At 35.6% G+C, this 232856-nt stretch overlaps 7 protein-coding genes, 1 long non-coding RNA gene and 1 other non-coding gene across 14 annotated transcripts; 6 read left to right on the top strand and 3 right to left on the bottom strand.

The window, feature by feature from the left end:
- Positions 1-924: 924 nt before the first annotated feature.
- fer (fer (fps/fes related) tyrosine kinase) lies at positions 925-46223 on the top strand. Of its 2 annotated transcripts, none has more exons than XM_051109203.1 (19): positions 925-1098; positions 7443-7721; positions 7918-8091; positions 11562-11661; positions 13648-13831; positions 16421-16558; positions 16697-16816; positions 17064-17186; positions 19802-19991; positions 23709-23804; positions 23910-24113; positions 24265-24387; positions 29248-29304; positions 29479-29594; positions 29762-29856; positions 29998-30121; positions 37620-37774; positions 40713-40835; positions 41319-46223. In XM_051109203.1, exons 2-19 carry the CDS (start codon positions 7512-7514, stop codon positions 41453-41455), a joined length of 2469 nt encoding a protein of 822 aa, XP_050965160.1. In that variant the 5' UTR covers positions 925-1098; positions 7443-7511; the 3' UTR covers positions 41456-46223. The 2 variants fall into 2 exon arrangements, with proteins under 2 accessions (XP_050965160.1, XP_050965161.1); XM_051109204.1 differs by having other exon boundaries at positions 7440-7721.
- Positions 46224-52595: 6372 nt separating this feature from the next.
- Positions 52596-68091, bottom strand: pja2 (praja ring finger ubiquitin ligase 2). 2 transcript variants are annotated; one of them, XM_051109206.1, is made up of 9 exons: positions 67969-68091; positions 66124-66315; positions 63663-64659; positions 60858-61037; positions 59925-60110; positions 59440-59554; positions 57094-57208; positions 56340-56455; positions 52596-53057 (listed from the first exon to the last, which is right to left on the bottom strand). In XM_051109206.1, the coding sequence occupies exons 2-9, from the start codon at positions 66311-66313 to the stop codon at positions 52938-52940; spliced, it is 2019 nt and encodes a 672-aa protein (XP_050965163.1). In that variant the 5' UTR covers positions 66314-66315; positions 67969-68091; the 3' UTR covers positions 52596-52937. The 2 variants fall into 2 exon arrangements, with proteins under 2 accessions (XP_050965163.1, XP_050965164.1); XM_051109207.1 differs by having other exon boundaries at positions 60858-61034.
- A 2028-nt stretch (positions 68092-70119) lies between these two features.
- On the top strand, positions 70120-141078 carry man2a1 (mannosidase, alpha, class 2A, member 1). The gene is made up of 22 exons (XM_051109199.1): positions 70120-70572; positions 72633-72890; positions 76041-76185; positions 86281-86452; positions 93372-93499; positions 95974-96147; positions 103102-103288; positions 103496-103673; positions 103766-103977; positions 109992-110177; positions 111814-111928; positions 112027-112094; positions 112327-112492; positions 112658-112888; positions 113267-113389; positions 115605-115719; positions 123261-123394; positions 125791-125932; positions 127270-127403; positions 130015-130212; positions 134143-134256; positions 138227-141078. The coding sequence occupies exons 1-22, from the start codon at positions 70447-70449 to the stop codon at positions 138377-138379; spliced, it is 3459 nt and encodes a 1152-aa protein (XP_050965156.1). The 5' UTR covers positions 70120-70446; the 3' UTR covers positions 138380-141078.
- On the bottom strand, positions 89345-91767 carry LOC127165001 (uncharacterized). Its single transcript, XR_007827726.1, has 3 exons — positions 91718-91767; positions 89812-89965; positions 89345-89707 (listed from the first exon to the last, which is right to left on the bottom strand). It is a non-coding gene; the product is annotated as an uncharacterized LOC127165001 (long non-coding RNA).
- A 33-nt stretch (positions 141079-141111) lies between the features above and the next one.
- On the bottom strand, positions 141112-160599 carry tmem232 (transmembrane protein 232). Its single transcript, XM_051109232.1, has 13 exons — positions 160420-160599; positions 159107-159218; positions 158844-158949; positions 155642-155799; positions 155265-155361; positions 153574-153695; positions 153347-153495; positions 153113-153224; positions 150628-150805; positions 149149-149318; positions 147941-148212; positions 143875-143953; positions 141112-141272 (listed from the first exon to the last, which is right to left on the bottom strand). Exons 1-13 carry the CDS (start codon positions 160551-160553, stop codon positions 141123-141125), a joined length of 1839 nt encoding a protein of 612 aa, XP_050965189.1. The 5' UTR covers positions 160554-160599; the 3' UTR covers positions 141112-141122.
- A 350-nt stretch (positions 160600-160949) lies between these two features.
- On the top strand, positions 160950-161020 carry trnag-ccc (transfer RNA glycine (anticodon CCC)). Its single transcript has one exon. It is a non-coding gene; the product is annotated as a tRNA-Gly (tRNA).
- A 195-nt stretch (positions 161021-161215) lies between these two features.
- Positions 161216-171042, top strand: tia1 (TIA1 cytotoxic granule-associated RNA binding protein). Of its 2 annotated transcripts, none has more exons than XM_051110600.1 (12): positions 161216-161459; positions 162412-162508; positions 162805-162903; positions 164268-164322; positions 164454-164541; positions 165289-165364; positions 165497-165605; positions 166197-166292; positions 166475-166559; positions 166642-166780; positions 166947-167092; positions 169522-171042. In XM_051110600.1, exons 1-12 carry the CDS (start codon positions 161431-161433, stop codon positions 169658-169660), a joined length of 1158 nt encoding a protein of 385 aa, XP_050966557.1. In that variant the 5' UTR covers positions 161216-161430; the 3' UTR covers positions 169661-171042. The 2 variants fall into 2 exon arrangements, with proteins under 2 accessions (XP_050966557.1, XP_050966556.1); XM_051110599.1 differs by having other exon boundaries at positions 166944-167092.
- Positions 171043-172355: 1313 nt separating this feature from the next.
- On the top strand, positions 172356-186002 carry c5h2orf42 (chromosome 5 C2orf42 homolog). 3 transcript variants are annotated; one of them, XM_051108985.1, is made up of 9 exons: positions 172356-172460; positions 175300-176336; positions 178679-178792; positions 179680-179796; positions 180059-180163; positions 181648-181755; positions 181860-181960; positions 182055-182223; positions 185488-186002. In XM_051108985.1, the coding sequence occupies exons 2-9, from the start codon at positions 175316-175318 to the stop codon at positions 185682-185684; spliced, it is 1932 nt and encodes a 643-aa protein (XP_050964942.1). In that variant the 5' UTR covers positions 172356-172460; positions 175300-175315; the 3' UTR covers positions 185685-186002. The 3 variants fall into 3 exon arrangements, with proteins under 3 accessions (XP_050964942.1, XP_050964944.1, XP_050964945.1); XM_051108987.1 differs by lacking the exon at positions 179680-179796; XM_051108988.1 differs by lacking the exons at positions 179680-179796; positions 181860-181960 and having other exon boundaries at positions 178647-178792; positions 181992-182223.
- A 2483-nt stretch (positions 186003-188485) lies between these two features.
- ppm1db (protein phosphatase, Mg2+/Mn2+ dependent, 1Db) lies at positions 188486-199140 on the top strand. The gene is given in 7 exon segments (XM_051111242.1): positions 188486-189367; positions 191144-191372; positions 191497-191621; positions 192186-192343; positions 192345-192368; positions 193304-193528; positions 197545-199140. Coding segments are annotated over 7 exon segments (1614 nt in total). The 5' UTR covers positions 188486-188889; the 3' UTR covers positions 197920-199140.
- The last annotated feature ends 33716 nt before the right edge of the window (positions 199141-232856 follow it).

The raw sequence follows: 232856 nt of genomic DNA, 5'->3' as shown, positions 1-232856 counted from the left end.
AAAACGATATTGTCTATCCCCTAACCCAACCCCAACCCTAAACCAACCTCTTACAGAAAACATGTTTGCGTCATTACATTTTCAGATAAACATAATTTACTATTTTTAATCATTTTTTTTACATTGTGTCAAAAATTTCAGGTTTTACTATCCTTGTGGGGACATTTGGTCCCCACAATGTAGCAAGAACAAGTACACACACACTAAACTGAAACTAACTCAAATTAAACTGAAAACAGAAACTATTAAAACTAAAACTTATAATGTAATTTAAATAATGTATATATATATATATATATATATATATACACACACACTACTAACACTAACTAAAATTAAAATGAAAACAGAAACTATTAAAAATAATGTTAACAAAAACTATTGTATGTGAATCAAATTGAAGAGTAAACCATCTTTTTTCTAACCTAGAGATTTGTATTTATGGCTTCAGCATAAATCAGCTTTAGGTTTGGTTAATTTTGCATACTTAAGATTTAAAAATACTCAAAGGTAAATCAACAGGATCATAAAAAGTCCAGAGTCCAGAGTGTGTTCATGGAGCTAACAGAGGAAATAGCTCCATCTTATGGACGTTTACATGATCACTCTGAAAACAGACCACGGATATTTGGTATCCAAGACAGACAGACATCTGCTGACCATCCATTTAATCTCAGCACACTGTGTATAAGGGAGTGACTGGTTCTCTTTTAAAGTAAAGCATTTCATACGTGTATAAAACTAAGCTATTCAGTCTCTTCAGCAGCTGAGAGCAATTCTAAAGCCTGCTACTCCACACCCCGCATATCAGTGACCATAAAACGAGCACCTCTCTGCCTCCTACTCTGAAATAATGACATTTCACGGAGGTATATACAGTAGTGTTGATTCCTGACCACACACACACTCATAACACACGCACACGCCGTGTTGCAGAGCTCGGAGGGTCGTGTTGTAAACGTCATAAGCCTGTGGCAGCACTGGAGCTGAGCGGAAACCCCTCCCGAATCCCAACTCAACTCCTCCAACCCCAGTCAAAGAAAAGAGGAATACCGAGGAATCAGGAAACACGGACAAATACCACAATATACCATTACAGTAAGTCCGTTTACTATTCTATCACATAAGCAATTTTGTTCGCACGCAAGTGGTGTGTGGCGCGCCGCGAGTCTCCGTTAAGCGCGTTTGTATTCAATTGTTTTGCTGTTTTTCCAAAGGAAAAGGCCAGGCAGCATTAGCAGGGCAGCGCTAGCAGCGGCTAACGTCCCACCAGCACAGGAAAGCCAATGAACATGTTCAGTAAGAATATAAAACATGTTCTGCAGATTGTCAACTCTCCGTAAATGTTATTTATAGCGGTTATGGACGTGTGAGGTTGTGTTATATCAGAAAACAAAGAAGAGTCGCCCGTCACTCTTCTTAAACTTTTGACAACAGCGGTCTGTGCAGATAACCAGCTAAACTGCGGTTTACTCACCTTGACCAGCTCAACTAATCGCGTAATATTTCTATGTAATGTTATTGTGACAGATTGTGTCATTCTGTGCATTGAGGAGGAATGCTGAGAAGGGCTTTTGTGCACAAGGAAATTGGTCATTCCCATTGAATTGTGATGGGGAAAAATCTTCAAAGAGTTTATGATCATTATATAAAAGGAATTTGACCTGTTTTCTATAATGATCATAAACTCTTTGAATTACCCATGTCAAGCATTACTGTGGTTCAGTTATGGCCTCAGGTGATGTTTTGTATAGTACTGAATGATGGACATCAACATTGACAACCAGAGGTTGAATACTATTTGTATATAATTTAAGATTTGACAAACTTCTTTTTGTTCGATGCTTTGATGAAGTAGTGTGCTTGTATTTTGTTATAATGCCATAACTTCCATACAATCAATATGTGCAAATACATTTTATGGACACTATATGTCAAGAATAATTATGCATGTTTTAAAAGTGTAAATCACAGTCATTTAAATGATTCCCAGTCTGTTGTGGTCCATTTGTACAATTGACAACTGGGAGTCTATGCTAGTGTTTTGGATTTGAACAGTGTTTTGGATTTCGAGTAACGTGCTGTTCATTTCCTGTGGGAAAGCTGTCACAACCACTGGGCTGAGACTCAGCGAGTATTTTTCTTAGTCATGAAACAGGTGGTAAGAATCATGCAGAATGTATTTTACCTGGATTACAGTGGAAGAACACACACTGTATGTCTTTGATCCGCCATTATGTGAACATAAAGCGATGGCGGTCATGAGCAGCTGACTTTGTTTACATGTTATGTTAGGTGCCCCGTTCTTCAGACGCTTATATGGAGGACTCGCATTCCTCCGCTGGTGTGCTCAGAAGTGCTATTCAAGCAGCTGTGCCCCCACAGAGCTGTTCTGTAGCACACAGCAAATCCTTGTTGAGCTAAACTCCCACTGATGTGCGTTAACCAGCCTAATTGTGTTATGGGTGAGAGAGGATTATACAGCACAGTGGTTATTTTACATCTCTGTGATGTGTTTTCATAGATAGGTCAGGGTTTTACTTTTGAGCTGTCCTTGAAATGATTGATTTCATTACATGAAGTTGTTTTCACACTTGGTTCGATTGCTTGTTCGAAATACAAATTCAGTTTAACCCCTCACTCTGTCTCTGCAGGGCTCGTTTTATGTTGTAAAACATTTCACATTGTGAATAGGAGCAAGTAAAGATGCACAAGGATTTTTTGATGGTCTATTCCGATATATTAGGCATATAAAGATGTTATGTGTGAAATCACAGTATTTTATTTAAAGATAATAAATGGCACAATGCAGTTTACATGCTATTTACATAATTACAAATAACTAATTTATCACGTAATCAACATGAAAAAAAGTAACTTTGGAAAAAATACACCTTTTAAATTAAACCGTATACAGATTCTGTTGATCTCGTTGTACTATAGTTTTTTAGCGTTAATAGAAAGGAAGTGAAGACCAACCAACAGTGTAGTCTGTTGCACTGGAAGTCATATTTTCTCAAATAAAGATCACATAATGCAAATTTTAGATACAGTACACCTTGTGAATAAGACAGCCGCCAACTGGATATAATGTAGCAGTTTTGAAATCAGAAATTTCAGATTTGTTGCTCATGCGTGTCCAGTGACAGCAGAAATTTTCTGTCTGAATCCATGGATGAATATGAGAACGTATTATAATGGTCGCCTTTCTATTACTAATAATGTAAAACTTTCATATACCATTTGCTTCTTTTATTTAATGTTTCTGTCCAATAATGTTTTGTTAAACAAAGACAGCAAACTGATAGTAAAATCTAATTAAAAATCCAATCAGTAGTCAGCAATCAGAGTGTTTTCATGTTGTGTCATAAATCGGCTACTGAACCGAATGAAACTCAACTATTTTGCTAATTATTGCTGCTGAAAATGGCCAATACTTGTCTTGTTTTGGGCTGTGCTAATCGGTCTGACCGGGAAAAACATTTGGAGTACTATAGACTGCCAAAAGTTATAACAAATCAAGAAGTAGAGTGCAAAAAACTATCTAAGGAACAAAAGCTGTTTGTGGTTGGCCAAACTGAGCCAGGATGTACAGGGCAAGAATCTTGACAACATTCATGTTTGTTCTTATTATTTCCGGTCAGGTAGGTGAAATATTAGGCTAATACTGCTCATACGTATCTTTACCACCTATAAACTGTAGTTTGTCAAATTATCACGCCCTTTCCTACTTACTAAGTCCTTCTCTATAAGATTTAGCAGCTTCCACACATTTTTTCTCTGGTTTATACAGCATAAATTAGCAGAACAACGTATTCAGTAGTACATTAATGCAGTCCATGCTGTTGTTTATATCCAAGTATTGCCAGTATGGACGCGTATCCGGGTAATTAACCAAATTGCGACTCAAGTGCAAACCCTCTACTGCTGGTGTACAAATACAAGTCTTTTTCTGAACAAAAAAGGTAACACTTTACAGTAAGGTTTTATTTGTTAAAATTATTTAAGTTAACATGGACTAAAAATGAAATGGAGTAATTTATTAATCATAGTTCATTTTAACTAATTAATGCATTAATGCACTCACCCTCATGTCGTTCCAAACCCGTGTGACCTTTTTTTTAATCTACGAAACACAAAAAGTATTCTCGTAGTTTCATAAAATTAAGGTTCAACCACATGGACTATTTTAACGTTGTCCTTACTACCTTTCCGGGTCTTGAATGTGTTAGTTGTGTTGCTGCTTATGCAGGGCCAGAAAGCTCTCTGATTTTAATAAAAATATCTTAGTTTGTGTTTTGAAGATAATAGGTTTTACGAGTTTGAAACAACACGAGGGAGTAATTAATGACAGAATTTTCATTTGTGGGTGGACTGTACCTTTCAAATCAAGTCATTCTCAGATGCGTGTGGCGTAACATCGACAGAAGCTGCTCCCACGATAGTTGATTGACATTAGTGTCGTACCTCCATTGTTTCGATGCCGGAGCAGGGATGTAAGTTAGACGAGAATATCTCAGATTGAGCGATTGAGGTGTTGTGTTGCTGGATGTAATAATGAACATGGTGGTCGTCATTTACTCCCGACATCTGAGCCGCTGAAGATGCAGTGGATTACATTTGTTTGTGAAGGGAATGCTGCTCTTGATCTACATAAATGTGTCTATGTTTGCACAAATCATTCGTGGTCCAGCTTCACTTACAGCAGAAGTGAATATAAGGTTTTTTTTAATGAATCTCTGCAATCACCTTTCCTAATAACGTGCTAGTTAGCAAGTTTCGCGGCTAAACGTGCTAAATGTGGCTAAAGTAAACAATCTCTCAGAGCAGCAGAGATAGAGAGGGGCGGGCTGAGCAGAGCTCGTTTGCATTTAAAGGAACAATCCCTCAGAATGGGATGATTTTGCAGAGCTCGTTTTGACAAGGTAAAAGGGGTGTTGTTTTACACTACCATTAAGAATTTTTAACCAAAGTATATTAAGACCCTGAAGAATCATATCAACTTGTAGAAAATGGGCATCCGATGACCCCTTTAAATATATTAATACAGTGTTATAAAAGTATTACTCATTGTCACTGTTAACTAATTTTACTGGATCTTGTAAAGTGTTACCTTTTTCTGTCAGAAATGAGTTTTCTGGTCACATATCAATAAGATAATGAACTTCCTTGTAATATTAATTCATTGACAAAAAATGATTTTGAGTCAACGTTCTTAGCATATTTATATTTAAACAATCTTTCCAAATAATGTATCTGTTTGGAGCTGTCATAATTGACAGTGTTAGTCTGAACAGTAACTTTCACAGGAAACCAACAATAGCTGTTACTGTCAAATTGACATCAGCTTATTTAGTAACATTTGTTTGTCTGGCCGCTTTGGTTTCTTCTTGTGGCTTATTGACACAGCATACCCGCCGCTTGTAGTCTGCCGGCTTACTAACTTTAAACAAACTGAATGATTGCTGTGAAATGGTATTGTAACAGAATAAAAATATACCAATGATGCCAGTAATGTCTTCATAAAATTGTAGTGTAAGAAAACTAACCTTCACAAAGATATCTTTTGATAAAGTTTGTCTGTATTAATAAAAAAACAGTTATTTGAATTTCACAGGTTTTTCAACACAACACAATAGTCCTTATCACTTTTAGTGGCAAACATCTTCAAAAGGGCCGTCTTTCTGTAATCTTCTTAATGAATTGTTGGTCTATAAGCTAAATGGGAGCGGTGTGGGTGAAGGGGAGCAGAAGGCATGTGCTCTCAGATAAGGAGGTTATTAGGGGCTTTGTGAAGTATTAAACTACATTACTAATCTCAGTAATTAAACAACCTTCTGCTAGTTAAATCTGTAAAGCAGTCTGACACAATCATTGTTTTACGCATTTACGCATTTTGATTAAACTGTAGTAGTTGTATATTAGTATTGTTATGTCTAAGTGTTATTTTAGTCATGGCTTGTTGTCACATATTAGCCTCAAGGCACAAATACCTGAAGATGTTCTCATACTTTTTTTAGTTGCTTAGAAAGGAACTGGAGGTGTAAAAATGTAGTGTTGTATTACAGGCCTTGCTTTCAGTTACAGGCCTTGCTTTCAGTTCAGCAGTCAAGTCTTTTTTAGATTTCTTTTAGATCTGGCTGTTTTCTCACCAGGCTCGTGTGTATAACTCATGTGGGTTTTAGCCGGTCGTCACGTAGGAAGTCTGTTTTCGCTTGATTTGCACTTGATAAACTGCATTGTCTTTCAGTTAACCTGTATTTGGAAGCCCTTCATGAATTGTTACCGGTTTAAAGCATATTCCTCTGTTTTACTTGCAAGCACTGGTAGGGTGAGGTTATTTAGTGGAATGTAGACGCGATGATAACAAGGTAAGAATGCTTTACGATGCTTGAGTTACATAGTTATTCAAAACTGATCAGGGTGTTGAGGTGTACACAGATCTTTTTTTGTATGTGATGCTTGGATGCACATGTCCTGAGTGTGGCATTTATTTAAAAAAAAGTTTGCCATTGGTGTTTATTCATTTATGATATTTATTTTTTAGAAATATATTATTTCGAATTTTCAGAAGTTGTGTGTATGTGTATATATGTATATATATATATATATATATATATATATATGTATATATATATATATATATATATATATATATATATATATATATGTGTGTGTGTGTGTGTATGTATGTATATATGTATGTGTGTGTGTTTGTATATATATGTATGTATGCATATATGTATATATATGTATTTATTATATTAAACATTTATTTAGAAGAAACTATAAAATAACAAAAAATGCAGCAATAACACAATAAAATCATGAAAACATAATAAAAAACATGATTTTTGGAAATTAAAAAAGGAGTTATCCATTTTTGCAGGTAAACTTCATATAAGTAAAATCATTTATTTATTATAATGATATTAATTTTTACAAATATATTATTTCGAATTTTCAGAAGTTTTATGTGTTTAGTTAATTAAACATCTTTATTTAGAAAAAAATATCTGTCATATTAAAGTCATATGGTGTGACCCACATGCAAAATAAAAACAGGAGATGTCGTCAAACAGATGATCCCTGCAGAATGTCAATTAGTCTCTTATAATATATTTTTATGACAACATATGGTTGGTTTTGGTTGTATAGTGTGTGGCTCACCAAAACCGTAATGATGAATTAATCACTTATGAAGTTTGTACAGAAGTAAAATAATAGTACATTTAAATTTAAACATGTACACTGACATGTTGTCATGTAAGAAAAATATACTACTATTGTTCTTGTTTTTTTGTTACGTGTCATGAGTCATTACATTTAAATTTTTATTGAAAATGATACAGATGTTTTTCAAAACCATATGAAACCAACCAAAGAATAACTTGGCACAACTAATCAGTCATTATCTCTACCCATATCTTCTCTCTCAGCAGCAGTAACAATGCAGACCTGAGCAGCACACCTCATTGAGCGAGAGAGAGACCGCGTGCCTTGCGAGCAAGATGGGGTTCGGCCGGGACCTGCGCGACTCCCACGACGGTCTGATGAAGCTGCAGGACTGGGAGCTGAAGCTGCTGGAGACAGTGAAGCGATTCATGACCCTACGGGTGAAGAGCGATAAGGAATATGCATCACTACTGCTAAACATCAGTCAGCAGGTGGACAAGCATGACAACTCCTCTCAGATCCACTACGTCAGTACTGTCTCCAAGGTAATGGTCCACAGCTGCATTATGGGTAGACAGGTGGAGTTGATGCTTTTGATTTTTATATGCTCAGAACTACTCATTCTGCAACCCGCTGTCTCGCCTTCTTAATCTGTTTATCTCTTTGTTTGTTTCTCACACTCACTCACCTACATTTCTTATTCTATCTCTCTGAATCTTGGTATGTGGTTTTTGTTATCAGTCGTGGACTCATATGGTGCAGCAGACGGAGCAATTGAGCAAGATCATGAAGTGCCACGCTGAGGAGCTCAACTCAGGGCCTCTCCACCGGCTCACGATGATGATCAAAGACAAGCAGCAGGTGAAGAAGAGTTACCAAAGCCTCCACCAGCAGATCGAGTCTGAGATGCACAAGGTGAGCTTTTGTGTGGATTCAGAGAACATCACTGGCCCTGTTTACACCTAGATTAAGTAGGGCAGGGGATATAAATCAATGCATTGCAAATAGAGTAATGATTCTGCATCAGTTCTGAAATTTTCAGAATGCATCGCAATTCTCTCTCAAGTCAATGCTGAGCTTTGTTTTTTAACAGCAGATGGCACTGCATGCTTTAGAAACAGCTGTAGTCTACTTGCTTCCTGTTTCTTACACACACTTGAACCTGAAATGATCATCCATAAAGTTTAAAAAGCTAGGGATGTGCACTACTACTAATTTTAAAGTCGATCAAACTGAAATTTTGTAACTGACTAGTCTAAAAGTAAGAAACGTTCAGTTGTTTCATCAAACTGTGAAAATTTACAACACTGACGGCAACAAAACCAGCAGACTTCTTCTTTCTCCATCTCAGGTAATCTACTTTATATATTTTCAAGATATAGAGGTGCACAGCACATATACATAACAATCTTACACCAACACTTCACATAATTACGTGTAAATTTAACTTCATTTTTTTTTGTGCATTTGTTTTGGTTAAAAAAACAATGTGCTGATGAAAATGCAAATATCTCTGACATTAGGTGGCGCTTTTGGGCAAGCAGAAACACAATGGTTTTCTTGGTTACCCTGTAAACACAACAGCACTGCATTGATAAATGCTTTTATGCGCATAGATATTTATAGCTAGATGGCCTTTTAGCGGCTGTTTCTGTTGGCTTCTATACACTAACAGTCAAAGGTTTTTGAACAGTAAGATTTTTAATGTTTTTTTAAAGAAGCCTCTCGTGCTGACCAAGCCTGCATTTATTTGATCCAAAGTACAGCAAAAACAGTTCATTTTTAAAAATATTTTTACTGTTTAAAGAAATGTAAGATGTTATTAATTCCCGTGATTTCAAAGCTAATTTTTTCTAATTTTTTTAGCATTCTGGCATCACGCCAGTCACATGATCCTTCAGAAATCATTCTAATATTCTGATTTGCTGCTCAAAAAAACATGTACTCAATAGATAATATCAGTAATAATGTTTCTTGAACAAATCAGCAATAGCAAATCAGCATATTAGAATGATTTCTCAAGGATCATGTGACACATATTGATGCTGAAAATGTAGCTTTGGTCACAGGAATAAATTACATTTTAAATTGTATTAAAATAGAAAGCAGTTATTTTAAATGGTAAAAATAGTTCACAATATTACTATATTTTGGATCAAACAAATGCAAGCTTGGTGAGCAGAAGAGACTTCTCTTACTGTTCAAAAACTTTTGACTGGTAGTGTATGTAAGCTGTCCGCCAAACAGAAATGTCAAAGCTGGTCCATGAACGCTCAAGAGCAATTTGCTGGTGCATCTGCACTGCAACTGTAGTTATATGCATATATGAATATCTATATCTTCAGTAGACTTCAGAAGATGCTTTTGCTAAACTAACACAATACATCAAGATGAAGCCGTTAGCTAACAAGGTATTTAGAAAGAGGTACTTCAGTTTAAAAACCTGTAATATTGAGTTAATAATACATAGTAAAACACACACTAATACATTCTTACCTATGAAAGTTTATGTAGTTTCTCCTGAAATTTCAATTTAGAAGGTTTTTATGAATAGTGTTGTTGCTTCTTGAAACTCATTGATTTTTATTGTGATGGTGAATGTGTCTGGAGTAGTCAAAAGTGGCATCTACCTATACATATCTATGAATAAATGAAAATAACATGGAAAAAAAGTTAACAAAATCTTTCTGAAGAAAGTTCATAATGTTTTTTCCCTTTAAAGGAGAAGTCCACTTCCAGAACAAAAATTTACAGATAATGTACTCACCCCCTTGTCATCCAAGATGTTCATGTCTTTCTTTCTTCGGTTGTAAAGAAATTGTTTTTTGAGGAAAACATTTCAGGATTTTTCTCCATATAATGGACTGATATGGTGCCCCGAGTTTGAACTTCCAAAATGCAGTTTAAATGCAGCTTCAAACGATCCCAAATGCGGTTGTAAACCAACCAAGGAAGAAGGGTCTTATCTAGCAAAACGATTAGTTATTTTCATTAAAATTTAAATACTTTTTAATCTCAAACGCTTGTCTTGTCTTGCTCTCCCTGAACTCTGTGTATTCTGGCTCTGACAGTTAGGGTATGTCGAAAAACTCCAATCATACTTTTTTCCCTCAACTTCAAAAATCATTTCAAAATCATCCTACATCGCTGCAAAAGTACTGACCCAGTCTTTGCAAAGTGAACATGCAAAGAAGATCAAACACCCTAAACAAAAAAAAAGAAAAACTGTGATATAGGACAATTTTGAAGCTGAGGGAGAACATGAGATGGGAGTTTTTCGACATACCCTAACTGTCATGAACCGCAAAAAAATACAGTTCAGGCAGCGCAAGACAAGACGAGTGTTTGACATTATAAAAATAGTATTATTTTTCTTTTTTTAAATTGTATTAAATTGTATTATTTTTCTAAAAATAACCGATCATTTCACTACATAAGACCCTTCTTCCTTGGCTGGGATCATTTACAACCACATTTGGGATCGTTTGAAGCTGCATTTTGGAAGTTCAAACTTGGGGCACCATAGAAGTCCACTATATGGAAGAAAATCCTGAAATATTTTCTTCATAAACCATAATTTCTTCATGACTGAGGAAGGAAAGACATGAACATATTGAATGACAAGGGGATGAGTACATTATCTGTACATTTTTGGACTTCTCCTTTAACCCGGTAAATACGCTTTCACATACCTTGCTTGTCTTCCAAGTGAACATTTATGAACAGACACTGAGTGGCATGGGGAAAAAAAAAACATGCATGCAAGGTTTGAGGTGAAACAAAATTAATTTGGTATTTCTCTCCAGATATCCATGTTTTAAAATAATGTATTATTTTTAAAAAGTAACATTTCGACTAGTCTAATAGTATTTCTAACGTTGACTAGAAGCAGCAGTTCCGTGCATTCAACTAGTCGGCTATTCTTGCACCTCCCTGCATTGAATAAAGGTATACTTGTGGTCTAAAATTTTTTGAGGTTGTTCACTTTCGACCACTTCCAGAGTTAGTCGAAAACGCATTTGAGTGGATTGCTTGTGAGAGTAGATGCTCACATAGTCCAATGTATTGTAAAAATTGTAAATTTTTGAAATCGCCATTACCATTTGTATCCTTTCCATTCGTTCCTTTCTCTCTCACTCTGAGTCTGAGTAATTTGTTCATTTATTCAGTCATATTCATGCGTCACACTCTCGTAAAAGTGATGTGGAGTGTGAGGAAATCTAAAACACGTGGTCACATTTAAAAATCATGTTAAGACCAGGTGTAAACGGTAGTTTGTCTCAGCTTATCACTTGTGATTGGATGACTGAAAATGCATCGTAATACCAGGTGTAAGCAGGACGAGTGTGATGGCTCTGTTCTGACTTGGCTTCTGTCCCTCACAGGTAACCAAAAGCGATCTTGAGAAGTTGAAATGCACCTACAGGCAGTTAACTAAGGATGCTGTTTTAGCAAGAGACAAATACAAGGAGGCTGTTGTAAAAGGTGAGCTGTTTATTCATTCTCTGTTTTATCAAACAATTTGTTCTCTCATTTTATCAAATAATAAATAACCGATTTGTTATGATATCCGATTCTCCACAAAATTACTCTTATGAGCCAGTTATTTTTAGTGAGTCAAATTAAAATGTTTTGGGTTTTGTTTAGGGCTGAAATGATTTCTTAAGTAACTCGAGTAACTCGAATACAAAAAATTTGTTTAGTCCATTTACTGTAACTACACACGGAACACTGTGTTTTCCCATGGACCGTTATTACTGACGCACAAACCGATAATCGCTGGACATATTTAAGACCGTAAATTAATGGTGGTTAGTTACAATGTCCCTAAATTAGCTATGTTTTGTGAAAGACTAAGTGCCATTCATGTTGATTGTCTCATTCTCTCTCTGTGACAAACAGAAAGTTAGTCAATATCAAACGAAGAGTGCCTCAGCATGATTACAAATGTGATACTGATTTGATGCAACAATTCATCAATAAACAAGAAGTTAATATTAAGATACTTAGATTTTAGATACCATATTGCCTGTTTTTGCTCTATTTTGCCAACAAATAACCATTCCAAACACAGCCACAACACTGTTTTGCATCTTTGAGCAACGTGAGTATATATATGTGCATATATATGTGTGTGTATATATATCTATATCTATCTATCTATCTATCTATCTATCTATATATATCTATATATCTATATATATATATATATATATATATATATATATATTTTTTATTTATTTATTTATTTACTTGACAGGAAGTAAGTGTGACTGAGTGTGACTTTGACTGAGGTGCCAAAGCTCTTTGGAAAAAATGCACAATTAATCCACACATCTCCAGTACAGCATTGGAGCAGTATTTTAAACTAAGCGCATCTCATCATTCATCACATTCTGGAAATCACATGGCCCAAAATCATGAAACGTCAATTAGACAGGAAAATAGGAAAATACATCATTTAAGCAGGCAAGTGCTCAAGGGTAAAAACCACAAGTGCTGGTATTGGGAATGTATTTTTAAGAATGTCTCTGTGCCTTTTTTTGTAAAAATAAAACGCAGTAGGGGTTCAGTGTTGTTGTGGACCCCATTAACTTTCACTGTATGGACAAAAGAGTTGGAAACATTCTTAAAAAAATATCATCTTTTGTTTCAACCTTTTTGAGCACAGGCAGTATATTAAAATAATTCAATAAAATAATTATAAATCATTTAAATAGTTAAATTCAGTAACTCCAGAAGATTAAATAACTGAATATTATTTAGGTTTTAAACTTCTACACCAATGCATGTTTTTTAACTGAATAGTAATTACTACCAATAAAATATTTTAGAGCTTGGCATAACATTTTAGGATTTTATTTGTGACCCTGGACCACAAAACGAGTCATAAGGTTCAACTGAAATTGATGTATGGTTTGTTAGGATAAGACAGTATTTGGCCGAGATGCAACTATTTGAAAATCTGGAATCTGACAGTTTAAAAAAAATAATAAATATTGAGAAAAACACCTTCAAAGTTGTCCAAATGAAGTTTTTAGCAATATATATTAATAATCAAAAAGGAAGATTTGATATATTTACAGTGGGTAATTTACTAAATATCTTCATGGAACATGATCTTTACTTAATATCCTACTGATTTTTGGCATAAAATAAAAATCGATAATTTTAACACAAACAATGTATTTTTGGCTGTTGCTACAAATATAGCCATGCTACATATTCATTTTTGTTTTAGCTTTATCTTATGCTTGTTTTGTCTTATTTTAAGTCATCTTGGAAGTTTGCAAAGGCCTCCTAGGGCCCCCTCATTGAGCATTAAAAACCAGTATCGGTTGACCACTATTTACAACTACTTGTATAACAAAGCTGAATTTCTCAAAGGCTTGGACAACACAAGCAGGTGTTCAGGGGGCTCCTCCTTTGCCTTTCATCTCACCGGAACTAACACTTCTCTCTCCCCTGCAGGCAAAGAGACTGAGAAAGCCCGTGAGCGTTACGACAAAGCCACCATGAAGTTGCATAACCTGCACAACCAGTATGTGCTAGCGGTGAAAAGCGCACAGCTACATCAGGAGCACTATCATGAGACTGCACTGCCTCTGCTGTTGGACTCCCTGCAGAAGATGCAGGAGGAGATGGTCAATGCACTGTGAGTCCACCAGAGTTTTTTTCCACTACTAGGTATTCCTGTAGCTCAGACGGTAGCGCAAGGCGCATGTGTTTGATTCCCAGGGAATGAATGAACAAATAAAATGTATACGTTGAATGCATTGTAAATTGCTTTGGGTTAAAAAGTGTCTGCCGCTTGTCATTTACCGCAGATAATCATTTTTAGCTTGCCCATCAGTTTTCAAAATCAAAGGCAACATAATGCATTTTAAAACTCCATCCTACAGGTACCAGAAGGTTCAAAAGTAAAACTATGAAGAACCCATGTTGTATCTGAACTGTGAAATTATCTAAATGGTCATTTTTAAGTTAAAACTATTTTTCTAGGTGTAGGAAAGAACCTAAATGCTGAACTGAAGAAAATGTTGTCTAGTTAGGATTTGTGAAACTTAAATTAGTATAAATACTGATCCGTTTTCTAGTTTAGTTTGCAACTTTTTGAAATTCTATTTAGACAAAAAACACATACACACACATGTATTATTTTGAAAATAGTCTGTAATTTTCCTTTCAGGCTCCTGACGATTTTAAGCATTAATAAAATTATATAATTTACCCTACTGTTCAGAAGTTTAGAGCTGGTTAGACTTGTTTTTAGAAAAAGTCTCTTGTGCTCATCAAGTATTTATTTAACAATAATACAGCAAATACAGTAATACTGTGAAATATTATTACAGATTGAAACAACTATTTTCTATTATAATATATTTTCAAATGTAGTCAATTTATGTGATTATAATTCATTACTCCAGTCTTCAGTGTCACATGGTCCTTCAGAAATCATTTTGATATGCTGATTTGATGCTCAAGAAATATTGCTTATTATTATCAATGTTGAAAACAGATGTGCTGTTTGATATTTTGACGTTTTAGGACTCTTTAATGAATAGATGGATAAAAAATGTGCATCCATTTTGAAAAAAAAATCACTTTGGATTTTTTAAAGTGTCGTTTCTGAATAAAAGTTACTTAAAAAAAAAAATTTACTGACCCCAAGTTTTGGACAGTATGTTCATATTTGTAAGCACTGTACAATTTAATAACAGTATACAATTTAAGCATATAATAGTTATATCTGTAGTTAAAATTAAAAGAGTTAAAAGTTAAAAAAAAAAGTTAAAAAAGAGTTAAAAAAGTAAATTTTTTTTTTTTTTTTTTTTTAAAGAAGTCTCTTCTGCTCACCAAGCCTGCATTTATTTGATCCAAAGTACAGCAAAAACAGTAAAAATGTTAAATTTTTTGACTGTTTAAAATAACTGTTTTCTATTTGAATATATTTTAAAATGTAATTTATTCTTGTGATCAAAGCTAAATTTTCAACATAATTACTCCAGTCCTCTATAAATCATTCTGATTTGCTGAAACATTTTATTATTATTATTATTATTATTATCAATATATTTAAAACAATTGAGTACATTTTTTTCAGGATTCTTTGATGAATAGAAAGATCCAAAGATCAGCATTTATCTGATGGTATAAAATAATTTTATTTAGCAAGGATGCTTTAAATTGATCAAAAGTGATGATAAAGACATTTATAGATAAATGGTGTTCTTCTGAACTTCCTATTCATCAAAAAAACCTGAAAAAATTCTGCTCGACTGTTTTCAACATAATATTAATAATAATAATAATAAATGTTTTTTGAGCCGCAAATCAGAATATTAGAATGATTTCTAAAGGATCATGTGACTGGAGTAATGATGCTAAAAAGTCAGCTTTAAAATCACAAGAATAAATTACATTTTAAAATATATTCAAATAGAAAACAGTCACTTTAAATAGTAAACGTATTTCAAAATTGTACTGTTTTTGCTGTACTTTGTATCAAATAAATGCAGGCTTGGTAAGAAAAAGATACTTCAAAAAAACATTAAAAATCTTACTGTTCAGAAGCTTTTGACTGGTAATGTATATTTGAATAAACTTTTGAGCACTGACATGAGAATTCAGCTTCCTCTTGAACTGTGGAGGGCAGTGTAGTCCTGCCATTGTACTGTGTCTGGGTGTTGTGAACTCTTTGGACCGCCACGTGTATTTAAATCTTTTCTTGTAGACATTGCGCAACCAGTGCAGCTACACTAAAAACCTTGCTGCATGATGTAGCCCCAAACCAATATCTCATAGCTTTCAGAGGATTAGCAGAGAACAGAAGTCTCTTTAGGTCTTTTCTTTCTACTTAAGCTGTTTTTTTAATCACAGAGTTTGCACTAATCTGAAGTAGAGGTTAATCCTCATGAAGGAAACAATTGCAAGAGCCTTCTGGGATTGATTTAAAGCGCACCACTGATTTATATATGACCGTTCAGCGTGGGTCAAACAACCATGCAAAAGTTTCTTCAGTGTTGGAAATAAAGTCAGGGCAAAGTTAGGTATTCAGAACCACTGATTAGCTGAACTGTGAAAGTGATCAATAGTAGATTTTTAGTTTTTAATAACAAAAAAGCAATAGATTTGTTCAAAACTCTACCCTTTAGTATGAGCGAATAGATTAACTCAAACAATGGACACATTGTATGGACACAAACAATAATTTTCATGTTTTTTTTTCTTTTTTTAATTCTAGTAAGGGGATTCTGGAGGAGTACAGTGAAATCACCAGCCTCTTAACAGACGAAATAGTGAAGGTCCACAAAGAAATACACACTTCCATCGACCAAATCGATCCGCTGTCGGAGTATGACAACTTCATCGAAGTTTATAAGTAAGGCACTTGTGAATAAAACGTGCAGATTGATTATAATGTGTTGTAGGTGTCATTTATTTCTATTGAAATAATTTTAAAAAATAGAGTATGTATTGTTAAATATCTTTGAGATCTTTTCCATTTCTATTTCAACAGATCACCAGAAACCAAAGAACCAAATGTAGAATTTGATGCAACGCTATTAGAAGAAACAGAGAATCTTCAAGCAAATGAGATTCTGTGGAATAATTTGACAGCAGAAAATTTACAAGCAATGTGAGTGGATCATTTCTTCAGTCAGCGTCACTTAATAGCTGGGTGTTAGATGGAAGATTTGCATGAATGCTTCAGTCAATATGTTTGGTAATAATGCTTGGTAATTTTAGTTGAACATTAGTGAGTATTAGTATTTTCTACAGTCACCATATTCAGTAAGCACAGCTCATTTTTACACTACCAGTTGTTACTAGGAGACTTGATATGGCAGATAAAGTGTTAAAGATGTGTGTTTGACTAATCTCAGGCTGAAGTCCACCACAGAGGATCTGCTCCTAACACAGCAGAGTCTGCGCAGCAAAGAGGAGCTCATGCTGGACTTGGAGAACAAAATAGAGGAATCTACCAAATCATATGAGAAGAAATCAGAGTAAGACAATGGAACTCCTTTAACTACTACACAGATCATACAGTTGAGGTCAAAAGTTTATATACACCTTGCAAAATAAGAGGGATCGTACAAAATACATGTTATTTTTTATTTAGTACTGACCTGAATAAGATATTTCACATAAAAGATGTTTACATATAGACCACAAGAGAAAATAATAGTTGAATTTATAAAAATGACACCCGTTCAAAAGTTTACATACACCTGATTCTTAATACTGTGTTGTTCAAATGCTCACTGATGCTTCAGAAGAAAAAAACAATGCATTAAGCCAGGAAGTGAAAACTTTTTGAATTTAAAGATCAGAGTAAATTTAACTTATTTTGTCTTATGGGAGTTATGTAAGTATCTTCAGTAGCTTCTGAAGGGCAGTGCTAAATGAAAAAATGTGATATTTAGTCAAAATAAGAAAAATGTACACATCTTCATTCTGTTCAAAAGTTCTGGCTCCTAATGCATTATTTTTCCTTTTGGAGCATCAGTGAGCAGTTGAACTTTCTGTAATAGTTGCATATGAGTCCCTCAGTTGTCCACAGTGTGAGAAGATGGATCTCAGAATCATATAGTCATTGTTGGAAAGGGTTCAAATACACAAAAATGCTGAAAAACCAAAGAATTTGTGGGACCTGAAGGATTTTTCTGAAGAACAGCAGCCAGTTTAAATGATCAGGACAAACTATCCTGAATTCAACTATTATTTTCTCTTGTGGACTATATGTAAACGTCTTTCATGTGAAATATCTTAGGTCAGTACTAAATAAAAAATAACATTCATTTTATGTGATCCCTATCATTTTGCAGATTCTGCATGGTGTATGAAAACCTTTGACCTTAACTGTACTGATGTTAATTTACACTAATTGTAACTAGTTGTGTTTTTAATTCAGGAGTTATATAATGTCAAGCAGCAGGGGCTTTTTTCACTGAAACCATTATTTGACTGAATTTCCATTCATGGTCATTCCTGCTTGAGTGTTCTCTCTGTGTTAGCTGCAACAATGGATGCAGTAGTGACGTGTGGAGAACTCAAGTGTTTCCATAGAGATTCATTAGGCTGAGCAGACCAGTCTGTGTTGACCTCAGCACCTCTGTGAAGATGAAAGGACTCGGGCTGATGGAGCTCAGTGAACTGTGCTGTTGTGCTGGATAGATGAGGATTTGTCCAGCTTCAGCACATTCTTTAAGGTCTGCTGGGTAATCCAGTACAAGAGATGCTGATATAATCACCTCTGCAAATGGGTGGCAGTGCTGCTTAGCTCTACACCTGAACTTCCCCTTGCCAATGTAGCCAACTAAACTTAATACTTATGTATGTTATGTATGTGCTCTGATGCCATTCTCTTTTGTACAAATGCGTCTTGGTTGTAGATAATTTTTAATATTTGTTAAAGAGGACATATCATGAAAGTCTGAGTCATGAGGGGTCTGCATCTACCTACCCAGAAAACGCTTGATTTTGCTCCCACTGTGACGCCGTCATTATGTTTTTGCAAGCGACAACGGTGTACCAATTCTAACGCCATGGCGAAAGTTCGAGCAAAGCATGCTAACTGTTCTGTCGCTGGCTGCACAGACGAGCACAGAACACTATTTAGAGTCCCAGCCTTGGAGGAGACAAGTGGATTTATTGATTTATTTACTGTATATTATGCTCCTGCCACACAAATCTAATATAAACATGCTATTTCTTTTTCAGCTGTTCACATTCACGGACATAACTGAGTTGTGCATTTTTAACATAAACTTGTGTGTATTTGACAGTTTAAGCACAGTAAGACATGAAAGAAAGTTTAGTGCTTAGTTTAGTACTCACATGCCATGTGACAGCCGCTTTCTGTGCGCGTGCTTCAGATGTGTGAGCTCAGAAAACCATATACCATAAGTTTAAACTAATATGGTTTTAAACCGCATGATTTCAGTGTGATAAACATGATAATAAAAAAAACAGATGTTTTTTGTCAGAGTATCCGAGGTATGGACTGTAAAGGCACAGCCCTATTATGGAAAAGGGGGCGGGGAGCAGCAGCTCATTTGCATTTAAAGAGAAATGCATTAAAACGAGAGTGTTTCTGCTTCCACTAAAAAACAGGCATTTTCAAAATGATATAATAATTGATCTGTGGGGTATTTGAGCTAACACTTCACAGACACTTGAGACTTATATTACATCTTGTAAAAGGGGCATAAAAGGTCACCTTTAAGGTTGTAGGATATTTTTCTCTCCTTTTAGAAATCAGAATAAAGCAGTTTGCCCTGTTTTACACCGTGGGCATATTATATCACTGTCCCAATTTTTGCTATGCAAAGCAAATTGAACTCAAGTTGAAAATTTACATTTCAATTCATGACATTCTGTTGTAATTCTGTGTGCAGTGTGAAACAGGCCTCATCAAATTTAATGTGTTAATGGTTAAAATGGTCAAAAAAATGCACAAATTAGTTGCATGCATTTTTTAAAATTGCATTTTGTAGTTAAACAAATAACCTTGACAGTGCTTCTTCCTCTGACATAACATTCAGAAAAAATCCTTAAAAAGAGATTAAAAGGAAGCGTTCATTGTGAATTGAACTGCGTGATCTTTCTCTCTTTTCAGTGTGGTGTTGTTAATCAGTCAGAAGCAGTCTCTGGAGGAGTTGAGACAGACGGTCCAGCTGCTGTGCTGTTCGGAGGCCAAACTAATGGCACAGAGAGAACTACTAGAACAGAAGATGCAAGAGAATGAGGGCAAAGAACCACCGCCTGTCGTCAATTACGAAGAGGACGCCCGTTCTGTCAACTCAATGGTAAGGCTACATCCCAATTTCGCACACTATCCTTTTTTTAAAGGTTACGGCCATTTGAATTTGTGAGTCCCAAGTCATAGCATGTTAAAATAGTATGCCAAAGGTGACCAGATGGTGTACTATTTCCGGTGGGTTTTGAATTGTGTCCGTGCTTGCTCATTTGAGCTTATATTAGCTACATCCCAGGAGTTTGTGACAGTTCTCAATGAACTTTTACTTGGTGCAAAATCCAAGGTCAAAACTACTATAGCAGTCTTTAAATGTATAAACCTAAGAGTTAAAGGGGTCATTTCATCAGTTAATGACTTTAGTCATTAGGCTTAGTCAGTAGGCTTTTTGCTTCAGGCTTTCATGAAGTGCCGATGACAAAAAATGCCATGGCAAGATATTTGTGTACTTGTACTCATTAAAATGCCCCGGTACTGAATACAGGTACCATACAGCATGTGTACAGTGTTTATGTAAAGTCAAAGAACCACCGACAACAGAACAAACAGAGAGCACAGTGTTTCCCACAGACTTACACTCTTCCCCCGGGGATATATAGACCAATTATCCTGTTTTTAACATTTGGGATGCACGTGCAACATGGTTGCAGAAAACCTGGGAGAGATAGCCTTTACGGCTAGAGAATTACACGGATACAGTACAAAATATTTAGATTTAAAAAAAAATATAGATTATATTGATTAGCGGTTATTTTCAAAATGTTATTCACATATTACAAGAGCTTGTCACCAAGCAATAAGCACTGTTGTTCAATAAAATTGACGTTGGATAGTAGGACAGTCTTACAGATCTGAAACAGGGATGACGTTTTTTTGTGGGCAGTTCAAGTGGCAGTTTATGGAGCCATGGAATAAAAGAATAAAAAAGGTAAATTTGATTTTATGTTTCAAAATTCTGACTTTATTTTCGCAATTCCGAGATTATATCCCACAACTCTAGAGGAAAAACAACTCGTCATTCTCTCTTTTCCCCTCGGCTCAGAGTTTATATCCCACACTTCTGGCTTTTTCCCCCCTCAGAATTAACAAACTCACTAGTTTATTAGTATTGGTATTCTATAAAAAATATTTGCATTCCAATTTTGACATCAAAAGGCACAAAAATATTTTTTTTCTCTTATTCCATGGATTTTACCCATTTACCTCCATGTGTTACCAGTGTTTTTTTGTTTTGTTTTGTTTTTTTTTTTGCATCCACTATGCACGCGCAGCTGCAAGTTATGTCACTGTGACGTCTGCTCAAAATTGGTCTATACTGGTTCACATATACAACTCTGCGTGTTTGCTCCGCTAAACCATCAGTTGATTTTTTGCGTTGGTCTGAATGAAAACGCAGATTCGTTCTTTGCCACTAGCTGCCGCTTTTGGAACAGCAAAACACTAGAGCCACATTTTTTTTGAAATGTGCAGTGCTCATGTTTATTCATCAAAGTCAAAGCCTTTTGAAAAATCTGTTTGTGGAGGTCAGTTTTAATACTGTGGCGGGCTGCCACAAATAAATCAATGTATGGGAAACAATGTAGCAAATTGGAAGTTTCAGAGATGTCTGTGAGATGCATATATGTAATTAACAGAATATTAAACATAAATTCAGTATTCTGTTGCATGCGCTTGATTGTTAATTGCTCACACAGCACAGACATGCCATTTGGATTCATTATCAAAGCAAAACATCACGTGATTACTGTGCCGCTGCACTAGAGCAGCTCTAAATGTGTGCTGTACTATATATATATTTTTTATTATGCTTGTACAAGGCATAATTGTGTGTGAAAATATTTAAAAGAAACATCTATTTGCTAAATGAATGATGTCAAGTAATATGATTCGTATTCTAATATTCTTCATATTCTACCCAATATTTTTAAAAACGCAGTCAGTATCAGCAAGTGCTAAAAAATGAAAGTAGCTGTGCATCCATTGATGAATTGTTGGGGAAATGACAGCTGTATTTAAGTATATTAATAGAGATAGGGTAAATGGTGTTTATTTTGGTTATTTCCCCTAACAGACAAGTAACGCTCGTTAGCTGATTATGTAAGGAATAATCAACAGTTTGGTGTGCATTAAAGGATTTTAAATTAACAACGTGGAGGCTAATAATGTTTGCCTCCACGAAGTTCATTTAAATTCTTCTAATGCACGGCAAGCCGTTGATTATCCCGCTTATTCCATGGTCATTTGCCAAGTTATAGACAAGTTAAAAGTAGTATTTGACTGAATGGGAAAAAAAGAGTTATTTTCATCGGTTATGACACGCAGCTCCAGCATTCAGCATAGTGCAATACGATCTCTCTCTCTCTCTCTCTCTCTCTCTCTCTCTCTCTCTCTCTCTCTTTCTCTCTTTCTCTCTTTCTCTGTGCGTGCATCAATTAAGCAGCGCATTAATATAGAACGGTGATTAAACTGACTTGGAACTACCTGTGCATTAATCGGTTTTACTGCATACCTGCCAGCCAATCAAAATCCAGACATTCCATGGAATAATAGCCATTAACCAACAAGATTATCTTAAATTAAATCAAAATCTGTGTGACTCCTTTTGTAGTCCTAAACTGTTAATGGACTTCCACGCTCAACATCACCAGGACATCACTTCAGTGTATTTTTTTCCCTCTTTTTCTATTTTTCTTTCTTTCTTTCTTTTTTCTTTCTTTCTTTTTTTTTTTTTTTTGCTCTAATATATACTAAAACTGTATATGAAGAGTTCCAATGCAAAAGCCTTTAAAAGCCATCTTGGAAAAAAATGAAATAACGATACTGAGTGAATGCTCTCCACACATAGTATATGATCATCAAGTACTGTAAATGCGCTGAATCCCAGCCTCAACCCATTCAGAAGTACCAGTACTTAGAAACCTATACATAGTAGCCAGAAAGAAATGCTAATTTTAAAGAAAAACGTCACACGTACTTAGAGGCTTTTGCATCTGAACTCTTCATATATTATAGTCAATATATTATGGACCTTATTTTAATTTGCACTTTGCAAATAGCATGTGTGTGGTCCGTAGTCTGTGCAAATAAACAAGAAATAAAATCTTATATTTCAAACTGTTAATAATTGCTGTTTCGTACAAGTGAATAATATGCTCTGAAATGTACGTTAAATCGCAATTACTGCCATACTGGGTTATAATTTAACATGGATTAGTCTTTACTAACAGTAATTTTGACTTATTAAACTGCATCCCAGCACAATGTTAATATTTGTTAAGTGTAATATGAAAGTACACTTTGTTTTGACATGCTGCTGGTGTCGAAGTTGGCTGAAGAGGGCAGTGTGTTCTCAATTTTTGCTGCCTTTTTTGCTAGTGCGTTGATGCACAGTATGATTGATTAAGATTGTTTTAAATGAATAGATTCACTGCAGGCATTTGTAAATTAGATTTATTTTCGTCCTCTAAAAATGTGTCTGATAAATTCTTTGAATTTTCTTTTCAAAAGTATGCATGCAAATATACTCGAACACAGTGTATGATTTCATACACAAAGTGTATGATTTCTCTCTTATAAAACCATATTGCAGTGATACAAAAACTGTAGCGTTACAATGATACAGTGTCCAAAAATGTTTTGCTATGCACTATGTCTAAAAGATACTGCATACTTGATTTTTTTTATTTCACTGAAATTGTTTTTTAAAGCTCTTTGTGCTTAATGAATGTGCTGTGAAACTTTTGTCATTGAAACATGCATTATATTGCAGGATAAAAGCAAAGACAAGGTATCGAAGTTTGACACCCTCAGACACTCCATCGCGGGAATCATCCGCTCGCCCAAGTCTGTACTGGGCTCGTCATCAGTAAGTTTCAGAACCGAGTCTTTGCTTTTTCCATCAACACCTGCTCATTTCTGCCTGACCTGTCATATTCTCTGCCCTGACCTCCTTGTGTTTGTTCCTCTTCAGTTTTTTGATGTGATACCCACTAGTGAAAAACCGCTGGGTGAGCAAGAGTGGTATCACGGTGCCATTCCCAGGACAGAGGCGCAGGAGCTGCTGAAGCAGCAGGGAGACTTCCTGGTGCGCGAGAGCCACGGCAAACCTGGAGAATATGTGCTGTCTGTATTCTCAGATGGACAACGGAGACATTTCATCATTCAATTTGCTGATGTGAGTATATGACAGAAAGGTGTGCACAATGTCATTATTCACCCAAAGAATATTTTTGACAATGAGTGAAAAAGGAAGTATTTTATTTTATTTTATTTTATTTTATGAGCTCACTGTACTGTCTGAATTCTTTTCCCTTTTTTGTCTGCAGAATCAGTACAGATTTGAAGGCACTGGCTTTCCCACCATCCCACAGCTCATAGAGCATCATTACACAACTAAACAAGTCATCACCAAGAAATCTGGGGTTGTGCTCCTGAACCCTGTCATAAAGGTGAAACATTGTCTCTCTTTTCATTTTAACAAGCTGTTCTCTCAGTACAGTCATTTGATATCTCTTCACTTCTGAAGCTATCACTGTATTTCCAATATGCAGCCATAAAATTCCTTATTACAGATATTCGGATGGTACATTGCTCATTTTCTCTAATGTGTGCAGCTACATTGAACATTAAATTGATGTTGTGCAGTGCAGTTCCCAAATCAACCTGTCTTGCTGTTGTAAAGTCCTGTGAATTGGTGTGTGTGTGTGTGTGTGTGTGTGTGTGTGTGTGTATGTGTTGATTTCTGCTTGGCTACGGAAAAAGATTGTAATGGTTTAGAAAATATCAGTTTGAACTCCTTTCCTGATGGTGGTCCACACTGGCTGGATTCCCCCCAGGAAGTGTGTGTGTCTATATGTGCATCCGTCAGGTCGGATGATTACCTGCCATGCTGTTCCTCTGATGGGTTTTTGATGACAGGGGTAAAGCACCTCATCCGAGCATGTTGACTGAAATCACAATTGTGGTGATGCTTCTGCTGTGGCATGCAAGAAACACTATCAGACCCCTGTAAATGCTGGGATATGTTCATACTGTGTAGAGCTGCACATTTAATTGACATAAAATCTAAATCGTGCAAAACTGTTAAAAAATTTTGGGTTAGTAAGATTTTACTAAAAGAAATCAATACTTTTATTGAGCAAAGACGCATTAAGCAAATCAAAAGTGACAGTAAAGACATTTAGAAGAGGTTTCCATTTCAAATAAATTCTGTTCTGTTTAATTTTCTTATTATCAAAGAATCTGGGGGGAAAAAATCAAGGATTACACAAAATTATTAAAGTATTTTCAATGTTGTTCATAATAAGAAATGTGCAGAAAATCAGCATATGTGACCCTGGACCACAAAATCAGTCATGTTAGGAGATGACAATATTTGGCTGAGATACAACTATTTGAAAATCTGAAATCTGAGGGTGGAAAAAAAAAATCACAATATTGAGAAAATCATCTTTAAAGTTGTCCTAATGAAGTTCTTAGCAATGCATATTACAACCAAAATGATATGTTTTGATCTATTTACGGTAAGAAAATTTACAAAATATCTTCATGGAACATGATCTTTACCTAACATCCTAATGATTTTTGGCATAAAAGAAAAATCAATAATTTTGACCCATACAATGTGTTTTTGGCTATTGCTACAAATACCCGTGCTAATTAAGACTGGTTTTGTGGTTCAAGGTCACATATTAGAATGATTTATGAAGAATCATGTCATACTGAAGACTGGAGCAATAAATATAATAAATAAAATAAAATAATATATAAAATGTTTGAATATTTTCAAATAGAAACTGTTATTTTAAATTGTAATAATATTTCACAGTGCTACTACTACTAATATGTCCACCTTGTCAGGTTCTCAGAGTTTGGCTTGTTTTAAAGTGGTATGCTGTTGCATTGTGAATGTAATTATCTGTTTTCATATTTGCATATTTCCAGACATTTCTAACCATTGGCACTGGATAATTTTAGCAGATTTGGAGTGAGAAACATTCTGAAAATTAAGAAAAACATTATATAATAGCATAATAATCAGAATTTTGTTAAGGTAAATATAGCTGCAAGCAGTGATTACCAGGGTTCAAACGCTTAAGGCATTTAAGCACAGAAGAAACATACACTACATATTATTTAGAAAAGGAAAGGATGTGACGTGTGGCCAAGTATGGTGACCCATACTCAGAATTTGTGCTCTGCATTTAACCCATCCAAGTGCACACACACAGTAGTGAGTAGTGAACAAACACGCACACACACACACCATGAACACACACCCAGAGCAGTGGGCAGCCATATTGCTATCGCTGCGGCACCCACGGAGCAGTTGGGGGTTCGGTGCCTTGCTCCAGGGACTCACCCCCACCTTCAATCCCTGTTGGACCTGGGATTTGAACCTGCGACCTTTCGGTTACAAGCCTGACTCCCTAACCATTAGGGAAAATTTAATTTTCAGAAAATCTATGTGATGGTAAATTATAGAATATGTTTTTTAAAGTTTATGACTGATATAGCACCAGCTGTGCTCCAGTCTCCCTAAAACTTTGCATGCTTGTTTAAAATCAGTGTCGCATGTGCTTTCCAGATTTCGTTAAGTTTTTAGTTTTCGCTTGGGTTTTATAGGCTTCTGGGTGTATAAACGACCCCATTATAGCTTCCAAAAATTGTAAATTTGAACTTTTTTTTTTTTTTTAATAATTATTGACCTAGAGAGTCCAGAGAATTGTATCGCAGTGTTTTTATTTCCAGATTGAGCTAAAATCTAGGACTAGTTTACAAAAGTACAATTTCTTTTTACAATTTCTCAATCATTTTACAAACGGTTTGATTGACCGCAGTGGTTCTAAAGGCAAAGTTGTCCAGAACGAGAAGTTCTATCATATGATACGAATATCGTGCTTATGTGTTGAAAACCACACAATGTGCAGTGGTTTTACGCCCTTGAAAAATGTGATATTGCCCCCCCCAGTCGCTAATTTCTTTCAAATTTCTCACAGACCTTTAGGGTCGTGAGTCAAACAGGCCCATTGAGTTTCGTTTCGATTGAGCTAAGTTAACCTTGTCTAACAGGCGCTTAAAGTTTATTGGCCTATGGTGGCCATGGTTTTTGAGATGCGCAAATGTCCTTATTGCCTTGTGGCACTTTGGGCCAAGATCGTGTGTACCAGTTGTCATGTTGATAGGACAATCGGTTGCGTGGTTATGGCTGTTTTTATGTTTTTTGCCTCTTTTAGCACCACCAAGTGGCCAATCTCCACGACTTTTTTTTTTTCATGTGACCTCAAATTCAACTCTTACAAACACATTGTGATTTTGGTGAAAATATCATTCCATTCAAAAGTTATAGCCGTTTTAATAAAAGCGGCCATGCCTCTTTTGGATGTTTTTTTTTAATTTTTTTTTATCTTGGCAGCGGCAGCAGCAGCATGTTAATTGTTTGTTTTATCACAGTTAATATGTTCCATTCGGGCAATTTTGGCAGCCCTAGTAGACAGACAAAGTGTGAAATGAGAGCATTGGAACTAATGTACGCTGTCTAAAATACTGTTTTGAGGCAGATACTGCTGCTTGTTTTATTGTTTCGGTTGTGGATTAACATGAGTGAAGTGAATTATTGTCCAGTTTAATGTTCACACTGCAGGTCACTCATCTTCTTGATGTTTAGAATAATGGTTCTTTAATTGATGCCATTATCAGTGTTGTAGTAAATGTCTATTCTCATTAGCACTGCTGTAAATGCATTTTAGAATGGGATTTTTCTTTTTTTAATTGTCTGAACCTCTTTAAATCCTCAAACGTAGCCTACAGTGCTACATTCGTTATTTGTGTCAGTAAAAGCAGCTTGGGTCAATGTTCATTTAATCACAATGAAAGAAAATCACAGACAACTGCATGCATTTAAAAGCCTTTGGAAATGACATTTTGCAGATTGTGCAGTCACATAATGGCCTGTGTGTATATTGCTCTTTGTGTATTGCTGTTATCATTATAGTGTTTTATTTTCTAAATATACAGGGCTCGAAAATAAGGAGTGCCCGATGGCCCGGGGCCAGCGTAAAGACGCTCGGGACAGTTGACGAATCTGTCACTGCTGCCGCGTCCTCATGAAAGTTTATCATTTGCATGTTTTTTAACCTTGTTAATTTAAAATTTTAAGCGATCACAGAAAGACGTGTCTCTGACGGACAACTAGCCTACAAAAGTATGTCAAAATACTCGTCTTGACGATTAGCTTTGTAGCTTAGCAATGATTAATCCATACTTAATTTATACAGTGCAGTATAGATCTACCGATCATATTTCATCCGATCTCTGTTCCGGGCTTGCACACAAACTGCATGCAATCTTTTTTCAAAATGCCATGTGTGTGTAAATATTACGAACTCTTTAGACATCCGTTAACAAATGACAGAGATGCTGAAGATGAACGCAAAGAGGGAAAAATACTGTAACAGGTGGAGCTAAATCATGGTTCACAATGCGCGAAATATTGGAAATATTATTGAAAAATAATAATATAATATTATAATATTATTAAATATTGAAACTGTGGTTTATGTGAATGCATCTCTGAAGGGAGCTGACTGTTTTAAGAAAAGTTTACATGGCGTTTTCTTTTCATTTGCCTCAGTATGACGTATTTAAAGTAGCGTTCATAAGCCCAGCGGTACATAGAAACGTAATATCACTCTATTCCAAAAGCGCCATCTGCTGATAAAGACTGAGTTTGCGTTCTTTCAGTCTTAATAATTACACATTTTTTGAACAAATAATGTTTGATCTTTAGTTAGGCTAGTAGGTTTAGGTGTGGTATCGAAATTGGAATCGAGAATTGTACAATTTTATTTTGTATGTAAAATTTGCTGTCATATAAGCTTATTTATTAAAATAAAAGATAACATGAGTCAAAAACATTGATAACAGCAACTATTCATTTTTTTTGTTTTTGTTTTTTTGTGGTAGGGCCATTGAAAATTTGAACCAAAGGCCTGACCGGGCCAGTAGAAAAATCCTGAGTGTGGAGCCCTGAAATAAAATAAATAATGTAAATAAAATTCAAAGTAGAATTCTCACAAAAAAAAGGTTTTTAGAGATCTTCAAAAGATATCCCAGAATGTCTCTGTCTATGCGAATGCTTTTGGAGAATGAGGTGATAATTGCATCATTATCATTCATCAGAGCAGTAGCACAGTGACTGACCCACAGGACGCTCAGCATCTCGCTTCAGTTTGTCTCTGCACGAGTCATTAGTTCATTAATGAACAAGTGTCAGAAAGATAATTTACTATTTTTGTTTGTTTGCTCAGGATAAGAAATGGATTCTCAATCATGAAGATGTCATTCCTGGAGAACTCCTTGGGAAAGTAAGTCCACATCTATGCTTATAATACTCCCTTGTTTTTTTTGTTTTTTTTTAATGTTTCTATTTCAAATAAATGTTGTTCTTTTGAACATGATATTCAAAGAATCCTGAAAAAAAAAAAAGTTAATTTTTGTTTTGTACACTGAGAAATGCTTTTGGACAAATGTTTTTTTAGGGAAATTTTGGTGAGGTTTTTAGAGGAACACTGCGAGATAAAACCCCGGTGGCTGTGAAAACTTGTAAGGAAGATCTACCACAAGACCTCAAGATAAAGTTTCTCTCAGAAGCCAGGTGAACCCACATTCACTTTTGTATGCTTTACGTCACACTTGTTCTTTATCTCATTTCTCAAACAACAGGAAATAAAGTTCGCCTCATTCATATTCTCCTAATAATAAAGATGAGTGATGAAATAATGTGGTCATGTCCGTATTCATTTATGCTTTTTCCACCCCTAGGATCCTGAAGCAGTATGATCACCCCAACATTGTGAAGTTAATAGGCGTCTGTACCCAACGGCAGCCCATTTACATAGTAATGGAGCTCGTACCAGGTCAGTAAACTGGATCTTTGCTTCAGCCATTAGCCACTGAAACCATCCTCGTTAAAAGTGTCATAAACTTGTTTGGGATGTTGGTGTCTCTTTTAATTTATGGCGTATCTGTAGCTCATTTATTTTGCCATTTTTCAACAGGCGGGGACTTTTTATCATTCTTAAGAAAGAAAAAAGAGGACCTCAAGACAAAGCAACTGGTAAAGTTTGCATTAGACGCTGCTGCTGGAATGGCATACCTGGAGCTAAAGAACTGTATACACAGGTAAGAAAAACTGAAATGTTTCAGATGTAGTAGTGATACAACTGATTATAGCAAAAATGTGTCCGATTAAAATCAAAAGAATATAAATAATATTATATACAATATTTTGTATCAACAAAACAGCCTGTTGTAAGAAATTTTTTTCATTTAGACACAGCCAATGATCATGGCTGATTATTTCCTGTCAATCAAAAGGTTGCGGAAAAGCATATCAGACAGCAACTTGCGTGAAGAAAATATTGCTTGTGTTGAATTTAGGACTGTCCAGGACAGGTTAAAGCAATAATAACCAATAATAACTTTTCTGTGAATTAAGGCCTTGAAAAGGTCTTAAATCAGAGTAGCAAGTCTTAAATTCATATGATCATGGCATTAATTTTCGTGAGGTGCTCCTAAAATTTTGACTGTGCTCCTAAATTTCTTTAAGCGTAGAGCCCTGATGGATTTATTGCATTTTGGGGAAAAAATAATCAGTTTTTATAATAAATCTTTGAAAATCAAAATCTGGATTTGGATTTTAATGTTACTATAACCTAAAGATGCTGTGTCTAAGTTTGAATCAGAAAATAGTGGTTTTCATCTTGCCACTTTCTTGGTAAAGAAAACACTTTTTTACTCAAATTAATCAAAATGGATTTATAGCGTTTTGGAACCAAACTGTTCATATGTAATGCACCTACAATCCAGTTATCACACTAAGTTTTGTTTTGTGCTTTGTTGCTTCTGATGAGAAAGAAGTGTCTGATTTCAAATTCTGTACATTTTATCACAAAATTAAAAAAAATGAATGCTGTTTTGATGCTCTTAAATGTGGTGTGACAGACATCTGTAGCACTTCAGTTCCAGCAGCAGCATGGAGCATGAATCTCTTCCACTTTAATATAAATTATAGTGCGAAATAAATGTGAGTGAACATTACAAGATATGTTGAAAGATACAGTACAACTTATCGAAGTATATCATGTCTCATAATCACTCAGTCAGTGTTTCAGCAGAGAGAAAGACATCAAATGAAACAGCTTGCAAACAGTATGTCACTTTACTTTGCATTTACCTCAGAAAGGTTATCCAGTGTTCACAGTTCATTAGTTAGCTTATAAAAACACTAGAGGGAGCCTATTTATTGTTAAAGGAGAAGTCCACTTCCAGAACAAAAATTTACAGGTAATGTACTCACCCCCTTGTCATCCAAGATGTTCATGTCTTTCTTTCTTCAGCCTTAAAGAAATTATGTTTTTTGTGGAAAACATTTCAGCATTTTTCTCCATATAATGGACTGATATGGTGCCCTGATTTTGAACTTCCAAAATGCAGTTTAAATGCGGCTTCAAACGATCCCAAATGCGGTTGTAAACGATCCCAGCCGAGGAAGAAGGGTCTTATCTAGCGAAACAATTGGTTATTTTCATTAAAATTTAAATACTTTTTAATCTCACACGCTCGTCTTGTCTTGCTCTCCCTGAACTCTGTGTATTCTGGCTCAAGACAGTTAGGGTATGTCGAAAAACTCCAATTGTATTCTCTCCCTCAACTTCAAAAATCATTTCAAAATCATCCTACATCCCAGTCTTACACAGACCCAGTCTTTGCAAAGTGAACATGCAAAGAAGATCAAACACCCTTAACAAAAAAGGTAAAACAGCGATATAGGATGATTTTGAAGTTGAGGGAAAACATGAGATGAGAGTTTTTCGGCATACCCTAACTGTCATGAACCAGAAAAAAAAATGGTTCAGGCAGAGTAAGACAAGACGAGCATTTGACATTAAAAAGTATATAAATTGTATTATTTTTATGAAAATAACCGATCGTTTTGCTAGATAAGACCCTCAACTGGGATCCACATTTAATCTGTATTTTGGAAGTTCAAACTCGGGGGATCATAGAAGTCCACTATATGGAAAAAAATCCTGAAATGTTTTCCTTAAAAAACATAATTTCTTTGCAACTGAAGAAAGAAAGACATGAACATCTTGGATGATAAGGGGTTATCTAGCGAAATGATCGGTTATTTTCATAACAATAATACAATTTATGTACTTTTTAATGGCAAAAGCTCTTCTTGTCTTGCTCTGCCTGAACCGTTTTTTTCCGGTTCATGACAGTTAGGGTATGTCGAAAAACTCCCATCTTATGTTCTCCCTCCTATATCACAGTTTTATTGAAAATAACCGATCGTTCCGCTAGATAAGACACTTCTTCCTTGGCTGGTATCGTTTACAACCGCTTATGGGATCGTTTTAAGCCACATTTAAACTACTTTTTGGAAGTTCAAAATCGGGGCACCATATCAGTCCATTATATGGAGAAAAATGCTCAAATGTTTTCCTCAAAAAACATAATTTCTTTACAACTAAAGAAAGACATGAACATCTTGGATGACAAGGGGGTGAGTACATTATATGTGAATCTTTGTTTTGGAAGCGAACTTCTCCTTTAATGGCAAGTGTAAACAGCCCAGAGTGATGAAATCAGATCAAGCTTTTTTTTTTTTTAACAACAAGAAAACTAAAAAAAAAACAAAAAAAAAACTCAACAACAAAAAACAAAGATAATGTCTTAAAATATATATCCAAATGCAACAACCTCTTTATAATCAGGAATATTTACAGCCATTTAGTGGTTAATTAATTGTATTACATTTAATATTATTTATTCCTTTCCACCCAGTAGGATAATTATCAACATGTTAGAAAAGATAACATGTGAATAGAAAATATAAAAAGTGAATAATCAAACCATTTTGGGCTGTGGGTGCTTTTGAGCTGGTGTGAGGTTATATGACATTGTGCTGTCTGTATGATTAATTATATTGCTGTTGAGGCCCAGAACATCAGAAATTAATGAAACTGTGTCATTCCAGCTGGAATCATCAAATTTTGGAAAAGTTCCCCACCTGACCTCCTCAGATTTGTCTGAAAAAAATCTATGTGATGGGTAATATGCCCAATAGATCATATACAAAATTTCAGATCTCTACTGTGCATACTTTTTTCACAAAAAATCTGTAAAAATTGATGTTTCTGTGTGATGTTTTGGCATCACAGTCTGAGTGACCATGTTCAGACTGAAATATCTCCAGAACTAGTTGTGCCAGGTCCATGAAATTTTCTGGGCTAAGAGTCCTAGTCCAGAACTGCATGAATTACAACTCACAGCATTGTTACTGAATTTACACCTGAATGCTGGCCCTCTACTTTTCTTTGAAACTATTACTTTAAGGGTTTTCAGATGTCCATAGAAACCTCAATCAACCTTCAATGTATAAGCATCAAACTTGGTAAATGGTCTGATATGTACCATGTCTTTCACATCCTTTGATATCAGACAATAGAGTCTGATTGATGTTGAGATATTAAGGCCCAAAAATGGAAAAAAACTGATTTACACCAATGTTCAGAGCAATATTTCCCATGAATGACACTAGGTGTGAACATAAAACTTGTTTTTTTGAAAGAGCATATTGTTATTGATAAAATATAAAAACATTGGGATGGGGTTTTGCCTCATTTTTCTGTAATGATTTTTTTAAAACTCAGAGTTTCGTCACTGATCCTATTGTTCAGTTTTGCTATTCAACTTGGTATGGGCATTTCAACAGAATTTATTAATGTTCCACTTATACAAAAAATACAAAATACACTTTAATAATGTATACCACCAACACAAATAAATGTGACATAACAGTTACTGAAGGTTGTTGAAAGTGTCTGAATCCACAGTTTCATTTTCTTTTATGACATAGCATCGTCCAGTGGAAGTAACTGGCACATCAATTTTCATTATGATGTGCTGGAGAGGCACCCAACAGACATCTTCCCTTTTTGGCCAAAAGTAGCCTCTAGCTGGGCCATGGGGATGCAAAAAAAGCACTTGAATGTCTTGCTCTGTGTCAGAGACGTCTCTGATGATACCAACCCACCACTGTCGGTCATACACACAAGTAACATATTGTCCTGGGCCATATCTGTGATGTGAAGGCCTTGTTCAACTGGGTCAACCTCAAAGTTGACATGGAATCCTGGTGTTCCTGATACTCGACTGACCTCAAAATTGATCATTGTTGACTGATTGACTGATTGATTGATGCTAGATCTCATACCACCTGAATATTATTATTTCTAATCAATATTGCCCTCCTTTCTCAATGAAAATGGATGTATTATTCACTGGATTGGGTGGAACATCAAGATTAGGTACTTATGTTGCATTCCATTGAATGTCGGTAGTCGGTGAATCCGAGTTAGTTCTCCCGATGTCCGTCGTAAATGCGTTCCATTGTAACAGTTGGCAAAAATATGGATGCCTATGGATAATTCCAACCGACTCGGTCTGCACTGAACTGGCCCGAGTGTGTGTTTCGGAACCCCAACTTAAGTGGCCGTTCCATTGCACTTTCCCGAGGTGGAGGTCGGATTTCCCCGAGTCCCGAGCACAATGGAATGCTGCATCATAGCATTAATTTAGGCATATGAGTTCAAAATAGCTGGTACTACAGTAGTTGTGAATGTCACACAACAATGATTTTTTAAAAAATTATTACAGAAAAATGAGGCAAAACCCCATCCCAATTTTTTTTATATTTTATCAATAAGAACATGCTCTTTCAAAAAAAAAAGTTTCATGTTCACACCTGGTGTCATTCATGGGAAATATTGCTCTGAACATTGGTGTAAATAGTTTTTTTCCATTTTTAGACCTTAATATCTCAACATCCATCAGACTCTATTGTCTGATATCAAAGGATGTGAAAGACATGGTACATATCAGACCATTTACCAAGTTTGATGCTTATACATTGAAGATTGAGATTTCTATGGACATCTGAAATCCCTTAAAGTAATAGTTTCAAAGAAAAGTAGAGGGCCAGCATTCAGGTGTAAATTCAGTAACAATGCTGTGAGTTGTAATTCATGCAGTTCTGGACTAAGACTCTTAGCCCAGAAAATTTCATGGACCTGGCACAAATAGTTCTGGAGATATTTTAGTCTGAACATGGTCACTCAGACAGTGATGCCAAAACGGGGTAAAAAACAAACTTTTTTACAGATTTTTTGTGAAAAAAGTACGCACAGTAGAGATCTGAAATTTTGTATATGATCTATTGGGCATATTACCTATCACATAGATTTTTTTTTCAGACAAATCTGAGGGGGTCAGGTGGGGACCATTTGATGATTCCAGCTGGAATTACCCAACTAAGCATGTTTCCTCAGAACAACTTCAGCGTTCTCCATATGTAAAAAGTTGTGAGGAGTTTGAACAATGCACTTTAATTTCTGTTAATTTAATAAATCACCATGGCAACACATCCAAAAAAAGCATTTGCAATTTATGTTCCTCAGTGTTTTGGCGTCACTAGTTTGGTGTAAATCTTTTGACAACAATTGGAGGAGTATATAGGAAAAGAACATTAAAAATTGAAGTGTTGCTTTGGCCACAGCCCATTTATATTTTACTACTATCCTCTTGAACCGTCCAGAACTGTGTATTATCAGCTGTGCAGCTCAAGAGTACCTTCCTGTTTCTTTATCTAAACAACTCAGCCACCCAGTACAACATAAGGACCTTGCGGCCCCTTCCTGCCCCATTTTTCTTGCTTCTTTCTAGTGGTTTCTTTTTAAACTGTGAAATGGGCTTTGGTGCATTGTGCTGTTTGAGGCTGGAGCCGGTCGGCTGAATACGCCGCTCACAATTGAGCCTCAGCTCAGAAATGAGCTCTGGGCGCTTTCACTGCCACGGCTCTTATCAGCACCCCGCTAAAATCCATTTACTATCAGACATGATCATGTTAGGGGGTGGCGGTGGTTTGAGCACCTTTCTGTCAGATCACCCCTCTCTTCTCCGTGCCCCCATACTGTCTTTTCCCATCTCATGTCAGCAAAGCAATTTTTGGGATGTGACAACCTAATATGGTTGTGTAGCTGAGGATGTCTGCTCAGCATAAATGTCAGCGAGACACACAGCGGTGGCTGTAGACTAGAATCTTAAATCACTGGTTGGGAATGGAAGAGTTTAGATAGAATCATTTTTCATATATGAGAGAGACGTTAAGAATATGATGATCGACTTTTGTAGACTTCAAGAAGTAAATAAGTAGATAGGGGCCGGTTCTTCTTAGATTTGAATTTTGAATGTTGTGATATGGAAATGTGTTGTTGATAGTGCTATATAGTTGAGGTCAAAAGTTTGCATCACTCTCTCAGAATCATTAAAAATGTTAATTACCAAAATAAGAGGGATCATACAAAAAGCATTGTTATTGTTTTAGTACTGACCTGAATAAGATGTTTCACATAAAAAATGTTTACATATAGTTCACAAGAGAAAATAGTTGAATTTATAAAAATGACCCTGATCAAAATTTCAGATGATCAGAATTTATTTTTTTGTTTAATGATAGTTGTTCATGAGTCCCTTGTTTGTCCTAAACAGTTAAACTGCCTGCTGTTCTTCAGAAAAATCCTTCCTTCAGAAGGTCCCACAAATTCTGTTTTTTTTTAGCATTTTTGTGTATTTGAACCCTTTCCAGCAATGACTGTATGATTTTGAGATCCGTTTTTCACACTGAAGAAAAATAAGTTAAATTTACCCTGATCTTCAAATTCAAAAAGTTTTCACCCCCCGGCTCTTAATGCATCGTGTTTCCTTCTGGGAGCATCAGTGAGAGTTTGAACCTTCTGTAATAGTTGCATATGAGTCTCTCAGTTGTCCTCAGTGTGAAAAGATGGGTGTCAAAATGATACAGTCATTGTTGGAAAGGGTTCAAATACACAAAAATGCTGGAAAACCAAAGAATTTGTGGGACCTGAAGGATTTTCCTTAAGAACAGCGGCCAGTTTAACTGTTCAGGACAAACAAGAGACTCATGAACAACTATCACTAAACAAAAAAACACAGCTGTGGATCATTCAGGTAACAACACAGTATTAAGAATCAAGGGGATGTTAACTTTTGATTTTTATAAATTCAGCTATTATTTTCTCTTGTGGACTATATAAAAAATGACATGCATTTTGTATGATCCCTCTTATTTTGGTAAAATAATTAACATTTTTAATGGTTCTGAAAGAGGGATGCAAACTTTTGACCTTAATTGTACAGTAACTGGTTCCAAGCTAATCCATTCCCAGACAGTACAGGGCTGCAAGACACTCTTGTACTCTGAAGTTTTGTAAAACAGTTAAACATGTCAAGACTTGGATATTCTTGACAGCAGAAGGTTGATGATCCTGTCTTGGCTGCTGCAGCTCTCACTGGGCACTTTTTGCAGACTGGGGGTGTTCATAAGTGTAATCACAGGATAATTGTGGGTCTAGACTGCTTGCTCCAGCTCCTGGCAATCATTTTGTTGGCAGAAGTTGACTTTTCTCGCCTTCTGATTTGAATCCAGTTTAGACCAATTATCCCATAGATGTCCAATCACAGTCATGATTGTGTCTTGCACGTGTTTCATTGTTTATGAGGTGACATTACAGTGTTTCTCGAAACCTTGCAGAGATCTGGCTGCTCGCAACTGCCTTGTGGGAGAGAACAATGTGCTGAAGATCAGTGATTTTGGGATGTCCCGCCAGGAGGACAATGGCATCTACTCCTCATCAGGACTGAAACAGATCCCAATCAAGTGGACTGCACCAGAAGCACTGAACTATGGTAAGCACTCACGCTGTCTGTGCTGCTGTTAGATAAAGTGACTTCTACCAATTAAAGGGATAGTTCACCCAAAACTGAACATTCATTCATTCATCTTCGGAACACAAATTACGGTATTTTTGATGAAATCCAAGAGCTTTATGACCCTGCATAGACAGAAACGCAACTACCACATTCAAGGCCCAGAAAGATAATAAGGACATCGTTAAAATAGTCCATGTGACATTAGTGGTTCAACCGTAATGTTATGAAGCTACGAGAATACTTTGTGTGCAACTTTATTCAACAATTCCTCTCTTCCATGTCAGTTTTCGATGTGCATTCACAAGAGTACCACAACGCATATGTGTGGTTATGCTGACGCAAGAGCTGATTTTCTGACATAGAATGTCTCTCTTAGTTTATCGTCTGCATATTCTGGTTCTTATAGTAAGTAATTGCAAGCCATCCTCTCTGTCAAAATCTTCAGATATGTTTACGAAAACTGTTTTATGTACAGAATATGTCTTCCTCTGCTTGTAAACAAGACCCTTTTGGTTCTACATCGGTGCGTCATGGTACTGTAGTGAACACGAATCGAAGACTGACATGAAAGAGAAGAATTGTTGAATAAAGTTATTTTTGTTTTCTTTGCACACAGAAAGTAGCTTTATAACATTACGTTGAATCACTGATGTCACATGGACTATTTTAATGATGTCCTTACTACCTTTCTGGGCCTTGAACATGTCTATGCAGTGTCAGAAAGCTTTCAAATTTCATTAAAAATACCTTTTGTGTTCCGAAGATGAATAAAGGTCTTACGGAATTGGAACGACATAAGGTTGAGTAATTAATGACAGAATTAGCATTTCTGGGTGAACTAACCCTTTAATGAAGTGATCCTGTTTACATGTATAATAGGAGTGAATTGATTGATATTGATATTAGAATTTAGTTTTTCATATCGTTACAGTTCTTAAGCAGATAGTTCATCCAAAAATGAAAATTCTGTCATCAATTATTAGCTCTCGAGTTGTTCCAAATCTGTAAAAGTGTCTTTGTTCTATTGAACACAACAGACGATATTTTAAAGAGTGTGGGTAACCAAATAGCTGCTGGTCTCCATTGACTTCTACAGTAAAAAAACAAAAACAAAAAGTACAGTGGAAGTCAATGTGGACCAGAAACCCACTTTGGTTACCCACATTCTTCAAAACATCATCTTTTATGTTCAACAGAAGAAAGAAACTTTGGAACAACGCTAGGGTTAATAATTGATAATAGAATTTTTATTTTTGTAAACTGTAACCTACAAATGTAGCTGTTCTAGGGTCAAAAATTGACTGATTCTGTGATCCGGTCAGAGCGAGTCTTCATGTCTGACTCAAAATGTGCTAAGAACCAGGAGATCCTGTGAGCTTGAGAGTGTATGCAGCTTTTGGCATTAAAAGTAGGCTACTAATGCTGATTTATAATATTATACCTTGAGGTTATCTATAAGCTAGTGCGCTCCAAAACAATAACAAAATTCGCATTTAGAAGTTATAAGCTTTCAAAACATACAGTCTCTAACTTCAGCCAATATGGATCAACGATTTTGATGACATCACCCTGCACTTCAGCTTCTCATCAAACTTTCTGTCCAATCAAATGCTCTTCTATTCCGAAGCATCCCACACTATAAATAGATGCTGAGGCTGCGGAAATCGGTCACTTGTTACCGGAGTTAGTATTTTCTGTATGGCGAATGACACGTACTGCACTATATAGGAGGTAGGGATTGATTCAGACGGTGTAAATATGCTTTCCATTGGGGCAAAAGAAGTCTGGTTTCCAGCTATTGTCATGCGCACGAGTCAGCACAGACCACAGAATGTATCAGACTCGTATGAATTCTACACAGAATGCTATATTTAATAACTTAGGAAGAAGAAATGGTTAGACAAAGAGCACTGACGAGTAAAAGGGGTAATCTATTAAACTGTGGCTGTCAAAAGCTGTCAAATGCGGCTTTACCGAGCTCAACGACTCTGGCCCAAGCTGTGTTATAAGCGAAATGCTATTGGCTATTTAAAAATGGGACGGGACTGCTTGATATGTCCCGCTCTGTCTTTTTGTTTCATCGTCAACACAAAGAATAACGCTGCACATTTCAGAGCACTTCAGTGGACCTTTAAATCACTACTGTCAGTTATTTAAGAACTAAGTCTACTGTAAAAGGGAAAGCTGGTTTTACTAAATGCTTGAATGTGGACATTTGCGTATCACAGACTGCACATGATACTGCTTCAGGTAAAACATGAATAATAACGTTAAAATAGTACAAATTAATGGCCATGTATCTTCCCTGCTGCTATAGCAGTCTGTTTTTATATTGTATGTTTATACTACATTTACACACAGTTGTCTTAAAGGAGAAGTCCACTTCCAGAACAACAGTTCAGATAATGTACTCACCCCCTTGTCATCTTTCTTTCTTTCTTCAGTCGTAAAGAAATTGTGTTTTTTGAGGAAAACATTTCAGCATTTTTCTCTATATAATGGACTGATATGGTGCCCCGATTTTGAACTTCCAAAATGCAGTTTAAATGCGGCTTCAAACGATCCCAAATGCGGATGTAAACGATCCCAGCCGAGGAAGAAGGGTCTTATTTAGCAAAACGATCGGTTATTTTCATTTAAAAAATACAATTTAAATACTTTTTAACCTCAAACGCTTGTCTTGTCTTACTGTGCCTGAACTCTGTGTATTCTGGTTCAAGACAGTTAGGGTATGTCAAAAAACTCCAATCATATTTTATCCCTCAACTTCAAAAATCAGATGAAGTACTTTTGTACTTGTACCTTAAGTAATTTTTTTTACGGTATCTGTGCTTTTAATCAAGTACTTGATTTGTGTTCTTCGTCCTGTTATGTTGGATCCAGACTGATGTTTGACATGTTGTTTAAATCCCAGGGAGATACAGCTCAGAGAGTGACGTGTGGAGTTATGGGATCCTTCTGTGGGAAACATTCAGTCTAGGAGTATGTCCTTATCCAGGCATGACCAACCAGCAAGCTCGAGAACAGGTTGAAAAAGGTACAAAACAAACTCCATTTGTAGTGAATAAACCAGAGACAGTTTATGTGATTACTTAAATTAATTAATTCAATGATTGAATTTAAGTTTTTTAAATTTATTTTATTTTATTACTTTTGCATTCTATATGATCATATGTAGTTTTTTTAATCTATTAATATTATTGTTGTTATAATTAAATTTTTATTAATTAATTGTATAATGCATTTATTATTATTAATAAAATAAAATTAAATTAAATATAAAAATAAATATAAAAGTGCAACAGCTGTTGAGTTTAAAAGGTTTATCATGCTTGAGTTATTGCACATATGTTTTGCTTTAAAAACACAGTATGTACTACACAATGTGCAGCACCCTAGTGCTATGTTTTGACATAACCTGCAATCTCTGTTGGCCTTGTAATAATCTTGACAACATTTCCACGGTCAGTTATTGATTTGTAATCATCCCTGACAGAAAGTTTGTTTGTGTACAATGTAGGTTACAGAATGTCCTGCCCGCAGAAGTGTCCAGACGAGGTGTACAGGATCATGCAGAGATGTTGGGAGTACAAGCCTGAGAATCGACCCAAATTTGTCGACATTCAGAAAGAACTGGCGGCTGTTAAGAAAAAATAGCCTTTAATGAGGAAATGGCTGGAAGGCCGTACTCATACTTCACATCCAGGTGATCCCTAATCTGCAGAGAGAAACACAACGAATGTTTCGCCCTCGAAATTACATGCTATTATTGTACTAAAGAGTACTCCGTCACATAATCACTGTGTGAACTGCCTATGCACCAGCTGTTTTGAGCCATTAGCATGGAGAGAGGTCTCAGCTTTGCTCTGATGTCAAAATTATGCAGATTTTCCCTTTTTTTTTTTTTTTTTTTCATTGTAACTGAGCAACAGTTAAGCTACGACAGACAGAACGTAAGATGTATTAGGTGTATTCAGTATGCCATTGAGTATTCCTATGTACACACCAGTGAAACAAGGGGGTGGTTCACCCAAAAATTTAATTTGGTCATCATTTGCTCACCCTTACGTCATTCCAAACCAGCATGACCTTTTTTTCTTCTGTGAAACACAAAAACAGTGTTTTTGTCCAATTAGTGTCTTAATTTACTTTTGTTATATGGACAAAACAGTTGAAACTTTCTTCAAAATATCTTCTTTTGTGTTCCACAGAGGAAAGAAAAAGCTAGGAATTACATGAGGGTGAGCAAATGATGACAGAATTTCATTTTCGGGGAGGTACCCCTTTACAATATGGAGATGAATGTGTGAAATGGACTGTTTGTCCACCCAATAACACAATATCGCTTTTTTTTTTTTTTTTAAATCCTAAAACTGAACGGTTCTGGGAGTTTTATAGTCAAGCCATTTTATGTCATTTTTATGTTACTGGAGTCACAAGACCTTTTGTGGAAAAAAACATACAGATGTTTGTCAGTCACACAAAATAACATAATATGTCACATCCTTAAGACTTTCATCGAGTGACATTCCAGGGTTTCAGCACTCATCAAGCAATGAGACCAAATGCATAGATTTACCTAAGTGCAATTTATGATCACAAAAATAGTATACTACAGTCAGGTGGCCTTAATGTAAAACTGAGCAATTCTGCCAGGCTGCTTGAGACCATTTGAATGACATGGACACTGCATCAATCTACAGTTTACAGCCTTCAGATTTCTTCCAGATCTCCAAATACTTCAACCTCTCACCTCTTCATGTTTAAAGCGATAGTTCAGACTTTAAGGAAAAAAAAGGTCAGCTGTCATTATTTACTCACCTTCATGCCTTTGCAATGCTTTATGATTTTCATTTCTTCCGTAGCAAACGAAAGAAGAAATTTACTATGTTCATACTGCTCTTTTCCATACTTTAAAAGAAAATGGTGAGCCCTTAAGCTTCAAAAAGCACCAGAAATGTATCGTAGTAGTGCTGTATATAATTCTTTCAGTATATTTGAAATCTTCTGAGGACACAAGTTGCTGTTCACTGAAAATCTTTCGCTTCATTGTAGCTCTCACTTCTTGTTTATGGTTTGTACATATTTAGTTATGTGCGACAAAATATTTAATCCAAGTGATGCCAAAATGCTGTTTTCACGTTACAAGCAAATATGATGCAACAAGTTTAAAGGGATAGTTCACCCAAATATTAAAATTGTCACTTACTCACGTCATTCCAAACCTGTAAGACCTTTGTTAGCTTCAGAACACAAATTAAGATATTTTTGATGAAATCTGAGAGCTTTCTGACCCTGCATAGACAGTAACATAACTGACACATTCAAGGCCTAGAAAGGTAGTAAGGATATCTTAAAAGGAGTAGTTCACTTCCAGAACAAAAATTTACAGATAATGTACTCACCCCGTTGTCATCTAAGATGTTCATGTCTTTCTTTCTTCAGTCGTGAAGAAATTGTTTTTTGAGGAAAACATTTCAGGATTTTTCTCCATATATTGGACCATATTTGAACTTCCAAAATGCATTTTAAATGCAGCTTCAAAGGGCTCTAAAATGGTCGCAGCCGAGGAATAAGAGTCTTGTCTAGCGAAATGATCGGCCATTTTCTAAAAAAAACATGAAATTTATATACTTTTTAACCTCAAATGCTCATCTTGTCTAGCTCTGTGATGCGCATGCGTACTCTGTGTCAATACGGTTAGGGTAGGTCAAAAAACTCCCATCTCATTTTCTTCTCCAACTTTTAAAATCGCCCTACATCACTGCAGAAGTACCGACCTAGTTTTTACAAAGTGAACATGGAAAGGTCAAACGCCAAAAAAAGTTAAAACAGCGATGTAGGACGATTTTGAAGGTGGAGGAGAAAATGAGATGGGAATGTTTCAACATACCCTAACTGTCTTGAAAGGGACTGCACAGGGTAGAGCTAGAAAAGACGATTACAGAAGAGCATTTGAGGTTTAAAAATATATGCATTTTTTTTCTTTAGAAAATGACCGTTTTCTAGATGAGACCCTTATTCCTCAGCTGGGATCGTTTAGAGTCCTTTGAAGCTGCATTTAAAATGCATTTTGGAAAGTTCAAACTCGCAGACACCGTAGAAGTCCACTATATGGAGATAATTCCTGAAATGTTATCCTCAAAAAAACAATTTCTTAACTGTTAAAGAAAAAGAAAGACATGAACATCTTGGATGACAACAGGGTACATTATCTGGACATTTTTGTCTGGAAGTAAATTACGCTTTTAAAATAGTCCATGTGACATCAGTTGTGTTGGATTTCATCAAAAATATCTTAATTTGTGTTCTGAAGATGAACAAAAGTCTTACGGGTTTGGAACTAATGACAGAATTTTCATTTTTGGGTGAAGTAACTCTTTAAATATGTGTAAGCACCAATGAGGGAATGATTTTCAGTGAATAACAACCTAAATTTTAGTTCATTCTGTCACGCAAAGCTACACAGAAAGTTGGGTTCAGACTACTTTTCGGATACTTTCATGGTACTTTTTTTGCAGCTTGACAGTCCCGGTTCTCGAGAACTTTCATTGTATGGAAAAGAGCAGCTTGTCTTCAAAACACCTTCTTGGAACAAAGAAAATCATATTTTGAACAGATGACTAGATAATGACAGAGTTTTTCAGTGAACTATTTCTTTGCATTTACAATGTTGCCATGTAGCATATTAGACGACACCAAAAGCTCTTTCCAAAACTGACTGTGTTTTGTCCTGTTGGGGGATTTTATTTTTTTGTTTTTGGTAGCCAACAACCAAAGCCAGTCACAAGCATGTTTATTTGTATCTATGCCATTGTCTTGAATTGTGATGTTCTTATTCTTGTGCTGTTTGTGCTATTTTACCATCAGGTTTTCTCATGCAAACAACCCTTGAGTCCTAATAGATGCATTTACAGTACCTACATGAGTATTACAGGTTTGGTTAGACAATGATGTTTTGTATTAAGACTATCCCAGGATGTTTCCTACCATTTTTGTCATGTGCCATTTTTTTTTTTCCTTCATACTTATGTACTCAAGCTCCACAGGAGAATCTGTGCGGGCCGTACTAGCAGCAACTTGTTCCCGAGTCACATAAATTTGTCGTTCCATTTCCACAAAAATGGAATAGTGGTTTCTTCAAGGTTTACTCTATAAAAGCATTCCTTTTGTATTTTGTAAATACTTTTTTTTGTAGATTCAGTAATGTAATTTTGTAGGTGTTTGTTGTTTTTTCACTGCAAAACTAATGATATTAGAATGTGGATGTCTGTCAGGAATATGTGTCAACTTTCAGCTGTAATAGTAGTGATGAAGACCCAGAATCAGTACTGCTCTAATATTTGCACATTTGGAATATGTAAAGAGGGTCCCATAGCATTGACTGGGCTTCTTTCTAGATCTTTTGCAAGATCTTTTTTTTTTTTTTTTTTTCCTCGTCACATTGTTGCCATCACTAACATAGCCAAAAGTCAATGGAGTTTGACATGCAATAAAATGCATGTGCCAATCATGCACAACTGGTGACAATTTACACATAGAGCTACTGTATAATACAGTTTGGATTCGTATCCTTGCATGATTCACCAGTGGGTTCAGATAAATTTATTATAAGTTAAGAAGCTGAACTTAGATTGATTAAACTACTGGTGAGAGCCTTTTTTTTTTTTTTTTTTTTTTGCCTTTTTTAACGTCAAAGCAATTATCCCTATAGTGTGTTGTTTGAAATACTGTAATATTATTCTAGCATTTTAATCTTGCTTTTTTTTGTACCGTTCACTATAATTCCTACTGTCAGTGTATTAAAGCAAACGCCAGTATTGTGTCTCACATTATAAATTTGTGTTATTCAGAGATGTAAGATTCCCTTTCCCATGTCTGACTTGCACATAGTGTTCATGTAAACTTCCATCAGAAAAATGGCTTGTGTTTAAGCAGGGATACTCTAATAAATCATTCATAACTTGAGCGCATTTTTAAAGTACTTAACAATAGAAGTAGTTTCTGTTGTCATTCAGATTGGCAATTCTTCCTTCCCTGTGCTGGACTATTTATTCTGTGATGGAAACATTTTATGTATTGATTGCACTTTTGGCCTTTTTATGCTTTAAAATGATCCCCTAATATAAAATGAAATGATCAAAACCGTCTTGAATTGATCTATGAACAAACATAGCAAAAGCAACACTGGACGTTTAGTTTTCAAACTAATGCTTTTAGAGTTTTTTTTCACCCCTGCCAGCTGAAAGAGGAAATATGAAAAGATAAATGGTTGACATTTAGACGGTTGATTCCTTGTTTTCCATGTAGTTTTCTTTCATCTGTCTCTGTTTGCTCGTAACACCTCTCTGATGGACATTCAACTATAACAATGTCTGCTCATTGTTTATATTGTACACTTGCAATAAAAATTTGGAGTCTTTGAGTCTGCTGCTTGAAATTATTAAAAGTGAGCATTGAATGGCTCAACTGAATGAAATACAGTATCCCCCTTATTTTTCAATGGCAAAATAAGCCGTTTTCTGGTAATGTGTTAGACTTCCGGTTCATAAGCCACCGTAGGGAAATAACGAGAAGAAAAACGAAATGCAGTAAACAGTAAAACTGTTTGCACTACAAACGATTGTGTTTAGAATTAAGATAATACATTAAAATAATATGGTAAGACACACCAATTTGCAATATTAAGTAGCAAAACAACCTATTTTATACAGCTAAAAACAGCTGGAAACGGATGACACCGGAAACCAGACACATTACAAATATTACAAATGGCCAAACTAAGATAGATACTTTGAAAAGCTATGTGCTCGACTATGCGCTTACAAAAACGAAGTATATTTTGGGCTTTAAATCGAAGTACTTAATCTTCTGAAGGTCAAACTTCATATTATTATTTAGCTATCTATTTTTCTATGGCATTTTAGTGACACGTTAAAAAAAAAAAAATCTAAGATTACAAGATTAAAGTTGTAGTATTTTGAGAATAAAGTCAAAATGTTTTGAGAATAAAGCTGAAACTTTGAGTCGAAGTTACGAGAATTAAATTGTTCTAATATTTTGAGAGTACAGCTTGCGCATGCAAATGGCCCGGATTGGGAGCACCATGATAAATTGCCAGGCCACTGGAACTTATTTGAATATATTAGCAGAAATCATACCATGTTACACACTCAGGGACAGTATGCTTGGAATTAACATTTCACGTCTTCAGTTGCATTCATTATGCCTGTAAATTGTGCACCAGCCACCCAATAATAGCAATAAGATTTGTGCTTTTGGTACTTTTAATATAAAAAAAGTCTCAGCTTTCAAAATCAGTCAGTTCTATAGCAAAATACAAACAATGTGTCTTGCAATAATGTGTTTTCAAGATCTTTAATGTGGCGGGACAGATCGCTGTATTCATGTAATTACATTGTCTTTTCGAATACAATGAGACATTCGTTTTATTAAATTGTACTGTTTTCTTTGTGAAAATCTCACCACCTACTCCAAAAACATGTTCATTCAAATCTTTCATTTCTCAAATGTATTTAATTAAAAACAACAATAAAACGTTCTAAAGGTTAATTAGTTATATTGTTAAAAGTTTAAAAAAAGTTTTTTTAAAAAAAAGTTGCTCAGGGTTATAAGTTATTGTTGTCTTTTCTGAGGTACACAGTAGTCAACATTTGAAGTGGATCAAAAAAGTTAATTAAAGATTGTAAAAGACAAAAATGGGTATTGTTTTGGTTATTTTGGACAACTTTGATGAATGGTTTTGATCCACTTCAAATGCTGACTACTGTATAAGTGACTATTTACAAACTTTTTATTCATGGTATAACACAGTAAACAAATGGAAATAATACTTAACATCCTCCATTCATTATTTGTAGCGTGCCAGCATAATAAAAATAATAACTGCAATAATTGTGCTTCGTTGCTTTTAACATAACACTATTTCTTTCATAACATTCTATTTTTTCTCTTTATTTCAAGTTTATAGCACAAAATAAATCTGAAGGAAATTTGGACTTTTTTCTCATAATTTCACTTTATTCTTGAAGTATTACAACTTTTTTACTTTTTAACTTGCCACTAAACCCTGTTACTGAGATTTGAGAAACATTTTGAGCACATTTGAAAACATTTATTTTCTAGCTGTCTTAAGAAATGTCATTTTCTAGCAATAATACGGTAACAGTTTACAATATGGTTCATTAGTTAACTACATCAGTTAACATGAAAGAAGAATAAACAATACTTCTACAGCATTTATTAATCTTAATGTTAATTTCAGCATTTACTAATAAATTATTAAAATCACCTGTGTTTGTTAACATTAGTTAATGAACCGTGAACTAACAAACAATGAACGACACTAACAAAGATTAATAAATAGTGTAATAAATGTATTGTTAGATAATAGTTAGTTAATATTAATATTAACAAATAACACCTCATTGTAAAGTGTTACCAATAATACAATAATAATGAACAAAAATATTAAAAGAAACACAGTGGAATGGTTAACCAACTCAAAGCTAATTTGGTTGTAAGCTGGAAGCTTGGTTTATAGATGAATTAAAATTAATTAACAAAAGATAATACTTTTTATAACTAAATCTCATAAATTAAAAAAGGTAACATTTTACGATAAGGTTTCGTTAATTAATGTTAGTCAATGTATTAACTAACATAAACAAACAATTAATACATTACAGTGTTTATTAATCTTTGTAAACGTTAGTTAACAAAAATACAGTTGTTCATAGTTAATCTAGTTCACAGTCCATTAACTAATGACAAACACAACTTTTGATTTTAATGAATTAGTAAATACTGAAATTAATATTAACTAAGATTAATAAATGCTGTAGAAGTATTGTTTATTCTTAGTCCATGTTAACTAAAGTCGTTAACTAATGTTAACTAATATAAGTGCTACCACTAAAAATATTTGTAAAATCCTTTTTTTTCTTGTGATAACTGATGACAGAGTTGAATGGTTGAGCTTGGTGAGTAACACTAATTTATAAAAACAAATTAAGGAAATTAAATTAGATTACTGATGTCACTTTAAATGCGTCTCAACTGTATCAAATGTTGTATTACTTTAGTGGAAATCATGCAATTGTACAAAAAAAAAAAAGTCCTACATTTTTGTCTAAAATTAAGTGAATAGTCATGGTGGTAGATACACATAACTACACAAATAATATAGGTATAGTTTATCCAACAGCTTCCTGTCTTTTACATTGGGTCTCATTCACTAACTCTGAGTATGCACAATTGTGTGCATAAAATTTGCACATGAATGCTGCCACAAATTCATCAATAACTTTTACAAACAGATATATTCTAAACGTCCAACAAATCAGATGAAATTACATGCACACACAAACACACAAAAACGTGTTAAACGTTGACAAATACAAGCCTGTAAATGTAATGTTGTGTAGGAACATTAGAACAAGGTTAAGAGCAAATTCATGTCCGTACATGAACTAGGCGGAAATCTTTCGTGAGAAGTTCTCCTGTGCACATAAATATGAATAATCCGCATAATTCTTAGTGAATAAGACCCACTGTGTTTTATTATTAAACTGGGACACCAATTGACACCCTATTTGTGGAAAGTGCCTACAGCTGTTCAGCACTTCCATCTCACTGATCATTCAGCCAGTGAAATCTGCTGGAAGGTTTATATCAGAGGTTGCGCTAGACTTTAACATTGTCCGTCATTTAGACGGGCAGGGTCGTAAAAATTCTGTCATAATCTATTATATTTTAATTAGATTAAAACATTTAATTGCTTTTATTTTTGTTCACATTTTCATTTCTAATCATAAACCTACAGGACGACAGCGCAGTGTTTAAAAACAACAAAATATGCTAAATATGCTGGGTAAAGAAAAAAATAATAATTTTCTCGATTTTAATAGATTCTGATTTTAAGGAACCTAAATGGATTGTTAAATCACAATCCATATTTTGGTCTGTGCTGTTTTCAGTTGATGAATGAACAGTAGTGCGTCTTCCTTCCGATAAATAGCAATAGGCTAGGCTTTGAGTTACTTTTGATATAAAACAAAGTCTCAGATTTCCAATTCTGTCTATTTCATAAGGAAAATTCAAGTAATAAATACCGTTTTGGCACTCTTTAATGTGGCGTGATAGATCGTTGATCGTTTTGTGTACTCGTCTGTGCCTAATCAAACGCATAGGAAAACATTTGTGACAGTTTCGTTTTTGTTCTGGAGCGCACTCGCCACCAACGGGACAGGGGTGGGAATTGACCATATGCACGGAGCGTTCTTTAGAACTTCCGCAAAATGATAAGCCAGCTGGCAAACTTCCGGTGAATCTCATTTCATGTGCTATATATAAGTGGAGACTCTTGAGACTCCTCTCCTGCCTCGTTCTTATCAGAAACTGAGGAAAGTAATAACTGCAACATGGTAAATAATGATAGCAGAATAATGATAGCAGAATGAAATCCCAGAAGAGTACCAGGGTTGCCAACTCTCACGCATTTGGCGTGAGACACACGCTTTCAGGCTCTGTCTCACGATCTTACTCTACCCATGTAAATCTCACGCCAAACTGGCAACCTTGCTTGCGATTTTAAACAAAGTCAGCTTTCAAAAGTTGTACGTTTTAATACTAAATTCAAACGATAAATACCGTTTTGGCGCACTTAATGTGATGTAAATCGTAAAATGTAACGCTTTTAACGCCAGAGCCATTGTAAAACAGAGCTGCGACAAGCTTTGATCTCGCCGGCGTCGCCGCCACGTGGTCACGTGATTCACGGAGCTCCGCAAACAAACCAGCGTTAACAGTATATTTGAATGTGTTTAAGTAGGATAGAAAAGACGGCTTCAATATACAGGTATGTGCAGCAATTTTTGGTAAACATTACTGCGTATTATGCATTGATTTTTACGTCGATGACAGTATAATTACAGTATAATTTTATCCTGGAGAGTGATGGAGAAGCAACCGTTTGTTGCCTCTCCAAATTAAACATGGTTTTATTACAAATAAAACAAACAAACAAACAAGCCATGGTTACTATAGTTAAACCATGGTAACCACAAATTACCCATGGTCTTGCTACATTAACCATAGTTTAACCATGGTATTTGTAGTAAACTATGGTTATACAAATGGTAATCAATGCACCAAAAAAACATGGTTACTAAACTTTTACTATTATAAAACCATGGCTAAATTTTCATAAGGGTTACCCTCAGGTATTGCTTACTTATAATGTGACCATGCATGTTCTATATTTTAGTTTTTGATAATATTCATTTAATATTTTTATATATAATGTGTGTGTGTGTGTGTGTATATGTGTGTGTGAATTTAAAAGCCTTTTCTCTATTTATATATATATATATATATATATATATATATATATATATATATATATATATATATATATATATATATATATATATATATATATGTATAACAATTAGAGTAGTATTTAAGGTTAAATAAAGAAAAGGCTTTTAAATTCCAATGCAAAGAAGCAAATTAGATTCATTTTGTGGTCAGAAACTATATATATATATATATAACCCACTAGGTACCTGTATGGCTCTTTACTAAATATACATGCATCTAAAATATTGCAGGTTATACCTGCTTACTTATTTTTAAGTTTTCCATTTGAATAAATATTTAGAAATGATTAAACAATATACATTTTAATGTTAAATTTAAAAAGTGAATAACTTACATCATTTTTTAATGATAACACACAATGAATGCAAGCAAATACTGAATTTAAACCAAGTTTAAAATGGTGCTAAAAAGGCATTCAGCTGCATTTTTATGCCCTTATATGTACAGTATATACACATAAATAGATATAGAATCGAGATTGCCACCCCTCCGCCCAACCCAACCCCACCCCCTGTAAAAGCTATTAAATAGCCTATATTCAACCAACACAAACACTGCTGTAGTTTTGTTCCTCTGAATTTAGTCTGAATCATTTAATGCACAGCTCTGTTTTTGGACAATCCGTTTGTCAGAGGTTTCATTCGGTTATTATTGTCAATCATAGCAATGACTCGCGCATATTTAGCGGATTTACTGCAGAATTTTTTACACTTGTGTTTGTCATTCTTGAAACGGTTTACATGGACGTTTGGTCCTCTTAGACAAACAAAACATCTTCGAATTGTGAATTAATTATTGATATATGTATATGTATATGTGTGTGTGTGTTTGTGTGTGTAGAGAGAGAGAGTTAGTCATGTTAACAGTGTCTTTCAAATGAACATATATATCATCTCTGGTTTGCAAGATTTCAGTAAATAGAGTCAATAATATGTGATTTGGATGGACTACAGTGACCCAGCAGCCGCACACCTGCGCCTTTCTGAGTATTATTCTGCAGTGATGCTTTTCTCCACAGATACGAACCGCCGCCTCTAAATAACACGACACTGAATACATGCCAATTGCCTTAGCAATAAACGCCACAAAGCCATTTCAAATTTATAGTCCCCCACCATCATATTTTCCAGTTCTCAGACTGTCAGCCTCTAGCACAGAGTCTTTTGGAAATGATATTGCTCCCGAAGGTGCTTTTGTGAAAACTACCTATTCAGCGGCCATCATCTGAATGATTTATACAAATATGTTTATGAACCACAGTGAAATATATTGCACTGCTATTATCATTTACATCCAGCTATATGCGCTTAAATCTGGAACTTACAATGCGGCTCAGTAACTGAATGAATATCTGGAGAGAGCTCAGGCTGGAAACCACCAAAGGAATGATTACTTTGAACCAAATGTGAGCTTTTATTGAGGGATTGCATTGGAGTTTTACTTGACATGACGTGAAAAGTTAAAGACATGTAATTATGTTTAGCCTGGATGTACAAAAACATTTTTAATTGAAACATGAATAAATATGCTTCCTATGAATATATACGTCTTCATATTTTCTTAGAAAATAAGTTTTAGTTTGCCACGTTTGGACCATGAATTGCAGCACAAGTCACTAGGTTAAATGGAATCTGAATGCTAGTTCAGGTCGCTGCTTGCCATTTATTTGCGAGACTGATTATTTATTATTTCAACATTTCTTTGCGGGATGTTTTGATGGGCGTGTGACTGCGGTTTAACACGTTCCCCCGGACGCGCTGTGACTGTCTGGTGGCGTTTCTTGTTCGGTATTTAAAGACGCAGGTTCGGTCACTACGGGGGTCAGAACGTGGCGACACACTGGACACGTGCCAGACTGAAAATCATAAAAAGACAGTATTCAGTACATATAATTATGTCATTATAAACTTCTGCTCTTAAAGGAATAGTTCACAAAAAATTTCTGTCATCATTTTCTCACACTCACGTTCCAAAGACAAAAACGCAAATTAAGATACTTCTAATGAAACCATTGAAGTGAAAACAGTCCAAATTACGTAATCTGATTCCCATAAGTATTTGTAATTAGATCACATTACATTTTAAAACACTCATAATCAGACTAGTTACTTTTTTATTGAATGCAGGATTACATATTATTCACACAATAGCAATTAATTATTTATAATTTATCTACCTTTTTTAAATCTTTTTTTGATCTTCTAAATGTTCCTTTCTAAAATAGCCTACCACTTACACATTCAATAAATAAATAAATAAAATAAATAAATAAAACAACATTAAAAATCCTACTGATCCCAAATTTTGGAATAGCAGTGTATAAATCTAAATTAAATCTCTTCATTGTATAAAACAATACTGACTATTCAAAAAAAAAAATGCATTTGCATATTTTTACAATGCAGTTTTTGGACTTTTTAACGTGTGTAAGTTATGGCTGCATGGACTTTCAATGGATGCACAAAAAAGGATGAAAGGATATTGAGTTTCTATTAGGGTTATTGTAATTAATTGTTGCATCGATGCGGGTGATCCTCCATTAAAAAAAAAAAAAAAAAAAAAAAAAAAAAAAAAAACGTGCAGGGGGAAACAAAAAACCATGTTCAGAATTTATTCTGAGCTTGGCTTTTTTTCTGCATAACGCTTAATGTGGCTTAATGCATTAAAACTGTTTTTAAATGACCAAACTCAAAGAACATTATTAATAAATCATATTATGCACAAACAAACTTGACTTTGGTCTTTTAAAAACCGTTTTAATGCATTAAGCCACATTAAGGTTTTTTTCTTATAACTTCTTCTATGGGAGGAAAACGCTTAGCATGTAATTAAATGGGTTGCGTTCGTATTATGGCTCATATCTGCTAATCTGTAAATACTATGATCTATTAACAATGTTTATTGAGTTTGGTCATTTAAAAAAAAACAAAAAAAAAAAAACAAACCCACTGTTTTAATGCATTAAGCCGTTAAGCGCTTTCCTTGTGGGAGGAAAACGCTTAACGCACAATTAAATGTGTTATGGTCTTATTCTGTGCTTATCTGCTTGTCTGTACATGGTACGATTTATTAATAATGTGTTTATTGAGTTTGTCTTTTAAGAACACTGTTTTAATGCATTAAGTCACATTAAGCCTTTTAGAATTTCCCCTTGCATGAATTGCTTGACAGTGTGTGCTTGCACCTGCCGTTATTTCAGTTTTACTCTAGATATGCTTTCATTTATGCCGTTTGGAACACAGTACGTATTAGATGCATTAACTCACGTACTGACAGACCTTCATGTGCACTTTGTGTTTATTTGTCCTGAAGCTTGCGGTTGCAGTTAAATGCAGTAGCATCTTAGAAAACTTTTATGATATGAAATTGATGTGTAAACAGTCAGTTATGTTTTCAGAACAGGACAAAACATCTGACATATCGAAACAAAGATTCACATACAATTTACTCACCCCCTTGTCATCCAAGATGTTCATGTCTTTTTTCAGTCGTAAATAAATTATTTTTCTCCATATAATGGACTGATATGGTGCCCTGATTTTGAACTTATATTGCTGTTTTACCTTTTTTGTTAAAGGGGTCATTGGATGCCTATTTTCCACAAGTTGATATGATTCTTTAAAATTCTCCCTTTTTACCTTGTCAAAATGAGCTCTGCAAAAATCATCCAGTTCTGGTCAAGGTTGCTTTAAATGTTAATGAGCTCTGCTCGCCCCACCCCTCTCTTCTTTCTGTGGAGTGACGAGCCTGTTTACTTTAGCCACATTTAGCCGCGTTAGCAAGTTTAACGGCTAAACTAGCATGTTATTAGGAAAGGCAATCGCAAAGATTCATTAAAAAAAAAAAAAAATAATAAAAAATAATAATAATGACGACCACTACGTTCATTATTACATCCAGCAACACAACATCTCAATCAGAGATATTCTTGTCTAACTTACATCCCTGCTGAGGCATCAAAACAACAGAGGTAGGACTGTTACAGCTGATCTGAGGTAAAACGCTCATGTCAATCAACTATCGTGGGAGCAGCCTTGTCAATGTGACGTCACACCGACAGGTATCTGAGAATGGCTTGATTTGAAAAAGGGGATATTATTAACAGATTAATTAAAAACCACTACATAGATTTGTATCATTATAGGGTAGATTTGTACATAGACTGCCAACACACATTAATGTTCAACAACATGTAAAATTGAACTCTGCATCCGATGACCCCGTTAAGGGTGTTTGATCTTCTTTGCATGTTCACTTTGCAAAGACTGGGTCGGTACTTCTGCAGCGATGTAGGATGATTTTGAAATGATTTTTGAACTTGAAGCAGAAAATACTATAGTTTTTCGACATACCCTAACTGTCTTGTACTAGAATACACAGAGTTTAGGGAGAGCAGGGCAAGACGAGCGTGTGAGATTAAAAAGTATTTAAATTGCATTTTTTTAAATTAAAATAACCTATCGTTTCGCTAGATAAGACCCTTCTTCCTTCGGCTGGGATCCTTTACAACTGCATTTGGGATTGTTTGAAGCCGCATTTAAACTGCATTTTGGAAATTTAAAATCAGGGCACCATATCAGTCCATTATATGGAGAAAAATGCTGAAATGTATTCCTCAGAAAACTATTTCTTTGGGACTGAAAAAGAAAGACATGAACATCTTGGATGACAAGGGGGTGACTACATTATATGTGAATCTTTGTTTTGGAAGTGGACTTCTCCTTTAAAGCACTCCAAGATACTGAAAGTACTTTTTGTTATCACTTGTTACTGTTGTTTTCTCCCCATTTTACTTTATATTTGCTTGTATGTTTTGAAGCTGTATTTACTTTGTTAAATTCTTAACAATTGTTTTGATTTACTATAAATTTGTAATTATTTTAAGTAGTAGCCTGCTTATATAATTTAATAAAAAAGCACAAAATACATTTTATATAATCGTGATATCGAATTGAATCGTTGACATGATAATCATAATCGAATCATGAAACCAGTGCCGATTCACACCCCTAGTTTCCATATTCATGTTCTGAAGATAGATGTGCAAGTCTAAATAAAAATGGGAGTAAATGATGACAGGGCTAAATTAACCATTTAATTTAGTCTCTTTCACAAGCACTAAGAAAAACAGAATTACCTTTCTGAGCCAGAGAGTGACACAGAGTTTATGGAACATGTGACGGCACGGCAGCAGGGTTGCAATCTCATCTTTGACGTATTCACAACAGCAGATGGCACAGCACTGCTCCTGCTCTGCAGAACCAAAGAGAGTGTGCATGTGAATGCATGTCAAAGGTTTAACTCGTGAACCTACAGCACCAATCCAAATATTTAAACACGTCTCGATCCAGTCACGCACACGTCACATTATTCATTTCAGTCATTAGGGCTGAAACTGAAGTCATTTCATGCTTTCCAAAGCAGATTTATTGCCCCAAATTCGCTCAGGCCATAAAGTTGAAGTGGGACATTAGAGCATGATTTTCCCGGCACTCATACCGTGTGTTGAGTTTTGTGAAAAACAGTTCTCATCTGGTGTTCGAATTGCACTAAAAAAAAAAAAAAAAAAAAAAAAAGAATACGCAGGAGTACACACAAGCTAATAACTTAGAGGTGATGAGTTCGGGTCTCGGCGTCTGTCAGTGTCTCTCATACACACTACAATTTCCCATCTGTGAAATACTTCACATGGGCAGCAGTGAGAAACAGGAAGGCAAATTATAAATACAGTACAATCATGTAAACACACATCTGCTTCTTAACACTGCTCCTATAGAGTGAACTTCTAAACACGGAGTATGGAGCAGATTGATTAAAAACTGTATACTGTACTATAACTATAAGATACTATTTTGTGCACTTTACGTAACTACAAGTACAGGCAGTAGTACCAGTGTTTTCGGCATTGATGGTGATCTGGGGTAGGCAGTCAATGATCTGTTCAGTGGCGGGGGGATGAGCCTGCTCCACATCTATAGCTAAGGACTCCAGATGAGCCAGTGCTGCCTGCAACACAACAAAACACATTACCATATTTAATTTCCCCTGGATAAAGATAGAAGCAAGTTAATTATACATTAAGCCTTACATTGCCAGTGCGCACTCTCATTGGCTGAATTCAATGAAGTTTGCTGGGGTTTAACAACATCAGTTGGCAACCGAGTCAAATTTCTTAATATTGTATTCTTGGTTGATTAGGATGGATCATATATTTGTATAACTTAGTTGCTCATGCACAATATTCATATGTTAATGAAGCAGCATAGATTTTTGAAGAGTACTGTGCTTTCATCTCATTAATACATGAACGATAATCAACCTATATGACTACGCATCTTGAGACTCCATTTATTAATTAAAATTGGTCCAGATGATGTATTATCTATTTAAAAAAATGCTCATCTGACTCTCAAAGACTCTTGGAGATATCAAAATCTAATATAGTTAAACTACACAGTGATTTAAATGGCAATATCACAACACTAGGGAAGCAATATAGACTGCATAATTAATCTAAATAAAACCGTAATCACAATATGGCTTGGAGCAATTATCAAATGGCAAAGGCTACAATTAAATTAAATAAATATATATGCGGTACGTGTTTTAGAGCGACACGTGGCACCGTGTTCCCCATTGAACCCCATCTCTGCATCTGCTTTGAGTTTAGGTCATGCATTTAGGAAGTCAACATGCACCGTTCATCTTCCCTTTAGTTAAAGTGAGAAGCAGTTTTCAAAAAAAAGAGAAGCTTTAAAGGGGTCATGAACTGACAAGACAAAATTCCCTTGATATTTTTGACACATGTAATTGTACTATAATAACATCCTGTAAGTTTCAGAACTCAAAACATTCTTGTAAGTCTAAAAACAGGTTATATTGAAGCCAGTCTGCCAAAACGACAGGTTGTGGACTGTGCCACTCTACGATGTAACAGAGTGGCTAAACACCACCTCTGCAGAAGATCAACATCTGCTTCTACATCCCATTCTGCTTAGCCCCATCCACTGATTCACGTATGTAATGTAAATAACGAGAGGCGAATGCAGATAAAGATGGGTCCAAATACAAGACAACACTGTAGGTAAGAGTGGATGAACTTTATTTTTAATGAATGTTCCGACCACATCAACTTTGTTCACTTCATTTTAGTGTAAATTTGTTTACAAACAAAGCACAATTAGACATGGGATTTCCAGAAAGAAACTAAAGGACAGCGCTGTGCCACCTATATTGAATTCGACAGTAATGTCTCAACACACAAGTGTGAGCAACTGTTTTTATTACTTGATCACTACTGGTTCGTCTGTTATTACAGATCGTTTGATACGTACAGAGTGTTTATGCATTTTTTGATCACAGTAGTGTCTATCTATGAGGAATGTAGGCTGTAAAACATACACAAGCATTAGCCAATTATAGCACAGGCCGTTCACTTTAACAATCGGAGTTAACAATCCGTTAGATCCATTGAAAGTTTGGCAGTTGTACATTTGAAAATTAAGTAATTAATACAGCCATAAACATTAGTACTATAAATTTTAAATAAATACATAAATAAATAAATATTTTTTTAAATACTTATTTTTTAATGGTACAGTGAAATACTACAATTGTAATATTCCTTGTTTTTATGATTTTTTTTATATTTTACTCCATAATAATAATTAAAACAGCATTCATAATAAAAGTAATAACCATTTAATTATTAAAAAATGATTATTATGGCCACACTAACAGTCAAGTTCTTAAACTGTAAGATTTTTAAATGTTTTTAAATGTAAGAATTCTCTCACCAAGCCTGCATTTATCTGATCCAAAATACAGCAAAAGCAGCAATACTGTGAAATATTTTTACTATTTAAAATAACTACTTTCTATTTGAATACATTTTAAAATGCAATTTATTCCTGTAATCAAAGATACATTTCACAACATTACTGCTTTTGCTGTATTTTGGATCAAATAAACGCAGGCTTGGTGAGCAGAAGAGAATTCTTTAAAACAACAACAACAACAACAACAACAACAACATTATTAAACGCTCAAAAACTTTTGACTGGTAGTGTATAAAAAATTATTTAAACTGCAATCCAAAAAAAAAAACAAAAAAAAAAAAAAAAAAAAAAAAAAAAAAAAAAAAAAACACCACAACAAAACAAACAAGCAAACAAACAAAAAAACACATGCAATCTGGGTGCATCCCAAGTTCATGCAACAGGGCAGAGTTCCCTCACCTCCATAGCCTGAGCAAGACGCTCCTCTAATGCCATGTAAGTAAGGAGCTGGGAATGATCCACGTAAGAGATTGCTTGAGCCATCCCAAAACCATCACCAAATTCATCCAGGAACCTGAAAAACAAAGGACTTTAAAATACAGATTTTCTCTCTTAGTTGGCCTTTCGCAATCATCAACGCAATCAAAATAGTTCTTAACGTAATATATGATATGATAGTAAATATACTTTACATTTTTATAAACATTTTAAATATTTAAGGTATGCATCTGGGGCATGTCACATTTCACCCCAAATCAGGATTTTTTTTTTTTTTTATATAATTCTAAAAATTAACTTCAACTATTCTCAACTATTTTCCTTTTCAAATAAAATCTCTCTTTTTTTTTTGAGGTTTTATAGGGACATGTTTCATGAGAGTTAAAGGATAACATGACATTACATTATTGTTTTTTTAAATTATTTGATCTATAACTTTTATCGACCTCCATTCTGTGTCCAGGTCTTCACTCATGCTGGAATCATCCTCCAGGTTATTGTTGCCATCCAGGATAAAGAGTCCAGGGTGCACAAACTGACTGACACCATCAGGGTCTTCATCACTGCTGCTGCCCGAGTCCTCATTATACATGAGCCAGGGGATCTCACCCTCCTCCAGCGGGGTCTGCTCCCTGAAGAACACCACACACAGACACAAAACAGCAGGAAAAAGGGATGCTTTAACATTATTAACTGTTTAATACATTTAAATTAATCTGACACTGCAGTCCATTCTGTCCCTGGTGACCAAAGATGTTGGAATAACAGCATTACCACATGTGTCTGTGTTCAATATGCCAGTAAATGATGGGAAAAAATCCTAATGGCCAATTTATTAAATCAAGTCCAGATAAGTGGGTTACCCAGACAACATTTTATTTGTGCCATATGGGAGCGTGTGAACCTAGTTAACTCGACACATGATACCCAAAAATGTGATCAAGTAGGGCAGCTCACTGAGCTTTCAGAACTACTGGTGTAAAATTAACATATTGAGTATGATTAGGTGGATTTTTCCAGATGAATAAAGGGAAAAAAGCCATGAAAAAGAAGTAATAGGCAGTGGGAATGCACATAGTCTGCAATATTTGAACAACGTCAAAACTTTGCCATGTTTTGGCAATGATGGTTTTCTCACTGATGTTTGTTTCTGGCAAGTGATTATTTTTGGAACGCTTTTTAAAAAAAATGTGTTAATAATCTGGCATGAAGAAATGCGTTAAAATACATTTTTAATGCCATTAAAAAAAATAAATAAAAACACTTAAAATTAAATGTCATGCATTTCCATATTAATTTTTTTATAGGAAAAAAAACAAAACAAATACCAAAACATCTATATGGACACATGCATCAGTATGTTTTTTTGGTGTGCTTACTCTAAAGCAAGGTTGAGAGAAGGCACTTCCTCCAGACTGCTGCTGCTACTGCTTCCAGGTGGCTCATCCATGCCAGGCAGAGTCTCCCAGCTTTCCTCACTTGTACACCTCTCCTTCTCCAGCCCAGAGTCGGATGTCCAGGAGGCCGACCACTCTCCCTCGCTGAATTCTGAGCTGCTGCTAAGAGAAAAAAAAAAAAGAGCAGGATACACGCACAAACACACGTGAGCCCACCTCGTAAAAGTCAATCTAATCCTCTTAGCTGAAGAGCCTTAGCATGCAGAATGAGCACCCACTAAGCGCACCTTTGGCACCTCACTCATTCCCTGCTGAGAGTATAACTTATCAAGCATTCACAGTAAACGCCCAAGCTCATCCTTGACTTCAATTATGAGGATTTTTTTTTTTTTTTTTTACAAACAGCCTATCAAATACAGCTTGAAACGTTCTTTTTTTTAAACAAAGGATTGATGAAAAGAGAGGCTTAACCTTCAGAAAATGAGGTTTGTCCACTTGACTTTGCAATTCCTGTGATTTTTAACTAATTTAAAAGCCTGAGATTTCAGCTTCATAACATTACGGTTGAACCACTGATGTCACATGGACTATTTTATCAATGTCCTTACTATCTTTCTGGGCCTTGAACATGTCAGATGCGTTGCTGTCTATGCAGGGTCAGTAAGCTCTCGGATTTCATCAAAAAATATCTTAATTTGTGATGCGATCTAGGAAAACCCAACACATGGCCAAATTTTATCATTTTTAGATTTTGATACCATATGAAAGCTGGGTTCAAGCCCTTTCCAAAACTGTTTTTATTCTGTCCATAGCTTGAACGTAACAAAGGTTTACGTTGGCTGCCTTAAGCTTGCTGATAGCTATTATTTTCAGGAATGGAATTTTGAGAAAAACGGGTTTAAAGTGAGACGGCTTTCACTTTCAATTCACGGATTTAACGAGAGCTGTCTGACAAGTCAGGAGTGCTATACTGCATCATTACACAAACAGACTAATGTCTGTTTTCCGTTGTTTATCATGGGCATAGTTTTAGAACGTTTGATCACCCCTTGTATGTTTAGATGTACGAATAATGCAGCCTACCTTGTGGTTTACATTTTGAAAAAACGAGCGCAGCGCAACTGTTCGCCCACTGTGCATAAAATAGACGGTCATCGGACTCCTCCTCTTTAGTAACTTCATTATCCGACCCTTCATCTCTGGATGTGAAATAGTCCATTATAACGTCGTTTAGGGCACTGACATCAAGATTGCGCAGATTGAGGTTAAGTGAGCAGCTACAGTACTTCAGACTGCGTTGTTGCGCTCCGCCATCTCACAATATTAAAAATTCAATAATTAAAAAAAACTTTGCGTGCAATAGTTTACACAGGATTGGCGGAGAATGTGCATTGATACACCTTTATTAAATATGTTATGTGGTTTATTTTGATAGGTTAACTGTTTTCGCGGTGTTAAGGGAAAGCACCTCCGCAGTGTGTTCTTAACATAAGAGAAAGACAAAGTCATTTCTGCTTGCTGCAATAAAATTGCTATTTTTCTGCACTAAACAAGTGAATTTCGCCAAGATATTTTCAGAGATGATGGACAAGATGTTATTAATTTAATGAAAATTAATGAAAAAAAAAAAAAAAAAAAAAAAAAAAAAACACACAACAACAACAACTGACATGTAACCTATTTTCCGAATTTCCTGAAAACATCCCAGCATGACATCCAACGGGTTTTCCCAGACTGCATCACATTTGTGTTCCGAAGATGAACGTGAGGATGAGTTCTCATGGGTTTGTAACGACATGGGGGTTTCTTTTAAATTTAAAAACAAAATTATGCTTTTTTTAACAACTGAACTGCACTGAACAAGTATTAAGTTTGAGCTCATTACGAATTTATTTTAAATAAATGCATACCTTTATTCAGCAAGGACTCATTAAAATGATCAAATGTGACAGTAAAGACTTAAAAATTGTCTATAATATTGCTGAATATTTCTATTTTCAAATACTACTAAACTATTAAGAGTTTTTACTATCATTAATAGTGTGATAGTTTATGACATCTAAAGCAGGGGTGCCCAAACTTGGTCCTGGAGGGCCGATGTCCTGTAGAGCTTAGCTGAACTTGCCTCACCTGCTGCAAAGTTTCTAGCAAAGCCACTAGAAGGCAAGACTGCAACCTTTAGCCAAAAAGCATAACAACTAATGCTAACGCTGCAGTGCATGGAAGAAGACCAGAGGCTGTTTATTTCTGAATGGAGGAGAGGTTTCACTCTGCTGAATAAACAGCTTATTAGAGGAAACAGCTTAATATATAAGGAATTAACAGCCTATTGGCTAATCTTCAACATGTTTTACACTAAACAATATTTATGGATTGAACTATATTTTGGAGTTTACACTGAGAAAGATGCCATTTTTTAAGTGAAGTCACTGACTTTTTGCGACAGGTGGAATTGAGCTTGCGGCACTTTTCATTCATTCTTTTGGTATCCGTAAACGACGAATGAGTGTCTCAGTCTCTGTTTCTAGTATGCCTAGTAAGAGCTTGATTAGCTGGTTTAGGTGTGTCTAATTGGGGTTGGAGCTAAACTCAGCAGGACACCGGCCCTCCAGGACCAAGTTTGGGCCGATCTAAAGACTGACTTCCATTATTACGTAAATAAAATGAAGGTAAAAAAAAGATATTGTGACATCAATTTGTACCCCAATTGTGAAAAGTGCATTAGTATAACCAAAGAGTCTTTTTAGTGCAATAAATTAAATTGAGGTACATGCAATACCTACTTACCTTTCATCACCCTTTGTAGATGGGTCACATTTCTCTCCAAAATCCTCCAGATCTTCCCAGATCTCATCACAATCATCATCCTCTTCTACTTTGGCATTATTATCATCCTCATTTTTCCTGTTTTCAGAGCTGAGATCACTCAAGGCCATGGGTGGAAAGTCAAAGAGGAACTCATTTTTAGGGCTTGTTTGTGCGAGGAATCCCGGAGGTGCCGAGCCACACTTGCTTCTGACTGCTAAGCCTGACAAAGGGCCTACTTCCTCTTTTTCTGAACGTTTCCTTCTTTCAAGGTGAGTCTCGCTCGTCTGTTTGCGGATCTTTGGCCTCACGACCATTTCGGACTGAAATGTTCCTTCAGGGTTGGTTTTTCCTGTGCTTTCATAGGAAGCGGGTGCAGGGCTGGCCGTAACCCCATGACATTTTGGAGCTTGGTCTTCAGCAACCAATAATGGACTAACTTTGTTATTTGCTTTTACAGTTCTTTCAAAATCTGGTGCCTCACAGCAAAGGTCTGTTGAGCTTTTAGAAGGTGCTATTTGCACTGAACGTTTCTTTATTTTTGAAAACACATTAGGATGCGAATCATCAAGCGAATTTCCACCCAATTCACAAATACCATCAAGTCTCTTCTGAGCAGCCTGAGATGGGTTCAAACTCAAATCCTCCTCCTCAGCACCGCTACTGTCAGGCTCATAGGCGTCAATATTGATGTAACTCAGAGCTTCCGGGTTGGGCTTAGGGTCTTCACTGATAGGCCAGACTCTAGCCTGTTCACCTTTTTCTATACCAGAACAATATTTTCTGTCATATGGCACAACCTGGTCACTCTTTGGTCTCTTGAAATGGTTTGAGGGTGCTTTTGTGACTCTACATAATGATGACTGCCTCTTGCTGTGGCCCTCCTGATTTGATGCTGCGTTTGACTCAGGGCACACTGCATTTGTGCATGCCGTCGGGAGGATAGTCTGAAGCACTGAAGAAATGTTGCCCTTTGAAGCTGAAGGCAAAAATATTTATGTTATTACTCATTCTACCTTACTGGAAAAAAAAAAATTAATTGTTTTGTATATAGGAAGTGATGGGATATGCAGTATAGAATAAATGTGACAAACATGTTTTGGTTGCATTTCCCCCAATATAATAAGAAATTATTATTTGCGTTTTTAGAAACATTACTATTCTTTCTATTGTTTCTTATTCATCACAATTACATTAACCCCAAAATTAACATACATACACATGTAATTTAAAAAAAAAAAAAAAAAAAAAAAAAATATTTCACTATTGTAATAAAATAATGAAATTCACCTTGTCCAGAAAAAATTTATTATAATTATTTTAAAAATGACAAACTAAAGGCAGTGCAATAAATACTACTGTGCCATACACTTTCTCATACTTCACAATGTAAACCATTTATTTTGTATGAAGAAAAAAAACAAAAAAAACAACAACATTAACATGAACTAAGAATGAACAATACTTCTACAGCATGTATTAAACTTAGTTAATGTTAATTTTAGCATTTATTGATGCATTATTAAAATCAAATTAGTTAATGCACTGTGAACATGAACAAACAATGAATGGCTGTATTTTTATTACCTAACATTAACAAAGATGAATAAATAGTGTAATAAATGTATTTTTCATTGTTTGTCCATGTTATTTTTAACACATTAACCAATGTTAACAAATGACACCTTATTGTAAAGAATTACCAAAAAGTCTTACTGGTTCTAACAACAGGCTTCATTTTCTTTATGAAAAATATATGTTTTGTTGTTTTCATTTAGTTTTGGGGTGAAATATGACCTGGGCATTTCTTGACAGTCACTCTATTAAAACGTAAGGAACCAAAAACCATTTCAAACTACTTTCTACCCACCCTCACCATTCTCATATATTTGCATAATAAAGTCAGATGGTCTCCTACAGGGTTTCCGTCTACACTTTTTAAAGTTGATGAATGCCTCACTCTAAAGCAGAACAACCCACACATGCATATTTCAGCTTTTCAAAATCCCTGTTACATTCCCAATATTACAAAGCTGTTTATTCACCATGAGAACCTCAATCTCAAAATCTCAAAATCCATTCCTCTAATTCTGTTGCTCACAGATTTGCAGGACTCGTTTGCTGAAGTTTGCAGTTTTAATACATTATAATACAATATTTTAATACAATATTAGGTAACAACTGTAAGCAAGCCATATTTAAGTTGATTTCCAAAATGATCTTTAAAAAAAAAAAAAAAAAAAAAAAAAAAAAAAAAGTGGCACTTTCAATACACTGCCTTGTTTGTTTGGCTTGAGTTTGGGGTGGGACTATCAGTTTTTCAACCAATAAGACTCATTAATTTTGCTAATCCGTTTTTGACATTTGTGGTGAGAAAATTACACACTTGGGCTTTAATGTTGAGGAACTCATTAGTTTAATCATCCACTAAGCTGGTACATACCCACTGCTGTGTCCTTTTGACTACTCGTCCTCTCCATGTTTTGACAGTCCACAGTGGATGCGACTCTGTGTTTATCTGTAACTGGCCGGAAACTGATATACGCGTGTCTACGGCCGTACCTCCTGCCTGAGATGGTCTGGTATCCTCCTGCTGGTTTGGGCCACGCAGACTTGCCTGCTTCTTGACCCATTCCTATGAGAAACAGAAGTACAAGTTCACACCAAGAACAATAGCTATAAAGATACTCCAGCTTTTTGAAGCCAGACAGATTCTGATTCCCTGTTAATGTTTTTATTGGTCATTATTTGAGAAAAAAAAACAAAAGGTTCTTCTCACTATATCATTCCTCTGTTGCCTATTCTCAAAGAATTAAAATTATTAAAACTTCATAGTTAGCATTATGTTTATCATCCTTGGTGTTAATGGGCCTTAAAAGGGTAATTCAATGCTGACAAAGATGGACTTTTCACAAATCTCAGCAGTCTATGCAGTAGAAGGATTGTTTTCTGAAATTTGTGCTCCATAACTAGAGAAATGAGATAAAAATAGCTGTTGTGATTTCTTTGGACAAAAAACACCCATAATTCACTTTTGACTTTACCCCTGCTCCTCTGTTAATCTCTATGGGCGAGAATACAGAAATGCATTAAAATGTAATGTTATGCATCATCCAGTGGACTTCTGATGACAAATAAATGGTATATGGGTGCAGGTAACACAGAGAAAGAGTACACATCGTTCACTTACATATACTGACATAGTAACAATAAAAGGTTGCTAAAAATCTGCAATCTTTTCCTTTAAGTTTCCACATACTTTGTAAGATCATTGTTCACTATAATCACAAAATTATTCTTTTAAATTAAACAAAGGCATTTCCAATGGTTTTACCATTATAAATCATCTTTTTGCATTTTGACTTTTGCACTTAGTCTTGTGCCTCGGCCTTGTGGTATTGTGAATATTGTTGACTCAAGGACAATGAATTGCTTGTGGTGTTCCTCATTTATCGGTTTTGATAAAAGCATCGACTTAATGATTAAAAGTAAAAATGTAAATAAAAACACACTGAGGTGTGACACCCGATACATCAATTCACACACTTCACCCACACAAATAAATGTTGCACAGTCACAGTTTTATGCTACACAGGCCGAACATAAAGAAGATTCTAACCAGTTTTAACAAAGATCCTCCATATTTGATGCATAAAATGCAGCAGTCTTTTAAGTGCTGGTTCAATCCTTTATTAAACACACCCAGTTCAGGTCTTGGAACCTCTACTCTACTAATGAATCATGGTTGTTAAATATAGAAAATATCCCAAATGTGCAATGCAGTGCTACTCCAGGACCAGGATTAGGAAGAATTAAAGCTTTCTAACCTATGACAGATCACATTATTGCTGATCAGAGTAACACCACGACAGTTCTTCAGCACTGTCTCATCATAACCCAACACTGTCATGTATTGTTGTCAATGTAGTTTGCAGCAAACACATCACATCCGTCAACAATACGCATTAAAGGTGCTTAACATATGCTATCGCTTGTCACGCTACAAGGAGATATATCCTTACAATAAATGCAATGTACAACCCTCAAAACAGATTTTTAATCTAAAGAAACACCCAAATCTCGTGATCAACTGCATCAACTCAGTGGAATACGGGCCCTGGTGCAAGTTTAGCGCAGCTAGCAAGCTAACTAATGTTTGTCGAAAGGCGCTGCTGTTTCTAGGGCGTGGATAATAATGTCTGCCGACGCCTTTATTCCGCCAATTTCACACAGAAAACTCACACAATCTTTTAGTTTAGGAAATGTGCCGTCTAATAACCAACCGTACCTGTGTTCCTGGATGCCTCCCGTGTCACAACTAACTCTGCGAACGTCACCACGAAACTTAAGAGGCACGTGACATATGTCCGCCAATCAGCTGTGAGTATCAGTGCCAGTATTATAATCGGGCGCAGCTAGGCAGCTGTAAGCCAACTGCAACACCACGTGTGCAATTTAAAGCCCACCTGGAAAACAGAAAGCAGGCGGGGATAGGATGGATTGGGGTGGAATGTTACAGGATGGGACAGGGCAGGGTAGGACAGGACGAGATAAAATAGGGTGATACACTGGGATAAACAGTTGCTAGGGCAGACACTGGAAATACAAGTTCCGCTTGGATTAATTGTGTCAAACTGAAAAAGGAATTGATTTCCAATTATACATAGATGCTTCATAAAATATTAAGTGAATCTTTGTAAACCAGGAAATAATAGGCCTATTTATTTATTTATCTTTCACTGGATGTTAAGTCAGCACTGCCAAACACCCTGAAAACCACACAGTAGAAACCTAATAATTGGAGGACACATACCACACAAAAATAAATAAATAAATAAATAAATATTTTTACCTGATTAATCAATTCATTAAATAGCTTTATTAAAGCAAGACACTACAGGTAAAAAAAAATAATAATAATAAAAATTAAAGATCACATTAAGACAATTCTTTTGTATTACAAGTTTTCTGAAATGTTGTTTAAATATGGAAATGGGGCACAACTAATTAAATATGCACTAAATATTGCATAAATATAAAGACAGAAATCAAAACATTGGATAAAGCAAGCATTTTGCTGACATTTTAAGGAGAGGGGATCTCTTTTTATCACTCCATAAATCATAAAAACCGTCAACAGACAGAAAAATCACTTATAGACCATTTCGCTAGATGTAAACATACTGGTCCCCAAACACTTCCTGTTTCTTTTCTTTTTTTTTTTTTTACTTTACACAAACATCACAAAAAATACAACCAACGTAACATTTGACTGGATGAAAATTTTACATTAGCACCTTTAAGATGTATTTGTATATGTGAAATAAAAAAACAAAAAAAAAAAAAAAAAAAAAAAAAAAAAAAAAAAAACAGGAAGCGCTTCTGGACCATTGTCGTTTACATCTAGCGAAATGGTCTATAATATTTTATATAAGATGTTACCCAAATCAGGCAGATGCTATATGAAAAAACCCTTCTGTATAACCTTTCAGAATATAAAAAATAAAAAGGAATAGAAAGTTTGGTACTACTGAAATGGAGATTTCTAATTCAGTGCATGAAAAAAAACTCATTTTGAAAAACAAATGGCCTTTAAAGATATGTATTGTAATTGATATTTACACAAGCAAATAGATAAAGTGTAAGAATATAAACTCTTAAATGTGTATTTTGGCTGTTTTCTTCCCACTAGTCTGAAAAATGACAAGTTTTGGAAGCAAAATACCTCAAAATCTCAAAACTGATCAGTGCCTGAAAAGAAAGGTTTTTGCCTGTAGTGTCTTGTATTAATTCATCATAATATCTCAATATAGTTTTTACATAAAATATAACATTTATATGAAATATAACACAATAGCACTGAATAAACGTTTAGGTACTAAATTCCATATTTTTACATTTCTATCCACCTCATTCTTCGACGTGGAAGTAAGCCTATGGGCGAGACTTCTGCTTTATTAGCCGCAAAAATAACAATGTGCAGTAAGCGGTAAAACAGTTTGCACTGCAAACCAGTGTTCATAATTAACATAATACATTAATTTGGTAAGACACACCAATTTGCAATATCAAGCAGCAAAATGAACTGTTTTGTACAGCTAGAAACAGCTGGACGCAATAAGACCGGAAGCTACACCCAAAAAATTTTACAAATAGAAAAAAGAAGGTGGATAGGCTAGATATATTACAGTGCAGATTAATCATCATTATGTCAGAGGTTTTTGTTTGTTTGTTTTATTGGGGCGAAAGAAAATAAAATATTTTTACACAAACAATTTTAGATCTTTGGGACCCCACAGAAAAAGAAATGCTCAACAAATTGACTAAAATGTATGGGCTCACCTGAGTGCGTGTGTGTGTGTGTGTGTGTGTGTGCGCGTGTGAGTGAGTGATGTATTCACTCGTTAGGCGGCGCAACTCCACGCTCACTTTTCCTCTATCTGTAGCTCAGTAAGCGCAGGAAGGGGGCAGGGTTGGCGCTTTTCCTTTGCCTGTTTGACCATCACAATTTGCTGAATCACACAAACTCTTCCGCATCGTCAAAACTTTGAAGACAGATCGCAGTGGATTTGAGTCCGTGGATACACAAGGCGACATTTCCCCGCCGACGGACAGAGAAGGTGTCCCCTTCCGCGTAACTCTTCATGGCGAAAAGACCTTTCTTTTTCACTTCTGCCTTTTTCTGTCACCTACGGGACCATCGCTCGTAAGCCACAAGCCTTTAAAAGTTTGCCTTTCATGTGAATGCACAGGACTCATCTGAGAAATGAAGCTCAGCAGACAGTTCACAGTTTTTGGCAGTGCCATATTCTGTGTTGTGGTATTTTCCTTGTACCTGATGTTGGATCACATTGATCATAGCAAAAACCCAAATGGAGAGAGAATTCAAAACGTAAGTGTCACTCCTGTCTTATGCTTATCAGATGTGTGACAGTAGTTTGAATTGATAGTTTGCGTCTTTCCAATTGACATAATACTATTAAAATAACACACAGACACAAAGATGGCTGTGAAAATAGAGTCATTTCCTGCATTTCCTGTTTCTTAAATACTTTATCGCGTGTTTATTATTGAATAACGTTGTGATACTGTTCTAAGCGAATAAAAAAAACTGTTTAGCTTTGCACAGTGAACTGATCTCAAAGGTCATTTCCTCTCAGCGTTCATAGGTTGTGCTTCAAAATCCCGGCGAGCTGCCTACATTGACAGCACAGTGTGTTTCCTACTGAATTCTGTGTTTTTGCATTTAAATAAGCAGAGACTCCCATAAATGGTCTTACCTGTATTTCGTGTCAACTCAACCAGAGGAGCCGGGGAAGTTTTAGAAATTTGGTTGATTTGACACGGAATGGGTAACATATTGTATTTTTAAGGTTGAAATTAAGATATCATTACAGAAGGTGCAGTTATGTCTCCTCAGCAACACCTTATGGAATGAACAACCATTTGACTTATTTACCTTAGTAAACAAAACAGTTGTTAAATTCGAGTCTGACATGACTGAAAGAAAAACAAGTTGTGGAACATTCATTATGTCAGGCTGATTTTATACAAATGTATTTTTAATGAGTCATTAATTGAATTGACTCCTAAGAGTCATTTTCTCATGAATCGGACTACATTGTTCGCGCTGTGTTTGTTTTTGCGTGCAGCTTGCGATGTCAGGACACCCAAAATTGTATTTTTAGCATTATTTTCAGGTTTCAATTTCAGATTAATTAGTAATGCACAAGACATGATGCTTGCTAATCCTGTTGTCCCTTACGTTTTCACTTAATGCTCAAATGTGTGATTAAAAACAGATTTAAATATAATGTCATTACAAATGTGCTGCAAGTTATTTGTTTTTCTGTACAGCTTCCTGATAACGTGGCCAGTTCAGATTAACTCATAAATCGAAAGGGAGTCAGTTCTTAAATTCTGTATTTAAGAACTAATTTACGACCAGATTTTTTTCCCCAAATATATGTTTTGTATTTTTCAGAAACAAAATAGTTGTATTGGAAAACTTGGTAACAGAGGTTTAAGAGCTGAGAACCAGTTGCGTCTGCTAACCGTAAACAAGTCCTACTTTACATATGCTGTGTTTATTTAAAATATCTTATCTTAACACACTTTGGCAGCAGCAAATGTGACCCTGGACCACAGTGCCAGTCATAAGAGTCAATTTTTTGAAATTGTGATTTATACATCTACTGAAAGCTGAATAAATAAGCTTTCCAAGACAAACCTATTTGAAAATCTGGAATCTGAGGGTGCAAAAAAAAAATATATGTATATATATATTGAGAAAATCACCTTTAAAGTTGTTCAAATGAAGGTCTTAGAAATGTATATTACTAATCAAAAATTAAGTTTTTATATATTTACGGTAAGAAATTTACAAAATATCTCTATGGAACATGATTTTTAGTTAATATCCTAATGATTTTTGGCATAAAAGAAAAATCAATAATTTCTACCCATACAATGTATTTTTAGCTATTGCTACATTATACCCATGCTACATAAGACTGGTTTTGTGGTCGAGGGTCACAAATACCACCTGAGAGTTTCACAAGATTGAGCACTGATGTTCTTTGACATTGATGTACTGTAATCTGGCATAGCAAATAGTCAAACACTCTTTTGAATGACATGAGAGCCACAGAAAGTGGGACAGTTCGAATTGAATGTACATTTTAGTCTCTCCTTTTAGACATGGTGCTTGTGCCAGATCTGGAAAAGTTGCAGGCCAGGTGGTGCATTAAATTAATTTGGATGGTAAAAAATATTTTCTGAACATGTAAGGCTTGTAAACAAAGTCTGAGATGCACTTTGTTCAGTTGTGCTTTAGTTTACGTGGCAATGCATTCAATTACATCACTGTCTGAATTTTGCACTGAAGGGCTGGGAGATCTTGTCCAAGGCAGTGTTAAAAGTGTTACTCACCGTTTTTCCTCTATTCTACAGGGCCAGCTTGGTGTTCTGCAGGACAAAATAGACCACTTAGAAAGACTACTTGCAGAGAACAATGAGATCATTGCCAACATCAGGGACTCAGTAATTAACCTAAAGGAAACTGTGAAAGATGGGAGAATGTTTCCTGAGGGGAACATGAGTCAGGGGAACCTGGACTTGCTGCCCCCTGCTCCTGCACTGCTCCCCATACACTCAGAGGACTGCCAGTTTGCAGCACGGACGTATTCCAAGGCAGCGGATGGAGTACAGGTAAAAAAAAAAATAAATAAAAATAAAGGAAGTGTTAAGATTAGTTGAACAAATTGGTTATTGTTAGGGCTCAGTGGTAATATTTCTTTTGCTTGGCTAGTCAGCCTAGTGATCCAGATTTCTATAGTACCCGCCCTGTTAGCATGTTATATATGTATGTATCTATCTATATCTATATATATATACACAAACATAGTTGCAATCAAAATTATTCAACACCTTGTCCTGTAAGACACTGTGCTACAGAGAACAAAAGTTGTGAAAACAATTCAACAAAGGCATCAGTACACTATTAAAAAGTTTATTAATGCACATTTGAGTAATTCTGAGAACGTAAGTTAATGAATAATGAAAAAAAGGGCTCTAAATGTTCATGTTCAAAATTATTCAACCCCCAAAAGTCAAATTTGGTGCAGAATCTTTTATTCTTTGTAACCTCCAATAAACACTGCCTGTATGTGCTTAGAAGCTTCTGTCACCTCTCTACTGCAATCTTGGCCCATTCCTTGCCTGGTTTCTTCAAATTCAACCAAATATTTTCAGTGAGAATTAAATCTGGAGACTGAACAGGCCACGCAAGAACATTCTATGACTGATCTCTGAAGCAAGCATAAGTAGATTTGGATGTATACTTTGGGATAATTGTCCTGCAGGAACATCCATTGGTTCATCAGCTTCAGTCTTTGTACCAAAAGCATCACAATTCTTGCCAAAATGGCCTGATACTTCAAAGAATTCATGAAGTCCTTCATACAGTCATGATTTCTACTTCCTGCAACAGTAAAACACCCCCATAACAGGACTGGCCCACCTACATGTTTGATCATGGAGATGGTGTTCTTCTGCTTATAAGTTTTGCCTTTTTTGCACCAGACATACTGCTGATCCAAAGGTCCAAATAGTTCCAGTTTGGTCACATCACTCCATCAAACATTCTTCCAGAACTCCACAGGTCTATTTAAATGAATTTTAGCATATTCAAGTCAGCGTTTTATGTTCTTCTTGGTCAAAAGTGTTATTCGGCTAGATGCCTCAACATGAAGACCATGCTTGTCTTGTGTTCATCTTAAAGCCTGCATTGAAATCCTCCTTTCATTGGGTCATCTTGCAAGCCTTTGGCTGTACATTGCAGGCTTTTTCAAACTAGAGAATAAGACTGCTAGCTGTGTCTCTAGGAACGTCTTGGAAATCTTCATGTAGCCTTAGACTTACTGATATAATAAAACTGTTTCTTCTGTATAGCTTTTGTGAGAGCTGTGTTGACTTTGTTATACTAGCTACTCAAACTTCAGCACATGCATGGGCTAACTGTATGTATGTGTAACAGACCATGCCAGTTCTGTTTTCTAATAGAGTTTCTGAAGGTTTAATTGTGTTTTAATACAATTTTGTTCCCCACCATACAAATAAGTGACGCAAAAACAGCAATGTTGAGTAGGGGTTGAATAATTGTGACATAGCTGTGTTATTAAAAAATACTAGAACTCAAAAATATTATATTATATATTGTCATTATCACTTTTAATATGCCAGTAATCCTTTATAGATGCAATTTTTATAAAGTCCTGGATCTTCAGAAAAGCGTGTACTTGTGAAGTACTGCAGTCTCTGGGGGGTTGAATAATTGCAACTGTATATGTGTGCTAGAAATTGTATAAATAATTTAAAAAACAATAATATATAATAATATAATTAATAATAGCTATATATACAGTGTATATTGTTAGACTGTAATTCACTTGAATAAATTCTAAAGTACATTAAAATAAGTTATTTTAAATTGCAATAGTATTTCACAATATAACTGTTTTACTATATTTTAAATGAAATAAATTCAGCTTTGATGAGGATAAGGTGTTATTTCAGAAACAAACAATAATCATACAGACCCCAAACTTTTGAATGGGAGTGTAAATAGTTTATATTTCTACTTTTATAAAAGTTTTTTTTTGCAACAATAGCTGGAAATAAGCCCATTTTAAATAACAATCTGTAAATAACATTTGCATGGGTTGTCTGTGATGGAACTGATGCGTTCTGATATTAATATCCATTTTTCCTCCAAACTAAAACCTCAGTATCATCAAATTTTATGTAAGACGTACATAATTAAACCGCACTAACATACTGTATAATTAAAGTAGACTTTAACTGAAGGGTTAAAATATATTATCAGGATATTCACAGCTGTCACATGTTCCATATGTTGTGATACTGTAATGAGTCAGAAAGAGATTCATCATTCCATAAGCAATTGGTTGGCGTGACAGAGAAGAAATATTTCAGTCACCTTGAAACTGTTTTTATTTTATTATGCACAATATACTTTTGAAAAGCGTTTTTTTTTTCCTGAACAGTGTTACAAAAACATGGACAGATCAATGCCAGAGAGACTTGTTTTTCAGAGACCCACTGGCTGTTCTGTGGAGGTTGAGAAATATCTCAATGTCTGAGCTGTGTCACTCTAGCAGACTAATTTTGCATATATTTACATATGTGTTTGTCTATGGCTTGCCTTTCTCCTTAGCCCTTCTCTGCCTTTAATTGTTTTACATGGCAACGTGATGTAAAATCAGCATTTACAAGTGCAAATTATGATTTATTGCTATCCAAACTGGAAATATTAGTCTTTTTTTCACCTGTCACTTTAGGAAAAAATTTCTGCTGTTTTTAAAAAACACCAGGGTTGTGTTGTGTTTGTCAGTAATGCAATTTAATTCCCATCCAGATCATCATCTTTGAGTTTACATGCAGGAATTGTTTAAGAGAATATCTTTTTTTTGTTTGTTTGTTTCAGTAAAATTGACAACTGAAATGAACAAAGGCCACACATTTTAAGAGTGTCATCTGGATTTAAATAGAATTTAGCCAATGCTAAAAAATATATGTCGATATTCTGATTTAATTGATGTTTAAATTAGTTTTATGACAGAGTTTTAAACTAATTGTCAGTGAATTTTTATCAAGATTTTCTTCTGCCCAAACGTTAAGTAACTGTGCAAAAAGATACACTTTCATAACCAATAAATATTGATGTACACATCTAGTATTATAAACTTTTGAACTTGGTCAGCAAAAATATATGGATTGAAATAAAGTATGCCTGTGACAGTCCAGTAAAATGATGTTCTCTCCTGCTTTTTTTTCCAGATGCTGGATGTTTATGATTTACTCAGCTTTGATAACCCTGATGGTGGAGTATGGAAACAAGGCTTTGATATCTCTTATCAGGAAAATGAATGGGACAATGAGCCACTCCAAGTCTTTGTTGTGCCCCATTCACATAATGACCCCGGTGAGTGCTAATCTTTGTTGGCCATTGTCTTGTGTTTGTAGTCAGTAAGAATCACCATCAAGTATGCCTTTGTCTGATGTTTGTACATGATGAACATTACAAACATTTGTGATTGATGGTTGAAATTCATTCAGCTGCAGGCCTGGGTTAAATCCAGGGATGTGTATGTGTAATTGACTCATCAAGTACTCGTGCACAAACTAGTCAACTAGTGAAAACACAATTTGAGCTTTTTATCTTCCTGTAGGCAACAATTAAATATACTTTTGGGTGGTACTTACAGTTGGGTGATATATCTATAATGGTATCAATAGAAAAAAAATAAATCCACAACATCGATGATAAACTTTTGAGCAGTTAGTAGGGCCCTGTGACTTCCGCAGTGCTATTGACTAGTGTCTGTGAATATTAAGTCGCAAAAATACAATTTAAATACCAGCCTGCATGTTCTGCTTGTCTCTTTGTGAATGAATGGGGCAAACATGTGGTTTTGTTTACTATGGCACATACTGAAGCCTGCGTAATTCTCCAGGTGTTTTCAGCCTCTGTTGTCTCACTGAGTACATGAACACATAAACATAATTATAATACGTGATAGAACTGCTCTGAGAGTAACTTTATGAGCATTTTACCGTTTAGTTTAAGAAATACTATCGTCATATCATATACAAACAGAAACTTAAAGGTCTTCACAGCAACCCGTCAAAATAAAAGTTCGGTTTAACTTGAAGAAACTATGACAGAAATATATTACTTTATGTAATGATAGTAGTATACTACTAATAAAATTATTATTAAAACATTACTTTTAAAGGAATATTTTTTTTTTTTTACCAGAATTTATTTACAACCATTAAACTGGAATCCAGGAAGTTAATGGAAAACACAGAATTTGGTCAAAATAAAAATTAATTTGAGAAAAAAATAAAACTCATTTTATAGGGTCATAAAAAATGTAATTTTTGTTAAACTTTTAATACATTACTGTAAAAATTGTGAAAGTTTCATGATTTCAAAAAATCAGACATGCTTTTTGATTAATATTTTTTAATTGAACCATTAACATTAAAACAGTCTAGAAAAATTAAAACGGAAAAAACGGAATTTGGAAGACAATAAAACGGAATTTGGTAAAAAATAAAATGGATTTCATAGGGCTCTAAGTTGTCTCTGTTTATCCCACGTCTATACGTGTATTGCTAGAGCATTTTATTAAACTGTTAAATACAACACGAACTCAAAGTTCATAACTACAAAAACAGTAAAATAAAAGTTTGGTTTAACTTGAAGAAATTGTCTAACAAATGTGGAATGCATGCATTTCCTTCCCCATTATTGGTATAAAATCAATATCATGATAAATATATATATTGAATGATACAGAAATAAAATGTGGTAATATTTTTGGCCATTTTGCCCAGCTCTAGTGGTACTGAGGATGTGAGATTGGTATTTGCTTTCAGACACAGATGTGTGTCGATTATTATTAGTGTATTCACTTCCTGTTAGAGACATGCAAATAAAGCGGGACACCATTTCGGGTTCAGGTAAAAGCAGAAATGGCAAGCTTGAATTTTTGTTAAAGCGCTTACATGAATTATTCATTACCACCTTTTTATAGTTTGAGCTATAGTTTAAATAGTCTAAAAATTGTCTGACTAAATAAATCTTTTTGAGGTTGGAAAAGTTTTCCAGGTGGATGAACATCTGTTACTGTCAAAATTCCTACGAGAGGAAATTGTTGTGTGTAAAACTGATTTACATCCATAATAAAGTTCTCAGTCAGTCTTTAGAACTTAAAAATTGGTTTAACATCTTTATCATCATCATTAGAGTAAATCCTAATCATATTTATACTGTGATACACATTTGGAATTAAGATCCATCTTAGGTGAGCTGATCACAACTAGCCAGACAAGACAGTTTGCTGTTGACACCTGGTTGTCTCTCAAATCTCTTTTGACAACTCTGATCAGATTTCCAGAGGGTCTCTGGTTTCACAGCTATACATCACACATACATCACACACCGAATAAAAATCATCTGGTCAAGTGTGCTTATGACTATCTCCTTAGATGGTTTCGGTGTTTGGAAACATTTTAGACCCTGTTTGACCACTTGTGATCGGATCACCTGAGACAGATATTAATACAGCTATAAACGGGGTCATAGTTACGTCAGGTCCCTTTCTGGTATCCTTGTGCTTATTGTGCGAGAGTCGCCATGACAACAAAGTTGAAAGAGACAATAGAGTTTTACATACAAAAGGTCTAATATTTACATGGTTATACTTTAAAAACAGTCTGTATTTTGTCCAATTGCTAAAATTGTGAGTTTTTTTAACCTAAAAATAGCTAAGTGGTGTGGTGATGGACAAGTGCTGTTGACAGCTGAACTTGTTTTGAGCTCTGAATATTTCTTTAAACCAGCTAACTGAATAGACTTGCCATTCTGTGTCTTTTTTCAAGGTATTTTAATAGCTGTGATAAATAAAAATTGATGAACACTTCCTCTTAACAGCCGTCTCACTCAGCGCAAAAGAGCTAAAAATGAAATCACATTCTACAAAAACAGGAAGTTTATTACTTCACCCTTCCGTGTAAATTACCAAGTGCAAGTGTGCATTACAAACATTACATTACATTTGAAAAAGGACAGAAAGGAACTTATTGTCGGATTCACAGCAGTCAGTATTTAACTCACCAAAAATGAGTCATTTTTCTCTTACTTCGATTGTAGGATTTTGTGTTTTGTGTTTTTAATTACAAGTAAATCTGAAATCATGTCGACGCTGTATGCGTTTACAAGGTCAGTCCTATCTTTTGAGATCTCAGATCAATGACAAAAACATTTATACACCTCTTCTGTTAAAAACATGTTTTCTGTTTTGGAATTGCAGTTCGTTCTGATGTATATGTAGGGTAAAAAAACTAAAAAATATCTGGTTGGTTTATCCATCCTCAAAGTGAAAATACTTGGTGACTATTTCTTAAATTAGCAGTGCGGATCAGTTTTGTGACAATAACATTGATATTAACATTGAAAGCAATCCATGCATGAAACTATTTTGTTTTTGTTACAAAAACAACAGGAAATTATATCACAGAAAAACCCCCTGTAGTAGATTTTTCTGTGTTCAGCTTGATGTAGCACAAAAAGAAAAAAAATGCAGGGACTCACAAAACTCTTTTAGCGTAAAACGCTGCTGTAAAAAGGCAATGTTCATGGCACAAGATGCTAAAAACCTATGCTAATCTAAATACTTAAAATCTTAGTTAAAATAATAAAACATTTAAATAAAGATAATACTATTCTAAATACACATGCAAGCGTGACTGGACTGTTGATGGATAGCTGGTGTTACATCATGAACCCATTTCAGTTATTTTAAGCAAACATTACCAGGTGAATTAACATGCGCTGTTCTCACACACAAGTAAATAACTCGATAGCACGAGACGTTTGTTGTCTGACTGGTGGTAACTGGATCTGTTCTGTTTTTGTTCTGTGTCAGCATTTCTTTCACTCGTCACTTTTGTTTTATTATTGTCAAAAATTGTTGCCCTAGAAAGGGAAACAAAAAGTGTGCGTGAACAGACCTTTATTTCATTGATAATCAACCTTTAATTCACATTTATCATATAACAGAATTCACTGTGTTTGTTTAGTTGGCGAGCAGCGAGTACTTACTGTAAGTTGGAAAACTGGTTCTTTGGAAGGCATGTTTTTCTTTTTTTTTTTTTTCCTGTTAAATGTCATGATGTTTTATGGTAAAGGATGCATAGCAGCTGTCAGTTATGGTCTGTTGCTTATGCTTTCACCTTTTTTTATGATGTTAGATTACTCCTGTCCATAGTTCAATGTGTTTAGACAGCTGTCAGTACATCTTTATGGTTATTAGGATTAGTTTCTCAATGTTTGAGTTGAAATTATTAATATATGGTGACTGACATTTAATTTTTAATGGACATTTTGTGTGGGATTCAAATATCTGTAATTATGTTGACAGTGGGAGTGCCTGTTTGCAGCGTGTGCTTTATGTTTATGTGTATAAATAGTTAAAGACTGTGGGAGTGTTTGCGAAACCTCATTTTGTTTGCAGTTTCTTTGGTGCAGAAATAACATACTTCAGTTTTGAATATTTGCCAGGTTCATTTGAACTTTAAACTTGTTTTGCTAGTCAACCTGAGCTTTTAAAATTGAGAAACAAGGAGGTGACACCAGCTAGTACTAATGTAAAAAGGTATCATATATCATGTCTGTATGTTATTGTACATTTACACTTGCGTCAGTATACAATATCAATCATCACAGGTGAATAATTGGTATGTTAGATGAACGTAAACTCCTTAGTTTCATATATGTGACCTTGGACCACAAAATCAGTCATAAGGGTCAATTTATTTAAATTGACATTTATACATCATCTGGAAGTTGAATAAATACGCTTCCTATTGATGGTAGGTTTGTTAGAATAGGACAATATTTGGCCAAGACTCTGAGGGTTCAAAGAAATCAAACTATTGAGAAAACCGCCTTTAAAATTGTCCAGATTAAGTTCTTAGCAATGCATATTACTAATCAGAAATTAAGTTTTGATATATTTATGGTAGGAAATTTACAAAATATCTTAATGCAACATGATCTTTACTTAATATCCTAATGATTTTTGGCATAAAAGAAAAAACTATAATTTTGACCCATACAATGTATTGATGGCTATTGCTACAAATATACCCGTGCTACTTAAAGGAGAAGTTCACTTCCAGATCAACAATTCACAAATAATTAACTCCCCCCCTTGTCATCCAAGATGTTCATGTCTTTCTGTCTTAAGGCATAAAGAAATTATGGTTTTTGATGAAAGTATTTCAGGATTTTTCTTCATATAATGGACTTGATTGGTGCACCGATTTTGAACTTCCAAAATGTAGTTTAAATGCAGCTTCAAAGGGCTCTAAACGATCCCAGCTGAGAAAGAAGGGTCTTATCTAGCGATCATCATTTTTTTCGGAAAATAAAAAATTGTGTACTTTTTAAGCACAAAAGCTTGTGTAGCACAGATTCTGGGATGCACGTTCACGTACTATTAAATCATGTTGAAAGGTCACGCCGAATGTGGGCGGAACTACAGACCCAGTGGATGTGAATGTGCAAAGACTAAGTTGTAGGAGAAAATAAGATGGCGTTTTTCACCATACTCTACCTTTTTTTAGCCGGAGTACACAGACGATGAAGTTAGACATGATTCATAGTAGTGATGGGAAGTTCAGATCATTTTACCGACTCGGACATTTGAGTCTCGTTCAGCAAAATTAATGAATCTTTTTTCGAGTAATTTTGTTCATTTTAGCAAAATATAATTAAAATGTTACGTGTTACTTTCCTAGCACATCTACTGCTTACACAAACGTTGATCACACTACAAACAACACAAAACTATAATGCTTCAAGAAACAGAAAAGATTAATTCATTGTTTACCTGGGTCTTTAGTCTATGATTAGCTCACCTCTTATCTGACAAGTTTTCGGGTTTGAGTCGTTCGTTCATCACGTGACAGCCCCATAAGATGAACGAACGACTCGAAAAACCCGAAGACTCGAAACAGGTGAACTAATTCCAGTACAGAACCTAATAGGATGTTGTGCATGCGTGACTGAACGAATCACTCCCCGAGATGACTCGTTCTTCCCGAGTCACATTAAAGATTCGTTCAAAATGAATGAATCGTTCAAGAATGACCCATTACTAATTCGTGGCATTGTGAACACACATCCCAGAGCCTGTGCTACACGAGCTTTTGTGCTTAAAAAGTATACAAATTTTTATTTTAAAAAAAAATGACCGATCGTTTCGCTAGATAAGACCCTTCTTTCTCGGCTGGGATCATTTAGAGCCCTTTGAAGCTGCATTTAAACTACATTTTGGAAGTTCAAAATCGGGGGCACAATTGAAGTCCATTATATGGAGAAAAATGCTGAAATGCTTTCCTCAAAAACCATAATTTCTTTACGACTGAAGACAGATTATTTGTAAATTGTTGTTCTGGAAGTGGACTTCTCCTTTATAACTGGTTTTGTGGTCTAGGGTCAGATACACAGACCGCTAAAGCATAACACAGTCCTCCTTGTTTCTTGTAAAACTAGACAGGCCACATTTTCTTTCCCACAAAAGGCCGGTACTGGTACATGGGGTAATACTAGTTTACTTTGACTTACACTTTCCCCCCCTTTTTTGGTAACAGAAGAAAAAACAAAAACGTCTAACAAAAATAACAATATAAGTTGCCATGCATTTTGTATATTCGATCAGTCATTTCAACAGTACATGAAATCATTTTACACTCATGTAAGCTTTCAGATCTATTCAGCAGAGGAGAAAGCTTTCTCTATTTCTTCTCAAAGATTTAAGTATATATGTGACTTTCCATTTCTTTGACATCTGTTATTATTTGAAACCAACTCTCGAAGATGTATCTATCCTCTTTGAACCATTTCTAGGTTACAGCCTTTTTACTTGTTATCCGTAATATCTTAAACAAGTATCTGTCATTCTTTTCAAACTCATCTGGCATATCCTCCACATATCAAAAACAGAATGACTTAGGAATACAGACAGCAAAAATATTATTATTAGTAGATAATATGACCTCCCAGAAACTGTTCATCTGTGGACATTGCCAAAATACTGTGTATGTGCATGAAGTGCCTCCTCTGCCCCACTGTTCCTCCAGCATGGGTGTGGAGCCCCCATCTGTAATGCCTTAAGCCTTGGTGCGATAAGACAAAAATCCTGTTAAGTTCTTCCAACAGAACTCACGGCACATTTTTGAGCTTGCTGAAGTATGTGGGTAGTACATATTTTATTCCACTGGTCCAGAGTCAAGGTGATGTCTACTTCTTTTTCCCATTTTCATCTTATATATTCTGTTGAATGTCTCTTAGAATTATTTATACTTTATATAATCTGGATACTCTGCTATTTGTAAAAGGAAGTTAATTTAAAGCAATATTATTAAATGTGTTCTGAGTTTGTCACATCACAGAAAATGTGTTAATAACCACCCAGCCAAATTTGAAATGATAAAAAATGACAAGTAAGTAAAATACGGTATCAGAATCTTGAAAAAATAAGCAGTATTCTCTGCTCTCAAACGCTGGGGGCGTGTCCGTTATTGTCGTTGAAACCACGCCTACTCACGGGAAAGCTGCCGCCTGTTTCAACTGTCAAATACAAATAAATTTAAATAAGCGAACAAGCTGTTTTATAGATTATCGCAACCAGGTAATATGTATTTACGTGACGAAGGCATAGCTAGCTAACAAACTGTAGGCTGTAGTAAACAATGGTAATGACAATAACTTGCAATTGAGTGGGCGAACCGCTGATGCTAATGCACTTTAGCTATTATTGTGTTAGGGGAGGGCCCATGTTCAGTGGCTCCAGTGCATCATCAAGCCTGCCCAAAAAATCCTGAACACAAATGTGACCCTGGACCACAAAACCAGTCTTAAGTAGCACAGGTATATTTGTAGCAATTGCATTGTATGGGTCAAAATGATCAATTTCTCTTTTATGCCAAAAATCATTAGGATATTAAGTAAAGATCATGTTCCATGAACATATTTTGTAAATTTCTTACCGTAAATATATCAAAACTTAATTTTTGATTAGTAATGTGCATTGCTAAGAACTTCATTTGGATAACTTTAAAGGCGATTTTCTCTGTATTTTGATTTTTTTGCACCCTGTGATTCCAGATGTTCAAATAGTTGTGTCTCGGCCAAATATTGTCCTGTCCCAACTGTACATCAGTGGAAAGCTTATTTATTTAGATGTATAAATCTCTCATTTAAAAAAAATTTACCCTTATGACTGGTTTTGTGGTCCAGGGTCACAAATGATGAAAAACTGTTTGGTGGTCTAACACATTTCAGTACTAACACATTCATAGTTCACAGTCTTTGTAACATGTTTTCAGCAATACATTTCTAACATTTATAATGTGTTTAGAAACAATTCTTTGAATTGCCTTTACATAGACTTTAAAATGATAAGGGACATCATGCTTTGGGAAGTTAGAATTTTTTTTTTCTTAAAGCCTAAACTAGCATCCTCTTTCATCCTCTTTCGTTTCCAACTGAATCTAGAAATTAGTATATCCCATTCATGAAACTGCTTAATCGATGGAGAATGTTTGGAAAAGGTATAACAATCTCTTTTAATTTCTGAGCTAAAATCCAGTCCGGAAGGACCAGTGTTTTTTTTTGTGAATTTTTTTTTTTGTGACTGATTATTTTAGTTTGTTAGATGTTGTTTTAGCCATACTCCCTGATATTTAAGTGAATTTTGTTTCCAGTTAATAGTCAACTTATGCATAATCTCTTTTTTGGGTTGAAATGACAAAATTTGAGGTCTCTGTATGTTTGATTTATATTCACACTGTAAAAAAAAAAAAAAAAAAAAAAAAAAAAAAAACGTAAAAAGCTGTGGTTGCCAGAATTTTACTGTAAAAATTACAGTTACATTTAAATACTATCATTTCATTAACTGATGTAATGTTAATATACCAACCTATGGAAGTACTGAAGTCTGTTTTGTACTTTGTAATACACTGATAACTACCAAAAGCAAGTTGTGATGAGAAGTCACAACTCACTTGATGAACCAATGCTCATCACAAGCACCTTTTTTTAAATGCTAACATAACACTAAACACCATCATGGTAACATGCATTTATTTGAATCCTAGCCTCTGGATTAAAACATTGCAAGCTTCTGAGTTTTCTGAGATGACTTAACCTGAGTCTGCCATCCACTAACAAATTTAGTTCGATCTAACTTTATTAAATCGGTAGAAATGACTCAAGTCTTTTTGCTAAAATACAGACGAACAATTTGTAGTCTACATTCAGCTATGATACGGGTCTAAATTAACTACGTAGGGCTTTATCCTTTTCCTCTTTAGGTATAACTGAAATGATTGCTTCTCTCCAAGAGGAGAAATAACTGCCTCTTTCAGAGTTCAATTAAATAATGAGATAAGACGGGGTGAAATCTATTTTCTAAATGTTCTGATCCACTCTGCTAAACTTTCAGTACCAGGCATTTTGTTATTTTAAAGATTAATTTAAAGCTTTTCCTGTGTAATTTCTTTTGTTAAGAGATTATTATGCCTCTGTCCAATAGTCACGAGAATCTAAAAAAAAGTTTTCATGCACATTTTACCTGTATTCTTTTGAGAATACAGAGATTTATTATAATACATAATAATAATTCTTTAATCTTCTCCTCCTTCTTGTATATCTCATCCATCTTATTTTCAATATCTTTAATTTGCTTCAAAATCTGAGCATCCATGACTAATTGTATGTTGTTTCCTTAGATGCTGTAATTTGTCTTCAAGATTTTGTTCTTTTGCCTTCTTAAGGGCTGTAGTAATGCAAATGATCTTATCCCATAATACCGCCTTGGCCGCATCCCATACAATCGGACGTGCTCCTCCATTTTCATTACTCTCCATACATTATTTCATTTCTTATTTAATTTCAGCACATTCACTTTACCTAGAATACCTGTATAAAACCTCCATATTTTAAATATTAATCTGTCAAATTCAGAGTGCGATACAGTGTTGCGTCATCTGATATATCTGCATTATATATTGACAGTATCACTTACAATATGCCACTAAACTGTTATAGATGCTGTAAAAAAATCTGGATCTTCAGAAAAGCTTACATTTGAAAATTGTTTTATAATTTTGATTTCATTTGTATAAGATATCCATAAACATGTTGATGCCATAACTCTTTTTTTTTGTTTCACGCCCCTTTAAAAATGTAATATACTACTGCTTTTTTGCATTGAACACAAAATGAGATATTTGGCAGAATATCCAAGCTGCTCTTTTCCATTCATTAATTATGAGAATATGTATTATGTAGAATGGGTTGGAATAGCATGAGAATGAATAAACAATGACAGAATTTTCATCTTTGAGTTGAAACCGTTTTAAATATCATTTCAAAGTTTGTAGTAGGTTCATGACGTCATCTCAGCAACCTCTGTGATTTGTGTGTTGTTCTGTTCAGGCTGGCTGAAGACGTTTGATGACTACTATAAAGACCAGACGCAACACATTCTCAACAACATGGTGGTAAAATTGCACGAAGACAGTCGACGGAAAATGATCTGGTCTGAGATCTCGTATTTTTCTAAATGGTGGGACAGCATCGACGAGCAGAAACGAGATGCTGTTAGAAGGTGAGGCTTTTTTCTTCTGTTAATATCCATTCGTCCTCATGCGTCGGTGTAATTTATGGAGTCATTAATTGCAGCGTTCACACGCAGGTCTGGTGTAAGCAAGGCTGGGAGATGTTGAGGAGTGGAGGAGGACTCCATTGTGCTTTTGGTCCCATTTTAATTAAGCTCAAAGTTTGTTCTTCATTGCCTAGCTCTCAGGTGACAATTTATGTGCAAAAATAAAACAACAACAAAATTGAGTCTAGGTACTATGCAAACATGCTGATTTCATAGTGATAACAGTCATGGCCAAAAATATCAGCACCCTTGCAATTCTGTCAGAAAATGCCACCCTTCTCTCAGAAAATTGTTGCAGCTGCAAATGTTTTGGTACTCACATGTTTATTTTTTTTTGTTTGCTTTGGAACAACACAAACAATCAGAGAAGAAAAGTCAAATCTGATGCAATTTCACACAGAACCCAAAAAATGCACTGGACAAAATTGGAACAATTGTCAGATTTTCTGACAGAATTGCAAGGGTGCTAATATTTTTAGCCATGACTGTAGTTTCTAGCTTGTATTTATTTTCATAACAATTCTCTTCAGTGTAAACTGTTCCAAAAATGTGTTAACGTATTCCATTTTAAACCATAGTGAATCAATGTTATTCGTTTAAAGATGTCTTCAATACATATTTACATATGATTACAAAGTCAACCCTGTCACGAGAGTGGATGGGCTACAAAAGCATGTCAAATATACAGAATTGGTGGTGTTCACTGTTAAACTAGCCTTGGGAAAAGACACAAATGCCATGTGGAAATGCAATAAACATTTCTGCTGTGGGTTTGAATTCCAATTAGAGCATCTTTCAAAACGGCCTGAGGTGAAGGCTGAAGCCAAATGAAAAATCCAACGCCAATATTTATTCACTATTGATTTGATGCACAGAAAGAGTTTGAAGCAAACAAGCTCTATTCTTTTTGAACATTTACCCCCCTCCCCACCCCCCCGTTTATTTCCAAGATGGCCTTGGCTGACTCCAAATCAAGATTTTTGGCAGGCATGAGCAGGTTTTATTTCATTCTATACCAGCCGAATCAAGGTCTAGCATAATGATTCAATTTCTTTTACTGCCACATACATGGAGGTGTATCTTCAGAATAAATCAAGTTGTCTGAGCTCGGGAGCCTGCCTAGTGCGTTGCGGAAAATGGGAACTGCAGATAAGTCCATAAATTCCAATCTGTGCTGGCATATATATATATTTAATTTTCAGTATTGGGAATGAGACTTTTCAAATATTTCATATGTTAATCAAAGAGCATGTCAACATATTTTCAGATTGGTCTAACCTCATCTGAACCTCAATTTTCATGCCTTCCCAACATTTAACTTGATATAGGAAGCATTTAGTCTCAGATTTCTCTTTCTAAATTTATATTCCACCAGCTTTGGTGTGAATGAACCAAATATGTCTTAAATGATGGCAAAAAGTTCATAGTGCGGTCAAAGTCAACATAAGATGATTTGCGTAATCAATTTTACTCGGCAGGTCAAGTCAAGTCAAGTCAAGTCACCTTTATTTATATACCGCCTTTAACAATACAGAATTGTGACAAGGCGGCTGTACAGTATTAAATAGGAAACAGTACATCAACAATGCCAAAGGCAACATTAAACACTCACATTATAGGTAAAGGTAGTTAATCAAAAACAATAAAATAAAATGCAATATTGTGTTAAGAGAAAGTGTCCCCAACTAAGCAAGCCAGAGGCGACAGCGGCAAGGAACCAAAACTCCATCGGTGACAAATGGAGAAAAAAACCTTGGGAGAAACCAGGCTCAGTCGGGGGGCCAGTTCTCCTCTGGCCAAAGTTCCCGTGGTCTTGTGGCGACAGCCGTCTAGGTGATGTGGTCTTTAATGTGGATCCGTCTATGGGGCTCATCTAGTTGATGTGGACTCCGCTGACATTCAGGGCTGTAGAGGTCGTCTCTAGGTGCTGATCCACCGTCTGGGCTGGGTTCGGACTGGATCCGGGGGACTGCAGTGACCATCTGATCTGGATACGGACTGGATCTGGTGGTTAATGTGACCTCGGAATAAGAGAGAAACAGACTAATATTAGCGTAGATGCCATTCTTCTGACGATGCACCGAGTACATCGGGTGTTATGGGAAGTGTTCCCGGTTCCGGTTGACCTAATTAGTGCAGCCTAACAATCCTTTAACGGATTTGAATTATAAGAATGTGGATTTGTTATGTGTAAGCAAGGTTAAAGAGATGGGTCTTTAATCTAGATTTAAACTGACAGAGTGTGTCTGCGTCCCGAACATTGTAGGGTAGATTGTTCCAGAGTTTGGGTGCTAAATAAGAAAAAGATCTGCCGCCCGCGGTATTATCAAATTGCCAGAGTTTTGAGAACGCAGCGGACGTGAGGGACTATAATGCGATAAGAGCTCACTCAGGTACTGGGGAGCTAAACCATTCAGGGCTTTATAAGTAATTAGCAAGATTTTAAAATCTATACGATGTTTAATAGGGAGCCAGTGCAGTGTAGACAGAACCGGGCTAATATGATCATACTTTTTGGTTCTAGTAAGAACTCTAGCTGCTGCATTTTGGACCAGCTGGAGTTTGTTTATTAAGCGAGCAGAACAACCACCCAATAAAGCATTACAATAATCTAACCGTGAGGTCATAAACGCATGAATTAATGTCTGAGTAAAGTTATTGCACTTTTTATTTTTTCAAATAACATGCATTGATAAATTGTGCATAATAAGACTAGGAACATGTGTGAAGAAAGTGAAGAGTGTGGTTTTTGATTTCACGTTAACTTTAATGAAAGGTCTAATCATTGCTGCCCAGTGGGTCAAGTAATTCTGAAAGTTTCTGTCTGTTACGTGCTGAGCTAGTGCTCTCGGTTTTGCTAGCGCCGCTCTTATTACTGGCCTCCAGAGGGCCACGCTATACGATTCGCAGCTGAAATATTCAGCATTACTGAGAAAAGCTGCTGACTGGCAATCAGGCCTGGAGAACGCTACTTCTAATAAGGGATGCCATTACCCAAGGTGTCTGCTTTCTGTTCAAGAAAATAATTAGTTTGCAGCTGCAAAACTCAATAAATCTGAAGATTAAAAAAATGTTAGTTGCTGTGTGTAAAGCTGCGTATGTGGAGAAAGTGCTTTGTAGTGAAAACCCTGAAGAGAAGCTGTCGATGAGGTTGCAGTGGTGAAACCACTCCGCTGTCCTCTTCAAAGCGTTGCTTATCTACGTTTAAAGAAAGCATAATTTACTTTATATGCTTTATATACTTTATACATTTCTGGTTTTACTGTGCACAACATACCAAAGTAAAAAAGAAAAATCATAACCTTTCATCAAACAATATTAATGGGATGGGATGTCAAACAGACGTTTTCCAAACAGACAAACCAGTCTGACTCATCCACTCTTGAATCAGTGGTTCTCATCTTTGCTTCGGCATGCAGATTTTACATCGAACATTAAGTAGTGACCAAAAATTGCCTTAAAATCAAACATTAAAATGTATTAATATTAAAAACTTGGATGGATGAATGCATTTCATGCAAACTAGATTTTACCATATGACAGATAAATTTGCATCATCAATTTAATTGGATGTGCATTTGACATCAGTAACCAAAGATATGTTGTGTTTACTCTTACTGTTTAAAAGTTGGTAAGCCTGTTTATTTTGCTTATCATAACCATGCACGTTTATATGGCTAATTGCATTATCTTTTGGATTATCAATTGCAATGTCTTTTTGGAATGTTTTTAATTGTAATGTTTGCTAATATTTTTATTCAAAACAGTGGTTCCTTAGCTTTATTTAATTCAGTTTTACACTTTAACAGTTTAACACTTTATTTTTGGTTGTTTACATTTTTTTTTAAACCACTGTTTTGGTTTTGATGATGTTTTAGTGCCATGTTAAAAAAAATACAAAAATTACGAGATTTCGAGAATAAAGTCAAAATATTTTGAGAATAAAGTCAAAATATTTTGAGAATAAAGTCAAAATAGTTGGAGAATAAAGTCTAAATATTTTGAGAATAAAGTCAAAATATTTTGAGAATAAAGTCGAAATAGTTGGAGAATAAAGTCTAAATATTTGGAGAATAAAGTCGAAATAGTTGGAGAATAAAGTCGAAATATTTTGAAAATAAAGTCTAAATATTTTGAGAATAAAGTCGAAATAGTTGGAGAATAAAGTCGAAATATTTTGAGAATAAAGTTGAAATAGTTTGAGAATAAAATTGAAATAGTTTGAGAATAAAGTCGAAATATTTTGAGAAAAAAATTGAAATAGTTGGAAAATAAAGTCGAAATAGTTGGAGAATAAAGTTGAAATAAAGTCAAAATTATGAGAATTAAGTCTAAATATTTTGAGAATTAAGTCAAAACTATGAGAATTAATTTGTAGCAATTACGAAATTAAAGTTCCTGGAGATCGACTTTCCTGCAGAGTTTAGTTCCAACCCTGACCAAACACACCTGTCTGTAATTATCAAGTGCTCCTTGAGATCCTAATTAGTTGGTTCAGGTGTATTTGGTCAGGGTTGAAGCTGCACTCTGCAGGAAAGTCGATCTCCAGGACCAGGGTTGAGCACCCCTGTTCTAGGCTAATGGCCCAGATTGGGAGTCCAGGAGATATTCCAAAGTCTCAGCTTTCAAAATCCATCAGTTTTATAGTGAAATACAAACAATATGTCTATTACAATAGTGTTTAGTGTAAAATTGTGTAAAATTCTGTTTCTTTGCACTTAGTGTGAACTAGGGAACAAATTACTACAACATGACCATGATATAACTAAAACAATGGAGTGAATCGCTTGAATTAAAACTAAAGAACAAATTAGTATAAAAACAAAATAGTACATGGCCACGATTGAACTAAAACTAGGGAGCAAATTAGTACTAAGTGGCCTTGATTGAACCAAACTGAATGAACTAAAACTAGAGAACAAATTAGTGCACCACCTTGATTTAACTAAAACCAAGGAGTGAATTAGTTCAAATGAAATAGTACAACCTGGCCACAATTTAATTGCACTTAACTGTATCCTGCAAAAAAAAAAAAAAAAAAAAAAAACTTTCTCTGTTTACTCTAAAGCAGTTATGGGGGTCCAAAAAAAGTCAAGGCCGTTTGAACTCAGACTGACTGAAAGTGAAACACCAATAGCAGACTATTATTAACAGTAAATATTTTGTAAAAGCCAAAAATAATTAAGTAAATAAGAAAAATACCGGCACCTTTCAGCTGGCCTCCATCATGCAAACAAGACATATCAGACATACAGTAGTAGTTCTTTACAGGTTTTTGTATTGCCGTTGCTGCTTTTCATAGTTTTTTCAATGTACACAAACTTGACGGACGTGTTTGACCGGTGCTTTTTTTTGTTTTAAGTCCACTTCCAGAACAATTTACAAATAATTTACTCACCCCCTTGTCATCCGAGACGTTCATGTCTTTCTTTCTTCAGTCGTAAAGAAATTGTGTTTTTGAGTAAAACATTTAAGCATTTTTCTCCATATAATGGACTGATATGGTGCCCCAATTTTGAACTTCCAAAATGCAGTTTAAATGTGGCTTCAACGATCCCAAATGAGGTTGTAAATGATCCCAACCAAGAAAGAAGGGTCTTATCTAGCGTAACGATTGGTTATTTTCATAAAAATAATACAATTTTAATGTAATAATACAACTTTTTAATGTCAAACGCTCGTCTTGTCTTACAATTCAATTCAGTTCAATTCAAATGAGCTTTATTGGCATGACTGTGTAACATATCACAATGTTGCCAAAGCAATAAGTATATTATACAAACATATAGATTGACAGAAAAAAAATAAAAAATAAAATACAGAGAGTTATTGTAAATGGTTATTGTAAAGAGGGTATCAGTCTTTTTCCCTCATTTGATGGCAGGAGTACACGTACTGCGTTGCCAGGTGGATGCATTTTTCCTTCTCTCCCAATATATACGAGAGTTTCTTGTCTTACTCTGCCCAGACTGTTTTTGTTCCAGTTCATGACAGTCATGGTATGTCGAAAAACTCCCATCTCATGTTCTCCCTCAACTTCGAAATCATCCTATATCGCTGTTTTACCTTTTTTGTTAAGGGTGTTTGATCTTCTTTGCATGTTCACTTTGCAAACACTGTGTCGGTTCTGCAGTGATGTAGGATGATTTTGAAATGATTTTTGAAGTTGAGGGAGAAAATACGATTGGAGTTTTTCGACATACCCTAACTGTCTTGAACCAGAATACACAGAGTTCAGGGAGAGAAAGGCAAGATGAGCATTTGAGACTAAAAAGTATTTAAATTGCATTTAAACTGCATTTTGGTAGTTCAGAATCGGGGCACCATATCAGTTTATTATATGGGGAAAAATGCAGAAATGTTTTCCTCAAAAAACATAATTTCTTTACAACTAAATAAAGAAAGACATGAACATCTTGGATGACAAGGGGGTGAGTACATTATATGTGAATCTTCGTTTTGGAAGTGGACTTCTCCTTTAATTTTGCCTATATTTTTATTTAAAGCCATTAAAAATAAATGAATGAATAAAAGCATGGCAAAACATTACATTCTAGAGATTTGATAAAATATGGAAAGTCACCTAGCCATACCAAAAACTACTAAGTCATGAATGTGAATTCTTATTGCCTCTGTAGATATCAGTTGTTTTTGACACAGTTTTAGTTTCAGTAAAGAAAATAACCCTGCTTTTCTTGATTTCTAATCAAGTCCCATTTTTCTTTTTTTCTTGTGAAATATGTATCTTTTCTCCTAAAACACATTACAATGAGTTGTGAATGCAGTTTCATGTTGACTTGGTAGAGTAAAGCAGAATCTCCTTTTTTCTCTTTCATTCACCGTCTCTCTTTCTCTAACGCAGGCTGATAAAGAGCGGTCAGCTCGAGGTGGCCACTGGAGGCTGGGTGATGCCTGACGAAGCCAACGCTCACTACTTTGCATTGATAGATCAGTTAGTGGAAGGTCACCAGTGGTTGGAGAGAAATTTGGGTATGTAAATGTATTGCATCTTTCCCCTTTACTTCCCCATTTTCATTCGCTTGGTTACTCTGAAGTTTAAAACAAAGTGGTTGATATCTCCACATCAGATCTAAGTATGCTTCATAACTGCGTAATACGTGTAAAAAAAAAATAATAATAATAATGCTGTGGAAAAATGGATGAATGCAACTTTGTTTCCAGGCGGACTGATACAGGAGTTACGTAAAGCCAGTCAATTAGATTAGAACTTGCGAAATCAAGAATGAAGTTTCCATTTCGAAGGGACTGTGGGCGGTCCTAGGTTGAACTGCGTGATAATATCTTGTTTGAGACCCATTTAAATTCTGAGTCAGCCTCAGCTCAAGATGTGGGTTGTGAAACCCAGAATGTTAAACCTCTTAACTGCAATACTATAAGGAATTTTAGCTCTTCTACATATTTATGCTTCCTATATTGGCTCAAAGACCTCTGGGAGATTTTCCGAAGTTCATTATTACTGTATTAAAAAATGGAGCAAAGCCCTGGCTCTCATTACGACACATCCACTCTACCATCTGCTCTTCTGATATCTCAGCTGTCTGTGGACCGCTTCTCAAATATTGATTGATTGGAGAGACTGATACCACAGTGAGTCTTTGGCTTTCCGAAACAACACTTGTTTTGCTGATATTGCCATGCACCTGGTATTACATCGAGGAGAACTATGTGCTGCTCTATGTTAAGGTTTGCTCATGAATATAGACGCGGGTCTCTTCAGAGTATGCGTGCCCTTCACGATTACCTGCGTCTCTTGTGTTTCACTCTGCTGAGTTCCTTCTGAGAATCACCTCCTTTTACATTTGAAACTGTTGTAAATGCTCTGCTGAATCCATTTCCAGTTTTTCTTTATCCACAGTAAATATGTGACCTTGCTGTTTCTAAAACTGTGACTAGGGACGGGTGCTATAGCTAATGAATTCTATATACTGTTTTCATAGGTTTGTGGTTAGTGAGATTTTTTAATGTGTTAATGTGAATAAAGTCTCGTAGATTCAACAAGGGTGCTTTTATCTGATTAAAAATACAAAAAGCTCTAATACTGTGAAATATTATTCATTATAGTCAAAAGATTGGAATTATGATTTTTAAGTGTTTTTGAAAGAAGTCTAAAAAAATATTGTGAAACATTATTGCAATGTAAAAGAATTACAGTTTAAATTTGATAATTTTTTGTTCAGGATTTTTTTTTAAATAAATGGAAAGTACAAAAGAACACGATTTGTTTAAACAGAAAACTTTTGTAACATTATAAATGTCTTAATTATTAATGCATTTTTGCTGATATAAAAGTATTAATTTATTTCCAAAAAGAAAAAAAAAAAAACTTAGTGACCCTAAACCATTGAATGTTAGTGTATCCTAATATTTACATGTTCTGATAGCTTTCAGTCACTGCAGTAAAATAAGTTTATTAATTAAAATTAAAAGGAATGGTTCACCCAAAGATGAAAATTCTGTCATTAATTACTCTCATGTCATTCCAAACCTGTAAGACCTTTATTCATCTTCAGAACACCAATTAGGAGATTTGTGATGAAATCCAAAATTATGGTTGAACCACTGATGTCACATGGACTATTTTAACAATGTCCTTACTACCTTTCTGAGCCTTGAATGTGTCAGTTGCATTGCTGTCTATGCAGAAAGCTCTTAGATTTCATCAGAAATATCTTGATTGTGTTTCGAAGATGAATGAAGATCTTATGGGTTTGTGACAACATGAGGGTGAGTAATTAAAGACAGAATTTTCTAGGGATGCACCGATACGAATATTTTGGCCGATACCGATAACCGATAATTCTCTATATTTAAAAGCCAATAACCGATATGTTGGCCGATAATTTTAAATACTTTTTTTTTTATCAAATGTTTGAAAGCCTGCTTACAAGAAAGGTCTCATCATTAAAAGCCACGTCCAAAACACTTCAACATAAGCAGCGTAGTTTGAACAGTGTATGTTTTAAAAATAATTTTACTCTCCTATTACCAAATTTCCTCAAAAAAGTCTTTCACATAAATAAAATAAAGCATAAATAATGTGAACAAGTCACTGGACATCATTACTTGCCTGTAAAGAATCAAAATAAATGTGCTATGGTATGGATCAATAAAACGGAATAGCCTCTGCACGGACAATAATGAAATTATTTTACCGATATGGTGGCCGATATATCGTGCATCCCTACAATTTTCATTTTTGAGTGAATTGTCCCTTTAAATAAACATGGTATGTTTTACATTGTGTTTTCAGGAAAAGAAAACTAAGGAAGAATATTATTGAGTCATTTTGATTTGTATGCATGAGTAATGCATTACATTAAGTAGACATATTTAACATTATAACTACATATAGCTGTAAAAAGCACTTATAATATTGCACCCTTTTAGTGTGTTTACTGTTTAGTACGTAATACTGTGTGCTTTATTCCCCCCTTTTTTGTTAGGAGTGAAACCCAAGACTGGCTGGGCTGTGGATCCGTTCGGTCACTCTCCTACTCAGGCTTACCTCCTCAGACAGGCTGGTCTATCTAACATGCTGATCCAGAGAGTACACTACTCAGTGAAGAAACAGTTTTCCTCTCAGAAGACCCTGGAGTTCTTCTGGAGACAGAACTGGGGTGAGAAACTGATCTTGATGTCGAAAAGATGGAAGAATACTTTGTTCCTTTATGCAGTACTTTAATATTTATGATGATTTTCGGTATTTCTTTAAAGGATTATCTAGATCACTTCCAGAACAAAGATTTCCCTGATAATTTACTTACCCCAATGTCTTCCAAGATGTTCATGTCTTTCTTTCTTCAGTCAAAAAGAAATTACGTTTTTTGAGGAAAACATTCCAGGATTTTTCTCCATATAGTGGACTTTGATGGAACCCAACGGGTTGATTGTCCAAATTGCAGCTTCAAAGGGCTCTGTATGATCCCAGCCGAGGAATAAGCATCTTATCAGTTAAATAGCATAACTTAGCAGTTATTTTCTGAATAAAAAAAATTGCATACTTTTTAACCACAAATGCTCAGCTTGCACTAGCGATGTGCATCTTCGTGGCTTACATAATCACATTGAAAAGGTCAAGCGTGGTTAGTTCTTTGTCTGTGTACTTCAGTTCAAAAAGGTAGGGTAGGGCAAAAAACTCCAATCTCATTTTCTCCTCCAACTTCCAAATCGTCCTACATCGTTGTTTTTCCTTTTTTTGTAAAGGGTGTTTGACTTTGTTTGCGCATTCGCTTTGTAAACACTGGGTCGGTACTTCTGCATCACACATGACCTTTCCAGTGTGACTACATGATGCGCAAAGTTGAGCTAGTGCAAGATGAGCATTTGTGGTTAAAAAGGATATCAAGACCCTTATTCCTCAGCTGGGATTGTGTAGAGCCCTTTGAAACTGTACTGAATTTGCATTTTGGACCTTCAACCTGTTGGGTCCCATTGAAGTCCAATATATGGAGAAAAAGCCTGGAATGTTTTCTTCAAAAACCTTTTCTTCTTCTGACTGAAGAAAGAAAGATATGAACATCTTGGATGATGGGGGTGAGCAGTAAATATGATGCATTTTATTATAGATCACTTACTGTAAAATATCTTGACATTTCAAGTGGCAAAATCAGTGTTTTGCAGAATCATTTTGCAGTTCATTTTTGGATGAGCTGTCACTTTAAGTCTCAGAACTGACAGTGTGTCAGAGTGGCCTCACACATTTGATTGGAAATCTCTGTAGGAGCCTGTTCTAATCACATGAGCTGCTCGGTGGTGCCATTCACGCTTCCTATTGATTGAATCCATCTTTTATTTAGCGATTACTTTGATTAAAACCTAGGTAGGTGGGGGTGCTCGCCACATTTAGCCGGATGATTTAGAAATAGAGGTCAAAGTGAGATAAATCCAGGTTTCAGCGAAGCATCTGCAGCTGCTGGCCCTGGAGCATTTGGTAACAGACCTAACAAAGTCTGTGCCTAGGAAAAGCTCCTCTCCTGTTCCAGATGCATCTCCATTACTGGAGGTCATTCAGACCCTCACCCTGAAAGATAACCACACAAACTGAGATTTTGACAGGAGCTGTAATGATCATCCCCCCCAAAAAGCGCTTGAAGCTATCTTTAGCATTGTACGATGGATGTTGTGGGTCTGCGATGGGTTGATATTGCTTGTCCAGCGTGTTTTTCATGCATGAAAACTTTCTGCTAAGGATTAAACCTAGTTTTTAGGTTGATTGAGTTCCTCAACCTCCTCAGGAGGCCAGAAACCACACAGGACGCTTGGTTAAATTAATGATAATAATGGTGCAGTGACCGTGCATCACACACCCTAGACGCTTTCCTCAGCATTTCATCATTTATGTCTGGATAATTATTGTTTGGTAGCATCCTGCATGTAGCCACAAGTCAGTAGTGTTCAGTTGAACACCTCATGCCAAATGTTGTATTATGAAAAAGAAAAAGCTCTTATTTATTGAGCTTTTACAAGGAGTAAACCATGCTAAGTGTCAAATTTAGATACGTTTGTGCCACGTTTAAAAATGCATGAATGACATTAGAAAACAAAGTACAAACTAGCAAACCCAAGTAAAATAAATGCATAGAAAGATTATTAATAGATCTTAAATTATAAAACAATACATGTTCTGTTCAGATTGATGCATTTGGACACTTTTTGGTTATGAAGAGTTATCAATGCATTCTAAATAGACTAAATTAATAATAAATGTGAATGAATAGAAATTAAAATGCAAAAAGAAAATAATGAATTAATAAACAGAAGGGAGAACAACAGCGGCTATGTTGTAGAGTTGTTTCAAACTAGAACTGATTATAAGAAGTACTTCAAGGGCTCCTTTAAAAAGTTTCTTTGCACTGCAGCAAAACCTTGATAATAAATGGCAGTATTTTGTGTGTGGTTTCATAAAAATAATAAAAATTATTATAAACTTTTTAAAACCTAAAAATAACTAGTTACAGATACAAAGGACTTAAAGGTTGAAACTTTAAAGCCTTTGTTTTTGTAACTGGTTATTTTTGGTCTTATTATAATGTAAATTTGTTTGCTTTGTTATTCTAATGAAGCAGATGAAAGAAAGAAACAAATGTGTATTACAGAAGCTTACCTAATGACACTTCATTTATTTATTAAAGGAATGGTTCACCCAAAACTGAAAATTACCTCATGGTTTACTTACCCTCAAACCATCTTAGGTGTATATGACTTTCATCTTTCAGACGAATACAGTTGGAGCTATATTCAAAAATGTCCTGGTTCTTCCAAGCTTTATAATGGCAGTGAATGGGGTTTTTGATTGTGAAGTCCTATAAAGTGCAGCCATCTATCATAAAAAAGTGCTCCAAACAGCTTTGTGGGGATTATTAAAGGCCTTCTGTATTTTTGTAAAAAAAAAATATCCATGCTAAAAACTTCATAAACCATAATCTCTAGCTTCCAATGTCATTCCAACGGCAAACGCAGTGGATGAACACGGAGTTACAGTGGAGAGCACAAAACAAAACACTGGGCACAGATTAAAACTACAAAATGAGGATTTGTAAAGAAAAATGTCAAAGGATTTCAATATAAGCTAAGAGGAGACTGGTTTTCCGTTGCTGTAAACAAAATTTGGTTCTCATGAAACTAGCATATTCTCACCGGAGCTTACGCCCTTCATCATACACAAACGCCACTCTACTGTAAATGCGTGTACAACAGTTAGTAGAAGCTAAAAATTACAGTTTCTAAAATTTTAAATATGGAAATAGTAGGGATGCAACAATACAGTTAGTCCACGGTTCAATACATACCTCGGTTTTTAACCTCAGTTTTTGGTTTGGTTCTGATATCTTACCACTTCAGTGTGGTTTTTTTTTTTTTTTGCAACAAATTAACAAAATACTCCCGTGAACATCTGTACACTGGAAAAAGTGTGGTTTAGTATATGTCTTCTCAATTTTTCTTTTGAGAGAGGTATTATTTTTTCGATTTTTACGTAAAATAGAATGGGTTTCATTCATACTGGATGTCAGAGGGCGCCCTCGTGCAGAAAATCCACATGTGCGTCAAAGAAGTATCACTGATGACGTTCCATTCCAGCTTCTCTAATATGGATAAAGGCATTGGTATTGCTGTAACTGATTAAGAACAAGATATAACGTTAAACTTTTTGATTGATGAAATGTAAGGACAATAAACACTCGTCTGCAATAATATATGGTTTATCTGTGTTCTTCAAGCCATCTTGTGTATTTTCATAAGCCACTGCTAATCAGCATACATAGAATATGAGTGTAGAATTTATTATCTGACTCATTCTGTGATAAGAATCCACATCAGATCAGATAAGGAAGTTATTTCAAACACTCGACTGATGTTGTGAATTAAAAAAACCACAATTCACAAGCACGTATTGAACTGTGGATGTCGTACCGAACGGTTCGATATTATGTTGAGTATTGTGACATCCCTAGGATATAGTGCATTATACATTATATGTTATATAGTGCATTTCTCTTAAAGGGGTCATCGGATGCCCATTTTCCACAAGTTGATATGATTCTTTAGGGTCTTAATGACAAGTCTATAATATACTTTGGTTAAAAATTCTCAGTGGTTGTGTTCCTTTAAATGCTAATGAACTCTGCTCGCCCCGCCCCTCTCTTCTCTCTGTGGAGTGACGAGCTGCTCTGAGAAATTGTTTACTTTGAAACTTGCTAACTAGCACGTTATTAGGAAAGGTGATTGCAGAGATTAATAAAAAAAACCCTTATACTCACTTCTGCTGTAAGTGAAGCTGGATCACAAATGATTTGCGTGAACACAGACGCATTTATGTAGATCAGGAGGCGTATTCCCTTCACAAACAAACATAATCCACTGCATCTTCAGCGGCTCAGATGTCAGGAGTAAATGATGATCACTATGTTAATTATTACATCCAGCAACACAACACCTCAATCTCTCAATCTGAGATATTCTTGTCTAACTTACATGCCTGCTCCGGCATCAAAACAATGGAGGTCGGACTGTTTCAGCTGATCTGAGGTAAGACGCTCATGTCAATCAACTATCGTGGGAGCGGCCTCTGTCGGTGTGACACCACATTACTCACCTTAATGTTGTTCCAAACCCCTAAGACCTTCAGTTTTTTTATGGAATTCGAGAGCTTTCTGACCCTGCATAGACAGCAATGCAGCTACCACATTCAGGACCCAGAAAGGTAGTGAGGACATGATTAAAATCAGACATCAGTAAAATGTCAATACAAAAATCAGTGGTTCAACTGTAATGTTATGAAGCTACAAGACTTTTTTGTGCACAAAGAAAACAAAAAGAGTCTTTGACACACGTTCAGGAAAGTACCATGATGCATACGTGTGGGTCTGCTGACACAGAACTTGAGGAAAGCAGACTTGGTAAATGAATTGTAAAAATGGCTCAACAAGTCAATTTAGTAACATTTGTTTGTAGTTGCATGCCACAAGATTTGAGAACCTATGGAATGACATTCATACATTTCATGTATGTTTAAAGTGTGTTCTCATGTTTTTGCTGCTGTATGTTGCTCAATTGGCACTTGTTCTCTAATGATTTGAATGAAAAATAAGAGCTGAGGACAATGTGTAAACTATTACCAGGGCTGAATTGGAGCCAGCTTTTCTCAGAACTGCAAACAAAAGAGAAGTCAGAGGAAATGTCCTCCCACATCCCATCTATTGTTTTCCGTTGTCTGCCTGTTCAGCGTCGTGCATCTGTTTGGGATATTCTGTTTTCCCCAGACCTAGTGTTAAAAAACCCTGGAAAAACGGACTCCTAACTTAGATCTCTGACTGTAGCCGGTGCTGAACAAATATGATTACAGTTCATTTGGCTGCGACAGCGTGCACTCTGTGCCAGGCTGAATTAGCTCTCTACTCAATGTAATTCCATATATCACCATTTAACAGACAGCTAGACTACTCTGTGCTTCCCATTCGGTCCCTTGTTTAAAGAAAAATCTTGCATTATTTATTTGCACAGCTTTTATGAAGGTCACTCTGGTGCACATGCTGTGCCTAATGGGTAATTGAATATTTTTATTGCAAATAAAATATGATTCCGTGTTGACATTAGTGGATAATTTAATGATTTGAAACCCTGAAGCTGGATGGGTTCTTAGATGTTTGTCAAAATCTCACACTGAGTTGTGTGTAAACTAAACGTTTTCAGGGAGTACCAGAGAAAAATAGGAGCTGATTCATTTTTATGCAATTGGTTGTAATGTACTTACTTTCAACAAAAGTGCAAAAATGAGATGGCAAGGTGACATCAGCAGAAATGGGAAGTAGTTTCAGAAATCAACTGAGTTGTACAATGTACAATGTACAATGTAATGAAAGATTACAATTTTTTTCCCTTAAAGGAGAACTCCACTTCCAGAACAATTTACAAATAATTTACTCACCCCCTTGTCATCCAAGATGTTCATGTCTTTCTTTCTTCAATCGTAAAGAAATTATGTTTTTTGAGGAAAACATTTCAGCATTTTTCTCCATATAATGGACTGATATGGTGCCCCGATTTTGAACTTCCAAAATGCAGTTTAAATGCAGCTTCAAACGATCCCAAATGCAGTTGTGAACAATCCCGGCCAGTCCCAAACGCTCATATTGTCTTAATCTGCCTGGACTGTTTTTGTTCCAGTTCATGACTGTTAGGGTATGTCAAAAAACTCCCATCTCATGTTCTCAATTAACTTCGAAATTGTCCTATATCACCATTTTTCCTTTTTTGTTAAGAGTGTTTGATCTTCTTTGCATGTTCACTTTGCAAAGACTGGGTCGGTACTTCTGCAGTGATGTAGGATGATTTTGAAATGATTGTTAAAGTTGAGGGAGAAAATACGATTGGAGTTTTTCGACATACCCTAACTGTCTTGAGCCAGAATACACTGGGAGAGTAAGATAAGACGAGCATTTGACATTAAAAAGTATTTAAATTGTATTTTTTTAATAAAAATAACAGATCGTTTCACTAGATAAAACCCTTCTTCCTCGGCTGGGATCGTTTACAACCGCATTTGGGATCGTTTGAAGACGCATTTAAACTGCATTTTGGAAGTTCACAATCTGGGCACCATATCAGTCCATTATATGGAGAAAAATGCTGCAATGTTTTCCTCAAAAAACATAATTTCTTTACGACTGCAGAAAGAAAGACATGAACATGGATGACAAGGGGGTGAGCACATTTTATGTGAATCTTTGTTTTGGAAGCGAACTGTTCCTTTAAGAAAACAATTACAATACTAACTGTTAAATTGAAATATTATAGACTTTAGGTCTTGTTACATTTACTGTTGTCTTGTGATTTTATTAAAAAGAAATTCTGGGCGAAGTCCAGTCATTTCAATAGGAATGCACAAGTTTCATGTATGGATGAAATATTTCACACTGGGTTCAAATTAGTCTTGTAAATTTGCAGGATTGACAGACTGACAGCTGCTTGATTTGAAGTGATTTTGGTCTGATCTGTCACTGTTGGACTTTTTTTTGATGTAAAATATAAGTGAAATTTTGGCGTAACATTACCTTCATTTTTGATTCTAACAGATCAGGACTCGAGTTCAGACATTTTGTGTCACATGATGCCATTCTACAGCTACGATGTTCCCCATACATGTGGTCCTGACCCAAAAATCTGCTGCCAGTTTGACTTTAAAAGGCTGCCAGGAGGAAGAATCAGCTGTCCATGGAGAATTCCTCCTCAGGCTATCACAGATAATAACATACAGGAGAGGTACAACTATACACACTAGTCAAAGTCACAGAGTAGAACGACCTAGAAATAACAGTGATTGTTTCCAACTATGTCTTTAAAAAGTCTGTTATAATAAACAACTGTTATAATAATCCCTTTTCCATATTGTTGTTTGTGCATTCGTGTTCCCTCAGTTCTCATTAGATTTAGATTTCCCTCCACTTAGTTTGTTCTCTCCATGCGTAGAGCTCAGACACTGCTGGACCAGTACAGAAAGAAATCCAAACTGTTTCGGACTAATGTGCTGCTGGCTCCACTTGGAGATGATTTTCGTTACACCGAAGCTCTCGAATGGGACCAGCAGTTTGAAAACTACCAGAAACTCTTTGACTACATGAATTCTCACCCTGAGCTTCATGTCCAGGTAGCAAGTCACTTTAATTGGCCACACTTTGAACCGTTAGTATATTTTCAGCCATAATTGTATACATTTTCCTCTTTTGTTTCTCTTTTTAGGCCCAATTTGGAACTATTTCAGATTATTTCGAGGCCTTGCGTAAAAGCACTGGCATGGATCCGGTTGACATGAATCCCGGCCAGTTGGCTTTGCCTGTGCTAAGCGGAGACTTTTTCACTTACGCGGATCGAGACGATCACTACTGGAGCGGATACTTCACTTCACGGCCGTTCTATAAACGCCTGGACAGAGTGCTGGAATCACACCTCCGGTAAGACTTCACCAAATCCAAATGCTTGAATCTTTATAGTAACAAATGCTACACTTGCCAAATAAGTTGTTAAATCTTAATGTGTACAACTGAGTGAAAGTCTGACACTAAATTAGTCTACGAAAGAAAAGATTAACAACAACCTTTACCACAAAATGATCAGCAAAAGTTTATAGGAAAAAAGGATTTCTTTTATTGCTTTAACTCTCTGTAGCATCAAAAATGTCGTTCATTGCACCAATGAGAAAACATGAAGAACAAAATCGAAATGCACTGCATTAATCTGCATAAATGCACTGCATAAATATTTGTGTCGCAATGTCCAAAAATTGAAACAATAAAAAATTACAATTTCCATATGGCTGGACTTGATTTGCCTTTGAGACCATGAGTTCAAAATTAACATAAAGTTAATTATGAACCAGAATGCTATGCTAATATGTGCAGTAAAATTTGCAATTCATATTGCATAAACTAATGACATTTTCTGGAAATTCAGCTTTTTCAAAGTCTGATCACTTTTGTTTCTCTAAATATTCAGAGTTTAGACACAAATATTTTGAATCTGTCTGGTGATCAGAAATAGACTTGAAATGTGTTATCTGCTAAAAGTGTGTTTTATAAACTTTTACAAGTACACTAGCATACAGATAACCAAACACACATGCACTAAAAGCCATACAGATATTTTTTCACATTTGCATGTGACAAAGTTGCACTGTTGGGAAGACTGCGTCTCAAATAATCAAGTGGTAATCAGCCTTACTTTACCAATTTAAATTAGACCAATCTAGTGATCTTAAATCTACTGATTTTAAAAAAGTTATGACCAGTCTTGCAGAAGAAATTAGATGGCAAACGTTTAAGACTATAGTCTAAGCAGTTTATGCAACTGGCCCCTGGTAGAGTCTGTCAATAGGAAATGGAGCTCTGTGATAACAGATGTTACCATCTTTTTCATGCAGTGCTGTATGCTGCTAACTAACACAAAACTGAAGGTCACATGTCTGTGTTGTCACGATAAGACTGAAGCCCTGTGACAAGGTTACAGCAAATTAAAGCAGCCGAGTTTGAGCCAGAAACTCAATGACTTCAGTATTTATTTGACCATGGCCATTGACATTGACCATTCACCTTCTCATCTGTGGGTGCTTTTCAAAGTTTATTCCTTTACTCCTCTCTAACATGATATTGGCTCTAGAACGATAAAGATTGATCTTATTTAGAAAATGCCCTTTATAAAGTAATTATCGCTAATATGTGGAATGTCAAAGAAATAACTCCTTGTTGTTTAATATTTATGTTTTATTTTATTTTTTACAGCAGGAAACTGTTTAAATGTCTTCGCAGCTCTCATTAATTGGCTTGGTTCTAGATAATGAGAAGTTACAGTGGTACATATTGATTTTCCCACATTGATTTTTCTACATGCTCCTCTCAAGACATTTTTTTTTACATTTATCAGGAGTGCAGTGGTGTTATTGCTAACTAAAACTAAAACTGTAAAAACAAAATAAAATAAAATAAAGGAAATAAATACTACATAATAAAATGTGACCCTGGACCACAAAACCAGTCTTAAGTAGCATGGTGTATTTGTATCAATAGACAAATATATAGGTCATATATGGGTCAAAATTATTTTTCTTTAATGCCAAAAATCATTAGGATATTAAATAAATATCATGTTCGATGAAGATATTTTGTAAATTTCCTACTTTAAATATATCAAAACTTAATTTTTGATTGGTAGTATGCATTGCTAAGAACTTCATTTGGACAACAAAGGCGATTTTTCTCAATATTTTTTTTTTGCACCCCCAGATTCCAGATTTTTAAATAGTTGTATCTTGGCCAAATGTTGTCCTATCCTAACAAATAGGCTTATTCATTAAGCTTTCAGATGATGTATAAATCACAATTTCCAAAAATTGACTCTCATGACTGGTTTTGTGGCCCAGGGTCACAAATGACTAAAACTAAAAACAATAACAGCACATAACAAAATTGCTACAACAAACTGAAATTAAAATCCAAACTGAAAATATAAAAAAGCTCATTTAAAGTATTAATAAATAGTATATTAATATTTAAATAATACTTAAATAATACTGTAACAGAACTATAAACCCTCTATGGAACCCCATTATAGTATGTTCATTCACCATGGTAGTATGTTGGTTTTAGGTCATATTTTGTTGTTTTACCATGATTTATGGACATGTACCATGGTATAGAATAGGTAGTACCATAGTAATTCGATAGTATATTTGAAGTATCATTTAAATACCATGTTATGATGCGTATTGAATTTTTTGATATTGTGTATTCTATACATCCTGTATATGTATGTGTGTGTGTTTGTGTATGTCAGTGGCCACCCTGCATTTCATTGTTTAGTGCGATACGTGATAAGGATGTGAATTTCCCTCATTTAGTGCCTGTATTGTACATCTATACCCTGTCCTCTCAAAGACGGCCGTACTTGATCACACAAGTGAATAGATTGGGTACACCTTCAGCTCGGGGATGCGGAGAACTCTATTTAACACAGTATTTGCATTTTGATGGGTGTCTAAATGTAGGCAGGAGACAGTTTTCATCAGTATGCAGTTGTTAAACTATTCCCCGTTCTACACAATGGCTTCTTTCACACAGCAAATAGGACTTTGTTCAGCTCCGCTCAGTTTTTCTCTCTCTCTCACACACACACACACACACACACACAGAGTAGATTGATTAGAGATATTCAGTCCAAGGTCATTTCATGTTTAATTAATTATTAAAGTCAGTGTTTGGCTGTTCTTGCAGGAGCAGAAAGTAGATGTATGTTTGATGTGAAGTATGTAGGTCGCATGTATTGCGTTTTTGTTTTATAACTGTTGTCTGTGAACCATATATAGAAATGTTGAAATGTTTGATCTGCAGAAACTACTTAGTCTTGCTTTGTCAACTCACTTCAAACATCTATTTGGGAAAAAAATACATTTAAAAGGGTCATCGGATGCAAACTTCACTTTTATATGTTGTTTGAACATTAATGTGTGTTGGCAGTGTATGTACAAATCTATCCTATAATGATAAAAATCCATGCCGTGGTTTTTAATTAATCTGTAAAAATAATATCCCCTTTTTCAAATCGAGTCATTCTCTGATGCCTGTCGGTGTGGCGTCACACCAACAGAGGCCGCTCCCACGATAGTTGACTGACATGAGCGTCTTACCTCAGATCAGCTGTCACAGTCAGACCTCCGTTGTTTCGATGCCGGAGCAGGGATGTAAGTTAGACAAGAATATCTCAGATTGAGCGATTGAGGTGTTGTGTTGCTGGATGTAATAATGAACATAGTGGATGCAGTGGGTTAGGTTTGTTTGTGAAGGGAATGCGCCTCCCGATCTACAGAAATGCGTCTATGTTTGCGCAAATCATTTGTGATCCAGCTTCACTTACAGCAGAAGTGAGTATAAGGGTTTTTTTATGAATCTCTGCAATCACCTTTCCTAACAACGTGCTAGTTAGCAAGTTTAGCGGCTAAACGCGCTAAATGCAGCTAAAGTAAACAGGCTCGTCATTCCACAGAGAGAAGAGAGGGGCGGGGTGAGCAGAGCTCATTTGCATTTAAAGGAACAATCCCTCAGAATGGGATGATTTTTGCAGAGCTCATTTTGACAAGGTAAAAAGGGTGTTGTTTTATACAACCATTGAGAATTTTTAACCAAAGTATATTATAGACTTTTTATTAAGACCCTAAAAAATCACATCAACATAAACTATGGGTAATTTTTCACTCCAGTTTACTGATGTAGGTTAGAGGATGTAGTTTTATGTGGTTGTCAATAAAATACCACTGAAACAGTGATTTGTACACATATAGTTGGGTGGATCTCTAGAAAAATGTAAATGTCACATTTCACCCTAAAAAATTATATTTATCATAAGAAAGTGAAATGTATTACCTTTTGTATGACATTTTTTTTTTTTTTTTTTTTTTGAAAATTAATTATTTTCATCCTTATTAGATTGTCTTTACTGTAGTAGAATTCATTTTATTTAAATCAGCATAAAGTAAAGCTAGTAAAACAAATGCTACCATCATGTATCAGTTAATTAGTTATTTAAATTAATTAGGGGTTCAGGCATGTAGTGCTAAAACGCGTGTTGTGACTATTGTAGTTGTTCGAATGGCTTAGGATCAGCAATCTCCATGTAAAAATGATCATGCAGACCAAACCATAAGTCATAGAGACTTGAAACTTGGAGGGATGGTAGTACTCGCACCATCTACAACATCACCAAGGCTCACCCCAATGGGCCTGACGGGGGCGCTACAGTGATCAAAAGAAAAAATCCCTCATAACTTCTAAATTGTTCTTGCAGGCTCAAGTGTCTTATGTTGTTAGAATCCTCGGCTAATGCCGGACAAAACGGACACCTTGAATTCATCCGTTGCCTGGCGAAATTTTCAGGATTTAAAATTTTTTGAAAAATGTACTTTTGTGAACTAATCCTAGGTTTTTCACCAGATCAGAACCAAACCAGTGCAGAAAGATTCTCTGGAGAGTGAATATCAATAGTTATCAATAAAAAGTTAAACCTTTGACCCTTGGTCGCAAAGGGATGCCAAAACGTTTGAAAGGGGCAGGACTGCCTTTACTAAAATGACTATAACTTTTGAAAGAAATGAGATATCTTCACCAAACTCACAACTTACATGTATGAGTTAAATCTGAACTCACATGAAAAATGTCACAGAGCTTGACCACTTGGTGGCGCTATAAGAGGGGAAAGATGTGAAAATGGCCATAAATACGCAACCGTTTGTCCTATCGAGATGAAATCAGTACACATGGTCTTCGTCCAAAGTGTCACAAGTGGCTATGGGGTCACTTGCGTATCTCAAAAAACATGAGCGCCATAGGCCGATGAACGTTGAGCCCCTATTAGACAAGGTTAGCAGAGGTCAATTGGAACAAAACTCATGGGCCTGTTCCACTCACAGTCCTAAAGGTCTGTAAGAAATTTGAAAGAAATCGGCCACTGAAGTTCCCAGTTTTAGGGAGATTGGATCACAGCTGGCGCTTTAACATTCAAAAACATCATATTTCTATGGTAAATTACCTGGAAATGCTTTTTTAAATTATTGATTTAGGTTGTTAGAGGCTTGATAATTAATACGTGATGTCTTTTTTCATATGTGCTTAAATGCCTTAAAGCGCTTGAACCCTGGTAATCACTGCTTGCAGCTATATTATTTATTTTTAAATTATTTACATATTTTCCACATTTTCACATGCACAAATTGGCTTAATTTCCTTAAAACAGTGGTTCTTGATCTTTTTGATTCGGAGACCTCTTCTGTTTAACATAATAATCGAAGCCCCACTCCAATGTAGGCTAAACATTATTGATTTTAGGTATTAGTTACTGATTTAGTAGGTATTGGTAGATAATGTATATTTAGCATTTTAATTTAGATTAGACTTTAATATAATAACACTATATTTTACAATATATTTTAATATTATTAACACTGTTTTTTGAAATCCTTCTGTGAAGTCCTTCTGTGCACCGGTTGGAAATTTGCTGGGGCTCCAGGCCCATGGTTGAAAACCACTGCCTTGAAGAAAAAAATATAATTTCTTTCTTTTTTTTTTTTTTTCAAGATGTGAAATATCATGTTCAACAGGTTTTGTGAGGTTTGCCCAGCTATAGATTTTCATTTCCTGTAGAAAATTTGAGAAGGTCATTATTCGGAGAGATGACACCTGTATTGTTACTGTATGTAGAGAGAATCTGGTATTATTGTTGTTCTCACTCGGACACTCCCAGCACAACAGGGACCGTACAAGACTTGTATTTCTTTTCCCGGGATGTGAATATTAGCCGGATTCAGGAGGTATTTTGATGCCAGGCAGATTCTTGTAACACTGTGGATTTATTCAGTGTGGATTTGTGGGAACTTTTGATCTTGCGAGGTAGGGAGTTTCATATGTCACTTTATGTTTGTCCGCAGGGCAGCTGAAGTCCTCTACTCTCTGACCTTGGCCAACATGCAGAAATACGGCCAGCCCAAAGATTACCCTGAAGTGGATAATTACAAGTTACTGACAGAAGCCAGGCGCAATCTGGGACTCTTCCAGCATCATGATGCCATCGCAGGCACGGGCAAAGACTGGGTGGTTGTGGACTATGGAACCAGGTAGCACATCTTTCTTGAAAAATCTGTGGAAGTGAAATGTGCAGAAGATTTACGCCACCTATAAACTACCTCCAGTGTTTGCATACATTTGTTGAATCTCGCCCCAAAATGTCAGTTGCATAGAACTTTCAAACTGCTGATAAATCATCTGCTTAAGGCTGGAATACACTACACGATTTTAAAAAACTGAACAGATCTTAAAATACCAGGCATCATACACTTACCGACTTATAGTCGCAGTAGTCACAATACCACGCTGTCATACACTAAATGACTGAGGATCATATGCTACCAGGCATTTCGTCATTTCGATCACACCAAACTCACGCAGGACCGTGCACTTTGTTTTTTAGCGCGACAAATGAAAACAATATGTGTTTTAAAATCAGCTCAAAATATCGAACATGTTTGATAACTTATGACTGGATGAAATCATAGTCTGAAGCTAAAAAATATTAGAGTCTATGACCATCAGACACTATGCGATTTTTATATGAAATCTCTCAACTAAAATCTTCAGAACAGATCTGGCTTTTGGTAACTAGTGTCAATTTCTCCAGACAGTAAATCTGTGGAAAATGGGGGCAAACATCGTGTGTAGTGTATTCTTTTAGCCTTTAATAACTATGGAAAATGACTAAATAATCAATGTACGAATATATTCACAAAACAAAATAAATAGAAAAATATAACAATTTTTCTAGGATAATCAACCTAAATGAATATTAATAAATTATTAAAACATCTATCATGCAAAAAACCACCCATTTTACAGAAATAGTGTTTATAAAGAATATCAATAAAAAGCAACATTTACTGTATTTGATCAAAGTTGCTAAAACACGGTAAGAACAGCAATATTGCAATTTAAATTAAAATGAATTATTTTTATTTTAATATGACTGAAAATGTATTTCATGTGAAAATGTAATAATAATTACAATATTTATTTTTCAGTGTCATATGAACCTTCAGAAATTATTCTAATTTTCCGATTTGGTCAGAAACATTTCTTATTATTATCAATTTTGAAAGCAGCTGTGCTGCTAAATATTTGTACGTTTTTCAGGATTCTTTGATGAATCCAAGTTTAAAAGAACAGAATTTAATTTAAATAGAAATATTAGAAGAAAAAAAACCAAGTGTGTTTACTGTCACTTTTGAATGATGTGATGTATCCCTACTGAACTAAAGTATTAATTTCATTCTAAAAAAAAAAACACCCAGGTAAACACTTTGTTTGTTTGTTTGTTTTTGTTTTTTTCAAATATTGCTTTTTAAAATACATTCTGTTCTTTTGAACTTGGATTCATTAAAGAATCAACTGTAGAATCAACATAATACTAATAATAATAATAATAAGAAACCACTATAAATTAGTTTACATAAACTTGCCTTGCTTGAAAAAATATCTAACCCTTTCATTTTCTAGTAAAGAAAAAAAAAATAACTTTGCACAAAAATCTGATTCTTATGATCTGATATTATTAGGTAAAGGAGACCAAATATGAACCATTATGGTTAATTATATAATATGCATCCCTACTGAATTTCATTATTGAAACAGTCCAGTTTACCCATGAATGTTTTTGCACATTTGTAGTTTATAAACATCATGATTTTTGTTATTTCAAAGGTTGTTTCACTCTATTCTGAATGTGAGGCGAGTAATTGTGAGCTCTGCTCACTGGTTGGTGCTCAAGGACAAACAAACATACTACCATAATCCTTCAAGTCCCTTTCTTCACATGGTGAGTATTTGTATTGTACATCAATAACGTGATGGCATCACCCCTGAATTTGGTAATTGCCATGTGCAAGTTACATTTTTGCTGGTTCTGTATTACAGGATGATGTTCAGCCATCCCAAGACGCCTTACCTCGCAAAATAATTCTTGACGTTCGTGAAAAACCTAAGTAAATCACCAATTCCTTTAATTTATAAATTAAATATCTTTAAAAATGCATTTGTCTGTAGAAGAAACAAAGAACATTTTAACTTTCGGAAGGCTGCTGTTGTGCTTTAAAAAATTGCCTCATGGTACATTTGTTGAAGTAGATGAGCTGAATGACTTGGATGTGAAAAGACAGCAGAATCTGTATGGCATAAAATGTTTTATAAAATGCTTACTTCTTTTGCTGTTCCCAGGTTGTTGGTGGTTTACAACCCCATAGAGCAAGCCAGGACGTCCATGGTTACAGTATATGTGAGTACTCCTAAAGTGCACGTGCTCAATGCTCATGGTCAGGTGGTCCGTGCTCAAGTCAGTGCAGTGTGGAACGATGCCAGTCATGCTGCTAACGATGTCTTCCAGGTGAGATCTACTACATCGATGCATCATATTAAAGCATTAAGGGTTGGTTGTTTATGGAAAAGATCAATGCGAAGAATGGGGATTTTTCAGACTAGTCCTTGTCTAGTTTGAGGTCATCTAAACCATTTCATGGTGTCTTTAAACATGTTTGTTTATTCCCGACAGTTGTCGTTTGTGGCTCAAGCTGCTCCACTGGGTCTGAGCATGTACCAGCTGATAGAAGGAATGGAGCCAAGGACAGAAGCTGCTAAGTACATGTTTCTTCAGGATGGCAAGCAGATTCCAGGCAGTAAACTGGAGCATTTCCGACAGTTCTACCAACAAGATGCGGATCCTGTGCACATTGAAAATCCTCACCTGAAACTCTCCATCTCTACAGCTACTGGTCTTTTAGAGGTTAGTCCATAGTAGGGTTGTCAAAATCATTTCCACCTAGTATTTTGAGCTCTATTGAGTGGATTAAACACCTCTGATTGGCCATTGTGTTCATGCGCTCAACATGTGATTGGCCACAATGATTATTGTTTCAAAAACATATTGTACACCAATTTGCTTACACTGATAAACATGGGAGTGTTTGAAAGCCATGACTATCAGCAGATTCCTAATATATCTGCTCCTAGATAACATTTGTAACATTTCAGTACCAACTTGGTACCGATGTTGGTACATTTGACAGCCCTAGTCCATAGACCGCTGCTCTCTGGGTTTGTTGTAAGATCATGCATTTAGGAATGATTCTGAAATGTTCAAAAAACATCTCTTTTTTTACAGAAAATGAGGCTGAAGGAGGATGACTCGGAGCACCTGGTCAGGGTGCAGTTTTTTTGGTACGGCACCACCAGCAATAAAGACAAGAGCGGCGCCTACCTGTTCCTGCCCGACAAAGAAGCAACAGTAAAACTATTTTTGATAATCTGTTTTTTTTCCTTCTTTAATTAATCAGATATTCCACATCTTGACCAATACTATTTTTAAGGGGTCATCGGATGCAAAGTTCACTAATGTTGTTTGAACATTAATGTGTGTTGGCAGTGTATGTACAAATCTACCCTATAATGATAAAAATCCATGAAGTGGTTTTAATTAATCTGTAAAAATAATATCCCCTTTTTCAAATCGAGCCATTCTCAGATGCCTGTCGGTGTGGCGTAGCAGAGCTCATTTGCATTTAAAGGAACAGTCCATCAGAATGGGCTGATTTTTGCAGAGCTCATTTTGACAAGGCATTGAGAATTTTTAACCAAAGTATATTATACACTTTTCATTAAGACCCTAAAGAATCATATCGACTTGTGTAAAATGGGCACCCTTTTAATTGATTTTTTCATTCATTTTATTTGGAGATAAAAAACAGGAAATGAAAGTGGATGTGGTTGAAAGCATGTTTAGGTTAGGAAATACTGATTTATATTATATAGTCATTAACTTTGTAAAATAAATAATGACAGGATTTTCATTTTGAGTTACTATTCCAATAATAATAATAATGATAATAATAATAATAATAATAATAATAATGAAAAATAATAATAATTATTATTATTATTTAAATAAAAAATATTATTAATATTAATTATTATTATTGCATTGCACCTTCGCACTCTAATTTCTGTAGTGCTACTGCTGAACAGAGGTGCAGAAAATACTGGTTTACCTTGTCATTTGTATTGTCAAATTGTAAAGTATATAATTACAAGATTTTCATGTAATACAAATAATAAGAACAACTAACATTTTTTGTTATTCAAGGAATATTAACATTAGTAATAATTACTATTATTAAAATAGTAATTATAATACCTAAACTTTATTTGCATTGCACCTTTCTTAAATAAACAAATATAAATAATGCTGCAAGCAGCTATTACTGGGGTTCAAGCACTTTAAGGCATTTAAGCACATATGAAAAAAGACGTTATTTAGAAAGCCTGTAACCACCAAATCAATGATTTAAAAAAGCATTTTTACCATAGAAATGTTATGTTTTTTAATGTTTATGCCTGTTACAGTGCCAGCTGTGGTCCGATCTCCTTAAAAATTTGCATGCTTGTTTAGAATCACCTGTCGCAGTTTTGAGTCTTCGTTTAGGTTTTCTAGGATTTTGAGCTTCTCAAAGGGTAAATTTCAACATTTTTATTGACCTAGAGAGTCCAGAGAATTGTACCGCAGTGTTTTTTCCAGATTGAGGGAAAAACCTAGAACCAGTTCATAAAAGTATGTTTTTTACATCTTATGGATCTTTCAACAAACAAATTGATTGACAGCGGTGGTTGTGTGCGGAAAAACCACGAAATGTACAATTATTTACGATTTATTTTTAACATTTTTTTTTGATAATTATTGATATAATTATTGATATTCTCCAGAGACCTGGTTTGGTTCTGATCGGGCGAACAACCTAGGATTAGTTCGCAAAAGTAGGTTTTCCAACAAATACAAAATACCCGAAAATTTCTGACGACATCAGACAGTCGAGCCTGTCACGAACCGTTTAGAAGTAATGAGCGGTTTCGTACATTTGATCGCTGTAGCGCCCCCATCAGGCCGATTGGAGTGAGCCTTGGTGACGTTGCCGTGTGAGTACTACAATCCCTATATGACCATAGCAAGTTTCAAGTCTGTACGACTTACGGTTTGGTCTGCACAATCAGTTTTACTTGGAGACTGCTGATCCTACGTCATTCTAACAATAACAATAGGGTTTCAGCACTACGTGCTTGAAACTCTAATTTATTTAGCCATTATTGGTGCCACTGCTGAATATCGGTGCAGAAAAAACTGGGTTATATATCGCCCACTCCCTTTAAAAGTGTTTATTTGTGGTTGATTTGTGGAAAACAAATGTATTATTTGTAAAGTTTCATTCAAACTTATAAGATCAAAGTGTGTCATCCAGCTGATTGGAGATATAAATGTAACAGCAGTTTGGTCACTGCTCACAGCTTTATCTGCTATCCCTCCCAACACTGGGAAAGCTCATAAGAGCTAAACTCTCTCTTTCATCAGGACATTAGACAGTTTTGTCATGCAGTGTCTTTGGTAGCTCTGCTCTGAGGGGATTTTATGAGTGTGATTTGATTCCCATTGATTTTCTTTCTCTCTCACACAGATTTACTCTTCCTATCAACCGCCGGTGGTTCGAGTCACTAAAGGGCCGCTGTTTTCTGAAGTCACCACTACCTTCCAGCACATCACACACACTCTCCGACTCTACAACATCCAGGGTAAGAGAGGACAGCAAACACTCAACACCTGCACTTCTCAGTTACGCTTGCAGTCACCGCTGTTTACTGTATGTAAATCAAATATTTACACATGGAATTTGCAAAACGACTTTTTCAAGTTCAAGTAGTTCGTTCAGTATTGTAGGAAGTATTGTATAATTAGTGATGTGACCTCAGAAAACCTCCAGTTGATTGACCCCTGGAATAAAACCCCCAAGAGTTTTCACATCCTTGAAGTGCTGCTAGATGACATCCTTTTCTTTTCCAAAGTGCTCTTTGTTAAGAGCCTTTTATTCACATTACTATAGAAACTTGTTTAGTACAAGGGGATTTTTTTATTGGATTCTGTTCAAAGCTTTTTCCTAGCTCAGATATTGCAATATAAATCTTTGTATTTTAAAGACAAGCTTTTGAATGTTCCTCAAGCTATAATGGATCTTTTGAACCGTGTACTCGTCAGTTCTAAAAAAGGCAGTGCATTACACTACTCAGTTACAAGGAAGTTTGATACTAGACAAAAGACCGTCCAACAAAAGTTTAATGGTGTGCTAAAAGTGGGATGATTTTGTGAAAGAATGAAATGCGTTCAGAAAGATTTCATGGCTTTCTTATCAAGAGCACCAGGGGGTTCAACGGTCTGTTTGTGACCTCTTCTGGGTTGGTGAGATAATGTACATGAGTGATTTTGAAAGAGCAGAGCAGTCACATGAGCCGTCGCCTCATGGCCTTAGGGACCTTTACCCCAGTGATGTTTGTTTTTGTCCAAAAAAGAAAAGTATGTGGTGAAACCTCTCTTGGGAGTTCAAACTGGAGTTTAGTATGCAAAACTTAGAGGGACCTTTATCTTGCACACAAAATAGTCGCCTCTGTCATTATGCACTCACCTCGTCTCATTCTAAAAAAACGTAACAAAAGGAGAAATTTTAAAGCATGTACTGGTCCCAAATGGCAACTGAAGCTTTCAAGCATCAAAAATGACACAGAAAAGATCAGAAAATTATCAGAAAGGCTGTGCATTCGACTTGTTCACTATATTTGAAGCGTTCACACAATACATGTATTTAATCTGTTATTCACTGATAATCTCCCCCTCCTGTGGACTGTTAACTGTTGCAACCAGATTATTAAATTTAAATTGAGGACTTCAGTTTGATATATGAATAAATCATTCAGACTGTTTTCGTTAACAGTTGGCTGATTTATATAATAGATCTAAACAAGAGTTGTATAGGGCCCTATGAAATCCATTGTATGTTTTCCCAAATTTCATTTAATTTCTTTCCAAATTCCATATTTTTTCCGCTTTAATTTTTCTGGATTGATGGTTCAATTAATATGTACAATACAATACGTACAATTTTACATAAATTTGTCAAAAGTTAAACAAAAATGACATGTTTAGGGCTCTATGAAATGTTTTATTTTTTCCCCACCATATGTTTTATTGTTATCAAATTCTGTGTTTTAGCATGTCTAATTATTTGAATGCATAAAACCAATTTCATTTATTTTTTTATTCTTACAATAGACTTTTACTTTTACAATGTTTCCCCCCCTCAGATATTCTGTTTTGTGTATTTTCATTTTTCTGGTTATCAAATGAAGGCATAAAACATTCATTTTTAAAGGGGGTTTACTATTGAAACATGGAAGAGATATTGTGTGATTATTCCTTAAAAATAATAAAAAAGTTTTAATAAGTTTAGTATTAGTAGTACTGTATGTACTGTACGTTCTATTGAACAACAGCCGAGGAAGAAGGGTCTTTTCTAGCGAAAGGATCAGTCTTTTTTTCGTAAAAATAAACTTTTTTATACTTTTTAAGCACAAAAGCTCATGTAGCGCAGGCTCTGGGATGCACGTTCACAACACTACGTATGAATTGAATGAATTGAATCACGCCGAAAGGTCATGCGGCACGTAGGCGGAACTACAGACCCAGTGTTTACAAAGCGAAGTGCAAGTAATACAAACACTGTTTACAAACAGAAAGGTACAACGATGTCGGTTGATTATGAAGTTGTAGGAGAAAATAAGATGGCGTTTTTTGACATACTCTACCTTTTTGAGCCAGAGTACACTGACGATGAACTTAGACGTGATTCCTAGTAGTTTTGGGAAGTTCGGATCATTTTACTGACTCTGACCTTTGAGTCTCGTTCACCAAAATGAACGAAACTTTTTTTCGAGTCATTTCATTCATTTTAGCAAAATCAGCATCATGTGACATCCCCATAAGATGAACGAACGACTCGAAAAACCTGAAGACTCGAAACAGGTGAACTAATTCCAGTACAGAACCTAATAGGATGTTGCGCATGACGAATCACTCCCCGAGATGACTTATTCTCAAAATGAACGAATCGTTCAAGAACGACCCATCACTAATTCATAGCATCGTGGACACGCTTCCCAGAGCCTGTGCTACACAAGCTTTTGTGCTTAAAAAGTATAAAAAAAAATATTTTTCGAAAAAAATGACAGATCGTTTTTTTTAGATATAACCCTTCTTCCTTGGCTGGGAAAATCGGGGGACCAATGAAGTCCATTATATGGAGAAAAATCCTGAAATGCTTTCCTCAAAAACCATAATTTCTTTATGACTGAAGACAGAAAGACATGAACATCTTGGATGACAAGGGGGTGAGTAAATTATTTGTAAATTGTTGTTCTGGAAGTGGACTTATCCTTTAATTCATCCAAAGTTTGACCAATTCCATGACATTCCGTGTTATACAGTAAATTTGAATTCTGCGATTCCTTCCACATTTTTTGCATTGCTGAGTTTTATAGGTTCGAAAATTATGATTGTGTAATGCAGTTTTTTGTCGTTTTATGTTAAACTTGACAGACTCAGTCTTTATTCACTTTGTTAGGTTTGGGGTTGGTAAGATTGGTACGTTTCTGAAAGTTCTAAAAGTCTTTTATAATCACCAAGACTGTATTTATTTGAAAAATAAATAAATAAATAAAGTAAAATCAGTGATCCTCTTCAAAATAATGGTTCTAAAAGGGGGCTTTCACAGCAGTGCCATAGAAGAACCATTTTGGGTTCCATAGAAGTGAACAGTAGGGCTGCCCTCGACAGTCGACTAGTAGTTGTTCATTTTAAGCATTAGTCGACTAATCGTGCGTTTATTAATTAATACGCCTGTATGCATGTTTCATATGGATTACACAGTCTAAGACTGTTTGCTTTCCATTTCAAAGTAGACATTGTGCACAAAGTAAACACAGAGTTTAAGTTAATTTTTTTGTTTTGACACGCTTAAGTTCAGAAACCAACGGCAGAAAACGTGTCCTGTTTGCTTTCTTTATTTTACAAAAGCATGAGATTTGTTGTTGTGAGTGCACACAAATCTGTCACACAAATCTGCCTCCATTTGTCATGCAGTAAGCGTGCTACTATTCAGCCTCCACACTCCACACAGACACTTGAATAGCACACATTTTTTTAGATTATCATTAAATTGGACTGCCATGTAAAGCTGCTAATACTTACATATTTTACATTACAAGCCATATTTGAGGTTGATGAATGATAGGCGAGCATTTGGATGTCCTGCCCGATGTACTACATAGACCAGCCGTTAACGATTTGTCCATCACGGACTGCGTGACTTTGCCACTTCCTGTGGATTTCTTTTTCCCGTGACTAATAAAATTTTGGTCGACCAAACATCTTCTTGTCGAGTAACGATTAGTTGACTATTAGGGGGCAGCCCTAGTGAACAGTTCTTAAAAGAACCTTATTTCTTGTTATTTTGAAAAACATTTTAATAATTAGAAGAACCTTATCCACTATAAAGATCCCTTCGTGCATTGGTAAGGTTTTGTGGATGTTAAAGATCCTTCATAGAAATGCAGATGCCAGTACAGAACCTTTATTTTTAAAGATCTACTGAAGTGTTGACGTCATTTCAAGTGAAACAGGAAGACAAGGCGAGACATATCAAGCTTTTTTTTAAACGGCTAATAGCATTTCGTTTATATCACAGCTTGGGCCAGAGCCGCTGAGCTTGATAAAGCCACATTTGACATCTTATGACGGCCACAGTCTAATAGATTACCCCTTTAGATTCAATATGAAACTGTCACTAAAGCGAAACAGTGATTATAACGATGCTGAGGATGTGTAGTTTGAAAATTGTGTCATTTATGTTAGTACATGGCACTTAGGGCTGGTTATCATTCAAAATTTTTCGATGTCGATACCGATACCTTGACTTCGATACTGGTTCCTGAACGATGCCAATTTTATGAAATCAATTTTAACAAAATTACATTATCTCAAAATAATTTTTTCAGCTTATTGACGTTTATACCGATTCAAAGACTCCTGAGCCACTGCACAAAGGAACAAAATATATCCAACACAATAAATCAGTGAAAATAATTTTAATAAAGCTCAACAAAAACTTCAGTTTACGCATCTGTTAGGCTACATTTACACTAGTGCATGTTCGTTTTAAAATGCATACCTCAGACCAGGGGTGTCGCTAGGGCTAATCATTCGGGGCTCGAGCCCCGAAAGATTTTTCTCTAGCCCCGAATGTTTTTACCAGTTGGTATCACCCTATGATTTCTGAGGAATTTCACAGAATTTGTCAAAGTTTGAATGAATTAATCAAAAAGCGGTCATTACACTTCAATCGAATCGCGATGAGGAGTAGTATCTGTAAATATTCACCCTCCAGAACTGCTTTGAGAGTACTTCGTGAGCATTTCACTGTTTCATTTGAGTAAAACCAGGGTCATATACTCACAGAAATTTAAAGGTATTCATAGCAACCCATCAAAATAAAAGTTCAGTTTAGCTTGTAGACATTGTGCCAGAAATATGTTACTATCTTGCAGTAGAATGGACGTACCTACAGTACTACTACTACTACTACTGTTGAAAAATGAATAAAACTTTGTTACACAATATTTCTTCTGTCTTTTAAATTTTAATAGTACATCCCCTTTATTTGCCAAAAATTTAATGTAATTTTCATTAATTAAAAGATAAATTAATATTTTATGCCTTTATTTGATAACCAGAAAAATGTAAATACACAACACAGAATTTCATAAGACTGTTGTAGAAATAAATCAAAGTTGTTTTATGCATTCAAATAAATAGACATGCCAAAACTAATTTGGTAACAATTTCAAAGGGCCCTAAACATAACTTTTGAAAAATTGACGTTAAATCGTATAAGTTCCTAGAAACGCCCCCTGCCTCAGACACAATCATAATTTCTGTTCATTTTCCACTAATTTACTGACAAGCACTAGCACCTTCCAGCACTGTCTGCCGGTATGAATAACGTGTATATAACGTGTATAACGTGTATAATGCCTACTCTCTTCTGCAGTCGCTGTTCTGACTCAGAGGACATAACATATTTCAACAACATTACATGGCCAAAAGACACATTCGACAGCAAACGGAAGTTATTACAAACACTCGCTTGTGGTTTAAAATGAGTTTTGAGTAAAAGCGGAATATAAATCTTATTTATGTCTTATGTAGCCTCATGCTACAGTGTTTGTGAATGATCACGTAACACACACTTTCAGTTGTGTAGTATGGACAGATATCTTTTCTGAAATGCCAGTATGGATGAGGATTGTTTTATTTTTTTTTTAAACAAAAACGCACCAGTGTAAACATAGCTTTACATCTAAGGGGGTTGTAATGCTTTCACGCTACAGCCTCACGTGTGAGCCACGTCTCTCAGTGCAACCGGTGTAAACTAGCAGGTGTGTTTGACTTTGTCACGGCTCTGTGCAGGACCAAGAGAGCTATAGAGAGCAGACGGCTTCGTATGCTTTCGGATCACTCTCGCGGAGATTGGCGCGCAAGCCGCGCTCAAAGTTCAAATGAGTTGAACTTTTGCCGCTGTGCTCTGAAGGGCTGTGTATTCCACGTTTAGTGTGAAAGCCGCCGATCTGCGCGGCGCCGCTTCTAGTCCAACACACCTAATGCTGCAGGCTTATTGGCACACTGACGTTGACGAGATTAACCCCTTAGGTGTTGAAGTTTGGTACCGAACGACAAGAGGTTTTTCGATACTCTATGGTATCAATGCATTTCGGTCGATGCCCAGAAAGTATCGACCTCAATACCCAGCCCTAATGGCACTGGTGTTATCTCTTCTACTCATTAGTGCTGTTTGTATAACTGTTTCTCCTCCTAATCGCATTCATAGTGCTTTAAAATATAGAATTCTGTGTAGAATTCAAATGGGTCCGATGCGTTTTGTGGTCTAGCGCTCCATGCTGTCGTGTCTCTGGACCGGAACAGACTGTGCGTGATGTGGCAGTTTGCGTGACACAACGCGAAACCAGATTCTCCAGAGTCCAGAGTCATTCCCTGTCAAAAAACAGCATTTAATCGACTGTCACTGAACTTTGATCAATGTGTCTACTTTAAATGAAAGTATTTGTAATTTCTTAAAAAAAAAAAAAAAAAAATCTGCCCTCAAAGTTTTGAACAGTAGCATAAATAATGACAGAATTTCATTTTTGAGAGAACTGTTCCTTCAGGAGGTTGCATTGTTATTTTAATTTCTGTGTGGTTGCTAGCGTGTTCTGGGTGATTATGTTGTCACTCAAGTCAAAAGAGCCCTAGTGTCCATGATATTCTAGTCTCTAGAGATGTTTCAGGTCCTTCTTTAGTGTAAATCTAGATTTTTTTACTCCAAGTAATATCAAGCCACACAGTTTGAGGTATCATTTATGACTGTAGGACAAACAAAATTCAATATGTATGCTTAGGTGTTTGTTCAAATCAGCAGTAAGTATGAGCAATAGGATCAGTGATGGTTGCTCACTAAAAGTGTCAGGTAACCGTCTCACTATAAGCTAATGAGGACACACTCATGTTGAAAATTTTCCATGCCATCATACTCGATAAAAACAACCTTGTTTTTGTGGTTGTGCTGCTATATCGAGCACCTTTAAGGGGTTTTATTTTAATTAAAGGAAACAGAACATATTTGTTTCTAGCGCTGTTTTACTCCCAAAGGCTCAATTAGTCCAATGCAAAATGTACATTTAGCATGAAGGAATGTTCACTTATTTTCACGGTACTCGGAAAATCTAATTGCTCAAATTCAGCTTAAGCCAGGAACAGGCAAACAAGTTATTAAAGTTAAAAAAAGAAAGCAGTCATATGCTGCTGGCAAATGTTCAATTTGCGATATTTTGGCCGTTTGTGTGTGATTATGTGCCAAACAGTAAATGAGATGATGTTTTGTGCATTATCAGCCTTACGATACTTATCGGTTTATAAGGGAATGGTCTTTAGTAAATCAGTATACAAACAGTCACTTCACAGAATTCCTTTAAAATAAGTTTTCCACAGAAACAATATATGGGTTTAAAACAACATATTGAATATTCCTTTCAGTGCTCAGATATGGTTGATGCTGTGAGTGTTGACACAGAAATTGTAGTATGGAAGTGAAGGAAACAGATGTCCAGTCCTCCTTCTGTTGCCTGTGCTCATTTGGCAATTTTGACCCCTCTCTTTCTTTCTCTCTTTCTCATAGGTGTGGAGGGTCAGTCTGTTGAGATCTGTAACACTGTAGATATAAGAGGTGAAATCAACCGTGAAATTGCAATGAGGATAAGCTCAGATCTGAACAGCAAGGATCGATTCTTTACTGACCTCAATGGCTACCAGGTAGGACATCAGTATATTCTTTCTATTCTCTCCCTGACACTCAAATACGCAATTAAGTTTACACTGTTTATATGCAAGTGTGCATTATAAAGGCAAGGCAGTATATGGTGCTGGAGTTGGCGGTCAGTTGGGGCTTGGCAGGGGGATCTGTGGATCGCTCACTGAACCAGCCCATATGTGAACTGACTTTACATTAAGACAGAATATGTTACTAAATCTGTTCACAGATTTCAGCCTCTTCATTCCATCAAAACATGGTTTTAATGTTATGGTCAGAAGGTTTAAAGAAAATTTGAGCAGTCAGTCTAATAAAATAATGATAATTAATAATTTAAGTATTTAATAATTTAGTATTTGGCGAGTATGAAATACTGAATAATTTATTTTAGTTTGATAATATGTCATTTAAATATTTAATTTTAAATTTGAATAAAGTTTTTTAGTTCCTTTTTAAGAAAAGAAAGCAAACTAATATGTGACCCTGGACCACAAAACCAGTCTTAAGTCGCTGGGGTATGTTTGTAGCAATAGCCAAAAATACATTGTATGGGTCAAAATTGTAGATTTTTTTTTTTTTTTCTGCCAGAAATCATTAGGATATTAAAGATCATATTCCATGAAGATGTTTTGTAAAATTCCTACTGTAAATATATCAAAACTTAATTTTTGATTAGTAATATGCATTATTAAGAACTTCATTTGGGCAACTTTAAAGGCGATTTTCTCAATATTTTTATTTTTTTGCACACTCAGATTCCATATATTGAATTAGTTGTATCTCGGCCAAATATTGTTCTGTCCCAACAAACCATACATCAATGGAAAGCTTTATATATTCAGCTTTCTGATGATGTATAAATCTCAATTTCGAAAAATTGACCCTTATGACTGGTTTTGTGATCCAGGGTCACGTATGTGTCATTTTATTACACATGTAGTGAAATATACACAACTGCTCAAAAGTTTGGGAACAGTGAGATTATATAAAATAAGGAAATTAATAATTTTACTGAGCAAGGACTCATTAAACTGGTCAAAAAATGACAATAAAGACATTTTAATGTTTGAAAGAGTACTGTTTCATATATATTTATTTATTTTGTTTGGTGCTCACACATAGTGTGACCCATTAAATATAACTATAAAAACCAAAATAATTAATAATAGTAATAATAGTATTTTTGCGTTTTACAGTCGTTATTACAGTGCATTACCTAATGTTATTAAATACAGCATGTGATTTTAATAATGCTTTAGTAAATGCTGAAATTAACATTAACTAAGATTAATAAATGCTGTAGAAATATTGTTCGTTCTTAGTTCATGTTAACTAATGTAGTTAACTAATGTTAATGAACGAACCTTATTGTAAAGTGTTACCAGTTAATTAAATAAAATAATGAACAATAGAAATAAAGTGTAATAATACTATATTTTAAAATAAAAAGTGAGCATACGTACAACATACATACAACATACATATATATATGTATGTATGTATGTATGTATGTATATGTATATATATATATATATATATATGTGTGTGGGTGGGTGGGTGGGTGTTTTTTTTATATATATATCATAAAATAATGATTATGTTTTATCCCTCAAAACACATGACAATGAACAGAAGCTGCTATTATGGCCTGGTCACACACATCAAGTGTGTTGGAACCAAATTTTCATCCGTCTCTGAATAAAGATTAAAAAACACATTTAATGATGAGAAGCATGTTGTTGCTAGAGTTCAAATTAAATACATGATCACAAGGTGCAGATATAGACGGCTAGCTGAACTAATTCTGTTTACTGACAATTAACACTATCAACAAACGAGTCGTCTGAAAATCGTTAATTTATTTGAAGTGATTGTTTTGACAGTCTTGTTTGATTTCGGCTGATAGAGCCAAAATGCCTAGCTGTTTTTGAATGGCGTAATGAACATGTCACTTTGTTTTTCATTTCTTTTGACAAATAATTAATCAAAAAAGAGTTACTGTGTGCTGTAGGGCTGACCAAAACAAACAAGTGTCAGTTTAAATCACTCTGTCATGTTTTTTTTGACATGTTGGAGTATTAGCGTGGCATTTAATTAGCTGATGATGTCTCTCTGGCCTTGGCCAGGATTAAGTGCTTTTCTTCGGTCCAAACTAATTAACTGAGTTCACAAAACAAATGCCTCATGAATAAAAACTGTAGAATATCCAATCCATTTTTCCTCCAAGTCACATTAACATACACATGCACACACACATCGAAGCTCATCAGTTTAGTGTTTTTTCCTTCGGATAAGTGTCTCCACATGCCCACACTTGGTGTTTGCAAGGCTCTGAAAAGGAGGAATTTGGAGTTTTTCCTCTCTGCAGTGCTAAACATGCCTTGGGCTGTTTTTACAGGTGCAGCCGAGAAAAACCATGGCTAAGCTCCCCCTGCAGGCAAACTTCTACCCCATGACCAGCATGGTCTACCTGCAGGACGCCAGCGCCAGACTCTCTCTGCTCACCGCGCAGTCACTCGGAGCAGCCAGCCTTAAGAGCGGTCAGTTTTAACTCCCTTCTGAGTGCTTTAAGTTTTGGATCTGGGATTGATTAAAACCTGGAAATAAGAAAGGTTTTTAAAAATTTAAAGTTATCTAAAATTAACAAGGAGCATTCCAGATTCTGCATTCAGTTGAATTAATAATGCATCATCTCAACTATTTAACTATTTATCTCCCTGTTAACAGATTTACACTACCGTACAAAAGTTTGGGATCTAAATATATATATATATATATATACATTTTAAAGAAATCAATACTTTTATTGAGCAAGGATGCATTAAATTGATCAAAAATGACAGTAAAGGCATTTTTAATGTTACAAAAGATTTCTATTTCAAATAAATGCTGTTCTTTTGAACTTTTTGAATCCTTAAAAAAATGGTTTTGTACAAAAATATTAAGCTGTTTTTAACATTGATAATAATAAGAAATGTTTCTTGAGCAGCAAATCAGCATGTCAGAATGATTTATGAATCATCATGTGACATTGAAGACTGGAGTAACGATGCTAAAAATTCAGCTTTGCATCACCGGAATAAATTACATTTTACAATATACTGAAATAGAAAACAGTTACGCTAAATTGTAAAAATATTTCACAATATTACTGTTTTTACTGTTGTTTTTTTTTTGATCAAATGCCAGCCTTGTTGCGCATAAGATACTTCTTTCAAAAATAAATATTTTACCGACCCCAAACTTTTGAACGTTAGTTTACATTATAATTTTTTATCATGTTTCAACAATGACTTTGATTTGACATTGAAAATAAAACCTGATTTTAGTTTTTAGTGTGTTCATTTTTATTTCTTTAGACTACATTTTTAATATTATCCGAGATGCTCTTTGGATCATCCTCAAATCATGCTGGAGAACATGATCAGCAGATTTTACAGAAAAAATGCTTTTAGTAATGAGAACGTCCCTCTTACTGTATGCCAACCTAATGCTGCAACAGTTACAAAACCATAAGCAAATAATTTGACAGCCTACTGTTTTAGATACACCAATGAACTGCTATTCTCTGATTTTTGTTTGAATAGCAATGGCCTTAGTCCGCTTTAAGAGGTCTACAGGCGTAGGTGAATTGGTGGTGAAAAACACTTCACAGTTGAATGTAAAGTGCTTTTGTCTATAATACAATCTGTCAAGTGTGGTTTTGTCATGTTGTTTTATAAAGAAAGATTCATTTGTTAGGTGCTCGAACAGCAGGCTGTATGGTCTCGTGGTCCGTGGAACACATGATTTATGCATGTCCATTGGAGGAATCAGTGTGTGTTGTGGGGAAGTATGTGACACGTCCTAATGAAGTTCATTGGTGTGGATTCCACAGGTCAGCTGGAGGTGATTTTGGACCGCAGGCTCAATCAGGATGATAATCGAGGTTTAGGTCAGGGAGTGCTGGACAATAAGATCACTGCCAACTCCTTCCGCCTACTGCTGGAGAAGAGAAGCTCTGCGGAGGAGGTAATCAGGATGAAAAAAAAAAATTTTAATGAAAAAAACTCACATCCATTAATGACCGCAATCTGACTCTCAGTGTCTGGATTGTTGGAATCTTGGAAGTTTCCTGCTGAAACTCAATTAAGATCTTATTAGCTGATATTAGATGTAATTTACATGTACGTTTATGCATTTGGCAGACAGTTTTATCCAAAGTGACTTACACTGCATTCAAGGTATACATCTTTTATCAGGTCTCGCTTCCCCTGGCTTGTTATTATTTAAATTATCATCAACTGATTATATTGCATATGTGATTGCACATGTTCCTTTTCCTATTTTTATATTTAGATTACTTTTGCCATCACTTAAAGGGATAGTTCACCCAAAAATTTAAATTCTGTCATTAATTGTCGTTCCAAACCCGTAAGTCCTTTGTTCATCTTTAGAACATAAATTGAGATATTTTTGATGAAATCCAAGAGTCTTTTGACCCTGCATAGACAGCAACTCAGCTGACACGTTCAAGGCCCAGAAAGGTAGTAAAGACAGCGTTAAAATAGTCCATGTGACATTGGTGGTTTAACCATAATTTTATGAAGCTATGAGAATCTTTTTTGTGGGGAAAGAAAACAAAATAATGACTCTATTCAACAATTTCTTCTCTTCTGTGTCAGTTCTCAATGCACGTTCATGAAAGTACCACAACACATGCGTGTGGTGCTGCTGTCACAGGAACCAGCATTCTGACATTCTGGTCTTGAACGTGTCAGTTGCGTTGCTGTCTATGCAGAGTCAGAAAGCTCTCAGATTGCATCAAAAATATCTTTATTTGTGTTCTAAAGATGAATGAAAAGATGAACGAAGGTCTTACGGGTTTGGCACCGCATGAAGGTGAGTAATTAATGACAAAATTTTCATTTTTGCGTGAACTAAGCCTTTACAGTTAATCTTTAAAAATGTTATATGTCATTTTTAGCAATTTAAGAAAGAATATAAAATTTTCATACTGTACATCACAATGTTGTGATGCTTAAATTCATATGTGGAATTTAAAAGTACTGCTTTCAGTTTTTAATGATTAAAAAAAGACTACTGTTCAAAAGTTTGTGGTCGGTACAATTTTTAAAAATGTTTTTTTAAAGGAGTCACTTATTCTCAATAAGGCTTCATGTATTAATCAAAAGGTTTACAGTAAAAACAATCACACTGTGAAATATTATTACAATTTTAAAAATTTTAAAGTTATAAAAAAAATCATTGTATTATGCTGATTCGCTGCTCAAGAAGCATTTTTTTTGTCAATGTTTACTGTTTTTTTTTTTTTTTTTTGCCAAAGCAGTAAAACGTTTGTTTTTAATGAATTGGAAGTTCAAAAGAACAATATTTACTTTGAACAGAATTTTCTTTTGCAAAACATTTTGAATGTCTTTACTGTCACTTTTCATCAAATGCATCCCTGCTGAACAAGTGTATTCATTTCTTTAACAAAAGAATCTTACTGACCCCAAACCTTTGAACAGTACTGTATATATATAGGTGAATAGTATAGCCATTTATAACTTTAAGCATAGTTATCAGCCTCCTGAAAATAAGCTTATGGTGGTACATGTTTTTGCATTACATGAAGTGGGTTCAAGCTTACCCTAGTAAAAAAGTAATAGATTTCAAATGCATTTATTTTATACTAAGTATAGTTCAAGTCTGTTAACATATTTACTGACATATCGCTGATATAAAAATTGTAATTCAACTTTATTCTGAGTACTGCTTGTGCACAATTCACATTTCTTAATATTACGCCTTAAATGTGTTTTAATGTCACTATTGATGAGGATTGTATGATCTTTAAATAATATTGGTCTTTAAATGCAAGATATTTGAAGTGTAAGTATTCTTGCAGTAGTTCCACTATCAAATATACTAAATAATATCTTATGTGTATTTCAGCACTACTTCTACACAATTTAAGTGCATTAAGTACAAAATTAGTTGTTCCAATTTAGCAGACTTTAAATATACCAGTTTAATATACTAAAAGTACAATTGCAGGGTATTTTTATTAAGGTCATAACATGTATTTGAAGTGTACTTAGCATGAAATAAATGTATTTTAAATACATTTTAGTATATTTATTTTTCACTAGGGTAGTTTAAGGGTTAATCGAATGACTTAATAAATAGCTTATGGTCCTGGTTTCAAAGCGGTATCATTGTGGACCAACAACAAACCAGCTCTCAGTTTCTACTGTTGTAATAACCGGCCTGACCACCTTAACCTGTTTTTTCCCCAGCAGGGTTGACAAAATAACCATTTGGTTAATGTCTACTTAGGCGAGAAACATATTCTATGCACATTTGCATAGAATATGATAGTCAGTGCAGTATAAGTGTGCGGTCCCATTGTACATCTTTGCTTGTAGCTGTAACGAACTCCAGTACTTAATAAGGGAGATGAGTATTATAATTCACGCAACTAGCTGTAAACAGTTGACAGTTGAAATAACTTTAACTTAGATTTTCTGTGAAATGCTGCTACACCATTGTTTGCATTCACATATTTGTGTAGTTTCCAGATTTAGAATGAAACATATGTATTCTTGTTCTCTGCTAATGTATCACTTTTCTGTCTTAGGCCCACAGTGAGAACACTGCACCATACAGCTATCCGTCTATGTTGAGTCACATGACGTACATGTACCTCAACCATCCCTTCATCTCAATGGGAGTCAGTCAGCACTCGGATGCTGCATCCTTGATTCCCTACAGCCCTCTGAGCGCCTCCTTCCCTTGCGACATTCATCTGATCAACCTGCGTGCTATCCAGTCAAAGGTATGTCTTGTGTTTGTGTCTTCCTAAAAGGAAGCTAAAAGCAGTTTTGGCCATAATTGGACAGCACAGGACTGCTGGCTCAGTTCCCAAGAGGGCCATAAAGTATATTGACCTTCAAATTGATATTTCAGGGTCCTGTTTCCCAGGGCTGAACGGTAATATTTTAACGCATGACAAGAAAAAGTTAAAAGTGCTCAGAACAGGGCTTATGGGACAGTTTGAGAGATTTCAGCAGAGGATGAAAGGATGCGATTCAATCTGGCTTAAATGCTTAAAGGGGTCTTAACATAAGGAATCACATTTTTCTTGATCTTTGAGATAAAAGACTTCATTGTATTATTAAAACATGCTGTTACTTTAAGAACTCGAAACCTCCCAAGTGGCTATTTATTGAAATAACATATAAACACTTTTCTGCCTACATTAATATGTCAGCAATGCCTGTTTGTTATTCATAAATAGATGTGGATAGTTATTCTTAACTCCAGAACAAATACTGCTACTCTGCAGTATCTTTCTGAAGAAACCCACTGTTAGAAAGACCAGCTGAAATGTATTTTTAACAGTATCAGTGTCAGTCTGGATTTTAATGGTTTATGCAGCACATTTCAGCTTGGATTGATGCTATCACATAATATAGGTCTAGCATGGATGCTGTTGAAGGATAGGAAAGTTAAAAAGTCAGGGCAAACTAAATAATGACTATATTATGAGTTTTGGTACATAAAAATTGTTGGTACACCCAACAGGAAAAAATAAATAATAAAAAAAAAAAAATATATATATATATATATATATATATATATATATATATATATATATATATATATATATATATATATATATATTTTTTTTTTTTTTTTTTTTTTTTTTTTACATTGCTGTAGTGAGTTGCCTTGATGTCTACATAGAAAGATACCTTCTAAGGCAACATATTAACTGAAAGGTGCACTTTTGGTGTGCATATTCTTAAAAGTATGTGTAAAAGAACTGTACTTGCAATATAACATTAATAAAATAAAAGGCCACTTAAAGGAGTAGTTCACCCAAAACCCAAACGACCTTCACGTCGTTCCAAACATGTAAGTGTTCATCTTCAGAACACAAATTAAGATATTTTTGATGAAATTCGAGAGCTTTTTGACCCTGCATAGACAGCAATGCAACTACCACATTCAAGACCCAGAAAGGTAGTAAGAAGACTGACACATAAGAGCAGAAATGATTGTGTATGTGACTTTTGCTTGAATTATGGTTGACAGAGCATCAAAAAGCCAAAAAACTCCTTTTAACTGCTGAATTGGGAAGCTGAATTCACTCCCAATATATGTAATTATTAATTAAAATGATTGACAAGACAGCTGGCTGAAGTGCAGAAAAGCTTTTGGGGCACTTAGTAGCTGAAATAGAATGAAGTCATTTAACAATACCTGACATTTCCTTTGTTGTGAGTCGTTAAAATATCCACTCAAGGACACCCTTTATGCAAATGGAAAAGTGTTTTTCAAGCATGGGGGACATTGATTACATTTCATTATTTTTTTGCACGACCAAAAATTTATCTCGGTTGTGAGTGCTTTATGGACTGTGCGGAGTGATTTATTATTTGTGTTGTTAATCTAGTGCTCTGGGTTTACAATGATGAGGGATTGTGCTGGTCAGAAGTGTGTGTATAAATATTTTCCTGTTTCACTGTTCATGAAGGGGCAAGCACAGTTTCAAGTGCAATTTTTATTATGAATAATGACAGAAAAGATGTTCCGGATTCAGTAGAAGTGTTACCATGGAAAATAAATTCCTCTCACAACAGTTTGGGGGGGAAAATATATCTGCAGTGAATGGACCTGTATGAGGAAAGATACTGGATTTAAAGTTGCACCCTATGATTTTGGCTAATTAAGACGTTTTATGCATAAGGATACAAATAATAATTTACAGAAATTTGAACAGGAAAAAAATACACACACACGTGATATGAAATATCAGTCTTCTAGGAAAAGCTGTATCCACCTTATTCTTCAACGAATAACAATGTGCTGTAAATGGTAGAACTGTTTGCACTACAAATCAGTGTGTTCATAAGTAAGATGATGCATTAAAATAATGTGGTAAAACTAGGGCTGGGCAATAATAATTTTTGTCCTTTTTTTTTTTTTAGACTGATTCTGGATTTTTTTTTTTATTAATTTATTTTTTTTTATGATTTTCAACTAGTCAGCTTAAAAATGTAATTACAACATGATTCAAGTAACTTTTTCTTTATTAACCCTCTCGTTAAAAAAATTCTATTAGTATCAAGCAGCAAAACGAGTTGTCTTGTACAGCTAAAAATAGCTGGATGCAGATGAGACCGGAAACCAGACCAATAAAATTTACAAAATAATAGGGTGGATTAATTCTAAATGAAGTGGGTGGCCCCCTCATGGACACTGCCATTTTGAAATTACATGACCTGCTGTGTCATCCATTTCACTCAATTACCAATAATATAACAACAACAGCAATAATAATAAAAAGTGGCCGCAATTAGTAAACAAACATAATCCATCCAGACCAATAGGTTTCAGTATAATGTGCAAAACAACTGGGTAAAGAAGAGCCAGTGTAGTGCACATTTAAACATTTTGATACAGTCTCAGTTTTCAAATTTATTCAGATTCAAAGTCAGTTTTATAACGAAATTCAAAAAATAGCTCGTTTTGATGCTATGATGCAAGATGTTAGTTGAACAGCTTGTAAACAATGTCACGTAACATTACATTTACCTCAGGAAAGCCTTTCAATGTCCTCATTATTCAACTAGAAAAAAAATACTAGAGAGAAGAATTTAGGTAATTATATGCACTCTATCAAGTATTCATTATATTTGTACTCAGCCTGTTTATTTTAATGTAATTGGTCATGAAAACAAACTTTTATTAGAGCCACTGATTAGCTGTTTTAATTTGACCCTGGGCCACAAAACCAGTCATAAAGGTCAATTTTTTGAAATTGAGATTTATATAAATAAGCTTGGTAGGACAATATTTGGCTGAGATAAAACTATTTGAAAATCTATAATCTGAGGTTGCAAAAAAATCAAAATATTGAGAAAATCGCCTTTAAAGTTGTCCAAATAAAGTTCTTAGCAATGCGTATTACTACTCAAACATTAAGTTTTGATATATTTATGGTAGGAAATGTACTAATTCATGAAACAGGAGTTTTACTTAATATCCTAATGATTTTTGGCAATAATTTTGACCCATGCAATGTATTGTTGGCTATTGCTACAAATACACCTGTGCTACATAAGACAGGTTTTGTGGTCCAGGGTCACATATTTCAACAGCAAATTAATTGATTATTAAATAAAGTTTATTTACATGATCTGCTATATGAAAAATGTAATTTCGATTTGGTGTTTCGATGGAAAATTCATTTTGGTGCAGTATTTCAACTCACATCATTGTAATACTCCAAACTTGCCGAAGTCTAGCTCAAATAATACACATTTCTGTATGAAAGATCTATATGATATGTGTGCTTCATAAAAAAAATAAGTGAACTCCCATATGACTCATACCATCAATCCACTGAAAGTGCATTACAATGGATTCTGCAATGGATTAAATGCAATCTTTGTTTGATTTTACAAACTGTAGAACATGACGAAAGTATTTTCAGCGTAAAATCGGCAGCTGGTCACAGGCTATCAATAAAGCTCAAGTTATTTTAAATCCAGCAAGATTGCTTTAAGTTCCTTTGTTTTCTGAAATCTTGAGGAGAGGCTCTTTCCATGGTGTTGTGATGGGAGAGACTCTCACTGTGGTGCTGAGCTGCAGCTGATGAGTGAAAGGCAGCGCTCCATAATTGGCCCAGTGTGTACGTGTGGAGAAGAAACAGTGTTGTGTTTCTGCGGCCTGAGGCTCTGTCTCGCTTCTCTCACAGGAGGAAGGGGGAGGTCCATCCGAGCAAGCTGCTTTGATACTGCACAGAAAAGGCTTTGACTGTGGCTTCTCCAATCGGAACACTGGCCTACTGTGTACCACCACACGTGGCAAGGTAAGGCAGATCACGAGGCTTCCCACACACAGACACACATCACTAATTTCAACACGGTCTCATCACTGCTACTTAATTTTTGGCCTGAGTTTTGGAAGACCTTGAGGCTTATATTTAATAAAAAGATTGTACATTTACTCCCAAATGTAATGTTCATGCAAAAATGAAAACTCTTTGTAACACAAAACCCACATTCCAAAGAACACAGAGGGAGAATTTACTGGTCATTGTTTTTTTTCTATCCAATTACAATGATATGGCACTGGAGCGTTCAAGCTTTAAAAAAGGACGCAAAAGTACTATAAAAGTGATACAAATGCAGTAGTCTTCTGAAGTCATGCAGTAGTTTTGGATAAAAAAACTGAACATTTTCCCCTCCAATGAGCTGTTAAAGGGATAGTTCACCTAAAAACTAAAAATTAATGTTAATTTACTCATCCTCTACATCTAAGATGTAGGTGACTTTAAAGAACATTAAACAATTTGTCAAAGGTCAATCCGTGGCGACGGTTTTGCAGTTCATCCCCTCAGTTTATAAACCGTACTTACGAATTCTTAAACTGTTCCCTCGCTATAACAAATCGTGCCCATGGATTAATAAACCGCACCCACAAATTTTCAATCCATGCGCTCAGATTTTGTAAACCATACCTTCGTTTTTTTGAATCTGTACCCACAAATTTATAAGTTTGTAAACTGTACTCATGGATTTGTGGGCCCGTCCCCAGTCTGTACCGGCAGATTCAACCAGGCCACCTGTTTAGGTGAGGGATGCATTGCATTGTGTTTATTAAACTTTATTTTTCATAGTATATGAGACCAGTGTTGGGGAGGGTTACTTTTAAAAGTAATGCATTACAATTTTGCGTTACTCCCTTAAAAAGTAACTAATTATGTTACATAGTTACTTTTTACGGAAAGTAATGAGTTACGTAAATCTGGGCATGCTAGTTTGTTTTAATATAAAAAGTTATATTTTTGGCAAATGTAAAAAAAAAAAAAAAACTGTTCTTGAAGATGAGCGTTCATTTTTCTCACATAAAGCTATCATATGGGTTCAGAAACACCAGTGGACTGCTTTTTTGGTGTGTTTGTGTCCTTTTTTTTAAAGCTTGTTTGAATGTTTAATATTTATTTTAGTTTCATTTTTTTTAATTTTTAAATCAGTGTTTATATTGGTTATTTTACAATGCCTTGGAACATAGTTCATCCAATCAGATTTCAGAATCTGAATTATGAGTTTAATAATATAATGATTTTAAGGGGGAACTGTGTAAGCTCTAAACAAAATGTTAAAAATAACTAGCAAATTAAGAAAAAGATATATTGTGCCAAGGATTCAGAGGGAGGGAAAATTATTTGCTTTTAGCCCTTAAAATTCTAAAATTCTAAATATAAACATTAGTGAAATTTCAGATGGTTGGTGGTGTTAGAGGAATTGAGTTAGAGACTCAAAATATGCTGTGGTTAATGTTCAGACTGTCCTGTGTGCCAAATTTCATTACTTACAAGTATTACATTACTTACAATTACTTATTATTACAAGTGTTTCTATGAGGTGCCATAGACTTGAGTGGAAAAATAAGAAAATGAACAATAACAAGGTGCCTACACATTCAAATTTAAAGGAATAGTTCACCCAACAAAATGAAAATTCTGTAATTAATTACTTACCCTCATATTGTTCCAAACCTGTAAGACTTTTGTTCATCTTCAAGACACAAATTAAGATACACTGGCCAAAATTATAAACGCAACACTTTAGTTTTTGCCCCCGTTTTTCATGAGCTGAACTCAAAGATCTAAGACTTTTTCTATGTACACAAAAGGCTTATTTCTCTCAAATATTGTTCACAAATCTGTCTAAATCTGTGTTAGTGAGCACTTCTCCTTTGCTGAGATAATTCATTCACCTCACAGGTGTGGCATATCAAGATGCTGATTAGACCATATGCTGTGCCTTAGGCTGGCCACAATAAAAGGCCACTCTAAAATGTGCAGTTTTACTGTATTGGAGGTGTTCGAAAACCAGTCAGTATCTGGTGTGACCACCATTTGCCTCACGCAGTGCAACACATCTCCTTCACGTAGAGTTGATCAGGTTGTTGATTGTGGTCTGTGGAATGTTGGTCCACTCCTCTTCAATGGCTGTGCAAAGTTGCTGGATATTGGCAGGAACTGGAACATGCTGTCATATGCGCCGATCCAAAGCATCCCAAACATGCTCAATGGGTGACATGTCTGGTGAGTATGCTGGCCATGCAAGAACTGGGATTTTTTTCAGCTTCCAGGAATTGTGTACAGATCCTTGCAACATTGGGCCATGCATTATCATGCTGCAACATGAGGTGATGGTCGTAGAGTGGCACAACAATGGGCCTCAGGATCTCGTCACGGTGTCTCTGTGCATTCAAAAAGCCATCAATAAAATGCATCCGTGTTCGTTGTCCATACCCATACCATAACCCCACTGCCACCATGGGCCACTTGATCCACAACGTTGACATCAGCAAACTGCTCACCCACACAACGCCATACACGCTGTCTGCCATCTGCCCTGTACAGTGAAAACCGGGACTCATCCGTGAAGAGAACACCTTTCCAAAGTGCCAGACGCCTCAAGTCAGTTATGACAACGAACTGCAGTCAGGTCGAGACCCTGATGAGGATGACAAGCATGCAGATGAGCTTCCCTGAGATGGTTTCTGACAGTTTGTGCAGAAATTCTTTGGTTATGCAAATGGATTGTTGCAGCAGCTGTCCGGGTGGCTGGTGTCAGACGATCTTGGAGGTGAAGATGCTGGATGTGGAGGTCCTGGGCTGGTGTGGTCTGTGGTTGTGAGGCCGGTTGGATGCACTGCCAAATTCTCTGAAACGCCTTTGGCGACAGCTTATGGTAGAGAAATGAACATTCAATTCACGGGCAACAGCTCTGGTGGACATTACTGCGGTCAGCATGCCAATTGCACACTCCCTCAAAACTTGCGACATCTGTGGCATTGTGCTGTGTGATAAAACTGCACATTTTAGAGTGGCCTTTTATTGTGGCCAGCCTAAGGCACACCTGTACAATAATCATGCTGTCTAATCAGCATCTTGATATGCCACACCTGTGAGGTGGATGGATTATCTCGGCAAAGGAGAAGTGCTCACTAACACAGATTTAGACAGATTTGTGAACAATATTTGAAAGAAATAGGCCTTTTGTGTACATAGAAAAAGTCTTAGATCTTTGAGTTCAGCTCATGAAAAATGGGGACAAAAACAAAAGTGTTGTTTATAATTTTGGTCAGTGTATTTTTGAATAAATCTGAGAGCTTTCTGACCCTGCATAGACAGCGATGTAACTGAAACGTTCCCAGACATCAGTGGTTCAAACGTAACTTTACGAAGCTACGAGAATACTTTTTGTGCACAAAGAAAACAAAAATGTTTCTGCGTATGGGAACATTTCAGTTGCATTGCTGTCTATGCAGGGTCAGAAAGCTTTCGGATTATTTTTGTGTTCAAAAGACGAACGAATGTTTTATGGGTTGAGAGTGAGTAATTAATGACTAATATGAAAGCTAATTCAAAATATGAAATACTATAATAATACAAAAAAAATACTAAAATAACAGTTTTAGGAAAAAGTTGTGACCAGCTAGTTAATGCAATGTATTACTTAGTTACTCTGCATATTAAAAAGGGGACAGAAGGAACATAAAAAATATATACGTCGCCTTTAAGATGTTTATGTAAATGAGGTACAGAAAGACTCTCCTAAGTAAATTAAAGTTGTTTACTTTCCACATAGTTCACAGGCTTAGCTTGAACCAGTAAACCTGTCAAACTGTCAGATATGCTAACCATCTCACTTCCTACAAGTGAAAATCAAAGCTAAGGCCATGACTCAATGCATGCTTGAACATGTTGCTGCTTTGGAAATGCTCTAATCATCATACTGTGTTTGCTGTGTGTGTGTGTGTAGATACATTTAGAGAAGCTCCTGACAGATCTGAAGGTGAAAAGCATCACTCCCGTATCGCTGTCTCTGATGCACACACACAATAGTGAAGCCGACCCGCAGGAGATCAGTCTTAAACCCATGGAAATCAGGACTTACCGCCTGCAGCTGAGCTGAGCTGCGTCCTCTGTGTTTTTACACTCGAGAGCCGTGAGGTTGTTGCCTTCAGCCAAGGACTCGGTTAATGATTGTCAACAGGAACCTTAAGCGTCACAGCAAAGCGCAATATGAAATCACCAAGATTTCCAACCAGCTCTCTCAGGTTACTTAACATAACGTGACGCTTCTGATGTGTGATTCACTGTGCTGAGAGTTGACGTTTTGCACTGGGAGCATACAAGTTGCTGTATGCTTTTTAAGTGTTGCTACCGTGGGGATAGTGCAAGAAATGCTTTTCATACTTCTGTTCCTTCATAAAGAGAAAAGCTCCTGTTTGAACAGCGCCTGTGCCCTGTTCATTTTATCCTCACAATTCCCAGAAGAAAGTTAATATATAGATTGTAAAATTGATTGGAGTCTTGCCTCAAGTTTTATTTTATTATTTTATCACAATCCCAAAGTTTTTATTCAAAACTGTGCCTTAGTCTCACAGGGTGGTGTTTGTCTTAATGAATGTGATAAAATGAGCAATTTTAGACCATTTTTAATTCATAGCTACATATCTTCACAATCATGTTTGGTATTTTCGAATGCAGATCAACTAAATTAGCATTGTGTTTTCTTTAAATGTCTGTTGCAAACGACTGCAGTTTATGTGTTTATTACACAATCATTGAAATTGGTCTTTTAATGCTTGAAATTTAGATGATGAAGCCTCAGATTCTGTGACGTGTCTTTATAGTTTGTCTATTTTATGCAGTCTGAAAGATTGTAAATAGCTTCAGTAGCAAAATATATTCACCAAAGGTGGGTGGGTGTCTTGCAACAATGTACTTAGGAATGTGTATTGAAATCTGTATTCCATTGTTCCCAGAGATAATAATTGTTAAAGAAGAAATTAAATGTTTTATTTAATATATTAGGCTACACGACCAGTCAAACGTTTTTTAATGTTTTTTTTTTTTAAAGAAGTCTCTTCTGTTCACCAAGCCTCCATTTATTTGATCCAAAGTACAGCAAAAACAGTAACATTTTGAATTTTTTTTACTATTTAAAAGAACTATATTCCATTTTAATATATTTTCAAATGTAATTTATTTCTGTGATTTCAAAGCTGAATTTTTAGCATCATTACTCCAGTCACATGATCCTTCAGAAATCATTCTAATATTCTGATTTGCTACTCAGAAACATGTATTATAATTATTATTATTAGATTTTTTTCAGGTTTCTTTAGTGAATAGAAAGTTCAGAAGAACAGCATTTATCTGAAATAGAAATCTTTTGTAACATTATAAATGTCTTTATCATCACTTTTAATCAATTTACAGCATCCTTGCTAAATAAGTATTAATTTCTATACTTTCTTTCTCAAAAAAAAAAAAAAATATATATATATATATATATATATATATATATATATATATATATATACATACTGACTCCAAGCTTTTAAATGGTATAGTGTATAATTACATTATTATTTCTGATAAATGCTGATCTTTGGATCTTTCTATTCATCAAAGGATCCTGAAAAAAAACTGTACTCAACTGTTTTAAATATTGAAATACTTAAATCAGCATATTAAAGTGATTTCTGAAGGATCTGAAGGATCATGTGACACTGAAGACTGGAGTAATGATGCTGAAAATTTAGCTTTAATCACAGGAATAAATTAAATTTTAAAATATATTTAAATAGAAAACAGATATTTTAAATAGTAAAAATATTTCAGAATTTTACTGTTTTTGCTGTACTTTGGATCAAACAAATGCAGGCTCGGTGAGCGGAAGACACTAAAAAAGTCTCACTGTTCAAAAACGTTTGACTGGTAGTGTATATGAATAAAAACATGCATATATTTTTGGAATCATAAAATGGTGTCGGATATTATTATGGATTATAAACTTCATGTGATTGTGTTGAGGTTTATGAATGGAAATGATTTTAGAAGCTAGACACAATCAAACTATGCAAATGTACATTTTTGTCTTATGCAACGATGATCTATTTTTTTAAAACGACAGGTAACACGGGACCTATCAAACAATTTCTGGCAGTCATTCTCCCAATTTTACCTGGAAAAGTTCTTGAGACTTTTTCTGATAAGTAGAAGATGTGCAACACATGATTACATATGTGATATGAATGTTCTCCTCATTTACCTTCATTCTGTGATGTTTATTCTTGAAGGGATGCCATTTCTTGTCTTATATTCTGGGTGTCTTTTTTTTTTTTAGGTGTTTTCGTCCTTTAAATCAGCTTTCAGGCTGTCGATTAGAGTTGGTCGCTTGTCTTGAGCGTGATGAAGGATGATCATTTATTGACTTGCTACTGTGATATTTTCGAATGTTAATTGAGCTGATTCAGCATGTTTTTCTTTTCCCTTTTATGAAAATATCTACTGACATGTCGTTCTGGAGGTCAGTCAGAAGTGCTGTGATCACTGTATTCCAACTAGCTGCTTAATTCACACTTTTATGACCAAATTGGTCTGTGACTGTAGTGAATCAGGATTATGAAAGCAAGCCTATGCTTTCCGACCCTGTGAGAACATTCCTCTTTTTTTTTTTTTTTAAATCTTAAAAAATGTGGTGACTATCTAAAGAGTGCATCTTTTTACCAGTGTTGCCAATTACAATTTTAGCCAACACAAATGTCTGTCTGTGCCCTTTGAAAGGAATGTTACAAAAAATAAAAATGTTTGGACTTTTAAGGGCTATTTCTCATTTCTTTATAAGCTCATTGTATGTTATCATTTCATGGCAACTCGTAAGGTTTTGTGTTCTTTTTGACCTTTTCCATGCGTTTCTTCATGATCTTCTCTTCTTCCTCTTGCTTTCTTTTTTCCAGCTCTGTCTTTTCCATCTCTTCCTCTCTTTCCGTCATTATTTTCAATTCCATTTGCCACTAAAAGATTTATAAAGAAGAATAATAGATTTTTAGCAATTCTCTGCACATATTTCTCTAGTCTCAAACTCTTTGGATGCCATTAACAAACAACTACAGGGTTTCCGCGGGTCTTAAAAAAGTCTTAAAAAGTCTTAAATCGCTTTTCCGTGAATTAAGGCCTTGAAAAGGTCTTAAATCAGAGCACCAAGTCTTAAATTCATATGATCATGGCATTAATTTTCGTAAGGGGTTGTTTCCTGATGTATTTCATTTTAAAGTGAAGCAAAAGCGTAATTTCTGTGCTACATGGCTTAAGTCGCTCCAAATCCATGAAACAATATGCAGTAGATGGCGGTATGTGCTGCTTCGTCTGTCAGTCACCCGAAGAAAAACTTGTCATTTTGATTTTTTTTTTTTTTTATTGTAATAAAAATAATTTAGTTCAGTTAAAGAACAGACAATACAATTAAAACTGAACGCGGCTTCTCAATGCAGCGTGCCGAAGGACAGTCACATCACAGATCAGATTTCATTTATCACGTGAAGAGTTTGTCCAGCTGACTGACAAGAAGAGAGAGGTGAGAAAGACAAAACCTTGGCGGAAGAGTTTCAAAACGAAATGTTTTTAAAAAGCGCCTGTTTTAAAAAATATTTTCGATTTTGAAATGCCTGTTGACTTCTACCATTCGTTGTTTTTTTTTTTTTTTGTTTTTTTTTTTTTTTTTTTTAACTGTATATATTACATCAAGCTTTCTTATTTGTATTGCTAATAACCGTTCTTATTTATTTGGTTACAGTGTTTACTGATTTTCAGTTTTGTACCTGTTTAAACTTTATGTAAATTATTATTTTATATTGGGCATATAACATGGTGTATTTTTATTGTTTTGTTGATAAAAGTTTATTACGTTACGTTAATGCCGCTAATTTAGAAGTGAAAGTAAAATATGTCTCAAATAAGCCCTAGCCCGACCCTTGTCCAACAGCTTATCAGAATTCTCGGCCCGAGCCCGTCTTTTTTTCCCCGTTCCCAAAACAGCTTATACTACTGTTTCAGCTATTAAAGGAGTTCGGTTTTGTATGTAATGGCAAAGTGATTATATTTCGTTTCGTGTTTTTATTAGGTTAATTTAGAAAAAGGTTTAAAGATTTTTTTGTTCGTTAAATATAAGTTTTTGTTTATTAAAGTAGCCTAAAGACCAATAAGCGGCCAGCGGAAGACTGATAGTCTGTTTGATCAATTTTGCCTTCTCAAATCATCACGAGTTGCCTAAAATAAAATATAAAGATGTAAAACAGTTCAAGTATAAACAATGTTAGTTTAAATGTTAAACCTAGATGAATGTGTGCTATTGGGCGCATATTCAATCGATTGTGCGGAGGAAGCTGAAGCGCGCTTTGCAGGACATGCGGCGCCAGCGCGATCACTTGCATTTTTTTCAGTCATTTTTGCTTATACAAGTAATACATCATTTGGAACTGTAAAGAGTACTTTTATTTGTGTGCACTCACTATATCACCAAAACGTTGCAAACGGTGCTTTTATATATAAAAAAACGTGATGCGCTTTCTGTCGACTCAACGGGAGCGCTTCACAAAAATGAACCGAAACTCAGTGAATACATACCTCACAGACATGATAAATATATCTATTGAAAGCTTTAAATTATTACTTTAACGAAATAAAACAAATCGAAAACAAAAAAAACTCTTTCATTATGTAATCTGTAAAGATGCATTTCTCTCTAAAGGCGCGTCCAAAAAGGAAATGGCGAGTCAGGATCGGCAACTGCGACACGGACTCAGAAAACACTAGTTTATTAATAAATAGTTAAAAAATCTCCTTACAGTTTACCCCCGACACATTCGTGGTAATAATTTTTGCCGGTGCTTTGCTGCAAGGTTCAGCCTATTGCGTGCGCTTGAACGCAGAACTGGTCCAGCTGCGCTAAAGGCGCGCTCGCTGCTGCTGCTGACAGAGACACTAAACGCCTTCCGAGCTGGTCTCGAAAATGAAGTCTTGTGCTGTTTCCACCGGCGCTATATCATCACTATAATTGGTGGATGTATAAAATAGAAAAATAAGGAGAAGCCTAAAACAGACCTGGCCCTAGGCGCATAAAAAAAGTCAGGGCAGTCTAAAAATGTGCATGACGCTTTTACAAGCTACTTAAAACCGGAAAGTGAAGAAAAGAGGGAAAACTTAAACTAAAAACTAAAAACAAACAACTGCTTGAGGTGGACTTGCTGCTAATTTGAAAGTGAAAGTAAAATATGCACAGGCTTTTACCGAAGGAAAGCGAGCAAAAGAGAGAAAACTGAAACAAACTAAAAACAAACAATTGCTAGACGCTGAATTGCTGCTAATTTGAAAGTAAAACTCAAATTATACTAGGAGAACATATTGCTGTATTGTTTTCTCTTCGATTTTTTTTTCCCTTAAATTTTCTTTAATTGGTCTTAAAAAGGTCTTAAAAAAGTCTTAAATTTACTCTCATAAAACCTGCAGAAACCCTGAACTACTGTATCTAAATACTAATCTAAACTTCGCTTAGTGAATGAGCTGTCTGTGACTGGCTGATGGATTACTGCGCTGAATCAAAGGGAATGCAATACTCACTTGATCTTCCACAATTTTAATCAGATCAATATCAGTCCTGGTTCTCCAGTTCAGATGAGAAGCTCCGTGTTTGCTTTGTCTGATCAAATATGGCACAAATTTGAAATGAAAGAGATCAAATATAGTGCTGTGGAGGTGATACAGTGATGCTATTAGATGGTAATGCTGTGGTATTTTGATATGTACCATGGTACTGAATGATTAAATGGTCAAATGAGCTTTTCAATGGCTAGTGTAATATTAATATCTAAAGGGCTAAGAGTGTTCGGTGGTAATAGGAATGTAACGATATTATCGATATTATTGTGGTGATGACGATATTAAACGATATAATGTTAGGTCTTCTGGGCAAAAAGTGTACATCTTTAAAATATTCTAACATAAAAGGTCTTTAAAGTTGTGTTTTGGGCCATTATGCTTTGGCACAGTATCTGTCAAACGAACTAAAACCAAATGCAGAATATGGCTATACTTCGTTCAGGCAATCAGCTCGTGATCCGATGTTCTCCTTTAAAATAAAAGCTCTACTGCCGTTTCCGTCAAAATAAAAGCTTAAAAGTGCAGTATGAATTGCTGACAGCTAGTGGTATAAATGGGTAACGTTACTGCAGTCCAAATTCAAAGTATCTTTTTCAAGTGTATAAATTAGGAAAGAAGTTATTGTAATTTCCCTATTGTATTGTGAAGCAGTATACCTCAAATAAAAAGAAGGTTGAGTCCTCTTTAAAGTTCAAGTCAATTCACTGACTTTTTTTCTCACTGAAGTTTTCTTAGTTAAGAACATGGGTTGGCTCTTAATTTTGAACTCTCAACATGCATTATTTTCATCTTTTCCAAGTCTTTATGTCTTTTTTTTTTTAATATCGCAATAAATATCGAATTGTGGACTTCATCTCATGATATTATCGTATCATAAGATTTTGATATTGTTACATCTCTACAGAACAATTAATGATCTGTAATAAAATGTAACGAAATTTGAGGTTGGCGAGATTTTTTTTTAAAAAAATAAAGAGTCTCTTTTTAATAAAGACTCTTTGCTTAAAATCAGTAAAAAAAAAACAAAACAGTAAAATACAGTAAAAACAGTAATATTGTGAAATGTTATTGCAATTTAAAATAACTAATTTTAAAATTATAATAATTTAAAATAATTTCTGTTTTATATTTTATTTTTAAATGTAATTTATTTCTGTGATGGCAAAACTTAATTTAGAAATCCTTCTAATATGCTGATTTACTCAAGAAACATTTCTTATAAATATTGAAAACCGTTGTACTGCTTAATATTTTTGTGGAAATTATGATCCATTTTTTCAGGCTTCCTCAATGAATAAAAAGTCTATAACAACTTTGGTACAACTTGTCTATACTGTCACTTCATCAATTTATTGCTTATTAGCTAAATAAGAATATTCATTTCTTTTAAAAAAAAAAACAACAATTTTGAACAATTGTGTAAATATTTTACACAACATCTACCAGTATTCTTAAATAACAAAAAAGTTCTCAATATAGCGGTTATCACTGTTTCCACAAAAGATAATAACTATGCGCTAAATTAGCATATTAAAATGATTTTGGTAGCATCATGTGACCATGAAGACTGGATTATTAGCTGCTGAACATGAACTAAAGACAATACTTCTACTGACAGGGTAATGCTGCTGCGTGGAGTGAGGAATGAGGAGTTGTGTGCTAAACTCGAACGAAAGTCTTTAATAATAATAATACTCCAAGGGGTAACACAGGGCAGGCAGGAACACTCACGAAGCACAACGTTGACATTTAGGAAGATGTTTAACACCAGACAGCAAACAAGGTGCAGAACACACTTTAAATACTAAACCAACAAGGTAAATGACGAGACACACCTGAATCAAATGAAGACGATCAAACACGAGGGAAAACTAGGTCACAGAGTACATCGGGAGAAAAACAAAACACAAAGACAGACCATGGGCGTGACATATCGCCCCCTCCCGGAAGGCATGTCCTTGCGCCACATACAGTGGAGGGGTGGGAGGGTGGGCACCTTAGAGGCCCCTCAGGACCCTCCAGGGCAGTACCAGATCCGCCACCATGGTTCGGGGGGGCCATGGCAGAGCAGGCAGTCCAGAGAGCCATGGCGGCGCAGGCAGTTCAGGGAGCCATGGCGGAGCAGGCAGTCCGGAGAGCCATGGTGGAATAGGCAGTTTGGGGGACCATGCCGGAGCAGGCAGTCCAGGGAGCCATGGCGGAGCAGGCAGTCCAAGAGGCCATGCCGGAGCAGGCAGTCCAGGGGGCCATGGCGGAGAAGGCAGTCCAGGGAGCCACTAAAAATGAACAATACTTCTAACAGGGTAATGCTGCTGTGTGGAGTGAGGAACGAGGAGTTGTGGGCTAAACTCGAACAAAAGTCGGGGGGCCATGGCGGAGCAGGCAGTCCGGGGAGCCATGGCGAGCAGGCAGTCCAGGGGGCCATGGCGGAGCAGGCAGTCCAGAGAGCCCCCCAAAAAAAATGATTGGGGGGAAATTTCAGGTTCCTTGCCTGAAACAGGCTCTGGGCTGGATTCACAGGTCCTCGCTAGGCTGCACTTGGGAACAGAAGGCCTCTCCAGGCTGCACTCTGCATCTAAAAGCCCTCCCTGGGCCAGACGTGGGAACAAGAGCCCTACCTGGGCTTGACTCAGGATCTGAGGCCTTCCCTAGGCCAGATGTAGGAACAATGTGGAACAAAGGAGGAACAATGTAGGAACAAAGATGTGGGATCTGTGGCCCTCTGTGGGCCTGATGTGGAAACAGAAGCCCTTTCTGGGCTTGACATGGGAACAGGAGCCCTCTCTGGGCCGGACGTGGGAACAGTAGCCCTCTCTGTGTCGGACGTACGAACAGGAGCCCTCTCTGGGTTGGACGTGGGAACAGGAGCCATCTCTGGGCCGGACGTGGGAACATGAGCCCTCTCTGGGCTAAACGTGGGAAAAGGAGCCCTCAGTGGGCTGGACTGGCAGCAGCCGGCGGGCTTGACAGCGGAATGGGCGGCAGGTTTGACTGCGGATTCTGGGCTGAGGACTGAGGAGAAGCTTGGAACTGGAGACAAGAAAGGGGGTGCAGATTTAAGCACTGACCGGACCGACCGCCACCTTGGACCCCAGGCTAGCACTGTTTGAAGTCCATTTATTACACATAGGGAGATCACACTGGATTGTATCCTCATCCAGACCCATCTGAAAACAGGCACCAAGAGCAGCGTTGTGCCAGCTCACCCGATAAGACAACTCAAGGAATTTTTCCACATATCTCTCCAATGACACCACAGCTGGTCCTCAGCCTGAATCATCTTTGTATGGTCCGGTGTTCTGTCAGGATTATACTGCTGCGTGAAGCGTGGATTGAGGAGTCGTGGGATAAACTCGAACAATAGTCTTTAATAATAATAATCCAAGTGGTAACAGAGGGCAGGCAGGAACACACACGAAGCACAACGCTGACATTTAGGAAGACGTTTAACACCAGACAGCAAACAAGGGACAGAACACACTTTAAGGTAAATGATGAGACACACCTGAATCAAATGAAGACAATCAAACATGAGGGAAAGCTAGGTCACAGAGCACACGGGGAGAAAAATAAACACAAAGACAGTCCATGGGCGTGACATCTACAGCATTTATAAAATTTTAACGTTAATTTCTGCATTTATTAATGCGTTATTAAAATCACAAGTTGTGTTTTGTTAACATTAGTTAATGTACTGTGAACTAACATGAACAAACAATGAATTACTGTATTTTTAAAACTAGCATTAACAAAGATTAATAAACAGTGCAATAAATGTATTGTTCTTTGTTTGTGCGTGTTAGTTAATACATGAACTAATGTTAACAAATGACACCTTATTGTAAAGTGTTCTTCTAAATTATGATACTACTTCACAATATGACTGTTTTACTGCATTTTTGAATGTAAAAAAAAATGCAGCCTTAGTGAGCATAAGAAACGTTCTTCAAAAATACGGTATTCCCATGGTGCCACTTCAAAAAACTACAGTACTTTTCTGTTAATTTTTAGAAGAGAAGCCAATAACCTTGGTGTCTTGTGGCGGTCTTTAGTAATGGAGTGGGGTGTGATCAGTTCCTGGCGTTCTCTTCCAGGTCTGGCTGTGGAAGCTCCCTCTTTCCTGGGTTTGGTAGACCTGTGGTCTGCAGAATGAGTAGTGAGCTGAACTGGAGGGCAGATCTGGGAAAGAGTATGCGCTAGCCGACCGTTGATCTGCTCACTCTGTGCGCATACACACACATCAACTGTGTGTGAACTTCTCATCCTCTCTCTGTGCTTCTCCAGAAGCCTTTTATCACCCTGGAAAGGAGATAATAAGAGGGTGAAACTGCAGGTCCTATTGATCATGTAGAGGCTTGAATTAAGATTCTGTTCTTGACTCGTCTGATTTCATAGTGTCAGAGTTTAATGCAGTCGCACCAGATGAATGTTTAAAGCCATAATAATATGCTTTGGCATTTTATTTAAATTCAGATGTACTTTCCTTTTCTGATGCCTCATGAACTGTCTATTATCATGTCACCTCAGTGTTGGGCACAATATAACTTCTTACAATTTGGACTAAATCTACATAATTCTCATGCATTATTCAGAGTGAAATAACACAAAACATCCACATTCTTATTTTTCTTTAGTTTGTTTGTACAATATTAAGCAGTTTTCAACACTGATATAACTAATAAATGTTTCTTGAGCAGCAAATCAACATATTAGAATGATTTCTGAACGATCAAAATTCAGCTTTGCATCACAGGAATAAATTACAATTCAAAATATATTACACAATACATTAAAATAGAAAAAAGTTAAAAGCAATTGTAATAATATTTTAGAATATTACTGTTTTCATTTTATTTTTATTCAAATAAATGGAGCCTTGGTGAGTCTTCTTAAAAATGCAGTGTACTCGAACCTTGCAGTTACAGATGATCTTAAAACTACCAGAAAAGGACATCTTGACTTCAAGTCAATGCCTCTTAACTAGTATTAGCAGACTTCAAGAACATAAATCCCTCTTAGCAAAAGGAAATTATTCTAAACAAGCTTTTAAATTCAGAAGACTTCCCCTGATAAATTACCTGACATTCCCTGAAAAACCTAGTGAAAAGTTCAAATGAGTAACTAACAGGCCAGGTTAAGCAAATGAGGGCATTTACTTTTTCTTCAGTTTGTTGAGTAGTGTTGTAATATTTGGGCTACACACATATACTCTGTAGCAGCAACAAGCTGAGGTACCTCAGTGATCCTCACAGCGTTGATGACGCGGGGGTCTGTCTCCTGCTTCAGGTGTTTCTGTAGTGTTAACCAGGCAGTGTTCCTCAGACTGTCCTGAAGTGTGATCCTGCGGCTGATCTGTGCCAAACCATGAACCACACTGTATCGCAGCCTCCATTTGTCTTCATGTGCTACACACACAAATATGTGCTTTACTTTCAATACATAATAGTAAACTAGTATTTGGACACGCTATTTTTTGCAAATAATTTTAGATATACAGTGCCCTCCAGTAATATTGGCACCCTTGGTAAATATGGGCAAAGGCAGCTGTAAAAATAAATCAGCATTGTTTATCTTTTTGATCTTCAAAAAAAATCATGAAATTCTAACCTGTCATTGAAGTAAAACAATGGAAAGTGGGGGGAAACTCACATTATGAACCAATGCATGTTGGCCACAATTATTGGTACCCCTAGAAATTCTTACAAGTTAAATATCTCTGATGTATATTCCCATTCATATTTACATTTTTTTAGGACACGTAGGGGACTAGGAGCATGAAGTTGTCTAACCATGACTACCTGTTCCACAGGATTATATATATGAGGAACACAAAGACCAAATTCCCTTAATCATCCCTTACAAGGAGTAAAAGCAAAGAATATAGTTCTGAAAGATCAAAAGGAAACGATACAGATTTATTTTCACCAAGGGTGCCAATATTAGTGGAGGGCACTGTATGTAGTCAGTTCTCCTCAACTTCACACAGGTATCCTCAATCACAGTAACCACAGATGTAGTTCATCACATTAACTATGAACATGATCCTGTGTAGAGGGTTTGCACTTAACGTCACAATCAGGTCAGTTACCTGGATGTGCAGCCATATTGGTGATACTCGGATGTAAACAACAGCATGGATTACACGGTTAATGTACTACTGAATATGTTGTTCTGCTAATTTATGTTGTCTAAACCACAGAAAAAAAAATGCAGAAGCTGCTAAATCATATAGAGAAGGACTTAGTAAGCAGGAAAGGGCACAATATTTTGACAAACCAAAGTTAATAGGTGGTATACATCTGAACAAGCAGTATTACTTAAGATATTATCCTAATATTTCACCTACCTGACTGGAAATGAGAAGAACAAACACAAATGTTGTCAAGATTTTTGCTCTGGAAAACCTGGTTCAGTTTGGCCAACCACAAACACCTTTTGCTCCTCAGACAGTTTTTTGCACTCTTCTCCATGATTTGCTCTAACTTTTGGCAGTCTTTCAAATGTTTTTCCCTGTCTGACCGATCAGTACAGGCCAAAACATGACAATAATTGACCATTTTCAGCTGCAATATATGCAAAATATGTCTCATTCGGTTCAGTAGCCTCGTTTACGTTCTGTGCCGCCAATATGGCCGACTTTTATTATAAAATCAAGATATGATTCCAGTCTCATGTAGACTTTGTGCACATCTTTCTTTTTATATTTTTACTTACATTGTTTCAGCAAGGTCATAAGTCCTCCAGAACATCTGCACTGAGTTGAGTTTGACTGTCCAGTGAGGGCTGTTTTCTTAATTTCAGCACAGTGGCTGTTTTGGCAAATGTCCATTAATATGGAGCAGTAAATGTGCTCCAACTGCCACGGCCAGGACACTTTCTGTGATGTCATTTCCTGCAGTAACAAAATTCCCCAAAAATAATACTTTCACACAAAGAGTGTAATACTTTCACACAATATTAATTAATCAAATGATTACAGTTTTATTGAGAACCTTTGTGGTATGAATTTTGAGTAGGAATAATTCACCAAAAACTAGTTTCTTTCTGTTCTGTTATTCTCATTCACAAAATTCTGTCATTTATCTTTTTTGTCATCAACATCAATTATGTTTTGTTCTACCTAACAATTTATAAAACGTTAACATGCAATTCTTTAATACATCTACACTGCCATTAAAAAGTTTGGGATCAGTAAGATTTTTAATGTTTTTTAATGGAGTCTTTTATGCTCATCAAGGCTGTATTTGAAAAAAATGTAATATTGTAAAATATTATTGCAATTTCTAATATTGATTTCCCATTTTAATATACTTTAAAATATAATTTATTTCTGTGACGCATCAGCCATTACTCTAGTCCTCAGTGTCACAGTGTCTAATATGCTGATTTATATGTTAAAACTGTTGTGCTGCTTAATATTTTTTGGAACCTGCGATACTTATTTCTTTGATTCTTTGATGAATAAAAAGTTAAAAAGAACAGCATTTATTCCAAACAGAAATCTTTTCTAACAATTTAAGTCTTTACTATAGCACATCCTTGCTGAATAAAAGTATTAATTTCTAAAAGAATCCTGAAAAAAGTATCAAAGGTCCCAAAAAATATTAAGCAGCACAACTGGTTTTAACACTGATAATAAATCAGCATATTAGAATGATTTCTGAAGGATCATGTGACACTAAAGACTGGAGTAATGATGCTGAAAATTCAGCTTCATGGAAATAAATTATATTTTAAATATTTTAAAATATAAATGTTTTATTTTAAATTGCAATGTTTCATAATATTCAATTACTGCTTTTGTCTGTGTTTTTGATTAAACAGACATAGCCTTGATGAGCATAAGAATGGCAGTGTACATGAAAAAACAGAAATAATTAAAAAACTCATTACTTACCCTTATCTTATTAAATAGTTTGGCATAATTTTTATTATTATTTCTCAGGACAATATTTTAAAGGAGAACTCCACTGCCAGAACAACAATTTACAAGCAATGTACTCGCCCCCTTGTCATCCAAGATGTTCATGTCGTTCTGTCTTCAGTCGTAAAGAAATTATGTTTTTTGAGGAAAGCATTTTAGGATTTTTCTCCATATAATGGACTTCACTGGTGCCCCAATTTTGAACTTCCAAAATGTAGTTTAAATGCAGCTTCAAAGGGCTCTAAACGATCCCAGCCGAGGAAGAAGGGTCTTATCTACCAAAACGATTGGTCATTTTTTTTGAAAAATAAAAATTTGTATGCTTTTTAAGCACAAAAGCTTGTGTAGCACTAGCTCTGGGATGTGCGTCCACGCCGCTATGAATCACGTCTAAGTTCATCGTCTGTGTACTCTGGCTCAAAAAGGTAGAGTATGGCAAAAAACTCCATCTTATTTTCTCCTACAACTTCAGAATCGTCCGACATCATTGTACCTTTTTGTTTGTAAACAGCGTTTGACTTACTTGCACTTTCTTAGTCTTTGCACATTCACTATGTAAACACTGGGACTGTTGTTCCGCGTGACCTTTCGATGTGATTCAATAATATGTAGTGTCGTGGACGTGCATCCCAGAACTAGTGCCACACAAGCTTTTCCGCTTAAAAAGTATAAAAAAAATTATTTTTACAAAAAGGTACAACTATGTCGGACGATTCTGAAATTGTAGGAGAATATAAGATTTTTCACCATACTCTACCTTTTTGAGCCAGAATACACAGACGATGAACTTAGACGTGATTCGTAGCGTCGTGGACGAGCATCCCAGAGCTAGTGCTACATGAGCTTTTGTGCTTAAAAAGTATACAGATTTTTATTTTTCGAAAAAAATGACCAATCGTTTCTGTAGATAAGACCCTTCTTCCTCGGCTGGGATTGTTTAGAGCCCTTCGAAGCTGCATTTAAACTACATTTTGGAAGTTCAAAATCAGGGCACCATTATATGGAGAAAAATCCTGAAATGCTTTCCTCAAAAACCATAATTTCTTCATGACTGAAGACAGAAAGACATGAACATCTTGGATGACAAGCGGGTGAGTAAATTTATAAATTGTTGTTCTGGAAGTGGACTTCTCCTTTAACAAAACTTCTTCACTGCATGTCAAAAAACAAGAAATTGTCATTATCTTTTCTGACTTTCTGACATTCATTCATTCGTTTCAATCAACGTTTGAATGTGCTTCACTGTTTCTTTCATCCCTCAACTTTCTTATGCACCTGAGAACTGTCTTGTCTTTGGGTCATGTGAAGGTTCATAAGGGTCTGAAGGCACAGCATGCTAGATTTGGCAGCCTCTCCCAGAACCATCAGTCCTAACCCACAGTCAGCCCTGAGAACAGAAAAGGTGAAAAACGCTAATGTTACTTTCGGATTTTAACCTACAGTTCCACCTATAAGCTGCTTACATAACGTAAAAACCCGTGGAAAGCATCTCCCAAACACTTCACGCACCAGTTGTCATGCTGAAGTTTATCTCTCAGCAACATAAGCTGTTTGATCACTTGAGAGAGCTGAGTGCCATTGTTTTGCACACAGTGATAGCTCAGAAGGCACTGCCATAGTATCTGGTTAACACCATGCTCCTGTGCCTCCACAGAAACCTGTCAATCAAACAAAGTTTTCACTTCAGTAAATCATTCAGCGCTCACTTTCTGAAATAGTTGACCTAGCCTTCAAACCTGTGCTGAATTGTCATTGGTAAGTTTGAGACCACACAGAACCTCCCCAATGCACAGCATGAAGTGAACAGCAAATAACATGTTGGGGAACTCTTGGTAGCGCGTCTCACACTTTAACAGCCCTGTCAACAGATGAAGACAGCTGTAAACTCCATATGCATTCCACTGATTCTTGAGACATGTCCCACAATTTTACTCACTATTTTTGACAGAAGCAACATTTACATTTTAAATCACCTGTCCGCAGGCCATAACTCAATACTTCTTTTTGACAAAGTATAAAATATTATGTCATTTAACATATTTAAGGAAGCCCGCTTCTGCTGTCTAAGGGAAAAAAACAAACAAACAACAAACATGCTTTGGTGAAACATAATTATGAATAAAATTATGATGAGACAAAAAGTCTAAAAGTTTTTATGTCATAAATCAACATTGTATGTCATTATTATCACTTAGTATATCATAATTTCAACTTTGTATTTCATAATTTACTTTTTGTCATAATTATGACTTTTATGGGTCAATGACATGACGCCTAAATTTTCTGATTGCATTTTTTCAGGTAAAAAGTCTGTATGTACACACTTAAACATTAAAAAAAAAAAAAAAAAAAAAACATTAGTTATTTGTAATTTTTCTGTTATTCAATGTGTCAAAATATCATGTGGTGTGACCGTATAGCTATAACTTCTGTTTTGGAAATTTCCTCTTTGAAATCTTTTAAAAAGATTACTGCTACAGTATGCATAAGTTAATGATATTTATAAAACATTTTTTTATCAGTTTTATGCAATTTACAGGAAAAATAAATCTGCTAACTACAGTTAAGAAGGCAACTCTGAAATTGTAGAACAAAAATATGAGATCATTATTTACAAAAACTGTTTTTAAACACTTTAATTACTAAGAACACCTAAAAAAAATGTTAAGCATGTCAAGGAAATGATTTAATTTTAATATAAATCATGGTCGCACCACATGACATTTTTTAAGGCTATGGCCAATTTATTTAGAATTTTACACTAAAATCACTTAATTTAAATTTTGAATGAATTTATGTGTACACAACATTCTTAATATTTGAACAATTACAACAAATGTTATTTTTTTGTTTTTTAAACTGCCTGTAGAAAAATCCTTATACATCAATGAGCCATATGTCAAAATTTAGGGGTTTTATCTCATAGTTATGACTTCATATCTTAATATCTTTTATGTTATAATTACAACTTGGTACGTCATATTTATGATTTACTAAAGCATGTTTTTTTTTTTTTTTTGCATGACGTTTTTTAAAATAATATTTAGTACTTATGTAAACATTTGTATTTTTTCTCTCATAATTATGACCTAGTATCTTATAATTTTGACTTTTATATCATCATTCTACTTTTAATGTAATAAGTATTATTTACTAAAGCGTAGTATGTATGTGGTGAAAATATGCTTCCATACATGTTAACAGTTATTATAATATCTACATTAAACTTAACATTTTAATTTATTTTAACAATAAAAGAATAATCAAACATAATTCCTTGGTACATAAACTTTCAGTTTTGTAGTTTTGATACAGCTCCCGAAAATCAGCACACTAAAACATCTTTGGATAGGAAAATAGAAACCCAGTGATAAATACAGACATTTCATTGCTTTGCAGTAATGTTTGACCTAAGACTGTCTTAAACCTTTTAAGCTGTCAAGATAGATACTGCTTGGCTGATGTCCTTTCAGATTACCAGTCAGATAAAAGATGAACAGCCTTAGAGAGACTAAATAACCAAGCTGTAAAAAAAATCAGAGTGAAACTGTCAGCAAGAATATATATGAAAATAAACATACATAAATAAGGACTGGTATATGCGTAGTTCTGCAACTACATGGAGTAAAAAAGTAAAAAAAATATCTGAATAAATGTACTTGGGAAAGTAATGGAGTGTGATTTCTATAGCATATGGTTAAAAAAAGACTAGTTTTTACATTTAAATCAATTATAAATATCAAAAATAATTTTGCTAATGTCTGCACTTACAGAATGACCCATGTTTATATGTGTTGCTTATACCTGCAGCATTTTAATCTCGTAAGAACATGGCTGGTCCAACAGAGTTGTGTCAGAGCACAGGAAGCACTGGATTGACTCTGCCATGTGGAACAGAACAGGGATCTGATCTGCATGAATGGGTGCATGATCCAATGACACGACCAGGACATCCAGTGAATCTGAGAAAAATCATGGCCATCATCTTCCTTTTTGTTCAATAAAATCAATTAAAAAACGTTCCATGATAATATGTTTTCAGAAATGTACAGTGGTGGCCAAAATTACTAGAAAACTAGAATTTTCGCCAGCTAAAAAAGTCAATTAATTTCTATCTTCTGCTGTAGTGTGTCAGTAGGAAATATCAGTTTACATTTCCAAACATTCATTTTGCCATGAATTGTAATAATCCAGTGAGATTTTTGTTTGCACAAGGAGTCTAACAACGGCCAGTGTTCTACACAGAGATCTGATCTCATCACGATCCAGTCTGTCTGGAATGACATGAAGAAACAGAACAAACTAAGACAGACTAAATCCAGAAGAACTGTGGCAACATCTCCGAGATGCTTCAAGAGACCTGCAAAGCTACCTGAAAAGCTATGCAAAAACTGCTTTAAATGCAAAGGATCAATTCACCAGAGGTCCTCGGCTCAAATTTTTCATTTTGCTAATATTTATTTTGAAGAAAGATAGACATGTATAGTGATGAATGCCAAACTATTCAATGCCATGGATGAATATATACTGAGTAATCCACTATTTTGTAGAGTGAGGTCAAAACGGCAATTTTCACCTTAGATTCAAGTTACAGGAGGGTAAATATGACTTCAGAAAGATGGCAGCATCATAATCTTATTTTTACTCAGAGAATAATAGTTCTATTAGTAAAATCTGTTGTCTTTAGCAATCTTTGTTGCATTATGTGCCAATGGTGACCATTCGAAAATGGGAAAACAGAATTTTTTAAGTTTTTCTCCAAAGTTTTCATGCCTGTAACTCAAGAAATATTAAAGATATCTTAATGCCCTTTTAGGTATTGGGTCTTAACAGACTTTCCTTTTAGCATCTTTATTTGTAATGCCCTATGAGACTCTGTTGCAGAGATATTGGAATTTCAATCTGGCTCCAGGAGTAAATCATTAAAATGTACACATTTCTTAGTGGTCAAAAATCAAATGTGGGTCAGTTTGAAAAAATATGATACTTCTTTTCTTTTAAAGAGGAATGTCTGAAGAACAAATCATGTTAAAACTAGAGATGTATCTCTTTTCTTTCTGTCGAGACAATTGCATTGAACATACCCGTGTGCCTATAACTAAAGAAGTATTAAAGATATTGCAATATGATTTTAGATTCTAGTTGTTAAAAAACTTTTCTTTTGAAATCTTAATTTCCAACATCATTCAGTCCCTGAGATATGGGTATCGCATTGAGGCTCCATGTCCAGAAACCAAATGTTGGTCGCTCTGTATACAGCTGATACTAATTTTATTTAAAGAACAATGTCTATAGAAGAAATAATGTTGAAATTAGAACTGTATCTTGTTTCCCTCTATCAAAACAATCGCATAGAACATAGCTCTCTGAATGCTAAAAGTTCACTGTACTTGTCACACTGTACATTCCTAATCTCTGGGTTACTTTTTTTTTTTTTTTTTTTTGCATATTTGCATTGTAAGTAGTAATGACCAGTGTTGGGGAAAGTTACTTTTAAAAGTAATGCATTACAATTTTACGTTACTCCCTGAAAAAGTAACTAATTACGTTACTTAGTTACTTTTTATGGAAAGTAATTGCATTTATGTTACTTTTGCGTTAGTTTTTAAATCTGGGCAGGGCTTGCTTCTTTGTTTTTAATATAAAACAATTCTAATGTAAAAGCCCTTTTACAACAAAAGTGAAATGAATTCACCTCAGGCTGAAAGAAAAGTACATGTTCACATTTAGTCTAGAATACAGTAACATCATGTGTATTCCCAATTTCCTGACAGGAGACTTGTCAATCAAGAAATGAGGAAAAAGTAACTAGCGTTACTTATTTGAAAAAGTAACTGAGATATTTTCTTAAAAATTCAAAAGTAATGCATTACTTTACTATTTACTTGAAAAAAGTAATATTATTTACTTGTTACTTGTAATGCGTTACCCCCCAACACTGGTAAGGACTAAATAAACAAAACTACATTTGGTTTTTGACCACTGATCATGGGTAGGATACTAAATTTGGAACTGCACTGAGATCTTGATATCTCTGGGATTACACCATACAGGGCCTTAAAAATGAAGATTCCAAAAGAAAGGTTTCTTATATAAAATCATATTAAGATAACTTTAATACTACTTGAGTTACAGGCACATACATTTTGGAAAAATAATATTTATGAGACTCAAACAAGTATGTTCTATGCAATTGTTTTGATAGAGGGAAACAAGATGCAGTTATAATAAAAACATTATTTCTTCATCACCATTGGCACATAATGCAACAAAGATGGCTAAAGTCAACAATTTTTACTAATAAATCTAACAATCTCTGTGTAAAAATAAGATAATGATGCTGCCATCTTTCTGAAGTCATTTTTACCCACCTGTAACTTGACTCTGAATCTAAGGTGAAAATTGCCATTTTGACCTCCCTCTACAAAATATTGGATTGCTTAATAAATATTCATCCATGACATTAGCAAAATCAAAAATTTGAGCCGGGGAAGTTTCTGAAATTTGGTTGATTTGACACGGCATGACCCAGGTAGGTTTCTTGGAGACATGCCACAATTCTTCTGAATTTAGTCTGTCTCAGTTTGTTCTGTTTCTTCATGTCATTCCAGACAGACTGGATGATGATAACATCAGATCTCTGTGTGGAGCACTGGCTGTTGTTAGACTCCTAAAAATCTCACTTGATTATTACAATTAATGGCAAAATTGATGTTTAGAAAAGTAAACTGATATTTCCTACTGACACACCAGTTTTTATCTGGTGAAAATGCTAGTGTTCCAATAATTTTGGCCCCCACTGAAGTAGGCCTACATTGGAGTGTAACCATAGTCTGTGAATATTGTATTAATTCAGTCTTATGACATATAAAATACCACAGTATTAACATCTAATATGATCTGAGTACTGGAGTCAACATGTGAACTATGAATTCTGTAACTGATTGTATTAGATGATTCATTTGTAAAAATAGAAACTGTCAGTCACTGCAAGTCATTGACACACCATTTCTAACTTTTCCATTGCTCAAGCTCAGCAGGAGAAGCTGCGTCCAGGCCCTGGGGAGATCAACATGTTTGCCTTCACCTCCAGATGCGAATCCTGCACGACGCTGAGGACAAAGAGAGAATCACTGCAGTTATCCCTACTTGGTTGTGTCGAGTGTTTTCATCAGTTGTGATTTGTCTCCACCTTGTGAGTGGAAAGAGTAACGCGTACATTTATTTACAAGTCAATTAAACATGAACAATGAAGGAAACTTTTACTACCTTGCATCGACTAAGAAACTGCCTTGCAAGATCTTCATACTGTTCCTGCTCTTTGCAGCCTTGTGCTTGATTGTATTTTTTAACAAAGACTTCTGTTGTTTCAAATGCGTTTCTATAAAATACGACAAATTTCATAGTTAGTGTCAAAATAATCATAATAATAATGCAAATAAAACGCACTACCGGTCAAAAGTTTTTGAACAGTAAGATTTTCATTGTTTTTAAAGAAGTCTCTTCTGCTCACCAAGCCTGCATTTATTTGATCTTGAAAAAAATTTGATTTTGAAATATTTTTACTATTTAAAATATCTCTCTTTTTTTTTTAAATGTAATTTATTCCTGTGGTTTCAAAGCTTCGGTGTCACATGATCCTTCAGAAATCATTCTAATATGGTGATTTGCTTCTTTAAAAAACATGTATTATTATTATTATTATTATTATTATTATTATTATTATGTTGAAAACAGCTGAGTATAAGTTAAAAAAAGTTCAAAAGAACAGCGTTTTTCTGAAATAGAAATCTTTTGGAGCATTATAAATGTCTTTATCATCATGTCTTTATCATTATCAAAGCTTCAGTGTCACATGATCTTTCAGAAATCATTCTAACATGGTGATTTGCTTCTTTAAAAAACATGTATTATTATTATTATTATTATTATGTTGAAAACAGCTGAGTATGAGTTCAACAAAAGTTCAAAAGAACAGCATTTTTCTGAAATAGAAATCTTTTGTAACATCATAAATGTCTTTATCATTACTTTTGATCAATTTAAAGCACCCTTGGTAAATAAAAGTTTTAATTTCTATAAACATATACTGACTCCAAGCTTTTGAATGGTATAGTGTATAATGTTACAAAAGCTTTTTATTTCAGATAAATGCTGATCTTTGGATCTTTCTACAAAGAATCCTAAAAAATGTACTCAACTGTTTTAAATAATAATAATAATAATCTTGAACAGCAAAGCAGCATATTAGAATGATTTCTGAAGGATCATGTGACACTGAAGACTGGAGTAATGATGCTGAAAGCTTAACTTTCGATCACAGGAATAAACTACATTTGAAAATATATTCGAATACAAAGCAGTTATTTTAAATTGTAAAAATATTTTACAATTTTGCTGTATTTTTGGATCAAATAGCCTGAATGCAGGCTTGGTGAGCAGAAGAGAATCCTTTAAAAACAATGAAAAATCTTACTTTTGACTAGTAGTGTACATTTTAACTGTTGGATAGATCACTTTTTCCTTCTTTCGTTAAGGCATAAGCAGCAAAAGAATAATTTGTAATTTATTTCTTCAGATACCTTCTGACACCGGTGGCATTTCTAGCAGTATGAGTTTCTTCGGCCCTTTTTCTGAAACGTTTTTTGAAATCCTCTTGCTGAGACTGAGAGACAATTCCTAAATAATGTTTAATAGGAATTTTTAATATAGGCATATTGACAGGTTCAGCACAGTCTCTCACAATGTAAAAAGTCCACACCGTCAGGTTAGTCCCTCTGAAATGTTGCTATGGTTACATTGTCAACAATATATTAAAATGGCTTCAATAATACATTATTAATACACGCATACTTCTGAATATAAACAAAATTCACTGGGTGCACAACTTATTATTCGCCATGAGATAAAACATCATTATGACAAGAAGTTTTGTCATAATTGACTTTATATCTTTTAGTTTGGACTTTTTATGTCAACTGCGGCTCTATCATGTTATCATTTCGATTTTTTATTAGATAATGTCGACTTAATATCACAATTTCACTTACCTTCATGTTAGAACCCTGATTACAAAAGCATGATAAGCCACATGTACGATGATTTCAGCACAGCGCCGCTGGTGTAGTGGTATCATGCAAGATTCCCATTCTTGCGACCCGGGTTCGATTCCCGGGCGGCGCACTTCCTTTTGTCTTTGAATCTAAACATTTTAGTGCATGTCTCTACTGTGTAACAGTTATTCTCTTCTAAACACTGCAAATATTGTACGTAAATAACAGTTTTATGTACTGTACAGCGCTCAGGCGCATTTTCAAAGCTTGCTTTCTGAGCGCTTTGTAGTTCGGCCGCGCATGCGCGCTTGTATTTCCGGTCCGGTTCCTCCGCCATCTTATGTCGCCTTTCCATTGTTCATAACTGGAGTCAGCCGAGGCGGCATTTCACATTTACTCTCATTATAACAGGTCTGGCGGAGAACAGAGAGGGTAACAACACTGGAAAGATCGAGACACGGGCGGAACTCGAGATCATCTCAAAATCTACACAAGAGGATTTTCTCTCAGGGTTCGGTGTCTTAATTCGATCGGAAAAATATGATGGACGACGAGCAACCCAAGACCCTGTACGTATACTGGCATTGTAACGTTAAGCCAACACTTCACACTGGCAACTTCACATCATATAAAGTCATTCATGCTGTGCCTCTTTAAAAACACTTTCCGATTTTAATTTCGCTTAAGCCGCTATAGTTGCTAACAGTCTTTAATGTGATGCTAAGGGAACTACAACCACAAAGCAGACGTGTACATTTTGTCCCTCAAACAAAAGCTCTGATTGCTGGAATTGGAGGTTTACGCTATATTTGGCGCCCAAGACCGTTACACAAAGGACAGTCGCGTGGTTTCAAAGCATTTCGTACCCCATGTGCTAGTTATTGAGTTAATTTGGATAATTGCAGCAGGCCTGTAGAGGCCAGAGCAGGGCCGCTTACACTCACACTGCTGTCTGTGTTTGAGTGCGTGAAGTTGCCTTGTACTTACTGAAAGCTCATTGTCGTTACAGCATTGCTAGACAAAGAACCAGTCTAGTGTATTCACTGGCGTATTAATAACGCTTTACTTTTATAGATGCTGCATGCTTGTACAATTGACTCGCAGCCAGTGTCTACATACAGATTATACATGTCAAAGTAGTGAATATTTTGGTCATATCTGACTGCTCGCTACTTGTATCCGACAGCGGCGAGCTTTTGTTGCTGGTCCCTCACGTTGGCTGTGCGCTCCTGCGTGCTGTGTTTTGTCATCTCTTTGTTTCAAATCTGTATACACGATAATGAACAGCTCATTGCCGGATGACTAATGAGGTTTTTTTAAGGTTAACTAACGGCTCGTGGGTCCTCATGCCTACCTAATTCCTTTATAATGTAAATTAGTTGGATCACTGTAGCTCAGGTACTTGAAGATTGCACGCATGGACGCCTATAATTAGTGTATCAAATTATAGATTCAAGGAAGTGTTTCTTGTATTCAGCAAGTCACTCATTGTCATTTGCTCATTCTTTTTTTTTTGTACAGGTATGTAGGAAACCTGTCACGGGATGTGACCGAGGCCCTTATAATGCAGCTCTTTGGTCAAATTGGCCCCTGCAAGAGCTGTAAAATGATTGTGGATGTGAGTATATCATTTCCGTATACAGAAGGTTGTCTGCTAATGGCATTTTTCAGCTTTTTAATTTATATTTTATATATGCATACCTTTAGCAAGTGTTGTTTTCCCTCAAGTGCATTTAAATTTAAAAGCTTTCTTGCATCAGTAACTGTTTTTCATGAGCATCTCTCACTCTGTCTCATTGACATTGTTTATATCTGCAGCTTTACCTTTAAAACTAAATTTGCATTAAAAATTGTGACACGCTCACGTGATATAAGTTGCTTTTCTTCTAATCGATTTTTTTATTTTGCCTTCAGACGGCAGGTAACGATCCATACTGTTTTGTGGAGTTCTTCGAGCATAGGCACGCAGCGGCCTCACTCGCAGCTATGAATGGGCGTAAAATAATGGGTAAGGTAAGCTATCGTATCTACAGGGTGAGTTGGGCTGGGACGGGAGGGTGGGACAGTTTGCAGAACAGCTAAAGTTTTTTTTTTTTTTTTTTTTTTTTTTAAAGTAGACTTGACCACTTGAGTCTGAGATTAACATTAGCCTGTACGCTGGATGTGCAATGTGATCTGAGAGGGAGATTCTGACAATTTTCATGTCTAGGCCATGCAAATTTTGTTTACTCAATTTGTAAAATAATGATTAGTGAGAATAGTGCAGCATTCACCTCTGCAGCATGACCTTGACCCATGCTTTTGTATTTCCATTGTTTGATGAAACCCTTCCTTGAAATGTGAATTTTCTGCTCAAGCACAGACAGGAAATCTGATGTCAAATTGATTTGTCACACCAACCATTACCACTTTTTTTATTGTACTTAAAATAACCTTATAAAAACAACTTAAAACATCACCCACTTTCACTCGTAGCCATGTCACCTCTATAACTTATTTTTTTGCTTCAAGTTTTGTCATATACTCTACCATTTAAAAGTTTGAGGTCTGTAAGATTTAAAAAAAAAAATGTTTTAGTAAGAAATCTCTTTTGTTTGGCAAAACAGCGTTTATTAGTTAAAAACGGTTAAATGATGCTGAAATGTCATTAAAACTTTAAAAAGTTCATTTTAATATATTATAAAATGTAATTTATTTCTGTAACTGCAAAGCTACATTTTCAGCTTCATTACTCCAGTCTTCAATGTCACATGATCTGTCAGAAATCATCATAATATGCTGATTTGCCACTCAAGTAATATTTATCATTGCTAAAAACCGATGTGTTGTTTTTTTTTTTTTTTTTTTTTTTTTCAACCCTAATAAATTGTTAAAAATGATTTAAAACAACTTTCTATTCAAAGTTTCCTGAAAAAGAGACTGTTAAAAAAATCTTACTGACACCTAACTTCAGAACAGTGGTGTATATTGTATATTATTACCCTTCAAATATCTGTAATTTAAATCTAGAACAAGATTCATTAGAGGCAAATTATTAAGCCTTATGCCTATTCAGTGCGAAATATTTTATCCTTAACAGGTAATGAAGGACCGTTTGAGGAGTAATACAAGTTGGTAATTTCACTTGTTTTGTAAGTCCCTTGTTATTTGGACCTTTTTACTACCAAGACTTTTTTTTTTTTTGCCTATTCAAATAAGTTTACACTTGGACAGTGAAGTGTGAATTTAGTTTTGTCAGGTCTCCCTCCTCTCTTCTGTACATTCAGACCTCTATTGTATTAATAAGAGTGGTTTATTAATAGATAAGTAGTGAGCAGGTACATGAGAATGTCTGTATAATTTCTAATCTTTCTCTCAATTTTACCCCTCTCTCCTAGGAGGTAAAGGTCAACTGGGCTACATCACCTAGCAGCCAGAAAAAAGACACAAGCAGTGAGTTCCACCCTCAATTAATGCAAATAAGCTTAAAAAGGCCAAATATTGTCTGATTAATAGACCTGGTACATAAATTGATCTGTCACTAATTTATACTCCCTAAAAATATCTTGTGTGGTGTGCTTTAGATCACTTCCATGTCTTTGTTGGAGACCTTAGTCCAGAAATCACCACTGATGACATCAGAGCTGCCTTTGCACCCTTTGGGAGGATATCGTAAGTAAATGGCATAATGCAATCCTTTTTTTTTTTTTTTTCCCCCCAATTAGTAGCATTCAACTACTTTGAGTCATTCAATCTGTTTAAAGACTAATAAAGCCGGTAACGTGTAAGGTCATGTATAAGCCTTTTCCCCTTTTTAATCGAGAAGAGGTCATACATGGATAATGCAAAAACACATTAACACACCTAGGTTTTTGCCTGTAGCACCACTTTGAGTATGCATGTGTAGCTCAGATGTCATTTTATTAAATGTGACTCTGGACCACAAAACCAGTCATAAGGGTCAATTTTTTTGAAATTGAGATTTTACATTATCTAAAAGCTGAATAAATAAGCTTTACATTGTGTGGATATGATAGAATTTGTTAGGATATGACGGTATTTGGGTGAAGTACAACTATTTGAAAATCTGAGGGTGCAAAAAAATCAAAACCCTGAGAAAATCACCTTTAAAATTGTCCAAATGAAGTTCTTAGCAATGCCTATTACTAAACAAAAACTAAGTTTTTATATATTTATGGTAGGAAATTTACAAATGATCTTGGAACATGATTTTTACTTTTTTTGGGCATCAAATAAAAATGGATAATATTGACCAGTACAATCTATTGTTACAAATATACCTGTACTATACATGTCTGAATATTGCTTCGCTGGGTAGTCTAGGATTATTTGAAATCTCTCCAACTGTTTTCTGGCAATGTCCTTTCAACACTCCTAACTTTTTCCTGTCTTTCTCAGAGATGCGCGCGTTGTGAAAGACATGGCAACGGGGAAGTCAAAAGGCTATGGTTTTGTTTCATTCTTCAACAAATGGGTGAGTCAGATCCCAACATCAGGAAATGCAGGTTTTTAACTAAGGGCGGGGAACATCTGCATTTGAATGCATATCCCAGAAGCTTCTGTTGTGCCCATGTGTTGATGTTCCTGTTGTGCTGGTTGTTGGCAGGATGCAGAGAATGCCATCCAGCAAATGGGAGGTCAGTGGTTGGGTGGCAGGCAGATCAGGACTAACTGGGCTACAAGAAAACCCCCAGCACCTAAAGCAACCTATGAAAGTGAGTATTTGTACACATTAAAGACTTCTCCGCTACAGTCAATCAGAAGGAAAAATTGTTGTGTTTTTAGCTGCCATCATGTAACTGCAATCTAACCCATGCTAAAAACAGTAAGATACTGTAATTTACTCTCACCTTTATTGCAAACCTTTATGAACTTTATTGGTTAAACAAAATATTTTTGCATAAGTTTTGCAGACTGTTGAGCTCCAAGAGTAAGCAAAGTATTATGAAATGCTTTTTTCTTTTCTTTTTTTTTTTTTTTCCATTTTATATTCCACAAAGCTTTATTTACACAGTCATTATTCGCTAGAAGTCAGATTTCATGTGATTTCAAATATGGCACGTCAAGACTTGTCACGCAGGTTTAACGTTAATGATAGGACTTGCAAGAACATGTTTGACATCATTACGTCAATCCTGGTGCAGTGTGTCTTGATACAAGTGACCGCAACCGACGCAAAAAGTACAGCAAAATGAACTTCAAAAATGTGACAATCGGCGATGACAGCTTCTAAATTGTGTATGAACTTTAAAATGTATACAGGGGCCCATCAGAATTAATTAGCATTACATTTATCAATTTCTTAGCGAATGCCAAGCACTTGTCGTTTGATGAGGTGGTGAACCAGTCCAGCCCCAGCAACTGCACTGTGTATTGTGGCGGCGTCACTACAGGCCTTACAGGTTGGTGTTTGTTGCAAGCCAAAACATTACAGCTTTGGTTTTGATTTATTTGGCCTTGAACCTGGACTTTTTGTGGCTGTCTGTGCAACCCATTTTAACTCAATTCAATCACTTATCTAATGTGCTGCTCCTTTTTTTTTTGTTTGTTTGTTTTGTTTTTTTTGTTTGTTTTTTTGCTAAAGAACAACTCATGAGACAGACCTTTTCCCCATTTGGCCAAATAATGGAAATCCGAGTGTTCCCAGACAAAGGCTACTCGTTTGTGAGGTATGTTAGTGTTGTACAAGTAAAACGTGGTGGATACAGGTCCTAACAGTAAAGGCTGATGTATCACACTTTATGTTTGCAGGTTCAACTCTCATGAAAGTGCAGCTCATGCGATAGTGTCTGTTAATGGGACGTCCATAGAAGGTCACATAGTGAAATGTTACTGGGGTAAAGAGACTACAGACATGGTGAGCCCCATGCAGCAAGTGCAGGTACCCCAGGTGAGCAATAGTATGATTTATTCTTAAAAGTTTAGAAATGTTCTAGCAAAATGGTGGAATTTCTTCTTGTGGAGTAATATTGAGAATATAATTGAGAATTGTTACAAAGTTTCCTGATAATACATGTATAAATAACACACGTGCACATGTTCTGATTTTATAGCAGAACAAAGTTGGTTTTGCTGCACAACCATACGGCCAGTGGGGACAGTGGTACGGCAACGCACAACAAATTAGTCAGTATGTCCCTAACGGCTGGCAGGTACCCACTTACGGCGTGTACGGACAGGCCTGGAACCAGCAGGGCTTCAAGTAAGTCTATAGTTCAACATGCCTCCATTTTGCTTGAAGGCAGCTTTATTGTAGTCTAATTTACAATAAGGTTTAATTAATAATAATAATAAAAGTAATAGTAATGGTAATAATAGTAATAGTAATAATTTCTGTTACTAACTGCGTTTCTATTACCCTTTAAATAGTGCAAATTATAATGGCGAATTGAAAATACACCTAATGGAAACGTGTCAATTCCGCGAAAACTCACATATATTGCATACGTTTTATACTTGCATGAGGTGGTTTTTCAGGCAATTCGAAAAAGTAATATTTTGCAAAACTGCAATGGAAATAGCTTTTTTGCATTTACAGGTCACCTTGTGTTCATAAGTCACATGTTTATTCCTTAATGTACTATAACCTCAAAAAAAACACCTCATATGTGACCGCTTACACAAGCGTTGACTACACAACGCTTGAATAAGGGGCTTTTCTTGTCTTTAAAGCTTGGATAACCCCCTTATTTACACTGCACAAATCTGTGGAGCTGATCACGGCCACTCTAGTCAATGCTTGTTTATACTAGGTGTTTATACAGTTTTTAAATTATCGCGAAAGTTTTGTGCAAATCAGTAATGGAAACGCACTAGAGCTGCACGATACATAACGCAATCGATATTAGGAAAAGCAGCGATATCCATGCACGCATCTTGTCTGTGAAGCATGGTTCTGTGATCAGAAGTAAATCGCCATCCGAAGGCCAGAGGGGGCTCTTGCCGAAACTCCAAATATACCCCGCAGAAGAAATCCATGAAATACTGATCGCTGCAGCTGAATAAACAAGATTTAGTTGCTTCCATTGATTCAACATGACTAATAAACACACGCCTACTACAATATATGGTTTATCTGAGTTTTTATAACTTTCATTATAATAGAATATATAATAATGCAATGCTAATCGACATAGCTTTTATCACTGCTTACAATGCTATGAAATGTTGCATTCATTATTGTGTGTAAGAAGCAACATCTCACAGAAGGATTAATTTCAAACACTTGACTGACATTACGAAATGAGTTTGGAGTAAAAACATGTTATTAAATGTGGTATTTTCACGTGCCTTCAGATGTAGCAACATTTGCTACACAGAGCCGCAGTTCACTGAGAAGCTACGAAAGCAACTTTATTATCGCGGCACAATTTGATAATATCGGCGATTATTGGGTGCATGGTTTTGCGTAGATTGTCAGTGAACTACAGTTCTGTGTAGTAAACTCTGCTTCACCTGAAAGCACGCACATGATGGAGATATACTACTGTAAAATAGTGTATGGATGTACTTTCGGCTTATGTGTAAGAGATTTAGTGCTATACAGAAGCCACCATAAAAGTTTTGGGTACAGTGAATCTAATTAATGATTGACCAATATAGAAATTTTTTTTTTTTTTTTTTTTGTGGCAGATGCCAGTACCTTGGAGACCATGGCACGTACACAGTACATATTTCATTAGCCATTCTGCAATCACATTTATACTTTATGTATGTATTTTAGTTTGTGCTGTAATATTATAATTAATCTGTATGGAAAAAAAATAACTTGATTACACGCGTTATTTTAAAGTTTTATACTTTAGCGACTTGCTGGTTTTTGTTGTATTTATTCTGTTATAGTATCTTATAGTATCTTTTTTTTTTTTTTTTTTTTTTTTTTTTTTAACAAATAAAAAGAACTTGATTTAAAAAAAAAAAAACATGAATTTTAATCATTTCAGGCCTTTCATAAAAGTCCTAACACTGTCAAAATAAAAGTCCTGCTTTTAACACTTTTTTTTTTTTTTTTTTTTTTTTTTTTAGCCAAAAAAACCTTATTGGCCAATGCCTATAAATAATGTAATATAATAGAATATTTTATTTTATATATAATGCCTATAATATAATGTAATATAATAGAATATTTTATTATATATATATATATATATGAAATGTTATATGTGAGATGATGTTGCTTCTTAAAATCCATGGGAACCTTTTCTTTTGTACACAGTGTAGTTTAACCATTTGTTATGTTGTATCACAGAGCTGAAGTGAAATTAAAGGATCGCTGTTTTCTACATAGCGTTTCAGGGCATGTTAATCTGAAATCAGTGGTACCACAGAATAATCATTGTGCAAAGCAGTGGCAGATAGCTCAAATGAGAGGTTTCATAGAACACCACCAAACTAATTAGTGGAAGTGTGTAGACTCAACATTTCCACTCATACTTTATTCAAATGGGGAAACTTGTGAGGCTCTAGTCAGTACTTACGATCAAATGATCAAAAAAAAAAAAAACACTAGCTAACCATCTCATTACAGTATGTAGATTTAAGGGTTCCTTTTTTTTTTTTTTTTTTTTTTAAATGAAAAGTATCTGCTGAATAGCTTCACTTCGACCAGCTAACAGTTACTTTGTCTTGTAGTCACATACAGGCTGGTGCCGGGTGGCCCGGTGTGAGTGCCGTGAGTAACGGAGGCGTGGTGGAGCCTGCGCAGGGAGTCAACGGGACCGTGCTAGCCAACCAGTCCAGCATGGGCACTGCAGGATACCACACACACTGATGGAGCGACGGACAACTCTAGCACTCCACTGCGGCCGCAGCAGGGATCTACACATGACCCCCACCCCATTCTCAAACACCCATCAAGATGCCTGGCCTGGGGAGGGGTGTGCCATTTTTTTTGTTTTGTTTTGTTTTTCCTGACCCTCCCCATCCTCCAACCTGTTATTTTCCTTGAGTTTAAGACTTCGAGGCAGATCTTGCTCGTCATCGCGGGGTCTCGAGTTGCCCTACACTGGGATTAAACGACACACCCTGGTACACAAACGTATTCAGACACATTAACACACACCTACGTAAATCCACAAGTCTTCGGCCTGGGGTCCGACTGACTTATTCGAAGAGGACTATGCCATTTTTAACTCAAAGTACTATAAATGAATAAAATCAACAATAACTGCAACTTTTCCATTTTGCTTTTTTTGGTTTGTTTAGAGCGATTTCAGCTGCTGATTTTGTAATATATGAAGCTTTGCCTTTTTCTTTTTTGGACTTGCCATTTTAAAAAGCAAACTTGTTTTGTTGAGAGGAGCGATGACACCAATGAATCGTGTGAAATGTCAAGTTTTTTTTTTTTTTGTTTGTTTATAAAATGAATAAAATGGATGTCAACTGTTGTATTTTTTTAATTAGACATTCAATTTCTCAAACTGAACCAATTGCAGGGATGACTGCCACATTTTTTTCCTTAAAGGCAGGTGAATATTGCACAATATTAATACGTTTTCACAAGAATTTGATGTTACGCAAATTTTAGGTATTTTAAATTGTTTTGCATTCCACTTTTTTTTGAGGGCTTATAAGTACAGTATACCATTCTGTATGTAAATAACCAAACAACTGTGTTCAACTGTTGGGACGCTATATAAAGATAATTCAGATGTTGATTATGGATGCTTGCTTGCTTTTTTTGTAGGTAGGTGGGTGGGACGGCGGGTGGGCAGGGGGTTTTGGGCTTCATTCCAACTATCCTTCAGCATTAGCGGCTCTGTTAAATGCTGGTCCATACGGTTTTAACAATTCTTCCTGAGAAGAATTTGCTGCCTTGTGCTGCAACAAACATTTTGTTAGAATTTGCGATAATTCTGTGTATAAAATCGAAATGTTGACTTTTTTTTTTTTTTTTTTATGAAGTATTTAGTATCAAGACGAGAAACCTGAATGGATCAGAATTTTGCACTGTTGCCCATTGGAGTTTAACAGACGAGACCAATTGTGTTGCCTTATTTGAGTTGATTTCATTTGAAGAAACTGATGTTAATTAAACATAGGCAGTGCCTACGAATACATTGAGACCTTGTGTTTTGAGGGATTTTTTAAATAATGTTCATCCTATTATTACGTGTTCTTGCTTTGTCCCATTAAAATACAGATGCGAACCAACATTTCTGTCTGTCCTCTTAATATCCTGTCTTTGAGCTGGATTGTCATACACTACAAACTGGGGTTGCTAATCAGGAAAAAAAAACTTTGTTAGGGACAAAATTGTTGGTAGCGGTGGAAATGATGAGTGAGGAGGAACAATTAAAATTTAAGAAAATATTATGGTTGCTTTTTACATTATTTTTTTTTTTAGGTGTTTAGGTTATGATAGGTTTAAACACTCACACACCACCAGTCAAAAGTTTTTATAGTAAGTTTTAACAGTAAAATGTTTAATGTTATTTTTTAAAAATCTCTTCTGCTCACCAAGCCTGCATTTATTTGATCCAAAATACAGCAAAAGCAGTAATATTGTGAAATATTTTTACTATTTAAAATGACAGTTTTCTATTTGAATATATTTTAAAATGTAATTTATTCATGTGATCAAAGCTACATTTTCATCATCATTACTCTGGTCTTCAATGTCACATGATCCTTCAGAAATCATTCTAAAATGCTGATTTGCTGTTCAAGAAACATTTGATTATTATTTGTATTAATATCATTAATATTTAAAACAGTTGAGTACATTTTTTTCAGGAATCTTTGATGAATAGAAAGATAAATAGATCAATAAAAGCTATAAATTAAAATACTTTAATACTTTTATTTAGCAAGGACGCTTTAAATTGATCAAAAGCGATGATAAAGACATTTATAATGTTACAAAAGCTTTTTTTTCAAATAAATGCTGTTCCTCTGAACTTTCTATTCATCAAAGAAACCTGACAAAAATCTACTCAGCTGTTTACAGCGTAATAATAATAATAATAATAAACGTTTTTCGAGCAGCAAATCAGAATATTAGAATGATTTCTAAAAGATCATGTGACTGGAGTAATGCTTTAAAATCACAAAAAAATTAATTACATTTTAAAATATATTAAAATAGAAAACAGTTATTTTAAATAGTAAAATTATTTCAAGATGTTACTGTTTTTGCTGTACTTTGGATCAAATAAATGCAGGCTTGGTGAGCAGAAGAGGCTTCTTTAAAAAACATCCAACATTTTATTGTTCAAAAACTTTTGACTCGTGGTTTATATACTATTAAGATATGTTATTGTCTAATTGTTATACATAAGTACTTTAAATGATCTAGAGGCAGTCCTCAAAGTCCAGAAATAAAAATAAACAACAAACCGGCCAAACGAGGAAGAATTTTCAAAACGTTAATGAGCTAGTAAATGAGAGTCGCTACTGACTTCAGTTCCCAGTATGCTTTTGATTGGTCGCCCTGCGGCCAATGGGGAAGCTCGTTACAGCCGCAGCGGAGAGTCTGTTTGTAAGGAGGAATGGCGACGGTTCCTGAAGCTCTGAAGTGAAATCCTCCGCCGAATCTGACCACTGAGCGACTGGAAAGCGTCGCTGTAGAGGTTGGCCTGTCTCCCATCATCATATACTTCACTTTATTCATTCTCTGTCACGCAGCTAATTCAAATCAGTCCCGATGTATCGATGTCATCTGAATGCTTTGTAAATCTTGTACTGTAATACTGTATCATTGGATGTCAATGGAATTTTCATATCATTAGTACAAAATTATTTGTCTTTTAGAAGAATTTGAAGAAAGAAATATTTTATGAATGTTTAACCTGTTTTTATCTTCGTTTTTTAAAATTACATAAGGAAATATGTACTAAAACTACCTATTTTAAATTCTCTCTCTCTATATATATATTATAAATTTTTAAATTATAAATTAATACTGTGGCAATGGGTTTTTGATACAGTATGTGCCAGGGTTTCTTGGACATATATAATGTATTGGTATATAGTAATCTATTAAGTCACATGGTATTGCTATCTGATACTATGAGGAATATTTCCAGCCATTCATCAACAAAAGCTGCGACAACAAAAGTGTCCCTATATTTTAATATTATTCTTTTTTTGGTAGTTATATACTTTTTAAATTGTCGTGGCCTGTAGTAGAGAGTCATTGACAAGGTGCAGGAGCAAAAAGAGCTGCTTCCTTGCTGAAAAACAATAGGAGACATTTGCAAGTTTTGTTTCCTACAATGGATTGTAGGTAAACATCTACCCTGTTCAGTGCTCTTTTTTGTTTTCTGTCTTCTATTTAGTGAGAAACCTTTTTTAACGATGCAGTGTATGAGTGAACTGTCTGAATGAATCATAATGAATCACAAACAGTTTCAGACCTTTTTACAAACCGGTACGTGATGTATGGTAATCTTCATGGTCAGACGAGGATCTATCAGTAATATTTTGCTGGGACACAGTAGTACTTAACTGAGGTTTGTTCTTCAGTATAAAGGCTGCACTGTAACACAGTAGGGTCATTTTTGGGATTCGATGCCTTTTGTGTTCCCAGTAAAGATCATGATGTTTTTGCCTCAAAATTTCTTTGAACTTTAAGCATTTTTTTTTTTAAATAATTCTAAATATTTTACAGCATTTTAAACCACCAAAAATCACCATTTATCTTATGTCCCTAGGCCTGTGTCTGGCATTAATATGAGTGATTTTATTTTATTTTATTTTTTTACATTGGTATTACTAAATTCATTAAAAAAAAATAAAATAAAAAAAGTTTTTAGCTTGTCCCTCAAAATATTGACCACCCTGTTATATTCGACTACTGGCTTTTTAAATGAAAGTTGGAAAAAGGATATTACATCATATCAAATGGCTGACATCATTTCATTAGAGGGACTTATTTTATCTTTCTAATTTGATGTGATCATCTTCAACGTTCTTCAATGTAGAAATTTTTATTTGTAAAAGTAGCATTAAAAAAAAAACATTCAATTCTTTATTTGACAGACCTTCTGTGTTAGCATTTATTTTTTGCTCAGGCTTAGTGTAATGGTAGATTTTAGGCTTAAAATGTCCACCCTGTTAATGTCCACCCTGTTAAGTCAGAAAACCTAACAAGGTGGACACATTTAGCAAATGCATCCTTAAATTTAAATACTTAAGACTGACCAAAAATATTTTTCACATGCATTATATCTCCCTCAAGTTTTACTTCTCAATCATAATTACACAAGAATTGATTTTAGAAAAATGTTTAATTTTTTTTTAAAGTGTTATGATGTCCAAAAGGCACTGAATACTAGGAATGACCTATTCCCCTTAACAGGGTGGACATGTTGAAGTTCACCACATCAATTTGTAAAGATAAAATAAGTCAAAACAGACAAAACTTGGGTATTATGACATGTATGGCTTAATATCACGTAATGATGTCTGTTACTGAAATATGTAGTAGAAAAGATTTATGTTATTTAAAAAAATCATTTTATACATGTTTTGGACTATGGGGGCGCCATTATGACATGAATTGGTTGCACTCTGTAAGCTACTGGTGCTACCTGTTGCTGTTTTTACCACAACACAGAAAATAAAATGCTAATATGATGACCACAACTACTGAAAGAGCTAACAGGTGGGAATGCATGTAAGTGTAGGCTTAAACCAAATGCTGTACCATTAATTTTCCCCACAAGGAGTCTAAATGTCCTGGATATTGAGTGAAATCCACGCTGAGAAACTCCTTCAGTGGCTGTGGTCTCATGACAAGCGTGGGCATGTTTACATCTTGCCAGGATGGCATCTAGCGTTTCTTGTCTTTGCCGTTTGTAAGCTCTTTCAGTAGTTGTGGTCAACTAAAAGCCTTAAAAGGCATCCGGGCTAAAGTTGAGAGAACGAAGACCCAGGTCTTTAGGAAGTTTAATTCATTCACAGGCATCTTCCCATTCATTGCTCCTCTTCTTATCGCTAGGAAAAGCAGTTAAGACTTACATCACTTCTCTTGTTGCCCTTCAACTAAAAATGACTAATTACTGTATTAGTATTTTATTCTCAGAGTTTTGTTGCAGAAAAAATAGCAACAGTTAGCAGCAGTAGTTCAATAGTGTGGATAAGGCTAAATGGTAATAGATTCGGCTACTAGGCATCAGCACATTAACATAGCGTAATTACTGAGTGCAGCCATTTCACCTCATTGAAATAATGGCGCTCCCCATAGTCCAAAATATGTGTAAAACAATGTGGATTTTGTGGGTTTTCTGCTGCATATTTTAGTAAAAGTCATAGTTTACATTATATTAAGCCATACAAGTCTTAATATCCGGGATTTCAAAAGGTGTTAATTATGTCAAAGACAACTTTAAAATTGAACATTTTGTTTAGGGCTCCCCCCCCTTGTTGATAACCAATAAAACTGTCCTTTATCAATCTTGATTTCAGTGTACATGTGTTAACAATGGATGTTCCCCTGGTAAACTCTGGAATACCGCTGGCGTCACAAACGGTGGTTTCTCCTGTCACTCAAACTGCCGGCAACGTGAGTGGGAAACCTCGAGACAAGCGGAAGACTCCTGCATTTCTGTCCAACTTGGGAAAAGCTACCTTAAGAGGCATCCGCAAGTGCCCTCAATGTGGCGTTTACAACGGCACCCGTGGCCTCAGCTGTAAGAACAAGGCCTGTGGAACCATCTTCAGGGATGGGGACCATGGGACGGGACGTTTAAAGAAAGGGGCATGCGAAGTGGTTCGAGTTGTGACAGACAGTGGAGGCAGCAGGGCTGGAGGGGCGCAAGTGTTCTCTGTGCGTCAGCGGGGACGTGGCTCTGAACAACGAGGCTTTGTTGAGTTAGTCCCCACGGATACAGCTATAACTACTGCAGACGGTACCCTGCTGACCCGTGTCAACCTTGGTCGCTGTTACATGCCCTCTTGCCAGCAAAACGAATGTGAGTTGACAGTTGAAGGTGGCCATCAGCAATTGACACAACCACCTAAAAGTCCCTGTACTCATGTGAAGCAAGCCATGGAGTGTCAGACCCAAGCAACACCTCTGCCGCTCAAAAGCTCTGTGCTGGAGGCTCTGATGGCCACTTCCCAGGCCAAGGAAGAGTTGTGGAGGTTGGCTACAGAGACACCAGGACCCCTAGTGCAGAGGGTCTCTAAAGGGACCCTAATAGTGAAGTGCCAGCCAGGGGAAGCCCACCCTCTGGGACTGTTGCATTTGACAGTGGGCTTATCTGGTGTTAAAGACAAGACTGTGGGTGCGGCTCCCTTTCACTGTGCATGTTACATGCCTAATACCAAGGGGGATTTAATGGCAAAAAGTGGGGGTCAGTCTAATGTCAATGAAGGAGAAAATTCACAACAGCACAATTTACCTGAGCACTGCCTCCATTTCTATGCTTGTGTTTGTGCTTTCACAAGTGATGAGAAGCTGGCCTCTGAGTTTTCAGCTTTCCTCAACTACAACATGACTGGTAAGTCCACCATTTAGGTCCTAGGACTTAAACCCTGCTCTTAGAGACCCACTGTCCTGCAAAATTTCTTTCCAACCTGCTTCAGCTCACCTGGCCTGAGATATTTCAAGTGATCCAAAAGAGCTTGATTATTTGGTTCAGGTGTGTTTGATTAGGGTTGTAGCTAATCACTACAGAACTAGAAGCCATTAGGCTTGTTCGAGATGCATCGTCACTGTGCAGATTGATTGGTATATGAAATCAAAGCACCACAAGAGCAATTGGAAAGCAGACGAATTGCTTTTGAATTGCTCTTGTGGTTCCTTGATGTCATACACCGATTACTTTGCACGGCATAAATGCATCTCGAACAAGCCTATTTTTAAAAGCTTTCGGAATTTAGATAAATTAACAACATTAATACAACAATTAAATATGTAAGTTCAGAAATGGTCGGCAGAAAAGTTCATTTATTTCAGTAATTCAACTCAAATTGTGAAACTCGTATATTAAATAAATTCAGTGCACACAGACTGAAGTAGTTTAAGTTTTTGGTTCTTTTAATTATGACGATTTTGCCTCACATTTAACAAAAACCCACCAATTCACTATCTCAACAAATTAGAATACTTCATAAGACCAATAAAAAAACATTTTTAGTGAATTGTTGGCCTATGTTCATTTACTCTATATGTACTCAATACTTGGTAGGGGCTCCTTTTGCTTTAATTACTGCCTCAATTCAGCGTGGCATGGAGGTGATCAGTCTGTGGCACTGCTGAGGTGGTATGGAAGCCCAGGTCTCTTTTACAGTGGCCTTCAGCTCATCTGCATTTTTTGGTCTCTTGTTTCTCATTTTCCTCTTGACAATACCCCAAAGATTCTCTATGGGGTTCAGGTCTGGTGAGTTTTGGCCAGTCAAGCACATCAACACCATTGTCATTTAACCAACTTTTGGTGCTTTTGGCAGTGTGGGCACGTGCCAAATCCTGCTGGAAAATGAAATCAGCATCTTTAAAAAGTTGGTCAGCAGAAGGAAGCATGAAGTGCTCTAAAATTTCTTGGTAAACTGGTACAGTGACATTGGTTTTCAAAAAACACAGTGGACCAACACCAGCAGATGACACTGAACCCAAAATCATCACAGACTGTGGAAACTTAACACTGGACTTCAAGCAAATTGGGCTATGAGCTTCTCCACCCTTCCTCCAGACTCTAGGACCTTGGTTTCCAAATGAAGTACAAAACTTGCTCTCATCTGAAAAGAGGACTTTGGACCACTGGGCAACAGTCCATTTCTTCTCCTTAGCCCAGGTCTTGAATCGATTTTGCTTGATAAGCCTCTCAAGGCTGTGGTTCTCTCGGTTGGTTGTGCATCTTTTTCCTCCACATTTTCCTTCCACTCAACTTTCTGTTAACATGCTTGGATACAGCACTCTGTAAACAGCCAGCTTCTTTGGCAATGAATGTTTGTGGCTTACCCTCCTTGTGAAGGGTGTCAATGATTGTCTTCTGGACAACTGTCAGATCAGCAGTCTTCCCCATGATTGTGTAGCCTAGTGAACCAAACTGAGAGATCATTTTGAAGGCTCAGGAAACATTTGCAGGTGTTTTGAGTTGATTAGCTGATTGGCATGTCACCATATTCTGATTTGTTGAGATGGAGTGAATTGGTGGGTTTTTGTTAAATGTGAGCCAAAATCATCACAATTAAAAGAACTAAAGACTTAAACTACTTCATTCTGTGTGCACTGAATTTATTTAATACATGAGTTTTACAATTTGAGTGGAATTACTGAAATAAATTAACTTTTCCATGACATTCTAATTTATTGAGATGCACCTGTGTAGGTAGATAGATAGATAGATAGATAGATAGATGTGTAATATTTCTTAAATATATACATGTATGTGTATGTCATTTACATACATATAAATATACACAGTACACACACACATGTATTATGTAAACAATCTTTTTTTGGATTCGATTAATTGTGATTAATTGATTTGACAGCACTGATTTTCAAACTTTACATTTTAAATTGGTTGAAATTCATTAATTAGACCAACTTTGTATTGATACCTTTTGATACTGAGTGAAATATATTAGTAATTCCCTCTCAGCATTTTTTTTCTCTTCTATACTGGGATACATGCAATGCTTCTTTAGGTTTTGACCAGAATTAGCTATATTAGAGAGTATACTATTCCTGAATTTCGGAAACAGGATTTGTGTCAAGAGCACACCTGTAATGACTAAATGTGCTGCCTACTTAGGGTTCACAATAAATTTAAAATAGTGTATTGCTTGTTTTTTTTATATATCAGAGATGACAGTAAGAATTATTGTGCATGTCCAGGACTGCAGGAGAGGGCAGATGCCACAACGCTCAGTATACCTGAATCTCAGCATCACACTGAGCCTTCCATCTCTCATCGTTCCAAGAGACTCAAATTTGTGGAATCCTCTACTGGTAAGTTAAAGCTTATGAACAGGCCACACAGAATGTGTGACCTCAGAACTACTGCACAAAAGGGCCAGCGTTGCCAAATACTTTCAATAGAAAGTAGCTGTAGAATAGAAAGTCTGCATTAAAATTATCATATATTAGCATTAAAAAGCATATTCATGATGTCGTTGCATTGTGTTTTAATTATGCCTAGTGTCAATCCAATCCTTTACATCCATATGCTTCTCTTCTACTCTGCGCTCTGTAGTTTAATACAGCCAGATTCAGAAAACATATTTTTCTGACAATGAAATGAAATTTATAACAGCAGTGTCATCTGAAAAACATCACATAAGTTAAAGACAAAGGCTGTGCAGTGATTTGGGATATATTTACATATAAATCGATATCCTTAAGCCTATGTGAGAGTAACAAGCCACAAGAAGAATGTTCAGTTTTCAGTCAGCGATGATTAGGCCTAATCTTTTCTATGGAAAAGGGGTCTGAAAAGTCACCTGGTTGGCAACAATGCTTTGTACCTGCTCATAATGCAGTATTTTTGGGGTATTTGTTAAGCTAAGCTGAGAGTGTTACATAGATCAACTACAAAAATGACAAAAGATTCACCAAAACGTTTAATAAACAGACACACAAGGAAGCAGGGAATTTTGTGAATGATGGATGTTCCAATTTTGTGGAAATCTGAGCTTTCTGTTGGCACAGATTCTGTGTGGGTCTGCTTATGGACCTCAAAATGAATCCTTCTTGGAGTCTCTTCTTTTCCACCCACTAAAATCTGTTGCTGATGTCTAAATGCTGCTGTTATGTTCTGCAGTTTCTGACCACCTCCTCTGTAATCTGTTTTCCTCTTTTATTCTTTGGCTCTCTGGACCTGTCGCTATATCACACAGCTTCCTTTGTGTCTTCCACGTCTCTTCTGGCTGTCAAAGACACTTCTGCTCCCACCCTAAACCAGCGCAAGCCCACTCACAGAAAACACTCCAATTCTACTGGGCTTAAGAACCCAGGTGCTGCCAGATACTTCCTCTTCACTTACATACATTTGCTTTTCTTCTTCTTTGACTTTATTTCCATATTTTTCCCAACACTCACGCTTTCATTGTTCTTCAGTACAGATACAAAATTTTTGTTGGTTGATTTTGAGAGATTTCTAATCTCTTTTAGGTTTAGGCCACATTTAGGTTTGAAAATATAAATGATGTACACATGGCTTTCATTATCATAGTTTGTTGATTTGATATGTGTTGTGTGGTTGGTTGAATGAGACAGGAAGCAGCCAGCCGGTGGATGAGACGCATGTGTCACTGGGTTTCCAGCAGTGGTTGGCCAGTGTTACTGAGAGAATCCATCAGACGATGCACTTCCAGTTTGATGGTAAGAGAATATTAGGGCGAATCTCACAAAGCCTCTCACATATGTCCAGGTCATATTTTACCTCAAGATCAAAAAAATGTCATGTCGGAAAGTTTGTATTTACTAGTTTAATGCATAAGGATGCAATTATGAAGTTATCAATTATGAGTGGGAGACTTTTTTTAAAACCTGAATTTCTGAGTTGGGGGACAGGACATGCCAGTGAGAAAACACAATGGATGCAGCATTTGTAGTTGATGTAAATTTAAGTTAAATCATTTTCTCATTGAAAATAAAGTTGCATGTGCAAAATATAATAGTACAATAACAGTAGTAAATGTAATGATTCAAGCTGCAACTTCATAAACTGAAAAAAAAGCAAAAACACACCTGATACGTATTTTGCATCAGATTTCTCTAAAATTTATCTAATTTGACTGCATTTTTATGACAATTAGCATAATAATGAGTTTCATCTTCTCAAGATTTTTGATATTTTTCCATAATATGACAGGATGCTTGACAGGATGCGTCTCATTATTATTAATTGTCTTAAAATTGTTGTGATATATTGAAAAATTAAAAACATTTTGACAACGGTGGTACAACAAATACTACTATGTAAAAATATATATATTTTTAAACAAGTCATACAAGAATATACTGTTTAAAATTTATGAAAAAAATGTAAAATGTAGCAAATGGCTAAATATACTTACAAATTTCTGAAATGATTGTAAAAATAATAAATAAAACAGTAAAATCTGCAAAAAGTAAAATAAAAAGACAAAATTGACATGGAAATTTCACATTAGAAATGTCTATGGTCTTGTACATATGCTGCCAGTCAAAAGTTTTTGAGCAGTAAGATTTTTAATGTTTTTTAAAGAAGTATCTTTTGCTCACCAAGCAGAATGTCTTTATTATCACATTAAACATAATATATTTATCATTACTTTTGATCAATTTAAAGCACCCCAAAACAACAACAACAACAACAACATATATACATATATGACATAGTGTGTAATGTTATAAAGCTTTTTATTTCAGATAAATGGTGATCTTTGGATCTTTTTATTCATCAAAGGATCCTGAAAAAAACTGTTTTAAATATTGATGATAATAATAATAATAATAATAATAATAATTAATGTTTCTTCAGCATATTGATTTCTGAAGAATCATGTGACACTGAAGACTGTAGTAATGGTGCTGAAAACTTAGCTTTGATCACAGGAATAAATTACATTTTAAAATATTTTCAAACAGAAAGCAGTTATTTTAAATAGTAAAAATATTTCACAATATTACTGCTTTTGCTGTATTTTGGATCAAATAAATGCAGGCTTGGTGAGCAGAAGAGAATCTTTAAAAAACATGAAAAATCGTACTGTTCAAAAACTTTGGACTGGTAGCGTATATGTAAAGTTTCCCACTTTTTTTTCAAGCATTTCTACTTTTGACCTGATCAGATTTGATATTGAAGAATATTATGTAAACAGGAAAGCCAGAGCCGCTGGTGTTCCACATTCCTCAGGCTTTCTTTAACGCCTTACAGCAGCGTTTATCATTGGGCTCAAAGAAAAGAAGACTACCCAACTACACTACCAGTGAGTATAATCTCTGTAGTCATTAGTACCTAACCTTATATTGATAATGTGCTAATATCTGATCTGCTTATAAATATTGTTACGCCTTGTTTGTGTGTTTTTAGCATTTGTGCGTAATGACGCTTTGCCTCTGGGCTCTTTCTCTAAATACACGTGGCACATTACCAATTTGATGCATGTCAAACGCATCTTTGATACCCCAGAGGTGTGTATTTGTTTTCTCCCTGATGCGTCAGATCTTCACTAACGGCCATAGCATCTGTGGGCAGTCTCGTAATGATGGCACTCTGTTTGAACAGTTACCTCTAGAACTCACTCAGAGTTTTGTGAAGAACAGTGACGGCTCCTATTCACCGTACCGCTGTCGGGAAACCCTTCCTGATCCTGGATCAGACACCTGCCTCCATTCACGCACCAATAAGCCTCTGGCCATTAGACCACTAGAGCTACGTACCTTCCTCAAAGTGGGTGAGTGGATCTATTCACTTAGTATAAAGGCAGAATTATCATTATTGGTCCTAATTTTGTGCCAAATCATATTCCCCTATCAATTCTCATCCCCAACTGGACCCCAGAGTGATTCCAGAAATAGAAATAGAAAGAGTAATAGAGTGTTCTTTTAGATGTCTGATTTAACATTCAACAATATTGGCTAGTTGTTGTATGTAGTTTTATGTATAGATATGTATAGGTTGATGCCACATTTGGCTGCTCCAGACACATTGACACGTCCGGCATCTTGGAACGGTCAGTGTGTCATCACTCACAGTAAAAATCAATGAGTTTTCCAAGAGGCCACAATATTACAAACCCTCTAGTTGTAAAAAAACAAAACAAAAAAACACTATAATTTAAATTCTCAAAGAGATGGGATAAACTTTTACATTTTTACAAACTTTATTTTGCTAATCTCTAAAGTATATATATAACCACAGTTGCAGACACACAGTCAACTTGCTTTCAAGTGTTGTTCACAGACAGGCTTTGACCATTTCAGTATGCTAAACAGCTTATGTATAGTGGCACATAGCCGCTAATAAGGCATCTACATATAACAGGGTTCCTACGGGTCCTTAAAATCCTTGAAAGTTTGTGAATCTGAAAACAAAATTTTCAAGGCCCTGGAAAGTTTTTAAAAATAAACAAACATAGATAGAGATCCTTGAAAGTGCTTGAATTTATTTTGTGCAAGAAGTTTTCTGGAAAAAATTCCTTATTATTCCCTCCGGTCCACGAATGTGTTGTTTTGTCAGCACTTTGTGGCCTGTGCATATTAGCTTGCTTGATTTACGTTAATTACGTTAAGTGTTTTCCACATGAGGTGCTTTGTGTTGTACAAACTTCACTTTTTCATGTTGTTTGAACATTAATGTGTGTTGGCAGTGTATGTACAAATATACCCTATAATGATAAAAATCCATGCAGTGGTTTTTAATTGATCTGTAAAAATAATACCCACTTTTTCAAATCAAGCCATTCTCACATGCCTGTCAGCGTCACACCTGACAGAGGCCGCTCCCACGATAGTTGATTGACATGAGCTCTTACCTCAGATCAGCTGTAACAGTCCGACCTCCATTGTTTTGATGCCGGAGCAGGGATGCAAGTTAGACAAGAATATCTCAGATTGAGCAATTGAGGTGTTGTTTTGCTGGATGTAATAATGAACATAGTGGTCGTCATTTACTCCTGACATCTGAGCCGCCGAAGATGCAGTGGATTACGTTTGTTAGTGAATGGAATGCGCCTCCCGATCTACATATATCCGTCTATGTTCGTGCGGATCATTCGTGATCAAGCTTCACTTAAGAAAACAATCTCTCAGAGCAGCTTGTCACTCCACAGAGAGAAGAGAGGGGTGGGGCGAGCAGAGCTCATTTGCATTTATAGGAACAATCCCTCAGAATGGGATGATTTTTGCAGAGCTCATTTTGGCAAGGTAAAAAGGGTGTTGTTTTACACAACCATTGAGAATTTTTAACCAAAGTATATTAGAGACTTTTCATTAAGACCCTAAAGAATCATATCAACTTGTGGAAAATGGGCATCTGATGACCCCTTTAACGTTTCACAGACACACAGTGAAACATTGCAAAAACAGGCTGAAACCGCTGAAACGTCATGCCTGGAAAATGCAAGTTTAAAGATATTTGGCTCACCAAACAAGATTACAAAGAATGGCTTGCCAGAGATCTACAGGACTATCATTTGACCAGGTGCAGAGCCTGTTGTAAATCTGCAAAAAATACTTTTTTGCATAGTTGTGTATGCTTTTTTGCATGAAAACGGTATCAAAAATCTTACAAGGTAACACAATGTAACCTTGCTCTCACTTGACATGTGTCCCCACATTAAGTCCTTGCATTTGAGGGTATTGGACCTGGAAAGTCCTTGAAAGGTCCTTAAATTTGAAGATAACCTAGGTGTGAGAACCCTGATATAAAGAGTTCAGATGCAAAACCCTCTAAAAGCCATCTCGGCCAAAAACGACATAATGATACTGAGTGAATACTCTCGACACATAGTATACATCCATCAAATACTTTTACTTCAAACTCGCTAAATCCTAACCTCAGCCCAATCAGAAGTACCGGTACTTAGGTATAAACCTATGGAGCCTGATAAAAATGCTTATTTTAAAGAAAAACTTCAGATAAAACTCTTCATATACATATCTATGGTTTTAACCATGAAAATACGTCATATGTATTTTAAATTAGCTATCACATTACATAACCAAAGCAACAAATGGTTAAATATTTTCCATTTTCAAATATTTTTCATAATTTATAGCATAGCTAATTGTTTATTCTGGGCAGTAGATCATAATGCTATTTTTTTGCTTAAATATGAGGCTGATATTTAGTTGTGAAAGTGGAAATGTTTTCCCACAAGAGAAATATTTTACGTTATATTTAGTACAATAAAATACACCACTTTCTGGCATACTCAGGAATACGTTGTGTGGATTTCCACAATATAAGAAAATAATTATGTTTGGTAAACGCTAAATATGACATAAAAAGTTAGAGATAAAAAGCCATGCTCAAAAAATTGTAACAAAACTGAAGTGCTAATTCATAAATAATTGAAAGTGGCCGTTGTTAAAATTTTCTTATTTCTTAAGCTCCACTTTTGACTGCTCTTGTGTTACTTCCTGTCGTTATGTGCCCATCACAAAAATACCTAGACAAAACAGGAACTAGACCATGGACACACTGGTAAACCCACAGAAAAACGAGGACTACGGACACACACACACACACACACCAGAACTGAAATATGCTTGCACACAACTCTTACTTGTTGTTATAGTTTTAAATAATCATGTTTAAATGAGTACTTTGATTGGATGCCCAAGACATCTTGTATATTATTGCATGAATTTATCTTCTATAAATATGACCAGAAGGGTTAGTGCAACGGTTTTCAACTGATGATTGATATCATAAAAGCTACAGATAGTCTACCTAAAATTTAATCTAACAATGGCATAAGTCAGAATTATCTCATAATTTCCACTTTCTATGTAATATTTTTTTTTTTTTATTCAATAACTTAATTTTATGTCATTTATCTTTACTTTTAAATTTCATAATTTCAATAATTATGACTTCTTGTCCAATCATTTTGACTTTGTGTCACTTAAGGGTAGTTTGCACAAGGGGATAATCATTATCATTCAATGTACTGTGCTTTATGATTCCAACACCGTGCTATCGTTTCTCTCAGGGACGTGCGGTGCTGAGCAGACAGAGCCTGTGCCCTTCGTGATTGAGTGGATCCCAGACATCCTTCCACACTCACAAGTGGGAGAACTGAGGATCCGATTTGAGTACGGCCATCAGCTGGGCAGTAAACTGGAGCACTGCAAGAGCTCTGCTGGGACAGAGAGAACTGAACAAACAGATACCATCCCACACCAGTGAAGACCTGCTGTAGTAACGCCTCGTGTAATTCTCATGCAATTTGACACTTACAGTTCTCAATTCCACATTCTATTGCACTTGTATTAGATGGCAATGAGAAACTACTCAGGAAAATGTTCATTGTCAGAAGCAGGTAACTGGCAACAGACAACTGTAAAATATTTATAGTAGACATCTACAAAAAATATACAGTGTTAACATGTTTTGTGCTGTACAGTTGTCAGAATTTCTCCATGTCTTGTTTTCAGCAATCATGTACATTGATACATTTCTGCATTTGTTGTATTCAGAGTGATGAACTAAAAATAAAAATATTAAAAGCTTTTTGACATTAAAAAGTATATAAATTGTATTATTTTTATGAAAATAACCAATCGTTACGCTAGATAAGACCCTTCTTTCTCGGTTGGGATCATTTACAACTGCATTTGGGATCTTTTGAAGTTGCATTTCAACTGCATTTTGGAAATTGCTAATAACATTGATAACATTTATGAGTGTTATTAGTGTTTTCACTGAAATGCAGTCTGTTCACATGCCAAAAAATGTGTTCTGGGGATTCATGACCCCTTAAATGTGAAGACAGTTTGGATGCCACAGACTTTTTTTTTTTGGGCGGAGAAGTTGGAATTTTCACATTAATTTTACGCAATAGAACATGATTTTATTACATTAATTCTTTCATTTTAAAGTAGTAATTTAAAGCATTCTCTAGGTATATTTACCATGTATGTGAGGCAAATATTTGCTGCATTTCAGATCATTTTTGTGAAGCATTCCTTCTCAAGAGATGGCAGAAAGCATGTTTGTTTTACGAAAACACGATTTGTTGATATTGTGTTGATATTTATGAGCAAAAATGATGGCATATTTTAAATGTGAGTGATCACACTCGTGCTTTAGCTTCCACTTTCCATACAAATGATTCGAAATGCATCTAACAGTGCACATTTATCTAGGTTAAATGTTTAAATTAAATATTGTGAAATTCATCAAGTGTTTTATGTCTATAAATAATCAAACAGATATGCTCAACTCATTGCTGCTGGCCGCTTGGTCATTACTTTAAAAAAAAAAAAAAAAAAAAGCTTGAATTTAAAGAAGTCCACTTCCAAAACAAAGATTCACATATAATGTACTCACCCACTTGTCTTCCAAGATGTTCATGTCTTTCTTTCTTTTTCTTCAGTCGTAAAGCAATGATGTTTTCTTAGGAAAACATTTAAGCATTTTTCTCCATATAATGGACTGATATGGTGCCCCGAGTTTGAACTTCCAAAATGCAGTTTAAATGTGGCTTCAAACAATCCCAAATGTGGTTGTAAACAATCCCAGCTGAAGAAGAAGGGTCTTATCTAGCGAAACGATCAGTTATTTTCATTAAAAAAAACACAATTTAAAAACTCAAACGCTCGTCTTGTCTTGCTCTCCCTGAACTCTGTGTATTCTGGTAAAAGACAGTTAGGGTATGTCGAAAAACTCCAATCGTATTTTCTCCCTCAACTTCAAAAATCAGTTCAAAATCATCCTACGTTGCTGTAGAAGTTCCAAGCCAGTCTTTGCAAAGTGAACATGTGAAGAAGATCAAACACCCTTAACAAAAAAGGTAAAACAGCGATATAGGACGATTTTGAAGTTGAGGGAGAACATGAGATGGGACTTTTTCGACATACACTGTAAAAAACAAAAAACACAATTTGTTGAGTCAGCTTAAAATAATTTGCTACCCTACTGCCTTAAAATTTTAAGTTCAGTCAACTCAAATAAGTTTAGTCGACTGTAAATGTTAAGTTGTACTAAGTAAAATCTTAGATATTTGTGTTTGTTAAACTTAACAGATGGGTAAGTAACCCAGCTGCCTTAAAATTTTAAGTTGAATCAACTCAAATATCTAAGTTGTCACTTAGTATAATTTAACATTTCAAGTTGAATAAACCAGGTAACAAATTATTCTAAGTTGACTCAACAAATTGTTTTTTTACAGTGTACTACTGAACTATTTTAATGGCTACAACAGCAGCTGTGTAATAAACACGGACTCTGTTCTGATAAGTTGTCGGACAAGGGCAGGGCTCGGGCCTGAGTGTCTTGTGCAGGGTTGAGCCTGTGCAGGGCTCTGTTGTTTCAATTAAAAGTCCCCTCTCGGCTTAGTGAACCCTGTTCACTACCACCAACTGTACTCAATTGTGGGCCAATTCTATATTAAGTACAATCAAGCTTTATGCATCGGGTGAAGTAAATGTTTGTCTGCACTGAGACTTCTTCAACACCAATATCACTATTAAGAAAGAAGTTCGCAAGGGACTCTACAACAGATGTTTTTAATAAGGATAATGAACAATGGAATTATGCCAGGGTAAAAACATCAAATGACATATTAGTAAATAAGCACTGAAAAGAGCATATTCTGAGTTTTGCTATTGCTCTTACAAGATTGGTAAGTGTGCGATGCCTCGTGGTATCATCACAGAGAGGCACAAAATCACATTCCAGAGCATTTTTGTTCACTGTTCCTTGCTGGAGGAATGATCTTTCCACCCCCATCCGGAATGCTGAAGGACTGATAATGTTCAAGAGACAGCTGAAAACATCTCTTTCAGATGTTTATCAATGCTGCAGCAAGACGACAAAAATAGCATCATAAAAAACAGTTTAAACCTTACAAATTTTGGTCTTGCAAACATTTAATTGATTTTGACGCTATAATAGTCATACGATGAAAATTGATGGCTAAATCCAATCAACTGTTTCACATTACCAAACAAAATGCCACAAGTCTCTCCAAATGCATTAAAGGCACACTTCTGTCTAGCAATTGGTGGAAAAATGTGGATCAACCTCAGCCTCAATTGCTGACCCCCTTGAACAACGTTATGTGCCAAAAATGTAGCGTATTACTGTATTAAATTCGGAATGTTAAATGTCTAGACTATTTTTAGGAATAGTAGGTAGTACACAGTTTAGTATACGAGTATACAAACCACAACTGCATCGTACATAATCCTCCTGTCCAACAGATGGCGCTAATGGCTGTTCTGCCTGCATTAGTACATGTCTGCGAAAGAAGGAAGGACTGGCAGCTTAGAAAATAAACAAAAGACGAGCGCAGATTAATAAATGTTTTTGACGTTAACTAAAATCTTGTAACTACGCTTTTGCAGTTTTTATTTAGGTTGATCTATAAGCAAGGGCTGTTCGACTGGCCATGAATCCCGACCTATCGCTGCGAGTGAGCGTCTTCTCCGAACAAGGAGGAAGGAAATATATGGAGGATTTAACGGAGGTGATCGTGGAGCTGGAACCCAGCGACGATGAGCTGCGAGCGGCAGGACACACCGATCCAAAGCCGGACCAAGAGCCTGTCTCTGAAAGCGACCCGCCGGACTGCACAAGCAAGCCTTTACCCGTCACGGTAACGTGGAGAAACACACTGTCGACCGATGAGAGTGACGGCACAGAGGAGCCCGGGAGTCAACCGGCGCCAGCGGACAGCAGGAGATCGGTCGCGTTCTTCGCCGTGTTTGACGGCCACGGAGGGCGAGAAGCCGCGCTGTTCGCTCGAGATCACCTCTGGGATTTTCTCAAGAAGCAGCGGGGGTTTTGGTCGAAGGATTACCGGAAAGCTTGCGCCGCAATTCGCAAGGGTTTCATCGCATGTCATCATGCGATGTGGAAAAAGCTTCGTAAGTCAAGACTATTTTCCCACATTAATGTTGTGACGTTTTCTGACATCAGTGCTTGTTTAAATATGTAACTAACGTGATGTTGTGAGTAGCTCCGAGTATATGGTTATGATGATCGGCAGGGTAATTTAATATCTCAAGCGACTGAAATTGCATGCGTGTTAGACTTATTCGTATGTTACGATGGATGAAGATAATCACTGGACCTGCGATTGTGTAAATTAGCTGTCGGGCTAATACACTTTTTGAAATTGGGCGCCACACTATCTACTTACTGCAGAAAAGACGAAAAAAAAATCGAATGGAGGGGTCGCACTGCGCATGCGCAGAATCTTTGACAGGCCTGAGTGCCCTACATGTTTGTACTTACTTAAAAGACAACCAGCAGGTCTGTATGAAACCGTTGCACACATTTACGCACTTTAAGAGGTAATAAGCAAATGCATCATATCACAAAAACACGTTTCCACCACAGCTGAATAAAAATATGATTCTGTAAGTCGTAATAATAAGAAACTTCGTCATAATTGTGACTTAGTACTGCCTGATTATTTTGAGAAACTATACCATAATTATGTCCTTTGTGTATCATAATTAGAAACATTTTCATAATTATCTCATAATTAGGTTAATTATATAATATTTAGAAAAAGAAATCTCTTTATTATGACATTTCCCTGTGAGAAACTTTCTCATACTAATAACAACGTCTGATAATAATGAGAAAGTTTCTCATAATAATGACTTAGTAGCCTAAGTTGTAGTAATGAGAAACTTTGTCACTTACACTTAACATCTCATAATAAAGAAATTTAGTATGACATAACAATGGGAATTGTTCTTTCAATTTTTTTTCTCATAATAATGATTTAGTGTTTCATTATGAGAGTTTTCTTCATAATAACATCTCATTTATAAGAAACCTTTTCATAATAATAACTTAGTATCATAACAATGACAAATTTTCTCAAAATAACGACTTGATATCTAATTTTAAAGAGAAACTTTATCAAAATAATTACTTAATATCTCATATAATGAGAAACTTTCTGCTGATTATTATTTGTGGCCCTGGACCACAAAACCAGTCTTAAATAGCACAGGTATATTTGAAGCAATAGCTAAAAATACATTGTATGGGTCAAAATTATTGATTTTTCTTTTATGCCAAAAATCATTAGGATATTAAGTAAAGATCATGTTCCATGAAGATATTTTGTAAAATTCCTACTGTAAATATATCAAAACCTAATTTTTTAATTAGTAATATGCTATATTATATGCTAATATTGCTAAGAACTTAATTTGGACAACTTTAAAGTCGATTTTCTCAGTATTTTGATTTTTTTAAATATTTTTTGCACACTCAGATTCCAGATTTCAAATAGTAACTTTAACTTCAAATAGTTGTGTCTTGGCTGAATATTGTCGTATCCTAACAAACCATACATCAGTGGAAACCTTGTTTATTCAGCTTTTTCACAAAAGAAAAACGACCCTCAGGACAGGTTTTGTGATCCAGGGTCACATTTAATGTATGCATGCGCAAAGCAACAGACTAGGCGGGTGTAATGGCATGCTAGTGACATCTGCTGGTCAAAGCCAAAAACTAGGCATCCTCTGCAAAGCTGCAGTTGTTTTCATTAAAGTGATGGGATAAAGATGAACATTTCTCACTATTATGACATGTTAAGTTGTTATTACAAGAATTTAAGTCATTATTATGACTTAAATGTCTTGCTGCAGTTGTGGTTAACAATGTGTTTTTTTCTTCAGCTGAATGGCCAAAGACATTAACTGGGCTCCCTAGTACTTCGGGCACTACAGCCAGCGTGGTGGTCATCCGAGGGGACCGCATGTTTGTGGCTCATGTCGGGGACTCATCTGTCGTGCTGGGTGTGAGAGAAGATCCCTCTGACAAAGTCATCAAAGCTGTGGAGGTCACACAAGACCACAAGCCCGAACTCCCGAAAGAGAAGCAGAGAATCGAGGGACTGGGTGGCAGGTGAGATCTTCATGCTTGCTAACAAACAATCTCTTGGATGACATGCAGTCTTAAACACATGAGCTAAACACTACAATTATATTTTAGAAGCTTAATTAAGTTCCCTTTGTTTGTGTGAGTGTAGTGTGGTGAAGAAGTCCGGTGTGAACCGTGTGGTGTGGAAGAGGCCTCGGCTAACTCACAACGGCCCAGTCAGAAGGAGCACCCCGATCGATCAGATCCCCTTCCTCGCTGTTGCCAGAGCTCTGGGTAAATTACACCATCACTCAGATGTATTAAATATTGAGGAATATGGTTTTTACTGACTTCAATTCTTTATTAATAAGGCAAAACCATTGCTTTAAATAGTGTTCAGAAGGATTATGCAAACTGTGTTCTCTGTAATATCCATTAGAATCAAATTCACTTAAAGGGATAGCTCACCTAAAAAACAAAATTCTGTCATCACCCTCATGTTGTCCAAACAATAAGACTTTCGTTCATCTTTGAGCCACAAATAAAGATATTTCTTTTAATGAAACCTGCAAAACCTTCTCTCCATTAAAAGGCTCATTCCACCAAAAAAAGTTGTTATTGCTGTTTTTGACCCATGTTATCTTGCATCCTAATAAATAAGCTTATGCAACACCAAATGTTAATACAAACTATTTTTAGTTACAATTTCCATACCACAGTGCACAGATGACAGGATTTACATTTCTGGGTGAATTAATTTTTTTTAGCTGATGGCCCTTAGAGACTTAGAATTTAGAGATTTTTTTTATTGGCAAGGCTTAAGGTAAGCCAGTAATATTAAATATATTGTCCTTCCAGGTGATCTATGGAGTTATGACTTCTACAGTGGAGAGTTTGTAGTGTCTCCTGAGCCTGACACCAGTGTGGTGACCCTTGACCCTCGACGGCATCGTTATATCATTGTTGGCAGTGATGGCCTTTGGAACATGGTGCCACCACAGGAGGCAGTGACTGTGGTGCCAGAGCCATGATGAAGCTGTGGTATGAACAACTTTGTCCTTAAAGGAAAAGTTCACTTCCAGAACAAAAATTTACAGATAATGTACTTCACCCCGTTGTCTTCCAAGATGTTCATGTGTTTTATTCTTCAGTCGTAAAGAAATTGTTTTTTGAGGAAAACATTTCAGGATTTCTCTCCATATAGTGGACTTTAGTGGTGCCCCGAGTTTGAATTTCCAAAATGCAGTTTAAATCCGGCTTCAGAAGGCTCTAAACGACCCCAGCCGAGGAATAAGGGTCTTATCTAGCGAAACAATAGGCCATTTTCTTAAAAAAAATACAGATTTATATAATTTTTAACCTCAAATGCTTGTCTTGTCTAGCTTTGTGTGAACTCTGTGCATTCCGTTCAGTACAGTTAGGGTATGCCAACTCCCATTTCATTTTCTCCTCCAACTTTAAAATCATCCTACATTGCTGCAGAAGTACTGACACAGTGTTTACAAAGTGAATGTGCAAAGAAGTTCAAATGCCCTTTACAAAAAAGGGAAAACAGATTTTGAAGTTGGAGGAGAAAATGAGTTGGGAGTTTTTCATCATACCCTAACTGTCTTGAACTGGACTGCACAGAATACGCATGTGCATGGCAGAGCTAGACAAGACGAGGATTTGAGGATTTTTATTTTTATTTTTAGAAAATGACAGATTGTTTCGCTAGATAAGACAGCTGGGATTGTTTAGGGCCCTTTGGAGCTGCATTTTGGAAGTACAAACTCGTGGGCGTCATAGAAGTCCACTATATGGAGATAATTCCTGAAATGTTTTCCCCAAAAAACATAATTTCTTTATGACTGAAGAAAGACATGAACATCTTGGATGACAACAAAGTAAGTACATTATCTGTAAATTTTTGTTAACCATATGATATGCTGCTGTTTATGTTCATTTTTTAAAAGTGTGTGTTTTGCGTTCTACAGGCACCTTTCGGGATGTCGGTTGCACGTCGGTTGGGGTGCCATGCATTGATGCGATGGCGTCAGCGGATGCTCCGTGCAGACAACACCAGCGTTATAGTTATTGCCCTTCCTGAGCCTGGCAAACCCCACCTACCTATGCACAGAGACGAGGTCATACTTAGCCTGGCAGAGGGCCCACACTGTGACCCTGCAATAGGATCCCGCTCCATCACACCACTCATCAAGGTAAAATCAGGAAGAGATGCTACACTTGGAGAAACAATGGCAGGCTAAAGGAGTGTTTAAGAAAATAATTTTTGCTGTTCTGCTTTGTGCTGCCAAAGAACATTTCATGGTTCTTTGTAGCTGATTTTACTATTGTAATACACTTTCTTAACTACTATTTTATTAAACTATTTGAAAATAAAAAATATTTCAAATAAATGGTAACACTTTATTTTAAGGACCAATTCTCACTATTAATGGATTAGTTCACTTCCAAAATTTCTTGGTAATTTACTCACCCCTATGTCATTCAGGAGGTTCATGTCTTTCTTTCTTCAGTCAAAATAAAATTAAGATTTTTGAGGAAACCATTTCAGGACTTTAATAGGGACCAGTGGGTTGAAGGTCCAAATTGCAGTTTCAATGCATCTTAAAAGGGCTCTACACAATCCCAGTCGAGGAATAAGGGTCTTATCTAGCAAAACAATCTGTCATCTTCTAAAAAAAGGTAAAACAACGATGTTGGATGAGAAAATGAGTTGTTAAGAAGTTTTTGCCCTACCCTGCCTTTTTGAACCGGAGTACACAGACAAAGAACTAACCACGCGTGACCTTTCGAATGTGATTACATAGTGCATGAAGTTGTAGACATGCATCACAGAACTAGTGCAAGACGAGCATTTGTGGTTAAAAGTATATGAATTGAATTTTTTAGAAAATTACAGATTGTTTCACTAGATAAGACCCTTATTCCTTGGTTGGGATTGTGTAGAACCCATTGAAGCTGCATTGAAACTGGCCACCATTGAAGTCCAGTTTATGGAGAAAAATCCTGAAATGTTTTTCTCAAAAACCTTAATTCCTTTTCAACTGAAGAAAGACATGAACATCTTAGACGATATGGGGTTGAGTAAATTATCTGGAAATTTTGTTCTGGAAGTGAACCAATCCGTTAACTAGTTGCTTATTAGTATGTGTATTACTTAGCATATTGGCGGTTTATTAGTACTTATAAATCATATATTAATTCCTTATGCTGCATGACCGTATTTTAGATCCCCAAATCCTACCCTATACTTAAACATTACTACTACCTTACTATTTATATGCGGCTAATCAGGAGTTAATTCAGGGAAACACGTAGTAAAAAAAAAATAGTAGTAAAAAAACATTTCTAAATAATTACAAAATAAATAAATAAAAATTAATGCCAATAACAGTTAACAATAAACAATGCATTAAAAAGTTAAAATATTTGTTCTGTGAAGTAAATATTGCTTTAAGTGAAGTCAGTAATAAAATAAAGAAATAAAATAAAGAAACAAATAGTGTTTTTATGCTTATTAAAGCCATTAAATATATTTGGTTAATGCACAGATCTGTTTTGAAATTTTCATATATTATATACAGTATATCATTAATTATATATATATTCGTCTCATTCATTGCTATGATTATTTCTGTCAATAATTATTATTGATTTATATATATATATTTTATTATTATATATATATATAAGTATTGTTATTATTATTACTTTTTTTATGCTTTTACATTTTTTACACTCATGTACTGTATTGTGTCTACACTTTGTTGGATAGGATTCACAAGCATCTCAGTTTTGAGATGCATTGGTTTTGAGCAGTGTTTAGTAGTCTGAATAACTTTAATTCATGTGATTGTCCTTTACATTTCTGATCTCAACAGACCTGTTAAAATGGGTAGTAAATAGAAACCTTTGATGCTGTTCAGAGCGTAAATGCGTTCGTCTATATGTGGGCACTAAACAGAGTAATTTCCGGTATTACCAATTCTGGTATTGTCACATTTTTACAATTTTAAATATTGACTTGGTACTGATGTACTGTTTCTTTTGACAACACTATTCAGCATCTTCAAGCAGACAAAAACAGGAGCTCATGATACACTTGAACTTCAGGAGATTTCTGTACACTGTCCAGGCTCACAACTAATCAGAAGCTTTCAGATAAGACTTTTTACAGAGTTCCTGCCCATGTTAGCCACACTTTGGCTCCGTGCCCACCAAAAGAGACTCTGACACGCTGCTCATCAGTCCTGCCTGCATTTCTCTTTATCCTCTCACTCCGTCTCTCTCCCTCGCTCTTCATCTCCCCCTTTTCCGATCGAGGCCTCCATTGTCAGAGCAGTTCCGATGGAAGCCATGTCCCCGTGTTTGTTTGGCCCCAGCGTGTTTGAAGCACGGCTCCTCCAGCTGCTCTTGGCTGTTTTGCTTTGGCTTGGAGAGCTGGAGAGTGGACAGATGTTTGTGTTTTTAATCCTTTTAAGTGGAGTGGATTTGAGGTTTAGGGAGGCCGCTTTGATCGTTTTTCCTGTTTGCTCTTCTGGTGCTGTTATGATTTTGATAGAGGGGAAATGAAAAATACAGAACAGGGCAAGAGAATGCAAAAGAGCAGCCACGATGCGTTTCCCCTGTTGTAAAGTAGTGATGAAGACCAGACTTTAGACTTGCTTTATTTGTGTTTTGTCTTTTAGCGTTATTGGCATTTGTTTGCAGTTTGAATCTTTTCCATAGTTTATCTGTTTTATTTATTTATTTTTTAAATTTCACTTTTTTAACTTTTACTTTATTTGTAAACCTGAAATAGTTTCAAATGCTACACATGCATTTTGGAATCACAACATTATGATGTGCAATATGGAAATTGAATATTAATTCTGAGAATTGCTAAATATGACATTTTACAGTGTTTTTAAAGATTAACTTTGAGCGTCATGGCATGATTTGTAGAAGTCTCTTCTGCTCAACAAGCCTGCATTTATTTGATCCAAAGTACAAATATATTTATTTAAAATAACTGTTTTCTATTTGAATATATTTTAAAATGTGATTTATTCCTGTGATTTTTAGCATCATTACTCCAGTCACATGATCCTTCAGAAATCATTCTAATATTCTAATTTGCTCTTCAAAAAAAAATGGTTAATATTATTATTATGCTGAAAACAGCTGAGTAGAATTTTTTTTCAAGTTTCTTTGATAAATTCAGAAAAACAGCATTTATCTGAAATATAAATCTTTTGTAACATTATAAATGTCTTTATCATCACTTTTGATCAATTTAATGCATCCTTGCTGAGTAAAAGTATTAAAAATATTATTCTGATTTGATCACAAGAATAAATTACATTTTAAAATATATTCAAATAGAAAACAGTTACTTTAAATAGTAAAAAATATTTCACAATTTGACTGTTTTTGCTGTACTTTGGATCAGCTAAATGCAGGCTTGCTGAGCAGAAAATATTGAAACATTTTAAAAAACATTAAAAATCTTACTGTTCAAAAACCTCTGACTGGTAGTGTACTTTCCATTACTTAAAGAGTATAAAAATCTTGAAAAAATGTATCACGGTTTCCACAAAAATATTAAGCAGCACAACCTGTGATGATGAGGATTTCTTGAGCACCAAATTATTATATTAAACTTATTTCTGAAAGATCACGTGACACTGAAGACTGGAGTAATTGATGCTGAAAATTTAGCTTTGCCATCATAGGATGTAAATTACATTTTAAAATATTTTAAAATGAAATTCAGTTATTTGAAATTGTATTTATATTTTACAATATTGTAAAATAATATTTTCACTATATGACATTAATTTGAGTAATTGTAATAATTTCAGTAGCTCCTACAATGCATGTTGTCTTTTTCGTAACTAAATATTCTTCAAATATATAGTATAATACTGACATAAATCACTATATGTAGATATACATATAGTGTAAGCAACTTTATTGTTTTCTTTCCTTTTTTTTTATTAAATCCATTTCAAACAATATTGAAATAGAAAGAGTCCCCATAAATAGATTTATTGTTCTTGTTTTTTTTTTCCGTGTTAGCCTGTAGTGGAAATGTTCATTTTCTCAGCGTAACTTCAGCTACTTTTACTGCTATCTTGGCAAGCTACACTTTAAAAATATCCTTCCCAACATGTTAATTCTAGACTGGGAAATGGGCACTAAAAATGACCATATCTTTGACCCTTTACAGACCCCGGATCCAGACCTGTCCTCAGCCAGCAGTGAGTCTTTGCCAGCCCTGGAGAGGAGGAACGGTCTATCAGGAGTGAGTCTGTGCGCAGAACCCCCGTTAGAGGAAAACCTCCCTTGCACTGACCTCACAGACAAAGCTGCCTTGACTGTGTGCCCCAGCGAGGGCAACCGGACCCCAGAGATGCCCCTGTCCTCATCGGATGTGTCAAGTCCGGTGGGGAAGAGGCCCAGACGGAGCCCCCTCACTCCGAGCAGCTCCCGTCGGAGGACTGGTGAACGCTCCGTACCCAAACGCAACACCGGCAGGACTCCCAAACGGACCCCCAGCGTTCCTATACTACAGCACCGCAAAGCAACCCTCTGCGTCTGCTAAACTTCTCCATCAGACTCAAAGAGACAAACAAAGATGGATGCTCAATCTACATCCTGTTTTCTGATGTTCTGCATGGTCACATGAATAAATAACTGCTATTATTTGTGTCCATGTTTTGACTGCGTGCCACTGTTTCTGTTTGTAATGTAGGATTTGTTTTTAGTCTTGTGTTTTTTCTTTAATTTTAATGGTGTGAATTCGAGAGTAAAAAGAAAATCTCCTTTTAGCAATCAGATGTATAGTTGTTTTTTTATATTTAAAAAAATAAACAATCCAGATCAGTCTCTCCAGATCAGGAAAATTCATTTAAAGGATGTATTTAATCGTTCTCCTTTTAAAGTAAACAGCATTATTCTCCATCTTTTAAATTTCATGAATTGCTTGTACAGATTTTCACAAAAAAGACCAAAAAGTTGGAGGTATACAATATATATTTTTATACTTGTTATATTTTTCAAAATACCCAATTTACTTGCCCCACAATGCTTGTGTGCACATTTGCCCTTGCCAATATACTTTATTGTGCATTAATTATTCACACCAGTATTCAATGTATTTGTTAGCGTCATCCTGTCTTTCTAATTTTGAGTTTCTGCATTTTTTTTTGTTTTAAGAGAGAATGAAAACAGTTAACTAATCTGACATATCTCTGATCATCTGACTACAGAGCAAATTTATTTATTTTCTTTTCATAAAATTTTTGTAAAGTTTGAGGATTGCATGTTCTGTTATATCCTTAGGAACGGTCTTTTTCTCTGGACGTTTTGTTTTTTGAGTGTCCACCTTTTTTGTATGTATTTCAATATTGTAAGTTATTTAATATCAATAATGTCTGTCAATGTAAAGCAGATAACATATTCCAACACCAGTTCCAGAGCTAATGTGATGTGTGGTTATACGGTGATGTTTAGACGGAGGTGTTTACCGGAGTGTACAGTACATTTTAGCGGGATGTTTGCTGCCTCATGGTCTTTTTGAAGGAGATTTTCCAGTAAACTCTCAAGGTGGAAAATATGTTTTCATAGTGTTTTTATCCTTAGAGATGAACTATAGTGGCAGCTTTGGTTTGAGTACTCATGTGATGTTGCCTGAACGACAGTGACTGTTCGATGGACTTATACATACAGTTTCTTAAAAAAATCAAATTATAGTTCAAAAACATCTACAAAGGCCCTAAATAATTAAATTCGAGAAAAAAATATGAGATATTGTTTTTTTTTTCATCTGTATAAAACTGCAGCAATTTCACATTGTAATATCTCTGGCCGGAGCAATTGGGGCAGTTGGGTATCATGGAGGCTTTCCTCTTTCACTGTGGGTTTCTGAAATGTGCGATTGGTCGTATTGAACTGCATCTTTCTTTAAAATGGGATTGAATATTAGTGTATTGGATGCTGTCTTGTTCAGGGTTTGATTTTTTTTTTCTTCTTTTTATTTTCCTGGAATTGCAATAAAGAAATATTCAGCTTTGTGTTTAAATATTTACATGTATTGCTATTCTCTTTTTTTTTTTTTACAGGATAAATCTGGTATCATTTAATGGTTTTAACCAAGACAAGTTAGAAATGCTAAAACTCTCAAAATGCTTAAAGATGAGACTGTAGTTACGCATAAAAGCCCATTGTTTACGGAAATGTCACTTAGCCTCAAGTGTTTGGACTTGCTTATAAATATTCTTGAGCCATTTTTAAAATGTAGAACTGGTGTGGCGGAGATTCATGTCATTGTGTTTATCCATCGCTAGATGGCAGTCGATACTAGGTGAATAGACAAAGTCGAGTATTGTCCACTGCTGAATAGTTTCGCTTGACGTTTTCTACAAGGCTAATCTGAAAGCATGAGTGATGCTGACATACACCTGACAGCAGCTAAACCCACACCCTCCATAATGGTGCAAAACTGACAAGGAAACACTTCTGATCTGCTGCTCCTCTTGAGTGAAGAGTGTGCGTGAGTCTGCATGTTTAACTTAGTTATTCTTCTTGAAGAAAATGACTGAAAATTGCCCTCAGGTGTTATCTGAATCTGACTAAAACCCATTTTTTTGAGACGTTCTCATACTGAAAACGTAAATAGACCTGTAGCATAACAAAACAATGTGTTTTTTCCCCCCCTGAAAAGTACAGGTTAGGGGAAACAGTAGGTTTAAACTTAGTCTGTGTTTTAATAAACATTTGTTTAAAAACAAAACACGTTTATCCGTCCCAATAAAGCCATAAATGATTTGTAAATAGAATTTATTCTCCAAAACGCTTATTTTCTGTAGGGTCGCTGACACTTTATTCTAACTATAACTGGCTTCCCTGGTGAAAAAACCAGCATATGCTGGTAGGTATGTTTTGGTGCTGGTTTATGCTGGTCCTTTGCTGGTTTATGCTGGTCCTTGACCAGCAACATGACCAGCATAAACCAGCAAAGGACCAGCATAAACCGTCTAAGGACCAGCTTAAACCAGCATCAAAACATGCCTACCAGCATATGCTGGTTTTTTCACCAGGGTTATACACATATCACGTCCTAGATATTTAGCTAAACCTCATAACATTTTCATTTTGTGACATCCGGGGGGGCATCATTTATTGTAAAAAGTTTTCATAAAGTATATATGTACTTATTTACATGCTTAATTAACTGTGGAAATAAAAGTCTATAGTATTTCACAAATTACATGTCCACATTTTGATGTTTAACAAAACGTGATAATGCCCCTTCAGGGACATCTGGTGGCATTATGAATTGTAATAAGTATAAAGGGTTTGCACTTACGTCACGATTTGGTCAGTTAACCGGATGTGCGGCCATATTGGCGATACTCCGATGTAAACATTAGCATGGATTGCATGGCTAATGTACTACTGAATATGTTGTTCTGCTAATTTATGCTGTCTAAATCACAGAAACGTGTGGAAGCTGCTAAATCTTATAAAGAAGGACATAGTAAGCAGGAAAGGGTGCAGTATTTTGACAAACTAAAGTTAATAGGTGGTAAAGATACACACGAGCAAGATATTAGCCTAATATTTCACCTACCTGACTGGAAGTGATGAGAAGAAACAAGAATGTTGTCAAGATTCTTGTCCTGGAAATCCTGGTTCAGTTTGGCCTTTTGTTCCTCAGACAGTTTTTTGCACTCTTCTCCTTGATTTGTTATAATGTTTGGCAGTCTGTAATACTCCAGATGTTTTTCTGGTCCCACCAATTAGCACAGCCCAAAACATGACAATAATTGACCATTTTCAGCAGCAATAATTAGCAAAATATGCAAGTTTTGTTCGATTCAGTGGCATTGTTTGTAATAAATAAACAAATATGTTTAAATTAAAAAAAAAAAAAAAAGTAAAACATTTTTAAATGTTTTAAACAATTCATGGTGCAAATTGTAAAAAGCATCATACATAAAATGATTTTTTTCGATAACTAACTACCCATCTAAAACTGAAGCTAAATTAACTAAATACATTTTCTTTAAGGGAATTGGGTTAGGATTAGTCAATAGTCATGTCTTCATGTAAAACGTACCTGTGTGTGTTTCCAAATGAAGACTTTACAATAACATTCTTTTGTTAACATTAGTTAACTGCAATAGTAAACATGAACTAAGAATGAACAATGCTTCTACAGGGTTTATTAATCTTAGTTAATATTAATTGCAACATTTACTAATGCATTATTAAAATCACAAGTTGGGTTTGTTAACATTAGTTAATGCACTGTGAACTAACATGAACTAACAATGAACAACTGTGTTTTTATTAACTAACATTAACAAAGATTTATAAATAGTGTAATGTATTTTTATTGTTAATACATGAACTAATGTTAACAAATGACACCTCATTGTGAAGTGTTACCAAGACTTCAGTGTTGTTTAATATTAAGACAGTGGCAGATTGGTTGGTTGTGTTGGTTTGGAGAGTCATAATCAGAGGAATAACATACTTTCCCACTGCTGGAGGAGGTGTGTATGTGGACAGTAATGCTGATGGTATTGTGACAAGAATTGGAGTTCATTTTACCAGTCTGTCATGATACAATGAGGAATTGCATTAAGATAAAGTGTATAAATTGTGTGTGTCAGTGCTTTTAATAATCTCACTTTTCCCACATTACCACACTTCCTTACTAGATTGAGTCTCAGTGTCTACTGGTTATCAGATTTACATCAGCTGACCTGATGGACAATGGTGCAAAGTGAAGGGATTAACCCAGAAAAACAATCCCACATTGTAAAGTCCTTGTATCCGAAGCCCACATTACATTATACAGTGCCTTCGGCTCAGAGATTGGCATCACACCTGTCACTGCCGCACTCTCTCTATGTATTAGTGCACTATAAAGCTACTATAAGCTTTCCTATTGTGCTCACTAAGAGCAGTTATTATCATCTGAGAGTTCAGAACTTGAAGTGATAGGCTTAAAATGCCAGCTGAAAGAGCACAACTGGTTGGAGTCACGAAAATAGTGTCTAATGGGGCAATAACATGACACTAATTTTTCAGGATTTATTAATTTTAAAAAACACACACTCTAAAAATGCATACAGTTTAAATGTATATTAAAAGTTATGCTGTACAAATGTTTAATAAATAAAGAATAAAAAATAAAAATGCATAGTTACCTAAATACGCATTTTATATGATACAAATGTTTTTGATTTTAAAAATACAATTAATTTTGATATTTTTGGTGACATAACATCATATTATTTCTTAGAAACAACAACAAAAACTGAAACAACTGTGATTTTTTTTGAAAAACAAAGAAATTATATCACTGAGTTTTAATTATATCTTAATTAAATATAACTTAATTATATTTATAAATTAATTCACACATTTGTAAAAAATATATTTGACCTTTTTAAATAAACAAATTAAGACATTCACATATTCAGAATGTCATTGTAAATTTTTCAAAACCATATGAAACAAAGAAAGAGAACAAGTTTGAAAGAAGTCATTTTTAAAAATGTTTTAAAAGATTTTTCCTGCTCTTTATCATGGGCACTCTTATATTCACTGATCCATACTCATTCGCTGATTTTCCCTAAACAGTAATGGAAAAGCTGTACGTTAAAACATCTATCGAATCCAAACCACACTCCATTAAAGTACTATAATTATTACCATGCCATTAATATTCTTGATTAGATTCCAAGACCTTAATTTTTTTTTTATTACTTTGCTCTGTAAATGCAGTGAAACAGTTGACCATCTATGAGACAATCCACCTGTACTGTAGTAATGAAGCCATAAAAGATACTTGCATACACATGATTTGTAAATAAATGTGGTTGCAGCTGGTCCATATGGTGGAATAAAATACTAAAGTATTGAACTTGGATAAAATGACAATTATTGACTTGGCTGAAGCCTCCATCATGCCTCTGCGGCCTTGTGTATGAACACTGAATACTTTACAGATTCAATAAAAGCCAATAGCTAAACCCTACTGCCTTACCTCCTTACACGGGAAACACCAGGAGAGAGTTCCCGTTACAAATGCACACATAATGGGAAAAACACCATAAAATGTGAAGATAATGGCCTCTCGTCATGGTAAACGTGCTATTATTTTAAGCGTTAGTGTTAGACCAGATGTTTCCATTCTCAAATCTTTGAGCTGTAAATCTGAAGCTGATTCATCCGGTTGGGTTAGTTTGCCTTCGGAAAATGTTAGCACTTTACCCAGCAAACTCTGTCCAACAACTTCAGTCAGAATTAATGTGTCGAATTTCACGAGTGAAAGATTCAGCTCATATGGATAGGATGAGTGAAAGTTTAAGTTCACACACTGGATCGGAATAGCGCAAAATTACAGGGATAGTTCCCCCAAAAATTAGTATTCAGTTATTAATTGCTCACCCTCATGGCGTTCCAAACCTGTAAGACTTTTGGTCATCTTCGGAACACAAATTAAGATATTTCTGATGAAATTTGCAAGCTTTCTGACTTTCTGATGCAGGGTCAGAAAGCTCTTGGATTCAGAAATATCTAAATTTGTGTTCCAAAGATGAACAAAGGTCTTTGTTCGACATGAGGGTGAGTAAGTAATGACAGAATTTTCATTTGTGGGTGAACTAACCCTTTAAGTTTACACTGGACCTGATGCATGAAAGTTTAAGTTTACATTGTATCTGAAGCGTTAAAGTTTAAGCGCTGCAAAAAATGACATTCTCTAATCGTATTTTTGTTATTTTTTCCCTTTAAAATGTCTAAAAGTGCTTGCAACAAGAAACATTACATGAGTGTTGTCTTAGATTGTATCTTGAATATAAGCAGGGCTCCAGACTAACAATTAAGAGCAGTGGCACCAGTGCCACTATGTTTTACAGATGGTGGCGCCAGGAGCAGATTCGGTAGCTGTGTGGGATTATTTTATTTCAAATATAGATAATTTAATCATTAAATTACTATTGCGGTTACTAATAATATTACGTTCATTTTTTGTTTTTCATGTGTTGTGGCAAAATAAAAATGACTCTCCCCGCTTAAGAGACAAACTCAGTTAATTGTCTTTCGTAAGTTTATTCTTTGCAAAAAAGGTCAGACAGTCATACAGAAACACAGGTTGCTGCAGAGTGCGACCAAGAAGGGAGGCATGAAGATTCCATTTTATATCTCTTCCCCAGCCTTCAAGGTTACAGTGCCCTCCACTAATATTGGCACCCTTGGTAAATATGAGCAAAGACGGCTATGAAAATAAATCTGCTTTGTTTATTTTTATGATCTTACATTAAAAAAATTCACAAAATGCTAACCTTTCATTGAAGTAAAATAATTAAATGTGGGGGGAAACTTACGTTATGAAATAAATGTTTTTCTCCAATGCATGGTGGGCAAAATTATTGGCACCCTTAGAAATTATAATGAGTAAAAAAATCTCTGAAGTATATTCCCATTCATTCTTGTATTTATTTAGCACACTAGAATGACTAGGAGTATGGTATTGTCCAGCCATGACGTCCTGTTTCACAGGATTATAAATATAAGGAGCGCAAAGGCCAAATTCCCTTAATCATCCATCACAAGGAATAAAACCAAATAATATAGTTCTGATGTGCAGAACAAGATTGTTGATCTTTGCAAAATAGAAAGTGGCTGTAAGAAAAGAGCTAAAGCATTGAAAATCCCAATTTCCATCATTAATAATTAAGAAGTTGCAATCAACTAAAGATGTTACAAATGTGCCTGGAAAAGGTTGTGTCTATATCGTTCTAATGCATGGTGAGGAGGAGAGTTTAAGTGTCCAAAGACTCTCCAGGGACCACAGCAGGAAAATTGCAGGTATTAAGTGAGTCCTGGGGTAAAAAGACTAAAAAAAACTTCACCACATGTTGTTCAGGAAGGTTTTAAGGAAAATCCTCCTTGCTCCTCCAAAAACAAAAGCATATTCAGCTGTCAAGACATGACTTGAATGGGACTGGTTTCTGTGGTCAGATGAAACTAAAAAAGAGCTTTCTGGCAGCAAACTCACCAGATGGGTTTAGTGCAAAAAATACCCCATGCCCATGGTTAAATATACTGCTGGATCTTTAATGTTGTGGGCTTATTTTCCTGCCAGAGGTCCTAGACATCTTGTTCAGATACATGGCATCATGGATTCTAGCATATACCAACAGATAAAATATCGAAATCTGACTGCATCTGTAAGAAGATCACGAGCTGTGGTTGGAACTTCCATCAGGACATTGGGTGCCAAACATCAAAATCAACACAAAAATGTGTCACAGAGCATAAAATGAAGCTTCTACCATGGCTGTCCCAGTTCCCTGACTTGAACCCTATAGAAAATGAGTGGGGTGAACTGAAGAGAAGAAGCACCTGCATGGAGCTGTGAAACTGAAGGATCTGAAGAGTTTCTGTATGAAGAAATGGTCTCTGATCTCTTGTCAGGTGTTCTCCAAACTTTCAGGCATTAAAGGAGAAAACTCAGAGCTGTTATCTTGAATAAAGGACAATACAATAATAGGGTGCCAATAATTGTGGTCAACATGAACTACAGAAAAACATTTATTTCATAAAGAGATTTCCCCGCCTGCTTTCCATTGTTTTAATTCAATGATAGGTTAGAATTTAGTGATTTTTTTTGAATGAAAGATTAAAAGGATAAACAATGCAGATTTATTTTCATAGCCACCTTTGCTCATATTTACCAAGGGTGCCAATATTAGTGGAGGGCACTGTACATCTCCTAAACGCTAACTTTCCACACATGGTAAGAAACAGAAAAACACATTTTGCTATGTCAATCTTTATATTTAGGGCCCAATACCCTTCTCTCACATCATCCTCACAGCAGGTTTAGATAAAGCAGACACTTACACGATATTCCATAAGCACATATGATAAGTAAAATGAATTTTTCTTCCACACGTTTATACAGATTTGACAGTAAAGCACTAAGCTTGAGTTGGGAAACATACAAAATGTACTTTTATTAAAAACAGTAATATGCTCAAAATCTATATTGTACACTTAAATGAAACATACCATTATTATATTTCCTGTATTATTTTATGGAATGAATGAATGAATGATTTCTTTGATGATCTAATATTTTATAATAGTGATTTTATAATTATGAAATGCTTGAAAGTCATTGAAAAGTGCTTGAATTTCTCTCTCAAAAGGTTGTGCAATTGTCAGGTTGAAATTAATAATATAATATCATTCCACTATTTCTGCCACAACACCATGGCTACAGTTAACTACTTCTAATTTCTGACGTACGTCAGCGCCGTTTAGAACAGAATAATTTTTTTTCTTGCTGGATCTCACAGCACTGAAAATTTTTTGCTTGTTTTTAATATTTAAAAAGTAAAATGTTTGACTTCGCAGTAAGACAAAATGCATAATAATAAATGTAAATAATAAATGTTCTTAATATCTCATTTAGAGTTGCTTCTCAAGTAAATGTAGTTCTTTTAAAGATTTTAAGATATTTTAATTAGTAAAACAAAAATACTATTTTTAATTTTTCTTTTTTACATTTTACACTGAATCTGAATAGAAAAGTTTCACACTAAATCCAGAAAGCAAATTTAATTTCACACTGGGTCTGAAGAGAGAAGTTTGCACAGTTAAGTGAATAACCCTAAACTGCATCAAACTGGATCCAAAAGGTGGTTTCTCTGGCTTAGAACAGTGAACTTAAAATTGGATCTAAACAGCAAAGTAAACTGAATTTGAAGAGCAAAGTTTAACAGTTAATAACAGTTCACTTCACTGTCGCACAGAGCGTAAGTGTATGTAAGGTCTCTGAAGTGTGTTCTGTGTCAGTAAAACAGAATTGCAAACTTAAAAAAAATATAGACTTCATCTTTACCTCAGGCTGTAACTTGTGAGCAACAGCACAATCCAAATCAACAGCACAATCCGGGACCAAGCGTGTCCACTTAAATCCTATTTTCCATTGTAACAAAAAATGTAATCTTTGTCAGTAAGGCTAATAGCTACAAACATAAATCTAAGGCATTTTTGCATGGCCTTGAGCTGAATAGTCTCTTGATATATTTGTCTCTACTCGCACCCCCATCTAATCCAATAACCGCCCTCCACTGCAGCATCTGCTTTGATCAGTCAATGGGGAATCACATTCAGTGTAACTGATACATTAATATAATATAATCAGCAGTGGGGCAATGAGCAGGATCTAAGAGTACTCTGGTACACCTCCTGCATTTTGAGGCTTTGACATTTCCAAATGTGATTCATGATAATGGGGCTCATTTAAAGCCATGCCTTTGCTTGTCAGCTGGTGGAAATGCTGTTATGACCTGACATGTGTAATGTCGGCTGGAACAAAGAGATCTGTCAAAGAGAGGGGGAAAATAGTAAATTATGATTGCTCTGACAGAGCCCCGAGCACAGTCTCATTCCTAAGGGCATTCATGGATTCTGTTGTCCCCCTGATTCAGTTATAAACTGTTTAAGGAGGGCTTGAACTTGTTATTGAATTTAGCCTCAAAGGGCACGTGTGCACTGTACGAAACAGACACCTGTGAGACATGGCAATCAACAGAAACATACACTTTGTTCCCTCCGCGACAGACGCACAAATGAAAAGGCCGGAAAGCAGCTATGCGAGCCAAAAGCATGAGATGTTTCTACTGTAATGAGCAAAACACAACAAAAAAACAAACAAAAGCAAAACAAAACAAAAAAAAATCCAAGACTGTCCAGAAATTAGACAATTAGACAATAGAAATTAGTTCTCTTAAAGGGATAGTTCACCCCAAAATGAAAATTTTGTCATTAATTACTCACCATCATGTCGTTCCAATTAAATTATTATTAATAATCATTCTGCCACCCTATTTTGTAATTATTTTATTTAAATAACTGTTAAAATGATATCTCAGAAATGTGTTGTTTCTATAAAAACCATCTTAAATTAACTGAACTAATAAAAATAAGGTTCTCACGGCACACATGGAACAGAAAATGTTCTTAGAGATGATTATATGATGAATATGACTGATATAACTGTCACAAATACAGTGCCTTGTGAAAGTATTCACACCCCTTCATTTTTTTTGTGTTTTGTTATTTTGCAGTCTTACGTTAAACTGCTTCAAATGACTTTTTCCCACATCGATTTACACTCTATACACTATAATGACAAAGCAAAAAAACAGATTTGTGACAACTTTGCCAATTTATTAAAAATAAAACACTGAAATAAGTGCATTGCATAAGTATTCATACTCTTAAACTCAGTACCTAGTTGATACCTATACAGCCTCAAGTCTTTTGGGTATGATGCGACAAGGTTTGCACATCTGCATTTGGCAGTTATCTGCCATTTTTCACCTCGCCTCTTCACCTCTCAAGCTCTGTCAGCTTGGATGGGGGCTGGCAGACATTTTCAGGTTTCTCACAGAGTTGTCTATAAGCCACTCTTGCTGTGTGCTTAGGGTCATTGTCCTGTTGGAAGGTGAACCTTCTGCCCAGTCTGAGGTTTTGAATGCTCTGGACTGGGTTTTCATTAAGGCTATCTCAATATTTTGGTGCACTGAGCTTTCCTTCTACTCTTATGAGTCCCTCAAAAAACAGCCGCACACATGAGGCTGCTACCAGCACACTTTACTTTTGGGATGGTACTCTGCAGGTAATGAGCAGTGCCAGGTTTTCTTCAAACATGATGCTTGAATTTGAGGTTCATCAGACCAAAGAATCTTGTTTCTTACAGTCTGAGGGTCCTTTAGGTGCTTTTTTTTTTTTTTTTTTTGCAAATTCCAAGTGTGTTTTCATGTGTCTTCACTGAGGAGGATTGAGTTTGGACACACCGACATAAAGACTGGATTGGTGGAGTGTTGCAGTGATGTTTGTTCTTCTGTTAGTTTCATCTGCATAAATGATCATGGAGCTCAACTAGAGTGACCATCAGGTTCTTTGTCACCAGTCTAACCAAGGCCCATCTCCATCAGTTTGGCCAGGAGGCCAGCTTTAGATAGAGTTCTAGTTGTTCCAAGTGTCTTCCATTATGGATAATGGAGGCTACATGCTTCTGTGAACCTTCAATGCAGCAAAAATGTTTTTGAACTCTGATCTGTGCGTTGACACAAGCCTGTTTCTGAGCTCTACAGGCAGTTCTTTTGACCTCAGGGCTTGTTTTTTGCTCTGATATGCATTTTCAGCTGTTGGACCTTTTCTGAGAGGTGTGTGGATTTCCAAATCATACTCATTCAAATGAATTTGCCACAGTTTAACTACACTCGAGGTGTAGTAACATCTACATGCAAAATGAATGCTCCTGAGCTAAATTTTTAAGTGTCCCAGAAATGGGTATGAATACTTATGCAATTGAATCATTTAATTTTTTTTATTTCTAATAAATTTGCAAAGTTGTTAAAAACCTGTTTTGTGTAGACTGATGTGAAAAAAAAATGAATTCAAAGCAATTTAAAAAAGGCTGCAACATAAAATGTGAAAAAAATGAAGGGGTATGAATACTTTCGCAAGGCACTGTAATATTTTGTTGCTTGTTTACATCATCACAAGTAAAGATGACATTTTGACAGGATGGTTTGACTCGCTAGGTTTCCATCAAAACAGCGTTTAGCGATCAGGTTTCCATAAAACTTCCTCTCTTCATCACCGATCAAAGGTTTCCCTTGTAAATGGCTAATCAGGTCAATGCTAAAACCAAACTCGCTATAGACTAAACAAACGACTTTCCCTGCAGTCCTAAACAGATCACAGACATTGTTCCTTTCAAATTGCTCCCCGCATAGGCCATAACCTCCTTTGTCTTGAAAAAGATCCGTGCAGCACGAACCATGTTTATGCTATTAGCCATATCTACTTTTTGCTTAATGGATTACTGGTTATTGTGAGCTCTCTGCTACGTTTGAACAGAGGGAGTCCCAGATTTATTCCTTATGACAAGGGTTTCCCCCAAAGGGCTTTAAGAGGTCAGGCGGGTCAATGTGTCTGCCAGTTAATCAGTACAGGAGCCATCCTCCCGCCACTGGCTAGCATGCTCTCCACTTAGGCTGCGTAATTGGTTTAGATGGACACACTTATTCCGTTGACTGGCGCGCTAATTGTCCCCGGGATACTCTGGGAGGAAAACCTCAAGGTTTTTCTTGGGGAAAAGGGCAATGCTGTGATCAGAATTGATTCGGTTAAAGAGAGTGTGGCCTGATTCTTTCTCCGCTGCTATTCACCCTAATTTTATTCCTTTTTGTGGACTTTCTTTTGACGAATAAGAGAGTCTTCACGCAAGTGTTTTCTAACTAGGGGCGCCAGAGCGAAGGGATTGGTGGACATGAGTTCAGGGGGCCTTACTTATGAGGGTACCCACAGAAAGGTTATTTTGACCCCAGATATTGCAAAATGTTATTACAATGTAAAATAATGCCATCGCAAGAACAAGTATGGTATGCACTGTCAGAAAGCTAAATTTTCATCAGCCATTACTCCAGTCTTCAGTGTCACATGATTTTTCAGAAATCATTTTAATATGCTGATTTATTATTAGAATTATTTTATTTTTTTCTTGGAACCTGTGATACTTTTTTAAGGATTCTTTGATGAATAAAAAGTTAAAAAGAACAGCATTTATTCACAATAGAAATAATTTAAATAAAAGAAATAAAGTCTTTGCTGTCACTTTTTAACAGTTTAACACATCCTTGCTGAATTAAAGTATTAATTTCTTTATATATATATATATAAAAAAAGAATAAAAATTTATCATTCAGCAAACTTTTGAACGGTGTACATTGTTATAGAAGATTTCTATTTTTAATTAAATGCTGTTCTTTCTCACTTTTTATTCATCAGATCATCTTGGAAAAAAAGTATCACAGGTTCCAAAAAAAAATAAAAAAATAAAAAAAAAAAAAGCAGCAAAAACTGTTTTCAATATTGATAATAAATCAGCATATTAGAATGATTTCTGAAGGATCATGTGACACTGAATACTGGAGTAATGATGCTAAAAATTCAGCGTTGATCACGGGAATAAATTACATTTTAATGTATATTAAAATAGAAAAATGTCATTTTACATCATAATAATATTTCTTTTTTTTTCAGTATTTTTGACAAATAAACACAGCCTTGATGAGCATAAGAAACTTTTTTAAAAAACATTAAAAATCTTGCTGATTCCAAACTTTTGAATGGCAGTGTATATAGTATATATATAGTATATAGTACATACGGTTTAAAATTAGTGTACTGTATATATATCCAGGTAACGTTAAATATATACATATAGTACCTGTGTGATTTGTTAGTTGTATAAATTTATAGATCCTGTTATTCACAGTCAAATAAATGACAAAATAAAATAAAATAAAATGTAGAAATAACATAAAATAAAGTTCAAAAATATAGTTTAAAATCAAAACTGGGCTTTACTAGAATTCCTAATAACATTTAACATTGCACAGTGATACACAAAGACACACGTGACGAAATTAATGCATTAAACATTCACATAAAATACATAAAAACAAAAAATATAAAAACATCTTAACATAAATTCTAAAAGAAAACATCCAAACTGATAAAAAAAGTAGAATTATACAGTACATATTTAAATAAAACAGTCAAATGTGATGCAACACATCCTTTTATTGTTTCAGTGTTGAGGTAATTTACTTTAACTTCTAAAAACAGTTATTTTTCATTTCTTACAATAAAATTATATGTGAGGATTTCATGTGAACTTGTACAACATGAATCAGACACATGGAGGCCACCCTTAAACCTAACAGTGGGCTGTACACAAATTATACAAAAACATACAAATGAGATTGTACAAACATAAATTAGTCACTGTTTCATGTATAATAGTGATGAATTTCCATGAGAGTGTGTTGAATACTTAATTCAAGAGTAATACGCCTGCATATTTATGTAATTGCCTGACTTGCATGCTTTTAAACATGAAGCCTTGGTTTCAGGTGGCAGCAGCTAAACGATACCTTTAGAGACATGTGGATTCACGTAAATGACCTTTGAGTCTGCACAGGGGGGTGAGGTGATGTCCAGTGTCTTATAATGCAATGCTTTAAGTGACCTCTTCTGCTCCCTTGCTGATGTGGCATAGTCATGGAGCCTCCCATATGGTTTCAGTCCACTCCCAAATCCTAAAGCATTGTCATTGATTTACTGTGTGTATTCCCCAGACACCTGATCGGACCCTAACGAACCTCAACAGCTTGTGCGAGACAAGGGCCATTAGGCTTAATGGTTGAGGGCATCAAAGGGAGTACGCTGAGAGACCGAAGGAGAAAATGAAGTTAAAGGGACGTGGTTTGCAGACTGCTAGTCTGTGGCTGCAGTCGTAATTTATGACAATGCCCCTGAGCCTAAGCCTGATTCCGAGTCTAAGTTTAAAGCCGGAGACTTCAGAGAAAGAGACATAGAGATAGAGGAGATAACAAGAACAGGAATGAGGGAAAAACATGTTTCCTTTTAGCTGAAAAAAGATTCTCGAAAAAGAGCAGTTTAAGAAGAGAGACATCATGGACTTTTTCAAGGGGCTTCTTGACACATAAATCTTTGTGACACGGTGGAAATATATTGTGTCATCAGTAGGGAAATGTGCCGTTTGTATTCATTAATCTAAATCTATGACATGCAGAATTATTTGGTCACCTTTTTCTGGTCTCAGCTAAAGCCCAGTCTTAATCAAAACCAGTTTCGGCGAAAAACCTCAATTTAAATAAAGGAAGGGAAATGGCCTGCGGTCGGCTACTTTCCCCATGAAAACCAGCATATGTTTTGGATCCTGGTCTCCTGCTGATGTACTGGTCTCTCTACCAGGTTTCTTCTTGGAATAGTTTACCCAAGAAATTATCATCATTATATAAAAATAGTTACTATTTCCTTACCCTCATAACATTCAAATCCTTTATGCGGTTGTTTTTTTCCCCCCTGTGGATCATGAAAGGAGAATGTTTAATAGTAGTAGTGATTTTCATTCATACTACTAACTTGAATCTTGTGATTACGTTCACTAAAACATAATTCAGAATCATTCGCTGATTTGTTCAGAGAGGCTTTAATTTGGTACGTCGTTACATCAGAAATTGGCAACCAGCGACTGACCAGATTTTGTTAAAAACTCAGGGTCAGTTCTGTCATGATCCTCTTTATCTTTCATCAGTGTGCATGTTTACAGCTTAAAGGAGAAGTCCACTTCCAAAACAAAGATTCACATATAATGTACTCACCCCCCTTGTCATCCGAGATGTTCATGTCTTTCCTCCTTCAGTCGCACAGAAATTGAGGAAAACATTTCAGGATTTTTCACCATATAATGGACTGCTATGGTCCCCGATTTTGAACTTCCAAAATGCAGTTTAAATGTGGCTTCAAACGATCCCAAATGCGGTTTTTGAACGATCCCAGCCAAGAAAGAAGGGTCTTATCTGGCGTAACGATCGGTTATTTTCATAAAAACATTACAATTTATATACTTTTTAACGTCAAACACTCGTCTTGTCTTACTCTGCCTAGACTGTTTTTGTTTCGGTTCATGACAGTTAGGGTATGTCGAAAAACTCCCATCTCATGTTTTCCCTCAACTTCAAAATCGTCCTATATCGCTGTTTTACCTTTTTTGTTAAGAGTGTTTGATCTTCTTTGCATGTTCCCTTTACAAACTTCTGCAGCGATGTAGGATGATTTTGAAATGATTTTTGAAGTTGAGGGAGAAAATACGATTGGAGTTTTTCGACATACCCTAACTGTCTTGAGCTAGAATATACAGAGTTCAGGGAGAGAAGTTCAAAATCGGGGCACCATACCAGTCCATTATATTGGGAAAAATGCTGAAATGTTTTCCTCAAAAAACATAATTTCTTTACGACTGAAGAAAGAAACACATAAACATCTTGGATGACAAGGGGGTGAGTACATTATATGTGAATCTCTGTTTTGGAAGTGGACTTCTCCTTTAAGCATTATGACAAAGTACATCTATTCTTTTTCTCTCCATTTTGCCAGCTGGGCTTTAAAGGGCTTTCAAACTGTAGTAAAAGACAACAATAGGCTAAATACACTGATTATGGATTTAAACTGTTTGTTGGGATAATTTAGTCTAGGAACTGAGATGTCCTAGTTTTCATTCAGATTCAAAACACATTTAGAAAAATGCTGCAAAGAATCATTTTCGTCTGTTTCTCAGTGTTCGCATGCTTGGAAGTGAATGAATATATACACAGCTCTTTCCCATATAATGACTAATGATTAAAAGTAATCACATTTTTCTAACACCAAAAACACCAAGAAAATACTCCATCTTGTGCTCTGTTTATTATTTACTTGCCAAATATGACTTTTCAGGTTTGACATCAATGACCCTAGTCATGATGCAGATGAGAACCAATGACGTTAGATGTCACTGATGTCCACTGTGATTGTAGATGTACCATATTTGTCTGTTCATCATCCACAAATTACTTTTGTACGGCTAGGGTTGTTGGATGTAGAAGTTCTATGGATGTTGACCCCAAACACTTGATGGTCTCAAGGCTCATGTACCGCAGAATCGTTACTTAAGTGAAGCAACTTTTTTCTTGTTTAGGTACTTCAGCTCTCTGTTGGGGGACATCTTCAGTATCATTCAGTTAATGTAGCGCGAGTCTCTGCGGCTGTCTGTGGGGACCGGTGAACTCCATCACACTGGCGCATGTCAATAGTCTACGGCGCCTGTATTCGTCAAGCACTGGGAAAGAGTCCTGTGCACAGACAGTGTGTAAATTGCCTGTCATCAATTATTAAGAGAAGCATTTGCCTTCTGATTGATCAGCCCCTAATGCATGTTCTAATCATTGCAGTTAAGGGAGTTTTTTCCTGCTGATCAAAAACGGTCGAAATGGAAAGGTCTGGTCTGGCCACAGATGAGCGATAAGACGATGACGGAGACCTGACACTCTGTGGATATGGTAACTTTTGGGAAGAGACTGCGATTTTTCTTGAAGCAGCACTTCAGATATTTTGATTAGGAGGCGGATCGCTAGGCAGTTCTCTGACGGTCAAAATTTGTGGTGTTTGGTAAAAGCTTTGAGCAAACCTCTAACAAGTATTTTAGTTCTTGTAAAATGTACTCTTCTCATTATGCAAGTTTGTGGTGTGAACATGAACTATGTATCTCAAATCATTTAGCTTATTGAGGAGAAGTGCAGAAGAGGTATAGCAGCATGCTATAAACCAATGATGTAACCATGTCTTATTAAAGGTCTATTTTTAGTTGGGAAATAATAATTCTGCAAATAAAATGCACCTTAAAGTAATAGTTCATCCAAAACTGAAAATTGCCCCATGATCTACTTACCCTCAAGCCATCCTAGATGTATATGACTTTCTTCTTTCAGACAAATACAATCAGAGTTCTGTTAAAAAATGTCCTGGCTCTTCCAAGCTTTATAATGGCAGTGAATGGGTGATGAGATTTTTAAAGCCTACTAAGTGCATCCATCCATCATAAAAAGTACTCCACATGGCTTCGGGGGGTTAATAAAGGCCTTATGAAGCAAAGCAATGCATTTGTGTAAGAAAAAATATCTATATTTAAAGGAGAAGTTCACTTCCAGAACAACAATTTACAAATAATTTACTTACCCCCTTGTCATCCAAGATGTTCATGTCTTTCTGTCTGCAGTCGTAAAGAAATTATGTTTTTTGAGGAAAACATTTAAGGTTTTTTTTTCATATAATGGACTTTTTGTGCCCCCGATTTTGAACTTTCAAAATGTAGTTTAAATGCAGCTTTAAAAGGCTGTAAACAATCCCTGCTGAGGAAGAAGGGTCTTATCTAGCGAAACGATCATCATTTTTTTCCAGTTGTATTCGTCTGAAAGAAGAAAGTCATAGGATGGCTTGAGGGTGAGTAAATCATGAGGTAATTGTCATTTTTAGGTGAACTATCCCTTCAATTTTTATCCCTAATGTATTGAAAATGCAAAACATTTCTTATCTTATCACATTTAGTTAGGAATTGTATGACGGTGTTTTAGTGCCACATTAAAAAAGAAAAAAATCTAAAATTACAAGATTAAAGTAAATTAAATCAAAGTAAAGTAAAGTAAATTAAAGTAAAGCAAATCGTAATATTTTGTGAGTAAAGTCGAAATATTTCAAGAATAAAGTTAAAATATTTCAAGGATAAAGGCAAAATATTTCGAGAATAAAGTCAAAATTATGAGAACAAAATCGAAATGTTTCGAAAATAAAGTTAAAATGTTTCAAGAAAAAATAAAGTCTAAATATTTTGAGAATAAAGTCCAAATATTTCGAAAATAAAGTGAAAATGTTTCTAGAAAAATGTTCCGAAATTCCAAGACTTAAATCGTTATAATATTTTGAGAGTATAGCCTGCGCATGCAAATTGCAGAGATTAGGAGCTCCGGGAGAAGTTGCCAGGCCACCGGAATTTATTTGAATGTGTAGGATTATTAGCAGAAGTCATACCATGTGTTATACTCGCAGGGACAGTATGCTTGGAAATAATATTTCATGTCTTTAATTGCGTTCAGTAGGCCTATTTGTAGGGCGCCAGCAATAAGCTTTGTGCTTTGTGCTTTGTGCTATTTTTAATATAAAACAAAGTCTCAGCTTTCAAAATATGTCCGTTTTATAGCAAAATAATAATAAAAAAGTCTTAGTTTTTTTTTGTTTTTTGTTTTTTGTTTTTACGTGGCACTAAAATGTCGTCGTATTGCATGAATCATGTAAACAATACCATATTTTCAATTAAAAATCACCATTTTAGAGAAAAAAGTTGAGTAGTTTCTATCACTGGATATTACCATCGGTTGTTTAACATTTCTACTGTAAACCAGCTGTTAAATATGAAATGTTTAGCTACTTCCATCATACCTCCCTCTCTTTCAACCTTAAAACTAATACTTTGAGCTGGAATTTGTGCTCTGCTTCTGTGAATGGTAAACCTGCCTACTTTAATTTGTTTGGTCATCTTAATCATTTTGACATTGATAAGTGGCCCTGCTATAAACCACTCACAACACCTTAGCAACTGTATAACAACATATAAAGCATATCTGACATGAGGTTAATATATCTGAGAACTCCATTATGCACTTCAAGCTGTAAAAAAAATGAGGAATAAAATTTTTCCCTGAGACTGAGCGTCTTATAAGTAAGAGAAGACTGTGTTTTTGCAGTTTCAGAAAGAGTGAAATGTGCAAGTGTTAATGAAGTCAGCCCTCTCAGGGCAGGCCAATGTTTTATACCATGGCCTTACTGAATGAGCCCTGAAAAATGTTTTTCTGCTCTCACCCACGAAAACCTGGCTGTTCTCACGCTAGGACAGGAAAAGAAACAGCTGGGCTTTTTTTGTAGCTTTAGCGGTTCTGATGAGACGCCTGCATTGCCTCTACCTACCTCTGTGCGGACTCATGCCAGCTACATTAAAGTCTCGGGTGCTCTGGCTCTGCCAGCACACACACAACCAAGCTGCATGCTTCTAACAGGCCCATCATCTCTGCCAAGAGTTCAGCGGAGCAGCCAGGCCTGCACTTTGTCTTTGAGGTTTCGCTGGGGATGAAAAGGTTAACATTTAAGCGGACTTTCCCGATCCGAACATTTCCCAGGATGCATGACTAATTTCATCCATAACCCTAAGCCTATCTCTTATCCCGACCCTAACCTAGAAACGAACTCTAATATAAAGGTAATGTGAATGTCTGATAAAAACCTGTCTGTTAGACTTCCCTTTTACGCTGCTTCCAGCTTCCCAAGCCTACTGTCTTTCTCCGCTCTATTGTTCTGGTGAGAGTGAGGTCATTCAGGCCCTGACCCCTGATCGAGAGCAGCGATCCCCTTGTCTCCTGGGTAATAGGATTACCTTGCGCATGTGGGCTCACTCTTATTTCTCTTCAAAGGGGGCAACGGGACTCCCAACAGGGTGACATTGTCTTCGCCTGCAGTGCTAAAAGGACCTTTTTTGTTTCGACAGTTTTTTACTCTTAATTCCTAAGCAGATGCCTTTGTGCAGAGAAGAGGCTACAACCGGCTTTTAGCTGTTGCTTTAGACGGGATCCTATTAGATGTATTTTAGCAGCTAATTTAACACAGTTTCTGTTTAGCACCTGCACACATGGGGAATCCAGCGCTTGGGCTTAGTTACAGAAAAGCTTTTTAGTTTTAGCGACGGGAAACGACTTACGATTAAATATGTTTCATGCTTTCGTTTCCACTTGATGTGTATTGTTTTAAGAACAGAATCCTGACACCGAAGATGTGAAACGGTCATACGGTGAACCTGAAATCGCATACTGCTGAGACTTAGTACAGATTTATTGTTTGAATTAAGAAGGACTGCTTTCGATCCACAATTTATAAAGGATGTAAAAAATATTTTTGGCATGGGCACTTTGCGGGCTTGCCAAAATGTGCCGCAGACATTGTGCTTCCTCAACACCATCTCTGTCTGGCTTGTGCCCTTCAAGAGGCTGCTCTTAGGTGCACTTAACGCTGAGTACTCCTCTCGCACACCCGGGCCTGGCCTCCAGACGTGCCACACTGTCTGAGGTGAGGGGCGACGGAGGGCCTGTCAGACTGAGGGTCCATTAAGTGCAGACAGTCCCAGGCTTCAGGACTCTGCCTGAGGGGGGTTATCACGCTGGACATGTCCCTTCTCTGAGGGCCTGTGACGGGTGAAGAGAAAGAAGGAACGCTGATCTGATAGGTGGGGTGGTGGGAGTGGGGAAACCACTGCAGGTGTAAGGTGCCACATGAATGTGTCTGGGCACAGTGTCAGTGACAGTGAGATAATGGCAAGTGATAGAAAGGGGGATAGATCTGCACGGAGAGTGTGAGAGAAGCAACAAATAATGTATGTTTCTATATGATGTAAAAGAAATGGCACAGCATTTTGGTGTCTAATCACAACTGTGGCCATGTTCAGCATTGTGTTTTTGTCTGTAAATGCTAAAATGAGTCTAGTAAGTGCACATGGCTACAATATACAGTTGAGGTCAAAAGTGTATATACACCTTGCAGAATCTGCAAAATGTTAATTGTTCTACCAAAATAAGAGAGATCTTACAAAATGCATGTTATTTTTTATTTAGTACTGACGTAAATAAGATATTTCACATAAAGGATCTTTATGTATAGTCCACAAGAGAAAATAATAGATGAATTTATAACAATTACCCCATTCAAACGTTCACATGTGCTTGATTCTTAATACTGTGTTGTTACCTGAATGACCCATAATTTTTTTTTTTTTTTTACACTGTAAAAAACAATTTGTTGAGTCAACTTAAAATAATTTGTAACCTGGCTGCCTTAAAATTTTAAGTTCAGTCAACTCAAAGAAAGTTTATTCAACTTGAAATGTTGAATTATACTAAGTGACAACTTAGATATTTGAGTTGAATCAACTTTAAATTTTAAGGCAGCTGGGTTACTTACCCATCTGTTAAGTTTAGCAAACACAAATATCTAAGTTACTTAGTACAACTTTACATTTCAAGTTGACTAAACTTATTTTAAGGCAGCAGGGTAACAAATTATTTTAAGCTGACTCAACAAATTGTGTTTTTTATTTTTTACAGTGTAGGTGATAGTTGTTTATGAATCCTTCAGGTCCCATAAATTCTTTGGTTTTTCAGCCTTCCTGTGTATTTGAACCCTTTCCAATAAGGACTGTATGATTTTAAGATCCATCTTTTCACACTGAGGACAACTGAGAGACTTATATGCTAACTTAACCAATACAGAAGGTTCAAACACTCACTGATGCCTCAGAAGGAAAGCCAATGCAATAAGAGACAGGGGGTGAACACTTTTCAGCAGAATGAAGATGTGTACATTTTTCTTATTTTACCTAAATATCATATTTTTTTAATTTAGTACATTTAGTTTCAGAAGCTACGGAACATGAAAAAAAACCCCAGTTGTGGATCATTCAAGTAACAACACAGTATTAAAAACCAAGCGTACATAAACTTTTGAATGGGGTGATTTTTATAAATTCAACTATTATTTTCTCTTCTGGGCTATATGTAAACGTCTTTTATGTGAAATATCTTATTCAGGCCAGTACTAAATAAAAAATAGCTAGCATTTTTGTATTATCTTTCTTATTTTTGTAAAATAATTAACATTTTGCATGATTCTGCAAGTTGTATGTAAAGTTTTGACCCTACCTGTAAATGTTTCCACCCCATGGGTACTGCATGAAAATACTATTACAATTAAAATTTGAAGAATATTTCTATTAAAAAAAATTATATTAACTGACTTTTTATTAATGCAGTACATGTAATGAAGTTTTTAGAATTAGTTTTTTTTTTTGCCTTGCATTACACAAGCTCAATGATGATTCATTTTCAACTTTCTTTTTTTTTTTTTTTTGGGGGGGGGGGGAATTGGAATGTGTGCAAAGTATTGTGAGTGGGGCTGGGTGATATTTCCAAATAAATGATCACAATTTTTATTTTTCAAATCAGATGATTTGAACATATCAATAATTTCGAGATTGATAATCATCATGATAAATGTCGTAGCTTTATTTCTTTTAAGTTTTAAGGGCAGATCTTTGCTCATTGTGCTTTTGGCGCATAAACATATTGAACATTTATCGAACTCTTGTTATCCTTTTTATAATATATTATATTAAATTATATTGCGATAAGTACCGTTATCGATTTATCGTCAAGCCCTAATTGTGGGTCATTGAAGGAGGTGAAGGATACACCTGATGGATCTTTCAAAACAGGCTGAATGAAGGACGCAAAACGAAGACAGCCTTCTAAGCATCCTTTATTTTTAACCGATTTTAAAATTGTAGGCATTTTATACCTGCCAACTTTGTAAGTGGTTACAGAGAAACATTGGCCATCATACTTTTGCCAACTGAGTATTAGACTTTTAAGTCATTCCAAACTTACACAGAAACATGAGCCTTGTAGCTAGAAGACACGTGAAAAATAAAAACAGTGTGTTCTAAAATCAGCTCAAAATATCAAGCATGTCTAATTTCTCCTGATTCAAAGTCTAAAACTAAAGTCTTTGTCCATTGTATGCTACACATTTTGTGAAACTTGTCAACTCTGCAGAGTGGCTCTGACTTTCAGCAACGAGACACTTACACTTACACTGGACACTTACTTGCATGTTAATTTTAATTAACTTTAGATTGCTTTTTTGACCAACTTATATGTAAGGACTTATCTGTAGTTTCATACTTAAACTCTCTTTGAAATATGGTTAAAGTGTACTGCCAAAAATACATTGTATGGGTCAAAATGATCAATTTTTCTTTTATGCCAAAAATCATTAGGATATTAAGTAAAGATCATGTTCCATGAAGATATTTTGTAAATTTCCTACCGTAAATATATCAAAACTTAACTTTTTTATTAGTAATATGCTTTGCTAAGAACTTCATTTGGACAACTTTAAAAGTGATTTTCTCAATTTTTTTTTTTTGCACTCTCAGATTCCAGATTTTCAAATAGTTGTATCTCGAACAAATATTGTCCTATGCTAACAAACCATACATCCACGGAAAGCTTTTTTGTTCAGATTTCAGATGATGTATAAATCTCAATTTCCAAAAATTGACGTTTACGGCTTGTTTTGTGGTCCAGGGTCACATATGGTACTAAACTAAAACTAAAATATACTTTAATGTCATTTCTATTCAAACTTTTATGTCATGTATTTAAATACATTGTAATATTTAGTACATTAAATATAATTTAGTACATCCATCCATCCAAACTGCCTGTCCTTGGCCTGCAAGTGAGGAAACAGGCAGATGGCAGTAAATTTAATACATTTAACATGCATTAACATTAAATGTAATACTGAATAACACTACAGTTATAATCAAGTATAATACGTGCACTTCAGTATGTCACACACATCAAAATACTTCTTTAAAGCAGGACAAAATAATAATAAAACATAATGATTTAAAATGTAATGTAACCTTAAAAGTAAATATTTTAATTTGACATTATTACACCTTTTAAAGGTGTTTTTAAGTGTGTTAAGACACAAAGTCCTTATTAAAGTATATTCTTCACTTGAGTGGCTTTTCATTTCGTTAGTATTATATTATCTGCAAGTACAGTTCTCAAAAAATATATATATTTTAAGATTTGACAAACTTTAAAATTTGAGACTTTTATGAGGTCTTTTTAAATGTAGAACTTAAGGTATATGTCATTAACTGACAGAACACTAAGATTAGCTTCTTTTTAAAGACAGTGTACATTTGGCCACATAAAAACATGTCTTGTCTCTGTCACCATAGCTATGGTGCAACAGATCCTGACCCCAGGCTGCGTCTCTCTGATGATTGCTTTGATTCATACAGCCCCTGGTTTTCTGTTTCGCTCTTCCACTTCCTTCCGCAGAGCGCAAAGCAGGGGACAATGCTTTATTGTGTCCTCAAAGCTGCCTTATTAGAGAGGCTGCTGAAAGCTTCTGCCTCCGTGCGGAGTCTATTTGGAGACACTTAATAAGGGACATAATTCTAGCTTTTCATGGAAAACTGCAGTCAAAGTGACTCAATTCTTAATCATACCTGCTACATGATGGAACACAGGTCTATGTCTGACAAAGAGGACTGAGTGAGGACACAGAGTGTTTGTATGAAAGATAAAAATGTTTATATTGTTTACATTTCACATATTTATATATCCTGTCAACTGTATTGGTATTGCATTGGAAAAAACAGAAGTTGTGTCATCAACTCAAAAGTAAAACAGAAGTTGTACAGGTCATAGTTTATGGGTCAGGGTGTAATGACATAAACAAGTTTGTTAGCTCAGGGGGGCACTGTTGCTCAACCTTTGAACCTCAAATTCTTTCAAACAAATGCCTGCCATTACTTCATTTAAATTATTAAATGCATGTGAAGACCACAGTTAAAATTTGAATTCAAAATTAAATTTAAACCTGAAAATTTAGGATTGTGATTCTATTTTGAATTAAAATAAAACATGTAGGAATTGTTTAATGTAGACTGATGTTTGTAATAATAACTGGAAAAGAAATAATCAGATAAGTCACTTTGTGACGCTGATCGAGTTTGAACAAAATATCAAAAACATAAGATGCTTTTTCTAATATTCTCAAATCATAGATTTTACCATTGAAAAACTGATTAAACTGATGCAAAACAGAAGCATATTCACTAATGGTCTCAGACTTTTGGACCCCACTGTTTATGTTACTCTATGTTAAGTCTCTGTAGTGTATATCTAGCTGACTTCAAAGTTCATTTGTATTAATTTATTAAACCAGTCTTGCTGTTGTCACCTGACGTTTCGCACTAGACAGAACTCAGCTGTTGTTGCTGAAACTTTTTCTAAACTTTCTCCTGACCCTTAGCTAAGTATTAATCTGTCTAAGTGGCCCAGCACAGAGCGGTGAGCGGAGAGGGGCTGAGTGCCGCCAGTCCAGATGCCCCATGGTGAGAGGTCTGCAGGCGGCTAGTTTTAGATAACAGCAGGGGCACCGCTGACTTCAAACGTTTTTAACCTCTGCTGTCAGGTCTGATCAGAAATAATGAGACATGTTTGTTATCACCCCAGTTGTTTCTGAGAAATCCTGAGGAACATTTCCAATAGGCCTATGTGTTTGGCATTTAAAGCAAAGGTGATGAAACAAAAAGCTGAACGAGTAAACATTTGAATCATTTTGGTCTTTTTCAGAATCCTTTGTATTTGCCTCAATGCCCTTTTTAATGCCTAAACTGTGACTTATCAGTCTTGCAAATCTAAACTGGCATAAATAGCCAAAAAACACTAATAGACAACACCTGATGGCTGAGGGAAAAGTCATCAAAGTTTCCTTTTTCTTTCACTTCAGCACAGAGTTGGGTAACTCTGAATGGTCTCAGCTGAAAGAGAAGAATATTTTGTCTGTGGCTGCATCCTTGACGGCAGCTTTTCTTAACTTGGCAGCAGATTTGCTTTTTGTTGCTTTGTCACTCATGGTCTTTATCCTTTTAACCCAGCCAAGATGTCTCTGTTTATCCGAGATGTTGCACATCAGCCTGCAAATAAACAAAACGCCTCAAGAATGGGATGAACACTAACAGTTCGTTTTCTATACAAGCTCAACTTGCTTTGAGGTTGCAAAAGATCAAAACTTAAAAAAAAAAAAAACTGGTAAAGTAAAAATAGATGATGATTTACTTTACAGCTATAAAGTGCTCCAGAGATGACGTAGTTTTCTAAGTTTTTAAGTTTCTTGTTTTTTGGGGCAGTTGTGGCCTAGTGGTTAGAGAGTCGGACTTGTAACCCAAAGATTGTGGGTTCAGTTCTCAGTACCGGCAGGAATTGTAGGCGGAACAAGTGAATGAACAGCGCTCTCTTCCACCCTCAAAACCCACAACTGAGGTGCCCTTCAGCTAACCTCCGAATGATCCCACAGCTAAAATGGCTGCCCACTGCTCCAGGTGTGTGTATTCAATACTCACTGTTGTGTGTTCATGATTTTCATAAATGAACATATCTTTTGTGAATTTTGAGGCCTAAACACAATCACCAGAAGTAAAAAACTAAATGGCAAAATGGCAAACTACATTATGCTAACTTAACAATGACGTTTTTCAGGTTGGTAATGATAAACAGAACAAGGCTGTGAAAGTGGACTAATAAAGTAGAGGATTTTACCGGTTTAATGTCCCAGACAACCTTAGCAACTTGTTTCCAACCACCTCTTTTAAAACAAGTAAAAGCTTTTAAAAAGATTGTAGAATAAAATGTGAAAATATCTTGAGCTTGTGTTAACAACATACCTTATTTTAGGCATTTAATCCAAAACCTATTTAAAAAACCCATGGAGTTCAAGATGATAGAACCAGAAGTGCTAAAATGGTAACTTGTTTCCAGGTTTTGGCTTACCAATACTTCACTCCTGCAGCACTTTTTTTTGGAAAGATTATTTGCCTTTGTTGTCCTTCAAAAGACAAGATATTTTGCTGAGACCAGCCTTGTCTAAAACTAAGATATAGATTAGACTGGGAAAATTTGTCATACAATGATATACATCTCAGTATCTATAAGGTTTTGAGACAAAATTCCAATAAACACAGAGCCTGTTCCCACCCTTCTGCCCACCATCAAACTGTCAGTCTTGAGCAACTCCCTGGCTCTTTCTCCTCCACTAGTCCCACCCAGCATCATTCATCTCCGCTGGTCCTGCCCAATATCCAAGCTCCTTCCTCTTGTTGGAAACTCAGAAGCGAAGACCAGGAGACTCTTGGGTATCTTCAGCAGAGTTCTTTATTGAGAACGTGCTGCGTGGCACTGCAGTCATCAAAAGTCTAACTAAGGCAGTGATACATTGTATTTTATATACATTTAGGGGGGCAGTCCCCAAAAATGGAGACAAAGCACCTGGGTGACAACCCCAAACAAAGCATGCAAATGAAGTATTCAGGTATAGCAAAGTGCCTTATTTACACCAGTCCTAATCCGATCATTATAACTACTATTTAAAGACTGGGGCAGAGGCACCCAGAGCCATTACAAACAAAAGGTGAGAATCTCAGTAATTTGTCTCATTTGATTTACAATAAGAGAACAGGAACTGGCAGGAACCTCATGATACAAACTCTGTTTGAGAGAATCATTTATCTTGATATTTACCTTAAATGCTAAAAACAATGTACTTCACCTTATTTTTTCATGTGATACTACGTCAGAACATAGGATCATCATATCTTAAACAGATTCTTAAATTTGTAATCCCACACTCCCCACCAGCTCACCCACTTGGTTTCTCTGCTGCTTTCACCAGACTTTCTGGCCCTGTTGTCCTCATTGTCACTATCAAGCTCCTCAGCTCCTGCTTACGTCACAGGCTCCACCTCAGGCTTTCTGGCATCCAGCTCTGACTTGGCCCTTGGATCACCTGCCTCTACCTTGGTCTTTTGGGCCCAAGACTCCATCAATGCACTGCAATCCATCGGCTCTACCATGTCTAGTCATCCCTTCGGCTGCCACAGTATCCCTTGTCCCACTCTCCCCCTGGGTCTGCAGCTACAACTGAGTCCTCCAGCCCTGTGACTCCGTCAGGCTCCTCCATCTTTCTGGTGGCTCTCCTGTCCTCATTCCCACCAATGGCTCCTTATGCTTCCCAAGCCCCAGCTTTGCCTTGGTTCTCGGCATAATCTGACTAACCAGCACACTGGTCTTGTTTTACAGCATCTGAAATGTTGTTATTGTCATTCTTAAATGTCAGAGCAGAGTCTGTAGTATTTCTGTATAATTGCCTCCCAGAACTGTCTTACATGACTGTATTCCCAAACTGCAGGCATCCACCTCCAGAAGCAATGACCACATTTATTGTTTTTTGTCTGCTTGTTCTGAGGCACAAGTAAATTATTATTTTCAGTTACTACTTCTTTTCTTAGTGATAGAGTATTATGTAGAGTATACATAGGTATTCACAACCTTTGCTTGATACTTTGTTGAAGCACCTTTGGCACCAATTACAGCCTTAAGTATTTTTGAGTATGATGCTACAAGATTTGCTAGTCATCATTTGGAAATTATCCGTCATTCTTCTCCTCATCTCTTCACCTCTCAAGCTCTGTGAGGTTGGATGGGGGCAGATGCACATTTTCATGTCTCTCCAGAAATATTTGATTGGGTTCAAGCCCAGGCTGTGGCTGGGCCACTCAGGGACATTCACAAAGTTGTCTATAAGCCACACTTGCTGTGTGCTTAGGGTCATTGTCCTGTTGGAAGGTGAACCTTCTGCCCAGTCTGAGGTTCTGAATGCTCTGGACTGGGTTTTCATTATTGGATTGGATATCTCAATATTTTGGTGCATTGAGCTTTTCTTTTACTTTGATGAGTCCCTCAATCCCTGTCACTGAAAAACAGCCCCACAGCATGAGGCTGCTACCAGCACACTTTACTTTTGGGATGGTACTCCGCAGGTGATGTGCAGAACTGGTTTCCTTCAAACATGATGCTTGGAATTGAGGTTCATCAGACCAGAGAATCTTGTTTCTCACAGTCTAAGGGGCCTTTAGGCGCTTTTTTTGCAAATTTCAAGTGTGTTTTCATGTGTCTTCACTGAGAAGAGGATTGAGTTTGGCCACACTGCCATAAAGCCCAGATCGGTGGAGTGTTGAAGTGATGTTTGTCCTTCTGTAGGTTCCTCCTATCTCCACATATGATCATGGAGCTCAACTAGAGTGATCATCAGGTTCTTGGTCACCACTCTAGACAAGGCCCTTCTTAATCAATTGGTCAGTTTGGCCAGGAGGCCAGCTCTAGGAAGAGTACTGGTGGTTCCAAACTTCTTCCATTTTTGGATGATGGAGGCCACTGTGCTCATTAGGACCTTCAATGCTGCAGAAATTTTGACCCTTCCCCAGATCTGTGCCTTGACACAATCCTGTCTTGAAGGTCTACAGACAATTCCTTGGACTTAATGGCTTGGTTTGTGCTCTGACATGCACTGTTAACTATGGGACCTTAGACAGTCATGTGCTTTTCCCCATACACACATACAAACCGCACTCTGACATCCACCCCAACACACCCACACAATTATAGCTGCATTATTTATCCAATTGGGTCTATAATATGCAGAAGCAGAAAACAGGAATAAAGTGAGTATTTGCTTTATAGGCCAAACCTGAAAAAAATGGTAAAAATCTGGTAAAAAAATAATAAAAATGTTAATAAAAATTGAATTTTAAAGCCATACCAATAGAATGAAAGCCTGTTAACAAAAATCACATCATTTTACAGTTAAGTGGCACTGCAGTTTTAATGGGTTTCAGTGGGGACATTTTTGTCCTTAAGGTCTTGAGAGGAACAATTTTGTGTACCTAGTGCATAAAAATTTGAAGCTTGGGAGTACAGAATTGAGTTTGGTCTCATTTTAAAGAAGACCCATGGCAGATTATTGTTATAGTAAAAAAAAAAGTTATAAAGGTTAAAGTTTATGAAAATGCTTTATGAACAATATTTCATATAAAATATATTTTATGAAATATGTTGAACTCTAAACCTGCTAGAAAATCAAAGCCCTGAAGAAGTTGTGTTCCAAATTTGAGGTTGATATCTCAAAAAATGAGCTTTCAGTAAGATTTTGTTTGGGCGGAGTGCCAGATTTTCCCCATTGGATGCCAGCAAAACTCTGCTGGTGCACACAGTAGTTGCATTTGTGATTTGCAGTAGAGTTTTTTTCTCTCTCAAATATTACAAGCACACACACAATTTTTTATGACACACATACAAACCACAATCTGACATCCATACCAACACACCCACACAATTATAGCTGCATTATTTATCGAATTAGCTCTTTAATATGCAGAAACAGAAAACAGGAATAAAGTGAGTATTTGCTTTATTTGGCAATCTGAAAAAATGGCACCATCTGGTAAAAAATGTCATTTTAAAGCCTTGCCAACAGAATGAAAGTCTGTTAACAAAAGTGCATAATTTTACAGCTAAATGGCACTGTGATTAAAAATAGCAGTTTTAATGGGTTTCAGTGGGGACATTTTTGTCCTTAATGTCCTGAGAGGAACTGTTTTTTGTACTAAGTGCAAAATAGATAGCTTAAAGGAAATGGGGGGTGAAATAGTAAAATTCCAATAAAAATACACAGCTGTGCCAAAATTCATGCAGCTGGCAATAACACAGGCAAAATTATCAAAAAAACCCAAAACTGAAACAGATAAAAATGTCCAAAAGGTCGCACAAGGGTTAAATGAGTTACACTGCATATATGTCTTTTTTTGTCAGTATACTACTTTTTCAGTATCCGTTTTGTTCTCGATCTTCTGAAGGGCATTGTTCTGACTTTTTTCTCTGCTGTCTGTTTCTTCAGATGCTGAACACATCCTTATATGACACACTGAGTGCTGCATGTTGCCATTTAGCCCTTGTTTGTGATGCACTGTTGCTGTGTAGACCTCCATTCTTTCTGCGTTTCGTAACTGCTCTGCTGAATGCGGAATACTTCAGTGTGCCTCTCTCTTTGTTTAAACTTTCGCATGGCCACCCAGCGCTGCGCTGTTTACTGCGGCACTACGTTTCAACGATAACTGGAAATTGCCGTTCACAAAACGCCCTTTCATCCCCTCGTGTCTATGTGTGTATTCTAAATACTGTCAAGAGACGAGACTCGCACGCACACACGCGAGACTCCGCGTTCAGAATAGGCTTCTTGCTGTCTGGCCCATATTGACAGAAGACATGGTTGTTTAATAGCCCTCTCACAGTCTGACAATGCCATTTTCCGCAGGGGGAAGAGACAAACCGGCTATTTGCACAGAACGAAGCATAATTGATTTGTGAGAGTCATAAATTAAGCGTCATATAGCGAAGGCTGAAATTCTTTACAGCTGCGGGCTTTGACGCAGGGCACTAAACCAAAACCTAATTGTCCAAAACAAACAATATTTCTGCGCCTGAACGATTAGCATGATGAATAGGAAATGGTGATAAATGCCTAACTGCTGTTGCTTCACAGACACTTTCTGTTGTGTTTGCCATGCTTCGCAAAAGAATCTAATCCCTCTAAATTACTGTGACTTTCACGTCATTGTGCTTTTTCAGAACTCACCACTAAATCAAATCTGTGGTTCAAACTACAGTTTCCTTGTAGAGGGCGAAGCAATCGTTTTTCTTGTAACGCCAGACACTTTTGCCTGTCCAGACGAAGACATTTTAACTCGACTTGAAGGCTTAATGTTTTAAAGCAAATTCAGTTCCTTTCTAATACTCGTTACTAGTCATTTTTGATTTATGGACTTACCAGAATTCCAACTGTAATGGCTTAGGTTATATTACTACTAGCACATCTTTGATCTTCGCAGCCTGCGAAGCTCAAGCGAGTTTCTCTCCCGCAATAACCTGAGGTGGCGTGGTCTTAAGATAATTGAAGAGCGATAACAAGACGGCAGGCTCTGGGGTCATGGGTCAATCTACTGTCTGTCTGAATTCTGGAGTCCAAGGATATTGAGAGGCTTTCCTGCCGTCTGGACATTTATCGTTAACACATATACGTACAAACACACCTGAACAATTAGGCAAACAAATCACTTCATACTTTAACACTTTTAACATCAAAGCAGTCTGTAAATGTTCAGATGGTCTTAGAATGATGTATCATTTGCGCTAGGAACATGAGGTATTTTGTTTAAGACATGGGATGGGTTCTTTTCACGTGAGCCAGTAAGCAACCGCCAAACAACACCGTGCTTAAATGGCATTTCATGCAAATAGGAAACTTTCCCCCATCCCTGGTCCAGAATAAACTCATAACTGTCTCCAGACGGTGATATTTATCTATTTATATCCGACTGTTTACATTGAAAGTAAATAAGAAGGTGAGCCTTTTCTCTTTAGGAAACCGCTGCGGTAAACAGACAGCTGTTAGCATTGTGTGTTGAACAATTGACACTTTCATGGGGGAAGGGGTTGCCCTAGAAACCTCTGAGGTAATGTGATATAATTAGTCACATACGGCTCTTGTCTCATAGAAATGTGAATCTCAGATGATGCCCTTGTCAGTTTTAAGCAAATTCTAAACAGGTCTGGGGACCCCCAAAGTAAGTACATAAGTAAGTGAATAAGCAATTTTTTGTTTATATATTTATTTGTATTTATGTAATAATTGATTGCTAATAATAATAAGTGAGAGAATGAATTATTTATTCGTTTTTAACAATTAGCTGATAATAATAAGTGAATGAGTGAGTCATTTTATTTATTTATGTATAATAATTAAGTCAAAATAGTAACGAGTGGATGACTGAATGAGCGTTTTATTTAATTATTTGTTTGTTTGTATTTAATAATTAATTGATAACAATAATAAGTGAATGAATGAGTTATATATTTATTTATTTATGTAATTATTTATTTATTTTTTTAACAATGAACTTATCATAATAATGAGCAAGTGAATGAGTGAGCAATTTTATTTATTTATTTGTAATAATTAATTAATAATAATAAATAAGTGACAGAATGAGCGTTTTATTTAGTTATGTTTGTATGCATGTAATTAATTGATAGTAATAAGTGAGTGCATGATCTATTTTTATTTATTTGTTTATTTGTAATAATTAACTGATAATGAGTAAGTGAATGAGTGAGCAATTTTATTTATTTATTTGTAATAATTAATCATAATGAGTGAGTGACAGAATGAGTGTTTTATTTAGTTATTTATTTGTATGTACTAATTAATCGATAATAATAAATAATTAAATGATCAATTTTTATTTATTTATTTGTAATAATTAACTGATAATAATGAGTAAGTGAATGTTTGTATGCAATAATTAATTAATAACATTAATAAGTGAGTGAATTATTATTTATTTATAAAAATTGAGCGATAATAATAATAATGAGTAAATGAGTAGTTTTTTTGTATTTGTTTGTTTGTAATAATTGATAATAATAATGAGTAATTGAGTGAATGAGCATTATTTATTTATTTATTTATTTGTCAGTTATTTGTAATTAACAAATAATAACAACGAGAAGACAATTTATTTATTTATTTACGTATTCATTCATTCTGTATTATTTTCTTTTTATTATTTATTTATGTAAGAACAGACATTATTAGTGTTTCATTTTGCTTTTTGCTAGTGTTTTGCATTTGTTTTTACATGGGCTATAAAAAAAGGTAACACTTTACAATAAGGTTTCATTAGTTAATCTTAGTTAATATATTAACTAACATGAACAAATTAAGAACAATACATTTATTACAATATTTATTCATCTTTGTTAATGTTATTTAATGAAAGTGCAGTCGTCCATTGTTAGTTCATGTTAATTCACAGTGCATTAACTAATGTTAACAAGCACAAAATTGTATTTTAATAAATAAATAAACATAAAACTATTACTGTTTCTACATTTCTTCATTACTACGTTTATACACAGTATAAATGGGTTGTTGTAAATGAGATTATAGCTCCACTCATATAAGTCCTTGAGTCTTATCATATTTGGGCATCTTTGGGCATCACAAATAAAAAAAGAGTAAAGTTGCATGTGAAGAACCGAGTTGTTTAGAACTCAGAGCAGAGAAGTGTACATTAGAGTAGATGAGAGCAGAGTAGACTTGGTTTGGTGGGTGGGCCTGATTCCCTGCTGTTGTAGTTTCACCCCAGCACACTCACGCCTCCGCCGGTCACAGCCTCTTTACAAGCCTCCTGCCGTTTACAACCTACTGAAGTGTTGGCTGTCATTACCCAGGAGTAATTACTGTGTAGAACACCTCAGGGCAGAGCAAGAGAACCGGACGGGCTGCGTAGCGAGTGCAGAAGAGGGAAGAGGGGGAGCTCCCTGACCAGATGAGTCCCTGCTTAATTTGTCAATGACTAACATGACCGGCCCGCTCACGCGTCGGCCTTTGATGTTGCTCAGTAAACATGAGAGGGAGCGCAGCAAGCGTCCGGAGAGTGCCGTTATCTGT

The sequence above is a fragment of the Labeo rohita genome, chromosome 5 (assembly GCF_022985175.1).
Source record: "Labeo rohita strain BAU-BD-2019 chromosome 5, IGBB_LRoh.1.0, whole genome shotgun sequence".
NCBI classification, from domain to species: domain Eukaryota; kingdom Metazoa; phylum Chordata; class Actinopteri; order Cypriniformes; family Cyprinidae; genus Labeo; species Labeo rohita.
This window is presented reverse-complemented; position numbering and strand designations above follow the sequence as displayed.

What these genes read in the sequence shown, in the direction of transcription:
- man2a1 (XM_051109199.1), top strand. Translation starts at nt 70,447, where the DNA reads ATGAAGCTCAGCAGACAGTTCACAGTTTTTGGCAGTGCCATATTCTGT. An exon ending in AAACGAGATGCTGTTAGAAG is followed by an intron (nt 86,453 to 93,371) that starts GTGAGGCTTTTT and finishes TCTCTAACGCAG; the next exon opens with GCTGATAAAGAGCGGTCAGC. An exon ending in CAGCTACTGGTCTTTTAGAG is followed by an intron (nt 112,889 to 113,266) that starts GTTAGTCCATAG and finishes CTTTTTTTACAG; the next exon opens with AAAATGAGGCTGAAGGAGGA.
- fer (XM_051109203.1), top strand. Translation starts at nt 7,512, where the DNA reads ATGGGGTTCGGCCGGGACCTGCGCGACTCCCACGACGGTCTGATGAAG. An exon ending in ACGTCAGTACTGTCTCCAAG is followed by an intron (nt 7,722 to 7,917) that starts GTAATGGTCCAC and finishes TTTTGTTATCAG; the next exon opens with TCGTGGACTCATATGGTGCA. An exon ending in CTGGAGAACTCCTTGGGAAA is followed by an intron (nt 29,305 to 29,478) that starts GTAAGTCCACAT and finishes ATGTTTTTTTAG; the next exon opens with GGAAATTTTGGTGAGGTTTT.
- tia1 (XM_051110599.1), top strand. Translation starts at nt 161,431, where the DNA reads ATGATGGACGACGAGCAACCCAAGACCCT. An exon ending in GCTGTAAAATGATTGTGGAT is followed by an intron (nt 162,509 to 162,804) that starts GTGAGTATATCA and finishes TTTTGCCTTCAG; the next exon opens with ACGGCAGGTAACGATCCATA. An exon ending in GCACCCTTTGGGAGGATATC is followed by an intron (nt 164,542 to 165,288) that starts GTAAGTAAATGG and finishes TGTCTTTCTCAG; the next exon opens with AGATGCGCGCGTTGTGAAAG.
- c5h2orf42 (XM_051108985.1), top strand. Translation starts at nt 175,316, where the DNA reads ATGGATGTTCCCCTGGTAAACTCTGGAATACCGCTGGCGTCACAAACG. An exon ending in ATTTGTGGAATCCTCTACTG is followed by an intron (nt 178,793 to 179,679) that starts GTAAGTTAAAGC and finishes TATATCACACAG; the next exon opens with CTTCCTTTGTGTCTTCCACG. An exon ending in GATGCACTTCCAGTTTGATG is followed by an intron (nt 180,164 to 181,647) that starts GTAAGAGAATAT and finishes TTATGTAAACAG; the next exon opens with GAAAGCCAGAGCCGCTGGTG.
- tmem232 (XM_051109232.1), bottom strand. Translation starts at nt 160,553, where the DNA reads ATGCCTATATTAAAAATTCCTATTAAACATTATTTAGGAATTGTCTCT. An exon ending in AGTTTCTTAGTCGATGCAAG is followed by an intron (nt 158,950 to 159,106) that starts GTAGTAAAAGTT and finishes CTTTGTCCTCAG; the next exon opens with CGTCGTGCAGGATTCGCATC. An exon ending in ACGCTGTGAGGATCACTGAG is followed by an intron (nt 148,213 to 149,148) that starts GTACCTCAGCTT and finishes TCTCCTTTCCAG; the next exon opens with GGTGATAAAAGGCTTCTGGA.
- pja2 (XM_051109206.1), bottom strand. Translation starts at nt 66,313, where the DNA reads ATGGGTCAAGAAGCAGGCAAGTCTGCGTGGCCCAAACCAGCAGGAGGA. An exon ending in TCTCTCAACCTTGCTTTAGA is followed by an intron (nt 60,111 to 60,857) that starts GTAAGCACACCA and finishes GGTGTTCTTCAG; the next exon opens with GGAGCAGACCCCGCTGGAGG. An exon ending in CATCAATGCCGAAAACACTG is followed by an intron (nt 56,456 to 57,093) that starts GTACTACTGCCT and finishes TTGGTTCTGCAG; the next exon opens with AGCAGGAGCAGTGCTGTGCC.